Source organism: Schistocerca serialis, chromosome 7 (genome assembly GCF_023864345.2).
Source record: "Schistocerca serialis cubense isolate TAMUIC-IGC-003099 chromosome 7, iqSchSeri2.2, whole genome shotgun sequence".
Taxonomy (NCBI): domain Eukaryota; kingdom Metazoa; phylum Arthropoda; class Insecta; order Orthoptera; family Acrididae; genus Schistocerca; species Schistocerca serialis.
The window spans coordinates 134,357,288-134,645,645 of NC_064644.1; the positions used below are offsets into that span (position 1 = coordinate 134,357,288).

At 43.0% G+C, this 288,358-nt stretch overlaps 1 protein-coding gene across 1 annotated transcript; it reads left to right on the plus strand.

The window, feature by feature from the left end:
- Positions 1-15,150: 15,150 nt before the first annotated feature.
- LOC126412927 (malate synthase-like) lies at positions 15,151-224,863 on the plus strand. Its single transcript, XM_050082816.1, has 9 exons — positions 15,151-15,342; positions 158,165-158,380; positions 163,017-163,184; positions 179,729-179,915; positions 180,012-180,152; positions 180,250-180,409; positions 192,917-193,028; positions 214,716-214,973; positions 223,813-224,863. Exons 1-9 carry the CDS (start codon positions 15,151-15,153, stop codon positions 224,029-224,031), a joined length of 1,653 nt encoding a protein of 550 aa, XP_049938773.1. The 3' UTR covers positions 224,032-224,863.
- Positions 224,864-288,358: the final 63,495 nt, after the last annotated feature.

Sequence of the window (288,358 nt, forward strand, 5' to 3'; positions counted from 1 at the left end):
GTTCACTGCAAATATTTGGAGTTTTCCTTTCCTTCTCTCCTGCTAAGTGCTTGTGGAATGCCTCTGAACTAATCACGTAAAATATGAGTCACCTCCCAAGAGATGTTATGACATTCATCACTAGCGATGAATCGTATTACCACTACACTATAAACTGATGATTAGAGTTTAACCTTTGAGCCGGCCGGTGTAGCCGAGCGGTTCTAGGCGCTACAGTCCGGAACCGCGCTGCTGCTACGGTCGCAGGTTCGAAGTCTAGGGGACTGATGGCTTCAGATGTTAAGTCCCATAGTGCTCAGAGCCATTTGAACCATTTTTGAACCTGACTTTTAACTGCGAATGTTCGTCAGTTAACTATGATCCGTCTTCGAGGAGATATGATCTAGGATTAACGTTTCTATGACCTACGATTAACGTTTGTACAACGCAGATTTCCAGCTAAGCTTGATCTAAGGTAATTTCCTGTCTAAACTTAAGGTTGAATGCTTTGTACTATGCAACCTCATAGTTTTAAGGCCGCGGTATCTCGCCAGCGTGGCGTGCCGTACAAACAGAAGACATCACTCCGCCCGACGTCCGCTCCCAGGCGTAGAGACAGCGGAGGGACCGCACGACGACAAGCAGATGCCAGCCAGCAATGCTGCCACCATCGCCTCTTCCCCAGGGAGCGGAAGAACACGGCGCCTGTGCACCCAAAACGCTAATCGAGACGGCATGCCAGAATGATAGTGGGTTCTTTGCCGTCGGGAGAAAACTCGATGGCGGACAGAAGGCAGGGTGGCAGGAATCCAAACACAGCGCCGACGCACGCTGCAGCGAGTAGCCCTGCAGCCGCTGTCATCGCTGTGACCTGGATGTCCTCGTCGCCTCGCTGGAAGGAGTCACTGACGTGGGGTGTCATCTTGCTGGGACGCTGCAGTCATCAAGGTCGTGGTGCCGGCTGCCCAGGTAGCCACCTCACAACTTTCAACGACGTCCGCTCCGGGAAGCAGCGAACTGCAGTCGAGCTGCCGACGGAACGAGCGCATACAGCTCTGCGTTGTGTTACGCAATCGACCTGCAACTCACAGGGGTGCCTTACGCGGAGAGCACTCCAGAGTGCCCCTGGGAGCTATCAGCCGAGAAGAGCTTCTCGGCCTTTGGCAACATCAGTGTGTACTTGTTTGGGGAATCAAAGTTCTTTATTTATGATAATATACAGTCAAATCCTCCAATGCGCCACCCAAAAATTGTCAACACTACTGGCAAATAATAAGACGCAAGAAGTCTGAGAAGGGTGTGGTGTCACCGCCAGACACCACACTTGCTAGGTGGTAGCCTTTAAATCGGCCGCGGTCCGTTAGTATACGTCGGACCCGCGTGTCGCCACTGTCGGTGATTGCAGACCGAGCGCCGCCACACGGCAGGTCTAGAGAGACTTACTAGCACTCGCCCCAGTTGTACAGCCGACTTTGCTAGCGACGCTACACTGACAAATACGCTCTCATTTGCCGAGACGATAGTTAGCATAGCCTTCAGCTACGTCATTTGCTACGACCTAGCAAAGCGCCGTATTCAATTGATATTTATTATGTGAAGCATGTATCATCAAGAGCGATGTTCTACAATTGTGGATTAAAGTTAAGTATTCCAAGAACTACGTTCTTTTCTTTATAGGATAATTACTTTACCTTGTTCCAGACCTCACGCCAAACTACGTGAGCTTAAAAGCGTGCATTTCGGCCTCTTCTAGCAACACGGTGTTGGCTCTTCTGCCAACACTTCAAAGGGAATAGAGACGGCAACGTAACACAAAAAGAAGATTTTGGAGAAACAGCACTTGTGCTTCGCTTCCATCAAACCGGGAATGAGGGGCAAAAGAAGACGCGAGAGAGAGTGGATTTAGCAGTGAGCATAAAACTTGGTTTTGTTTGGTCACCAGGCTGATCAGGGAAAATCACGTATTTTTATTTGCGTGGCGATGGTTTTGGCGCAGTCAGATGAAGATATGCAGAACATTGCGAGCAGAGTCCTCAATCGATTCTCTACTACTTCCTCATACAGCCATTATCGAACTACAGAAAGGGACCATACTCAACACACTGGTACACTGGCCAAAGGCACTACTAGCTAGGGCATAACCATCTATGGCAAGCTAACATACACCAACAAGCGACAAACATCGGCAAGCCCCTGCATATCAGCAACGTTGACTGGAAATTACCAGCTGTTATTAGAGCCGACCATCTGGCCACAGCAGGGAAACGGACGAGCTCGCCCACTGACGCACAAACAACTCGCCAACATCACCCCACACTGTGCTTCCGGTATATGACCTATCGGACACAAAACGATGATAAACCTAACCGTTGCAGGTTGCTGACGCTGACCGAGAGTTCAACACCGGCACCCAGCGGGAGCCGCCGAGTAACAGCACCACACAACGTCAAAGATATCGACATGCATGATACCCACTACTAACAAAGCCTATCCTTGCATGACCTATCGCAGGCAGCAAGACATCCGCTACTGCTCTTATCACCCGACCTAACTATTTTTTTCCCTTGGCTCTTGCCTTGGCACTTTATTTCCTCTGCCCTTCAAACCGCCACACTTTGTTCGACTTCGACCCAATCTATCTCCAGATGAGCGCGTATTAATCGTTAAATTTAACTAGACGTACACAAACATCGCAGTACCCACATCCTGCGACCCCTCACTTTAGTGAAAGCTAACCCTTATGCAGAGATGGCAGTAGATCTTTTGAGTTGGCCATCATGCCGGTTTGGGCGTGGAGGGGGTCCACCTCTATAAAAAAAAAGGTACTCCTAGCACACGGCAACATGGCTTCAGTGTACCCAACATCCGTCACCACTTAACACAAGGACACCCCCCCCCCCTACCAGTGAAAAGCTTGATAACAACAGCTTACCGTTTGTCTGCGGCCAAAGAATACCCGTCACGGCTTGCTGATACCACATTCTGTTTCACAATCGCTGAGCGATTACAGTAGACCTGAAACAAATTTTATAATATAATATGTGTATTCATCCGTACTTCATCTATCCAAATGTGTAATTCGAAAAGAGAAAATACCATTTTCTGCGCCGTATGAGAGGGAAAAAGTGAGACATTTTAAGATAGAGGAGCTCTGCAGTACACGAATTGGGATCTTCACACACTCTATGAAGCGTAACACAGCTCAAGATCCAGGAATATTGAGACACGACAGTCACAAATCACTCTCTCACGATTACGCGATGGTTAAATGTGTAAGGTTGATACATTTTGCTGGAAGTGGCGAGTATTCGACTTCTCGCCAGAATGGAGTGGGTCCGGAAGACTACGCAGTTCTGCGAGGTATCTCAATACCGGGGAGCAGCAGAAGCCTTCTGGGTGGCAGCCAGTTTTCGCGGAAATGGTCCTGTTTCCCGTAATGCTCGTCGCAAACAGTGGATCGCACTAAACCGGTTGCCGCAGGCACAGATGTCACCGGTCGCCACGAATTTCCCCGTGAAACGGGCCTTTCTGTCTGCATATCGAAGAGAAGGACGCCTCCTCGCATTTCCCTGGCGTGAGAAAGTTCTCGTTTCCCTCCAAAAATTACATGTTGTTTAATCCAAAGTGACGTTCCCGTCACCAAACGCGGTACGATCACCAATGGAGAGAGACGTTCCAAGCCAGTAGCATTCTCATGAATCGTAATCATGCACTTTGGAGGGCTTCTTCACCCCGTTCTGGTACAGGAAAAGGTACATGTTCGTCAGATTGGTAGCACCGTTTAATCTTCGCTCCAGATGGATCTTAGGACTGGTGAGGCTACTGGAGGGAAATTTTTGAAGAGAGAAGACTGGCTTTCCGGCTCTCGTCTGGTGCTGATCTGCGCCCTCTCATGGTGTACCTCAAAAATATAAGTGTAAGGTTCACTCAGGCAGTAGTGCAATCCATCTTCTGAGCAATTCGCATATACCTCATTTGGTTACTCATCTTGTATGCTCAGTTACCCATGTTGAATATTTGTCTCATTTATCTTGCTTGTGCGAGCCGCTCAGATGCGGGACTCATATATTTCGCTTCCTACAGGCTTCCAACAGAACATCGGTCCCACAGAGTTTACGGTCATTTTGTTTTAGTGTACAACAATTTTCTGAACACTGCTCTTATTATTCATTGTCAACTGTTCACTTGATTACATTAAATTAAAGATTTGTATTCTTCATCTGACTTACATTTTTAACTCCCAACCATCCTACAACTTCTCCATGGTTAGGCTACCCTTAAATAATAAATACAACCAGCTGCATTTGTAGAACACTTGCTTCATTGTGGCGAGTTTTCATTGTGTGTAGTGGCCAAGCACTACTTTTAAAGAGATAAGAGTTGCAGGGATGTTAAGGAGCGTCACACTCTCACAGGTTTTTATTGCTGGAGTAGTTCATGCACAAGCCATTGACCTGTATTTTGACCTGTCCCAGGTCTGTTAGTTGTGTCACAGTTCATGCTAATTGTGTCATGTATCACATGTACGAATATTTTGCACGCTTTTCATGTGATTTACGCAGGCATGAAATCAGCTAATTTAAATATATAAAACACAAAGCGTAATTTTCTAAAGAATTACGGATCCAGCAGTCCAGTTTCCATAGTAGCACAAAAATGTGTCAGATTTTGAAGACAGAATCATCTTATTCCGATTCTCGAATCTATCGGCCAATTGGAGATTGTTTTAAGACTTCTCTCGCATTCTTCTACTGGCCCGAGTTACATTTGACCCTAATCAAAATTGAAAGACAGTTTTCAAAGTTTGTATCATGTTTCTCGACTTTGAAGAATGGTTTTTGCTTATAAACAACATAAGTTTTCAAGTTTTCAAAAATGGTTCAAATGGCTCTGAGCACTATGGGACTTAACTACTGTGGTCATCAGTCCCCTAGAACTTAGAACTACTTAAACCTAACTAACCTAAGGACATCACACACATCCATGCCCGAGGCAGGATTCGAACCTGCGACCGTAGCAGTCGCGCGGTTCCGGACTGCGCGCCTAGAACCGCTAGACCACCGTGGCCGGCTCAAGTTTTCAGATTTCTTTTTGTATTTCAGATTTTCCATTTTCAGAGTCAAACTATCATTATTAGCGTACAAACAAAAATATCTTTTGTGAATATTTTAGCTTTATTATCTAACTCCTTGGATCCACTGGATTCAATAATATGAGGGATGTAATTTTGTACTGTGAAATCGAAAAAGTGGAATCTATATTCATACTGATAATAAAAAAGATGTACTCTGCGTTTATTAATGAAGTACCAAAGTAATCTAAAACGAGCTCCTCCTCCAGCCCCTAATGCCCAAGGGATATCTACCGGCCACCGTGTCATCCTTTCCCAATCGGCATCACGCGGATGCGATACGGAGGGACATGTGGTCAGCACACAGCTCTCCCGGCCGTTTTGCCGATTTTACAGTCATTGGAGCCACTGCTTCTTATTCAAATAGCTCCTCTGTTGGCATCACGAGGCTGAGTGCAGCCCGTACCAGTCCTTTCACTAAGATAAAATCCTTGGCAGTACCGCGAGTCGAATCCGCGTCCACAACCTCGCAGTCACCTTACACTGACTACCCAAGCACGGAGGCGAGCCGAAGTAATCCACCTTGAAAATATTGAGTTGAAATTATCAACCGTTTGGTATAAAACAGGTTTATTATACTTCCTGTCAAATTTGTTTCTGTGAGGTGGCGGCCTGTTTCAGGCCTTTCTCCTAATATTTTATCCTACTTGAATGCTGAATTTGCATGCGAGACCCTCTTGCTTCATTTACTTTCCGATGTAGTTTTATTCGTCGACTTCCCACCTGCATTGCGCGTTGATTGCATTAGCGCCTAGTGGTTAGCGTATGGCAGAGTAGATAACCTACCCCTCTAACATTTCATTGTTGTAGCAGTTTTGCATCTGGTCTTGACCACGGAAACTCCTCTCTGTTGGGCCGAAAAGAGGAGGAATTTTCGAACGTTCTGGGAGATCTGCCGGTCATTTAAAGTGCAGGGTCTCACGTTAGTGGGCCGCAGGGGCAGACGAAATAGTATTTTCAGGAATTATCCTACTGGCTCAGCTTCTGCGGACAAGCAGCGGCGGAACGGAAGACTGCTGTCCTCAATGACAGAACGGGAAGCCACTGGTGGAAGCGGTGACAACCCTACTCTGTTAGTAAACTTTCATGGAGTCCCAGCTGTCCACTTGCCGCTATGCTGCTGTGTGTGGTCTCCAGACACGTTTCCTCAAGCAAAATATACAGCCATTCTCGTGTGTCTGTAAATCTCCAAATTTTTCCTTTCCCCTGGCAACAGTATGCGAGGATCAACAAAATTTACACACTCTCCGACAAACAAATCTGGCTATGGGAACGGGGCCCCAATCGTGTCCCGTTTGCACATACATGTGTTTCACTGGCGGATGCATTTTAACTTTGTGGTGGGAGCTAGGGAACGGACTACCAGATCCCTGATTGGAAAAGCACTTGGGCCCTTTGTGGGGTTGGCTACAAAAGATTGTGCGGGGTGCTTCTCCGAGATCTAAAGGAAGGCTACCAAAACAGAGAAAGGCATTCGTATTCGCATTTGTATGGGTATTCTAAATCGAACTTCCGCTTGGTGATGCTACTCTGGAGTCCGCGCTCGTACGTGTTTTTCTTGACTTCATTTTCCTGCCAAGTCTTTGAAGTTTCACTTTCAAGTTACGCACGTACGTGAAGAATGGTTCAAATGGCTCTGAGCACCATGGGACTTAACATCTATGGTCATCAGTCCCCTAGAACTTAGAACTACTTAAACCTAACTAACCTAAGGACATCACACAACACCCAGTCATCACGAGGCAGAGAAAATCCCTGACCCCGCCGGGAATCGAACCCGGGAACCCGGGCGCGGGAAGCGAGAACGCTACCGCATGACCACGAGCTGCGAACCCGTGAAGAATGATCAGGAAGATGATGAGATCCGGAATTCACAGTCTCACCACATCGGCTAAGCCTAGCAACAGTTAGCGGCCGCAGTTCGGCGCACGTCGACTCGTCGTGAGGCCCACGAGAAAGACAGGCCGCGGCGCGTACGTCACGAAGGTAGGCCGTGCCAGCTGGCTCGCCCGCTCAACTCAGCAGACAAATTGCGTTTCTACACTCGTAACTGAGTGTGTATGTGCAAAAGAGAATTATGGAGTCTTACAGTTAGTAGTCCTACAATGACAGACAGTCCATTGGCCTACTGATAATTTGTTAAGGCTATAATGGGGTACAATAAAATTAAAATCAAGCCAAGGTGATTATCAGTTGCATAAGGCATCACATCTTGTATGAAATGAGGCTCTTACGCAGAAGAGACTAAATCCTATAAACAAATCGTTATACCATGTATGTCCAGAATTGATCTTAAATTTTGTTGAGCGATTAGTAATCAGTAAGACTTCATAATAGCAGATTCCAGTAGAAGATGCAGTTCTTGTTGGTACGTACACACCCAGTTGCGAGTTAACAGGTTTAAAAACGCATTTTGTCTGCTGAGTTGAGCGAGCGAGCCCAGGCCTACCTTCTTGACGTACGTGCCGCGACCAGCCTTTCTCGTGGGCCTCGAACTTGTCAGCAACTACGTCAATGACACTTACGGTGAGACATCATTATCAATGCACATTCCCAACTTCGGAAATCGTGATATACTAAGGGAAGAGCAGTTCATACCTTGTTCCTATTTCTTAGTCTCCCTGACTTGCTCCGTGCGCTTCGACCACTGGTACGCAAGTTGTTCTGCAATGTAAAGGAGGTTTTTTTTTCGTAACCAGTCACGTTTTCTTTTGTTATCGAGTTAACTCGTTGGAGCTTACCCGCTTAGTGATGACTGTTTCTGATTCTTTCTTTTGATCTGTTGTGTGCTCTGTTCTAATTCATACTTTTTGTATAATTTTATAGTTTTGCACTCGTGGTTTAAAACGCAGCTGGCCGGAGTGGCCGAGCGGTTCTAGGCGCTACAGTCTGGAACCGCCAGACCGCTACGGTCGTAGGTTCGAATCCTGCCTTGGGCATGGGTGTGTGTGATGTCCTTAGGTTAGTTAGGTTTAAGTAGTTCTAAGTTCTAGGGGACTGATGACCTCAGAAGTTAAGTCCCACAGTGCTCAGAGCCACTTGAACCATTTGTTTAAAACGTAATTCGTGTCCTTTGTGTCTGGGCACCATTTCAACCATAACTATCCAGCATCATGCTGGTGGTGACCCTTTCTCATTTTCTTACGCTTGCCCTTTTTTAACTAAGGTATTAAATCTCAATTTGTTTTATAACCTCGGCTTAAATGTGTCCTGATTATTTTTTACACACTCTTTGAATAAATATTATTTTTACAGATAAAACTCTATCGCTCAACAACCATTAAAGTAAGTTATACAACTGAAATTCTCAGGTCCTCCAACCATTAAGCAATAGGTGAGCCCCTAACGAGTTCAGGAACCTAGTGAATGACGTTTTCCGATGTGCGCGGCAGTTGATTTTTTTCAAGTAGTCTATTACATTCAAGGAAGTAATGTATCATTTTATATGATCTGAGGTGACAGGTTCAGCATCAATCTAATCAGCATACCCACGGAGCTCCCGATGAGCAAGAGGTCGTGTTCATAGCACACCACGCTACTGGCAGCTCCTAAACTCTCGAGACCATTTACATAAAAAAGCCAATTTTTAAATAATGCCAGCTCTTGAGTAAATTTCTGCGGACTATCAGTATTTTAGAATCGTTCTTCTCTATTTTTCTAAATAGATCGACTGTTGTTGACTGGGTAAAGTCGACACTAGTGGTTGTACCTACACGTTGTGCAACCTAATGCTGACGTATTACCTGTGGGTCTTGTGGAGAAGTACTGAAAAGAATTCAGAAGAAATTTACGGCACGACGCGACAAATGAAGAATTTAATGTCGCCTTGACAAGTATTTTCAGTTGGCCTCTATTAACAGTTTAAGAATATTCATTTTAATTTGTATAAAACAGTTGAAACCACCAGATACAATAACCCTTGTAAACATAATGATCTTATGCCGAAATACATAAATGTAAAGTTCAAAAACAGTTCGAAAGCAGCAAAATTTGCCAGACAGGCCGCTAAAAATGCCTGGCTGAAACACGAAATTAAATAAACAGACATTATACGAAGAATTATACGAAATTCGCCTCCAGCTAGCACAAAAATTAATTAATCCGGCTATTTTTCCTCCATTGTGGAAAAGCTGAAGGCTGCACATGTAGAGCTATAAACGAAACGTGACTAAAACATAATAAGAAAATTGAAAATCTCAAATTGCGTCACAGAAAACCCCATAACAGCAAATATATTCACACACACAATTTCTATCCTAGGGTGGTCAATCTTACGGATATAACACTAGATGAAAACGAAAAGCTCCTCTTAGAAAAAGGTCTAAAACACAATGTTGGCTCACCAGCAAATGAAGACAGATACAAGGTCTCATTATAGAATCTGAATATATTCTCACTATAGAAGAAAAAAATGAAAACACTAGTGTAAACACAGGGCTAACTAGGTAGTTGATAAAAGAAGAAATTAAAAATATAGCAACACAGATTAAAAAAGAAAACAATAAATTCAAAAATAATTGTGATGAAACACAGCTTAAAAATCTAAAGAAAAAACTGCAAGCAGAAAATGTCATTATAACAAAGTCTGATTAAGGTAATGGTGCTGCCCTGATGAAAACAAAAGAATACACAGAAAAAACAGGAAAATTCTTCAGCGAAAACAATATAAAAAACCCAACTAACAGATTTCAAACACATGTTAAAAACACACTCAAAAACATAGAGTATGCGTTTACAGACAGAGAGAAAGAGAGACTTGTACAAAAAACCCTCAAGCCCCCAACATGAGATGTCAACCAAAAGTCCATAAAGAAAATTATCCAGTCGGTCCAATATAAATTTCAGAGCAGCTTCTGCATATCTACTAGCAAAACAAATGTAGTCATAGCTCACCCAGTATTTTAAACTAGGAAATGATAGAACAATTAGAAATACCTCTCAACTGGTAGAACATATAATAGACACTAAAATCCCTGACACAGCAACATTATTCTCCTTTGATGTAGGATGCATGTATAGTTGCATCCCTGAAAACGCACAACCGGCTACCTCATGAACACACAGATGAAACCATAAACTTATTACAGTTAATAACACAACAAAATTATTTTGAATTCAATCAAGAATACTACATACAAGAAGAATGTTTACCCATGAGTTCACCTATTCAGGAACGTTAGCCAACATTTTCATGACTCACATAAAACAATTGATATTTGAATACATAATAACAAAGAAAAGCTACAACGTCATCTACTGATACAGACACATGGATGACATAATATGCATGGTAGATGAACCTAAAAACAGAATACAGCAACTACACAAAGACATAAACACAGTACACAAAAACGTAAAGTTCACACTAGAAAAAGAACATGAAAACACACTCAGCTTTTTAGACATAAACATAAGAAAAGACAATAATAAACACACATTTAACATGTACAGAAACCCACAAGAAGTGTCATTATCTTAAATGAAACTTTAAAACACCCACAGAAACACAAACAAGCAGCAATCAGATACATGTGAAACAGATTGAACAGGATCCCCCTAAACGCTTCTAATTACCAGAAAGAGTTAGCCATTATAAAACAAATAGCATTAAAAATGGACTCAAAGAAACAATGGTAGACTAAATAAACAAAAAAATAAAGAGACAAATAATGAAAAAACTAACCAAACCACATCAACTCGTACAATTTGTATTACAATAAAAAAAGGCATACAATGACCTACCACAACAAATTCACTCATAAAATAGGTAAGATATTCAAAACACAAGGCATCAATATGGCTTGCAAAACAAACAATTCCATACAAAAGCACATCCCAAAACTAAAATCAAAACCAGATAGATAACAACAATGTGGTATCTGTCAGCTCAGTTGCAGAGATTGTAAGAAGATGTACATTGGAATGACTGGCAGGACACTCGACACAAGATATAAAGAACATATCAGAGCATTTAAATACGATACAAATGATTCAACATTTGCGGATCATCTAAAAGAAGAACACCAAGCAATACTGAAAACGATATGCATATCGTAAAAATTGGTAAAGACAGACACTTCCTCCCTTTTCAAGAAAATTTTCACATACAAAAAGCATTAACACGAAATAAACAGTTGCTCAATGACCAGATAAATACTGGAAACCACACTCTATATAGAATAACTGATTAAATTACATGAAAAAGAAAAGAGCCTTTTCCATCCTTCCCCCCCCCCCCCTCCCACTTTCCCACAACCCCCCCCCCCCCCCCCACTCACAGTTTCATTTCACTTCTCGCTCCTCACCTTCTCCTGTCACTCACGCTCCATGACACTGCTATTTTTTTATGTCCACTCATCATGGTTTCCCCCTCCCAAAAAAGAAAAATGTGCCTCCATCACTATTCCTTCTCTACTCTTATACAGTAGATAAATACACAGAATCATAATTAAATAGAATTACACACATACAATAATCTAATTTTAAAAAATTTTGTAGGTCAAAGACAAAGTAGTGGTAAGGTTATGATGGCAACACTACAAAACACAAACAACAACACATACTTGAAGTACAAGAAACGAACATAATACAGTGGTCTGCATAAAAGTGAGCTGTGTAAAACATAAGAAATGCACAGTGCTGCAGAAAATCTAAAAATTAGACCAAAATTATTGGTGTCTAACCCATAAAAACAATGATGACAAAGATGTGCTAGCAGATGTCGTTTCCTGATGAAAGCGAGAAATCAGCCGAAAAATCACTGTAAGTACAAATCAACCTATTCTTAGCGAACTGTTTTTCAATCTAAAAGCAAATCAAAATCTAAATACGAGGGTTGTCCAGAAAGTAAGTTCCGATCGCTTGCGAAATGGACACCACAGTGAAAAACCGATGAAGATTTGCACAGATGTGTTGGGTAGTATCTCTAGTATGACCATCGATCGCATCAAGACGCTCTCTTCAGTTGTGAGCGCACAGTGGGCGATTAAAGGTGCCTAGAACAACGATGTCTCCCGCCAAGTAGGAGGGCGCGCTGAGAGGCTTCGCCTGAATGAATGCAGCCCATCTAACACAACTGCCACACACTTCCTTCTTCACGGCAGTTCTCAGCCGCACTCTGCAGGGGCAATGAAGACGCTCCTGCAGCCTCTTCGATGGGAAGTGTTCGATCACCCACAACACAGCCCTAATTGGCTCGTCCTGAGTATCATCTCTGTTCACAAGAAACTCTGGATACGAAGACAATACTTGAGCGCAGGCTACGTGTAATAGACCAGCGTAGAGAATTATCGGAAAGCACAGGCCGCTGCCTTCTACGACAATGGCGTTGGAAATTTGGTATAACGCTACGGTAAATGTCTAAGTCGGAGCGGCGACTTTGTAGAGAAGTACCTGGAAAGTATAGCTAACTGTTGCAAATAAAATGTTTCTGGTTTTCACTGTGGTTTCCATTTAGCGGACGATCGGAACTTTCTTTCTGGACAACCCCCATAACTTAATTACAGACCACTGATTATGCTTTACCTCAATAAAACGAAACGCGTCTGGTGTAAAAAATCACGCATTTTTGTAGTTGCAACGACAGAACAAAAATACCCTCAAGAAGAAAGTATAGGTTGATAAGACACTTGCTGATGCATCAAGGAACTGGCAATCTGATAATGCAGTGAAGTGCGTGGGGCATGAATTGTAGAGGAATACCAAGGCTTGATCACAGTAAGAAGGACGGATGTAAGCTGCAGCAGTTATCTACATCTACATCGTACTCGACAAGCCACGCAATGGTATGTGGCGTTAGGTACTTCTGGCACCCAGACCTGATCCCCTCTACCCTGTTCCAATCAGGAACGGCACTTGGGAAGAATTATTGTCGGTAAACCTCTGTATTAGCTCGAATTTTTCGAATTTTCGCGGCGTGTTCGTTTCGCGAGATAGGCTATGTTGTCCGACTCTCACGGAAAGTGGTCTCTCGAAATGTCAGTAGTAATCGTCTTCGAGGTGCACAACGCCTCTCTTGTAGCGTAAGGATTCCCCATTGACGAATCCATCGAACAAGCCCTTGTAATCCACTTCCTTCGTGGATGAGTTACATTTCCTCAAGATTCTTCCTATGGATCATAGTTTGGCACCTGTTTTTTCTACTATTTGTTTCATATGGTGATTCCACCTAAGGTCGCTCTGGATACTTACTCCTAGATATTTTACAGTACATACTATTTACAGTAGTCTATCGTCAATAGTGTAGTTTTATAGTAGTCGATTTCTTTTCCTATGTGTACGCAAAGTGTTACATTTATTTACGTTGAGGGTCAACTGCTACAGGTTCTACCGTTATCAGTCTATTGCAGGTCATTCTAGAATCGATACTGTCTTCTGTCGTTGCTACTTTCTTTTAGACAACCGCATCATCTGCGAACAGTCGGGGCTTTCTGCTAGATCATTTATATATCTTGCAAAGAGTAACGGTCGTATCTCACTTCTCGGTAAATTACCGTTACACCTGTCAGTTTCGTTCCGTTAAGAGCGACGTGTTGAATTCTATCTGCAAGGAAGGCTTGCATCCAGTCGCAAAAGTGGTCCGATACTCGATAAGCCCGTATTATTTCACTAAACGGCAGTGCTGGGTTGTGTCAAATGGCTTCCTGAAGTCAGGGAACACGACATCAACGCGAGCACCGTTGTACATAGCACTATGGGTCTAATGGAGGAACAGAACGATTTAACTTTCGCAAGATATCTGTTTGCGAAATCCATATTGATTTTTATGCAGGAGATTTTCGTTCTTCAAAAATGTCATAATTCTTTAGCGTGAAACGTATTCCATAATTCTTCAACAGTTTGATGTCAACGATATAGGCCTATTCTGGAAAACTGGGATGACCTGCGCTTTTTTTCCTGCCGCTAGATACTCTTCGTTGTTCCAGCGATCTACCATACATAGATGCTAGAAAGGGAGCTAATTCTTTCGCATAATCTTTGCAGAGATAAAGAGGCTTGCACAGAAACAAATGTTCAAGTGTGTGTGAAATCTTATGGGACTTAACTGCTAAGGTCATCAGTCCCTAAGATTACACACTACTTATCCTAAATCATCCTAAGGACAAACACACAAACCCATGCCCGAGGGAGGCCTCGAACCTCTGCCGGGATCAGCCGCACAGTCGATGACTGCAGCGCCTAAGACCGCTCGGCTAATCCAGCGCGGCTGCACAGAATCGACTAGAGGGGAGAGCAGCATCAAACCACTCTTCGGGCTGAAGGCCGCAACAGTTCATCCGATCCAGCGATCCGTCTGCTTGCTTTTCTCCGGTACAGTCATACCTGCCGCCGATTTCACTGGACCGATCTAGCAGGTGGAGGTGTCAGTGGCTTCATGGCATGTTTGTCTGGTGTTTTCGGTGTATACACTATCTTGTATGCTCTCGTACGAACTGCGCTGTAAGAAGAAGCGTTTGCCACACTGATGAGTCCTCAGTTGGACTTTTACCCAACAGCTGTGGAATCCTTCAAAAATGGTTCAAATGGCTCTGAGTACTATGGGACTTAACATCTGAGATCATCAGTCCCCTAGAACTTAGAACTACTTAAACATAACTATCCTAAGGACATCACACACATCCATGCCCGAGGCATGATTCGAACCTGCGACCGTAGCAGTCACGCGGTTCCAGACTGAAGCGCCTAGAACCGCACGGCCACACCGGCCGGCTGAGGAATCCTCCTTCACAATGGTTTGCGGATGACGTTTCTAAACAAGCCTCGGACACAGACGCCGTATTACTTTGGTTGTCCTCACAGCTACCTGTTTATCTGCGCTCACGACGTCCTAGCAACATACAGAAGTCAGATGCCTCACTGTTTGGATCTCGGAGAGTTAACAGCGGAACAGATCATCCCTCGAAGATCTCTTCATACACCTCCAGGCCGGGCTATTCCAGATGCCTCCCGTCAGTTCAGCAAGTGACACGGCCGTATCTTTATTGATGTAGCGTACCCAACGTGCTTTTCTCGCCGATTCGAACCGGCTACAAACGGATCGAATGAGCGACGCCGGCAACTTTGCGGACCCGTTAATGTCCCCTACCGACACACCAGAGGGTGTTGGCTGTCTGAAAGAGGCCACAGTGGAGAAGGCCCACCGCCGGAGGCAGTGCTCTCCTCCCACGGGTGTTTTTCGCGAATCGGCGAGCGGTGGCGGCCCGGGCCGCGCCGTGGTGGGGGCGGGCGCGCTGGTTCGCCCAGACAAAGCGTCGGCCGGCCTATTGTGTGGCGGCGCCGACCCGGGGAGGGGCGCTCACAATAGACGTGCCGAACAATGCCCTGCCTGGCGGCGCGCCGCGGCTCGGCGCCGCGCCACGGCGCAGGTGCAGGGGTGGGGGCGGGACCCGGCAGCCGCCATTTCCCTGCCGGGCCGTCAGCCGTGCTCTACCAGCATTGGCTTCGTCATCACTCAAGAAAAGAGGTACCATTCACATAACGTTGACGTCCAAAGTTATAGATACGATTGATAATGGGTTGCTAAACTTTACTTCTGACGGAACACTTCGGGAATCCTGGTACCTTCATGGAACGCCTTGTTTAGTTTGAAGGTTAATAAAGTTTTACAAAATGAGAATACCTGTGTTATTCAGCGATTGCTTCAATTTTAAATCATAGCTAACAACACAGAAATCGAGATAAATTTTAAAAAATAATTAGTATTGTCAAAAGTTGGAAAAAACGCCATGTTATTAGTTTGACTTCTGAAATTTTCCCGGCCTATTTCTTCTTCCAGTAATTTTCGTGCCTGCAGTACTTCGCCTGCAACGGCCTTGCCGCAGTGGTTACACCGGTTCCCGTGAGATCACCGAAGTTAAGCGCTGTCGGGCGTGGTCGGCACTTGGATGGGTGAACATCCTGGCCGCCATGCGCTGTTGCCATTTTTCGGGGTGCACTCAGCCTCGTGATGGCAATTGCGGAACTACACGACCGAACAGTAGCGGCTCCGGTCAAAGAAAACCATCATAACGACCGGGAGAGTGGTGTGCTGACCCCACGCCCCTCCTATCCGCATCCTCAACTGAGGATGACACGGCGGTCGGATGGTACCGGTAGGCCACTCGTGGCCTCTAGACGGAGTGCAGTACTTCGTCTACTCATCTGAGGATGGCCGGACGTCTCTGAGCCGAAATATCGTGGCAGAATGTTGATGGGATCCGGCTGCAGACCCGAAAATTACTGGAAGATGTTATTAACAGCTTTTCGCGGAGCAGTTTGGGAAACCCTGCCATAGAGAGGTAACAACGCAACCACAATGAGTCAAATTAAACAACTTTTCGCCATGTGTTATGCTGTCAAAATAAATGGTTGCGATGAAGTAAATGGAGATAACAACGCAGTGCAGGTTTTAGCGCCATGTGCTGTTTATGGCTAATATGTAAATATTCCGATGGTGACAGTGCCATGTAGGTAATGAATAACAAAGTGGGGAGCTTCCGCTGCATACTCGTAGTGACCTTGCAACAACAGCAACCTCAGTGAGAGTTGGACTGACGTCACTTGCTAAAATTTTGCTTTCTATTAACGCTGAATATTTTCCGTGAGTTAAGGGAGGTCCGTATAAATTTCACACGTCATTCTCATTTAATGATTCGATGACTATGTGATTGAAATACATTCCTGCATGCAGTAAAGTATATAAATAGATTTTGAAATATTTAAATATTTTTTAGCAGTTGATAAAAACTTTAATAAGACACTTGTAGGGTAGAAAGCGATTTCTATATTTTTCGTGTCTCGGAGATGATATGGATGAGCCCTGTCAAAATCTTCGTGCAAAGTGGACTACTGAGGACGTATGGAAAGCCATTGAAGCAGCTAGATCTGGAATTACTGTAGTGTAGGCTTCAAAGACATTTAGCATCTCACGAAGAACTCTTCGAGACTGGCTGAACAAGGATGAACGGAAGATGTCAACTAAGGAACTTGGCTGCAATCCAAAGCAACATTTCTCAATACAGAGTTGTTTAATACCGATTCATCAGCAGAGTCAACATCGGGTCTTGCAGATTCTGGCAAGAAAACTTCAAATAAAACACATTGCAAGTCTTACAATAAGAATCTGTACTCTGGTGACGGCGGTCCCTACTTCTAGGACAAAAGGAGCAACAAGGATCTGGTCCAGCGCACACAGTGTTACACGTGGTATCATGAAACATGTAATAACGGATCTATAAAAAGTCAGGGGTGTGTTCATTGTGCGAAGATGGCTTGAAAGTGACTGAATTAGACGTTCGTTGTATGCTTGAATTTTGCGTTGTTTCCATAATTGTTTAACGTATCACTTCAATTATTGCTTAGAATTATGCAGTTTTTCATTTTTGTTTATTGTATGGGATGTTGGGTGTCATAAATGTGAGAGAACTTCAAGGTGGCGTTATCAATTTCACTACTTCTTACAAAAACTAGTTTTACCCTTTCTGCATAAAAATTATATCTAAAAAATACTAAATGTAGGCCAATTATTTGTAAAGGAATCCAAAGGGGAGCTGCTGGGTGTTATTAAAAATTAGATATTTTTCATATCTCTACACAACATTAGAGCCAATTAACTGAGTGCATGGCGTTCTACCTTCAGTTGCCCTATACAGCAGTGATAGATAATGTGTCACGTAACTACGAAATAGCATCAAACTGTTAATGTTCGCCAGTTACAGAGAAAGACAAATCTGCCCCTCGTTATAGCGGAAGACACTTGATGCACAGAGTGTTTCAAAGTTCATATTGCAGGCTTCTAGGGACTGTACAGGGACTCAGTAGACAAAGTTTTAACAAGGAACCCATGTCCGGGAAGGTACCGTTTGGATCACTTCCAGATCTCCTGCTTCACGGTTTACACACAAGCTTAGAAGAGAACACCGTCGTCAGTCCCTGTTGGAATTATGATATCACATACCATTTTCGTCCCATGCTAAAACAGTTGTTGGACTAATGACTATTGTAAAATAATGTCAAAAACTGAATCCATTGCTTTATAATACGCTAACAAAGAAAACTACATGTCTACAATTCGGCAACGAAGTTTTCAGTCACGATAAAAATTACGATCTTACGTTCCTCACGTTTTGGAAATGTTACAAAGTATACTACAAGCCTCTGTCGAGATCCTCCATCGCCACCAAACTCTGGAAGTGCCATGTCGCTTAAGGTATATGGCAAGGAGAACTTGAATGAAAAAGCTTTATTACAGAAGGAAACAAATGCATCAGTGTACACAAAATACAGCACTGTAACAGCGCATGTGTAAAAATTTGTACTTCAATTTTTTTTAGGTAAGACTATGGGCCTGTATTTATACTCTGAGCACTTGGTAGGAACAATTCCGAAAAGAAATTCAGAAATTGTGGAACTTACAAAGGCAAACATTAGATCTCCCGCTTTCAGAACAACTTCAGGATTATCAGATAGAATATGGCAGCTAATGGTACGGCATGGTACCGTAGAAAGCGCTAAACACTTTAAAAGTGGTTCCGACTTCGTATAAAAGTGGTTCACTTCGCCTTATAATACGTACTGGTTAGCTGAGCGCTAACTGTGCACAAACATTGTGATTAACATTTTTTTATTCGACCCTAAGGGTTAAAGCGTCGGAAGTTACATGAATTTCTACTGAGTCTTAGCCCTACACTCCATCCTAAACAGAAATATTTGCAACAGAATTTTAATTAATGATCTCCAGAACGGTCGATTAGGGCTCACTCTTTGCTAAATAGTATAAGTAATTTTCTCTTACAGGTTATAGGATGCTAAGGATTACAAGTCATGTAGAAATGTGTTGGGGTGCACATTGCTGTGAAATTTAACGAATTAAGTATTGACATTATTAATATGTATTTCACAAGTGGAACATATTCCTGAGACTACATTTACATCAAACGCCGCTAAAAATACTAAAACTATGGTTCCATCTGAGCGGGCAAGACTAATGTACTATCGTTTGCCAGCAAAATGTCGAGAGGATTAAGGGAGTGCAACATGGACGCGCAATTACGCATACAGAAAGGTTCGCAAGTAAAATTCACCACTTCCCATTACTAATTGAGCCACCAAACGCAGCTCATGACTGACAGAGAAAATAATCATAATAATTAACTGGGCTTGCGTTGTATCAAGCGCCTTGTGACCAATCAAGCATCGAATTCAGTACCATCTGAATTTACGTAAAAACAATACTGAAATCGTCTCTCGTGAGAACTGCACACTGCAGCTAATGGTGGAGTTTAATAGTCGTGGAGAAACCTAGCTCCCATTCAAAACCATTACTTTCTTGGTCATGAAGCAGCGACTGCCTGCAGCGACTTCTCTCGTCCACGTCCCGATAACTTTTTTCTGGAAACCTAACATTCGCCGGCCGGAGTGGCCGAGTGGTTCTAGCCGCTACATTCTGGAACCGCGTGACCGCTACGGTCGCAGGTTCGAATCCTGCCTCGGGCATGGATGTGTGTGTTGTCCTTAGGTTAGTTGGGTTTAAGTAGTTCTAAGTTCTAGGGGACTGATGACCTCAGAAGTTAAGTCCCATAATGCTCAGAGCCATTTGAACCATTTGAACCTAACCTTCTTCGCTTCCGCATACAGAGAGCGACAACACTTGGCTCAGGAATATTCACCATTGCCCGAACTGCTTCCTTTAGGAAGAGTGGGTGTTTTTTTCACCCGGAAGACAGGAAACGCCCCTTGTCTTGGTCTAAAATTTTCCATTCCGTTCACCGGCAGAGATTTTGAAGATGCGTCCCAACTCTCCGATACGAAACGGCCAAGCACTCAGCCCCTCTCCAAGGGACGGGGGTCGCATCTGGCGACAAAGAGTCTCCCCAAGTTGAAATCACCGGAGGTGGTTTTAAAAATAACGTTCACCCACCTTCTCAGGCTCTGAAAGGTTGAACCAAGAGTCTCCATCTGAATTTGCCTAGTTGCGTGCGTTTGTTATTGCGCCCACATTCACCCAACATGAACAAGCATCCATGCCTGGGACAGGTGGTAATCGGCGTATTTCGTACCTACTGTCAGCTACAACTAAGATGAGAATATTGACACATAAATTCAGATTCCCAGCATGATCTTCAACCATGACACGGAAAATACACTGACAGAAAAAAATCCCGACACTAAGGAGTTGTGCGGCAGAAACGAAAGTTGGTAAGCGTGTTTCTACATCTGAAATACGATGTCTATTGAAATCTCGCGCCAGTCACATAAGAGTAGCGCAGCTAAACGTCGCTATGAGGATGGAAATCAGAAACACGCCGTAACGGTCGTGAGCATTGGTTACCTTTGAGATTGGACATGATTATTCAAGAATGCTTTTAATGCGGCAAAGACGCCATTATCAACACTGAGATTGAACGAGGTCGTGTAATAGGGCTACGAGAAGCTGGATGTTCCCTCTACGACACTGCACAGATACTTGGCAGGAATCTAGCCACGTACATGACTGCTGGCAGTGGTGGTCAAGAGAAGGTACGGCCACGTGGCACTATCGAGAGGGAAGACCATCCCGAATGGCTCCGACGCGTCGTACTGCATCTTCAACAGCAATCTGAGCCGCACTTGGCACTACAGTGACACAACGAACTTTTAGAAATCGGCTACTTCAAGGACAGCTCGAAACCAGATGTGATATAGTGTGCATTCCACTGTCCCCAAACCACCACCACTTGCGGTTGCAGTGGTATCAATGGAGAACCCACTGGAGGGCAGTGTGGAAGTCTGTCGCGTTTTATGATGAAAAATGGTTCTGCCTTCGTGCAAGTGATGGCCGTGTGTTGGTAAGGAGGAGGCCAGTGGAGGGCCTGTAACCAAACTGTCTGTGGACTAGACACACTGGACCTACACCTGGAGTTATGGTGTGGGGTGCGGTTTCTTATGACAGAGGAGCAGTCTCGCGATTGTCCTACTCATCCTGACTGCAAATTTGTGCCGGTCGGAGTGGCCGAGCGGTTCTAGACGCTTCAGTCCGGAACCACACGACTGCTACGGTCGCAGGTTCGAATCCTGCCTCGGGCATGGATGTGTGTGTTGTCCTTAGGTTAGTTAGGTTTAAGTAGTTCTAAGTTCTAGGGGACTGATGACCTCAGATGTTAAGTCCCATAGTGCTCAGAGCCATTTGAACCACTTGCTAACAGAAGAGTTATTTTTGTCAAGCAATATGCTTTCATATTTTTGTCTTGGAGGTATTGCTCCAGAAATTAATGAAAAAGCTGTAATCCCCTACCTTCAGCCAAGGTTTCCCTTCGCCGCAACGCAAACGCCGGAACAGGAAGCAAACTCCCAGATATTCCTAATTGCGACCCGCTCTGTCCCACTATCAGGTTTCCTAGTATTTGGTTGAAAAGAACTGGACACAATAATAGCTCGAATCTTCCCGAACCCCCCCACACTTAAACGAAAAAAAAGATGAGGTGAGTTACAAATGGCAAGTAAAACATTGACGTTTACTGCAACGATCTTTCACGGTGTGTATTTTTGTTAAATGATAGATCCATTCACTGCGAACCGATTTCTCTTAACATTTCATTTACTGCTTGTGTTGTTGCACCTCTTTTCGCGCTTGATTAGAGGCTTGTATCATCAGCAAAGACTATACTTTTACCGCTTTACCAGTAAAGTGAACCTCATGGAACATCAATAGTAATTTGTCCCCTCCCCTCACACACACAGAGAAGATTAATCATGAAAACGGCGTATCTAAAACAAATGTTTACCAGAAGACGGGCTTATTGCGAAATACACTCCTGGAAATTGAAATAAGAACACCGTGAATTCATTGTCCCAGGAAGGGGAAACTTTATTGACACATTCCTGGGGTCAGATACATCACATGATCACACTGACAGAACCACAGGCACATAGACACAGGCAACAGAGCATGCACAATGTCGGCACTAGTACAGTGTATATCCACCTTTCGCAGCAATGCAGGCTGCTATTCTCCCATGGAGACGATCGTAGAGATGCTGGATGTAGTCCTGTGGAACAGCTTGCCATGCCATTTCCACCTGGCGCCTCAGTTGGACCAGCGTTCGTGCTGGACGTGCAGAACGCGTGAGACGACGCTTCATCCAGTCCCAAACATGCTCAATGGGGGACAGATCCGGAGATCTTGCTGGCCAGGGTAGTTGACTTACACCTTCTAGAGCACGTTGGGTGGCACGGGATACATGCGGACGTGCATTGTCCCGTTGGAACAGCAAGTTCCTTTGCCGGTCTAGGAATGGTAGAACGATGGGTTCGATGACGGTTTGGATGTACCGTGCACTATTCAGTGTCCCCTCGACGATCACCAGTGGTGTACGGCCAGTGTAGGAGATCGCTCCCCACACCATGATGCCGGGTGTTGGCCCTGTGTGCCTCGGTCGTATGCAGTCCTGATTGTGGCGCTCACCTGCACGGCGCCAAGCACGCATACGACCATCATTGGCACCAAGGCAGAAGCGACTCTCATCGCTGAAGACGACACGTCTCCATTCGTCCCTCCATTCACGCCTATCGCGACACCACTGGAGGCGGGCTGCACGATGTTGGGGCGTGAGCGGAAGACGGCCTAACGGTGTGCGGGACCGTAGCCCAGCTTCATGGAGACGGTTGCGAATGGTCCTCGCCGATACCCCAGGAGCAACAGTGTCCCTAATTTGCTGGGAAGTGGCGGTGCGGTCCCCTACGGCACTGCGTAGGATCCTACGGTCTTGGCGTGCATCCGTGCGTCGCTGCGGTCCGGTCCCAGGTCGACGGGCACGTGCACCTTCCGCCGACCACTGGCGACAACATCGATGTACTGTGGAGACCTCACGCCCCACGTGTTGAGCAATTCGGCGGTACGTCCACCCGGCCTCCCGCATGCCCACTATACGCCCTCGCTCAAAGTCCGTCAACTGCACATACGGTTCACGTCCACGCTGTCGCGGCATGCTACCAGTGTTAAAGACTGCGATGGAGCTCTGTATGCCACGGCAAACTGGCTGACACTGACGGCGGCGGTGCACAAATGCTGCGCAGCTAGCGCCATTCGACGGCCAACACCGCGGTTCCTGGTGTGTCCGCTGTGCCGTGCGTGTGATCATTGCTTGTACAGCCCTCTCGCAGTGTCCGGAGCAAGTATGGTGGGTCTGACACACCGGTGTCAATGTGTTCTGTTTTCCATTTCCAGGAGTGTACAACCGGGAAATTGCTACGATCCTCCGTGTATAGGCAAATAAATTCAGTTGTCAGTACTACCATCACAGATCAGAAAGCGCTAGTATGTCCTCATGAAACACCGAGAGTGGTGATTGTCACTATAACTGTGTTGCTTGCAGGAAACGCCAATTTAAAGATTGAATTCATCAAGGGAGTTCACTGAAGTGTTTATGGCTGGAAGGCGTTGGAAGTTCAATTATAAGAGGCTGTTCCGTCTGCGGCTGTGGGGTGCACCCATCTTCTCAGATGCGCTCGCGAGAAATTTTCCTGAGTCTCGAGATCTGATAAATCACAGAGTTTGATGTGTTAACAACACACATTTATTGATCCATGAATAACACATGAGAATTATATTCTTCAGATACTGACTTAATAACACAAGTCGACGAACAATTTATTTAGAAAAGTAAATTAGGGTGGCCACTAGCGTACTACTGGACAATACTGGCTGAATTAATATTCAGTTACTGCCAGAGCTAGCAATTTAGCTCAACCGTGGTAACTTCAAAATATTCAAGAAAATAAAAGAACGCGAGCTGAGTACACATTTCTACGGAAATAAGGGGAAGGAAATACTCATATCAGCATGATCTCAAAGAAAGTATTCATCATTCTAAAGGCGATATGTGAGTGGTGCTTAATTAGAGTTTTCCCTTAATCAAACAAGGCAGGAAAAAAGAAGTATATAAAGAGTTGCGTGGAGGGCTTGTTACACTAAGAGATTAGCAGAAGCAAAAACATCGAAATGATACCATCTCTTCTCAAACAGTTCAAATTCCTGTCATCGATCAATTGCAGTCCAAAGAGGGTCTATCGTGTCTGCAATTAATCTGCATGATGTTGTCTTACATTGTGTTGCTGCAACCGCTAAAACTGAGTGGTGTGGAGTAGGCTGTTCCGGCTTCTTCTTAGACGCGATCACGAGACCTGCTAAATCAAATTCCAACGACTTCGTTTAAGAACGAAGTCCAAATCTGCTTATCAAAGTCACAGTGGTTCCCAGAGTAGCACCCAGGGCGAAGTGTACATGAGTCTCCCAGTTTCTGCCTCCCAAAACACCCTTCGCTTCCCTCCCTTCAAACTTCGGTGTGTCTGCTCGGCGCACTTTACTCGGCCAATCAGCGAAAAGGCCTAACAGTTCCTTCAGTGGAAAACTGGCATGGAGCCCATTGCGTCCCACCAACAATTTGCAGGGTGACAATTAGTGAACTATATGAAATAAAATCGTCATAACTTCTGAACAGTTTGCGTTAGCAGGCTCAAACTGCACGGTTGGCCGCGGTGCGTGATGTGAGTTAGTCTCTGTGTGGTTTGGTTTAGCGACGAAGCCTAGGCGGAGGTTCGTGTCCTCCTTCGGGCATGGGTGTGTGTGTTTGTCCTTAGGATAATTTAGGTTAAGTAGTGTGTAAGCTTAGGGACTGATGACCTTAGCAGTTAAGTCCCATAAGATTTCACACTCATTTGAACATTTTTGACGAAGCCCATTTTCAATTGGATGGGTTGCCAATAACCAAAATTGGCGCATTTAGGGACTGAAAATCCGCATTTCGCGATCGATAAGTCTCTTCACCCTCAACTGGTGACTGTGTCGTGTGCAATGTCCAGTCACGGAATAATCGGTCTGATATTCCTTGATGGCACGGCGAATACCGAACAGTACGTGAAGGTTTTGGGAGATGATTTCATCCCCATTATCCAAAGTGACCCTGATTTCGACAAGATGTGGTTCATGCAAGACGGAGCTCGTCCCCATCGAAGCAGGAGAGTGTTTGTTGTCTAGGAGGAGCACTTTGGGAACCGCATTCTGGTCTGGCGTACGCAGAGGCCACTGGAATGGGCTTCGATTGGGTGTCATATCCTCGCCATCTGAACACATGCGATTCCTTTTTGTGGGGCTATATTAAAGACAAGGTGTACTGAAATAATCCCAAACCACGTCTGAGCTGAAAACAGCCATTCAGGACTTCATCGACAGCATCGATGTTCCGACACTTCGGCAGGTCGTGCAGAGTTTGGCTATTCGTCTGCACTGTATCATCGCCAATGATGGCAGGCATATCAAACATGTCGTAACCTAAATCCGAGTACCTGTAGTGACATTTACATGTTGAATAAAGCGTGTGCAAGCTGTAGTTTATAACTAATTTACGTTTTTCATATAGTTCAATAATTGTCACCATATAGATACTAGAACGCCAATCACAAACATGCCTCCGCACCTGGGAAAGATCCGAAACGACGCTCTCACGGTAAGGCAAGTATTCTAGGATTTCTTGTGAATTTAGCTATTTTTCGGACTGTTCTTCCCACAGAAACCTCAAGAGGAAATTTTCTCAGGCGTAACTTTGGCACTACATCAGAATTAGGAATGCTGTCCAGCAATAGGACGAAACGGCTGTCTCAGTAAGTGGTCTCCCAGACCCTCTGCAGCAGGTTAGGAATTTCAGAGATTTCCGCCTCTCCACCTTTCTAAGCCTTCCACCAATCTTGTCGGAACTATAAACTCAGTCTACCTAACCAGCGGAACGCTTTTGTCCTACCCTGGCCGCGGATTGGGCTGGCAGGAGCGACTCATGTTTACTCCTGGGTGTGGTGAATTGCGTTTCTGAGCTGTCGTTAGCGTGCTAGGACTGTGGGAAACGTTGATTCTTCCTGCAAGTTGGAGGTTCCCGCGAGCCGAGTGCAACAAGATACAGATGGTCTGGTAAGTCCAAGTTTCCCCGGTATCAGAGTAGGGTTGAAATAAAAGTGAATTTCCGTCCCCGACCATTCATGTAATTAAACACAAAAACAATTTGATCAAGGAAAGCAAACATCGTCTAAATCGAAAGAGAGACTGAAGGTAATAGACAAGACATATGCAAATCCTTATTTAAACAGGAATAAAAACGAGAGAAGACGGCCTGGCACAGGCCGACGTCTCACAAGTTATCGAAAGTATCCATTGTTAAGAACCGACTTCAAGAAATTACATGCCCATTTACTTTAAATTCTGACATTTTACATCTGCTTCTACATCCATACCCTGAAGTGCATAGCAAAGAATACTTCCGACTGTATGTACCCCGTGTTAGGGTTTCTTCTCGTTCCATTCGCATATTGAACGCTAGAAGAAAAACTGCTTATTGCCGCTGTGCGTGCTTTGATTACCTTCGTATTGTCTACACGATCAGTGCAGTTGACCCTAAATAACGAAAAGTGCGAGTTCATTCACATGAGTGGTAAAAGGAACTCGTTGAACTTCGGTTACACGATAAATCAGTCTAATCTCAAAGCTGTAAATTCAACTAAATACCTAGGTATTACAATTACGAACAACTTAAATTGGAAGGAACACATAGAAAATGTTGTGGGGAAAGCTAACCAAAGACTGCGTTTTATTGGCAGGACACTTAGGAAATGTAACAGACCTACTAAGGAGACTGCCTACACTACGCTTGTCCTTCCTCTTTTAGAATACTGCTGCGTGGTGTGGGATCCTTACCAGATAGGACTGACAGAGTACATCGAAAAAGTTCAAACAAAGACAGCACGTTTCGTATTATCGCGAAATATTGGGGAGAGTGTCACAGAAATGATACAGGATTTGGGCTGGACATCATTAAAAGAAAGGCGTTTTTCGTTGCGACGGAATCTTCTCACGAAATTCCAATCACCAACTTTCTCCTCCGAATGCGAAAATATTTTGTTGACACCGACCTACATAGGAAGGAACGATCCCCACGATAAAATGAGGGAAATCGGAGCTCGTACGGATAGATATAGGTGTTTATTCTTTCCGTGCGCTATACGAGATTGGAATAATAGGGAATTGTGAACGTGGTTCGATAAACCCTCTGCCAGGCACTTAAATGTGATTTGTGGACTATCCACGTAGATGTAGATGTACAGGAACGACTGTAGTACTTGTACATTCCTAGATTTCTCACTTAGTTTAATACTGGTTCTTGAAACTTTATAAATAGGTTTTCTCGGTGTAGTTGGTACTAATTTACGAGCTTTTGCTTGTTCAAGCCATCCACCTTTTCCGTGGCGCTATCCCGGGGCTCAAACAAACATGAGTGGTTTCGTGCTGCCCTTCTCTGTATAGGCTCAGTGGTTCCCTGTTGGTCCTATTTGGTCCCACAAACTAGAGCAGTATTCTACGATTGGTCTTACATGTGTTTTACAAGCAATGTCTTTTGTATACTCATAATATTTCGGACTGTCGTAACAGTACACTGGTCCCATGAACGTCCGCAGAAATTTATCTAGAAGGGACGATATTCTAAAAAGGTCATTTTTAATATAACTGACCTGCTGAGTTTGAAAACGTATCGTGACCCAAGAACTAAACTTAGGTGGAGGTTCACAAAACTTATTCCATCTAAAACGACTGGTATGTACCCACTCTACGTGTTAAGAAAATACTATTTTGATACCAAAATCGTAATCATATTTCATTAGGGCATGCTAAGTTCATCTTTTGCATTATTACTATGAATATCAATGCCACCTTTTTCAGTCAATGACCGGGAATTACACCTTCGTATGATTTTTACTCACGAGTCTATAACGTTAAGTTCCGAAACAAAAAAAAAAATCTCAGTGACTTAGAAAGCGATGTTTGATAGAAACAAAAGTAATAAGCTATTTTTTTTAAATAAACGTGTGTTCTATAACAATGAGTTTGCTTACAAAACTTATCTGACATTGCAAATGGATTTATCGCTATATTTTCAAAGGTTGTTTACTTACTGTTGATTAGCTTAATTAAAACTGAGTAAAGTGTTTCGAAAACTTCATTTTTTCGCTTGTTTGGGTACAGCCTAACTCAGGGCCAGGATTCGATTAGATAAATGTGGAAAAACCTCTCAAATCCACCCGAAAGCCGGCCGGGGTGGCCGAGCGGTTCTAGGCGCTACAGTATGGAACCGCGCTACCGCTACGGTCGCAGGTTCGAATCCTGCCTCGGGCATGGATGTGTGTGATGTCCTTAGGTTAGTCAGGTTTAAGTAGTTCTAAGTTCTAGGGGACTGACGATCTAAGATGTTAAGTCCCATAGTGCTCAGAGCCATTTGAACCATTCTACCCGAAATTTGTCGTCAGAATCGACTTGTTACAGTGGAGGACTGAAGCAAGGCAGTCCTCATGTCTTCAGTTTGATGCCTTATAGTACAGACATCCCAACCAAACCGCGGGATTCGAAATCTACGACTGCATTTAGCGCTGTGTTGCTCACCGAAGAGATTGAGAGAACGTTTTTCGGCCTTGCAGTTTCACACTTTCGTCTTCTATTACCGACTGACACATTTGAAACCAAAGACAAGCACACCAGCTGTATAGTATGTCCTTGCTATTCAGTCTGCCCGTTTATCTCTGCCAATATAAAACAAAATGTGGACTCAGCAAGCCGTAGCCCATTTTCTTCGTCAAAAGATAGGTATTAAACTAGTGTTTTGATTAATCTGTGCAGTACGAGAACGGGTATCGTAATGGGATACTGGAGCCTGGTTTATGACGTCTGGGAATTAGCGCCGATCCAAGCATATTGTTCGTGGACTGATCTTTTCCTGCATCTTAGTAAGCAACAGAGGAACGATTAGGGACTCTATTCCATGTCTGTTCTGTGGAGGTTCGCATCCACCCTGACTGCAGGACAGCGCCAAAAGCACAGTCGCACCAAAGAAACGGTTTAATTGCTCGATATACCAATACTTCCACTAACAGTCAATTAGTTCAAAAATTATCACGTCGCGCACTCAAAGTATGATCTTTTTATTGCGCAACTAAAAGGTCTTTAATGTGGCAGGTATTGCTACATCAATTGATTACAGTCACTGAAGAAAATTAACAATAATATCACTTATCTTGTATTTGCAATCCAACGACGATCTCGCTCTGGCTTTGGCTCGTAATTAAAAATGTTGTCTAGGTAGCATGACTACCGCTGTTGGTGCGAAAGGCACTCGGATGTTAATTACGCCGCCTTGAAGAACTTACGAAGACGATCTTTCAGGATTAATTTGATGATTTCTGTTTTTCATTGCAATGTGCTTCGTACTTTTTTAAACAATGGTCACTTTAAACTAATTCTTGACACTCACTTTTCACAAAAATTCACATGTATTAAACTTTTTATACTTTGGCGTGTTCAGAACATTACTTCAACATACAGTTTCGCAGCCGTTACTGCTCTTAATAAAACTCACAACATTTTTCATTGTCCACAACACAGACTCATCTTTTCATTTCCAACACAAAGTCAAGACTGTTCATATTCAACACAAAAACTTGACTACTCTGTACGCTTTCACGCCAAAAGTCACAGGCCAGCATCAAAGATAACAATAAGTACAAAGATATTCACACTAGATAATATATCGATTTCAACATCTCAAAATATCGACGTACATACATATAAAAATGAAATCAAATTTGAACAGAGTGAAAAATTTGAGACATTACGTAGAAAAATATTCATTAATCTACGGTATCGAAAAATAGGGTTGGCGGGTGGTAATGGTTTCGCAGATAAAGAACCATTACACCGTGGACAGTGTGACACTAAAACAAATCCAAAATGTATGGGAACTGTTAAAGATACAGTATTATACATTGCGATCTGCAGTTCTAAATTTGTGGTTTAGTGATATCGCGTGCAATCATTACTAGAAAGCGTCAGAATTCTGTAATCTGTGCCCCAGGTTCTAGGAGGAGGGCTCTTGTCCACCTCCCCCTCCTTGAAGACACATATGACGCCACCAAGAGCCGAGGTCCACATCCGCGAAGCACTGCCGTGGTTAGTCTCAACGATGGAGGCCGTTGTTTGCACCGAATGGCAGCACGGTTGGACAGCACGGCAGTCCGTGTTGTGTTTCTGTTTCCGCTTCGGCTGCGCGCCGGGCACGCGCGGCTCGCCGCTTGCGTGTGTACCGGCAAACACGCGGATGGGCGCGCGCTGCGGCCCACTGTTGACTCTATCGTTTCATTACACAGAGCGCGCCTGCAAACCGGCTCGTTAACCACGAGCATCGCGATTTCTAGGAAGAGGCAAACAGAACAGGGGAAGCTTCCCGCGCGTAATCGAGCTGCTCTTGTTGAGGCCCGAAGCATTTATTGGAACCACCACACCACGTCGTTCGTACTGTTTTGTAGTTACACGGCCAAAGCTCTGTAATTACCGTTTCGTCTTGATTGGAAAAGTCGTTATTTCAAATGTTGTCATTTTACTTCGTCCGAGGAAATAACCCAAACAAGGGTGGATCGGTCTTGTGTTGAAACAAATGACAATAGACATATAGGCTTCGTTCAAAATTTGTATTTAAAAATTTATTCAGGTTCGAGAATATTTTCTATAGCAAATTTAGAGCGCTGCAAAAAAATGGCTCTGAGCACTATGGGACTTAACATCTGTGGTCATCAGTCCCCTAGAACTTAGAACTACTTAAACCTAACTAACCTAAGGACATCACACACATCCATGCCCGACGCAGGATTCGAACCTGCGACCGTAGCGGTCACGCGGTTCCAAACTGAAGCGCCTAGAACCGCTCGGCCACACCGGCCGGCTTAGAGCGCTGCAGGCAGTCACAAATCAGAGAACGCGAAATCCCGAAGATTGGCTAAAATTTACAGACGCGCGAAATTTGGCACGGACTTCAGGGCGAGATGCCTTTAATAGGTTCCTCAACGAAACATTGTCTCGAAATTTGGTAGAAAATCCTAAGAAATTCTGGTCGTATGTAAAGTACACAAGCGGCAAGACGCAGTCAATACCTTCGCTGCGCAGTCCCGACGGTACTGTTACCGACGACTGTGCCGCTAAAGCGGAGTTATTGAACGCAGTTTTCCGAAATTCCTTCACCAGGGAAGACGAATGGAATATTCCAGAATTTGAAACACGGACAGTTGCTAGCATGAGTTTCTTAGCAGTAGATACCTTAGCGGTTGCGAAGCAACTCAAATCGCTTGATACGGGCAAGTCTTCAGGTCCACATTGTATACCGATTAGATTCCTTTCAGATTACGCTGATACAATAGCTCCCTACTTAGCAATCATATACAACCGCTCGCTCACCGATAGATCTGTACCTACAGATTGGAAAATTGCGCGCACCAGTGTTTAAGAAGGGTAGTAGGAGTAATCCATCGAACTACAGACCTATATCACTGACGTCGGTTTGCAGTAGGGTTTTGGAGCATATACTGTATTCAAACATTATGAATCACCTCGAAGGGAACGATCTATTGATACGCAATCAGGATGGTTTCAGAAAACATCGTTCTTGTGCAACGCAGCTAGCTCTTTATTCGCACGAAGTAATGGCCGCTATCGACAGGGGATCTCAAGTTGATTCCGTATTTCTGGATTTCCTCACAAGCGACTTCTAATCAAGCTGCGGGCCTGCGGGGTATCGTCTCAGTTGTGCGACTCGATTCGTGATTTCCTGTCAGGAAGGTCGCAGTTCGTAGTAAAAGACGGCAAATCATCGAGTGAAACTGAAGTGATATCAGGTGTTCCCCAGGGAAGCGTCCTGGGACCTCTGCTGTTCCTGATCTATATAAATGACCTGGGTGACAATCTGAGCAGTTCTCTTAGGTTGTTCGCAAATGATGCTGTAATTTACCGTCTAGTAAGGTCATCCGAAGACCAGTATCAGTTGCAAAGCGATTTAGAAAAGATTGCTGTATGGTGTGGCAGATGGCAGTTAACGCTAAAGAACGAAAAGTGTGAGGTGATCCACATGAGTTCCAAAAGAAATCCGTTGGAATTCGATTACTCGATAAATAGTACAATTCTCAAGGCTGTCAATTCAACTAAATACCTGGGTGTTAAAATTACGAACAACTTCAGTTGGAAAGACCACATAGATAATATTGTAGGGAAGGCGAGCCAAAGGTTGCGTTTCATTGGCAGGACACTTTGAAGATGCATCAAGTCCACTAAAGAGACAGCTTACACTACACTAGTTCGCCCTCTGTTAGAATATTGCTGTGCGGTGTGGGATCCTTACCAGGTGGGATTGACGGAGGACATCGAAAGGGTGCAAAAAAGGGCAGCTCGTCTCGTATTATCACGTAATAGGGGAGAGAGTGTGGCAGATATGATACGCGAGTTGGGATGAAAGTCATTAAAGCAAAGACGTTTGTCGTCGCGACGAGATCTATTTACGAAATTTCAGTCACCACCTTTCTCTTCCGAATGCGAAAATATTTTGTTGAGCCCAACCTACATAGGTAGGAATGATAATCAAAATAAAATAAGAGAAATCAGAGCTCGAACAGAAAGGTTTAGATGTTCGTTTTTCCCGCGCGCTGTTCGGGAGTGGAATGGTAGAGAGATAGTATGATTGTGGTTCGATGAACCCTCTGCCAAGCACTTAAATGTGAATTGCAGAGTAATCATGTAGATGTAGATGTAGAGATACAGAAATAAATTTAACGAAACAAACACTGTTTTTGGCCTTGTTTCACAAATTTTATTATGGTTACTGCACAACCTAGGTTTCGGACTAATAGCCCATTTTCAAGTACATTGTAAAGCACGGTTAACGTTGCATGGCTTGCATTCAATTGTTTCTGCGAGAACTCACAGTTGATTCAATTAAAATGATTTTAAATGCAAGCCAAGCAACGGGTGTGCTATATAATGTACTTCAAAATGAGCTTATAACCTCAAACCTAGGTTGTGCTGTAGCAATAACAACATTTGTGAAACAAGGCAAAAAACAGTGTTTGTTTACAGAATGAGATTTTCACTCTGCAGCGGAGTGTGCGCTGATATAACACTTCCAGGCAGATTAAAACTGTGTGCCCGACCGAGACTCAAACTCGGGAACTTTGCCTTTCGCGGGTAAGTGCTCTACCATCTGAGCTACCGAAGCACGACTCACGCACCGTTCTCACAGCTTTACTTCTGCCAATATCTCGTCTCCTACCTTCCAAACTTTACAGAAGCTCTCCTGCGAACCTTGCAGAACTAGCTCTCCTGAAAGAAAGCATACTGCGGAGACATGGCTTAGCCACAGCCTGGAGGATGTTTCCAGAATGAGATTTTCACTCTGCAGCGGAGTGTGCGCAGATATGAAACTTCCTGACAGATTAAAACTGTGTGCTCCACCGAGTCGTGCTTCGGTAGCTCAGATGGTAGAGCACTTGCCCGTTAAAGGCAAAGGTCCCGAGTTCGAGTCTCGGTGCGTTGTGCATCCTGTGAACTCGAATGACAGTGTGGAAAGTCCTGCGACAGAAGCTGTCTATGAAACCATTCAAATTGGAGCTAACGCAGAAGCTCAATGACGACGACAAAGACAAGCGTTTTGAGTTTTGTACGCAGTTTGAGATATTCGCTATTTTTGACTTCATTAAAGCAGCAAATACGAGTAGTTAATACTTTCAGCCAGAAGGCAAATACTTGTTTGTAAATAATGATTAATGCATAATGAGGCGTCGCATGGCGACGGTGGAATTTTCTGAATAATGTAATTCGTCGTCTTTGGGCGGCAATATAAACAGAAAAATACGGATAGATATGCGATCCTTCACTATTTTGTTCGCTGGAGAACAAATGAAGCCTTGAGCGCTAAGAAGACTCGCACTGTTTTTCTCAAATAAGACGGACGCAGATCTGTGGCAGTCTGATCTAATTTTTTACTAAATGTGTAAAAACGTGTTATGTCTAAGTTTGAGTGAAGTGTAAAGAACTGTTATAACTTACCGTGACGACGCACGAGCGACTCAAAGAAGACAATGGCTATATAAAAGAGCGCTCAATGGACATGATACGGACATAAAAATCTACCGTCATTGTAGTACTAAGCTTAAGGTACGATATATGTTTTAGTTTATAATAAATATTTGTTCTGGGAATACTGAATCATTTAGCAGTGCTCATTCCTATTATCTCCTCAGTATTATTTTCATTTTAATTATGCATTTTGCTAATATTACAGACGCCAAGATCAGCAGTCCAATGTGCATGTTACATTGATAAAAAGAAAACTGTTTTATCGTCTTCTTGCATCAGCTTTAATATCGAATTTCCCTTTTGTGTGATGTTACAGTTGTTTTTGCGCCCTTAAGAACTTTCTGGTCCCTTAGGAAATTGTTTTGTCATAACAATAACTTCACAACCGGGTATGATCGTATCTACGATCATGAAGTAATTAGAAAGACGATAACGCAATTTCTTAATCAATAGCACGCTAGTTGAGACTGCCTCAAGCCACGCGAAACTGCAAGTAGAAACTATTCACATCTCATAATGCAATATTGTATGACAATGGTCAATCCATGATTCTTACGCCAATTGCGATTGATAAAACAGTAAGCTAAATCTCAATTTCCAACTTTCCATTGAATAACAACATCACTTTTATTTTGTAACATCACACTTGGCGCCCGAACAGGGACTTGACCAAAAATTAGTTCAAATTCTTGGAAAATTTCTATGTGCTTGTGTTAATATATGTTCTGTCGTTTCATGTACACATCATCTCTCTGTGAGAATGCCAGAAAATACGCTGGTCGATAACGCAGTTTAATTATCGAGAGAAAGGAAAAGAAAAGAGACGCGAATTTGCTGAGACAACATAGCGGTAACCAAGCCATCAAAAAGTAAGTCAGAATTTTGCATACGCAGTGTAGTGCTTCAGTAGCAACGTTGCTTTTCCAAGTCGATCCACATCCTGTCTATCTCCTTCCCGCTATAGAAAATCTGCTTTATTTTATCTTTCAAAGTAAAATTATTCGTAGTCTGATAATAGAAATTATTTCTCCCCATTGTTAGTATAGCTGTATTACATTTTCAACATGGAGGATAGTGTGTGCAATTTGCAGTGAAGAGCATCTTCATTCATTTGTCTGAAACGTTTAGGTTCCATCTTGTCTTCTCGCCAGATAGAATTTCATTTGTCGCTCACGCGAGAGCGGTGCTCTTAGTGGACTCACCACGTCACTGACAAACGACGAAAGCCTTGCGTAGCACGTGGTTTACTGACGAAAATGGCAGATAGTAAACAGAGACAGGTGACAACAGGAGACGGGAGTGAAGACGTTAATAGTATTCCATACCCTTTACGATCGCGAACGGTAGGTTCCCGTGTGGAAACTGAACTAACCATGTCTGTAACAGGGGAAAGTGACCCTAAAGTCCAAATTCTTCCCGCTGCAGCTACAAATGACCTCGGTGCGTTAATGGAAATGCTGAAACAACAGTTTGACGCAGTAAATGAGACTATAAAAACACAAAATGAGACTGTTAACGCCCGATTAGATGCTGTAAGCGAATCAGTAAAAACACAAAATGAGACTGTTAACGCCCGATTAGATGCTGTAAGCGAATCAGTAAAAACACAAAATGAGACTGTTAACGCCCGATTCGATGCTGTAACCGAATCAGTAAAAACACAAATTGAGGCTGTTAACGTCCGATTAGATGCTGTAAGCGAATCATTAAAAACACAGCTAGGCACAATCAAAACAGATCTGCGTAAAGAAATTACGGCTGAATTAAATACCCATTTGGGTGAAGTGCAAACTAAGATCAGTGATCAAATTCAGAAAATGCAGAAACAGGTGAAAAGTGAAATAGCTGAAGTATCTGGAACATTAAACACAAAAATTCAGGCAGCTACCAAAGAAATAAACTCAGTTAGACATGCAGTATCTGACATTGAAGGTGTAGTGGAGGATCTGTCGAGGCAGATAGACTCAATCAATATTGAAGAACAGGTTAAGAGCACCGTGAAAGCACACGCGGAGGCATTGTCGGAACACTACGGTGAATGGATAAAGGGTAAAGATATTTTTATCGAAAAGAAGGTCAGGGAGGAGCTTAGGGAGACTGTCAAGGATGTAACTTATGAAATCTTAGCTGCTCCTGGTAAGTCTGGAGACACGGTGGTTTCTGAATTGGGACAGATTCGGAGGACACTTACACGGGATCTTCCCGAGTGGAAGCAGCAAGTAGTGGACGAAGTCAGAATGCTGAGAAACTTGGTAGAAAATCCGCACACGCATACGCAAACTATAGGGAACAACTCTTTAAACGGTGACGAATGTCAGTCAACTCCTTATCGTTCACCGCCTGATTACATGCAAAACAACAGTCCTGTTGAGTCCCGAGTAGGGAAAATAAATGATCCGCCCACAATCGTGAGTTTAATGCAAGAGGAAAGTGTGATTAAGCATCGCACTTTTCCTGTTTTTCATCCGCAGAAGCGAGAAATACACCCCATCGTGTTCCTAAAGAATTTTTCCGGCATATTTCCCAGGAGCTGGACAGACAGACAGCGTATTCAGTTCGTCACTGGCTTTATTTCTGGTGATGCAGCATTATGGGGAACGGAAATGGTAGACACGTGTAGGAATTATGAAGAGTTTGAGAAAATGTTCTTGGCAAAATTTTGGAGTAATGGGGTACAGTAAAAATTAAGGAAGGAGGTGTATGGTGCGGAAATTTTCAATGAGAAGCATGGAAGTCTCCGGCGATACTTCGAGAAGTATCTAGCAAAAATTAAATTCTGGGATTCTCCGATTTCTTCCAAGGACGTAATTATGATTCTCAAAAGCAAACTCCCTGTGTCTATTAGAGAGAAACTAGTAAATGTGTCCGAAGAAGACACGGATGCATTCCTTTCTGTGCTGGATTCCTTAGATTTAATTAGCGAGGATGTGCGCTCCAAGGTTGGCAGCGGCAAATTCTTCCCTGGCTGCCAGCAGAATGCATCGCACGCGGACAACAATGCGCCGAAGGAGAGAGCGAGCTACTGCGACCGCTCTTGCCAACCTGCCAGCCGTTATGAAAACGCAAATGGCAATAACTTTAAATGGAAGCAGAAAACCAATTACAGTAATCAGCAGAGATACCACCCAATTTACAACCACCAGGAACAACATCAGTACGGAAACCCACCCTTTAATTCTGCGCCTGAGCAGTATGGAAATTCTCCACAAACGATTGGTAATTTTTCAAATGGACCAGTGTACAATCAAAGTTATAGGTCGAAAAATAGCAAGTGGCAGCATGGGCAAGGCGGAGGCCACCCAGCACAACATCAGAACAACTTTTCACAGGATAGAGGACCGCGGAACAATTTTCAAACGGCACCAAATGCGAACTTTCCTTCACAAGGAATTGGTTTTGCCGGCAACCAAAAGATCGGGCGACAGCAGCCGTCTCAAGTATTCTATTCGCAAGTGAATGCACCCAGTGGATTTTACCCCTCTACACCGGCATTTGTACCACATAACCAGCACCAATATGAAACGGAACAAACACTTAAGGCCATGAATGACAAACAGGTTAAACATCCTGCGGAAAATTAGAGGCAGCGCCTTTCAGCCTCCTAGAGGTCGCTGCCGGTTCCGGTGGGGCTACTAACGAATACTCTGATTCTGAGTATGTTAATGCGATACGGTACGACCATGAGACCGACTTACGAGATGACCTTGCACCTGACCTAGAAGCTCAAGACATTAACAACATTTATGATGAACAGGTCCAGGCTTCGATTAAGATTTCTATTGCCAACATTCCTTTCACAGCCGTTGTTGATACAAGAGCAAACATCAATGTCATGTCACCATGTCTCTTCAGACAGGTGTCTTCTGTATCAAAAGTTTTATCATTGCCGATTCAAGGTTGCTCCATATCGGGAGCGATTGGTCCATTGAAACAGAGAGTTAGTTTACAGACGCAGCCTCAACTGCAGATAGAATATGTTTTGGTTTCTTACCTCTTGCTTACTGGAAATTTCCTTGTGCGAACTGTTAATGATAAGTATTGTGTTGAACAGCGCACTGACTACATGGTAACGGCTACTACATGTAAACTTTAAGTATTAAATGCTAAGTATGGAAAAATTGTTTATAGTGATGGACATTGAACTGATATTTCTTCAACAAGCTGAAGCAGGCAATTGGGATTGCACCAAGAATTTCAATTTAATTTTAAGTTAGTATTAAGAAAAAAAAAGTGCTTGCGAGGCGATTGCCCGGAGCTATATAAATATGTAAAGGTGAGAAATGGAGAAGGATGCGTAAATAAGCACTTCTCTCACGGTACAAGAAGATTTATAGATTTATTTTTAGTAATGTAAGTACTTGAAGTTCTGTTGTAAAAGCCCAAATTACCTGCTTAAAAAAAAAAAAAAAAAGTACATGGTCAAACAGTCCAGACAGTGGACAGGAGTAGAAGAAATAGCTTAAAGTTCAGTTAAAGCGTGCTGTTAAATGGAAAAACAAGTGGTAACCCACATGTGTTCACGCAAGGAGACAATAAGCTGTAGTAAACTAAGTTAGATGAAATACCGTACAAATAGAGGCAAACCATGAAGCATATAATGTAGCGTAAGTACTCCACGAGGCCATTAATTGCTATGAAAGTAAACTATTTCCCTGTGATCTGAGCCCAATGTAAAGAGTATATGAGGAATGTTAGCTGACGAATTGATTTCAGTAGAATAAAGGTACTAAATAACCACACAGCAAGCCCCCTGTATCATAAATAAGTCCAAGTAAAGATCATCAGAAGATTGTAGTGTAATCTAGCGACCATTCAATACCCTAATTGAAGGCTAATCTAAAGAACAAGCAATTCAGTGATATTTAAACTTAATACTGACTATAACCAGAGTAAGACGTAGAAGTAGCAAAGCATGCTGTAATGAAAGACGTTGAAATTTATATATGTGCCTATGTTTATTATGATAATTTTATTTACGTGCAGATTTAATTGCAAAAATGTCTCCTAAGACACTCCTCTTATGAAATCCATTTTCCTTGTGCCCGTTCCTTTTGATCCTGGTTCATTAACCCAGACCAAGGGTCGACTTGTAAAAGGCACGTGTGCTTCGAGGCAAAGCAGTGCTTATGAGAAATGAGACACGTAGCATGATGAACTTCGCTAGCTTTGGTAATGTTTGTTATGGACCAGTTGCGTAAACCCAGTGAACTGTCGGTTATTCCATTCATGCGAAAAATAGTAGACGCGCGTTACCGTATTTTTTTTTAACAAAGAACGATTGCTGAGTACATGAAGCGAAGAGGGAGACCTATTGTTATCCAGTCTGCCCTCAAATATAAAAAAAAAAATTGACAAGCACAAAGGAAAGCACAAAAAAAAAAGATTCAGCGTTAAATGCGTACTCGTTAAGTAGTAGATATGTTGCGTGGCAGTAGAAAATGATCTTGGGTACACTAAAGAATAAATGCAACGAGTGTTGCGAAACCTGTAGTTTTCATAATGAGGAGATAAGCCCTTAAAAGAAAGTTTGAAAGAATATTTTTAGGTTCACTAGTGAAAGTAAACCTTGAGATATAAAGAGTCCATTCATAAAGCAGTTGTTCACTGGACTTAACAAAAGGAGTGACCATTAATTGTAAATATTAGCTCGTAAGTCATCTTTTGTAAATGGTAGAATATGAGTCTTTCTGTACCAATGGAGGAAACCTGCAAAATTAATTGTTTTGTAAATGAACTCTATCGGCGAAGGAACTAAGCACGAATGCTGTGTGAAGATGCACACTAAAGTGCGACGTGCATCATAAAAATAACTGTTCACTGTATATTAGTGGTAGTGTTGTACTGCAAGTGTAAAAAGAACTCAAGGCTACGACAACAGGTGCAACGCAAAGTTCAGTGTTGTTCTAAGTGCAGCGACAGCTAAAACATTCGTCGTCACTTACCTCATGGGAGGCAGTTGACAGAGAAGTATGGAGGCAGCTTCAGTGTCTGGCTCCTCCGATGGAAAACGCGCGCGAGGTGTTTGTATCGATGCACTCGTGTGATACGAAGTTCACAAAAAAAAGGAGCACTCGACGACCAGCAGCTCTGTTACAGCCTGAGCGCGAACGGATACTGAGTGTTGGAGCTCACGCAACACTGTGCAGCCGCTGTGAGTGGCTGACGTGTGGGTGACGAAACAATCCAAACTTTAAACTGCTAACCGCCATGACTTCCATCGTACATACTGGAGGAAAGACATTTGTACACTTGTGTGACTACATCTTCATATGTAAATTAAGCGATTTTCTTGAGTTGAAGTTAAGATGAGTGAGAAGTAGATTGTTAGATTACTCAGACCTTACAGCCATTAATACCGGCACTCCTGAACACTGCTAAAATGAATTATAATCCTGTCTCTTGATGGACAAAGAAAATGAATGTGCACTATAGGAAGACCCTAAACTCCAGACCAGTCCCGATCCTTAACAAATGTATCCAATAGGTTATAAGTTATACTAATAATTTTCCACTTCTTCTGTTTCATATTGTAAATAAAAACCCGGGAAGCCGCATGAATTCCTGGCACCACAGCGGAAAGGACAGATGTACTGCATGATGAACGCCGTAGACAGCTAACATAGAAAGTGAAAGCATCACGAAGTGTAGTGCTACGTTATTAAACTGTAATTGAACCACAATGAGTCAACAGATGCTCGAACATTGTCCACTCTAATTTAGTGAAAATAAGCACTCACTGTACTCATGTATTAGTTGTTAAGCTTAAGAGAAAGTAATTTCTGAATTCTATCCCCTGAAGAGCGAAATGAACGTTCACTTATTGTTATAAGCAAATATGGACCAAACTTAAAAATGCACATAAATGTTAGTCTTGGTATTATGGAATGAAGTGACTGATGAACAAAGAATGAAAAACTTTATTTTGAAAAATGATAAATATCTGATATATGTTTATAAATGTAATTTCAATTTAAGTACATAGTACGCCAGTAACATTATGTAAATGTCACACCAAAAATCACGAATATCTCATGAGGACATGAGGATCGAGGTAATCCTTCGGCATTCCCTCTCTCCTCATGGGAGGCAATGAGATATTCGCTATTTTTGACTTCATAAAGCAGCAAATACGAGTAGTTAATACTTTGAGCCAGAAGGCAAATACTTGTTTGTAAATAATGATTAATGCATAATGAGGCGTCGCATGGCGACGGTGGAATTTTCTGAATAATGTAATTCGTCGTCTTTGGGCGGCAATATAAACAGAAAAATACGGATAGATATGCGATCCTTCACTATTTTGTTCGCTGGAGAACAAATGAAGCCTTGAGCGCTAAGAAGACTCGCACTGTTTTTCTCAAATAAGACGGACGCAGATCTGTGGCAGTCTGATCTAATTTTTTACTAAATGTGTAAAAACGTGTTATGTCTAAGTTTGAGTGAAGTGTAAAGAACTGTTATAACTTACCGTGACGACGCACGAGCGACTCAAAGAAGACAATGGCTATATAAAAGAGCGCTCAATGGACATGATACGGACATAAAAATCTACCGTCATTGTAGTACTAAGCTTAAGGTACGATATATGTTTTAGTTTATAATAAATATTTGTTCTGGGAATACTGAATCATTTAGCAGTGCTCATTCCTATTATCTCCTCAGTATTATTTTCATTTTAATTATGCATTTTGCTAATATTACAGACGCCAAGATCAGCAGTCCAATGTGCGTGTTACATTGATAAAAAGAAAACTGTTTTATCGTCTTCTTGCATCAGCTTTAATATCGAATTTCCCTTTTGTGTGATGTTACAGTTGTTTTTGCGCCCTTAAGAACTTTCTGGTCCCTTAGGAAATTGTTTTGTCATAACAATAACTTCACAACCGGGTATGATCGTATCTACGATCATGAAGTAATTAGAAAGACGATAACGCAATTTCTTAATCAATAGCACGCTAGTTGAGACTGCCTCAAGCCACGCGAAACTGCAAGTAGAAACTATTCACATCTCATAATGCAATATTGTATGACAATGGTCAATCCATGATTCTTACGCCAATTGCGATTGATAAAACAGTAAGCTAAATCTCAATTTCCAACTTTCCATTGAATAACAACATCACTTTTATTTTGTAACATCACAAGTTGCAACAATTGAATGAGGATGGAGATGGCATTGTTGATAGCTTAATTTTTAGCGACGAAGCCTCTTTTCACCCTAATGGGAAAGTGAACAGGCATAATTGTCGAATATGGGATACAAAGCATCACACGAATGCATTGAATTTGAGCGTGATTCCCCAAAGGTAAAAGCTTTTTTTTTTTTTTTTTTTTTGTGCCATGTCGTGTCCAAAACTGTACGGCTCATTCGCCGAGAGCACTGTTGCCGCTATGGCTGATGCCTCAAATGCAATCGTACTCTCCATTCATCTTTCAGCAGGATGGGGCTCCACTCCATTTACTGACCTCCAGATCTTTGAAGACAGTACACACACTAGTCAAATTTATTGTGAAACTGTACTCCTTTCCCATGTGCATCTTTTGAGGGGTGCATTCAGACGAGACTGCATTTTTGTGGATGCTCGAATTGTGAAGCAGGAGGAGTTCTCGGAACGAGAGGATATTCTGCGAATGGACTGGCCTGCCGGTTCCTCCGACTTAAATCCCATCGAGTGAGTACGGGCAGGTTGCGATGGGGACACGTAGGCCTATTGCAGCACGCCCACGCGCACCAACGCTCACCTGTAAGTTGTCGACCGTCCTAGTGGAGGAATGGGACGCCCCAACACAAGAACACCTAAGCAACCTTGTGGGAGCACTTAGCTATGCATCATACACGCTATTAGGAACCGTTCCGCCTTTTGTGATGTCCAGGGGACCATCATACATCGCTGTGGCTTCAGTGTAATTATTGCCTTTGAAGTGTCATTTTCGTTCTTCCCCTCGCGTATTTCTTTCAGTCACCTTCTGCACTATACTGCAGCAGTTCCTCCTATATATGGTCGAAGATTCACCGAGCTACGTTATTTGGAAATGACACATCACGAGAAAGTTACATTCGTACTTACGTTTTGTATACCACTGTATTACCTTTGCTTCTATTTACAGTGCGACACATATCTCTGATATCTCTGGCATTGCCGCCAGTAATGATGGCATCTTCAGTACGTTTGCCTATTCACTTGAATTAAATGACAGCCCTTTTGTAATACGATTTTCTCGTGTTTGCGGCTGTATCCGTGTTAAACAAAACACTTTGTTGAAGACTATTTGAAAGCCCTACTGTTTCATGAACAGCGGACAGTTATTCCTCAGACAAGTGTACGACGTCTTTTACTTTATTTTTGTCCCTGTTGTCCTAAGACGACAATTACTGATACCATAACGCTCCTTATATCTTGATTTCATCTCGGATTCGTGTCCAGAGAAGAGACACTGTATTATTCTTTTCCAAAACAAATTTGTAATTTGTCTGTATTACAGTTGCGCAGTTACGAAGCTGTTACACGATTTATTAGTTGTGGCTCCAGGCACTCCACGTCACGGACTTCGTTTCGGCCTCTGGAACGCAACGGACTGAGCAGGAAGCGAGTTCCCACAAGTTTAACACTTAAACGTTCTTCAATTCTAGAAGGTCGCCACCAGATTACGTCTGGAAGTAATATTAACCTATGGTAGTATGATGAGAAGCTGGCCTATAGCGTAAAGCGCAGTGTGCTAGGCTAAGACTGGAGGTTTATTCCGTCAGCCTGATGGGCCTACTTACATCATTCAAGGTGGAAAACATTAACTGTAAGCGAAGCTTATTAGCCTAAGCCTCCAGTAAATTAGTGAACCATAATTGCTGCCATAACAGTAAGCAATAAGTTAGCAGCCAGTTATACTGTGCAACGATCCTAACCCCCGTCTCACCCATCACATGCTATACGTTGCTAAATGGCGAAAATTGTCACGCGGTCCCAGTTGAAGGTTGCCTGTATGACGCCTCTCACGGACAACATCGATTTGATTTTCTATATTTCACATAATTATTGACCGATTTTGTCCATTACAAATAGTTTTGTGAAAGCCCGCGACTATGAAAACAGTGGGTTTGTTGATAAATAACTTTTCTGGTACTAGTCACGAATTTCTTTTATCAGTATTTTTTACACGACGCATTTCGGGAAATGAGTGCCAGTTTCAAGCGCGTTTTCCGTGTGTACTATGCTATTTTTACATGGTACTGAAATTTCGGCCTGTTGTCATAGGCAGAATACTCCATGCCTGGAATGCTCCATGTTCTACCTACGACAAACAGGCTGAAATTGCAATGCCAGGTACACAGAACATATAAAAGACTACACATACAACAGGGCATCAGCAATATCCACACACATACATAATACAGGACACCCGTTCGGAAAAGTAGAGCAAAGTAGCAAAGTACTCTACCAATAAATAAAGGGCAGAACATAGATTTATTAGAAGAAGTGGAGATACATTCATATCACAGAAAATATGAAGACAAGATGTTAAACCTAAAATTTGAAAGTGAATTTCTTCAGATACTTCGACAATACACTTAAATAAAAATAATGACACAAAGAAATAAGCACCATTGTAAAACACATATAAACAAATTATTATACGGATCGCTAAGACGAATACATTCTGTACCAAGGCATATCATACTTTGTGGAAGACCTGTAACATCATCTCTGTCGACTACATCTAAAAACATTTGTGTAACTGATCGTTTATGTAAGTTATTCTTGGTGTACACTGTGCACAGAAAATTGTGTGTGGTGTTTAACATATGTGAGACTGCACAAATGGACCGCAAGGAAGCTGCAAGTAATAGTTCTTCCAAATTTCGCCACTAGCTAAATGTAAAAATCGAGAACTAACTAAAAATTGCGCGTTTCTTTATCCATTGCAGTGAAGCAACAAAACAAAACAGAACCTCATACTTCTAAAACATTACGTAAAAATGGCATAGTACACAGAAAACGCACTTGAGAAAGGGAATCATTTCCCGAAAAGCATCGCGTAAAAAATATGAGTAAAAGAAGATGAATTAAATTATTGATCCAATTTAAAAATTTTAAATGTTGTTACAATCTGTTCATTGAGAGGTAAACCTTACGTTACAGGTTTAATACAATAAGTTGAGTATTAAAGTTGGAAAATGTATATATTTCTTGAGGCAGTGTAACTCAAAACGAGCAAATTACCCAGACTATATTCATCTAGTATTTGTGAATGAGAGCTCTCAGCGACTTTCAACAAACTTTACACATAATTTCAAACCTTTTCGAAACTTTTAATGTGACTCCTCCTCACGAAATACTAAAACGTAAAACTACATTTTCGCTGTTCATGGAGTCAGCTTTTGGCATCATTTAATTCATTAGTGCTTTATTACTAACTGTAATCGTAATAATCTTGCGGAGAATATCCGCGTATATCTCTGAATATACTTGAAAAATATATCATTGTACAAACATAATTCAGCAGATATGTGATAAAACACTGAGAAAGGTAAAAAAATTAACTTTTCTTAAAACGCAGTACAAATTACACAGATTACACTTTTCCACTGTTTGATAAAGAGAGTTACTTCCTAAAAACTTTAAACATAATTTCAGAGTTTTCTGAAGTCTTTCTTGCCTCATCCACAAAATCTCTTAAAATAAAATGATTAAAATAAGATAACGATAAAACCTAAAATTGAAAGTTTGACACTATGGAACGTTTGTGCAGAGCCTTAAATGGCTCTGAGCACTACAGGACTTAACATCTGAGGTTATCAGTCCCCTAGAACTTAGAACTACTTAAACCTGACTAACCTAAGGACACCACACACATCCATGCCAGAGGCAGGATTCGAACCTGCGATCGTAGCGGTCACGCGGTTCCAGACTGAAGCGCCTAGAACCGCTCGGCCACACAGGCTAGCGCAGACTTTTATGAACATATAAAGGCGTTATAACTTTCTTGGATTGTCAGTTTTGGTTTTGACTATCTCATTAGTCTATGGGTGAATAATTCGAAACTAATAAAACCAACAAAATTAAGGTTTTGCGTCTTCAACCATATATGGTTTATATGCCTAACGTCAAATAGCTAACACATTAGCTCATTTGTAATCAGATTTCTGAATCTGTTTTATAAATGGGACTTCGATTCTTTGAAGAATCGCTGTGGGGATATTGCTGGTACAGACTAAAAGAAAACTTCTGCCACCTTGGCCATTTCTTCACGGAGTGAGAAAGGTTTGGACGCTATAAACGTACCCCGGTTGTTGCAGAAAGTAAAGCTGTTCTGGCGGAAGTCCAATCCAGTTCTGTGGCTTTCTTTAAAACTTCGATAACATTGGACGCAGATCCACATGGAATTCACGCGCTTGTATCGTCAAATACAGGGTAAAGTTTAGGTCATGTTACGCCTTCAACGTCCTTGTATCGGCGAAGTATGGGAGAGGTCGCTGTGTGCTAAGTGTGGTGTGGGCGTTTTCTACCCGCTAGTGGCGTCTGCAAAGTGTTCGCCTTTTTCTTCCGAAGTGCAGAGTCTTTCTCTCATAATTATGCCAATTAACTTGACCTGGTAGGCGTTCCCTCTCAACGCATACTAAGAATTATCAATTCCACTGAAAGACCACTGTCGTCGTCTATTTGTTTACAGAATAAAGTCCTCCGCAGCATTTTTGTGTTGCAGCGCGGAGTGGCCGCGCGGTTAGAGGCGCCATGTCACGGACTGCGCGGCCCCTCCCGCCGGAGCTTAGAGTCCTCCCTCGGGCATGGGTGTGTGTGTGTGTGTGTGTGTGTGTGTGTGTGTGTGTGTGTGTGTGTGTGTGTGTGTGTGCGTGTTGTTCTTAGCATAAGTTAGTTTAAGTTACTTTAAGCAGTGTGTACGTCTAGGGACCGATGACCTCAGCAGTTTGGTCCCTTAGGATTTCACACACACATGAACATTTTTGTGTTGTGGACACACATCTCAGGAACTACTGTAAGGACTTTGATACGGTTTGCACTGATAGACAGACTGATTCACGAGGAAGTTTTGTATGTACGATCTACGGTAATACCACTACGCCAGACAAGTCGTCCGCCAGTAGATACTTTGTGCTACCCTCGCGAGTCGCCAATAACTGCTATTTCTCAGACAAAAAAGATACTGTTCATTTATATAATGCCTTGCCTGCTGTACACGTGATCAGCAGAGTTTAGTGCAGTTAGTGTACTCTTCTACCGTACTTTTGTAAGAATGCATTTGTTACTTCCTTTTTAATCTCACGTTGCACTTGACTGGGATAGTATGATTACTTTCTGTTGTCTTATCTAAACACGACTACGCTATGAATTACAAGAATTTGATAAGGTACTATGAGTATGTCATTCCCTTACTGTATCAGGCAGTTAGATTCCATCCAAGCTAAACGTCTGTGAGTTAACGAGCATTTCGCTCTCATTTAAGTATATGGCCAAAAGAGTCAGCCTTCAGGAATTGTTAAACGAACCCTGTCGTCTGGGAGTGGTGGTGGTGGTGTGATTTTTAAACGGATCGATCGTCTGGGACCATGTGCCACAAAGAGCGCAGATTCTCCACGAGATGGGGAAATTCACAGGCGTCTAATGTGCTTAATGAGACCTAGGCTCTGTAGTGTTTGAGTGAGACAGATGAGAACCTACGTCATAGGGAAATCCCGTAGTCGCGGTTGTGGCCAGGGAGACATAGCAGTGTTAAATGTGGTGGATCTAAGATCGGCCATAAAGGGAAACATTTATGAAAACTATTTGATTCTGTAGTAATTCAGGGAATGAAGCCACAGTAATTTTAATCTACCATCCTTCATGAAATTTCATGGTGATCCCAATAAAACTTGAATATTGATCATATCTATAATAGTTTAGGATTTACTGTTAAATTGAAATTAACAAGTTTTGTAACAAAGACTGAATGCTAAAATCTGAACGCTTTGGTCTACCTAAACGATCGACATTTCATATAGGAGCGCATCATTAAAATGACAAATGGTGTAAATAACAACTCTGTAACTTTATTTATTTAGAAGGTATAGTGAATTTGAATTATCAGTATTTTCCGTTAAGCATTAGATCATCATATCCTCCACAAAAACACATTGAACAATGACAGCATGACACCTTATTGAATCATTAGGTAATAGAATACTTGCTCTAAAGTTTAGTGCTTAATAGTTACTTTTGTTCTTTATTTATTTATCAGAAAGCACATTGGTGCAAGGCTACTGGCTGTGGCATTCAAAGCTAAGAAGAAAATTATATTGGTTTATGTGAAGACTTTAACGTTGAAAGGGTCCTGTAGCCACCTTTCATTGCCAACTCTCGTAGTGGTCAAGTCGGCAAAGAGGTTTCCACTACTTGTGAGAAATCCACTTGCGTTAGGTTGGTGGCGGAAATGGCATCCTGGGGTTTTCCGGTCCACGCGGAGCGTGGAAGAGGCTGGAGAAGCGGGAGGCAGTCTGCCGCCGGTACGGGAAGCGTACACAGCTGTGCTCCAGTCGAAGAAGGGTGAGTTGGAGTGACCGCGTGGCGCGTTGTCATATAGAGAGGGGAGCTTTTAGCTTTTGGTCTCGAATTTCGTCTTATAAAGATTTACTTGCTGGGTTGCAGCAGGGAATGCAAGGCTTTTGTAGACTTTCAGTTTGATTCCCAATGCAGTCTTGACTTTGATCCGTGAGAGGAACGCAGCACAAAGGAGTTGCATATGTTGAAGTGCCCTCGCTTCAGTGTGAATGTTTATGTGCCTACAACTGTGTGTGTATGCTTCTAATCTTTTCCGGATCTTGGTAATTTTTGTGTATTTGTGGATTTTCTTTGTCTCATGTGATTAAAATTTGGCCACGGTCCATAGAAATTGTCTCCGCGGACCGAGTGGGCACGCGAGTCTGTTATGAAACGTATAGTATTTCACAAGCAATTGTTCATAGTTAGCATGCAACAGCAGTCTATAGATGCACTACATCAATGTTTTAAGGAATAAATAATTTTGCCTTCAATCTTATCTTGTGTACCGATGTTACGTCGCCGTTACCTTCGCCATTTATCTTGTAGTTTTCCTTGTTGGCCCACCTATAGCGTTTCCATGTGCACAGGTGTAGTGATTAGTGTCCCTTTTTTTATCTGAAACAAATGCTCTGGAATAGATCGTGTTTTCACGAATCTTGCTACAGGCTGCACTTACGCATGGTGTTCGCGGCCTATTTACTTTACTCAATATTTGATTCACGGGAAGAATGCCTGGATCATATTAATAACTATATCCCATTCTTTATCAATGACTTTACAATGAATGTTCTTTTGTGAGTTTTTCTTATTAATAAATTAAGTAATTTTCCGACTCAGTGCTACCTCTTCTTTGTCGTGTGGCTAGAGTTGGTGGCGACCCTATCTTTTATATTGATTTCAGTGTCAAATAGCATTTTCTTATTCAAAGTGCGCGTGGGTCTTTTAGCTATCAGGATACATTCAAAGGGCGCTTCATGCTTCTTGCACATAGCGTCCTTTTATTCGCGCTACTTACAACGTTTATTATGTAATGGGTATTATTGTTGCTTTATTTAGAACGTGAAAATGGTCAAGGTTTGATTATTTAAATAAGTTGAAATGTAAAATAATGTAGAGAAAACCGTAGTCAATCAGATGGGCGGCTTCAGGAAAGGGAACTGCACTAGTTAGTTGAGCGAGGATGTTCGGCGGCGGGAAACGCGGCCGGGGACGGGCAGAGGGACAGTGCTGGTGCAGACGTGAAAGCGGACAGTTCGGCTGGAGACACCAGAGTGGACAGTGGTGGTAGAGACGCGAAAGCGGACAGTGCGGCTGGAGATACCAGAGTGGACAGTGGTGGTAGAGACGTGAAAGCGGACAGTTCGGCTGGAGACACCAGAGTGGACAGTGGTGGTAGAGACGCGAAAGCGGACAGTGCGGCTGGAGATACCAGAGTGGACAGTGGTGGTAGAGACGTGAAAGCGGACAGTTCGGCTGGAGACACCAGAGTGGACAGTGGTGGTAGAGACGCGAAAGCGGACAGTGCGGCTGGAGATACCAGAGTGGACAGTGGTGGTAGAGACGTGAAAGCGGACAGTTCGGCTGGAGACACCAGAGTGGACAGTGGTGGTAGAGACGCGAAAGCGGACAGTGCGGCTGGAGATACCAGAGAGGACAGTGGTGGTAGAGACGTGAAAGCGGACAGTTCGGCTGGAGACACCAGAGTGGACAGTGGTGGTAGAGACGCGAAAGCGGACAGTTCGGCTGGAGACAACAGAGTGGACAGTGGTGGTAGAGACCCGAAAGTGGACAGTGCGGCTGGGGACACCAAAGTAGACAGTTCTGGTCTAGACACCAAAGGGTACAGTTCGGAATGAGACGCAAAAGCGGACCGTCGGTCTTTAGGTAGCTAGGAAGTGAAACGACTTAGAAAATTTTGCGTTGTGTGGTATCGAGGGACTTAGTCTCTGAGCGGTGAGCAGCCGCGCGCCCGGTGTGAGCTCTAACTTTCGTGTATATAACGAGGTGGAGTATTGAATTTGTGTTTCGCGATGAGACTGTGAATGATGGAACTGTGTCAAATGGATATGCGTTCGAGTGTAGCAGTAACTCTAAATACGACTAGTTTCGCTATTAATTTGCTTTCTGAATAAACATTATTCGAACCAAATCGCAACTGTGTGGCCTACATCATTTATGGGCCGTTAATTTAGTTCCTGATATTATTATTACTGTAATTATATGTTATATTAACTTTGTATTTCGCAAACTTACTATCAGCCAGACATCTTAACCAAAGGGTCACAAGTGTCTAATTTAGGGCGTGTAATGCGACACGTGCAGTTCAACCCCTAGACGAGTTTGAGCCATGACATTTCGACGAAGAGGAACCACATGTGAGCCCGAACATATATGGGGTGTTAGCTCGCACGTCTAAGGCCTCGAGTGTACTAAATCAGAGTGAAAAACTTCGATTTTCTTCAGATGTCTTATGTATTTCTGAAAAAAAGCTTTTCTTATTTCTTGTATTACCTTTTTACGAGGGACCTTCAATAAGTAACACAACAATTTTTGTTAAAGCGGGTTGGTTTTATTCCGGATTCCAGAACACCATAATATTATTTCCCACTCTCTTGGCTGCAAAACCCTGTTTTTCAACATTTTTTCTGTTCAATGCGACGGCCTTACGCCACCTTACTGGGAGGCCCAGTATGCCCGCATGGTACCACTCTACTGGTCGACGTCGGAGCCAACGTCTCGCTGCATCAGTAACTTCCCCATCAACCACGTACTGCTTCTCACGGGCTACATCCTTCATTCGGCCAAGGAGATGGAAGTCGGAAGGTGCGAGATCCGAACTTAGATGATGGTAAACAGTCCAATGAAGTTTGGTGAGCTCCTCTCGGGAGCGCAGACTTGTGCAAGGCCTTGGCTTGTCACGGAGAAGTTCGTTTGTATTTTCGTGGCGACGAACTCGTTGAAGTAGTTTCTTGAATTTCCTGAGAGTAGCGAACTATACTTCAGGGTTGATCGTTGCTCCGTGAGGGAGGACATCAAACAGAATAACCCCTTCAGAGCCCCAGAAGTCCGTCACCATGGCTTCAACGGCTGAGTGTCCGTCTTTGAACTATTTCTTCGCATGAGAGATGGTGTAACGCCACTTCAAGCATTGCCGTTTTATTTCCGATTCCAAGTGATGAACCCATTAGTCATCGCCTGTTCGTAGCTCGACAAAACATTGTCACGATCGGCCCCGTAACACGCAAGCAATTCCGCACAGATGGTCCTTCGTTGCTCTTTATGGTCTTGCGGGGCGGCGAGTACGTTACTTCACTGGTTTAAAGTTTTGATGCCGTCTTTAATCACGTGAGCCTGGCAACAAATTTGGTAGTCAGCCAGAAAGCGGAGGGAAACATACTGACATTAGTTTCCAGTCTGCACGGCCACATTCCGGTCCAGCCCACTGAAAGAAAAAGAGTCTATTCCCCATTTCTTTGCGGGATCAGGACTATGACTTCAGTAAAAGTTTAAAGTTCCAAACAAGATTTAATTTAATTAAAGTTTCTCACAAACAACACTTAAAAAATTGAGTTACGTTCAATTGAAAACAAGTCTTTCTAATCTAACAGCACCTTTAGCAGTTCAGAGGCGACCTCTACGGTAACTTCCTACCAGATTGTTTTTCGCCCTGACTAACATCACTCAATTGAAAGTTCGCAATAAATGTTCAAAATATAATGCTCGCCATAAAAGTGGAAATAAATTCACCATTTGCCGCGCGGAATTGAATTTCACACTGACGGCACACTGTTATTTTACCGAATTCTAAACGATCCAGGACGGTGTACAGTCCTCGCGAGTTCACTATCCGTTTTCACTGCCAAATACGCGCTTGTCACAGCTCCGCTCTGACGTCATACGAGGCAGAGCGCGACCAGACGTTTAACTGGCTTGGACCTCACAGTGTCTGAGAGCGAAGCGAACCTACCTACTGCTTCAGGGGCTGTATTTATAAGGTGCCGGTGCGGACTGCCGAGAAAACATCTGCTGTCTCTGTCTATTTGCATACGGCGGCAGTCTACAAACGACCGCTATCTCGGGCACATAATCTTTAATAATATAGTTACCAATTACTGCAGAAACTTCTTAATTTTTCTGGTATGCAGATAAGCAGTTTGAAAGCACGTAGAAAGCTTCAGCTCGCCAGAATGAAAACTTTTCTTAATAGAATTTATTTAGTGGAACTAACGGTAGATTGTTACCTCTGAACCATACCTTTGCTAAGACTTATATCAGTTGCTATTTATGTCACAAGTCTTAAACTTGGTGTAGCTCTATTATTTGATATATTCGATCATCTGGTTTAACCAAAATCATCATTAAAATTCCAAGTACTTAATCTACAACACTTAGGTACATTTTAGTTACAAAATTAGTTTTTATTTAATTACTCAAAAACTATAAGAGGTAGATTAACGTGGACTCTCTGTTATTATTTTTGGGATGTACTGGAGCATAAAACAAATTTTCAAGTTTCTAAGTCCATTATTTAGCGCCTCTGCTTTTTCCGAAAAACGTGGATCCTGGCATTAATTGTTGTTTTATGGTTTTGGAAACCAGCATCACTTATTTATAACTTCTGACTGCACCTTCTGACCAAATTTTGGCTCTCTAGAGTCATCATTTAGCGCCTCTGATTTTTCTCTTAAAACGGCATTTTTCCATAAACTATTAAGTTTAGAACATCAAGACTTGGTATTTGGAACATTATTACACTAAACTATAATTTCACAAAGTTTTAAACACAAATATTTATTTTTAATTTCATACTGAATTGTGGTGCAATACTTGTGCGCCACATACAGACGCTTTAAGGTGACGTGGCGCTACTAGCAGTGTACTGGGGTAAGTCCCGGCGCACTCGCTCGCCTCTGTATCTCACACACGATACAGCGCTTGGTTTGCTTCAGTCTTCATTAGGCGGCGATGAACCCAGCGGTCGTACACCTTTGAGTACAACTGCTGGACGAGCCTGTCGGACCTACCAACAGAGACGCCAGTTGCGCAGCGAGATGTTTGATTGTCATCCGTCGATCACCTCGAATAAGAGTGTCCGCATGTTCCAACATTGTAGGAGTCACATTTGTCTGTGGCCGACCGGCACGTGGGAGATCGGACAATTTTGCCTTACCTTGTTGCAGTTTTGACAGCCTCCTCGACCATCGACGCATCATGCTTCTGTTGGTCACTGCCAGTTCGCCGTAGACATTGTGCACAAGAGCCTATGAATATGAAGATGGCATCTGTTCTTCCGGATATGTCCGAAAGAACAGACGCCATAGGTGACTGTGCAGCTCTCTAGAATGAAATTACAATTAAATCAATACCATTAGCTGCTGACAGGCGTCGATATACATCAACGGGGACAGTTGCAAATGTATGCCCCGACCGGGACTCGAACCCGGGACTCGAACCCGGGATCTCCTGCACACATTGCAGACGCTCTATCCATCTGAGCCACCGAGGGCACAGAGGATAGTGCGACTGCAGGGATTTATCGCCAGCACGCGCCCCCTGAGACCCACATTCTCAACTCTCTAGAATGAAATTACAATTAAATCAATACCATTAGCTGGGTACAATGGCACGGGCACTACGAATGTAGTGTGTGGACTATAAGTTGAGAATCTGGGTCTCACGGGGAGCGTGACGGCGATTAGTCCCTGCCGCCGCACTATCGTCTGTGCCCTCGGTGGCTCAGATGGGCCTGGGAACCCCGGGTGTTGCTGGCTCCCCTTCATTTTGCCGGCACGGTAGCTCAGCGTGTTCGGTCAGAGGGTTAGCTACCCTCAGTAATAAAAAAAATGAGTGAACGGATCAACGATGAACCTGAATGAGTGTCATCGGACGTCCGCCCCGAACAAGTTCAACGAACAGTATAGAACAAAATGAGATTTTAAAAAAAAAGGATTGATAGAGCATCTGCTATGTAAGCAGGAAATCCCGGGTTCGAGTCCCGATCGGGGCACACATTTTCAACTGTCCCGATTGATGTATATCGACGCCTGTCAGCAGCTAATGGTATTGATTTTATTGCAAATTCAGCCTATGAATACTTCCTATGCTCTGGTTTGGCGCCGAAAGAAACTCAGTTACAGCTTCCAGAATGAGATTTTCACTCTGCAGCGGAGTGTGCGCTGATATGAAACTGCCTGGCAGATTAGAATTGTGTGCCGGACCGAGACTTGAACTCGGGGCCCGAGTTCGAGTCTCGGTCCGGCACACAGTTCTAATCTGCCAGGAAGTTTCATATCTGCGCACACTCCGCTGCAGAGTGAAAATCTCATTCTGGAAACATCCCCCAGGCTCTGGCTAAGCCATTTCTCCGCTGTAACCTTTCTTTCAGGAGTGCTAGTTCTGCAAGGTTCACAGGAGAGCTTCTCTGAAGTTTGGAAGGTAGGAGATGAGATACTGGCAGAAGTAAAGCTGTGAGGACGGGGCGTGAGTCGTGCTTGGGTAGCTCAGCTGGTAGAGCACTTGCCCGCGAAAGGTCCCGAGTTCGAGTCTCGGTCCGGCACACAGTTTTAATCTGCCAGGAAGTTTCAAGTTTCAGTTACAGCTTTCTACATGGAACGCAGCTCCGTTATACGCACGATTTTGGAGGTTACATATAGCGCTGTCACTTATCGGAACTTTATCAAACTATAGGGGCTGAAGCAGGAATATTCCACGATGTCCCACAACAAATTCAGCATTTTTCAACCAAAACTGACCGAGGAATAAATGCGTTGCTCTACTAATTGAAAGGTCGTCGTGTTCTCCTAAAGTTGTTGTCTTTTGCTTTACGTTTATCATGGTATTGCCTATAGTATAGAGTATCAACCATTATTTTTGTTATACCTTCTGTCAAACTTCACTTCAAAATGGGCAAAGCTCAAAGCCTGTCGTGAATGAAAAAAATTCTTACACAGATGATGTGATTTAGTCAGTTTTGATCCTCCTGTCATAATTTACATTATCGATTAGCCACTCACGTCGCATAAATTCTTCCTTTTTTTTTACTCTTACACTGGATGTCATTTCATATAATTTCGTTGCGCTTCAGTTTCTGGATCGTTGTTCTGTGTTACAGTGATGTGGTTGTAACAAGGCAAATGAGCGATGCGTTCTACACAGGAAGAGAGGTAAAGAGAGAAAAAATACTTTACGGCATCGCCAGTGAGCCGTCTGACTCTATCCCACGCCACACACCCCAGCCATTGATTGCACTGTTTACTGGCAACGCTTCGGTTAGTGCCTCAATGTGTCATTGTTTCTGCTTCCGCACCTCCTTTTCAAAATTTGAATGCTACCCGCGATGGACACTATAAAAGGTAAGTACCTTCATAGTACCCAAACGGATTTGAATAGCTACACTAAATGTTCTGTGCGCACTCCTCTACAGACAGTCGCAGCACAACGACGCTATCAGCGGATGCATCAATTAGTAGACTCCCCTCTGTTTCTGCGCTTCCACCTACTGCCTACATTCTTATGTGCACACTGTCATAGCGTGTGATGGCAGAAGTAGAGGTTGACGCGAAGTGGCGTTTCAAGAATGCCCAAATGTTTCAGGTTTGTAATGATTATGCAATTATATTTGTCTATGTAGTCACCATGTACCTGTTCCTTTTCCTTGCACTGTTTAATGCAGTTCTGAACGTATCTGTACGACATATTTCCGGCAACTGTGAGTCGTAGTCATCCGACGGTTGTATGAATAAGCCTAGTTTACAGCCTTTAATAGCAGCCAAGGACGTTCTGTGCAGCAAGTCTGGAATTGTGGAGAAGTCAGCACAAGAGAGACACAGCAATTTCATAGCACTGAATGATTGATTATTGATGTCCAGACGTGAAGCGCATCTTGTCTTGTTTTCAGATCCCCCCTCCCCCAGTGGCAGAGTGTTACGAGTTTTTTTTAATACAGCGTAGAGCTCTTCATAATTTCTGGATTTTGTCTGTCGAACACTATTGTTATAAATATCGTGCTTTTCATAATGTTCATTCGTAGAATGTCTTCCGTGGTTTAAAACCTACATTAGGTGAAAATCGGTGGTATGTTTACAAGCTAGTGTTAACTTCTGCTCGTTGTCTAATCATTATGTTTTATTTCGGAATCATTACAGTACCTTACACAATTCCCAAGTAGTGTTGGTTTAACAGCGTTGTTAGAAAATATCATGATTTTATAATTTTCGTTCATTTTGTGTCTTGTAGTATCTACGTTCAGCGCAATTCGATCATGTTGTTTTATGCCTGTCTGATGCCTGAAAGTTAGCTGCACAACTCAACGAAGGATAAGTTTTTACTGATTATTACTTTATTACAGTTTAGTTGTGCTCTGGTGCTTTTTAGTTTCCTGTGAGAGTAGCATCATGTGTGACATATGTTGCCGTAGGTACGTTGGAATGTGAAAAACATGTCAGGGCTGTGAGTTGGTGGTCACTGGGGAAGCTAAAATAGAAGAGGCTCTTCCATAGAAGATCATGTAGTCGACACAAGAAAATCGTGGGACAAGGATGAAAGATTTATGCACGCCACGCAGAAGTGGAAATGGCATATTTTGAATTAGGCAGGTTGGAGGGAGAAAGAGACAATGTGAGCTGGGAGAAGATGACAAGTTGTAGGCAAGAGAACGAAACTACAGAAATCACATTTCAAATTCCGCTTAGCAAGCAGTTTGACGTGATACCTGAAGTGGGAGAAGAGCCTCAACCAGTATTAGAACTAATAGGACGCAACAGACTTGTATGAACGACTATAATCCTAGGTCGATAGAAAAGCCGCGTAGAAAGAAAAGAGTTTTGCTACTAGGGGGCAGTCAGGGGAGAAGTATAAGCCAATTGCTACAGGAAAAGGCAGGTGTAGTATACCAATCACAGGCGTCGTGAAAGCTAGAGCCAAGCTTAACCAAGTGACAGAACATAGGCGCCTTGTGCAGAGATTTTGATGGCAAGGATAAGCTGTTAGTCGTGCGAACAAAGAGCTGAGCGAATTGCTTTTGACTGAAACAAAGTATTGTACCTGTGCCGTATTCAATAATATAATTTTGTAAGTACATTCCGTGATAATGTGGTTATTGTTCGCAAAATGTGTTCCGAATAGAGCTATAAATAAAGAAGTAATAAACGAAAACGCAATGCCTGATGTTGAAGTTTCACCGCATGAACAGCGCAAATGTTGTGAGCAACAAACTTTTAGCTTTTATTATTTTGTCAGAGGCGTCATGGCGTAACAGTTTTGAAAAAGTCTGAAATTATGTGCAAAGTTTGTTGTAAGTCGCTAGGTGCCTTCATTCTCAAATACTGGATGAATAGAGGTGGGGTATTTGCGCGCCTTTAATTATGTTGCTTCAAGTCAAACACAAACTTTTAACTGTAATAGTTGACTTCCTCTGTTAAATCTTTAACGTACGATTATACATCTTAATGCGTATCTTGTGACGGAATCTTGAGTTTTTACATTCGGTCAATAATTCTACGAAATACTGAAAACAAATTTTTGTTGCCCCTGCTTGTAGTTAGATAAGCAACCTGCAACTGAAACTGGGCGACTGGCTGGCTATTTTAGCCACTTAGTAATATAGTCAGGAAGAATCAAGGAGCAGAGAAGTGGGATACGAAACCACTAAGGAATGAAGAGATACGCTTGACGCTCTCCGTGGTCATTGTGGTGTCACCGCCAGACACCACACTTGCAAGGTGGTAGCCTTTAAATCGGCCGCCGACCGTTAGTATACGTCGGACCCGCGTGTCGCCACTATCAGTGATTGCAGACCGAGCGCCGCCACACGGCAGGTCTAGAGAGACTCCCTAGCACTCGCCCCAGTTGTACAGCCGACTTTGCTAGCGATGGTTCACTGACTACTTACGCTCTCATTAGCAGAGACAACAGTTTAGCATAGCCTTCAGCTACGTCATTTGCTACGACGTAGCAAGGCGCCATATTCAGTTACTATTCTGAACAGATAATATTGTGAATCATGTACCGTCAAGAGCGGCGTTCATCATTAATGGATTAAAGTTAAGTATCAAACTACTTACGTCCGCTTTCTGAATTCTAATCCCTTGTCATGTTCCAGACCTCACGTCAGTATAGTCCTTCCCTCCTCACGCCAGCCTGCGTGAGCTAAAACGCGTGCATTTCGGCCTCCTCTCGTAACACGGTGTTGGCTGTTCTGCCAACCCCACAGTCATAGTTACTGCGATAATAAATAGCTCAGTAGAGAGTTCAATTGAAGAGGAATGTATACCTCTAAAAATGGCAGTCACGAAAGTTGGAAAGAAAAAACTTAGATATAAGGAAGCTAACAGTGAAGAAATCATGTGTAACAGAAGAAATAGTCCAACTGAAGAAGGAAGTACAAAAATATTCCGGGAAATTCAGGAATGCGGAAATACAAGCCACTTAGGAATGAAATAAATGGAAAGTTCAGGGAAGCTAAGGTGAAAGGGCTGCATAAAAAATGTGAAGAAATCTCAAAAGAAATGACTATCTGAAAGACTGAATCAGCATAAAAAAAATGTCAAAACAGCCTCCGGTGAAATTAAAAGCGAGGGCGGTCACATTAAAATTGGAATCGGAATTCCACTGTTAAAAGCAGAAGAGAAAGCGGATAGGTGGAAGGGGTACACTGAAGGCCTCTTCGAGGGGAGGACTTCTCTGACGATATGATAGAAGAAGAAACAGTAATAGAAAGGGGAGAGATAGAGGTTCAGTATTAGAATCAGAATCTGAAAGAGCTTTGGACGACTTAATGTCAAATAAGGCATAAGGTATAGATAACATTCCATCGGAATTTCTAAAATCATTGGGGGAAAAGTCACGTTGGTTTGTAGTGTGTATGAGACTACCGTTATTTCATCAAGCTTTCGAAAAGCATCATCCACACAATTCCGAAGACAGCAGTGTGTGAACTATCGCTTAACAACTCAAGTATCCATGTCATTGGCAAGGATAATAGACAAAAGCATGGAAAAACAAATTTAGGATCTGTCAGATGACGATCAGTTCCGATTTAGGAAAGAGACGCTGTGTAATTAGCCTGCTTATGTGTTTGCATGTTTGCAGCGCTATGTAGCGCTGTGCATTAATATCTCTGACAGCGCTGTGCGCACTCTGTGAGAGACTCTGTGGCTGATCGCACCAGCAGTTGGAAGTTAACAGTCAGCGGTAATGAAAGTCGGAGATGAATAGCCAGCAGTGATGGTTGTGGAATGTGAGTAGTCAGCAGTGATGGAGGTTAGACGTTAATAATTGGCAGTGTTAAAGGTTTGCAGTATTAGCGCGGGCGGACGATCTGGACGTGTCCGACTTGGAGATTGAATATTATTCATGATTAAATAAAGACGAGAAATATACAGTATGTATAAGAACCAAGAAGGAACAATAAGAATTGGGACCAGGAACGAAGTGCTCTGATTAAAAGGGATGTAAGAGGGGGATGCAGTGTTTAATCCATATTCTTCAATCGTTATATCGAAGAAGCAATGTCGGAAATAAATGAAAGATTAAAGAGTCGGATTACAATTGAAGGCGCAAGGGATCCATTGATAAAATTCGCTGAAGACACCTACATCCATACTCCGCAAGCCACCTGACGGCGTGTGGCGGAGGATACCTTGAGTACCTCTATCGGTTCTCCCTTCTATTCCAGTCTCGTATTGTTCGTGGAAAGAAGGATTGTCGGTATGCCTCTGTGTGGGCTCTAATCTCTCTGATTTTATCCTCATGGTCTCTTCGCGGGATATACGTAGGAGGGAGCAATATACTCCTCGACCCCTCCGTGAAGGTGTGTTCTAGAAATTTCAACAAAAGCCCGTATCGAGCTACTGAGCGTCTCTCCTGCAATGCCTTCTACTGGATTTTATCTATTATCTCCGTAACGCTTTCGCTATTACTAAATGATCCTGTAACGAAGCGCGCTGTTCGCCGTTGGAACTTCTCTATCTCTTCTATCAACCCTATCTGGTACGGATCCCACACTGCTGAGCAGTATTCAAGCAGTGGGCGAACAAGTGTACTGTAACCTACTTCCTTTGTTTTCGGATTGCCTTTCCTTAGGATTCTTCCAATGAATCTCAGTCTGGCATCTACTTTACTGACGATCAACTTTATATGATCCTTCCATTTTAAATCACTCCTAATGCGTACTCCCAGATAATTTATGGAATTAACTGCTTCCAGTTGCTGACCTGCTATATTGTAGCTAAATGATAAGGGATCTTTCTTTCTATGTATTCGCAGCACATTACACTTGTCTACATTGAGATTCAATTGCCATTCCTTGCACCATGCGTCAATTCGTTGCAGATCCTCCTGCATTTCAGTACAATTTTCCATTGTTACAACCTCTCGATATACCATAGCATCATCCGCAAAAAGCCTCAGTGAACTTCCGATGTTATCCACAAGATCATTTATGTATATTGTGAATAGCAACGGTCCTACGACACTCCCCTGCGGCACACCTGAATCACTCTTACTTCGGAAGACTTCTCTCCATTGAGAATCACATGCTGCGTTCTGTTATCTAGGAATTCTTTAATCCAATCATACAATTGGTCTGATAGTCCATATGCTCTTACTTTGTTCATTAAACGACTGTGGGGAACTGTATCGAACGCCTTGCGGAAGTCAAGAAACACGGCATCTACCTGGGAACCCGTGTCTATGGCCCTCTGAGTCTCGTGGATGAATAGCGCCATCTGGGTTTCACACGATCGTCTTTTTCGAAACCCATCCTGATTCTTACAGAGTAGATTTCTAGTCTCCAGAAAAGTCATTATACTCGAACATAATACGTGTTCCAAAATACTACAACTGATCGACGTTAGAGACATAGGTCTATAGTTGTGCATATCTGTTCGACGTCCCTTCTTGAAAACGGGCCCGGCCGTGGTGGCCGTGCGGTTCTAGGCGCTCAGTCCGGAACCGCGGGACTGCTACGGTCGCAGGTTCGAAACCTGCCTCGGGCATGGATGTGTGTGATGTCCTTAGGTTAGTTAGGTTTAAGTAGTTCTAAGTTCTAGGGGACTGATGACCTTATAAAAGTCCCATAGTGCTCAGAGCCATTTGAACCATTTTGAAAACGGGGATGACCTGCGCCCTTTTCCAATTCTTTGGAACGCTACGCTCTTCTAAAGACCTATGGTACACCGCTGCAAGAAGGGGGGCAAGTTCCTTCGCGTACTCTGTGTAAAATCGAACTGGTATCCCATTACGTCCAGCGGCCTTTCCTCTTTTGAGCGATTTTAACTGTTTCTCTATCCCTCTGTCGTCTATTTCGATATCTACCATTTTGTCATCTGTGCGACAATCTAGAGAAGGAACTACAGTGCAGTCTTCCTCTGTGAAACAGCTTTGGAAAAAGACATTTAGTATTTCGACCTTTAGTCTGTCATCCTCTGTTTCAGTACCACTTTGGTCACAGAGTGTCTGGACATTCTGTTTTGATCCACCTACCGCTTTGATATAAGACCAAAATTTCTTAGGATTCTCTGCCAAGTCAGTACATAGAACTTTACTTTCGAATTCATTGAACGCCTCTCGCACAACCCTCCTCACACTATATTTCGCTTCGCGTAATTTTTGTTCATCTGCAAGTATTTGGCTATGTTTATGTTTGCTGTGAAGTTCCCTTTGCTTCCGCAGCAGTTTTCTAACTCGGTTCTTGTGCCACGGTGGCTCTTTCCCATCTCTTACGATCTTGCTTGGCACATACTCATCTAACGCATATTGTACGATGGTTTTCAACTTTGTCCAGTGATCCTCAACACTATCTGTACTTGAGACAAAACTTTGAATCGTGGTACTACAGAAGAATGTTGAAAATTAGATGAACTGATTACGTAAGGACTGAGGAGGTTCTCTGCAGAATCGGCGAGGAAAGAAATACATGAGAAGCACTGGCAAGAAAAAGTGATAGGATGATAGGACATCTGCTAAGACATTAGGGTATAACTTCCATGGAACTATAGGGAGTTGTAGAGGCTAAAAACAGCAGAGGAACACAGAGATTGGAATACGTCCAGTAAATAAGTGAGACGTAGGCTGCAATTGCTACTTAGAGATCATCATCATCATCATCATTTAAGACTGATTATGCCTTTCAGCGTTCAGTCCGGAGCATAGTCCCCCTTATAAAATTCCTCCATGATCCCCTATTTAGTGCTAACATTGGTGCCTCTTCTGCTGTTGAGCCTATTACTTCAAAATCATTCTTAACCGAATCCAGGTAGCTTCTCCTTGGTCTACCCCGACTCCTCCTACCCTCTACTGCTGAACCCATGAGTCTCTTGGGAAATCTTGCTTCTCCCATGCGTGTAACATGACCCCACCATATAAGCCTGTTCGCCCTGGCTGCTACATCTATAGAGTTCATTCCCAGTTTTTCTTTGATTTCCTCATTGTGGACACCCTCCTGCCAATGTTCCCATCTACTAGTACCTGCAATCATCCTAGCTACTTTCATATCCGTAACCTCAACCTTATTCGTAAGGTAACCTGAATCCACCCAGGTTTCGCTTCCATACAACAAAGTTGGTCGAAAGATTGAACGGTGCACAGATAGTGCATAGTGAAAGAACTGGAAGCGATGTGTAGCAAAACTAATGCAGTCAGCGCTCAGCTACGATCTACTTACTCTCTTCTGCAAGAAGGAAGTCAGTACCAAGACTATCTGTGCACTCAGAGATGAAGAGGGGAAAAAATGATGACCGCACTGTAGTGGACGACTTCTATCTAGAATTTACTTTTCGATTTTTCATTAAACTGGAAAGTTACAGGTAGTATTCCACTCAGCCTGAGACCACCAGCCCTGTGCTGCAAGTTGCCTACATCCCAGAGAAGTTCCGTCTCAATGTCCATTCCATCTCAAGAACTCAGTGTTTCATTTTATCTGTTTTGATAAACGTCTTAACTATGAAGAGCACAAGTTTACGTCAGGAAAGTGACGTTGTCGTGGGCAAGTGTCCTTTTTCAAAAGATCGAAATACACCGTAACTCATACTGTACGTATATTCCAGTAGATGTAGCAATCTTTCAAAGCAATTGTGCCTACTCTCTATCAGCAATTTCGTCCAAATTTATGGTATATGAGGACTTGGCCAGAAATTAAAGTAGCAGGAGTGTGAGCTCCATAGGTCAAGCGTTCAGAAAACAATAGCATTTTTGGAGCGGGTAGGATGACGAGTGAGTAATTTGTGTTTGCGAAGTTTCCAGGCAGCGGTTGGCGGAGCGGAAGGATTTCAGAACGGTAATGAGAGGGTCGACTGCATATACAGAAACCTTTTTTCCTTTTTTATTTCAGTTTTTACGTTACTTGTACTGCAAACAAACCGAAATAATGCTCAATATATTACATTTAATAATATTTTCATTAATGGTATGAAAAGCAAAAAAGAGAAAGTTCGCGATTGACATTAAATTTCCAGGACGGGATTGTAAAGCATACATAAAATTTAATAATATTTTCATTAATGGTATGAAAAGCAAAGGCAAAGGAAAGTTGGGGATTGGCATTAAATTTCCAGGACGGGATTGTAAAGCATACATAAAATTAGATTCTTTTGACGATTTACCCATACCGGAGTGATATTCATCGCAAAAGCAGGAGAAGTTATCGCCCCCCTTCAGCTGCCGATGACTACTCAAAGTTCAAAATGAAAGTAATAGAACACGGAGTCCTTTACGCTTTAACTACAACCTCTTAGCGTAACTTTTATCTGCAGAGTCTTCGTAGAGGTGTTACAAGCTTTTTGTAACGGAAAATACTGAATATTCTTTTTTTCAAAATCTTCCTCTTCGTGTAACGTGTGCTTTAGATACCGTATTCAAGTACTGAGCAATACTGACTGTTGGTTCGCCCCGTGTTGCGCGTGTGAGCAGTGTCACGTAATAAAACTTTAAACTAAGTGAAATATTGAATGTGAAATATTGAAAAGTAATCTAAGTAAATGGCAGAAGTAACTGACTGTGTGCTCAGTGAAAACTATTTAATTGAAACTTAATACTGAAATACAGTATGGAAGTTGCGTGACATGAGTGCAATTTCTGACTTGAAACGGCCACAAAAATAAAACACCGTTCTACTCAAAAGAAAAATAACTGTTTGAGATTACCTACATTGTTCAATGCAAATTAATCCCCTTGCTTAGCGTAACATCTGATAATTCTGACTATGAACTGTTTCCTCATAAAACTACAAAGTGAATCAGCACTGAAATAAATGTAACTTCTCACCTCAGCACGTTGGTTTTACGTCTTAGTGTACTGACATTCTCGAAAGCAAACAGAAATTAGCAGATGCAGTAAAATTAACTACCCACTACAAAATTTGCTTGTCAGTAACAATGTGTGGCTTCCTATGGCGTAAGGTGCAATGCACACACGACAAAGTACTCAAAACGTTCCAAGAATGATAGGGGAGGGTTTTACTTTAAAAGAAGTCGTTCCTGAAGAATTAAACTGATTATTGTCAAAAAAAATTGTACAACATAAGAAGACGTTAACAAATACGAAATTCTCTCAATACAAAAATTACAGGTATTCGAATCAATCACCTTATTTGTGACATAATGAAAACAAAGAGACCAAACTGACTCCAAACATGAATGTTATTATTTGTCTGAGGACAAAGACTTCCTTCAATTAATAGTTCTGACAAACAAAAACTGCTTTCTTGTGAATGCATTCTTTACCTTGAAAAATTCCTCCATAAAATCTTCTCCGTCATCAGAATCAATAACGTATGTTAACAAACAAGTTTTCATTTCCATAATAAAGTGTTCCAGATAATTTCCCTCAGATTCACTAATATCATATCTACGTCTCTAAAAACTATGTCTCTAGTAAGAATGTCCCAGTGCTGCACAACTGACTGACGAGGAAGTGAATCCCAGTACAGTGTCCCAGTACAATAAAAGTGAATTACTTACAACGGCAGAAAAACAATTAAAACGCTACAGCGTTAGTACAGTCTTTTCTTGAAAATTATTAGCAATCACAGATTTACCTTTACCCCTCCTGTCAACGCCTTTTATGAAGATATCAATAAATACAATATATTGAGCAGTGTCGATTATTTGTAAAGTTACAAAAAAACGGAAAATAAAAAAAATGTTTTCGAGTAGGGATTTGATCCGAAGACCCTCAGAGTACCGTTTTGTATTCTTTCCGCTGCGCCAGCCGCTGCCTGAAAACCGTGCTAACACAAATGGATCGTGCCTCGTCCTATCGGCACCAAAATGCTATTTTTTCTGAATACTTGGCCATCTGGATTTCCCACTTTTGTCACTTTCATTTTCGGTCAAGTCCTGCATATACAATGGAGTAGACATGTCTCCTTGTTCATGTCCCAACGACCTCCCTCAGTAATCAGTACTATGAAATACACACAAATATGGTACCATACTGCGTGTGCTTCCGTAGAACAAGCAAGGGTTTTCAACTGCATGACAGTGTCTGACATGCTGTCGTTAAAAGATTTAGGAGTGGCGAAAGAAACAGACATTACTTCCTGTAAATACGAAGTACACGTAGATGTCCTTAAATATTATTGGTTAAATGAGTAGATACATTTACCGATTAAAATAGATCGTTTGCTTTTATTCCCACTGGTACCACACTAGAAAGCTCTGCAGTGTTCCTCCAGATCTGACATATGTAATAAGTGTAAAAAAACACGTGTTACAGTATTTCACTTTTACTGCAGACAATTTCTCAAAGCGATTACAGAAAAGAATGTTCCTTTCTCTACCATTTCTTTTCAGTTGTGCCAACCTTTCGTTTCAGAGTATCACTTTCACCAAACGTCGTCACATTTACGCTTGATGTAATCCAATCTCTGTCTTCCTCTACAGTTTTTACGCCCTACAGCTCCCGCAGTTACCATGGAAGTCCTATCATCCTGTATCTTGTTATTGTCTCTGTTTGCCACGTATTCCTTTCCTGTCCGAGTCTGTGCAGAACCTCTTTATTCCTTACCATATTCGTCTGTAGCACCACATCTCAAATGCTTCGATGCTCTTCTGTTCCGGTTTTCCCGCAGTCCATGTTTCTTCCACGCCTATAAAACATATCATTACACTATTATAACACTATCTGCAGCTACGCCTTGAAGGATAGCCAGTTTCACGATAAGATCCAGAACGACCGTTTCGCATTCAGTTGCATGCCCTCACATTCCATCAGTTCTCATCACGCCATTACACCAATATGATTCTACACGCATTTCTTAAGAATGGATTCCTAGTTGAACGTCCTGCACTATTTTTAACTCCCAAGGAGTTCGCCTGTGATCTTGATAGCGCCAACCTTTGTGATCATTGTCGCGAGCTATTTTTAATTCGTTGCTCTGGTGCAAGTTAATGCTTTGTTTTGAACTTTTCTTGAATGTCGACGATGTCCATTTTGTAACATGTAATACATACATCCCATAGAAGGTTGATCTCTGCACCTTCCGGACACTTATTTTCTGTCGCCCTCCTGATGCACATGGTGAGTCACTAGCAGCTAATATTTTTCCTGTCATGATTAGTAATACAGGACTTTCAAATTAACCTTACTAAAGACTGAATTGCGACCTCGCATTAAAGGGGTTCCTTTTGAGTTAATCAATGATAGTCGTCTGCGAGAGGTGGCGTGCTAGTCTCTCGTAATCCCTTAACCATATGCTTTGAGCCGGTGTTTAGAGTTTGTACTAGCCAGGGCAACAGGCGAACAGCCACAACACGGGCGACATGTCATCTTGCGTCATCTTTTTGAACGATAACGTAAAGGAGATCTAGAAGACAGCGCATAGCTACCTTCCTTGAAATGTAACGCCTACCGTCCCAGTAACCGTCCATGCGAAACACACGTGACCGTGTTGTGTACCCCGTGGAGCTTCATACACAATCTGAACAAAAGTATCTGGGCACCTGTTAATGGACATTAATATGGAGTGTGTCCACCTTTCGCCTTTATTACGGCTTGAAGTCTCCCGGGGACGCTTCCAAAGTGCCTGAATGGCAGCTCATTCTTCCCCAAGAGCCGAAACCAGAGAAGGTAGTGATGTTGGACGCTGAGATCTGGAGCCATATTGACGTTCTACTCTCAAAGGCGTGCCATTGGATTCAGATCGGGAAATGCCAGCCTGCTACACGAATTTTACTATCTACAAGCCAACAGATGCTGCTTTATGACAGGGTGCATTGTCATGGTATTACGAACAATAATCGTGTCCAAACTGTTCCTCTGCTATACGCAGTGCATAATACTGTATGATGTGTCCACATCATTTCCCATTTAGCCTTTTTTTTAAGCACGAATAAGAAAACCACAACCTAACGACGAAACACATCCCCATACCGTAACACCTCTTCCTTTGTACTTCTCCAGGCATACGCCAATCTAAACCTTCCATCGGATTGCCAAAGATTATAGCGCCATTCATCTTTCCGAATCACTCGTTTCCAGTCAACCCCTGTTCTTTACACCATCTCGTGCGTCGCTTAGCATTCGCTACAGAAATGTGTGCAATACGAGCAGATGCTCGACCATTGCTTCCCATTTTTAAACTCCCAACGCACAGCCATTATGTTAGCTGTACTGCTGGTAGCAATTTGCAACTCGTAAGGGTTTCTTTCCGCTGATGTCATGCGATTTTATACAACCATCTTTTGCAGTGCTCAACAGTATCTGATCGTCAGTACCCGAGGTGTTGTGTCTGTCGGTATAATGAGCTGGATGTACACTCTAGAACACATTTAACAGCACGAAAAGATTAAAATATTAATATATTTATGCACAATGCATACGATATTAAGCTTACAAAACTTTGTATCCTTGCGGCTCTCTGCAATCTCTCTGTGTTCCACTAGCACTGGATTACAATGTCCACTAGCAGTCGGCGTCACAACGCTTATTGGTAGGTTAGTAAGGTCCCATTGCACTGCCTTCCGTAAGCTCGGCGTAATCTGAGAGTAGCATGGAGATAATCTGAGGCGGGTCTCCGCGTGCGGCGGCTTAAAGAGCGCTTTTCAATCACACTTGGCAGGCAGTGGAGTGATGCGAATTCGGCGTCCTCTGGTGGTGGGTGCAGCGGCACCTGGCGGCCTAAGGCGATCTCTCCACAGCAGCGCCTCGCAATGGCCGGTTTAAACCTCTCTTCTGCAGGGACGTGACGTGCCGCATACGTTCGATCAAGACACTTTCGACACGCATCAGGACTCCCTAGTCTTGGTTTATCAGTGGTTACCCCTTAGCGTTTCCGCTTCACAATCACATCAGCAGCAATCTACTTGGGCTGTTTTGAAATGATCCTGATGGGTTTGTTACTCAGGTGACACCCAGTGACTCGTCCACGTTGCTAGTGACTGAGCTCTCCTAGCTGGCCGTTGTGGCCGAGCGGTTCTACGCGCTTCAGTCCGGAACCGCACTGGTGCTACGATCGCAGGTTCGAATCCTGCCTCGGGTATGGATGTGTGTGATGTTCTTATGTTAGTTAGGTTTACGTAGTTCTAAGTCTAGCGGACTGATGTTAAGTCCCATAGTGCTCAGAGCCATTTGAACCATTTTTTTGAGCTCGCCTAAACGACTGTTATTTGCTCTCTGCGGGCAATGCAATACTCCCCGCCTCCTTTTATACTGGCAGGCCCGCACCTCATAACATCTAGTGGTCGATTCAACACTACATAGGGCATGGCTCTCAACCTGGTTGTAATTACCCTCTGAGCGGTAGAATGGAACCTTCCGAGGGATAAAAACTAATCCATTCGATTCTGTTTCAGTCACGAAACTAAATTTATTTCAAAAGATCATTACTATTATCAGAAGTTTGTAAGACTCTAATACTGATTATATAAGTTATCAGTAATTACTTTTTCTCAATTAGTAGCATTAATGCAATGGAGATTACAGGTTCCTTTCGTAGTCCACCCACGACACACATGTGTTGTGTTTTGCCCTGCACAATAAATGCTAAATATTTAAAAAAAATGTCTTCTCCAAGTTTTAGATAGAACCTGCAGTAGTCCAGACATTGCTTCATTACTTGCTTCGAAACCGGTAAATGAATTACTTGACAGCACGATACTGCAGTAACTACATAAGGACTACTATAGTGCTGTAGACAGTTTTATTATTATTAGTGTTAGTGGCTGTAATCTCGCACAAAGCATTAACAGCATTAAGTCTTCCAGTTTCTGCCAGTTCAGAAGTAAGGAGAACAGCGATCAGGTGATATACGAACAGCAAGTATAGTGCACACATTTTAACTTGGTTGATTTTAAATGGGGTTGCAGTGTGCAGGTCAAACAACTGCCGCAACGATGTAACGCAGGGAAGTGTGTTTTGCAAGTGTCTACCGTCACTGTGGACAGTTAGCTTTTTTATCTGAGAAGGAGTTTCGGGTAGAACTTGCGATGCACCACGAATTCCTTCGTCATTCATTCTTAAACACACACAAACACAAACTAAATATCATTCACCTTTCAGCATTTTAAAAGTAAAAGTTTTCCAAGAAAAGTCTTTCATGCTACCATTTAGATTGGTTCTAAAATTGGTGATAATGGGGGGGGGGGGGGGAGGCAATAGACTGCAGGGGGGGGGGGGTGGAGGGAGGGAGGAGATAGTAGCTGATGTCTAATTCCGCTCAGGGGTAATGGTCTAAATAGGTTGTGAACCATTGACATAGGATGTCCGGACACTTTTGACCAGATAGTGTAACACGACGCCAAGTGCTGACAAATCATCTGCCAAAATTATTTGTCGTTGGAGTGTCCACGCATGGGTACATACATCGTGATGCGGTAAGCAGAACTGGGACTCGACTGGAAATGCCATGTGGTGCCACAGTCATTTCCAGTGCAACATTGTCGGCCCACTTCTTCCGACTGTCACGTCAAGGTAAGCTGCAACAATTTTCGCTGCGCTGAACGTCCGTGATTATAACAGATTAATGAATACGATACTCATGTGGAGCGCGTCAGTTCAACAAAAGGTTTCTTTGCATGCCATAAATTAAGGTTTTTTAAAAAAAGATTTATAGTTTATATCTAAAACTTCATCTATTAAGTAGAAGAAAGTGTTACTAAGAAATTCTTTTAGCTTGGTTTTGAATTTTGGTTAGCTATCTGTCAGACTTCTGATGCAATTTGGTAAGTGGCAGCGTAGTTCATCACTTTCTCTGCCAAACTAGTGAAGTTCAGCTTTTGTTCGAGTGTTGTAGCTATGCACATCGCTATTGCTTTTGAACTGGAATGGGTTATTAATAACAAATTTCATAACTATTCATATATATATAGTTACTGTCAGCATACCTAGTTCCTTAAACAAACATCTGCAAGATGATCTTGGCTGGGCCCTTGTTATTATTCTGATTACATGCTTTTGTATAGTGAATACTTTTCTCCTTAATGATGAACTACCCCAAAATATGATGACTAGAAAAGTAGTTCAAAATGGTTCAAATGGCTCTGAGCACTATGGGACTCAACTTCTGAGGTCATCAGTCCCCTAGAACTTAGAACTACTTAAACCTAACTAACCTAAGGACATCACACACACCCATGCCCGAGGCAGGATTCGAACCTGCGACCGTAGCGGCAGCGCGGTTCCAGACTGTAGCGCCTATAACCGCTCGGCCACACCGGCCGGCTAGAAAAGTAGTGAATGAAAATAGGCATATTAAGCTAATTTACTTATATGTTTACCGCCAAAATTTGCAATAATTCTAATAGCGTAAGTAGCTGAACTCAAATGTTCCAGCAGAGCATCACTGTGTTTCTTCCACTTTAATCTCTCATCAATCCACTCACCCAGACTTCTCCTGATTGTATGTGAACAGACACGTCTTGCTTCAAGCAAACCTGTTTCCTGACTATAGGTACGTGTCTTGGCTGTTCGATCCTGCACAGCTGGACGAATAACGTGTCTGTCCTTTCGGGCGCTAGATGCGTGGAGCTGTTGAGATCCATCACTGTGTTGAGTATTTTCCTCCTGAACCTAGCGATTCCATACCTGCATGACACTCGTACGATCCCATCCAACACTTTTATAGACCCTCGTCACCAGTTTTGTAAAGGCGTCTTCGCTACTGCTGTGGAGGTCGAGTTGCCATTGTTGTTACCGTAGGCCGAGTTCGTGACTTTGTGAAACGGCTTCTGGTGCAGTACACCGCCAAGACAATTTCTGCCTGCCACTGTTACGCAGCTATGCTCCAGGGTCAGGTAACAGTATAGTAGAACGACGGATCTACAACATTGCAACATTTAGTAACAAAGTGGCACAAGTGAGTTAAAAACGTTTACGTATCTTTTTTACTAGTTGAGCAAGGAAGTCTGCAACAGTGCTTGTAATATAACACAAAAAAAGGCCTTCAAAGGCTAAGTGCAAAAAATCTTAGGTAGACTTCACATTACATAAAAAATGCAATTTACAACTGTCTGCTTTCTAAGAGTTCATTAAACGATGTTCCCCGTCTAAGTCAGCGCTGGACGATGATCTATAGCCAAGTGGCTGAGAGCTGCTCTTCTGTCTTCGGAGTAGGCTTCTCTCCGTTGTCGTTCGGTCATTGGCAGATTGCACTCGGCCGGCAATTGGCCGAGCCGAAGTCGATATCATCATCCTCAGCTCCACCCATGGTGCTGGTGGAACTCGCGTAAGTGGCGAGCCTCTATGGCATTGGAGCCAGATCGCATCTTTGCGCCTATGGTACGTTTTCCCTGGCTATGCGTTGTTCGGACGACACAGCAAATAGGATGAGCAATATCGCAGAACGATAGTCCACACTGTCGGCAGGACACGATCCTACTGCCATCGAATACCGAAACGTGTTAGCAGACGATTCTCCCTCTTAGACGAGGCATAACACGATCTTCTCACAACCAATTAAAACCCAAATGCAATTTCTGAATGATAGCCGCGCTGTGTAATCTTTCCTTATATAAAGAATGTAGATTACATTACATTGCGCGGTTGCACTGAAATGCTGATCATTCACCTATCCAACCATGTAGTTCATTTCATGCCAGTTTGACGTATATTGCATGTAACTTCATGTGCTGCAATTTCATTGCCCAGCAGAGTACTTTTGCCTTGTTATGGGTTCTTTCCTTTGCCTGACCGTCATTACACATAGCTTTTTTTAGGTATCTCAGTTTTTCGTGTTTTTCCTCGGCTTATGGACTCCTATACTGGCGCTTGAGTAGTGGCTCTCAGCCTCTGACATTGGTGGTACCATCAGGCTTGCCCTCCCTCTAGCTATTGCGTCAAAACATGAGTGCGCCTTGATGCCACCGGGCCAGCGCCTTGGCTTCCTTCGGCTGGCTGCGCCCTTTAACTGCGGAAGGGGCAAGACGCCGGTCCGCGTATTGATCTGACCACCAGCACGGCACGTGCGGCACTCGTCGTCCCTTCCAGCGTCCGCAAGTGTCAGCTTCCTGGTCGCTGCCTACACGTCAGCTGTAGCACACGTGTCCCAGCTTACGTCCATACAGAGATGCTTTTCGTACTGTCCCTCCACACGTCATCAGAAAGGCTCATCATGCGTGAAATGTAGTCGCAGTTGCGAATATCGACAACCATCGGCTCTATAGTGGAATGACGGCAACGAAAATTTATGCCGGGTCCCTCTTAACGCCAACCGTCGTCGTACCGTCAGGCTATTGTAATAACACATTTTATCGCGGAAATCACTGTGTCAGATACTGTGCTGTCTGGGAACCAAAGACGTTACTCCTTGCATAAGAAAAGCAAAGATCACCATTGCATTATCTCTGATTTTTATTAACTCTGTTGTTGAACATAATGTTAATTCTCCGATTCTGTTCTTGCTGTGATAAAGACGAAGGGAACTTATAACTGTGAATATTACGTGTTACAACTCGATAGCAAAAGTTGTATTCAACGAAGAAATAAACGAGTGCTCATCTCTGATAAATAATTAGGTGAGACTCGAACGTAAATATTACTCTTTCTATTCATTCTAATCTCTACATTACAAATGGTTCAAATGGCTCTCAGCACTATGGGACTTAACATCTGAGGTCATCAGTCCCCTAGAACTTAGAACTACTTAAACCTAACTAACCTAAGGACGTCACACACATCCATGCCCGAGGCAGGATTCGAACCTGCGACCGTAGCGGTCGCGCGGTTCCAGACTGTAGCGCCTAGAACCGCTCGGCAACTCCGGCCGGCCAGCTACATTATATCGACGTGCAGTTGGGGTGAAGCTGTGGAGATTGGCGAACGAACCTGTAAATAAACCCTGCGGTTTTCAACGGACTCAAGAGCCCGGAACAAGAAATCTGCCACAGCTCTTTACCAACATATTAGCACACGACAAAACACACACAAGGCGAGTTTAGTTTCAATGGACATTGCAGTACACCATTTGAAAACCAAGAATAGATGCTAATCTTATCTATAAAATCATAAAATACAATAAAAATAACCAATATACTATCCGAGCACGACACAACGCCAGTGCCAAACTTTCATATGTCGTCTGCCATGTGCCTATAACCTGCACTCGTACATTTACTACGTATATTCCCGTACAGGGGGATATTTTAATCAAAAGCCGCATGCTCGGTGTTGGCGGATAGATACGATATTGCTGAGCCTGTGTTGTTTAGAAGTACAACGCAATGTTCCTTCGAACACGCATGTACAGTGCTGCAGTAACTTTTTTATCAGCTGAAACCGGGCAAGTGACTTTCAATTAAAATGTCTCCCCTGTGCTACACTCATGCTCATAAATTAAGGATAATGCTGATACATGGTGAAACAACGCTCTGGTGGGCGGTTTTCTGGTTTAAATCACCTCGGGGTACGACCATGCGGTGCATTTGACCTGCGGTCGTCGCACGGTGGCGCTGGCAGCAGTCCACATACGCAGAGGTGTGTTGGTGCATGTCAGAGTACGGTGCAGCCGAGTAAGTGTGCAGACGTTTTCAGACTTGCTAATGGTGACTGTGTGTTGAAAATGACTCAAAGAACACATGTTGATGACGTCATGAGGGGTAGAATACAAGGGCGACTGAAGGCTGGTCAAACACAGCATGTCGTAGTTGGGGTCCTCTGTGTGCAACAAAGTGTGATCTCAAGATTATGGCAACGACTCCAGCAGACAGGAAACGTGTCCAGGCGCTACAGTACGGGACGTCCACAGTGTACAACACCACAAGAAGACCTATATCTCACCACCAGTGCCCGCAGACGGCAACGGAATACTGCAGGAAGCCTTGCTAGGGACCTTACCGCAGCCACTGGAGCAGTTGTCTCCGGACACACTGTCTACAGACGACTGAACAGACATGGTTTATTCACCCGGATACCTGCAAGATGCATTCCACTGACACCTGGTCACAGGAGAGCCCGTAAAGTCTGATGTCAAGAACGCAGTACATAGCCATTGGAACAGTGGTCCCAGGTCACGTTCACGGAGAAGTTCAGGTATCGTCTGAACAGTGATTCTCGCCGGATTTTCATCTGGCGTGAACCAGGAACCAGATACCAACCCCTTAATGTCCTTGAAAGGGACCTGTGTGCAAGTCGTGGTTTGATGGTGTGGGGTGGGATTATGATTGGTGCATCTACTGCATCTACCCCCCCCCCCCCCCCCTGCATGTCTTTGACAGAGGAACTGTAACAAGTCAGGTGTATCGGGACGTCATTTTGCACCAGTATGTCCGCCTTTTCAGGGGTGCAGTGGGGTCCCACCTTCCAGCCCCACCGAGCTGCCATCGTCGAGGATTAACTTGAAACAGAAGATATCAGGCGAATGGAGTGGCCTGCCTGTTCTCCAGACCTAAACCCCATCGACCACGTCTGGGATGCTCTCGGTCGACGTATCGCTGCACGTCTTCAAACCCGTACGACACTTCAGGAGCTGCGACAGGCACTGGTGCAAGAATGGGAGGCTATACCCCAGCAGCTGCTCGACCACCTGATCCAGAGTATACCAACCGTTGTGCGGCCTGTGTACGTGTGCATGGTGATCATATCCCATATTGATGTCGGGATACACGCTCAGGAAACAGTGGCGTTTTGTAACATATGTGTTTCGGGACGGTTTTCTCAACTTATCACCAATGCCGTGGACTTACAAATCTGACTCGTGTGTGTTGCCTATGTGCCTACGGTATTGGCGCCAGTTTTGTGTAGTGCCACGTCGTGTGGCACCACATTCTGCAATTACCCTTAATGTATGAGCATGAGTGAAGAACATACATAATAAATGTACGAGTGAAGGCTAAATTTATAAGCATGAGTGTAGAACATATCTAATAAATGTACGAGTGTAGGCTAAAGACACATGGTTGGCGATATATGTAAGTCTGGGTCTGGCCGTCAGTGGTGATCGGATAGCCTAATGGTAAGGCGACCGCTCGTAATAAGCGGGGAAATCTGGGTTCGAGTCCCGGTCCGGTACAAATTTTCACTGTCGTCATTCCATTATACAGCCGATGGTTGCCATATTCGCAACTGCAAATGTATTTCATAATGGTTGTAGTCGCCGCAATGCCTGTCCTTTGGAACAGGCATGCACGTCCAAAGGAACATTACATAGTATTGTGAACTATACAGGCACTGCAGTATCGTAGACTCAACACGTTTCGTCATTGATGGTATGGTTTTTACGAGTAGCGGTCTAAACCATGTTTCTGTGCACGACGATTCGTCTCTCTCCTGCTGTGGGAGATAACTTCAGAGGCTACAACGACGTAGCCAGTGAGTTTTCAAACGTAAACGTACACGGAATCGGCTATCCGAAACAACCGAACTGCGTATAAAGCCTACTAGAAAATATTCATTTTAGCACTATAGGCTTCTTTCAGTCAATAGTGCTTTACTGATGACTATTCTCTGTGGGAAATACCATTTTCAAGGCGACATATGTAACAGAAAGAAAACCGCAACTGAAAATGAGAGCACAATTATTTTTATACAAATTACAATCATAACACTAATGTGCAGAAAACTGCTAATTGGTACTCACCACAGGACAGCCTGACTCGAACGTCATATACACACAGATCAAAAAAAGTTTTGCATCACCCCTGTTCCCAGAACTTCTGAAGACAGACGTTGACTTTGGATATTGTATCACAGACACAGTCCCTTTAGATGTCACTAAACCTGCCCAAAGATGGAAACAACCATGCATGAGAAGCACCTGTTAGACGGAGGGGATCCGACAGCCGATCAATTCCAGTCATTCCACTAGGAAGGAGGTACACGGCTCGTGTTGTCTGTAGTTCAGCCATGCCTAGACGGTCAATACCGCGGTTCGATCGCGTCCGCATTGTTACTTTGTGCCATGAAGGACTCTCACCAAGGGAAGTGTTAGCGCGTCTCGGAGTGAACCAAAGCGATGTTGTTCGGACATGGAGGAGATACAGAGAGACAGGAACTGTCGATGACAAGCCTCGCACAGGCCGCCCAAGTGCTACTACTGCAGTGGATAAACGCTACCTACGGATTATGGCTCGGAGGAACCTTGACAGCAACTCCACCATGTCGAATAATGCTTTTCGTGCAGCCACAGGACGCCGTGTAACGACCCAAACTGTGCGCAGCAGGCTCCATGATGCGCAACTTCACTCCCAACGTCAATGGCGAGGTCCATCTTTGCAAGCACGACACCATGCAGCGCGGTACAGATGGGCCTAACAACATGCCGAATGGACCGCTCAGGATTGGTTCAAATGGTTCAAATGGGAATTAACATCTGATGTCATCAGTTCCCTCGACTTAGAACTACTTAAACTTAACTAACCTAAGGACATCACACACATCCATCCCCGAGGCAGGATTCAAACCTCCGACCGTAGCAGAAGCGCGGTTCCGGATGAAGCGCCTAGAACCTCTCGGCCACAACGGCCGTCCTCAGCGATAAGTGTCGCATTTGCCTTCAACCAGACAATCGTCGGACACGTGTTTGGAGGCAACCCGGTCAGGCTGAACGCCTTACACACAATGTCCAGCGAGTGCAGTAAGGTGGACGTTCGCTGCTGTTCTGGGGTGGCATTATGTGGAAGGCGCCGTAACGGCTGTACGATGCGTGAATGCCATCTTCCAACCAATAGTGCAACCATATTGGCAGCATATTGGCAGCATATTGGCGAGGCATTCGTCTTCATCGACGACAATTCGCACCTCCATCGTGCACATCTTGTGAATGACTTCCTTCAGGATAACGACATCGCTCGACTAGAGTCACCAGCATGCTCTCCAGACATGAATCCTATCGAACATGCCTGGGATAGATTGAACGGGGCTGTTGATGGACGACGTGACCTGCCAACCACTCTGAGGGATCTACGCCTATTAGACGTTGACGAGTGGGACAATCTGGACCAACAGTGCCTTGATGAACTTGTGGATAGTAAGCCACGACGAATACAGGCATGCGTCAACGCAAGAGGACGTGTTACTGGGTATTAGAGGTACCAGTGAGTACAGCAATCCGAACCACCACCTCTGAAGGTCTAGCTGTATGGTGGTACAACATGCAATGTGTGGTTTTCATGAGCAATAAAAAGGGCAGAAATGATGTTTATGTTGATCTCTATTCCAATTTTCTGGACAGGTTTGGGAACTCTCGGAACCGAAGTGATGCAAAACTTTTTTTGATGTGTGTAAGTTAACAGTCGTCTCGCTCAAGGAAATTTGCACCAGAACCTGACAGAAGCAGATCGGGATGTTTACGTACTGCACCATTTTCAGTATCCAAACATCACTATGTAATGCGAAATTAACCACCAGATGTCACGAGTCAGACCCGTCTGAATAAAAGGAGGCTGGAAGAATTGTATTGTCAGTAGGGACGCGGTAAGAAACGAGTCGTTCGGAAGAACTCGGTAATATCAAACATGGAGTTGCTTATGGGTGTCACCTGATTAACAAATCCATCACGGGCATTTCAACACCCGCGCAAGTGTACTGTTGGTTGTGTGGCTGTGAAATAGAAACGCGAAGGAACAACCACAGCTAAAACAAAACCAGGCAGACTTCATGTTCAGATTATCCTCACGCTACTCTCAGATCACGTCGAACTTCCGGAAGACAGTGCAGTGAGACAACTCTAACCTGTCACGACGCTACTGCTACTCCGACCGCTAGTGGATATTGTAATCCAGTGCTAGTGGACCAGAGAGAGAGAGAGAGACTGCAGAGGGACTCAAGGATACAAAGCTACATAAGCTTAATACACTATAGCTGACTGGAATACTCTCCTTCAAATTCTGAAGGTGGCAGGGGTAAAATACAGGGAGCGAAAGGTTATTTACAATTTGTATAGAAACCAAATGGCAGTTATAAGAGTTGAGGGGCATGAAAGGGAAGCAGTGGTTGGGAAGGGAGTGAGACAGGGCTGTAGGCTCTCCCCGATGCTATTCAATCTGTATATTGAGCAAGCAATGAAGGAAACAAAAGAAAAATTCGGAGTAGGTATTAAAATCCATGGAGAAGAAATAAAAACTTTGAGATTCGCCGATGACATTGTAATTCTGTCAGAGACAGCAAAGGACTTGGAACAGCAGTTGAACGGAATGGATAGTGTCTTGAAAGGAGGATATAAGATGAACATCAACAAAAGCAAAACGAGGATAATGGAATGTAGTCGAATTAAGTCGGGTGATGCTGAGGGTATTAGATTAGGAAATGAGACACTTAAAGTAGTTCAGGAGTTTTGCTATTTGGGGAGCAAAATAACTGATGATGGTCGAAGTAGAGGAGATATAAAATGTAGACTGGCAACGGCAAGGAAAGCGTTTCTGAAGAAGAGAAATTTGTTAACATCGAGTATAGATTTAAGTGTCAGGAAGTCGTTTCTGAAAGTATTTGTATGGAGTGTAGTCATGTATGGAAGTGAAACATGGACGATAAATAGTTTAGACAAGAAGAGAATAGAAGCTTTCGAAATGTGGTGCTACGGAATAATGCTGAAGATTAGATGGGTAGATCACATAACTAATGAGAAGGTATTGAATAGGATTGGGGAGAAGAGGAGTTTGTGGCACAACTTGACTAGAAGAAGGGATCGATTGGTAGGACATGCTCTGAGGCATCAAGGGATCACCAATTTAGTATTGGAGGGCAGCGTGGAGTGTAAAAATCGTAGAGGGAGACCAAGAGATGAATACACTAAGCACATTCAGAAGGATGTAGGTTGCAGTAGGTACTGGGAGATGAAGAAGCTTGCACAGGACAGAGTAGCATGGAGAGCTGCATCAAACCAGTCTCAGGACTGAAGAACACAACAACAACAATCATGCTACATCCTATGCCAATCCGATAGTGGGTTTGGGTTTGGCGAATGCCTGGAGAACCTTACTTGTCATCATGTGTAGTGCAAACAGTGAATTAGGGAGGAGCTGGTGTTTCGGTATAGAGACTTTTTCGTGGTTAAAGGACGGTCTCCTTATTGCGCTTAAGAGTACGCTAAAATCCGAAGGATATGTGCACATTTTACAGCACTTTGTACGGCGTAAAGTAGAAGAACAGTTAAAAATTGTTTCAGCATGACAATGCACTCTGTCATAAAGCAGTATCTGTGATGCAATGGTATGTGGACAACAACATTCCTGAAATCGACTGGTCTGCCCAGAGTCCCAGCCTGATCCCAATGGAACACCTTTGGAACGAGTTAGAACGTCGACTTAGCTCCAAACCCAAGCGTCCAGAATCGTTACCTTCTCGGGTATGGGCTCTAGAAGGAGAATAAGATGGCATTCCTCTACAGACATTCAGACGCCTCACGAAATCAGTATATAAAATAGTCCAACGTTTCGGCCACAATTGCAGGTGGCCGAAACGTCTGATAATTTTATACATTGAAAATGCGGTCAACAGCCCAGAAGAAGTTTAATGACACTGACGACAGCCTTGGGAACCTGCGCTTACACATCATTGAAAGTGTCCCCAGCACAGTTCAAGCCGGCTTGAAAGCGATGGGTGAACACACCCCATATTAACGTCCACTAATAGGTGTCCGGTTGCTTCTGATCAGACAACGTCTGTATCGAAAAAGAATCCACATTAAATCACTCGACTAGCACCGTAAATCCATAATCGTAATAAAATGGAACTGAAACACTGTTATGATACCTGATCAGTACACAGTAGACACCACACATTTATATAAAATACGAAAAATCTTTCTTACTGCCGTCTTACGTTTTTCACAACACATAACGACACAAGTGTACAACGTTCATCATTGGATCTAACATTTTAAATGAGGCTTTTGCTGGGAATTGTGACAACAGTGATGTTACAAAATTTTACAATTCTGAAAACTAACTATCTACGTCTTTACCACCTCTGAGGAAGTCTCCCGAAACAGGATACAAAACGTTTATCAAAGTAAAGAAATATTCGTTTTGCTGTGACTGTCGTTTTCATTGCGTTATAGTGAAGGTAAACATGCGGTATGGTTCGCCCTGATTACGTAAGGAAGTAGAACAAAACAATATGAACACCAGTGTAGCGGCAGCCGCCGAGCCGAGAGGACGCGAAGCAGCAGCAGTTGTCTGATAAACGGTAAATTAATTTAGTCTTTGTTTCTTTTTTCACGTGCTTCTGCAAAGAAGTGAGCTATACGTCAGTATTTTACTGTGAAAACTAGTGGTTAGAAAACTAATAGTAGTTTTTGTTTTTGCGTGGGTCTTGTGAATATCCTTGCGTAAATTTTCCCGCCGTCAGAAACTTCGTCACGCTACAAAGTTTTAATTTTGTGCTAGTAGACAGCATACAGTTTAGATCAGTGCATTCTCGTTTGAATATTTATCTCGTGCTGTAACTTTTTGGTAAACAGGATTTCTAGTAACTGGTATCCGTAAATACATCAACTTCAGTAGAGAAATTTATTTCTGTTCAACAGCTTACGTTCTCTGAGTACAGTGAGAAATCTGCACAGCAACTTTTAGTGTTACTTTATTCTCCTTTCGTATATTTTGCATACATTTCAAACTCAGTAGCGGCATTTGAGACCTTATATCTATTTTATATTGCTAGGGACTGTGCTTGTTGTGAGCGGACACAAGGAGAGTTGGCTGCTGTCCGAAAATGCCTGGAAGCTGCGTTGAGTACCGTCTACAAGCTTCTAGCTAATGCTCGAAGTTGCGGTGACGTCGGGTCACGAGTGACGAGACCTGCGACACCTTTGGTGCCACTGGAATCCCCTGTTGACCCGGACGTCGCTGCGGCTTCTGATAGGCAACATCTAACCGGTCCGTCATTACTCCACAGAGGGTGGCAGACAGTGGTGGGTTCGCGTGTCACTGGGCGTAAGGCGAAAGAGGGAGCAGGCCCTGCGGCTGCCTACCTGCGTCTTAGCAACAGGTACGAGGTGTTACCCAGTGTTGATGATAACTCTGAGCCAGCACGGTATGCCTCTCCTGTTGGGCCAGCAGTCGATTTTTCCTCCCCGTCCGCGCAAGTACACAGGGTGGGTATGCCTGTTATTGGAAGCTCCAATGTTAGGCGGGTGATGAAGCCCATCAAGGACATAGCAGGTAAGGCGAGAAAGAATTCCAGTGTGCATTCGGTATGTTGGCCGGGAGGTCTCATCCGTGATGTGGAGGAGGCCCTGCCGGCTGCTATCGAGCGCACTGGGTGCAACTGGCTGCATGTAGTGGCATATGTCGGCACGAATGACGCCTGCCGCTTGGGTTCTGAGGCCATCCTCAGCTCCTTTCGGCGGCTGGCTCCTTTGGTGAAGGCAGCTAGCAACGCACGCGGGTAGGAGGCTAAACTGTCTATTTGTAGCATTATACCCAGGGTTGATCGCGGTCCTCTGGTTTGGAGCAAAGTGGAAGGTCTCAACCAGAGGCTCAGACTACTCTTTGACGGTATCGGATGCGAATTTCTCGACCTCCGCTATCGGATGCAGAATTGTAGGGTTCCCCTTAATAGGTCAGACGTGCACTACACGCAGGAAGCAGCTACTAAGGTGGCGGAGTTCGTGTGGCGTGCACATGGGGCTCTTTTAGGTTAGAGAACCCCTCCCTTGGGATCAAAGACGATTTGCCTGTTAAATCAGCCACAGTGACCTCAGAGAATCTTGGCCATCGTAGATCAGACATAGAAAAGATTAAAATAATTTTAGTAAACTACAGGAGCATCCAAGAAAAGGTCCCATGCTACGGGCACAGGTTTGAATCCTGCCTAGGGTTGGATGTGTGTGATGTCCTTAGGTTAGTTAGGTTTATGTAGTTCTAAGTCTAGGGGACTGATGACCTCAGATGTTAAGCCCCATAGTGCTTAGAGCCATTTGAACCATTTGAAAGGACCCAGAATTAGTAACGCTTACTGAAGGTTATAATGCGCAGATAGTATTGGGAACAGAAAGCTGGTGGAAACCAGACGTCAATGACAACGAAATCCTATGTTCACATTTGAGCGTTTATCGTATGGATAGGTTAGTCGCCAAAGGTGGCTGCGTGTTTATTGCAGTAAAAACATTCGATAAAATATAGCGAGTTTATCACGGATTCCGAATGTGAATTAATCTGGGTGAAATTGAGTATCAAAGAACGGTCAAATATGGTGACCGGATGCTTCTAAAGAACACCTGGGTCCGGATCTGTAGTTGTAGATCGCTTCAGATAGAACTTGCAGAATATCATTAGTAATTTTCCTGATCATGCCGTTGTAATAGGCGGTGACTTCAACTTACAAGGTATAGATTGGGAGTGTTGTGCCATCAAAACTGGTACCAGAGACAGGTATTCGTGTGGCATTGTTATAGATGCCTTGTCTGAAAATTATCTTGAGCAGTTCTTGTCCGAAAATTACCTTGAGCAGATAGTTAGGGAACCAACTCGAGAGGGTAACGTCTTAGACCTCCCGGCAACGAACAGACCTGAACTTATCGAATCAGTTAACGTAGAGGAAGGTATCAGTGATCAAAAGACTGTGACAGCATCTATGACGACGTACTGTAAGTAGGCTGTTTAGGTTTTCTTATTGGTAACGCCACGTAGCGCTCTGTATGAAAATCACTGGCTGTGCTGTGTGCAGTCTGTGGCTAGTTTGCATTGTTGTCTGCCATTGTAGTGTTGGGCAGCTGAATGTTAACAGCGCATAGCGTTCGGCAGTTGGAGGTGAGCTGCCAGCAGTGGTGGATGTGGGGACAGAGATGGCGGAGTTTTGAAATTTGTAAGACTGGATGTCATGAACTGCTATATACATTATGATTTTTGAACACTATTGAAGTAAATACATTGTTTGTTCTCTATCAAAATCTTTCATTTGCTAACTATTCCTATTAGTAGTTAGTGCCTTCAGTAGTTTGAATCTTTTATTTAGGTGGCAGTAGTGGCGCTCGCTGTATTGCAGTAGTTCGAATAACGAAGATTTTTGGTGAGGTAAGTGATTTGTGGAAGGTATAGGTTAATGTTAGTCACGGCCATTCTTTTGTAGGGATTTTTGAAAGTCAGATTGCGTTGCGCTAAAAATATTGTGTGTCAGTTTAAGCACAGACATGTATAATTTTTCAAAGGGGACGTTTCAGTACCCTACACGGAATGTTAAGAAAGGTAGGAAGATATATTTGCTCAGCAAAGGTGACAGGACACAAATTTCAGAATACCTCAGCAGTCAGCATCAAATATTCGCTGATGAGGACGAAGATGTGGAAACAGCTACAATGATCTAGAACTGTTGCATCTGCTGTCATGACCGTACAGAGATCATTGGAAGATGTCGTCTGTTACACAGCACAGCAAAAGAAAGATAAACCTATAGACAGACACTAAAGGACATTAGAGACAATTGTTCCCTCTAATAATATCATCTACTAGCGGGATAATCTGTGTCCAGCGATTGCCACCAATGAAAACGGAGAGAAAGGTAAAGTGTATAAACTCACGGTAGTGCTGATATTACCAAATCTCATATAAACCAGGTAAATGCACGAAAAAAAGCTTCATTGGTTCAAGGAACGCAAAACCTGGACTACCAACAAATAAGAATATGTTATGTAACTTATAAGGCCCATTTTTTACGCTGTTCACCGCAGCAGAACTGCAAACGACAGGCCAAGCGCACAATGCAGATTACTTTCTTCCATTTGTGACGCACGGTGGAGGTTCTGTAGGGCGCGGGCATATCATGGTTTCCTCTGAGTTTTCTGATTACTCTGAGAGATAATTAATTGGCAACGTACATGAAAAAAGAATTTATGATAATTTTCACTCAAAGATGCAAACATTGTTTTCGATATGGGATTTCAATTTTCAGAATGATAATATCCTTTTCAAAAGACTACATATTCCCAAAATTAGTATTATTCGTACGAGGATGAAATAATTCGATTCCTTGTCCCACCACTCTCTCCATAATTGAATATCTTCGAGGCACTGCGAAGTGGACTGGAAAAACAAACTTTCGTTCTGCTCCAGCATTTCGCAACAAGCTGGAACAATTTATTTCTGAATCAACGATAAAAGCTCTCATCGTTCACCGTTCGGGATGCACGAATCTCCAGAAGAAGTCTTTTCATGTTTTGGGTATCACTGGTGGCCACATACCGATATGAAAACGCGAACAAAAATTTTCCCTCAAATTGCTAATTAAGATTTTTAATTACCCTGATTACCTTCAGACATTTAAATCTTTCTTTAAAAAACTACTCCTGACGATTGTTAATTCGATTTCCATTTGTTCATGTCCAGCTCTTCGTTTGGCTATGAAAATGCGAAAAAAATTCGTAGTGTAATTTCGACTTTTGTTTCCGCTCCGCACAAACATTTCATGAAGAAGATCTGTTCCCAATACATTCCATAGATTTTGACCAAAGCTCAATAACAGGCTAGTGTCAACTGGTACAAAGAAATAGTCAAAACATTCGACCGAGGGAAATCCGAAATTCGTACACAAATTCGTAACTGGAGATGGAACTTGACTATATTTGTACGATCCAGAAAATAAGCAGTCAACTTTTTCGGTGATCCAAGGTGAACAGAAACCGACAAAAGTGTTTCGGACGCGAAGGACTTATAAAGAAAATTCTCGCTTGATTACCTGGTTACAATGAACAATTCACGAACATTGTTGTAACTGAGAATCGACACACAGTTAATGCTAAATTTTGTGCAACAATTTGTTTGCCATAGTCGTCGATCACATTAGGAAAAGCAGCGAATAAGTCGTATTATTTTTCATCGCGACAATGCCGGTTGTTATATAACAGATCAAACAATCGTTTTTTTTTTCACGGATAAAAATCTCGAATTGGCATCTCATTCTCCATATTCCCCTGACATCTTCATTATGTTCCCTTAAGTCATACAAATAATTCTTGAATCTATTGCATCTTTCAGACTATGTTGCCGAGGTACCAACATCAGAGAAGGAAAAAAAAAAAGAAATGGCCAGCTGGGCGAAGGACTCGCGCTCTAAAAACTTTCGAGGATGTTTTAAGTTTGAAGGTGGATAGCAAATACCAAAACAAATTTTTTTGTGTTTATATAATGGTAAATTCACACTTTCCAGATTTTTTGCCTTTACTTGTGCTGTTAAACCTTCCCTCATGCCAAATTTTATGACTGTAAGTCAACGATAAGTACCCTACAGATTTTCATGAGTTCGCGAGTATCAAAATATGTGACATAATGCCCGTATCTTTTGACTGCATTGGTTTAGAAGCTTACATTTATCTCATCGCCAGGGAACTACAAACCTTAGTATGTGAAATAAATTTCGACCTGATACTTATATCCGTTTCTGAAAAAAAAGGGTCTTAACAGATGGTGGGACAGACAGACAGTCGGATAACAAATGATAAAAAAGATTTTTTCTGCGATAGAACTGTGTACTGTTTGCTGTTAATCCTTGCATCTTGCAAAATTTCATGATTCTAGGTCAACAGAAAGTACCCTATAGATTTTGATGAGTTAGTTCCTGAGTATCAAAATATGTGACATACAGGGTGACAGTTATTGAATTATTTGAAATAAAATCGTCATAACTTCTGAAAGGTTTGTGGTGTTGGAACGTTCGAACTGCACGGTTGGCCGTGAGGTATGATGGGAATTAGTATGCGCATGTATGGTTTGGTTTAGCAACGAGGCCCACTTTCATTTGGATAGGTTCGTCAATAAGTAAAATTGGCGGATTTGGAGGACTGAGAATCCGCATTTCACGTTCAAGAGGTCTCTTCACCCTAAACAGGTGACTGTGTAGTGCGCAATGTCAAGTGACGGATGTGCGATATTCCTTGATGAAGGTTACTACCGAAAGGTACATGAAGGCTTTGGTAGACGATTTCATCCCCATTATCCAAAGTGACCCTGATTTCGACAAGATGTGGTTCATAGAAGACGGTGCTCGACCCCATCGAAGCAGGAGAATGTTTGATCTCCTGGAGGAGCACTTTGGGGACCGCCTTCCGGCTCTGGGATACCCAGAGGCCATTGGCATGGGCCTCGATTGGCCGCCATATTCTCCGGATCTGAACACGTGCGACCCCTTTTTGTGGGGCGTTATTAAATACAAGGTGTATAGCAACAACCCTAAAACCATTGCTCAGCTGAAAACAGCCATTCAGTGTATGCCACCTTTAGGTATGAACTATATGTATTTCGCATAGATTCAGTTAGACTACTAATAAGTCTGGTTAAACATTGCACTTATTTTTAGGTTTTGATATAAATTTTCTTTTGTATTGTTTTAGAATCTGAAGAACGGTTATGACTGTGTCAAAAGAATGTGATTACCTCTATAAATAAACAAAAAACTATAAAATCATCAATCACTCACTCCATTGATAAAATGTCGTTTTTTCATGGATCATTGGTATTAGTATGTGGCATAAATTTCAAATTGATACCTCTACCCATTCCTGAGAAGAAGTGGTTCTTAACAGACGGACGAGCAGCCAGCTAGCCGGATAAGAAATGACAAAAATAGTTTTTCTTGGGGGAGGGGGAACTGGACTATTGGAAGTTTGTTATTTCCATTTCTGGAATTTATACATACTTTGGATGTCTCAAACGCTAAGTGATTGTTTTTCATTGCTTACTATTCGCGCGCAGTCTTTCATCAGAACACCTGTGTCGCTGGAAGATGTGACATCTTTAAAGGAGTTGTGGTTGGTTGGTTGGTTTGGGGGATTAAAGGGACCAGACTGCCATGGTCATCGGTCCCAAAGGAGTTGTGAGACATTCTTTTTTCTTATGATGACAAAAACACACCGATATATAACAGTCACTTTGGGACAACACGTATCTCATTTGCTTTTGACATCGGCTGTTTTTAAATAGTTAGTAGTTCAGCTTTTTCTACAGGTTTCCTTTCATTGACATATGTGTACACAACAATACAATTTTTTTATCTGATACAGTACTATAAATATAAACCATTTCGTATGTTTATTTTCACTGTGTCATGACTTTTATGTAATAGATGTAATGATTGTTACAGAGCATATACAACGTCATGTTCTAAGATAACTGACTCAGATCATTTTACAAGCAAAGGTTACGTAAAAGAAGACAGCAATGATTTTTTTCGTTAAAGACAAATGGATCACGGAAGATAAAAGCAACGTGAGAAACAATAACATCGAATTTTGCACGTTATAATGCATTTTCTCTTACAGAAGAATGAAATAATGGTTTCCAGATAGTACTGATAAAACAGGTAGCGTATATATTTTTGCACAGTTATAATACGTACTGTCAATAATCGGAGGAGATATTTAATTTCAGCGTCTTGCACTGAGATACTCTAACACCGAGCTATAATCAGGGTTTCTTCACTGACTGTCAGGATCTTACTATTGATGTCGTATGGGAAGTGAAGACTTAAGGAATTATTATAGATGAAGTACATAAGCGATGATTTATGGATTTTTATAATGACGATATGATGAGATAGTAAGAAGTGATTATTATGAGGACATTTATGATATGAAGTACGGAATATTCGTGATGATTTTACCCTAGGTGTATGCTTTGTTGATTGTGTTTTGGTGTGTTTCTCTGATGAGTAGTACAACTAATGGTTTGCGATAAGATGTTATCAAATGATAATACAAGACTACGAATTTACGGAAAGATAAACACTTTGTTTCAACAATATGCATTTTATTTCTCTGTAAATAGCAACGTGAAGGATTGAAGACGCTTATTGCCACGTACGCACTTTGATGAATTTGTGACTTTGCTTGAGCTAATGGATTTTTTCTCGTTCACAAGACAATACTATTTCTCATTCGTTTTCAGCTATAGTTAACCGATTTCATCGGAAAGACATAATTTCTTAATTATTTTCATTCTGTATGTTCATTTTGCTTGCTCGTAGATATGAAGTTCTATTCTTGATACCACTTAAATTTTGCATTTGGGGAATTATAAGTAACTGGCACGTGCGTAGGTTAAGATTTTGTGATCACATTTTCATGTGCTTTATGTTTTGGGACTGACAGGCAACAGACAAGTGTAATAATTTCTCTTTGTGCACAGCAGCAAAGTATTGTATAACATTACTTTCTTTTCCTTCCCTTCATCCTGTATCTTTATGTGCATTTACTCGGGTATTCATAAATTACATTCTGCAGAAATTACGATTGTACTCTCGCATAACAACACGGGTAGTCCACTCATACTCATGTAAAAAGTAAGAAGCCTGATAACAATTTTGCCTATAGATATTCTCACAATGCAGTGTGCATGTAATGATTACTACATTTTCATGTTTCTTTTCTCTCGCAGCATAAAAGAGATTTTGACTATGATTATTTTCTTTGAGCTGTCACTACCGAGACGCCTGTATACAATGTAATTTCGACATTCGTAAGAAATGTTTGTTATTCTTTGTCATGTAATATGAGAGTTTACCATACAAAGTTTTAGATAAATGTCTTAGCTTTATTTTCTTTCACTGTATTGTAGCAGAATATGTGTACATTGTAAAAGCAGCACATTCATGGACTCACTTAAGAGTTACACTACGCACTGTGAAAAAGTTTGACTTTACTTAAGTTTTCTTTACCGCTACATGCCACATGAATTATAGTGATTCTTAGATGAGTTCATAGACATTTGGTGAAAATGGCCAGGCAGTACCTTTTGTGAGTGGTCTGGCTCTGAGTTGTCAATGGATTTATTATGAACAAGTACTGCATCCACTGAGTCTGCTGTTAACCGCCTCACAAACAAGCATGGTACAATGCTTTCACTTAATGACTTCATAACTAGTGCACGCTAATGTAATCGACAATTTTCTTTAACTTGTGTGCACCTCTTTCAAATGAAATGTAACATATTCTGAGTGCACCTGAGCACCAATGGAAGCGACATTTCTAACTTTACTTAAGTGCACCTGAGCACGAAATGTACAAAGCTTTTTGCAGATTAATTTATGTGTGAATGAGCAACTCTACTTACAAAATAAAAATGTTTTTGATTACTTCTTTGCAGTGCACATATGCAAGTCACATGTATATATTGTATATTCTGTAATCTTTTCACGTTTCTGTATGATATATTCTACTACTTCCTAACTTACTACTACATTTGTTAATACTGTAGGGACGAATTTTTCAGTACAATCTTTGGCATATGCAAAAATCATCCTGCAAAATTCTGGCCGGAGAGGCCGTGGGGTAGTCAAACAGATCTAGTGAGAGTTTGTTATTCGCATTTCTGGAATTTGTACATACACTCCTGGAAATGGAAAAAAGAACACATTGACACCGGTGTGTCAGACCCACCATACTTGCTCTGGACACTGCGAGAGGGCTGTACAAGCAATGATCACACGCACGGCACAGCGGACACACCAGGAACCGCGGTGTTGGCCGTCGAATGGCGCTAGCTGTGCAGCATTTGTGCACCGCCGCCGTCAGTGTCAGCCAGTTTGCCGTGGCATACGGAGCTCCATCGCAGTCTTTAACACTGGTAGCATGCCGCGACAGCGTGGACGTGAACCGTATGTGCAGTTGACAGACTTTGAGCGAGGGCGTATAGTGGGCGTGCGGGAGGCCGGGCGGACGTACCACCGAATTGCTCAACACGTGGGGCGTGAGGTCTCCACAGTACATCGATGTTGTCGCCAGTGGTCGGCGGAAGGTGCACGTGCCCGTCGACCTGGGACCGGACCGCAGCGACGCACGGATGCACGCCAAGACCGTAGGATCCTACGCAGTGCTGTAGGGGACCGCACCGCCACTTCCCAGCAAATTAGGGACACTGTTGCTCCTGGGGTATCGGCGAGGACCATTCGCAACCGTCTCCATGAAGCTGGGCTACGGTCCCGCACACCGTTAGGCCGTCTTCCGCTCACGCCCCAACATCGTGCAGCCCGCCTCCAGTGGTGTCGCGACAGGCGTGAATGGAGGGACGAATGGAGTCGCTTCTGCCTTGGTGCCAATGATGGTCGTATGCTTGTTTGGCGCCGTGCAGGTGAGCGCCACAATCAGGACTGCATACGACCGAGGCACACAGGGCCAACACCCGGCATCATGGTGTGGGGAGCGATCTCCTACACTGGCCGTACACCACTGGTGATCGTCGAGGGGACACTGAATAGTGCACGGTACATCCAAACCGTCATCGAACCCATCGTTCTACCATTCCTAGACCGGCAAGGGAACTTGCTGTTCCAACAGGACAATGCACGTCCGCATGTATCCCGTGCCACCCAACGTGCTCTAGAAGGTGTAAGTCAACTACCCTGGCCAGCAAGATCTCCGGATCTGTCCCCCATTGAACATGTTTGGGACTGGATGAAGCGTCGTCTCACGCGGTCTGCACGTCCAGCACGAACGCTGGTCCAACTGAGGCGCCAGGTGGAAATGGCATGGCAAGCCGTTCCACAGGACTACATCCAGCATCTCTACGATCGTCTCCATGGGAGAATAGCAGCCTGCATTGCTGCGAAAGGTGGATATACACTGTACTAGTGCCGACATTGTGCATGCTCTGTTACCTGTGTCTATGTGCCTGTGGTTCTGTCAGTGTGATCATGTGATGTATCTGACCCCAGGAATGTGTCAATAAAGTTTCCCCTTCCTGGGACAATGAATTCACGGTGTTCTTATTTCAATTTCCAGGAGTGTACTTCGGATGTCTCAAACGCTAAGCGACACATTGGAATTGCTTGTTATTCGCACGCAGTCTGGTCAGAGTAGGTGGTCATTGGAAGACGTGCCCGATTTGGCATCGCTACTTGGCAGAGAGGAGAGCGTGAGTTATATCATTAGAGGAGTGGTGAGACAGACAACGAGCGGAGGACTCGCGGCAATGTAGGCGTAAAGTTAAGTGCATTTGAATTTAAGTGAAACGATTTGTGTTTGAGTACCGTATAACAGAGGAGAAAGATTCGATTAATGATTTAGAATGAAATGAGATTAGAAAAACGCATGAAGAGGAATGAATGTAATATTTTTTATTTAGTTGCACTGCGGTCACGCGTGGTTTAGAACCATTGTTGAATAAGACATATATATATAGGAACTTCAGATTTTTCATTGAAGGCTGGGTACTTTGCTCTATAAGGTATTTTTCATTTTTATTAATTATTTGCCTAACATTTGTCAGAATAAGAGTTTGACACCAATTTTAGCCTTTGTCGATGCCAATGAGTGTTGTAACACGACTTTCATACAATAATGTAGCATGGTCATAACTGCACCGCTATGTGGACTTAGTGCCTGTGAGTATACACCAATCGTTTTGCGTCCAGGGGTCCGCACTTCATCCCCTGACCTGCTGCCCAGGGGAAAGTAAGTACAATGGTTTACTATCGTCACTCATACTTGGAGGTACTAATCAACCTAAACACATACGACTTGTAATAGCCATAATTATTAGTCTGAAAAATGACGTAAATACTGAGGTAACATTTTCAGTACACCGTCCTCAGTCATCAACGGAAATATCTGCACTTGAATCCATTGCATCCTGAATAAATTTTACATTATTAAAATGTATTATATCTTACGATATGTGCATGAAAAACGTGTGTTTCAAGATACCACGGTGATACATTGGACATGTCGAAAAACGTCTGTCCAAGCATGTACATACTTTCATTAGGAATGTAAGCTTCGCAGGAGAATGTATAATTTGTAGTATTCCGCTTTTCCTGTAATTAAAACATTTATAAAACCCATGCTGTTCCAACACAAATTGCGTCAGACAAGCCTTGATAAGCAATCTATATGATTAGATTGTAAAATCAAATTAGGCTGAATGTAACTGCAGTGTCGAAGTGTAATGTCACGTGTCGGCACGAACTCGCTAGCTCACAAACAAAGAAACACTATTTAACAATGAAAAATTATGTATTATTATTAATTCAGCCAAGCTGGCTAAGTTTAGGAACCATGTATGTGTGAAATAAGTAATTTTTTCCTTGTTTTACTGTTACCAGTCACATTTATTTTATGTTAAATTTAACGCACTGCAACGCGTTTCAAGCATGTTTTGTCCATCATTATGAGTTTACACATATAGATGTTACTTAAGGATGTAATGGCTTATCCTGAATTAACCTAGAATGTTTTGTTCGCTGTTCTGCTGGTGGAGTGGAGTGTCTGAGGGAGCGGGGGACGGGGGAAAGAAATCTATGTCCATTGTTGTCAGATTCAGATTTTTCAGATGAGGAGAGAAATACATACTATTCGGAGGAAGATCTTTATGATTTGATCAGAGACCTTGGTGTCACCAAGTCAAATGTCGAGCTTCCGAAATAGAGACTGATGTAGTAGAACTTGCAAGACGAAAGTGTGCAAATGTCAGTAGAGGGAAAGCATCATTAAGCTTTTTTCAACCTAGAAATGGTCTATATTTCTGTCCAATGTGACAGATGTTTTGGACACTATACGAGTAAATTTCAGTCCAAACGAGTGGCACCTATTCATAGGCCACTTATCAAAAAGCCTCAAAATTGTTTTACTTCATATCAGGAACAAATACACATATCTTTCCAGAATGAGATTTTCACTCTGCAGCGAAGTCTGCGCTGATATGAAACTTCCAGGCAGATTAAAACTGTGTGCCCGACCGAGACTCGAACTATGTGAGGACCGGGCGTGAGTCGTGCTTCGGTAGCTCAGATGGTAGAGCACTTGCCCGCGAAAGGCAAAGGTCCCGAGTTCGAGTCTCGGTCGGGCACGCAGTCTTAATCTGCCTGGAAGTTTCACACATATCTTTGTCTGGCTCATTACGTTCATCTCAAAGAGGATTACACAAGCGTCAAGCTCTTGTTAGAAACCATAAAGTATGATGAGTATGGACGGGACGTAACAGAAGACTTTAGAATGGCAGGATTTCTGATGGGTCTCCGAAGTGGCTCGACTAGATTCCCTTGTTTTCCTTATCTTTAGGTTATCCGAGACACTCAGGCTCACTATAAGTCTCGAAACTGGCCCAAGAGAAATGAATGCTATGTGGGACAGAATAACGTCAAGTGGGAACCACTGATAGACTAAAGAAAGATGGTAATGCCTCCGTTATACATAAAGTTAGGCCTAATGAAGCAGTTTTTTGGAGGCCTGAGTAAGTATTCGAGAGGCTTAAAATATCTTTTATGCATAATTCCCAAACTGTCTGACAAAAATCAAAGCTGGTGTTTATGTGGGGCCACGAAGAAAGAAGATTGTGCAGTGCAAGGAATTTCCAAAGATGGACACAGAGAAAGCGAAAGTTGCTTGGAATTGCTTTATAGCTGTAACCCAGGCTTTTTGAGGAAATACAGGGTCAAAAACTATGAGCAAGTGGTAACCGCTATGATGAACAATTCGACGTAATGGGATGCAGGATGTCCTTCAAAGCCCATATGCTTCACATTCATCTACGAGTATATAATTTCGGAAAGAACATGAGAACATTCCCACCAAGATGTACTGGATTTTGGAAAGGACAGTGTAAGGAAAACATAATGTGAGGCTACATCTGGGGGCTGATTCGAGAAAGTAATTTACAGTACAGTAGTAAATTTCAAAAAGTTACTCACTTCAAACTAACATGCACCTACGTTTCTTTGATCGTATATGTCAAATTTAATGTAAGTATGTATGCTGGTTGTTAATTGACATTGTGGAGAAGGGAATGAAACTCCCATCTTACTAGAGCTGAAATAGTTAACTTTCAAATTGTTACTGGCATATTCATAAATGGAAAGTTCAATTTGAGTAACTGGTAGTTTTCACTCTTTTCAGACATAAGGGCTTAGAAAATAGTACTTACAATGGATGGACAGAAACAGTGTAATCAGTATTATCTACCCCCAAGTACACAGTGCCACAGAATCCACTGTGTAATATCTAACAAATCAATTTGCTTCACTGCAGTGGGAACTACCACTATAGCGAGTATACAATTTACCGTACCGTCTCACATGTAAAAAAGTAGTGTCCTAGAATGAAAGTTTTTGCATTACTGAGATAACACTTGTCTAGAAGGAACCCAGCCTCTGGGTCACAATTTCATATCCCCGAACTTTACGAATATGCACAGGGTAAGTCGTTCAAAGGTTTTTGATGCTAGCAATGAAAGTGACAGAAAAACTGAGGCAACACCGTTCTTTGATAACAGATTGGGACAAATGTGACCGTCAGATGAATCAGCGACCTATTAAAACAAAAGAGGGAAAAGTTTTGCAACGGCTGATCGGACAAACTTTTATCGTATCTCCGAGAATGGTCCGAACATCAGCTAAGCGACGGAGAAATGCAATGCAGCCCGCCATGACCGAACTATCTAGCGGATCGTGGAGCTCGCTCCACCAAACGCATATCGACTCGCAGTCACATATGACCAAAAGCAAACGGCTGCTTTTGTAAATGGCGGTATTTGCTTACAAAACACTCGCCTCTCTGCAAAGGACCATTATCAAACAGATTACGCCGTGACCGCTGAAGCGCGCGCATGGCGTAACTGCGCGCGGATATTCGCCGGCATTCAGATACCGCAGCGTAAACACAGCTTGAAGTGCAACACATGTGTATCCTCGTTTTTGTTACTAGCATGGTGGACGATAATTATGGGCGGATCAATAACTTGGCGGTTTTCGTGCCGAAAACAGCACCGCGACCAAGAGTCCCTCATCATTTGTTTCACTAAATTCATAACACAAAACTGTATTTGCTTCTTTTATTGGTCTGGAGCCAAGCGACCGCTACGGTCGCAGGTTCGAATCCTGCCTCGGGCATGGATGTGTGTGACGTCCTTAGGTTAGTTAGGTTTAATTAGTTCTAAGTTCTAGGCGACTGATGACCTCAGAAGTTAAGTCGCATACTGCTCAGAACCATTCTTTTATTGTCTATAACACAAAGCTGTAATTGTTACCTTTATTGTGTTACCGGTTTCGGTTACAAACAAACATCTGGTACCTGTACCACAGTAACTCGGGCATGAGTCAGAAATGTGTTTACAATCACAAAAATAAAATGTAAATGACAAGAGCAATACAGTGTAGTACTGAAGAAACTGGAACAAAAACAGCTTACATATTACGAAAATTGAAACGCAGGACTGCTGCTATTGACACATTGACAGACATAAATACATGAATCACGTTGAGGTTGAAAAATAACATTATACGGTATTAAAAACAGACAAGAAGAGCTGTATACGTATAGGTGATGTACGTATAGGTATAGGTATAAATAGGTCAAGTGCATAATAACAAGAGCACAAGGTATACAATAGTAACAAGTGCAAAGGAGCCTGAGTATAGTACAAAATAGTCCTACTATAGAGACGAACAAGTCAAAATTTAATAAAAATGGGAATTTACAGATAGGTTTTTCGTGAGTATAAACCAGCAGTGTTCGAATATTAGTAGTATTAAGAGCTGTATCCAGAGTAGGTAAGTGTAACTCACAAGTACAACAAGACATTAACATGGCAGCACATGCACATCCCATACCAACATAATTATGGAACTGCCAAACGGTCTTCTTGGGGAAAGAGAAACAGTTTACTTGTTGAAGAGAAACGATAGTTAATGTTGTTAACTTGGATGAATCGACCGTCACAATTCATTTTGTGGCAAATGTGACGGCAGCATTGTCTTATGAATTCTGTGGAACGTGTTAGCGCTGTTGACAAAAGCCTGAAGAAAAGGTTCGTTTCATTTATCGCCTGATGTGACAGCCCAGAGTCACCTTAATGCCTTGTATGTTATAGATTAGGAAAATAGTGTTCTTTCAGTACAAAAAAGTATCATGTAGAAAAACATGCGTTGCTGAGGGATACTTAGTTGCCTCTATTTTTCCTGTATTTTTTACAAATCGAGCACACATTCCGTACTACCAACCGTACAAAGGGTGGAAACCATTTGTTAATGAGAGATGGTGGAATAACGTCTACTAATTTTGAAAGTTGACAGATTTTTGTATGTAACTAATTCGCCTACTTGAAATATTTTTGCTAACGTGAAGGAGGCTGTAGTCTATATGAACAGAACACCGCAGATAAAAATACAATACAATATTAAATATAAAAATAAAGAAGTATAATATTATATGTATTACTCAAATTTCAAATAGTAGTAATTTGAAGAAAACAAATTCAAAAGAATCACCATCGTATGTTGGGCACTTGCCTGAAGAAGGTGCCGGCCGGAGTGGCCGTGCGGTTCTAGGCGCTATAGTCTGGAACCGAGCGACCGCTACGGTCGCAGGTTCGAATCCTGCCTCAGGCATGTATGTGTGTGATATCCTTAGGTTAGTTAGGTTTAATTAGTTCTGTTCTAGGCGACTGATGACCTCAGAAGTTAAGTCGCATAGTGCTCAGAGCCATTTGTACCATTTTTTGAAGAAGGTACAGTAAATGAAAATTAATCGTTAACTCGAATGTTAGTTAGAACACCGCAGAATTCGTCCTATAGCAGATGGTACATCTTTGTCCTCTTCCGAATGGAAATTGTTTCTCCCAGTGTTAAACCACGGCGAAGCTAGGTTTTTTTCCCCATTAGAAAACCGTTAGTGATGGACGGTCGATTGCTTTTTCGTTGCCAGTCTTTGCAGTCGAATGAAATAAGCGAAGAAACTAATCCCTGCGACCATATTTTTCATCCGCTCTTTGAGTAGATTCACTTAAGACCTGGCCACACAGAACGCGGTCTGGCCGCGTCAACTGCGACAGTGAGCCGCGCCTTTGAAATGGCTGTTGCTGCATCGTGTCGCCGGTCATGATGGCCGAGCGGTTCTAGGCGCTACAGTCTGGAGCCGCGCGACCGCTACGGTCGCAGGTTCGAATCCTGCCTGGGGCATGGATGTGTGTGATGTCCTTAGGCTAGATAGGTTTAACTAGTTCTAAGTTCTAGGGGACTGATGACCTCAGAAGTTAAGTCCCATAGTGCTCAGAGCCATTTGAACCATTTTTTTGCATCGTGTCGGTCACACAGACGGCGGCTTTGCCACGGCGGTCACCGGGTAGCCGCAACAGACCGTCTCGAAATACAGACTCACCGCCACGGTCGGCGGCTTATAGCGCCTGCGGGTGCACTTTTTGCCCTGTTCTCACACTGACGGCTGAGCCAGCATCGGCGGGAGGCAGGCCTGTCGTATCCGCGAGCGTGCAGTGCGCTCAGTGGAAAACAAGCAAACAGGAAAACTTATCGAACAGGTGAGGAAGTACAACTTCTTCCACGATACAAGCGATGCAGATTATAAGAACGTTTTGAAGCAGACCAAGGCACGGAGGGATATAGCTGCTAAACTAGTTCAATATGGCAACTATTTTTGCAAAAAATTTGATTTTCACGCATGCAATACGTTGCACAAAATTAAGCACAGTCATTATGAATTACTGGAAATCAATTAGCGTATATTACACTACTGGCCATTAAAATTGCTACACCACGAAGATGACGTGCTACAGAAGCGAAATTTAACCGACAGGAAGAAGATGCTGTTATATGCAAATGATTTGCTTTTCAGAGCATTCACACAAGGTTGGCGCCTGTGGCTACACCTACAACGTGCTGACATGAGGAAAGTTTCCAACCGATTTCTCATACACAAACAGCAGTTGACCGCCGGTACCTGGTGAAACGTTGTAGTGATGCCTCGTGTAAGGTGGAGAAATGCGTACCATCGCGTTTCCGACTTTGATAAATGTCGGATTGTAGCCTATCGCGATTGCGATTTATCGTATCGCGACACTGCTGCTCGCGTTGGTCGAGCTCCAATGACTGTTAGCAGAATATGGAATCGTTGGGTTCAGGAGGGTAATACGGAACGCCGTGCTGTATCCCAACGGCCTCTTATCACTAGCAGTCGAGATGACAGGCATCTTATCCGCATGGCTGTAACGGATCGTGCAGCCACGTCTCGATCCCTGAGTCAACAGATGGGGACGTTTGCAAGACAACAACCATCTGCACCAACAGTTCGACGACGTTTGCAGCAGCATGGACTATCAGCTCGGAGACCATAGCTACGGTTACCCTTGACGCTACATCACAGAAAGCGACGAATCTGGGTGCCCGAACGGCAAAACGTGATTTTTTCGGATGAATCCAGGTTCTGTTTACAGCATCATGATGGTCGCATCCGTGTTTGGGGACATCGCGGTGAACGCACATTGGGAGCGTGTGCTCGTCATCGCCATACTGGCGTATCACCCGGCGTGATGGTATGGGGTGCCATTGGTTACACGTCTCGGTCACCTCTTGTTCGCATTGACGGCACTTTGAACAGTGGACGTTACATTTCAGATGTGTTACGACCCGTGGCTCTACCCTTCATTCGATCCCTGCGAAACCCTACATTTCAGCAGGATAATGCACGACCGCATGTTGCAGATCCTGTACGGGCCTTTCTGGATACAGAAAATGTTCGACTGCTGCCCTGGCCAGCACGTTCTCCACATCTCTCACCAATTGAAAACGTCTGGTCAATGGTGGCCGAGCAACTGGCTCGTCACAATACGCCAGTCACTACTCTTGATGAACTGTGGTATCGTGTTGAAGCTGCATGGGCAGATGTACCTGTACACGCCATCCAAGCTCTGTTTGACTCAATGCCCAGGCGTATCAAGGCCGTTATTACGGCCAGAGGTGGTTGTTCTGGGTACTGATTTCTCAGGATCTATGCACCCAAATTGCGTGAAAACGTAATCACTAGTCAGTTCTAGTACAATATATTTGTCCAATGAATACCCGTTTATCATCTGCATTTCTTCTGGGTGTAGCAATTTTAATGGCCAGTAGTGTACATCTTAGAGTCTCTGAAAGATATTACTTCAAGAACGTAAGAAACCATGTGGTCAAAGCGGAAAGCAACAAGTAGAAAATCATCAAACCGGAAAGCAACACGTAGAAAGTCGTACTCCGTACAAGAAATTACGTGTCTAGCCTCACATGGTATTTCTGAAGTCGAAACGAATTGTTTCCGTGCTTGCTTTTAACAGTAACAACCGATGTTTTTATTCCATACTGGTGTATTACAATAACATTTAAATTAATACCTCCAACCTTATGAGAAATTGTATTTGCAGTCTCTAAGGAGATCACCTACTCGTTAAAACTGAACAAAGCCCCAGGGCCAAATGGAATCGCTATCAGATTATATACCCTATTTACGGCTGATTTAGCCGCTGTATTGACTATAATATATCGTAAATGCTTTGAACAAAAACCACACCTAGTAGTTGGAAGAAAGCTTTGGTCGCACCCATCTACAAGAGGGGTAGCAGAAGTGATTCATAGAAATACTGTCCAATATCCTACACATCCATTTGATGTAGAATCTTAGAACACATTCTGAACTCAATGAGGTTTCTCAAACACAATGACCTCAATAACGCCAACCAACCAGCATGGATTCCGAAAACATCCATCAAGTAAACCCAAGTAGCACTTTTCTCATATAACTTAAACAAACAGTTCCGCACTGTCGCTTGCTCCAAAAAGTGCGCGCTTACGGTCTATCCGATGACATATGCGGTTGGATAGAAAGTTTTCTAACAGACAGAGAGCAGTATGTCGTCCTGAATGGGGTGACTTCAACAGAAACAAGAGTAACTTCAGGTGTGCCCCAGGGCAGCGCAACAGATCCACTGCTTTTTACGATTTACATAAATGATCTGGTTGATGGTATTGACAGCGGCATTAGACTGTTCGCTGATGATGCTGTAGTCTACAGGAAAGTAGTATCACACGAAAGTTGTGAACGAATCAATGAGGATGTGCAGAAAACAAATACGTGGTGTAATGACTGGCAGTTATCTCTCAATATTAGCAAGTGTAACCTACTGCGTACAACAATACGAAAATCCCCATTAATGTACGAGTACAAAATAAATGCCCGGTCTTTGGAAGCGGTAACACCCGTCAAGTATCTGGGTCTGACTATTCGAAATTGTCTCAAATGGAATAATCGGATTACACAAGTAACGGGCAAGGCGGACTCTAGATTTCGATTTATTGGTAGAATCCTGAAGCGATGCAGTCCTTTAACAAAGGAAATTGCTTACAATACGTTAGTTCGTCCAGTATTAGAGTACTGTTCGTCTGTATGGGATCCTTACCACTTGGGTCTGATTCTAGAGACTGAGAAGGTCCAAAGGAGAGCGGCAAGATTCGTGACTGGTACATTTAGCCATCACGAGAGCGTTATAAATCTCATAGAAAGTTTGAAGTGGGACACACTTGCAGATAGACGACGCGCTAAACGGAAAGGGCTGCTAACTAAATTCCGAAATCCGATCTTCGCCGAGGATATAGAGCATATATTATTACCACCAACTTTGAAATCGTGCAGTGATCACCATTCACGCCTCGTACTGAGGCGTTCAGACAATCGTTTTTCCATCGCGCGATCCTCGAGTCGAACAGAGGGAGGGGAAATATGACTTGTCGCAGATTGTGCCCTCCGCCACACACGCTTGGCGGCTAGCGGAGTATGTATGTAGATGTAGAGAAAGACAGTCAGGTAGATACAGTTACCCTCGATTTCCGAAAAGCATTTGACTCAGTGACACATTTATGCTTATAATCAAAAGTAAAATCTACGGGGTGTCAAGAGAAATATGTGACTGAACTGATGATTTTTTGTTAGGGAGGACGCAGGAAGTTATCTTCAAATGGCTCTGAGCACTATGTGACTTAACTCCTGAGGTCATCAGTCACCTAGAACTTAGAACTAATTAAACCTAACTAACCTAAGGACATCACACACATTCATGCCCGAGGCAGGATTCGAACCTGCGACTGTAGCGCCTAGAACCGCACGGCCACTCCGGCCGGCGAAGTTATCTTCGATGAAGAGTCATCGACAGGAGTAATTTCGGGTATGCGCTAGGGAAGTATGTTGAGACCGTTGTTGTTCGTGTTGTATATAAATGACCTTCCGGGGAATGCTATTACTAACCTCTGGTTTTGCAGATGACACATTGAAGTACTGTCTGAGAGAAGCTGCACAATTCAACTTAGTGCACTGATTCCTAGCTTGTTTGAAATGTTCGGAAAAGTAAAATTGTGCGCTTCACAAAACGAGTTTCACTATCTACGAGACACAGTTGGAATTGGTAAATTCATACAAATACCTGAGTGCAACACTTTGTGGACGTATGAAATGCAATGACCACATAGGTTCAGCCGTGCGTAAGGCAAGTAGCAGACTTCACCTTATTGGCAGAATACTGGGGAAGCGCAGTCAATCTACAAAGGAGAATGCTTACAAATCACTCTTGTGACACATCCTGGAAAATGCCTCAAGAGTGTGGGACCCGTCCAAACAGGACCAGCAGGGGACATTGAACGTATACAGACGAGAACAGCACGCATGGTCATATGTTTGTTTGACGCGCACGAGACTGTCACGGAGATGTTGAAGGAACTGAACTGGCTGACTCTTAAAGACGTAAACTATCCCGAGAAAGATTACTTACAAAGTTTCAAGAACCAGCTTTAAATGATGATCCTAGTAATAAATTACAAGCCCCTACGTATCGCTCCTGTTAGGACCACGAGAACATGGTTCGATTAATTACAACAGGCACAAGAGGGCTCGAAACGGTCATTCTTGCCATGCTCGTTACGGGAATGGAACTGCAAAAGCCCTTACAGCTGGTGCAATAGGACACAAGCATTGTCATGCTCTTAACAGTGGTTTGCGGGGTACATATGTAAATGATGAATTATGTATTGATGACATAAAAAAGAAATTAGGTCTTGAATGGTAGTTTGCAGAGATTTCGCTTGATTTTCTTTCCTTTAAAGGTATTCATTTACTCAAATGTAATACTTTAATAGTCTATGAAACTGCCCTTTACTGAAAATGTGACATAGCTTGCTCTGCAATTCATTGCGTTATGAGATACTAAAGTGTATGTCTCAGTGACTACAACACACTCAGCTTGGTAAATACTGACACAGGTCAGATAATTTCTCACGTATTTGTACAAAACATAACAAATTTTAATGCAAACTTGCTTTACTGCCTTGAAAACGGTAGAATTTTTTATCCTAAGTGAGAATGGGACTGTTCTGCTTTTGTTTGTAATTGCCAGGTATGTGGAAAAACACAATTCGCAATAGAATCAATGTTAAATAAACTGCTGTAGTCTTCAGAGTATTCTGACTTTACTTACTTTACTGTTGTGGCTAATTTTGTGTCAGGTGATACTGGATGCAAATATCTATTTCATGAATTCTTCCTGAAAGTTTCTTTGGCCTGATATATGACGTAATTAGATTCGGAAATATTTAACCTGTTTCGTTTGATAAATGATGACTGTCAAGTACCGTAAAAAAGCTTAAAGATGAGATGTGTTTCACCTTTTCAGTTTTTTCTTCGTGATTTTCTTCCAGTAGTAAGTACAATAATAATTCACGATCACTCGTTTGAAAAAGGTTCATCTATTTCCACGAACTGTATACGACTGAGCTACAGGCTACAGCATTTCCCCTTGGTACACTTAGGCAGCGCTCTCGGCGTAAGCGCACACAAATAAACTGTCTCTACTTTCTCCATACTGTAGTGATGTACGGCTTTCGATCCAACTTTAAAAACAATTTCGGTGTGTTAGCTACATTTAGTACACAGCAAAGTGTTATCTAAGACGAACGAAACGTGAAGTAGCCAGCGACCGTGTTTTTCACTGCAAACGCTTCAAAATTTATGCTACATAGTACTTTGGATGTAAGTATCACAATAACTATGAACAGTAGCGAAAAAATTGACTTTGCATCATCAGACTGTGATGTAAAACTATGAGATACGCAAAGTCAACTTTTTGGTCGAATGCAGAAAATGCACCGAACCGAAAAGAGTGATTTTTAATTTTTTAGAAGAAAAGGAGGCTCTCTACAGGAAAAATAACTCCAGGTGTTGACATAGTCTTTCTTCATTTACATACGGTGTTTTGTACAGCTAGAAATACGGAAACTCATTTTTCTCATGTACTGCTATCAGCCGTTCCACGAGAACGCCTTCTGTGTAACGTCCCTCGCCACTAAAAGTAACTGCCAATTGCTTTCCGTCTGGAAGGGCCTTAAAATGTGATAAAACTGATTGGCACAACTCCCTGAGGGTTGCATCAACTATATCAGTGTTTTCATTCAGTCTCCGGGTGGGAGTATTTTCACTTACATACGGCGAATCATCCAAATTTTGATCCGCAAATACTGCGGAAATGGAAAGTGCTATTGACGTGCGGTTTTCACATATTTTTGCACAAACACACATTTTTTGAATGGAATAATGTCTATTCACATAACAGATTAAAAACAGGGTAAATCTGAATGTCGGTGGTATTTCTGACAGGATTCTAGTGCGAGTCGTTTACTAGATACCGTATTTTGAAAAGTTACCACACTTACGCTTGTACAATACGTGTGGTAGTACACACTAAAGAACAACACAAGTGTATACACTAGTTGCGGGGCTTCTGACCAGTAACAAGACAACTGACCACCACAGGTTGTGTTTAAAATGATCACTGGAGCCGGCCGCGGTGGTCTAGCGGTTCTAGGCGCTCAGTCCGGAGCCGCGCGACTGCTACAGTCGCAGGTTGGAAGCCTGCCTCGGGCATGGATGTGTGTGATGTCCTTAGGTTAGTTAGGTTTAAGTAGTTCTAAGTTCTAGGGGACTGATGACCATAGATGTTAAGTCCCATAGTGCTCAGAGCCACTTGAACCATTTTTTGATCACTGGAGGCGGCAGTGCACGCTTCAGTCTGGCATGGAACGACTGCTGCACAGTGCTATCATTTCAGGGGAGATGTTCTAGCAGGCAGCAGTAATGCCTTGCTGCATATCATCGGTTGTAGTTGGTATGTCCATGTAGACACCATCTTCCAACTTTCCCCACAGAAAAATGTCTACAGGAGTCAAACCCGCGGAACGGGCTGGCCAGAATATAAATCCTCTGCCCTCAATCCAACTATTTACAAACAATTCGTGATGACATGCTGTAGTACTTCGTGCATAATGGACTTGACAGATTCCTCCTAGTCTACAGAGGAACGCCTTCTAACGTATGTGGGAGATGGTGTGTTAGGAGGTCGCGACATTTGTGCGCGTTCAGTGTTCTGTCGATGAAACACAGGCCTATGAGCTAATGGTTCACTAACCCGCGCCACACGTTTACACACCCTGGAAGCTGATATTCTACCTGAGGAGCCCGCATCTCGTGGTCGTGCGGTAGCGTTCTCGCTTCCCACGCCCGGGTTCCCGGGTTCGATTCCCGGCGGGGTCAGGGATTTTCTCTGCCTCGTGATGGCTGGGTGTTGTGTGCTGTCCTTAGGTTAGTTAGGTTTAAGTAGTTCTAAGTTCTAGGGGACTGATGACCATAGATGTTAAGTCCCATAGTGCTCAGAGCCATTTGAACCATCTACCTGAGGAAGCCAACGAGGATAGTCAACAGACCAGTAGTGCTTGTTTCGGTGGTTTTCACGATACATATGGAGTACCCTGTCTTAATGTCCATGCATAGAAGTCAACACGATTCTCATAATCGTTTCCACCAACTCTTGATGGAGAGAGATGTGATAGGTGTGGTACCTATGCCGACAGAGAGTCAGCAGGACACTTGCCTGAGTCATGGCACTTCCTCGTGCAATTGCGCGGGAGCTAACGTGCAGATCAACTGCAATACCAGCAAGAACATTAATTTTCTTCTGTCGTCATTTGTGTCCTTCTGTGTTGTCTATGAGTTACACTGCCACTTTTACCTTAACTGGTTGAAGAGGTTGATAAATAATGTCAAAGATGATTGACGCCGCCTATTAGGTTAGCTTGCCTCATAGACCGTACAAGAATGAACTGCGTTCTTCCAACATTCTCCAGACACCATGAGCATGTCGGCTTTTCCTGCGCTGGTAAATCTCATCGTCCACTCACGACCTACTGCTTGTACTGTCACACACTAACTGACTAGAAAGATGCAATGCACTCAAGAGACACACAAGCACAATGTAAGCAAACATACAACATCGTACGTAGCAATTACGCAGGGTGGACAGCACAAACAATTGACGGTGTGGAAACTTTTCGCAATATCTCGTATAAACGACTCGCACTAGACTCCCTAAACAAACATCACTGATATTCAAATTTACCCTACTTTTAGTTTGTAATGTCTATAGGCACTGATCCACTGTAAGAAGGGTATGTTTGCGCAAAAAAAAAAAAAAAAAAACACTTTTTAAATATTATTAGAATCTGTTTATTGGCTAACAGTACGAGCCCTTGAGTACCAGTATATTCTGAAAAAACTGCACATCAATAGCACTTTCCATTTCCTCAATATTTGCAGTGAAGTTTTAGGTGATTCAGTCTGAACGCTTGCTTAGCTTTTTCGGTTCGCCAGAATCATATATATATCAAATTTCTCATTACTTCAATTTAGCATTGCATTTTTGAGTGATTCCTCACATAGCGTACCGGCTACTGAATGTGATCATTCTCAATCAATCATTATCCGCCATCGCCTATAACTACTTGAATATATCGCAGAACCTCTGTTACACTATCTACATGGCATCTAGGCTGAATGCAGTACAAACACTGTTTGTTAGCGTGAGGAATATCTAGTAGCTGCCTGAGGCAATTCCATATATCAGCTTAATACTACGTTTCTTAGCTGAATCACTTTCCAAATTCGATGAGACGGGAGATTTTATTTAAAGCTTACACCACTGGCGATGTGCACCCTCACTTTTGGTCTGTTAATACACACTGCTGCGATCGCTGTCTATATTCGATTTATAAAGCATGTATAGTTTTTAACATGGATACCGTTTGCGATTCTTGTGTGTGTCTGTAGAACTAAGACCGCTTTTTACGGAGGGTGTCAGTAACATAGTTGTTGCAATCGTGTTTTTGATAGCACAGTCCTTACACGAAATGTATATTACTGGTGGTAGACTCCTTCTGTGGTCAGCTTCAAATGTCGGTTCTCATTAGTACTCCTCGAAAATAACATCATCTTCCCTCGAGGGATTCTCATTTGAGCAACCTGACGGGTGTAATCCGACTGCTTAAAAGAATTACTCGCCATGCAAAGCGACTCTCACGATAAATTTATTTAATTAGCCTACCAATTTGTTGAAAATGATGTGGCACCAGGCAGGTGGAAGTGAGGGTGAGAGTACCCCGGATATGATTCAAGAGTTGGAACAGTGACCAGTGTTTCTTTGTTATGGCAATATGTTTTAACGAAATTTCAATTTCTAACCTACACAGGGAGCGATGAGTATCGTCATAAAATCAACTATATTAGCGGATTTATAAAGTGATACCTAATATAAACCTGATATTTGCAACTTCTCTGTGCTGTTACCTTGAGAGAATTCATATGCGATGAGAAATTGTTTACTTTAAGAGGGTTTGAAAGTGAGGAAGCATCCTGTGACAGAGGTAGAGTATGCTCTTAACATTCCACAATAAGCCACAAATGAGTTTAATATTCTATTCCCGTGATGTGGAACAAAGTAGATATTAAGCTGATTGAGCCATGCTGCGCCTCACGTTGGTGCTGTTTTAGGTTTCCGCACTCTGTTGCAGGCCAGACCACATCGTTTAGTTGACATGGTTGCGGTTGTTTGTCTTCTTCTCGTGTTAACTGGCGCCACTTGGTTTCGCAGACGTTGCCTGCCCACTGGTGGCAGCAGCGGCGGTTATCGATATGTAGTAACTGTGGCCCTATCTTTGGGGCGACGTCGTTGTTCTTCCAGGTTGTGTCAGTGTACACATTGGTTGGGGTCTCAGGAGGAGCGAGGTCCGTGCAGTGCGAGGACACACCGGGACTGCTGGCGGCGTGCATGGACTGCCGGTTCGAAGGGCTGTGGTCAAGAGGATGCACGACCTCGTCGTAATCCGGATCCTGCAAGCTTTAAGTTGAGTGCTCGTAACGCCGGAAATGCATATCCTCCTATTTCCATCTATTGTACTGTAAGTTTTTTCCTTATTTTGTTACCTGAATATATGACGTTTCTGTGCCTTTATATATTGTAATTGTTTTACTATTTGTATATATATATATTTATTTATTTATTTATACATTTATGTCGATGTATAATTGGTTTGTTTCGTAAATATTATTTGTATTTTTACGCTGGGTCTGGCCTAGGGAAAACTGCTATCGAACGATTACATCGATAGGTCGTGTGAAGAATCAAAGTGTGTAGGATCTTTGGTAGTGTGAACTCTGCCGCGTGGAGCGCGGGCAGAGATGGAGTCCGGCTGGAGTAGTGCAGTGGAGCAGGTGTGTTGTGTGACGCTCCCGCGTGTTGCCGCGCTTTCGGGGTTTGGCAGCATGTAATTGCGCTCGACTTGCGATGATAGTTTCTGACATGGTGTCGCAGACAGGAAGCATTAGCTGGCGCACATCAAGAGCCCGTTTCGTCTGGTGACCGTGTTGAGAAGAAGGCGCGCCAACATCCAGCTTCAGCAACAGCGACGGCCGACAATGAGTGACTGTCGCCACCTCCTCGATCGACGGCTTCAAACCTTCAATCAACCAACAAGGAAGACTAAAAGCACGTAAAGTTTCAGAACTGTATGGCAGACCTCAGCTTTTCAATCTTTTAAAATTGTTGCATCACAAAATTACAGCAACTTAGCATGAACCTTTGTTGCTCATTGTCCCAATTGCATTACCAAGCAGGGTCCCTTCCTTTTTCCGAAATGAACCCGAGTGTCGTTGAAATTCAAACGCCAGTATTAAAATTCGATTTCACTGCTTTAATTTCAAAGTTCAGTTAAAGTATTCAGAGCTGGCTACAATATTAGATTACACAAGCACAAATTAAGAGTGCGAGTTTTGTTACCATATTTTAGCTTACCTGTGACTGCAGCTCAGCTTGGTACGTACAAAATTTTACTATTGTTAATTGTTCAGAATCATTTAATTCAAGTTCAAAGTTAAATCTCTTATTTCTAAATTGCGTAGATTCAAGTAGCTTTTGAAATGATTGTTGAGGTAGTCCAAGACTAACCGTATTTTACTGAATTTCGATGTGCTTAAGAAAGAAAGCTTCTTATTAATTTCAGTCACTAAATTAACTTTCAGTTTTCTGGTTTTATTAATTCTTTTGCTAAATTAAGTCAGAGTGCAGCGAAAGTTATTACTTCTGACAAACTTTCAGTTTTCACACTACACGTGTCAACCTTCAGTTGCCACGCTTCTAGTGCTAATTATATGTGTAATTACCTTTCTTTTTCAGTTACTGTAGTAATTGTCCTTAGGACTGGCGACCGTAATTTCCCCCTAATCTCAAATATCTAATTACCGCTAGTTAATTGTTAACGCAACGGCCGCACATTTACTTTCTTTATTAATTTTACCCCTTTTCAAAATTAATTTCCACCAGTTTCATTTGCATTTTTCCTTTCATTAAGATGTAACCCTTTCCTCAATCTTTACCGACAGATTAACTTCGGTGACGATTGCTTTTGCCAAATTTCCATTAGGTACACGCGGTTTAAACATTCACTGTCATTATTGTATTGCTGTTCTACAGTATGTTTGTTAAAATTTTTTATAATTGCCGCTGTTGGCGTTAAAGGCCTTCAGCTGTGACTGTGGTTACTTGCCTTAAAAACTTAATTGGGATCACATTGGTTTATTTTTGAAACATTATATGCTGTGTCTGTATTTTATGCTCATTTGATAAGTTGTAACGCACCGAAAGCATTATTAATTACACAGTTGTTTATCCCTTTATTTATAACGTGTGATATTGTTATTTATTGCTGAGTTTGGAATTACCGGGTTGAAATAAATGTGTGTGCCGGCCAGTGTGGCCGAGCGGTTCTAGGCGCTACAGTCTGGAACCACACGACCGCTACGGTCGCAGGTTCGAATCCTGCCTCGGGCATGGATGTGTGTGATGTCCTTAGGTTAGTTAGGTTTAAGTAGTTCTAAGTTCTAGGGGACTGATGACCTCAGATGTTGAGTCCCATAGTGCTCAGAGCCATTTGAACCAATAAATGTGTGTAATTGCAAAGGGAACCAACATTAACTGCTTAAGGCCCCATCCACAATCGAAACCGAATCCTTCCTTTCTTGACTTTCAGGTTACACTGATATGAATCGATTTTTCTGCCTGATGAGAGAATACTTAAAGGAAATATAGCCTATGCCACAATCTAGTACGGAGTTTCACAACAAGTAACGATATTTTAGCGATGTGAAAACGAGTCTATGACCCAATTTTTTCAATCTTCGAAAATAACTAATATAAAAGGGAGAAATTCGAGGTGTATGGCCAATCTTATCCCAATTTCGGATTTTTTTTTACTGTGAGTGTACGTCAGGGTGGAACTACTGTACACATCCAGGCTGTTTGTGCTTGACACACAGTGTTCCATAGTGCAGTGGTGGCATGAGTGGTCACGAGGAGTCAGCGACAGGAAGTCGCATATTTGCTCATCCTGTGATGGGTGGTTAGGTGCAAAGAATGCGCCAGCCTGCCTGCGCTCGCCTACGGCAATGGAGGCTAGTGAACTGGCCGGTGAGCTGGGTGAGTGGCAACAGAAGCAAACATGTGTTGCGGGAGAGAATTGAAAATGACGGTTGTTTGCGGTACCCAGAAAACATGTGGCCTGTAATTGAACAAGTGTCATGATGATCTCTCTATTGGCAGAAGATTCTGGACTACTACTCCATTCAGACCTCGGGGATGGGTGCCAAGGGGTAGGTGACACAGCGAGAAAGACTGAATGACCAGGAAGGGTAACATCCTAGGAGTTGGGGTGGAGAATATCAAGAGGTTTGAACGTGGTAGGGAAGGTAGAAAAACTTAAAAGCTTAAAAAGGGAAATGCAAAGGCTCAATCTAGATATAGTGAGGGTCAATGAAGTGAAATGGAAGGAAGACAAGTATTTCTAGTCAGACAAGTTTAGGATATCAACAGCACAAGAAAACTGTGTAACAGGAGCAGTATTCATTACAAATAGGAATGTAGGGCAGAGAGTGAGTAACTATGAACAGTTCAATGAGAGGGTTGATCTCATTATAATCGACAGCAAACCAACATTGACAATGATCTTTCAGATATGCATTGCAATGTCACAAGCCAAAGATGAAGAGTTACAGAAAGTATATGAGGATACTGAATGGGTAGCTCAGTATGCAAAGGGAGAAGAAAATCTAACAGTCAAAGGGAACTGGAATGCAGCTATAATGGAACATGTAGGCGAAAGGGTTATGGGATAATATGGACTTGGTACTGGGAATGAGAGAGGAGAAAGACTAATTGAGTTCTGCAATGAATTTCAGCTGGCAACACCAAATACTCTGTTCAAAAATCACAAGAGGAGAAGGTATACTTGGAGAAGGCCAGGAGATATGGGAAGATTGCAGTCAGATTACACCATGATCAAACACACATTCTGAAATCAGCTACTGGATTATAAGGCACACCCAGGAGCAGATAAAGGCTCAGATAATTTAGTGATGATGAAGAGCAGGCTGAAGTTTAAGAGACTAGTCAGTTAGAGTCAATCCACAAAGAAGTGGGATACAGACGTACTAAGGGATAATGAGATATGCTTGAAGTTCTCTGAGGTTATAGATATTGCCATAATGAGTAGCTCAGAAGGCAGTTTGGATGAACAAGAATGGACATCTCTGAAAACAGCACTAACAGAAGTTGGAAAAAACATGGGTACTAGAAGTTAATTGCAAAGAAACAATGGGTAACAGAATAAATACTTCAGCTGATCGACAAGAGAAGAATGTCCAGAAGTGTTCAGGGAAATTCAGAAATATCATTCAAGAATGAAATAAACAAGTAGTGCAGGGAAGCTAAGGTGAAATTTATGACTTAAAAATGTGAAGAAATCGAAAAGAAAGTCAAAATAACCTTTGGTGAAGTTAAAAGCAAGGATGGTAACATGAAGAGTGCAATGGGAGTTCTACTTTTAAATGCAGAGGGGAGAGTGGATAGGTGTAAAGAGTACACTGAAGTTCTGTATGGCTGCCGGGGGGGGGGGGGGGGGGAGGGACTTATCTAATGAAATGATAGAAGAAGAAACAGCAGTCAACAGGGAAGATATAGGGAATCCAGTATTAAAATCAGAATTTTAAAGAGCTTTGGAAGACTTGAGGTCAAATAGAGCAGAAGGGTTAGACAACATTCCTTCGAAATTTCTGCAGTCACTGGGGGGGAAGTGTTTGGGAAGTGGCAACAAAACGACTATTCACACTGCTGTGCAGAATGTATTAGACTGGTGATATACTACCAGACTTTTAGAAAAACATCGTCCTCACAATTCTGAAGATAGCAACAGCCAACAAGCATAAGAATTACTGCACAGTCAGCTCAGGTATCCAAGTTGCTGACAAGAATAACACACAGAAGAATGGTAAAGAATATCGAGGATATGTCAGATGACAATTGGTTTGGCTTTGGAAAGGGTAAACGCACCACAGAGGCAGCTCTGACATGGTACTTGATAATGGAAGCAAGACCAAAGAAAAATCAAGATACATTCATAGGATTTGTTGACCTGGTAAAAGCATTCGACAAAGTAAAATAGTGCAAAAAGTTCAAAATTCTGGAGGTAAGCTATGGGCACATAATATACACTATGTACAAAAACCAAGAGGGAACAACAAGTCTGAAAGCCCAAGAATGAAAAAGTTCATATTAAGAAGGGAGTAAGACATGAATGTAGTCTTTCGCCTCTACTGTTCAATCTATACATCTTAAAAGCAATGACAGGTGTAAAGAAAGGTTTTAAGAATTGAATTTAAGTTCACAGTACCATTCATAGCCTCAGTGAAGGTCAAGAATTACATGTTCTGTTGAATGGGGTGAACAGTATAACGAGTACAAATATGGACTAAAAGTAAATCTAAGAAAAAAAGTAATGTGAAGTAACAAGAAACTTAACATCAGAACTGGGGTCCAAAAAGTAGACTAAGTCAAGGAATTCTGCTACCTAGCCAGGAAGATAACCCTTGACAGGAGGATTACAGACATAAAAAGCAGACTAGCACTGGTAAAATGGGCATTCCTGGGCAAGATAAGTCTACTAGTATCACGCATATGCCTCAATTTGAGGCAGAAATTTTGGAGAATGTACATTTGGAGCACAGCATTGTATGGTAGTGAAACAGGAGGACTGTGCAAAAACTGGAACAGAAGAGATTCTAAGCATTTGATACATGCTTCTACAGAAGAATGTTGAAAATTAGGTGGACTAATAAGGTAAGAAATGAGGAGATTCTCAGCAGAGATGGTGAGGAAAGGAACATATAGGAAATGCTGAAAAACTGTGAGAGAATTATAGGACTTCTGCTAAAACACTAGGGATAAATTGGGTGATCTCTTGAGGGCAGAAGCTGTAGAGGAACATAGAGATTGGAATACATCGAGCAACTAATTGAAGATATAGTTTAGAGAGAGAGAGAGAGAGAGAGAGAACTCTATCTGTCTGCTCGTAGTATTGGTCATCAAATAAGTGGAAGTCAATACATGTCAAAGTAAAATGTTAAGTCAACACCAAACCTAACCTCAATGAAATGTAGTGACTCAGACAGAGGAGCACAAGTGAAAGGAGACCAACGTCAAAACTTACTATAATATCAGGGTCAGTCCAACACATTTCCATTACTTAAGATAAAAATTCCACTGAGGTCTTATGTTATGCTCACATGGATCTAATACTGGTGTCAACATGGCAGCAAGGTGTTTTGCTAAATACAGTATATCACAGTCCAGTTACTCAATTCCTTGAGGAACTTCAAAAGGCCATAAAACCTAGGGGTAAGAGCACAGTAAGAATTAACCGTTTTCTATCTGTAATACAGACACAGTTTCTCACTTAAGGGGGAACAACAGGGTGATGGATGAAAATATTGCTCAAATTCAGGATTTTTTTTTCTTCGTGATGGAATGTAGTAGACAAATGGGCTTTGCTGTTATGAATACAGCAAACACTGAAGTTTTTATTGTTATTTTTTACTGAAAAATATTAATATCTTCACTGCGTTATTGGGATTTGTCCGAGGCAGCTCTAAAAGGAGTAGATCGATGAATCTCACTGTAACTCCAGTTGTGGTTATCTGCAACATAGAATTAACATGTCACCCTGATCCTTACAGATGTAATTTTAGTTCATTGTAGGGATTTACAAAAACGATTTTTTTTCTACAAAATTATACATGTTTGAAAAATGGCCAGTTTTTGGACACCTCTTTTTTGGTCCAAAAAAATACTAAATATCAACATAAAAAATCGGCTACAATGAACTGAATAGAGTTCAATTTGCTTCAAGGGAGCCCAAAAATCATTAAAATTGAATGAAAATTGTAGTGTAGGCGATGACAATCGTACCAAAAAACATGGTTTTGAGAAAAGTACTTTGGAAGTTTGACAAGTATTTATCATATTAAGAAAGTGACAAAGCTGCTACTTTGACCTGACAAGCCCTCATTTTCATCCTCAAAGCCCTTTTTTCACTGAGCACATTTCTGCTGATGTCTCTATCTTCACAGAATCGGTGCCTTTCATTGCTGATTTTTATTTGAAGGGCATTTAACACGTTCATTAATGCAATGTGGCCTTCATTGGATAGACATACTGTCAAATTTGAAGCAATGTTGACTATTTCGCCCCCCCCCCTTTTTTTTAGCGAATCTCCAAATGAGACTGCTGAAACTTTCATTCACATTTGAGGTAAAACCACTTAAACAACACTCCAGCAAATAAGGTTTATTCATATCCGTATAAATAGAGAGGGCAAGTGTGGAACCAGTACTCTAACGCCGAGATGTGCTGTGCACAGGAAATAATTCTTCAATGTATATACATTTGAATTCTGTAATAAAATTTTGAGAGGTTTTTTTTTTTTAGCCCTGCCATCTGGCAGTGAGTGCGCCACACAGAATTGCACTAGTCCATTTGTGGAAACAGACCACTGACCAACAGTTCCAATACATTAAAACACAAAGTGTGTTTTCATTCAAATATATTTACATAAGCATGACAAAAAAATTTTCTTTGTGTGATACTCTGAAACTCTTCCAGGGTGGACTGCTTCCATTGTCATTTCACTCAAATTGTTTACCAATGAATCAATCATGAAAATTATTATCCCTCTCATTTTCACTTAGACATTCCTGTAATAGCTCTACAATTTGTTTCTTTTAAAGGACTGCCTATGAAGAACTAACCATTTCACACTAACTTGAATGTAGTAATTACAACCTCTCTCTCAGCACAAATGGTACTGTTTTCCAAATGAGGTTCGACATTGGAATGGTAAATAAAATTTTCAGTGTTGAGTGCTACTTTGTGTTGGAGTGGAAGAGGTTAAGACTCTTGATAGTCTATTGCAACGAGGAACTTCTGTACCAGGAGACCGTTAGTCTCTCTCCAACAATTCAGAGGCTATAAATATGTAAAGATAAATCAGATTAGTGTGTCAAAGGAACCAAGATATTATATGTAAAGAAAATCAGTACCTGAAGAAAGAAACTGCAGTATCTTAAGTATCATAAAGGCCTTTTCCGCAATCAACTTGCGGAGATGGACACTCATTTGGAAATATTGTGGTGGACTTCAGCATGGTGTATGATTTTATTTCTAAAAACATGGAGTGTAGAATATGTAGTGGTGGTGCACGTTTGGGAGAGCATCACTTTCTTCGCAAAGGGACTGTGCCAAAACTGACACTGAATCGTTCAAATTGTAAAGCACTTGCTACAACAATAACCTCACAAATGGCAAAAAATAATCTGTATGAGAACAACATAAGGCTAGTTTATGTCTCAGACTAATTTGTAAAGGGATGGAGGCAGGTGAAGTCTTTTGTGTAATGCCTGACTTTCCAGATCCACCTGCAAAATTTATGACTTTCAACATAATTGCTGGAAATGTTGCTGAAGTCAGCAACCTCTCAATGACAGAAGCAGCTGGAAAGCACTTGAGGAAAGTCATGACAGTGAAATTGGTGATATTAGTGCATGTTTTGATGACAGCTGTCAGAAATTTGGCCACACTTCACTAAATGATGTAGTGCCAACTACATCATGTGACACTGACAATGTAATTGATGTAGTGATTCTTAACACATACCTGCTTATAAGACAATCCTTTTTTTTCACAAGGCTGTATTCTCAACTAGACAGAATTACAAACTCCTTTACTGACAAAGCATCTGCCTAAGAAGTTAACTTTATACCCACTGTAAATTTGTGCCATCTATTGCCTACATTTTGATTATAAAACTTTGCAAACAATTTTCTTTTCTACAGATTTTGGTTACAAATCCCGTCACTATTTATCATCATCAGCAGCAGAAGCAGCAGCAGCAGCAGCAGCATCAACATAGGTATCCTCCTCATACGACAGGTGTGAAATTTATATATTTGCTGTCACAAATATTTGGCTGTTTCTACTGAATATGTTGAGATTTCTCAGGTTGTAGTTACCTTGAGACCTGAGAACAAAGCTGTTTTTATCAGAATACACATCAGATTCCGCTTCTGTAATGACGTGAGAATGTTACAATTCCTCTCGCCTCCAAACATATTGTCTGCTCACTGCTATCTCGTTGGCTGTGTAGAACCAGTAGCTGACACATCCCCTTTCATTCCCGTCATACAACACTGCAGTAGGAAACACACAATTATGCCACTGACCTCCATCAAGACTTTTACTGTCTCCCACAGAAATGATTACTGTTATTGGCTATTTGCCCAATTTTAGGTATAGACTCCCACAGTTGGCAACATGTGATTTGCTGCCCACTCACAACTCCTCTCCCCACACTTACCTTGTTCTCAGCCAATATGATATCACTGTTCCCATTCAACCCCTCCATAGTGCTGTGCTTGAAGAACTGTGAAACACGGAAAGCATCAATCATCTAGGGTGCAAGTCATATATAAAAGCAGCAAGTAATACGTAATTAAGACCACTATAACGATTCAGTCTAATCCCCAAACTTTCACTGATCCTGCAATCTACTGAGGTCTGTTGGTACATCTCCATGAAGAGTATTGCTGCTTTAATTTATCTACACAACATTTACAGTTAGTTTAGTAATATATATTACGTTTGTTCGATATTTCATGCTGGATTAATTTTCCTTTTTGTTTCACTTGAATGTACACCAACATGTTATAAAGCTGATTAAATACAGTTACCGTTTTTAACCAGTATTCTAATAAGTGAAGAGCAACTGAATTTCTCATCTGCATCCTGCTTAGTAAATCATTACAGTCTTCCATAATGAAATAAAATAATTTTCTCAGTTCTGAATTAAGTAACGTATTCTGAAGGACACATTTTCCATTTTTGAATGTTACCATTACTTAAAAAGCCGTATTAATGTTTGTTCACGATATTCGTATATATGAGAACATTTATTGTAAACCAGTTCAAATACACCAAGAGTTTGTAAGATGAAAAGAATTTAGTGATATTTCCTCCTATGTTTCACAAAATTGTGAAATTTTAAGCAGAACAATAGACTCTTGTAGTGGCTAGCTGATATTCTTTCTCATATCCCTTGCACTAGCGTTGCACAATTCAAATTTCACGTGATTTTTTGAGCAATGTCGATATTGTATTAAGCACTTCAGCATGTCGGGAAATCTTGAGCTTCTTCTAAAGTGAATATCGTTTGTCTAACCCTATCCTTCCGAATTCTTCAAAATAAACTGTTGGCAGGATTATACTGGTCCAAGTGGTGGGATGAAAGCAGCAGGAGTTGTGAGGATTTTTTATCGATCAGTGGCAAGTGTTTGTATCTAACACAGTATTTGGGGGATGGTGACAGCAAGGCTATGACCGGATATGTGTAGAAGAGCCGTATAGTCCTTGTGTCAAAAATTCCAAATCAGAATATACTGTACATTTGCAGTAGGGAATCAAGTCCAGTTCGAGAAGATTATTAAAAGAAAAGTCATAAACAGTTCTGGAAGGTGGTAAGAAGTCAGATGGCAGAGGTCGCCTGACAAATGTTGAGATAGATTGATTACAGAATTATTATGAATTCTCCATAAGGAGAAATGTTGGGAACTTAGAAAACACAAAGAAAGCTGAATGGCCTATCTTTTTCCTCTTATGTCAAATGAAAATCCTCAGCATTTCTTGTGCTTCAACGATCCTGACACTTTGTGCAAGTACAGAAGGAGTGCAACATATGACCACAAACATCCTTTACCGCTGCAGTAATGAATGAAATTAAACCTAAATTTAGAGATGTTTGTAAATATACTTCGTTGAAGAAACATCTTAATGGAGAAACACAAAATTTAAACAAATATGTAAATTTTGTCATTTGGAACTGGTTACCAAAAACTCTGTCTGTTCAGATTACACCCCTCAAATTTCGTGTTTATGGTGCAATCTTATGCTTCACTGATGGCTTAACAAGGACACTGGACGTTTTGGAAGCATTGGGCATAAAATCTAGTAGAAATACTGCAAAATCCTTGGTGCAAATAGATAGAGTTTGCAAAGCAGAAATTGCTAATTTAAAATACTTAAAAGAAACAAGACAGAAAAGAAGGAGACCAAGAGAAGGAAAGTTCAGTGTGATTCAGATCAGTATGGTGAAGGAAAATATTAATTGTAAGTAATTCTCATAATTCACTACACTAAAATTGCAATATTAAACTTCAAACCTATTTTTCTCAAAATTATATTTTATTATTTTCAGATACCATTCTTTTCTGTTCTAAATGGCTTAGAAATAAAAAAATTTTGTAATCTGTACTCAGGATGGGTATAAGTTACTATATGTGAATTGAGAATACCAACATAACAGTTTTATGATGACTACTGAATAAAAAGTGAAATTTTACTAGTGAAAGGTTAAGAACAATTTTGCTTGAAACCTTTAAGAGGTATTTTGTTCATTTTACTTGTAAATGCAGCTGTACATGTCCAACATATTCAGTAACAATTTCACTGTTCTAACACTTAACAGTTCTCCTGAAACGTGTACCTACTCAAAGGATGAAATAGTATTGGCAGAACAGAGATGACAACTGCATCTTGTCACCCCTTAAGGGTCAGAGGGGTCCAGCTCTAACAAAAATTTTGTGATATAATTTTATTCCATGTATTTTTATAGTATTATATCAAACAATTTGAGTACAAGATGATTGTGGTGTATTACATGTGACAGAGGCTAGTTTCCATTGCTCCATTATTTGCTGAACTGTCAGTAGCTGGACCTAGCCTTGTCACAGATAAAAAGCTACTTAAGGTCGAGCACATGTGAAACAGACTGTTAAATTCAGCTGGTTTGTCGACAGTACGACATAGATACTAAATCTGACTTCAGTGTGTAACCTCCCCACAAAAAAATTAATAAATATTATTAATATGAATAGTGAATGTGATTCTAATTTAGTGTAACCTCTCTACAGAAATTCATTCATATTTAACCTCCACACAAAATTTGTTTCGCATTTAATGTACCCACAAAATTACTTTCTCATTTAGTGCAAGCTCGAAACAGAAAAATTTCTAAACCTCGTAATAAAAAATAAATTCAGTAACCTGGTAAAATTTGGACGACAGCAGTGCTGCGTCATGGCCCTGTAAGATCATTCTGAATAAAAAGCAAAAATTCTCACCTCGATAAAGTCGGCAACTATCTGCTATTACAATAGCTTTTTCCGGCACAGCTCTGTGCAATGCTGGCCTATACATTTGTTATTTATGAAAGAAAGCAACTGATTTTTCTTTTACAACAATCGGAATGATCATGGATTGGAGAAATTATTAAATTCTTTAAATTGAAATGAATGCTTGTTAGAAATTACTTTATATGACAAAGATTATTATTAGGACATTTTTAAAAGATTTACATGGGCGTTCACATAACATTACTAGACATGCGCGAGGCTGCTTTTTACCTTATACAATAATACTCAGGCTCCGGCATCGCTGCACCGTGACCGGCCAGCCAACACGATACACCAGACTGCTCGCTAGCAACAACTTATTGCTACTGCTACACAGTTCGTACTGCAGTCAACACTGCTCTTTGGTCTCAGATTCTCTTATAGCTTACATATCTCAGGCAGCGCATACCTCTTACAAGTGTTATTCTCGATGAGTTTGCTCTGCTCAACCAAGTAATTGGAAAGTAAAATTATGATAAGAACTCAATTCTATGAAAGGAACATGTTTTGTACACATGTAGGCCTTTATCTTTTTATTTTCTTTTAATTATTCATACACTGTTAATAATTTAAAAGGGGCAAATAAAAACTGTTTGTTACTATGCATCTTGAGGGAAATCAATGTACAGTAGGTGCCACAAACAATAAAGACTTTCTTTTACTTTCAATACTTTTGGAGTTCATATTTATTTGTTATTTTTTTACTACAATGACACAATTTGTTCTGCACAATATTTTCCTCTATATACGTCATTTAAGTAGTATTTTTCATTTATACTTCATTTTTATTAAACCTCCCTTACAATTACAAAATTTGCTAAATTTATGCAGACAAAATTGTTGACAGGTTGTTTTTCTTGGGAGGAGCAGGAGCAAGTTTGGAACACCTTACCACCTCTGTACAGCTCTGGATGGGGAGAGCAGATCAGTAGTTGTCTGGGATACTATCTCTGTGTTGCTCGGGGTCAAGGGCTGGTCTTGTATTACCTGGAACAGGCAGTACTTAGAAAGATCCCCTAGCCTCCACCACAGCAGAACTTGTACTTTGAAGACAAGAATGATACTATCTACCATGAGCACTTCTGCATACTTGTAAATAGTAAAATGTACATAGGGAATGTGCCAGGGGGTACTTCCAGCGAATGTATTCCTTTCTACCAGTAAGTGATTTACATCCAGTTCCCAACCGAACTCTACCGAGTTCCATGCTGTACACCTCTACACCACTCAGTCGTCTACTTTCAGCGGAAGTCGGGACAACAGTAGGTGGCCCACAAGCAGTTCCCCATCGAAGTCCTCAAATGAAATACGTTCCTCTGCCATGTTTTGCAAGTGTCTTTGTAATTCCCTCTCAAAACACAGGGAAACATAAAAAATGGTGCCAAGTGTGAGGTCAAATTTAAATTGAGTGGTGAAATAGGCAACTTAGGGTGCAGGATTAGGCAGAGGGGTGCCGCAGCACACCATCGCAGCAACAAAGGGACGCCACACCCTGCCATCACAGCGCTGAGGGAGTGCGCACCATGCCATTGCAGCACCGAGGGGACACTGCACTGTTCCATTGCAGTACCAAGACCATGAGCAGGAGGCTCGCCCCAGCAAGGAAAACAACATCGCGCCATCAACGTGAGCGCCAAGTTCACCTCACCAACAACGATCAACAAGGTTAGTTCAAATGTCATCAGAAAGCGATCCCACTAGTGAATCTGCCTCTGATGGGAATAGATTGTACTTCAGAGAGAGTGAGGGGGGGTGCGGACATAGAGTGAGGGGGGGGGGCGGACATAGAGTGAGGGGGGGGCGGACATAGAGTGAGTGGGGGGGGCGGACATAGAGTGAGTGGGGGGGGCGGACAGAGAGAGTGGGGGGGCGGACAGAGAGAGTGGGGGGGCGGACAGAGAGAGTGGGGGGGGCGGACAGAGAGTGGGGGGGGCGGACAGAGAGTGGGGGGGCGGACAGAGAGTGGGGGGCGGACAGAGAGTGGGGGGGCGGACAGAGAGTGGGGGGGGCGGACAGAGAGTGGGGGGGCGGACAGAGAGTGGGGGGGCGGACAGAGAGTGGGGGGGGCGGACAGAGAGTGGGGGGGGCGGACAGAGAGTGGGGGGGGGGCGGACAGAGAGTGGGGGGGGGGCGGACAGAGAGTGGGGGGGGGCGGACAGAGAGTGGGGGGGGGCGGACAGAGAGTGGGGGGGCGGACAGAGAGTGGGGGGGGCGGACAGAGAGTGGGGGGCGGACAGAGAGTGGGGGGGGGCGGACAGAGAGTGGGGGGGGGCGGACAGAGAGTGGGGGGGGGCGGACAGAGAGTGGGGGGGGGCGGACAGAGAGTGGGGGGGGGCGGACAGAGAGTGGGGGGGGCGGACAGAGAGTGGGGGGGGGCGGACAGAGAGTGGGGGGGCGGACAGAGAGTGGGGGGGCGGACAGAGAGTGGGGGGGGCGGACAGAGAGTGGGGGGGGCGGACAGAGAGTGGGGGGGGCGGACAGAGAGTGGGGGGGGCGGACAGAGAGTGGGGGGGGGCGGACAGAGAGTGGGGGGGGGCGGACAGAGAGTGGGGGGGGCGGACAGAGAGTGGGGGGGGCGGACAGAGAGTGGGGGGGGGGCGGACAGAGAGTGGGGGGGGCGGACAGAGAGTGGGGGGGCGGACAGAGAGTGGGGGGGCGGACATAGAGTGAGGGGGTGGGGCGGACATAGAGTGAGGGGGTGGGGCGGACATAGAGTGAGAGGGTGGGGCGGACAGAGAGTGAGGGGGTGGGGCGGACAGAGAGTGAGGGGGTGGGGCGGACAGAGAGTGAGGGGGTGGGGCGGACAGAGAGTGAGGGGGTGGGGCGGACAGAGAGTGAGGGGGTGGGGCGGACAGAGAGTGAGGGGGTGGGGCGGACAGAGAGTGAGGGGGTGGGGCGGACAGAGAGTGAGGGGGTGGGGCGGACAGAGAGTGAGGGGGTGGGGCGGACAGAGAGTGAGGGGGGGGACAGAGAGTGAGGGGGGGGACAGAGTGAGGGGGAGGACAGAGTGAGGGGGGGGACAGAGTGAGGGGGGGACAGAGTGAGGGGGGGGACAGAGAGTGAGGGGGGGACAGAGAGTGAGGGGGGGACAGGGAGGGGGGACAGGGAGGGGAGGAGAACAGCCGAGGGAGTTAAGCATTTTGTTGGTAGAGCACTTGCCTGGTAAAGGCAAAGGTCCCTGAGTTCGAGTCTTGATCGGGCACACAGTTTTAATCCGCCAGTAAGTTTCATATCAGCGCACACTCAGCTGCAGAGTGAAAATCTCATTCTGGAAACATCCCCCAGGCTGTGGCTAAGTATGTCTCTGCAATATCCTTTTTTTCAGGAGTGCTAGCTCTGCAAGGTTCGCAGGAGAGCTTCTGTAAAGTTTGGAAGGTAGGACACGAGGTACTGGCAGAAGTAGAGCTGTGAGGACGGGGCGAGAGTCATGCTTGGGTAGCTCAGCTGGTAGAGCACTTGCCCTCGAAAGACAAAGGTCCTGAAGTAAACTATTATTTGTGACACTATTTGTTCAGAGCAACAAATACAGTTAACAGTGAACTTACATTTTCCACAACACTAACAATGCATTTTTTTGAGACAATCACTGTGCATTTTCTACACACAGCTTTCTCACGTGTCACCTTAGTACTGTGTAGTTCTTTCATTTTAACACTCTGCACTGCTGTCTACTCCCCTTATTCACTGCTTCGTCTTCATTTTTTATTCATTCTTGATTACAAGGAATACTTTTTGGCACCTACTTCTCACATATTCATGTCTCATGAGATTCTGCTGGAAATGGTTCTTTTTACATGCACATTTACACACTGTACCTAATCAGTGGTAACAGACACTTTCTACTAAAAACTATTGACAGGTTTAGGGCTCAGAGTCAGGTTCTTTGAAATATCAATGAGTTTAATCACAGAATCAGCATAGAGCAATGTTTTGGGGGTGCGATACTGCGACAGGAAAGCAACATTATTTTGGAATAGGTAAGCTTGTCACAGCTGACTTTCTCTAAACGAAGTGAAGATTGGAAAGGTTACTTCTGTGATGATATCATTTGCAACATCACTCTAAGTACATGTCATTTCAAATGATTAGAGCAAACTTCCCGCTATTTTCTGTAACAATTCAGAGAAATCATGGCAAACCTGAATCTTGATAGTAGTCAAGTGTTCCAACTCATACCCTCATAAACTCACCTGAATTCAAGTCCAGTACCATACCCACTGTACCAACAATCCAGATAAATTGTCAACACCAATGATTAAATGTTGTTTGGGGGAGAGAAAAAAAAAAACAATTTGTGGCATCCTCTCATTATGCAAAACTTTCTACAACTTGCTGATTCATGTTTAGTTCTTGAGGGACAGCTTAGAAACCACTAACAACATTGGATTATGAAACTACTGAAGAAAGAGAAATTTAGCACTAGCAAAAAGTTTTATTTCGTGAAGAGTGTGTATTAAAACCATGTTTTCAACCATTTCTTTTCAAACTTTTACATTAGAAAGTATTACTACCATAGAAGTATCACTGCAGGTGGAGCCCCCTCCTGCTAGGACTCAAATAACCTGCCCTTTTTAATATTCCACTTGGCACCCCCCCCCCCCCCCCCTCCTCCCTCAAAGACGATCTATTAGTTCCGAAAACCAAGATCGTGTACGTACTTGTGGGTGTATCAGCAATACTGACGTTTCATTCCCTGAAGGTAAGCAATGCCCACTAATTTTGTCTCATAAAAAGATGTAACTTTTATCTTCCATTTAACCCCAAGTTTTTCATAACACAAGCAGGTGTGCAGTGCACTTTGCACTCATGTATAGGATAGCTTTCTTTATGGTATCAAGTCATGTATGATCAAAATCAATCTGCTCTTTGTATAATTAAACGGGAAAAGAAACTTACATAATATGAGCTTAACCACTGTTTTCTTAAACAACGATGAAATAAATTTTCACTGTAAAACACTGTTGTCAAGGACGTGTTGAGACAGTAATGACCCACTCGAAATATTGTGCAGTGCAGTTGCATCAGATCCCATCCAGCTTCTTATTCGATTGCTAATTATCTCATACGCAACAGCCTCGATGTTGCTAGTTTGTAAGCAGTGTCTTTTTTGTAGGGACTGTATATTTTTCTCTTCTGTCTCAGTTTGTGTTTTATATTACTGCTGCTCACTTGGACGTATGACATCACCGTTTATCGCTGTGTTACCTGAACCAGTATTTAATGCATGGGTTTGCTGTTGTGAAACAATGAAACCGCACAGAATCAATTTATTTTCGATTGGCACACTTGATGCACGAGCGCACCTGCTCGAAGGTTAATAATATCTGTATTTACAACTACTCTCTACTAACCACAATAAGGTGCATGGCGGAGTGTACACCCCATTGTACCAGTTACTGAAGTTTCTTCCTGTTCCATTCACGCATGGAGTGCAGGAACGATGATTCTCTGAATGCCTCTGTGCATGCAGTAATCATTCTCATCTTACCCTCACGATCCCTTTGTAAGCAATACGTAGGGGGTTGTAGACTGTTCCAAGAGTAATCATTTAAAGCCGGTTCTCGTAACTTTATTAATAGACTTTCTCAGGATAGTTTACATCTATCTTCATGGGTCTGCCAGTTCAGTTCTTCCACCATCTCTGTGACACTCTCCCACACATTAAACAAACCTGTGACCATTCGAGCTGCCATTCTCTTTTCACGTTAACTATCCCCTGCTAGTCCTATTTGGCATGGGTCCCCACACTCTTAAGCAACCTTCTAGAACCAGTCGCACAAGTTATTTCTAAGCTCTTCCAATAAACTGAAGTGTACCACCTACTTTACACACAACTGAACCGTTTCATGGGGGGGAGGGGGGGGGGGGCGGAGACATAGAGAGTGAGGGGGGGACAGAGGGTGAGGGGGGGGGAAGACATAGAGTGAGTGGGGGGAGACATAGAGTGAGTGGGGGGGAGACATAGAGTGAGTGGGAGGGGAGACATAGAGTGAGTGGGAGGGGAGACATAGAGTGAGTGGGGGGGAGACATAGAGTGAGTTGGGGGGGGAGACATAGAGTGAGTTGGGGGGGGGAAGACAGAGTGAGTTGGGGGGGGGAGACATAGAGTTGGGGGGGGGGGGAGACATAGAGTGAGTGGGGGGGAGACATAGAGTGAGTGGGGGGGAGACATAGAGTGAGTGGGGGGGAGACATAGAGTGAGTGGGGGGGGAGACATAGAGTGAGTGGGGGGGAGACATAGAGTGAGTGGGGGGGAGACATAGAGTGAGTGGGGGGGCGGACAGAGAGTGGGGGGGCGTTCAGAGAGTGGGGGGGGGCGGACAGAGAGTGTGGGGGGGCGGACAGAGAGTGTGGGGGGGCGGACAGAGAGTGTGGGGGGGCGGACAGAGAGTGTGGCGGGGCGGACAGAGAGTGTGGGGGGGCGGACAGAGAGTGTGGGGGGGCGGACAGAGAGTGTGGGGGGGCGGACAGAGAGTGTGGGGGGGCGGACAGAGAGTGTGGGGGGGCGGACAGAGAGTGTGGGGGGGCGGACAGAGAGTGTGGGGGGGCGGACAGAGAGTGTGGGGGGGGCGGACAGAGAGTGTGGGGGGGGCGGACAGAGAGTGTGGGGGGGCGGACAGAGAGTGTGGGGGGGCGGACAGAGAGTGTGGGGGGGCGGACAGAGAGTGTGGGGGGGCGGACAGAGAGTGTGGGGGGGCGGACAGAGAGTGTGGGGGGGCGGACAGAGAGTGTGGGGGGGCGGACAGAGAGTGTGGGGGGGCGGACAGAGAGTGTGGGGGGGCGGACAGAGAGTGTGGGGGGGCGGACAGAGAGTGTGGGGGGGCGGACAGAGAGTGTGGGGGGGCGGACAGAGAGTGTGGGGGGGCGGACAGAGAGTGTGGGGGGGCGGACAGAGAGTGTGGGGGGGCGGACAGAGAGTGTGGGGGGGCGGACAGAGAGTGTGGGGGGGCGGACAGAGAGTGTGGGGGGGGCGGACAGAGAGTGTGGGGGGGCGGACAGAGAGTGTGGGGGGGCGGACAGAGAGTGTGGGGGGGCGGACAGAGAGTGTGGGGGGGCGGACAGAGAGTGTGGGGGGGCGGACAGAGAGTGTGGGGGGGCGGACAGAGAGTGTGGGGGGGCGGACAGAGAGTGTGGGGGGGCGGACAGAGAGTGTGGGGGGGCGGACAGAGAGTGTGGGGGGGCGGACAGAGAGTGTGGGGGGGCGGACAGAGAGTGTGGGGGGGCGGACAGAGAGTGTGGGGGGGCGGACAGAGAGTGTGGGGGGGCAGACAGAGAGTGTGGGGGGGCAGACAGAGAGTGTGGGGGGGCAGACAGAGAGTGTGGGGGGGCAGACAGAGAGTGTGGGGGGGCGGACAGAGAGTGTGGGGGGGCGGACAGAGAGTGTGGGGGGGCGGACAGAGAGTGTGGGGGGGCGGACAGAGAGTGTGGGGGGGCGGACAGAGAGTGTGGGGGGGCGGACAGAGAGTGTGGGGGGGCGGACAGAGAGTGTGGGGGGGCGGACAGAGAGTGTGGGGGGGCGGACAGAGAGTGGGGGGCGGACAGAGAGTGGGGGGCGGACAGAGAGTGGGGGGGCGGACAGAGAGTGGGGGGGCGGACAGAGAGTGGGGGGGGCGGACAGACAGTGGGGGGGGGGGCGGACAGAGAGTGGGGGGTGGCGGACAGAGAGTGGGGGGTGGCGGACAGAGAGTGGGGGGGGCGGACAGAGAGTGGGGGGGGGCGGACAGAGAGTGGGGGGGGCGGACAGAGAGTGGGGGGGGGCGGACAGAGAGTGGGGGGGGGCGGACAGAGAGTGGGGGGGGGCGGACAGAGAGTGTGGGGGGGCGGACAGAGAGTGTGGGGGGGCGGACAGAGAGTGTGGGGGGGCGGACAGAGAGTGTGGGGGGGCGGACAGAGAGTGTGGGGGGGCGGACAGAGAGTGTGGGGGGGCGGACAGAGAGTGTGGGGGGGCGGACAGAGAGTGTGGGGGGGCGGACAGAGAGTGAGGGGGGGCGGACAGAGTGTGAGGGGGGGGCGGACAGAGAGTCATGTCGCCCCCTTTCTCTATCTTCTCCTCTGCTCAATCTCTGTCTCCATCACTTCCTTCCCCCTTTGTCCATCTCCTCCTCTCCCCCGCCCCTCTATCTCTCTCCATCTCCTACTGCCACCTCCCTCGCATTCTATCTTCTCCTTCCCATTATCTATGTCCATTTCTTCTCACACCTCTGTCCACCTCCTCTTTCCCGCTCTATCTAACCTTGAGTCTTGCTTATTGGTATCGCAAATTCGGATTCTGTAGTGCTCTAGCGGTATCGTCTTTGATTATCAGAACGTCCTCAGTCAGCACTGGCAACCAGAGACTTCCGGCATGAGACGTCACCCACCTTCTGCCAACGGCCTTGTCAAAGAGCGTGATGGAGTGGAATGAGGTTCATGGCACTCTCTTGCCCTTGGGGTGGGAAACTGCCACTAAACGCGGAAGAATCAGCAAAGATCAGCTACATGAGGATGCAGAAGGCAGTGGGCATTAAAGACATAATGTGTATCCACAGGACATGTAGTTTGTAATGATAATCGCTCCAATGGCAAAAGATTCCGGAATAGTCTCTCATTCCGATATCGGGTGGTTGGAGGGGGGGTGGGGAGGCGGAGGGACTGCCAAGGGGGGTGGCCATGACAAAGAGAGTGTATAACCAACGAAAGGATAACGTACTATGAATCGGAGCGTGGACTGTCAGAAGTTTCAACGTGGCAGGGAAGCCATAAAATCTGAAAAGTGAAATGCAAATGTTCAATCTAGATATAGTGGGGGTCAATGAAGTGAAATGGAAAGAAGAGACGGATGTCTGGTCAGATGAGTGTAGTATAATATCAACAGCAGCAGAAAAGAGTACAACGGAAATGTGGGCGGAGAGAGTGTTATTGTGGAAAGTTCAGTGATAGGTTGTTCTCATCAGAATCGACATCACACCAACACCAGCAACTAGTTCAGGTTTACATGCAGAAGACGCAAGCCCAGGTTGAAGAGACAAATAGTATATGAGCATATTGAAATGGTAATTCAGTATGTAAAGGGAGATAAAAATCTAATAGTCATGGGGGACTGGACTGCGGTTGTAGGGGAGGGAGTAGAAGAAACGATTAAGGGAGAATATGCGCTTGGTAATAGGAATGAGAGAGGAGAAAGACTGAGTTCTGCAATAAATTTCAGCTACTAACAGCGAATACTCTATTCAAGGCTCACAAGAGGAGACGGTATACTTGGAAAAGCCCATGAGATATGAGGAGATTCCAGTTAGATTGCATCATGGTCAGACAGATATTGATAATGGAAGAAAGACTAAAGGAAAATCAAGACACGTTCATAGGATTTCTCCAACTGGAAAAAGCGTTCGACAGTGTAAAATGGTGCAAAATGTTAGAAATTCTGAGAAAAATAGGGGTAAGCTACAGGGAGAGACGGGTAATATACAATACGTAAAAGAGCCAAGAAGGAATAAAGATAATGGAAGACCAAGTTCGAAGTGCTCGGATTAAAAAGGTTGTAAGACAGTGATGTAGTCTTTCGCCCTTACTGTTCAATCTGCACATCGAAGAAGCAATGACAGAAATAAAAGAAAGCTTCGGGAGTGGAATTAAAATTCAAGGTGAAAGAATATCAACGGGAAGCTTTGCTAATGACATGAGTATCCTCAATGACATTGAAGAATTACGTGATGTGCTGAATGGAATGAACAGCCTAATGACTTCAGGATGCGGACTGAGAGTAAATCGAAGAAAGACGAAAGTAATGAGAAGTAGCAGAAATAAGGACAGGATTGATGGTCACGAAGTAAATGAAGGAATTCTGCTACCTAGGCAGCAAAACAACCAATGACGGACGGAGTAGGGAGGACATCAAAAGCAGACTAGTACCGGCAAAGAGAAGTCTACTAGCAGCAAACATAGGCCTTAACTTCAGGGAGCGATTTGAGATGTGGTACTACAGACGATTGTTGAAAATTAGGTGGACTGATGAGCTAAGGAATGAGGAGGTTCTGCACAGAATCGGAGAGGAATGAGATATGTGGAAAACATTGACCAGGCGAAGGGACAAGATGATAGGACATCTCTTAAGACATCGGGGAATGTGTTCCATGGTATTAGAGAGAGCTTTAGAGTGCAAAAACTGTAGAGAAAGACAGAGATTGGAATACATCCAGCAAATAACTGAGAACGTAGGTTGCGAGTGCTACTCTGAGGCGGAGAGGTTGGCACAGGAGAGGAATTCGTGGTTGTCCACATCAATCGAGTCAGAAAACTGATTACTCAAGAAAAAAAATTCTTAGATTGGTTAGTGGTTCCAAGCAAGTGTGGCACAAGCAAACCATTAATGTTTATTTTCCCCTGGACAGCAGGTCAAGCATTGAAATCTGGCGTGTGGACGCAAAACGGATCGTCTGTACTGTAGGCATAGTCCACTTCATGGTGCAGTTACGGCAATGCAGAAAACTTCTACCGTCGTCAGTTATTGCTGAATAAAATATAGTCGTAGCACCTGAGTGACATGGAGATTCACCCATATACGTTCCTTTAGTTACACGATGTCTTCTTTAAATGCACACAAAAAGAAACAATTCAAAATAAAAGTTTAAAGCATGACTGCGTCGTTAGCTACCATTTACAAATTAAACTTAAAGCAATTACAGCCCTCGGTCACAACGATTAAGTCTTTTGACCTGGTTTAGACACTTCTATGAGTGCCTTCATAGAAATTACATTCAAATTGGCCTATAACATAAGTACAAAATTACGGGGAAATCTTTTGTACAAAAATGTAAGTACTGACTAATAGCACAAGAAAGTAACAGTACTTACATGTCACGCATAAAATAAATATCAAGCGATAAAGCTTTAGTCACAAAATTTTTAAAGTAGAATGCGTGGAAAGCAAGCCACTACGGGCTGCTCGCATACGTCGAGTTACAGGTAGCATCAGACTGAGGCGCCCGTGTTAACAACGCAGGCAGGTGAACATTGCACCAAGAGGGCCATCTAGTAGCCGCAAGTACAAATTGGCTACTTAATATTCAAATAAAGACAGACGAGTATTATGATGAAGATTACTCAGTACAGGACGTAAAAGACAATATTTTGTTTGACAGTAGCAGACAAGATAACATTGCGTCTACACCAGAGTTTAAAAGTTAAGTTTAAAGGATGAAAATACCATTATAGAAAATACAAAAAGGGCTGAATGACACTGCCTGTAGAAAAACAATGTAACATGAAATTCAGCCAATATAAACCATTTAATAAACGAGAATTATGAGTCGAGTTAGACAGAAAAAACATTTCGGAAATTACTCGAGGAAACCCGAAATCAAACATGAAGTAACGGCTTTATACCGTTCAAGAAGATTTTATTTCGTAATTGTAGTTGTTTATTGAGAATGATGGTGATTATTGACTTGCGGGGCGCTCAATTGAGCCGTTATCAGCACCCGTACAAATTCCCAACCTTTGCTCAGTCCAATCTGCCATTTTCATGAATTAGGATGAAATGATGAGGATAACACAAACAGCCAGTCATCTCGAGGCAGGTGAAGATCCCTGACCCCGCCGGAAATCGAATCCGGGACCCCGTGCTCGGGAAGCGAGAACGCCCGCGGGACCACGAGACGCGGACCATTGAGAATGAGCCTATCATTTCGAGAAAAATACATAGAAGGCTGCCTCTAAGTATAAAGATATAACAAAAAGTGCTACGCACAGATATGGCTATCCAGTTTAATAAGCAATGTGAAAAAATGGGGCTCTTCCCTAATCATGTGAAAGCCTATATTAATGTGCAAATTGTAACAAAGATCCCAAATTCTTCAAACATACAGTTAAAAATCTCATTTCTGATAATGTTAAAAAGTTATATGCTTAAAAACATGCTGTTAATGAAGACGCATATTTTCTGTATTTAGATCTTATAAATATTTTTCGTCTTCATTACAATTTTAACGTTGACTATTTCTGGATACAGATTAACGAACATTTAGAAATTTGTAAACAAGTCATATTGCATGAGCACGAAGAGAAACTTAGAAACCTTTTTTGTCTATTTCCTGCTGAAAAATGGCCTCAAAGTACTTTCAAGAAAGCAGTCACATATTTTGTAAAAGAATTTTAAATAAGACTAAGATTACTTTTATGCATGAAACTGTACAGCTACACTATTGATGAAAAACAGCTGGAGACAGCGTCTGCCGTAAAATATCTAGGCGTAACTATCCACAGCAACCTTAAGTGGAAATGGCATATAAAACAGATACTGGGAAACGCGGACACAAGACTCAGATTCATCAGAAGAATCTTAAGGATGTGTAAATCATCCACGAAAGAAGTGGCTTATAACAAGCTTGTTCGCCCGTTTCTTAGTATTGTGCATCTATCTAGGATCCCTGTCAGGTAGGACAGGTAGAGGAGATCGAGAAGATCCAACGAAGAGCGGCGCGTTTCGTCACGGGATCGTTTATATGGCAAGAGCGTTACGGAGACTACACAAACTCCACTGAAAGACGTTACAAGATAGACGTTGTACATCACGGAGAGATTTACTATTGAAATTTCGGGACAGCACTTTTCGGAAGGAGTCAGACAACATATTACTTCCCCCCGCCCTCCCATATACATCTCGCCTATTGACCACGAGGAGAAAATTCGAGAAATTAGAGCCAGTACAGAGGCTTACCGACAATCATTCTCCCCACGCACTACTCGCGAGTGGAATAGGGCTGGAGGGATCAGATAGTGGTACCGAAAGTGCCCTCCGCCACACACCATTAGGTGGCTTGCGGTGTATGATGTAGATGATGTCTTGCTTGAAAAAGGTCTAAAGTATAATGTCATGCCCAACTTCACAGACAGTAAATGTAACAGAAAAAATGCTTGTCGACCTAAAAATTGGTCTTTATTGTAAAAAAAAGATAATTCATGTCAAACTAGAATTACCTTTGATGTAGCTAACATCCTCAGTAAAAACACAGCCTCTCTTCATAATGTTACGCATAACGATAGGAAGTTGGTTAAATCCATTAATAATAAACTTAAAGAAACTGATACTTTAATAACCAAGTCTAAAAAAGATTGCTCTTTAGTTTTTGCCTAAAGTTCTGAATATATTTCTAAAACCTTAGATTTTTTAAAGAAAATAATATTTTGGAACTGCTTGAGGATCCGACTCCGGAATTACAAAAAGTCAGTCAGCTATCAATGACGCAAAATTTTTAATCAAACCTTTTCAGAAGAAAATGCTTATCAACATGAACCGTCACCCCACAAATCTCGGTCTCAATTCAAAATACACAAACCTAACCATCCGATACTGCCGATTTCTAATACTATGAATAGCGCTTACCTTGATGTAGCCAAATTTCAGCATGAAACTCTGAAAGAATTCTTCTTCTTCCAGAACAATCATTCCATCCCCAATAGTCACGCCTTAACCCATACAATAAAAGATTCAGAATGCAGTTCAGACACCAAGTTGTTTTCACTAGAGATAAAAATCTTTATACTAACGTTCCTGTACAAGAAACGCTTAGGATCGTAAAAAAAAATTTACGTCATTTCAAAAAAGAACTTTCAGATGAACAAATCACTGACTTCATGGATCTAATCACAGTCGTAGTCAAATACTATTTTGAATTTAATGAACAACTGCAATCAGTAATCCCACAGTCTCGCTATGGGAAATCCGTAAGCTGGTATTCTTGCTGACATTTTCATTAACTCTCTAGAAGAAAAGTTGTTCAACTGTTTCTCAGCTACTGCACTAGGCATTCTCTCCTATTTCAGATATGTCGATGATATTTTAGTCATCTTCAAAGGACTTGTTGTTGTGGATTGGCAGGAGAGCAAACCCAGGAATACTAGAGGAAGCCGAAAGGCACGCGTTTTAGCTCACGCAGGCTGGCATGAGGTCTGGAACAAGTCAGGGAAATTAGACTTTAGAAAAACTAACGTAGCTGGTGGAATACTGAACTTTAATCCATTAATGGTGAACGTCGGTCTGACGGTACATGAATTACAAGATCAATAGCAACTGATAATGGCGCCTTGCTAGGTCGTAGCAAATGACGTAGATGAAGGCTATGCTATCGTCTCGGCAAATGAGAGCGTATTTTGTCAGTGAATCATCGCTAGCAAAGTCGGTTGTACAACTGGGGCGAGTGCTAGGAAGTCTCTCTAGACCTGCCGTGTGGCGGCGCTCGGTCTGCAATCACTGATAGTGGCGACACGCGGGTCCGACGTATACTAACAGACCGCGGCCGATTTAAAGGCTACCACCTAGCAAGTGTGGTGTCTGGCGGTGACACCACACTTGTTAATGGCATTGACCGTATTTTCAATCTCTTTAATGAACTTTATAAGAAAATATCCTTCACCATCGAACTCGAGAACTAGGCCCGCCAATTAAACTTTCTTGACTTGACGGTTACAGTAGATGAAAATAAAATATTTTTAATGTTTTTCGTAAAGAAACATCATCATCATCATCATCATAATCATCATTTAAGACTGATTATGCCTTTCAGCGTTCAGTCTGGAGCATAGCCCCCTTATAAAATTCCTCTATGATCCCCTGTTCAGTGCTAACATTGGTGCCTCTTCTGATGTTAAACCTATTACTTCAAAATCATTCTTAACCGAATCCAGGTACCTTCTCCTTGGTCTGCCCCGACTCCTCCTATCCTCTACTGCTGAACCTATAAGTCTCTTGGGTAACCTTGCTTCTCCCATGCGTGTAACATGACCGCACCATCTAAGCCTGTTCGCCCTGACTGCTACATCTATAGAGTTCATTTCCAGTTTTTCTTTGATTTCCTCATTGTGCACACACTCCTGCCATTTTTCCCATCTACTAGTACCTGCAATCATCCTAGCTACTTTCATCGCCGTAACCTCAACCTTGTTGATAAGGTAACCTGAATCCACCCAGCTTTCGCTCCCATACAACAAAGTTGGTCAAAAGATTGAACGGTGCACAGATAACTTAGTCTTGGTACTGACTTCCTTCTTGCAGAAGAGAGTAGATCGTAGCTGAGCGCTCATTGCATTAGCTTTGCTACACCTCGCTTCTAGTTTTTTCACTATGTTGCCATCCTGTGAGAATATGCATCCTAAGTACTTGAAACCGTCCACCTGTTCTAACTTTGTTCTTCCTATTTGGCACTCAATCCGTTTATATTTCTTTCCCACTGACATTACAAGATGCTAATCTTCATACCATAGTCCTTACATTTCTGATCTAGCTCTGAAATATTACTTTGCAAACTTTCAATCGAATCTGCCATCACAACTAAGTCATCCGCATATGCAACACTGCTTATTTTGTGTTCACATATCTTAATCTCACCCAGCCAGTCTATTGTTTTCAACATATGATCCATAAATAATATGAACAACAGTGGAGACAGGTTGCAGCCTTGTCTTACCCCTGAAACTACTCTGAACCATGAACTCAATTTACCGTCAACTCTAACTGCTGCCTGACTATCCATGTAAAGACCTTTAATTACTTGCAAAAGTTTGCCTCCTATTCCATAATCTCGTAGAACAGACAATAACTTCCTCCTAGGAACCCGGTCATATGCCTTTTCTAGATCTATAAAGCATAGATACAATTCCCTGTTCCACTCATAACACTTCTCCATTATTTGCCGTAAGCTAAAGATCTGGTCCTGACAACCTCTAAGAGGCCTAAACCCACACTGATTTTCATCCAATTGGTCATCAACTAATACTCGCACTTTCCTTTCAACAATACCTGAGAAGATTTTACCCACAACTCTCATTAAAGAGATACCTCTGTAGTTGTTACAGTCTTTTCTGTTTCCATGTTTAAAGATTGGTGTGATTACTGCTTTTGTCCAGTCTGATGGAACCTGTCCCGACTCCCAGGCCAATTCAATTATCCTGTGTAGCCATTTAAGACGTGACATTCCACTGTATTTGATGAGTTCCTACTTAATTTCATCCACCCCAGCTGCTTTATTGCACTGCAATCTATTGACCATTTTCTCCACTTCCTCAAATGTGATCCTATTTCCATCATCATTCGTATCCCATTCTACCTCGAAATCTGAAACATTACTGATCGTATTTTCACCTACATCGAGCAACTCTTCAAAATATTCCCTCCATCTGCCAAAGGCATCCACAGGATTCACCAGTAGTTTTCCTGACCTGTCCAAAATACTTGTCATTTCCTCCTTACCTCCCTTTCGAAGAGTGCTAATTACACTCCAGAATGGTTTTCCAGCAGCTTAACCCATGGTCTCCAACCTGTTTCCAAAATCTTCCCAAGATTTCTTCTTGGCTCCTGCAATTATCTGTTTGGCTTTGTTTCTTTCTTCAACATAACTTTCTCCGTCTACCTGAGTTCTAGTATGTAGCCATTTTTGATATGCCTTCTTTTTCCTTTTACAGGCTGCCTTGACTGTGTCATTCCACCAAGCTGTTTGCTTCATCCTACTTTTACACACTACTGTTCCAAGACATTCTTTAGCCACTTCTAGTACTGCGTCCCTGTACCTTGTCCATTCCTTTTCCAATGACTGTAATTGACTACATTCAACTAACTGGTACCTTTCTGAAATCGCTGTTGTGTACTTGTGCCTGATTTCCTTATCCTGAAGTTTCTCCACTCTTCTCCTCCTATATATGGACCTGACCTCCTGCACTTTCGGCCTCACAATCCCAATTTCACTGCAGATTAAATAATGATCAGTGTCATCAAAGAATCCCCTGAATACACGTGTGTCCCTCACAGCCTTCCTGAATTCCTGATCTGTTATTATATAGTCAATGACAGATCTGGTTCCCCTGCCTTCCCAAGTATACCTGTGAATGTTTTTATGTTTAAAAAAGGAGTTTGTGATTACTAAGCCCATACTGGCACAGAAATCCAAGAGTTGTTTCCCGTTCCTGTTGGCCTCCATATCCTCTCCAAATTTACCCATAACCTTTTCATATCCTTTTGTTCGATTTCTAATCCTGGCATTAAAATCACCCATGAGCAGATCACTGTCCTTGTCCTTTACTCTAACAACTACATCGCTGAGTGCCTCATAAAAACTATCCATCTTATCTTGATCTGTCCCTTCACAATGCGAATATACTGACACAATCCTAATTTTCTTGTTAGACACTGTCAAATCTATCCACATCAGTCGTTCGTTTACATACCTTATTGCAACTACGCTGGGTTCTATTTCTTTCCTGATGTAAAGCCCTACACCCCATTGTGCTATTCCTGCTTTGACTCCTGACAGATAGACCTTGTATTCTCCCATTTCCTCTTCTTTCTCACCCCTTACCCGAACGTCACTAACAGCTAAAACGTCCAGCCCCATCTTGCTTGCAGCCTCTGCCAGCTCTACCTTCTTCCCAGAGTAGCCCCCATTGATATTAATAGCTCCCCATCTCATTACCATTTGTTTGCCAAGTCGTATCTTAGGAGTCCCTGGTTTGTCACTTAGAGGTGGGACTCCGTCACCTCCAAAGGTCCGAGGCATTTTGCTCTGACTGTTGCCAGCATCATATTTAAAGTACCAGGGAAGCAGGTTGCTAGCCTTACTTGCCCCGAGTCCCATTGGGTTTTACCCCTAACGGCTGAGTGACTAACCGGTGGATTTGGTAGTCTTTGCCGTATGAGCACAAAGGTGACCACGACTCAGAATATGTCCGAGATGCCCAGCCTTATTCCAAAGTAACTGGTATCCCGACTGTCGGGACCACTTACTTGGCCACTCATACGTTGCCCGTGGTTCATGAACTAGGACATGACTACAGGAACCCACACCATGAACCATATACTGATCAAATCGTACCTGCGTCTTCCATGCACCCACAATCTCACAAAAACGCTTTCTTTCACTCTGCTATTCATAGCTACTTCTATTCCACACATGAAAGAAAAATTTAATGAAGAAATTAATTTACTCAAAACGATAACAGTTAATAACGAATATGAACCTGGCATAATGAATGACATCCCAAAAAAGAAAACTGTTAAAAGAGTTACTACGCTCGACACCTCTATCATTGAATCCAACCCAAAAAAGTATTACGTTATTCCTTTCTTGGGGCCCATCTTCTATTATATTCAACGACTTCTTCGTAATAAATACGACTGTAACGTTGCCTTTTCTACCAATAATAATTTTAAAAAAAATTATTCATAATTTAAAATCGACTCGTTCCCCTTTGTAAAACTCTGGCGTCTATAAGATTTTCTACGACACCTGCTCTTCTTACTACATAGGACAAACAGGACGTGCCTTTACAACCAAATACAAAGAACATCTTCTAAGGAAAAACGGCACTAGCACCCAAAATTCGTCTTTTGTCGACCACTTTTGGATTACGCGTCACGCGCCTAAAGCTGTTCACATACCAACACTTTGCACACAGAGAAAATGGCGTAGACTAGACATTCTCGTAGAATTAGAAACTTTTAAACATCTTTCTCGAAATGATAGCATCATTCTCAATGAACAGCTACAATTACGTAATAAAAACTTTTTCAACGGTATAAGCCGTTACTTCATGTTTGATTTCGGGTTTCATCGTGCATTTACCGAAACGTTTTTTCTATTTAAGTCGACTCATAATTTCCGTTTTTTTTTCCTATATTGTAATTTTCATCACCTCAGACAAGGCGGGCTGGCAGCAGCTTAATACGCTACTCTTCAGCCTTATGGGGTACAATAATATGATATAGGTGACACAGACAACACAAAAAATGGCGGGCAAAGAAAGTAGTTACAAAAAACAAAAAAAACAAGAAGCCGTTCACGTGGGACAATAAAAACACTAACACTCGTTGACACGACGCACAAAACACGGAGAACGGCGACGGCACATGTGAACAGTGGAGTTGGAACTGCACGAAACACAAAACGAAGCACACACACTAGACACTGATGGCGATGATCTCCAGCGCGCGAATGTTCACTATGCGTGTGCGAGTCCGGGGACCTGCCAAGAGAGGAGGAGGAGGAAGGGGAGTGGGAGAGGGAGAGGGGAGAGCAGAGATGCCACGGGCAGGGGAGAAAGGGGCGAGGGAGGAAGGGGGAGGGGAAGCCCGGGGCGAAGAGGGGTGGAGGGAGGGGACGGGGGAAAAGGAAAGAGAAGGGGAGGGAAGGGAAGAGACGGGAGGGAGGGAGGGTGCCTAAAGGAAAGGACACCGGAAGTGGGGGTGGGGCAGGGTCAAAGTTGATAGGAGGGGTAGATGGAGGGGAGGAGGACATCATCAGGGAGGGGGAGCTGGCGGAAGCCACCTTGGGAGAGGGTAAGGATGGTGGAGAGATGGAGACCAGGTGGGACGTGGGCATACAGGCGCGGCAGCGGGCGGGGGTGGGAGAGGATGGGGGAGACGAGCGGGTGAGGAGGATCGAGTTTGCGGGAGGTGTACAGGATCTGTATCCTTTCAAGGAAAAGGAGGAGGTGGGGGAAGGGGATGAGATCGTACAGGATCCGCATAGGGGAGGGGAGACGGATGCGATAGGCGAGGCGGAGAGCATGGCGTTCAAGGATTTGGAGGGATTTATAAAAGGAAGGGGGGGCGGAGATCCAAGCCAGATGGGCATAACAAAGGATAGGGCGGATGAGGGATTTATAAGTGTGGAGGATGGTGGAGGGGTCCAGACCCCACGTGCGGCCGGAGAGGAGCTTGAGGAGACTGAGTCGGGAGCGTGCCTTGGCTTGGATTGTCCGGAGGTGGGGAGTCCAGGAGAGGCGACGGTCGAGGGTGACGCCAAGGTACTTAAGGGTGGGAGTGAGGGCGATAGGACGGCCATAGATGGTGATGTAGAAATCAAGGAGGCGGAAGGAGGGGGTGGTTTTGCCTACAATGATCGCCTGGGTTTTGGAGGGATTGACCTTGAGCAACCACTGGTTACACCAAGCGGTGAATCGGTCAAGATGGGATTGGAGAAGGCGTTGGGAGCGTTGCAGGGTGGGGGCAAGGGCAAGGAAGGCAGTGTCATCGGCAAACTGGAGAAGGTGGATGGGGGGTGACGGCGGCGGCATGTCCGCCGTGTACAAAAGATACAGGAGGGGGGAGAGGACGGAGCCTTGGGGCACACCGGCGGAGGGGAAAAAGGTGTAGGAATCTGTGTTATGGATGGTGACATAGGAAGGACGGCGGGAGAGAAAGGAGCCGATCAGACGGACGTAGTTAATGGGAAGGGCGAAGGTTTGGAGCTTGAAGAGGAGACCGGAATGCCATACGCGGTCATATGCACGTTCGAAGTCCAGGGAGAGGAAGATTGCGGAGCGACGGGAATTAAGCTGTTCAGAAAGGAGATGAGTGAGGTGAAGGAGAAGGTCATCAGAAGAGAAGCCACACTGGGTAACGGGAAGGAGGCGGTGCTGGCGGAGATGCTGGTGGATGCGTCGGGTGAGGATAGATTCCAGGACCTTGCTGAAGACCGAGGTAAGGCAGATGGGATGGTAGGAGGAGACGGCGGACGGCGGTTTGCCAGGTTTAAGGAACATGAGGATACGGGAGGTTTTCCACAAGTCGGGGTAGTAACAGGTGGACAGGACTACATTGTAGAGCCTGGCCAGGGTGGAGAGGAAAGAGACAGGTGCTTCACGAAGGTGATGGTAGGTGACACGATCGTGACCAGGAGCGTTTTGTGCGGAGTGTAGCAATGAGATCCTGTGTAGTGATAGGGGCATTTAGTTCCGTGTGTGCAATGTTGTCCAAGTACTGGAAACCCGGGGCGAGGGGAGGGACGGAGGTGTCAGTTCGATCGCAGACATCCGGGAAGAGGAAGTAATTGAACTGGGGATCATCGGGGATGGAAAAGACATCGGAGAGGTAGGAGGCAAAGTGATTGGCCTTACTAAGGGTGTCAGGGAAAGGGTGATCATCATGGAGAAGAGGATAATAGGGGGAGGGTGTAGTTCCGGTAAGGCAACGGAAGGCCGACCAGAACTTGGACGAGTTGATTGGCAGGGTAGCATTTAAACGGGCGCATGTCTGTCGCCAGTCCCGGCATTTCTTAGCTGCGAGCAAATTACGAATGTGTCGCTGGAGTTGCCGGTGGCGTCGTAGTGTGTCCGGGTCACGCGTGCGGAGGAAGGCACGGTAGAGACGACGGGATTCATGGACGAGGAGAACAGCCTGTGGGGGTAAGGTAGGACGGTGGGGGTGGATGGCGACAGTAGGGACGTGGGCCGCCACGGCCTCAGACAAGGTCTGCTGGAGAAAGGAGGCGGCATGGGTGACATCGTCAGGGTGGCGGTAGGGGAAGGGGTGGCTATCGACCTGGGTGGAAAAGGTATCCCGGTAGGCATTCCAGTCGGCACGGAAATAGTCATGGACAAACTTAGGGGGAGGGTCAGTACGAGGGTCGGGGCGAGGGCGACGACCGTCTGAAACAGTGAGGAGGACAGGGAGATGGTCGCTACCAATAGGCTCCAGGACATCCACCGTTATACGGCCAAGGAGGTTGGGGGAGGAGAGGATAACATCAGGAGTGGAGTTGGATTCGGGACGGGTATGCTGGGGGATGGGGACGAGGTCGCCTTGAAGGGTGGAGAGGAACCGATGCCACCGCCGTAACTGGGCAGCGGAACGACTATGGATGTTGAGGTCGGCGGCGATCACGTAGGAGGAGAAGGCACGATCGACGTGGGAGAGGAAGTCGAAGGGAATAGGGGCGTTGGGGCGGACATAGATGGTGGCGCAGGTAACGGTAAGGCCGGGGAAGAAGAGACTAAGGATCAGGTGTTCGGTGGGGTCGGGAAGGAGAGGTTGGAGCCGAACGGGGATCTGGCGGTGGTGACCAATGGCAACTCCGCCACGTGCAATTGGGAGGGGATTATCGGAGCGGTGGAGGAGGTAGGGCGAAGTGTGAATGGTGTGGTGGGGTTGGAGGAAGGTTTCATTAAGGAGGAAGGCATCCACGCGGTGGGTGGCAAGGGTGTGCAGGAAGAGGTTCCTGTTGGCGGGTAGGGAGCGGATGTTGTTGAAAAGGATACGTTGCTGTCGCGCCATGATAGGGATTTAGACGAGGGTGTCAAGGCGGGAGAAGGTGAAATGGGCCAGGTTGTTGGAGTAGGTGGCATACATCTTGAGTTGGAATATGGAACGGGCGGCAAGGGAGATCTGCTGGAGGGTGTGGGGGCGCTGAAAGGGATGAACATTCTGGAGGACGATGGTAAGGAACCTCATAATTTCCGTTCATTAAATGCTTTATATTGGCTGCATTTTATGTTATACTGTTTTTCTACAGGCTGTGTCATTCAGCCCTTTTTGTATTTTCTATAACGATGTTTTCATCCTTTAAACTGTACTTTTAAACTCTGATGTAGACAAAATGTTATCTTGTATGCTGCTGTCAAACGAAATATTGCCTTTTACGTCATATACTGAATAATCCCCCCCCATGAACCATAGACCTTGCCGTTGGTGGGGAGGCTTGCGTGCCTCAGCGATACATATAGCCGTACCGTAGGTGCAACCACAACGGAGGGGTATCTGTTGAGAGGCCAGACAAACGTGTGGTTCCTGAAGAGGGGCAGCAGCCTTTTCAGTAGTTGCAAGGGCAACAGTCTGGATGATTGACTGATCTGGCCTTGTAACAATAACCAAAACGGCCTTGCTGTGCTGGTACTGCGAACGGCTGAAAGCAAGGGGAAACTACAGCCGTAATTTTTCCCGAGGGCATGCAGCTTTACTGTATTACATGATGATGGCGTCCTCTTGGGTAAAATATTTCGGAGGTAAAATAGTCCCCCATTCGGATCTCCGGGCGGGGACTACTCAAGAGGATGTCGTTATCAGGAGAAAGAAAACTGGTGTTCTACGGATCGGAGCGTGGAATGTCAGATCCCTTAATCGGGCAGGTAGGTTAGAAAATTTAAAAAGGGAAATGGATAGGTTGAACTTAGATATAGTGGGAATTAGTGAAGTTCGGTGGCAGGAGGAACAAGACTTCTGGTCAGGTGACTACAGGGTTATAAACACAAAATCAAATAGGGGGAATGCAGGAGTAGGTTTAATAATGAATAGGAAAATAGGAATGCGGGTAAGCTACTACAAACAGCATAGTGAACGAATTATTGTGGCCAAGATAGATACGAAGCCCACACCTACTACAGTAGTACAAGTTTATATGCCAACTAGCTCTGCAGATGACGAAGAAATTGAAGAAATGTATGATGAAATAAAAGAAATTATTCAGATTGTGAAGGGAGACGAAAATTTAATAGTCATGGGTGACTGGAATTCGAGTGTAGGAAAAGGGAGAGAAGGAAACATAGTAGGTGAATATGGATTGGGGGACAGAAATGAAAGAGGAAGCCGCCTGGTAGAATTTTGCACAGAGCACAACATAATCATAACTAACACTTGGTTTAAGAATCATGAAAGAAGGTTGTATACATGGAAGAACCCTGGAGATACTAAAAGGTATCAGATAGATTATATAATGGTAAGACAGAGATTTAGGAACCAGGTTTTAAATTGTAAGACATTTCCAGGGGCAGATGTGGACTCTGACCACAATCTATTGGTTATGACCTGTAGATTAAAACTGAAGAAACTGCAAAAAGGTGGGAATTTAAGGAGATGGGACCTGGATAAACTAAAAGAACCAGAGGTTGTACAGAGATTCAGGGAGAGCATAAGGGAGCAATTGACAGGAATGGGGGAAATAAATACAGTAGAAGAAGAATGGGTAGCTTTGAGGGATGAAGTAGTCAAGGCAGCAGAGGATCAAGTAGGTAAAAAGACGAGGGCTAGTAGAAATCCTTGGGTAACAGAAGAAATATTGAATTTAATTGATGAAAGGAGAAAATATAAAAATGCAGTAAGTGAAACAGGCAAAAAGGAATACAAACGTCTCAAAAATGAGATCGACAGGAAGTGCAAAATGGCTAAGCAGGGATGGCTAGACGACAAATGTAAGGATGTAGAGGCCTATCTCACTAGGGGTAAGATAGATACCGCCTACAGGAATATTAAAGAGACCTTTGGAGATAAGAGAACGACTTGTATGAATATCAAGAGCTCAGATGGAAACCCAGTGCTAAGCAAAGAAGGGAAAGCAGAAAGGTGGAAGGAGTATATAGAGGGTCTATACAAGGGCGATGTACTTGAGGACAATATTATGGAAATGGAAGAGGATGTAGATGAAGATGAAATGGGAGATACGATACTGCGTGAAGAGTTTGACAGAGCACTGAAAGACCTGAGTCGAAACAAGGCCCCCGGAGTAGACAATATTCCATTGGAACTACTGACGGCCGTGGGAGAGCCAGTCCTGACAAAACTCTACCATCTGGTGAGCAAGATGTATGAAACAGGCGAAATACCCTCAGACTTCAAGAAGAATATAATAATTCCAATCCCAAAGAAAGCAGGTGTGGACAGATGTGAAAATTACCGAACTATCAGCTTAATAAGTCACAGCTGCAAAATACTAACACGAATTCTTTACAGAGGAATGGAAAAACTAGTAGAAGCCAACCTCGGGGAAGATCAGTTTGGATTCCGTAGAAACACTGGAACACGTGAGGCAATACTGACCTTACGACTTATCTTAGAAGAAAGATTAAGGAAAGGCAAACCTACGTTTCTAGCATTTGTAGACTTAGAGAAAGCTTTTGACAATGTTGACTGGAATACTCTCTTTCAAACTCTAAAGGTGGCAGGGGTAAAATACAGGGAGCGAAAGGCTATTTACAATTTGTACAGAAACCAGATGGCAGTTATAAGAGTCGAGGGACATGAAAGGGAAGCAGTGGTTGGGAAGGGAGTAAGACAGGGTTGTAGCCTCTCCCCGATGTTGTTCAATCTGTATATTGAGCAAGCAGTAAAGGAAACAAAAGAAAAATTCGGAGTAGGTATTAAAATTCATGGAGAAGAAATAAAAACTTTGAGGTTCGCCGATGACATTGTAATTCTGTCAGAGACAGCAAAGGACTTGGAAGAGCAGTTGAATGGAATGGACAGTGTCTTGAAAGGAGGATATAAGATGAACATCAACAAAAGCAAAACAAGGATAATGGAATGTAGTCTAATTAAGTCGGGTGATGCTGAGGGAATTAGATTAGGAAATGAGGCACTTAAAGTAGTAAAGGAGTTTTGCTACTTGGGGAGCAAAATAACTGATGATGGTCGAAGTAGAGAGGATATAAAATGTAGACTGGCAATGGCAAGGAAAGCGTTTCTGAAGAAGAGAAATTTGTTAACATCCAGTATTGATTTAAGTGTCAGGAAGTCATTTCTGAAAGTATTCGTATGGAGTGTAGCCATGTATGGAAGTGAAACATGGACGATAAATAGTTTAGACAAGAAGAGAATAGAAGCTTTCGAAATGTGGTGCTACAGAAGAATGCTGAAGATTAGATGGGTAGATCATGTAACTAATGAGGAAGTATTGAATAGGATTGGGGAGAAGAGAAGTTTGTGGCACAACTTGACCAGAAGAAGGGATCGGTTGGTAGGGCATGTTCTGAGGCATCAAGGGATCACCAATTTAGTATTGGAGGGCAGCGTGGAGGGTAAAAATCGTAGAGGGAGACCACGAGATGAATACACTAAGCAGATTCAGAAGGATGTAGGTTGCAGTAGGTACTGGGAGATGAAAAAGCTTGCACAGGATAGAGTAGCATGGAGAGCTGCATCAAACCAGTCTCAGGACTGAAGACCACAACAACAACAACTGAATAATATTCATCATAATATTCGTCTGTCTTCATTTTAATGTTAAGTAGCCAATTTGTACTTGCAGTTACTAGATGGCACTCTTGTTGCAATGTTCACGTGCCTGCAGTAGTTAACACAGGCGCCTTAGTCTGATGCTACCTGTAACTTGGCATATGCGAACAGCCCGTAGTGGCTTGGTTTCCACGCATTCCTCTTTAAAAATTTTGTGACTAAAGCTTTATTGCTTGATATTTATTTTATACATGGCATGAAAATATTGTTTCTTCGTTGTACTGTTAATCAGTTTTCAGTCTTTCTGTACTTCTAAGCTTTTACGTAGACAAAAAGTTACCGTCTGCTGCTGTTAAATAAAACATTGCCTGTTAGTTCATGTACTAAATAACGTTCTTCTTAACATTCATCTGTCTATATTGTAAATGTTTAGTAGCGTGCTTATAGTTGCGGCTACTAGATGGCACTCTTGGTGTAATGTCACTTGTCTGCAGTTGCTAAGGTGGGCGCCTGAGTCTGTTGCTTCCTGTGGCTTGACATGTATGAGCAGCCCATAGTGGCTCGCGTTCAGTGTATTCTTTTTTAAAAAATTTGTGACTAAAGCTTTATCGCTTGAAATTTATTTTATACGTGACATATAAGTGTTGTTTCTGTCTTGTACTGTTAATCAATACTTACATTTTTATATAAAAGATTTTTCCCATAATTTTTTGCTTACGTTATTGGAAAATTTGAATGTAATTTCTGATGAATACACTCATAGAAGCGTCTAAACCAGGTCAAAAGATTTAATTTTTGTTACCAAGGGCTGTAATTGCTTTAACTTTAATTCTACATATTAAAGTTTAGAAAATCAAAATTACACTGATGGGAAAAAACCGCAAAACCAAGAAGGAACTGTGAGACGCGAAGGAAAGTTGGCTGGCGTGTTTCTACATCTAAAAGTAATGTCTATTCAGATTTCGCGCCAGTTGCATGAGAGAGGCGCTCGTAGCGCCGCTACGATCATAGGAAGTAAAGATTGCTTTTAATACACGTTGTAACGGTCGTCAGCGTTAATTACCATTGATATTGGACGTGGTGAGCTGGTGTTAGTCAAGAATGACTTTAAGGCGACAAAGCCGCCATTATCAACACTTCATTGAGGTTGAAAGAGGTCGTGTAATAAGGCTAAGAGAAGCTGGATGTTCCTTCTGCGATACTTCAAAAAGACTTGGCAGGAATGTAGCCACTGTACATGATTGCTGGCAACAGTGGTCACGAGAATCTACGGTCGCAAGAAGATCAGGGACCGTGTGGCCACGCGGCGCTACCGGCAGGGTAGGCCATCGTGTTTGGTGTATGGCTCTGGGGCATCGTATTGCATTTTTAGCAGCAATTTGAGCAGCAGTTGGTACCACAGTGACACAATGAACTGTTACAAATCGGTTACTTCAAGGACAGCTCCGAGACAGACGCCCTGTAGCACGCATTCCACAGACCCAAATCGCCGGCATTTGATACTTCGGTGGTGATAAGCGACAGCTAGTTGGAGGACAGCGTGAAGGTCTGTAGTGTTTCCAAATGAAAGCTTGTTCCGCAGTGACGGCTGTGTGTTGGTCAGGAGGAGGCCAATTGAGGGCCTGCAACCAGCCAGTCTGCGTGCTAGACACACTGGACCTATACCTTTAGTTACACTACTGGCCATTAAAATTGCTACACCAACAAGAAATGTAGATGATAAGCGGGTATTTATTGGACAAATATATTATACTAGAACTGACATGTGATTACATTTTCACGCAGTTTGGGTGCATAGACCCTGAGAAATCAGTACCCAGAACAACCACCTCTGGCCGTAATAACGGCCTTGATACGCCTAGGCATTGAGCCAAACAGAGCTTGGATGGCGTGTACAGGTACAGCTGCCCATGCAGCTTCAACACGATACCACAGTTCATTAAGAGCAGTGACTAGCGTATTGCGACGAGGCAGTTGCTCGGCCGCCATTGACCAGACGTTTTCAGTTGGTGAGAGATGTGGGGAATGAGCTGGCCAGGGCAGCTGTCGAACATTTTCTGTATCCAGAAAGGCCTGTACAGGACCTGCAACATGCTGTCGTGCATCATCCTGCTGAAATGTAGGGTTTCACAGGGATCGAATGAAGGGTAGAGCCGCAGGGCGTAACACATCTGAAATGTAACGTCCACTGTTCAAAGTGCCGTCAATGCGAACAGGAGGTGACCAAGACGTGTAACCAATGGTACCCCATACCATCACGACGGGTGACACGCCAGTATGGCGATGACGAATACACGCTTCCAGTGTGCGTTCACCGCGATGTCGCCAAACACGGATACGACCATCATGATGCTGTAAACAGAACCTGGAGTCATCCGAAAAAATGACGTTTTGCCATTCGTGCACCCGGGTTCGTCGTTGAGTACACCATCATAGGCGCTCCTGTCTCTGATGCAGCGTCAAGGATAGCCGCAGCCATGGTCTCCGAGCTGATGGTCCATGCTGCTGCAAACGTCGTCGAACTGTTCGTGCAGATGGTTGTTGTCTTGCAAACATCCCCATCTGTTGACTCAGGGATCGAGACGTGGCTGCACAATCCGTTGCATCCATCCGGATAAGATGCCTGTCATCTCGACTGCTAGTGATACGAGGCCGTTGGGATCCAGCACGGCGTTCCGTATTACCCTCCTGAACCCACCGATTCCATATTCTGCTAACAGTAATTGGATCTCGACCAACGCAAGCAGCAATGTCGCGATACGGTAAACCGCAATCGCGATAGGCCACAGTCCGACCTTTATCAAAGTCGGAAACGTGTTGGTAGGCATTGCTCCTCCTTACACGAGGCATAACAACAACGTTTCACCAGGCAACACCGGTCAACTGCTGTTTGTGTATGAGAAATCGGTTGGAAGCTTTCCTCATGTCAGCACGTTGTAGGTGCCGCCACCGGCGCCAACCTTGTGTGAATGCTCTGAAAAGCTAATCATTTGCATATCACAGCATCTGCTTCGTGTCTCGCGATGGGCAAAGCTCGTAATGTTTTGGTCCATCATGTAAAGCTTCGTTTCGAATTTCGATGAAGATTTTAGATTCAACATTCAATAAAAATTTTTTTGGGTTTGTGACCGCATTGTCAATATATAAAACTACCGACGTTTCGGTCCCTGTTGCAGGTGGCCTCCTTCAGGTTGTTTGTGTAGATGCTGATGTCGTTTCCTATTCCCACAGTTGGCTGGTGCCTGCTATGCCACAGACCACTTGAAAATATCCCTCTGAGCAGCATACTGCTGATGCCAAGTTCAAGATGTTATTGTCTATAACAGACTGAAACTTTTCCTCTCTTCAAGAGGTTTCTACTCGGTCGGTAATAGAGTAACAGCCGAATACAGGAGATGAGGCGGCATATCAGTACCACTTCCTTCCAGGCGGTTTACCCAGCGCCAAATTGTAGGTCATCTCAGCAGCAACCAAAACGCGTGAACAATTGTAACATTTTGGATGTTCCATTCATTCAGCACCTACTAGAGCCATATTTCAACTGAGCAATGCTCGTCTATTCGATTATGATACAGGAAATGATCAAAACTTGTTCTGTCCTGAACTGTTCGCTAATCAAATATTGTAGATTTTGGGAATTTTGCTGGTGGACTTCTCTCCTAGAAACGCTAAAAATGGCATTCTTACTCGGAACCTGAGTGATTAGATTCCATTACGAACAGAATCTCTTATGAGAAAGAGTCATGACTTCTGCAGATAATGATTTCACGTACAGATTACTGTCTCAATAAATGATTTTGACTTTTATCTCGCACATACACTACTGTAGCATCATCACACTACGCAGAAGCTGAAATTGAACAAACCCCATTTCAGTTAGATAGGTTGGACATAAGACATCCTTTGGTATCGATCACGAGTAGTGGTCCTTTCTTTTTACTCTTAGCAGTCACCGATACATGAGTTCAGTAAATGAAAGTATTGTTTTTGCCACAGAAGCTTAAACAGGATATACCTGTCAGATTTCGACATTGGACGAGTCTGAAGTTGACTTGTTTATAATGATATAAATACTTCTGTACTGATTATATTTGTTTCTCGCCCGTTTTAAGGCCTAAATTCCTTACTTAACTGCTTAGTGTGGATATTTTTTTATGAACTGGTGTAACGTGATCCTAAAGATTTTAGGACAGTGGGGTGGAATGAAAGCATTCCTACACTGATCTATATTTGAGATACCTAGAGAATGCATTTTAATCTCTTCTCTTGACTAGGAGCTTCGAATGCATCCCAATCATTAGTGCGAATTCTTTGAATGAGAATGCTAAAAGTTAATTTCCTACCTTGTTGTTAGCCATAGTAAATACTTGAGTCATCTGAATTTCGGGCTGCCAGCATTTTTACCTGACCTAACGTTGATTTTCTGAACTTTAGTAAGCAGAATTGTTTCTTTCTGTGTACATTTAAAGAAGACATCGTGTAACTAAAGGAACGTATGTGGGTTAATCTCCATGTCACTCTGGTGCTACGACTACGTTTTATTCAGCAATAACTTACGACGGCCGAAGTAGATAGGACATGAAATGAAGACTGGCAGTAGCGAGGTGAGCCTTTTAGAATGAGAGAACTCTGTTGACATCGAATATGCATGAAGGTATTTACATGGAATGTGTCCTTTTTGAAATGTGGTGCTCGAGATGAACGCTGGAGACTGAAGGTCGGATAACTAATTAGCGGGTGCTGATATAACTTAGAAAACAAAGATCTATGAATGAGTGAAGTGGCGCAGTAGGTAGCTCACGAAACTCTTATTAAGGAGAACGACGGTTCAGATCCGCGTCCGGTCATCCAGATTTAGGTTTTCCGTGATTTCCCTAAGTCGCTCAAGGCGAATGCCAGAGCGCTTCCTTTGGAAGGTCACGGCCGATTCCTTCCACATCCTGGAAACAATCCTAGATTGTGATTCGTCTCTAGTGACCTCGATGTCGATGGAACATTAAACCCTAATATTCCTTCTCCTTTTTAGAAACTTATGGCACAGCTACACTAAAAGAAAGGATTAGTTACTACGACATATCCCGAGACATCAACGAATCGTAAATTTTATAATGGAAAAAAAGTGACGAGTGGAGGGAGTAAAAATTGGAAGGGGAGATCACATCTTGTCTACAGCACGCAGCTTCAAATGTGGGTTAAATGAAGAGGCTCGCACAGGACAGACAATCGTTGAGGGCTCCATCAGTGCAGTCTTCAGACTGAAGACGACAACGACGACAGTGTGTTTAGCAAGCAGTCAGATTCAAGTCACTGTAGGAAAGTCTTATTTAGTCTACATATGGTTTACCTAAATGACTCGAACTGAAACCTGGGACACTTCCTTCAGCGGTATTCTTTCCTTATTCTCGATCCGCTGAGCTCGATGAATCTGAACGTTTGGGTATGTTGGCTGCAGTGTGGAGTGAAGTTGGTGCAAACGGAAATAGGGACAAACGGACAAAACGTAAGAAAATATGTGGTATCATATCGCTGAAGTTAGCAGCTCTATTCGTGTGAGTCAGATTGCTGTAGTGTGGTGTATACGAGTGACTGCGATAAGTATAGGTGGAAACATCCCATTCTTAATCTCCTTCTGGCTTGTATACTTACGCAGGTAAGCAATATATGCTACGGAGGTAATGACTGAATTCATGGAGATTCTACCCTGGCGCAGTGGTGGGCTTGCGCTTTTTCTCACGAGCCAGTATACTACATTTTTGTGAACACTGACTCAAATAGGGCTCGGGGAGGCAGACAAATGCATGTCCGTGGGGACAAACGGACACATTAATTTTTTCTTAATAAAACAGTTTTGGTGGTCTTGCAAATATCTTTAACTGACTACGAATTTTAATAAATGGCGGTAGTTGTGACTGACACCTGCACTAAATTACAGAATGGTTCGTAACTGTAAAAGGTGTGTTTCTCCTGTCGTTGATATGAAAGTGTTGCGATACGATGACATTTATGAACTAGGTATACTTCCTGGTACAAACGTAGTCAGAGAGTGGCTTCATGAAATGGGGACAGTTCTCTGAGCTCTTCGACCATTTTATTAAGGTGAAGCCTTCTGGACCTGTCGTCGCATTTTGAACCGCCATGGGTCACATTGTTCAGATCCTCCAACTCTAGAGAAGGCTGCAGCCAACGGTGTGCGTCTGTTATATTTTCCCCCACACAGTACTCACAGGCTACAGCCCTCACGATGTCTCTTACGCCCCGCTAACGACATTTTACAACGCTGGCTGCAGGTTGTACGTCAGAAGCAGTCCAGGGAAAGGAATTAAAAGTGACATTTGGATCAGCTATTTTTGCTGATGCATGGAACCGTGCAGATAAGGTCGGGAACGCTGTAAATGTCTTTAATACTTGTGGGATTCATCCGTTCAACCCGAATCGCTTGCCCGAGCAAGTGTTTGCTCCAGCAACTCTGCACGAAGACCCCACTAATTCCACAGTATCAAATCCTGCGAATGAAACAGCAGACCCCGAAATCACAAATGTACCAGGAAATAATCCAGTGGAGGAACTGCAGGCACAGCCAACAACAGAGGTCACCGAACACACTGCGAATGCGAGAAGAAGTTTCAATGACGTCACTCATGTGCCATCGGCTCCAGAATCTGCAAAAACAGACGTAAGATGGGGACATAATTCATTTTGACAGATCCTAATTTTATTAGTGATCCAAAAGAGAAAAGGCTAGGACAGCAACAAGAAAATACGGAAAAATATTAAGTGTGATACCCATAAGACCGATGCGTGTAAAAATCTATACAAACACTGTGAAAGTAGGTGCAGTGTCTAGCATGTTCTTTCTGTTTTCATGTTGTACGTGTTTCAGGTGGAAATAACCCCTACTTTTGAGAGCTGGTTTCTCAGGATGAGGCAGGATAAGGTTACGATTCTGGACGGGGCCGTAATCAGTTACTCTCGGTTGCACAACAAACACGTAAACTTTATTTAAAGGAATTAAAATTTTAAAACAATCTCTTAAAAAACACAATTGACTGTATGATGGCTGAAGGCCTTATCACAGAAAAAAATCCACAATTTTAGGGCCGAAGGGCACCAACAATAACCTCAAACAACAAACGGCAGAAGGCCTGAATTAGAAGTCAGAAGAACGACTCCAAATAGCACATATTAAGATAAATACTTCTTTTTAAAACAAACTGTAACACGGCTGAAGGCCTTATTATGAAAGAAGTGAAATTATTGCTCGCCTGAAGGCCACACATAACTTCAAATCACAAATGGCTGAAGGCCTGAATCAGAAGTCAGAACAATTCCAAATAGTATTTTTAAAATAAATACCAGGTAGCAGAGCATGGTTTCGATCCACGGACCTTTAGGATATGGGACCAGCACGGTTCCACCTGCTGCGCCCCAACCGAACTGATGTTCGTTCGCAACCCCTCACCAAATCCAGTACGCAGACAGCATTAAAATAACTGCTCATTCAAAACCACAAGATACACACGGATCCGGGAAAACAATTCCACCAACAACTCACAATACCAAAACCAGACACTGTGTAACAACGCGGACGAATTATAAGTCGGCACAAGCACAGAGAAGCCAGAATCGGTCAGAAGAGTGTGCTCCCTGCCGCCGTTGGATAAGCAGCTGCAGCAGCAAGTCGTATACTCCTAGCTCACTCATTTGCTACATAGTTTAATTCTTAATTTCTTTGCGTGTTTTTGGTACTTGCATTGCCCAATTCATAAATTTCTGGCGTATTATAGTATTTGAGAGTTGTAGCATCGCGTTTTAGTACCTGAATAGTGTAAAATCGCGTTGTCTCCTTCCGCCGCCGAGAAGTGTGTCAGCAGTGCGCAAGTAGCAGCATTACTGCATTTACTAGGCTATCTTGTATTTTAATAACCGTTTAAATTTTGTGTCGATTTGTTTGCGCTCTCTGTAGATTAGTTCAGACGTTCTTTGCACAACAGTTTTTAGCATGGATAGGGACTGCAACTGCTGTGTTCGGATGCAGGCTGAGTTGGCATCCCTTCACTCCCAGCTTCAGGCAGTGTTGGCTTCGGTCACACAGCTTGAGGCTGTTGCCAATGGGCATTACTGTGGGGTTCCGGATGGGGGTTTGTCGGGGACGGCCAGCTCGTCCCACGCAACCCCCGATCGGACTACGACTGTGGTTGCCCGGGATACTGCCCGCATTGAGGCTGATCCCTCACCTGTGGTAGAATGGGAGGTCGTCTCAAGGTGTGGCGGGGGGCGAAAGACATTCCGGAGGGCTGAACGGAAGGCCTCTCCAGTTTGTCTGACGAACCGGTTTCAGGCTCTGTCTCAGGCAGATACTGATCTTCGGCCTGACATGGCTGCTTGTCCTGTTCCAGAGGTTGCCCCTCAGTCTGCAAGATCCGGGCGGTCGCAAAGGGTTGCGTTCTCCCTTCCCACGCCCGGGTTCCCGGGTTCGATTCCTGGCGGGGTCAGGGATTTTCTCTGCCTCGTGATGGCTGGGTGTTGTGTGCTGTCCTTAGGTTAGTTAGGTTTAAGTAGTTCTAAGTTCTAGGGGACTGATGACCATAGATGTTAAGTCCCATAGTGATCAGAGCCATTTGAACCATTTTTTTTGGTCGCAGAGGGTGGGCTTACTGGTAGTTGGGAGCTCCAACGTCAGGCGCGTAATGGGGCCCCTTAGGGATATGGCAGCAAGAGAGGGGAAGAAAACCAATGTGCACTCCGTGTGCATACCGGGGGGAGTCATTCCAGATGTGGAAAGGGTCCTTCCGGATGCCATGAAGGGTACAGGGTGCACCCATCTGCAGGTGGTCGCTCATGTCGGCACCAATGATGTGTGTCGCTATGGATCGGAGGAAATCCTCTCTGGCTTCCGGCGGCTATCTGATTTGGTGAAGACTGCCAGTCTCGCTAGCGGGATGAAAGCAAAGCTCACCATCTGCAGCATCATCGACAGGACTGACTGCGGACCTTTGGTACAGAGCCGAGTGGAGGGTCTGAATCAGAGGCTGAGACGGTTCTGCGACCGTGTGGGCTGCAGATTCCTCGACTTGCGCCATAGGGTGGTGGGGTTTCGGGTTCCGCTGGATAGGTCAGGAGTCCACTACACGCAACAAGCGGCTACACGGGTAGCAGGGGTTGTGTGGCGTGGGCTGGGCGGTTTTTTAGTTTAGATGGCCTCGGGCAAGTACAGAAAGGGCAACAGCCTCAACGGGTGCAGGGCAAAGTCAGGACATGCGGGGACCAAGCAGCAATCGGTATTGTAATTGTAAACTGTCGAAGCTGCGTTGGTAAAGTACCGGAACTTCAAGCGCTGATAGAAAGCACCGAAGCTGAAATCGTTATAGGTACAGAAAGCTGGTTGAAGCCAGAGATAAATTCTGCCGAAATTTTTACAAAAGTACAGACGGTGTTTAGAAAGGATAGACTTCATGCAACCGGTGATGGATTGTTCGTCGCTGTTAGTAGTAGTTTATCCTGTAGTGAAATAGAAGTGGATAGTTCCTGTGAATTATTATGGGTGGACGTTACACTCAACAACCGAGCTAGGTTAATAATTGGCTCCTTTTACCGACTTCCCGACTCAGCAGCATTAGTGGCAGAACAACTGAGAGAAAATTTGGAATACATTTCACATAAATTTTCTCAGCATGTTATAGTCTTAGGTGGAGATTTCAATTTACCAGATATAGACTGGGACACTCAGATGTTTAGGACGGGTGGTAGGGACAGAGCATCGAGTGACATTATACTGAGTGCACTATCCGAAAATTACCTCGAGCAATTAAACAGAGAACCGACTCGTGGAGATAACATCTTGGACCTACTGATAACAAACAGACCCGAACTTCTCGACTCTGTATGTACAGAACAGGGAATCAGTGATCATAAGGCCGTTGCAGCATCCCTGAATATGTAAGTTAGTAGGAATATAAAAAAAGGTAGGAAGGTTTATCTGTTTAGCAAGAGTAATAGAAGGCTGATTTCAGACTACCTAACAGATCAAAACGAAAATTTCTGTTCCGACACTGACAATGTTGAGTGTTTATGGAAAAAGTTCAAGGCAATCGTAAAATGCGTTTTAGACAGGTACGTGCCGAGTAAAACTGTGAGGGACGGGAAAAACCCACCGTGGTACAACAACAAAGTTAGGAAACTACTGCGAAAGCAAAGAGAGCTTCACTCTAAGTTTAAACGCAGCCAAAACCTCTCAGACAAACAGAAGCTAAACGATGTCAAAGTTAGCGTAAGGAGGGCTATGCGTGAAGCGTTCAGTGAATTCGAAAGTAAAATTCTATGTACCGACTTGACAGAAAATCCTAGGAAGTTCTGGTCTTACGTTAAATCAGTAAGTGGCTCGAAACAGCATATCCAGACACTCCGGGATGATGATGGCATTGAAACAGAGGATGACACGCGTAAAGCTGAAATACTAAACACCTTTTTCCAAAGCTGTTTCACAGAGGAAGACCGCACTGCAGTTCCTTCTCTAAATCCTTGCACAAACGAAAAAATGGCTGACATTGAGATAAGTGTCCAAGGAATAGAAAAGCAACTGGAATCACTCAACAGAGGAAAGTCCACTGGACCTGACGGGATACCAATTCGATTCTACACAGAGTACGCGAAAGAACTTGCCCCCCTTCTAACAGCCGTGTACCGCAAGTCTCTAGAGGAACGGAAGGTTCCAAATGATTGGAAAAGAGCACAGGTAGTCCCAGTCTTCAAGTGTCGTCGAGCAGATGCGCAAAACTATAGACCTATATCTCTGACGTCAATCTGTTGTAGAATTTTAGAACATGTTTTTTGCTCGAGTATCATGCCGTTTTTGGAAACCCAGAATCTACTATGTAGGAATCAACATGGATTCCGGAAACAGCGATCGTGTGAGACCCAACTCGCTTTATTTGTTCATGAGACCCAGAAAATATTAGATACAGGCTCCCAGGTAGATGCTATTTTTCTTGACTTCCGGAAGGCGTTCGATACAGTTCCGCACTGTCGCCTGATAAACAAAGTAAGAGCCTACGGAATATCAGACCAGCTGCGTGGCTGGATTGAAGAGGTTTTAGCAAACAGAACACAGCATGTTGTTCTCAATGGAGAGACGTCTACAGACGTCAAAGTAACTTCTGGCGTGCCACAGGGGAGTGTTATGGGACCATTGCTTTCCACAATGTATATAAATGACCTAGTAGATAGTGTCGGAAGCTCCATGCGGCTTTTCGCGGATAATGCTGTAGTATACAGAGAAGTTGCAGCATTAGAAAATTGCAGCGAAATGCAGGAAGATCTGCAGCGGATAGGCACTCGGCGCAGGGAGGGGCAACTGACCCTTAACATAGACAAATGTAATGTATTGCGAATACATAGAAAGAAGGATCCTTTATTGTATGATTATATGATAGCGGAACAAACACTGGTAGTAGTTACTTCTGTAAAATATCTGGGAGTATGCGTGCGGAACGATTTGAAGTGGAATGATCATATAAAGATCCAAAGAAGAGCGTCGCGTTTCGTCACAGGGTTATTTGGTAACAGTGATAGCGTTACGGAGATGTTTAATAAACTCAAGTGACAGACTCTGCAAGAGAGGCGCTCTGCATCGCGGTGTAGCTTGCTCGCCAGGTTTCGAGAGGGCGCGTTTCTGGATGAGGTATCGAATATATTGCTTCCCCCTACTTATACCTCCCGAGGAGATCACGAATGTAAAATTAGAGAGATTAGAGCGCGCACGGAGGCTTTCAGACAGTCGTTCTTCCCGCGAACCATACGCGACTGGAACAGGAAAGGGAGGTAATGACAGTAGCACGTAAAGTGCCCTCCGCCACACACCGTTGGGTGGCTTGCGGAGTATAAATGTAGATGTAGATGTAGAAGATCCAATGTACGTCGGCCGCTGCTACGACCGACCGAACGACGAACCAACGGTCGTCCCCACTCAAGTCAGGCACTGGGAAGATCCCAGTATAAATCGTCGACTGACAACTTATTGCCATGAGGTCACTTCGATGGGCAGACACACACACAGGTGAAAGTTGCACTACTCGAATATCACGGCCCATTCAACTGAAACTCGCTGAATCCGGCCCTTGAAGTGGCCGTGCGCTCTCGCAACCACATCCTTCCATCGGACAGTGCATATGTGTCACCAGCGGTCGGGTGAGTACTGGCTGTCCGCACCTCACTGCCGCTCCGTCCCAACTCAACTAGCCCGACGCACGACGACTCGGAAACACTAGAAGCCGCTGCAAAGATGATACTACGGTACGTTCTATCGATAAGCGTTGCTGCTGCCACTCACGGAGAGACAGGACGAGCAAACGTAGTGGCGCCAGTGAACACACTAAGAAAACGAGACGCCACTATCGCTATTACAAGATGCCAAGCTATGAACGGCATGAACGCGAACCGTACACGGCTGAACTTCGTCTGCCAGAATTGTTCCAATGATGAGAGAGATTAAAGAGTCAGGCGTTCGTTTGCCCCATATGGAGTGTCGTTTCCCGCTACAGTTGGTGGCAAACGTTTATTATAGCACCATCTATTTATTTCAGTATTCCTGGGCTAAAAACAAAATTTAAAAAACAATTAAAATTATACTGTTTCGACTTAAGGTATAAGCTTGACAGAGCTACAAAATAAAAATTTGAAATTTGATTTTATTAGAGTTATTTTAAAAAATCCGCTTAAGGTTTCTGTTTGGCGCAACTTTATCCTACATTTAAACAAAGCGTTAGTTTTTGGTAGAGATAATTAACGTGTATTAAAGCGCACATGTATATTCGTGTTGCAGCTCTACCGGCGGCGGGCGCAGAGTAAGTGCGAGTTCGCCGACGGCCGGCGGCTCCCAGCATTCCGCCACGGGGACAACAGTGCCGCGTCCGGCGACTGGAGGGTAGCGCCGGTGCCCAGCAGGCTGACCAACCGTCGCGTCGACCTGGGCGATGTCAGCCCTGCAGACATCGACCACTTCAGGGCCGCTCTGAAAGCCGACGTACAGGGCATCCAGGTTGGTAACACTGCCACTCACGCAATGTATTGTTTACTGCAAACCTACCATTATTGGTGTTGTAATGTGCTATCAGAAAGGCAGACCTACGCTGACGTGACAAGTTATGGAATAGTGATATACACATATACAGATGGCGATAGTATAGCGTACGCAAGGTATAAAAGGGCAGTGCATTGGCGGAGATGTCATTCTCACTCAGATGATCCTTGTGAAAAGGTTTCCGACGTGGTTATGGTCGCACTGCGGACATTAACACTTTGAACACGGAATAGTCGTTGGAGCTGAACGCATGGGCCACACCATTACGGAAATATTTTGGGAATTCAGTATTCCGACGTCCAGTGTCTAGAGTGTGCCGAGAATAACAAATTTCAGGCGTTACCTGTCACCACGGACAACGCAGTGGCCGACGAAAATCACTTAACGGCCGAGTTGCAGCGACGTTTCGGTAGAGTTCTCAGTGCTAACTAACAAGCAACACTGTGTGAAATAGCCGCAGAAATCATTGTGGAACGTACGACGAACGTATCTGCTAGGACAGTGCGACGAAATGTGGCTTTAATGGGATGTGACAGCAGACGACCGACGCGAGGACTTGTGACAATGTCGATTGGACCCTAGACGACTGGAAAACCTTGGCCTGGTCAGATGAGTCCCGATTTCAGTTGGGAAGAGCCAGTGATACCGTTCGAGTGTGGCGCAGAACCCACGAAGTCATGGACAGAAGTTGTCAACAAGGAAGTGTGCAAGCTGCTGGTGGTTCCATAATTGCCTGGGCTGTGTCCTCTGGTCCACTGAACCTATCATTGACTGATTTGGCTATAGAGGCTGCATGGCTCGCTTTTTTTTGCAGTGGATTCCAACGACTTGTTGAGTCCATGCTATGTCGCGTCGAGTTGCTGCACTATGCTTGGGGAAAGGAAGCATTCCATGACTTTTTCCACCTCAGTGTACATTCATGGCTTTTGTAGATTTAGAGAACTCTTTTGATAATGTTGACTGGAACACACTCCTTGGAATTCAGGAAGCAACAGGCACAATTAACGGTTGCGTAAGATTATGTATAGCTAGTATGGAAACCAAACGCTGTTGTACAGGTAAGGGTCGAGGGACATGAAAGGGAAGCAGTAGTAGAAAGGGAAGTCAGGGTTTTAGCCTAACCCCGATCGTATGCAATCTGTCCATTGAGCAAGTAGAAACGAAGGAGAAATTTGTAAAGGGAATTAAAGTTGAGGGAGAAGAAATAAAAATTTCGAGGTTAGCCGATGAGATTGAAAAACAGTATAGAGATATCTGGATGTGTCCCTGGATCGAAGCGGGAATTTCTTTTCCCACGTGGACCAGTTTGGCGGCGATTATTAGCAGTACGAATGCATTCTCTCATGGCGATATCCATAAATCAAATATACTCGGCTTTCAAGCCTCGACAAATGCTTAACAGCCTACTATCTTTCGGCAGAGTTCCGTTCTGTAATCGTGAAGTGATTGATTGTCGTGTGGATACAGCTGCCATACTTATGTAGCCGCGGCGTCGCCAGTGACGTCAGTGATGCTCAGTCCCTCACCATGTATGGTAATGTATTGGCCGCGCGACCGTGGCGCCCGCTTCAACTCCCCGATCACAGAATCCCCGGTCGTGCTAAGCTACAATCCACAGTCCTTACTGAGGTTTCTCTTCGATATTTTGATCTCTATTCCTTCGTTTATTACGCTATCCCAGAACTGTTTGTTCCGTTTACTAGCAGAAGTCTCGTCGAATGGAATTCGGTGTCCGTTTTCCATTGCATGTTCCGCTACAGCTGACTTTTTGGTATAGTGTAGGCGGAAATGCTTTTCATGTTCTCTGCAGCGCTGTTCAATAGTGCGACCAGTCGGGCCGACATAAAACTGCGCACACCCACACGGTATTTAGAATATTCCAGGTGTTCTGAGGCCTACATCGCCTTTCACAGCCTTCATTTTTTGCCTGTGTTGCTGGGGGCCTGAAGACAGTGGACAACACCAACCGAAAACGGACAATGGCGGTCGCGTAGGGTAAATCCAAGAAATACTAGCATAATAGCCAAAAACTGTTAATAAGTGAGAAATAATGTAGCACGTTTGAGCTGGCTGCTCAATATGTGTTATTGCACACCGCAAAGCTTCGTCATAAAATTTTAATTTCCACCTTGTGAAAATCAAGCTACGAACAAGAAGCTCTGGATGGTATCAGTCCTTCTCTACATATTCCCTCTGCGTTTATAGGCGCTAGATGGCTTGGTGGAGACCTTGGGTTGTAGAAATCTACATTTTGGCTCGTCGTCATTCTGGAAATGCATGCCTCGCAGTGGTTTCTTTATCAGGCCGAGAGAGAGGACCAAGTCACTGGATGCCTTCTCGGGAGAATTACGCGGGACGTAGAATAATTTGATGGTCGAAACAAGGAGCCTGTATAGTTGTGACTTGTGCAGATTGAATTTGGACGCTGTCGTGGAGTAAACAAATTCCCCTGGATAGCTTCCCGCAACTCGTCGTCTTGACAGCCAGCTGTGATCTCGTCAGCTGATTTTTTTAGTACGCTCCTGTGCTGGTTTGACCTTCACGACCATAGTGTGTTAGCGCCACACCATGAAAATCCCAAGAAAGAAAAAAACACTCACACCATCTTGGAAGATGAAGCAGCGATAACCGCACAAGGGAGCAATATGCGCCACCTGGTAAGACGCCAGCTAGAAGCTATCGAAAGTGGGAAAGTGAAACGAGGCGCCACGGATCATATTAGGACTGCGGGAAGGTGCATCAGAACAAGTAAAAATTAACTACGTAACTACTGTGAAGAGCCAAGAAAACTGGTACACCTGCCTAACATCGTGTAGAGCTCCCGTGAGCACGCAGAAGTGGCGCAACACGACGTGGCATGAAGTCGACTAATGTCTGAGGTAGTGCTGGAGGGAACTGACACCACGAATCCTGCAGGGCTGTCCACAAATCCGTAAGAGTACGAGCGGGTGGAGATCTATTCTGAACAGCACATTGCTAGGGATCCCACAGATGGTCATTAATGTCCAAGTCTGGGGAGTTTGATGGCCAGCAGATGTGTTTAAACTGAGGAGAGTGTTCCTGGAGCTATTCTGTAGAAATTCTGGACGTGTGTGTTGTCGTATTGTCCTCCTGGAGTTGCCCATGTCCGTCGGAACGCACAATGGACGTGAGTGGATGCATGTGATCAGACAGGATGCTTAAGTACGCGTCTCGTGCACGTATCAGAGATCCCGTATCACTCCAACTGCACACGCCCCGCACCATTACAGAGCCTCCACCAGCTTGAACAGTCCTCTTCTGACATGCAGGGTCCACGGATTCGTGAGGTTGTCTCCATAACCTTACACGTCCGTCCGCTCGATACAATTTGAAACGAGACTCTTCCGACCAGGCAACATGTTTCAAGTCATCAACAGTCCAATGTCAGTGTTGACGGGCTCAGGTGAGGCGTAAAGTGCTGTGTCGTGCAGTCATCAAGGATACACTAGTGGTCTTTATCACTAAAAGCCCATATCGATGATATTTCGTTGAATGGTTCGCAAGCAGACAGTTGCTGATGGCCAGCATTGAAATCTGCAGCAATTTTCGGAAGGACTGTACTTCTGTCACGTTGAATGATTCTCTTCCGTCGTCGTTTATCCCGTTCTTGCACGATCTTTTTCCGGCCGCAGTTATGCCGGAGATTTGATGTTTTACCGGATTCCTGATATTCACGGTACACTCGTGAAATGGTCGCGCGGGAGAATCCACTATTCGTCGCTATCTCGGAGATGCGGCGTCCCATCGCTCGTGCGCTGACTATAACACTAAGTTCAAACACTCTTAAATCTTGATAACCTGCCATTGTAGCAGCAGTAACAGATATAACAACTGCGCCAGACACTTGCCTTATATCCAAAATATCCACGGGTGTGCTGCCGGTCTATAGTGTCCAACGGGCACAATATTTCGGCGATCATACATGTCGCCATCATCAGGTGAACTGACGGACTGAGCTCGAGCAAACGTATAGTTGTGACGACCACGGCGGACAGAGCCATCACTCCGACGTCATCTCAGACGCCGTCGCAATCTGTTCCACCGCGCGACCGTGGCGCGGGGCGCGGACGGCGGAGGGAGCGCGCCGCGGGCGGAGGGTATTTGAATCGGCCGCCGCCACGACCGAACCCAGTTCCCTCTGAGCAGCCATAGCGTACGGATCTCCGTGCCGGCACGTTCACAGGAGCTCAGTCCGTCAGTTCACCTGATGATGGCGACATGTATGATCGCCGAAATATTGTGCCCGTTGGACACTATAGACCGGCAGCACACCCGTGGATATTTTGACTATCAAATACGCCGGGAGAAACTCAAGAATCACACTTGCCTTATATAGACGTTGTCGATTGCAGTGCCGTATTCGGTCTGTTTACATATATCTATATTTAAATACGCATGCCTATACCAGTTTCTTTGGCGCTTCAGTATATTTGATTCAAGGTGATAATGAAGACGTTTCGACTACCCTTGGTACTGTGAATAGCAGATAAGACAAGAGATTCCATAGTACGTACGGTAGTTAGCGTTGCTGGCGTGACAAGTGTGTATACTGACGGAGCGAGTGTGCCCGCAGGTTGACTTCGACGACGGGCACTGTCCCACGTGGGGCAACCAGCTGGCCGGCCTCTTGGCTGTGTACCGCGCCGTGCACGGTACGCTGGAGGGCGCACCTCCCATTACCGAGTGCCCCGTGCTGATGCTGCGGCCCAGGGCTTGGAACATGTCAGAGCGCAACCTGCTGGTGAGTATTCGTGCGACGTGGTTCCTCAAGTCACATTCAAACGGTGCATGTCTTGTAGTGCGTAGCATATACAGAATGCAAACGAGCATACCGAGCAAAAAATTTGCCATCCTCAGGAGACACCACGCCAAGACCGCATAACATCGCCTCCAGCCATAATAATGGCCTCAGTTCGGGGAGCAAGATAGTCCACAAGCTACTTCCGGTATGTGACACCCATCTGAAACCATTCATTGACGTTAAAGGATGTAAATAATGTAGAAATTATGCTCTCGCCTGACTAACATGCTTCTGAAAAAAGAAGAAAAAATGATAATTAAATCGAAACCCTTTGCTGCCGGCAGGTGTTGTTCATGTACATCAATGGGGACAGCTGAAAATGTGTGCCCCGAGCGGGACTCGAACCCGGGATCTCCTTCTTAGATGGCGGACGCTCTATCCATCGTTTTTTATCTCATTTTGTTCGTTTTTGTTCTTTGCATCTGCTCGGGGCGGACGTCATAAGACAGCCGTTTAAGTTCGTCGTTGATCCATTAACTCAATTTTTTTATTACAGAGGGCAGCTAACCCTCTGACTCCATCTGAGCCACCGACAGCAAAGAGAAGAGGCGACTGCAGGGACCCATCCCTTGCACGCTTCCCGTGAGGCCCACATTCCCAACTATCCACAATCTACACTCGTATTGTTCGTAATAGATTTTTGCCAATTCGCTCATTACTCGCGCCAGACTAAGCTGACGAGTCCCGTAAGAGTTCGGCCAAATTGTGCGCTTTCGTACAGGAGGAGTTCAATGGCCAAGTAGCCTTTAACTATAGTAACTCTTAAGGGACTCGTCAGCTTAGTCTGACTCGAGTAGTGAGTGAATGGGCAAAAATCTATTACGAACACTACGAATGTATGTTGTGGACAGTTGGGAATGTGGGTCTCACTGGACGCGTGCAAGGGATAAGTACCTGCAGTCGCACTATCCTCTGTGTCCTCGGTGGCGCAGATTGATAAAGTGTCTGCCATGTAAGCAGGAGATCTCGGGTTCGAGCACACATTTTCAGCTGTCCCCATTGACGTATATCAACAACACCTGTCAGCAGCTACGGGTTTCGATTTAATTATCATTTCATTCTAGAGAAGCTGCACTGTTATCAATGGTATCTGCTCTTTCGGCTCTTAAATACTGCTTTCTCCGCAAATTTTTTACATCTTACAGTTTACTTTTGCCAAAGAGCACAATTTATAATCTTTGTCTCTAATTCTCTGTATAATTTTTAATTTCTGCTGCTTTTGTCTGTCTAGTCACAATACCCGACATCTGTCGTCACTAGATACTGAATACTAGGGCTGAGCAAACGAAACTCGCGTTCGAACGGGATCAAGTATTCCCGATGCGCCGTAGCGTTCGATACAGAATAGAGCCTGTTCGAACAATCACACGACATCTGACTCAAGCTGCGCGAAGGCAAGGTATAAGCAAGAAACTACGAATTAGCCACAGCAAAAACCTACGGCTCTGCTTAAAATCTGACAGTGTCGTGCAACTTGGAAGGAAATAGCATCGAATGTAATCGCTGTGCAAGATGCTGTTGTATTTGAACAAATTCGCAATAAGGGATCACGTACAATGTCAGTATGTATAGATACGTAAACATTTATGCTGATTTTTAAGTAAAGGTAGCAGGCAAAAGCGAAAATGTTTTGTCCCAAAAAAATTATTTTACTGAACCTGATTTACAAAGTGGGCTGCTAAATAGCATTTCAGTACCTGTCTACATATTATAGTAATGGTTACAAAACGTTACCAGATACACTTTAGTAAACTGATTGTAACTGGCATGGCGAGAATAAATTAAGACAAGATCAGTCTTGGAAATAGCACTATCACACGTCTCTAGATCGTGGGACGAGCGAAAGTGTCTTATTTTTTAGTTGCCGTTTTAAGATATGACCTGCACCCATAAGGTATTTTAGTCAGTGTTTCAGAGCTATTTTCATTGTTACAATGCACTGTGCATTAAAAACTTTAACACGGGGCTTGGAAATAGTACCAACAATGGTCACTATATCATGGGCCAATCGAAAAATCGAACAGAACCTGAGATTTCCCTAACTGTGTCGTAAACTGTTCGAACATTTCGAGTCGTGCTCAAACACAGCCCTACAGAATAGTCTTTCCAAGTGCCACTACAATGCACCATACATCAGCGCTGATTATCTCCTCGGGATGCTTTGTATGAAAATGAACATAAAATACAATTGTGTTACTATTTATTCTTATGTGTCACTCCGGAGTGCTTCGAGATAAATTACCGAAGTCGGAATGAACATCATTTTTTTATTCGTAAACTATTTGCACATGACGGGAATCATGAAAGGTCATAGAAACTGTTAAAAGTGACAATCACTGGTCTCATTGTGTACATTATTCCATAATCCTTTGAGAGAATTGTCCTCTGCAATCAGAACCATTTCCCCCATTACTTGCACACATTGTTTATGATAGGTTAGTAATTGTTTCTCTGCCAATGTTGTTCACTCTGTTGTCTTAAAAGTGAGCATTTCATGTACACGTTGACGGGTACTTACCGAAGAATCTTCTTCCATACAGTCCAATTCCATCTCCTAAAATTCCACTGTGCAAACAAATCTTCTTCGAAAATCTGACTAGGACTCTGTGATTTGTGTGAGCTAGTTTCTCGTAAGTCTGTTTACACAATGTTTTTATCTCAGTTACATTGACACCTGTTGCGAAACTTCGTAAATTATCCGGTCATTTGATACTTTTATAACCTATTTGACTCATTAACGCGTTTGACCTGTTGTTTGCTGCCACATGTTTCTGCACAGGACTATTTGTTTACTGAATTTCGGGACAACCTACTTCCGAGTTACACATAACGCTGTAAAAACCTTTATAACAACACTCCTGTGCGACATTAGAGATGTTGTTGTTGTTGTGGTCTTCAGTCCAAGGACTGGTTTGATGCAGCTCTCCATGCTACTCTATACTGTGGAAGCCTCTTCATCTTCGAATAACTACTGCAATCTACACCCTTTTCAATCTGCTTAGCGTATTCATCTCTTGGTGACCCTCTACGATTTTTACTCTCCATGCTTCCCTCCAATACTAAATTCGTGATCCCTCGATGCCTCAGAACGTGTGCCACCAACCGACCCCTTCTTCCAGTCAAGTTGTGCCACAAATTCCTCTTCTCTCCAATTCTATTCAGTACCTCCTCATTTTCAAAAGTTTGTATTCTCTTCTTGTCTAAAGTCTGCATCGTCCATGTTTCACTTCCATCCATGGCTACATTCCATACAAATACTTTCAAGATAGACTTCCTGACACTGAAATCTACACTCTGCTTCAGAAACGCTTTCTTTGTCATCGCCAGTCTACATTTTATATCCTCTCTACTTCGACCATCATCAGTTATTGTGCTGCCAAAATAGCAGAACTCATCTACTACTTTAAGTGTCTCATTTCTAATCTAATTCCCTCCGCACCACCTGATTTAATTCGACTATATTCCATTATCCTCGTTTTGCTTTTGTTGATGTTCATCTTAAATCCTCCTTTCAAGACAATGTCCATTCCGCTCAACAGCTCTTCCCAGTCGTTTACTATCTCTAAAAAAAAATACTATGTCATCGGCAAACGTCAAGGTTTTTATTCTTCTCCTTGTATTTTAATTCCTACTCCAAATTTTTCTTTTGTTTCTTTTACTGCTTTCTCAATATACACATTGAATAAAATCGGGGATAGACTACAAGAACTGTCTTAAAAATGACTCAATTAATATAATATGACGAAAAGAGATCTTGAAATAAAACATTTTATGATTAACACTTTTGAGTTCATGAAAGGAACTCTACGTCTATCTAAAGTCCATTCAAAGTACATGCACATGCACACTATTCACATTTTCACTTTGGTTAGGTATTGCACTTTCTCATTCTGTTCGGTTGCCATAATGAAAACTACGCTAATTCTTATGGGACATTACCAATCATTGAATAAATTCTTCGCGTCCCCATTCAGACTTGTTCATTCGACGATCCGATTGCCCAGACTCATTTGCTACGAGCCTTTCTGCATGCTCCAAAAGCTCATCCTGTTCCTCAGCTAATGGGGTATCCCACGTCACTCGTTGATCTTGGGTCCAGCAGAGATGGGTAAGGGTAAGGATCGATACACAGTAGTGGAACCGACATCTGTACCATGACAACTTCTCTCTGTACATTCGTTCTGCTTTCTGCCGCTTCACACTTTAAATGCATGTCAGAAACTTCCTTAATGAGTATTGGTTCACCTTTGAAACCAATCATGAATGTAAACAGTGGAAAACACTACTGCGAACACGTCAGAGACGACTGAATGTTAATCATCAAGTTAGTACCGCCAGGGCCGATTCGCCAGGTTGTTGTCCGTTGTGAAATACAAAGTAGTAAAGCTGTCCTCAATCCGAAGGTTGGTTTGAACATTGGTTTGCTTTACTAGACATGGTCCTACTGCACATGGTATGCCCAGGCCTGCCTCCAACTATAGGCGACCTTCAGTTAATCGTGAACACCGAACAATAGCAACTTGGCATTTTTCACATTAACAATTCATTGCCGTAGGTAATGAAGCGGTAAGTTGTAGATGATACAGTAGGTCTGACCCAGGACCAAATCCCTCCTTTGAATTTACAGGCTGGTACTTTAGCGCTGAACCACTGGACCCTGCAGTTTGTAAGTACGTGCGCCACAAACCGCCTGGAATATCCATTTTCTACCAGTCGAAACTCATATTGTATCACCATCAGTTGCTACGGAAATTCTCACGTTTCGATTCATGTTTTGATTGTCACCAAGGGCAGGAGGTCTTCAGTGGTTATTTGTGATAATCTTAACTGGTCGCAATAGTAAATGTTTTTAACGGCAGCTGATTTCATGAAATGTGATTTTCACTGGGCTATGATCTGTAGACCATCAGCTGCAGAAAACACACCGGCAGAAACGGAAAATGTCACACCTAGAAGTATAAATTCGATATTTATTAAATTTTGTAGAAATATTCACCACATACCTGGTATTAAATGGTTGAAATTTCATTCATTTCATTACTTACGTCTGTTATAAACATCAGTATGAGTTGTGAACCCAACGGATATGAATATACTCTTGTATTCATAATGGCATAGAACCAAACAGCATTCATATGTCATCTTGAGGAATTTAAGCGATGTCTGAAACAGACGCTCCTGCTCCGAGTCTGGTATAAACGTATGAGTTTTCCCATCGCATTTCCGATGTCCTCTATGGGTGACAAGTCGGAACCAGACAGGTCAGTCAAGAACTCGTACATTCCTGAAGGCGATTGTGGCGTGAATTTCAGTGCGGTATCTTGCCATTTCTTGCTGGAATTTGCTTTTTGGTGCTGGGTCATAAAGTATATGCCAGTACGACTCTCCGTTTCTGCCACATAGCAACGAATGGTGGGTGTTGGTGAGTCTAGGGTTGTAGAGGAACCTGTTCTGAGTACCTTGTCAGTGGCTTTTCATGCGACGGTCCTTAGTTTTCAAAAAAAAAAAAAAAATCGATGTGCGAGTAACCTATATTTGTAACGTTAATCACACACTGACGGAAAATAAAATCGCAACACCAAGAGGAGTTGTGCGACATAAAGGAGGTTGATAGACGTGTTTCTGCTTCTGGAAAATGATGTCTTTTCAAACTTCGCGGCAGTCACACAAGACTGGCGATAGTAGCACCACTGTCAGGATGCAAATGAGGTTTTCTTTACATATACACTCTAACGGTCATGAGGGTTACCACTTTGAGGTTCGACACGGTGAGCTGGTGTTAGTCAAGAACGTATTTAAGGCGGCAAAGACGCCATTATCAACACCTCAGTTTCAACGACGCCGTGTGATAGGACTATGCTAAGCTGGATGTTCCCTCTGTGATACTGCAGAAGGACTTGGCAAGAATGTATCCACTGTACGTGACTGCCGGCAGCGGTAGCCACGAGATTGTACGGTCGCAAGAAGACCTGGCTCTGGACGGCCACGTGGCACTACCAAGAGGAAAGTCCATCGTGTTTGGCTTATGGCTCTGACGCATCGTACTGCATCTGCAGCAGCAATCTGAGAAGCAGCTGCCACTACAGTGAGACAACGAATTGCTACAAATCGGTTACTTCAAGGACAGCTCCGAATCAGACGCCCTGTATCGTGCATTCCACTGACCCCAAACGACCGCCATTTATGACTTCAGTTGTGTCAAGTGAGAGCTTATTGGAGGGCAGGGTGAAGGTCTGTTGTGTTTTCTGATGAAAGCTGGTTTTGCCTCTGTGCCAGCGATGGCCGTGTTTTGGTTAAAACGAAGCTAGACACACTGGACCTATGCGTGGAGTTACAGACTGGGAAGCGACTTCGTATGACAGCAGGAGGACCCTCGTGGCTATCCGACGCACCCTGAGTGCAAATTTGTCCTTCAGTCTGGTGATTCGACCTGTTGTGCTGTCATCCATGGACAGCAGTCTAAGAGATGTTTTCCAACAAGATAACGCTCGCCCATACTCCGCTGTTGTAACCGATCGAGCTGTACAGAGTGTCGGCGTGTTGCCTCGGCTCCTCGTTCACTAGATCCGCCTCCAATTGAGAGCGTATATGGAACGTCAGCGGATGACAGTTCCAGCGTCATCCACAACCAGCATAAACCATCCCTGTATTGACCGATCAAGTGCAATAGGCATGGAACTGCGTCCCACAAATAAACATCCGGCACCTGCACAATACAAAGTACGCACATCTGAATGCTTGCATTCAACATTCTGTCGGCTGCACGGGTTGTTAATGTACCAGGATTTCACGTTTGCAATTGTTTATCTCACGCTTACATTAACCTGTGATCTCGAACTGTTAATCACTTAAATATGTTACCTAGGCAAATGTATTCCCGAAAGTTCATAACTGTACATGAATGGTTTTTTTGTATTGCGATTTCTTTTCAGTGTATTTCGACCAAGCGAACGTATCGCAGCGGCTAAGGTTTCTGGCTACCACGTTGGCGGTACAAATTCAAATTCTCCCCAAGTATCTTTCTTTTCAATTTCATGTTACAAAATGTCATTCAATAGTATATGTCAGGCTTTAGTGAGTTCACCCTTCGATTGCTTATTACACTTCTCCACTTCTGATACATCTTTTTTAATCTGGTTTTTTGTAGAAAAGCTTGCTTCTTCCACTTCTCTGTGTTCTTTTGGCACACACTGCATTGAAGATGCGTTGCGAACAACAGATGCTGGCAACAAACGCCATCTGGCGGTTAACACAGCCTGGAAACTCCGTCAGGTCCTCGAGGGAGAAAGGACGTCAAGAGGCAAGGTCACGTCTAGGAAACGCAGGAAGCAAAGGTTGCCTGTATACGTGGGATTTTAACTGGGAACCACAAACCCTACACACATTTGAAGAAAGTTTGCTGTAATTATGGAATGATTAAGGAAATTACTACGTCTAAAATGACTGTTTCTTGAATATATTCTGTTTAGTAAGAGCTTGGTCAGCATTACACACAGTTGGTAAAAGATATCGCCTTAGTTCTTTCACAGCCCAATCGAGGAAACGTTGTCCATAACGCAATGTCCATAAAGCGTTAGTTTACTTTCAGTTCTTGACTGAGATACACAAGAACAACCATAAGTGCAGTTTACTCGTCGCGTTTTCAGACTGTGCTACTCTGCAGCCACCCCAAGGGTCCTAAAGTGAGTCATACCGCAGAGTCTAAATATGAGGAAATAAAATCATTTGTACAAAAGTGGGTAACATGCTATAAATTGGTTAAAAACGTGGATGGTTTTGAAGACCGTGGCTCAATCGGCAAAGAGGCTCCAAAAGTGTGAAAAAATGAGTATTAACCTCTTTTCGGGAAACCCATTTTCAACATTACGTCAAGGGCAAGATACCCTCACTTTGAAACAGCGGTCAACGCAAATTCGACACTTTTGGAGGTCTCTTCCACGTGAACATGCGGAAAGCTTAGTTTCAAACATGCATCGGAGATGCCTAGGAATTATCGACACTGCGCTTGAGTGAACGTAGTATTATTAATTGTAACTGTAGTTCTCTTTTGTTGATGTATTATGTATGTATGTGTTTTAGTTTGTTGTCAAATAAATTTTTCTACTGGCCACTATTTTAGTTAGCAGATTGTAATTTAGCTTGACGTATATTATTTGAAGGGCTTATTTCAAAACTGGTACAAGTCCATTACCTCCACTTTTCTGTCTATAGTGCTTCTGAAATTAATGAGCCAAACATACAGAAAGAAAGGTTCAACTGCAGATTTTTGAGCGCTCATTTAACTTTAGGACTCTGTATCTCAATATGAACAAAAATGGACTTGTACCACTATTGAGATAAGCCCTTCACTTAATGATATTCTCTTCGATGAAATAGAGTAAAATTACACGGGATAGGATCTGAAGTCGCACGGCCATCGTGATAACCGCGAACCGTAGTCGCTGCGCTGTGCTCGCGTGGCTGAATGGTGCTTAGCGTTATGGGTGTAGGAAATAAGCGCACAGCTTCAACACTGATTTTCTCGGAAATTACTGACCGTAGCATGAAAAGCCGCTAGCCAGGTACTTAGGACAGGGATGGATCTCGAAAGTCGATGCTTATTTTGACCTTCCAACATACTGTCTATAGACAAGTTAGCGTCAATGTGATCACCAGAAATACGAGAGACGTTCAATAATTAACGCAGTACACTTTCTTTCTCGTCGAATTTCGTTTAAAAAAACGTGGAATTTGTCGTGGGACATGGGGGAATAATCCCGCTTCAGCTGTTCCAGTGCCACGACGTTTCGGTTGATGGCGGCGCTATAAGTAACCTTCAAAGTGGCGTCTGTAACGGAGGTGTATTCCAAACAGAGAGCTGGCACAGAGTTTCTTTTGGCGAGAAATCAGAGCATCGCAGATGTTTATAGGCGCTTGCAAATTGTCTACAGAGAACTGGCAATGAAAAACCGACGTCTCTGTTGGTAGTGGTGACACACTCGTCCACCAGTTGAGGTGTGTGTATTGTGTATTGAACCGGGGACCTAGAAACGACGGAGAGACTTCGTCCCACCGTAGTGTCAAGACCCCACAAAGGTCACAGCACTCCACCCGCCCCACACCGAAGCCCGGGTTATTATATTGTGCGGTTCGGTACCCAGTAGACCCCCCCCCCCTCCCCCTGGGAACGTCTCATGCCAGACGAGTGTAACCCCAAATGTTTGCATGGTAGAGTAATTATGGTGTACGCATACGTGGAGACAGTGTTTGGGCAGCAATAGCCGACATACTGTAACTGAGGCGAAATAAGAGGAACCAGCCCGCATTCGCCGAGGCAGATGGAAAACCACCTTAAAAACCATCCACAGGCTGGCTGGCACACTGGACCTCCACACTAATCCACCGGGCGGATTCGTGCCGTACCTTCAGCTGGTAAAGTCACGCCAATGGTCTTCTGGCACTCTAAAGGGATTATTTTGTTTGATGTCCTCCTTCATGGTGCCACGATCAACTATGAAGTGAATTGTGCTACCCCTAGGAAACTGAATAAACGGTTTCAGTGTGTTCGTCACCACAAAAATGCAAACGAATTTCTCCTTCTCCAATGCAACGGGAGACTTCACATAAGTCTTGCCACCCGAGAGGAGCTCACAAAGCTTGATTGAACTGTTCTTCCTCATCCACCATAGAGCCCGGATCTCGCAGCTTCCGACTTCCTTATGTTTGGCCGGCCGGTGTGGCCGATCGGTTCTAGGCACTTCAGTCTGGAATCGCGCGATCGCTACGGTCGCAGGTTCGAATACTGCATCTGGCATGGATGTGTGTGATGTCCTTAGGTTAGTTAGGTTTAAGTAGTTCTAAGTTCTATGGGACTGATATCCTCAGATGTTAAGTCCCATAGTGCTCAGAACCATTTGAACCACTTGAACCTTCTGTTTGGCCCAATGAAGGATGCACTCCGCAGGAAGCAGTTCTTGGATGATGGCAGGTTATTGATGCTGCAAGGCGTTGGCTCCGACGTCGACCAGTAGAGTGACACCACGTGGGCACAAGGGCCCTCCCAGCGAGGTGGCCTAAGCCCGTGGCATTGGGCGGAGATTATTTTGAAAAATAGGGCTTCGTAGCCAAGAGAGTGGGGAATACTATGGTGTATTGGAATTCTGAATAAAATCGACCTGGTTTCAGAAAAAAAAGTGTTGCGTTACTTACTGAACCCCCTCGTAGAAGCGAGACTCATCGCTGGACACCACAAAATTGTACGTACAATCCTCTTTGACTCTGTACCTACATCACGCACGTCTCTGTTGTCTGCTGTAGGACGTCTAGAGTAAATATTATATGACAACTCGAGATTTCATCCTATCTTTCAGTAATGTCTTTTCGACTGTTCGTAGTAACACCCAGCGTGTTGCCTCTGCTCGCGCCACAGACAGGTCTAGGGTCTTGTCGTGACGTACTCCTTCTGGAAGGGTACATGCCTATTTCTCTTGTCATATTACTGTCCCGAGCCCAATTCGTTACCACTGGTTCCCTAATCATTACTCTGCAGTCAAATGTCTGTGTGATGTGTCGTAGTCCCATGTCCCTCACGCCAATGTTTCGACTTTTCTCGAAGTCTAAAAGATGTCGATCAGCTGCACGTGCCCATCCGACGGGGATGCTGTGTTGCGATATCCACCTCGAAAGCTGATGTTGCTTTAGACACGCCCCAACAGCTATGATAATCTTTACATGAAGAAATACCTTTCTCCGTGTCGAGAATACCGAAAATCAGTTCGCAAGAATGAAATTTTAATTAACATATCCCACGTGCATATATACTGGAGCATCAGTTCGGCAGTGTTAGCTGAAGGTTATTGTGCTGTAATACACTCTGAGGAAAAAAAAAAAAAAAATTCCGACTCACCACAAAGAAATTACCTGAATGGAACGGAAATCGATAGATGTGATGAACATGTACAGATAAACAAATGATTGCAACTTCAGAAAAATTGGGTCATTCATTCACGAAAAAGAGCTTCACAAATTGAGCAAGTCAATAACGCGTTGGTCCACCTCTGGCAAGTATGCAAGCAGATATTCGGCTTGGAATTAATTGAAAATTGTTGTATATCCTGCTGAGGGATATGGTGCGAAATTCTGTGCAGGTAGAGCATTAGTCAAAATCTCGAGATGGTTGAAGGGCCCTGCCCATAATGCTCCAAATGTCCTCAATGGGGCAGACATCCGGCGACCTTGTTGGCGAAGTTAGGTGTCGGCAACCACAAAGACAAGCAGTTGAAACTCTCGTCATGGGCAGGCGTGTATTATCTTGCTGAAATGTAAGCCCGCTGTGCTGTAAGGGTGCCGCGGATGACAACCAAACGAGTCCTGCTATGAAAAGAAGTGGCACCCCAGACCACCACTCCTGGTTTCCTGGCAGTTTGGTATCCCACCGCTGTCCGGGGCGTCTCCAGACACTTCTTCGGCCTAAAATCTCCTTGTCTAGAATTGTTTTCAGTGATGGGTCCCCCTGGCCAGTGAATTTCTGTGGTGTCACCGCCAGACACCACACTTGCTAGGTGGTAGCTTTAAATCGGCCGCGGTCCATTAGTACATGTCGGACCCGCGTGTCGCCACTGTCAGTGATCGCAGACCGAGCGCCACCACACGGCAGGTCTCGAGAGACTTACTAGACTCGCCCCAGTTGTACGGACGACTTAGCTAGCGATGCCACACTGACGAAGCCTCGTTTATTTGCAGAGAAGATAGTTAGAATAGCCTTCAGCTAAGTCAATGGCTACGACCTAGCAAGGCGCCGTAGCAATTGATAGTTATCGTATGAAGCATGTCTTATCAAGAACGATGTATACAAATGATGGATTAAAGTTAAGTATTCCAGCAGCTACGTACTTTTCTTTATAGCATTCATTACGTATCCTGTTTCAGACCTCACGCCAGCCTGCGTGAGTTTAAGGCGTGCATTCGGCCTCCTCTCTCAAGTAGTGTGCGTAGTGTTGGCTAACTGCCAACACTACAATTTCAACTGCTTCCTTCTTGCTTGACAAACGCTACCTTAGCTCGCCAGGTCGACGGACCTTTACCCGAGAACATTTGGAGCATTATTTCCAGGGTCCTCTAATCAGTTTCGGGGATTTTGACGATCAAATGCACCAGTTGGACAGAATTTTACACGATATCCTCTGGAGAACATCCAACAGCTCCGTCAATCAATTTCAATCCGAATAAAAGCCTTCCCAAGGGCCAGAAACGGACCAACGCGCTATTGAGTTGCTCAGTTTGAGAAGCTATTTCTCTTGACTAAAACATCCAATTTTTCTGAAATGGTAATTTGTTTGTCTGTACATGTCCAGCAGAGCCTATTTCTGTTTCATCCGTATTTTTCTTCGTGGGACTTCGTTTTTTTAAGCCTTACATGTATATTTTTTTTCAGGAATGTACGAGGGAAATCTCAAAAGCAAGGTCTCCCATTTTTTATAAGTACATAGACATGTTTATTTCTACAGTGGTTTACATCAGTTTACAGCTTGAACATTTAGCTATTTTTCGACATAACCACCGTTTCTGTCGATGCATTTTTGTAGACACTGTGGCAGTTTTTGTATGCCCATGTCATACCAGCTCGCCGCCATGCTGTTCAGAAAGTTATGAACCTCTTCTTTCACTTCGTCGTCGGAGCTGAATTTCTGGGACCACAATTAACGCTGAGAGGTACTGTGAGACTCTGAAAAAACTCAAACGGGCAATTCAGAACCAGAGAAGAGGAATGTTGAGCAAGGGCGTACACATTCTCCATGACGACGCTCGCCCACACATCGCTCGGCAAACCGTTGCTCTCTTGCAACACTTTCAGTGGAACATAATCACCCGCCCTATAGTCCTGACTTGGCGCCCAGTGACTATGACCTGTAACCTAGGTTAAAAGAACATTTGGCCGGAAAGCGATTCAGCTCCGACGACGAGGTGGAAGAACAGGTTTATAACTTTCTGAACAGCATGGCGGCGAGCTGGTATGACATGGGCATACAAAAGCTGCCACAGCGTCTACAAAAATACATCGACAGAAATGGTGATTATGTCGAAAAATAGCTAAATGTTCAAGCTGTAAACTGATGTAAACCATTGTAGAAATAAACCGGTCAACGTACATATAAAGGAGACCTTACTTTTGGGATTACCCTTGTATTTCAGAACGTGCCTAGCAAAGCCACATATATCATCCTTGTCTACCAACAGATCAGAACTGATTTTTTTTTATAATCGCAACTTATAGCAGTAATAAAGCCTTTTCCATATCACATAATACAGATAAAAAATTATATCCGACTAGTATCTACAAGAAGTTGGACACGACATAGCGAAAATATTTCAAAGTCCTTAATTTAGCATCTTCTAACGTCTGTATAATATTGATATTAAATTATTATAGTGCAGTGTCTGAGACACTACGTTGACGATCAACAGCCGCATTCAACGGAGAATGAACTCGAAAACTGTGATTAGTGTTCCGTATCAACTGTGGAATGTTTCAGAACAAACGAATTTTTGTGCCATACCGGTACTCAAAACCGGATTTCCCGCTTATCGCGAGCGGCCGCTTTAACGACTTCGGCTATCCACGTATATTTCCATTTGTCCTGGTGTCTACTGTCCCTTATGCTTGCATTATTGATTCTCGCATAGGATGAGACATTATTTTCGCTTCTCGGCTAGCTGTCGCGTAAAATAATGCCTTACAGTGTCTGATACACTGCATTGACGATCGACAGGGAGTAGAGACCAGTACAAATAGAGATGAGGGCCGCTTCTGGAAACGTGCTCGGATAGCCGAAATGGTTGAACTGACCGCTCGCGACAAGCGAGAAATAGTGTTCGATTCTCAGCCCGACACGAATTTTCATTTGTCCTGAAGTTTTCTACAGCATTATGCGGAACTATAATCGCAGTTTGGGAGTTCATTCTTAGATTAGATTAGATTAGATTAATTGTCCATTCCATAGACCCATAAAAGAGGGAATCCTCCTGGGTGTCGAACATGTCAGATAAACACATTACAAAAATGTAACTAGAAAAACTTGAGTTTCATTAATTTTTATGATCCGCAGTCAATAAACAGTAAAATTATGTACATGAATTAAATTTAAACTTCTAATATTTACAGGTTTAATGCTTACATCTGCTTTCATTAAATCCATCACTCAGACATTTGCTAGTTTCTTGGCTATTACAACCAAGTATTGTCAAAAATTAAAGTAAATTATTCATTTCAGTGATCCTCAGTTAAGAACAGTCAGATTATGTACAAGATTTAAAATTAAACTTCCACTATTTACATACTTAAGACTTACATCTGCTTTCCACAGATCCATCATTCACACAGTAGGTAGTTTCTTGGCTGTTACAACCAAGTAATGTCAAAAATTAAACTATAATAAATTTTCATTCAAATGGTCTACTGCACTTGTTGAGAAACTCATGGATGGAATAGGAGTTGGCCACCAAAAATTCTTTTAAATTACGTTTAAATTGTGTCTTGTCTGAAACTAAACTCTTAATGGTTGCTGGTAACTTATTGAAAATATGCGTCGCTGAATACTGGACTCCTTTCTGGTCAAGAGTAAGTGATTTTAAATCTTTATGTATATTGTTCTTATTCCTAGTATTGATACTGTGTACTAACCAATTAGTTGGAAAAAGAGATGTATTATTTACAACAAACTTCATTAAGGAATATATATACTGAGAAGCTGTGGTTAATATGCCCAATTCTTTGAATAGGTTTCGACATGATGTTCTTGGATTTACGCTACTCATTACTCTTATTATACGCTTCTGTACTCTAAAAATTTTTTGTCTGTTTGTGGATATACCCCAAAATACAGGGTGATTCAAAAAGAATACCACAACTTTAGGAATTTAAAACTCTGCAACGACAAAAGGCAGAACTAAGCACTATCTGTCGGCGAATTAAGGGAGCTATAAAGTTTCATTTAGTTGTACATTTGTTCGCTTGAGGCGCTGTTGACTAGGCGTCAGCGTCAGTTGATGCTAAGATGGCGACCGCTCAACAGAAAGCTTTTTGTGTTATTGAGTACGGCAGAAGTGAATCGACAACAGTTATTCAGCTTGCATTTCGAACGAAGTATGGTGTTAAACCTCCTGATAGGTGGTGTATTAAACGTTGGTATAAACAGTTTACAGAGAATGGGTGTTTGTGCAAAGGGAAAAGTTCTGGACGGCCGAGAACGAGTGATGAAAATGTAGCACGCATCCAGCAAGCACTTGTTCGCAGCCCAGGAAAATCGACTCGCAGAGCTAGCAGAGAGCTGCAAATTCCACAATCAACTGTATGGAGAGTCCTACGAAAAAGGTTGGTTATGAAACCTACCTGAACGTCAACTACCCGAGGCGATGGATCGGCCGCCAGGCAGCCCGTGACAGAGCACTTCATCACTGGCCTCCAAGAAGCCCTGATCTTACCCCCTGCGATTTTTTCTTATGTGGGTATGTTAAGGATATGGTGTTTCGGCCACCTCTCCCAGCCACCATTGATGATTTGAAACGAGAAATAACAGCAGCTATCCAAACTGTTATGCCTGATATGCTACAGAGAGTGTGGAACAAGTTGGAGTATCGGGTTGATATTGCTCGAGTGTCTGGAGGGGGCCATATTGAACATCTCTGAACTTGTTTTTGAGTGAAAAAAAACCTTTTTAAATACTCTTTGTAATGATGTATAACAGAAGGTTATATTATGTTTCTTTCATTAAATACAAATTTTTAAAGTTGTGGTATTCTTTTTGAATCGCCCTGTATGATACCATATGACATAATGGAGTGAAAATAAGCAAAATATGCCAGTTTTTTATATTTATATCTCCTATGTCTGACATCATTCGCATTGCAAACACAGACTTGTTTAGGCGCTTTAGCAGTTCGTTAGTATGATGCTCCCAACTGAATTTATTACCAAGTTGTAATCCCAAGAATTTTACACTCTCAACTTCTCCTATTTCCATGTCATCGTATTTTATGCACACACCAGAAGGAAATCTCTTGGAAGTTCTGAACTGCATATAGTGGGTCTTTTCAAAGTTTAATGACAGTGAATTGACGTCAAAGGTTTGTGTCACCCTATAAAAATGCAATATATCTGGTTGAAATATATACTTCATGTTACTTACTCCATTGTGTGTTGTCTGTGATCACAAATCATCTGCGAATAGTAGCACTTGAAATTGCTTAAGACGTACAAAGTAGAGTTAGGTGGGTGATCCGCAAAATAATGTGAAAGACCTGAAGATGGTAATTATGGAGTGAAACCGTTCATATTGTAAACCACTTGTGAAACTGAAGCTGCAAGTAAGCTCTGAATAATACTCTAAAGTTTTCAGAAACTCTATGGAAATATGTGAAGCCTAATAAAGATATTATTGTTCTGAACTGCGTCTATGTGTGTAAGATCGCTTGGAAACAATAATGTAGTTTACTTATTTTAAAAACAGGTAGATGGCAAAGAGGTGCCGGGGGCTGTTTTCGATTTCGCTCTCTTGATGTTTCACTGCGGTCACATCCTCGCTGCTAATCAGAGTGGACCATTCTTCTATCTGTCAAAAGTTGAAGGCGCTTTCGAAGCGCGGCTCTGGAACGAAATATTTGTATGGGCCCAGGATGCTCTGCGAATACCACGAGGTAAGTTACAAAAATTTAAAAGCATGATTTTTAAGTTTTAACCCATATTGCTTATATTGCTAGAAATTATTGTGTGATGTCTGCGCCATTTTGCAGGTACCATTAAAGCATGTGTCTTAATAGAAAATATTCTGTCGTCTTTTGAGATGGAAGTAATACTTTATGAGTTGAGAGAGCATTCTCTAGGGCTGAATTGCGGAATATGGGACTACGCTGCTTCAATTATAGCGAAATTCGGTGAGTACTCATTTCATAGTGGGCTTTCTCGTATTCAAACGGAATCGTAAAATGATTGGTTTGATGTAACGGCGCTTAATACACCGAAATGCTTTAGGTGATCGCAAGGAGTTCGTCCTGCCTGACCGTAACAAGTATGTGAACATGGAGAAACACTTCCTGGTGTCCTACATGCGACTCGTGGTGCAGACCTGCCACAGAAGAGGCGCACACGCCACGGGAGGCATGGCGGCGTTCGTAGTTGAAGGCGACGGCAGGTACGCCAAAGCGTAGGTGTACAAAGTGTCCTTCCAGCTTGCCTGTCCCTATCTCCGCTGCAACCGTTAAAGCAGCTCAGCCTGCCGCTTGCATTATCAATCGAGCGTGACCAGGTGCGTACACGTTTGCTCAGCTAGTTTTACTGCAGCTCGGCAGCAAAATGAACACACCAAATTTAGAGGACATTGAGGAGAAATTAAGAATTTCGGTATATACGAGGTGCGACAATAAAGTAATGAGACTGGTGTGAAAAAAATGTTGCTTACTGTTTTAGTCAAGTTTAGCGTTGTCTCCTTCAAAGTAGTTCCCTTCTGATTGCACACACTTTTTCCAGAGCTTCTGCCATTGATGGTAACATTTCTGAAATTCATCTTCTGTCATATCCTCCAAGACCCTCGTCCAAGCTTTTTGGACATCTTGTGTTGTTTGAAAATGGTGTCCCTTGACCGCCGTTTTGACTCTTGGAAATAGAAAAAAGTCGCACGGAGCGATATCTGGTGAATAAGGTGGCTGTGGTAGTACTGAAATTTGTATTGAGGGCGGCCGTTGTGGCCGAACGGTTCTAGGCGCTTCAGTCTGGAACCGCGCGACCGCTACGGTCGCAGGTTCGAATCCAGCCTCGGGCATGGATGTGTGTGATGTCCTTAGGTTAGTTAGGTTTAAGTAGTTCTAAGTTCTAGGGGACTGATGACCTCAGATGTTAAGTCCCATAGTGCTCAGAGCCATTTGAACCATTTTTTGTTTTGAGGTTAAAAATTGCTGTACTGACAGATCAGTATGGGATGGCGCATTATCGTGATGCAGAATCCAATTGTCAGCAATGTTGGCACGGACACGAAGAACTATTTTTACGAAGTCTTTCTAAAATTTATTTGTAGTAATATTGGTTAACTGTTTGTCCAGGAGGCGCCCACTCTTTATGAACAATTCCCATGGAATCAAAGAAGCACACAAGCCTGCATTTCTCTTTTGACTTTGACAAGCGAGCTTTTTTTGGTCTAGGTGATCCCTTTGAGCACCATTGCGAGCTTTGTCGTTTTGTCAGTGGATCGTACTGAAAAAACCAACTTTCATCACCAGTGATAACACGGTTCAACAATTCTGGATTGATTTCCGTTTGCACTAATAGATCGGTTGCCACATTTTTCCGTGTTTCTCGCTGCTGTGGTATGAGATTTTTGGGGACCATTTTTGCACTAATATTTATATACCAAGATTTTCAGTTATTATTAGACGAACTGTTTCTCGATTTATGTTCAGTTCTTCTGCAATTATTTTCACGGATAATCTTCGATCAGATCGTACGAGTTCATGCACCCTGGCCAAATTGACATCCGTCCGTGAGGTTGATGGTCGTCCACTGCGGTCTTCATCTTCAACATTCGTTCTGCCTTCACGAAACATTTTATGCCAACGAAAAACTTGACTCTTGACATAACCTCCGCTCCAAAAGCCTTCTGAAGGTTACCATAGGTTGTCGTCGCTTTTTCAAACAATTTAACGCAAAAAGAAATGGCATACCGTTGCGCAGTATATGCGGTTCCATTTCCGTGACGAGAGACACAAACACGTATTAACTTATTACAGCACAACTCACGATTGAGCAGTTGCATCGATGTGCTGCTTGGACTAGAAGCAGCTTATAGACCTAGGTCAAAGACATTGTGCCTACACAATCCTGCAGGGTTGCCACATCTTGCAAAGAAAATAAGTCTCATTACTTTATTGTAGCACCTCGTATACCAGTCACTAAACATAGCCCAAGTCCAGCAGGGGAAAAGTTATCTCGTATTCATGAGGCAGCTTCAAATAATTTGATGGGTGTCTCACAATGGAAAATGCATAAAATGCTACTAAATACTCATTCGGGAACATCTGGTATAAAAATTTCGAAAGAGAAACTCAGTAGCTGACAAGTGTGTGGAAATGTCTGGTGAGGACTTGAGGCCATTTAACAGTATACAGGCTTTCTAAATTTGGGGCAAACATGATTGAAAGAGGAGAAAAATATGGATCAGTGGACATTAGAAACTACATTCTGGTGGTACGCAATGTAGTGCAAAGAAAGCTTAGTATGAAAGAAAAGCTTCTTCTTTTTAGATCGACATAATAAGAATAACGAACTTCGTGTTTGCTAAAATGCTTTTGGAGAATTTAGAATGAACTATTTTGGCCACTTAAATTCAATTCAACGAGTTCGCAATTCACACCCTGGAAAAAGCAATGAAATTGTTATAACTGGGGTCATATTTGGCTGGACTTTAGTCGGCTTTGCGGTATAATAGACATCCTCAGGTTCTTAGGTGCAAAGGATCCCGACTTTCAGAAATGATTCTGCTTGATACAGAAAACGTGTATTAGTGGTGACCTGACGATGGTTCGAACTGAGAATAGCCAGTATTAGCCGAAAGAGGATGAGGTTGCAGAAAAAACCGGTCATAACGGTATAAGTAAATAAGTCTGAAATACGCCGAAAAGGACAAATAAAATCCACCATTTTCTGGCATACAGTGCCCCAAAATGAATATATATTGCATTGAGACTCTTCTTGAGGTACTCAGGTAAAAGAAATTTCGTCGACTTCCAAACCCTACTCATAACACTACAATGAAAGCGTACAAAATAAACACAGGATAGCAGGATAGCAGCGCGGGAAGACGGGCATGCAATCAAGACTCCTTTAGCCTGTTAGTGTTGGGCACAACTCGGCTTGAATGGGAGTAATACAGTCTGCCCATTGTGCTGACAACGTGAGGCGGTTTGCCTGTCTCGCTAACAGGCAAGCATTGGCAGGTTAAAAGTGGAACATGTATTGTACACCTCTACCCCAAAGCGATCACACGAAGCTACTCACTGCTTATGGCTCAGTACAGTAACAGGATGTGAAAAGGCTGAGGCTCCCCCATGAACGAATCGTAAAGCTGAACAATATACAGTGTTATGTTGAAAATAAAACAGTCACGGCTGCAAAGTTATTTTTATTTAAAAACGACGCTTTTCGCTGTGGTTAGGCATCATCAGATTATCTATAAGGAAAAACCAGGCTAATTAAATAACTATCCTAAAAGGAAACCAATGAAGACTTACAAATACTTCTCAATTTTATAGCATCTCCTTCAGGCGCAGCACTTAGCGGGCATGCTAAGACTTTATGTAGGGAAATGTGTGCACCATATCCCGAACTCGACAGACTTCATTGGCCGCCTGAAGGAGATGACAGTACAAGAATCCGACATCACGGTCAGCTTCGATGTCGTCTCGTTATTCACACGTGACCCCCTGGAAGATTCTCTCCACTTAATCAGTGAGAAATTCGGGCCTGAACTGACACAACTGTTCAGGCACGTGTTAACATCTACGTACTTTGTCTGCAATGGTCAATACTGCGAGCAGACCGACGGAGTAGCCATGGGGAGCCCGCTCTCCCCAGTGGTGGCCAATCTGTTCATGGAGAGATTCGAAGAGGAAGCACTGGAAGCCGCCGAACTGAAACCGGTATGCTTCTTTCGCTACGTGGACGACACGTTCGTCATATGGCCACATGGACAGGAACAGCTACAGATTTTTCTACAACATCTCAATTCGGTCCACAGTAACATTCGGTTCACGATGGGGACTGAGAAAGATGGAAAACTACCCTTTCTTGATGTCCTAGTGGAACGTAGGTCTGATGGCTCACTGGGTTACAGTATGTACCGCAAGCCTACACACACTGACCTGTACCTACATGCCTCCAGCTGCCACCATCCGGCGCAGCTTAATGGAATGCTCAACACCTTGGTACATAGAGCACACTCGATCTCTGATGAACAGAACTTGCCAACGGAACTCAAACACCTGGAGACCGTATTCCGCAAGAATGGGTATGGCAACCGCCAAATCCAAAGGGCCTTCCGACAACAGAAGTGCAGCAAGAACCGAGATGAAGAACAACCCGAAGAAGAGAAGCAAGCTCTGGCCTTTCTGCCGTTTGCTGGCAACGTGTCGTCAAAAATAGGGAGACTGTTAAGGCGACACAAGATTGACAAAGTCTTCCGACCACCAGCAAAGATTCGTGACCTACTAGGAACGGCAAAAGGTGACGTAGGCCTTAAGAAAGCTCTCTCTCACTCTCACTCTGTGTTGCCTCTGATGCAAACACACCTGTTGTGTTCCCAATTTCTCGAGTAAGGTCATTCGTGAAACAGCGGTGAAAATATTCGAGTTCCATTGTTGTCTGAACCCACTGAAGTAGTGCAAATCGCTGTCGTAGGTCATAATACCGGAACTTGGTAAGATCACCAACATGATAAACCTTCCATGTCCCACAGACTGGACAGAGACATAGTCATTTTCAGTACTAACTTCAGACTCAGTGGGACTTACACCACTGAAGAGTGAGGTATCATTATTCTCGCTCTCCTCTCCTTCAGCCTCAGTATCCTCCAGAAGGATGCTCCCTCTGCCTAACATATTCAAACAGGTAAAAATCACACGTAAAGGATACGATTGTTTGCATACATCTAAGCACTTAGCATAAACTTAGATAGAGCAGGCTGAAACGTTTCCCCCAATCTCTACATGTGAACCAGATGAGGCGTATCTCAAAGGGGCGGCAAGAATGTAATAGTTTACAGAAGAGGCAATTTAGAATAGCAGAACAGCCGCGACGTGGAGGGAACCCCGGGCGAGTCACAGCAAAGTTCCCTGCTTTGAAATTATAAGTTACCTCACTGAACTCCACCCTCTTTATTTTTATCTGCAGATCTGCGTGGTATTAGGCCACTGACAAGGGAACCTCCCCATCGCAACCCCACAAAGGCGACACAGTGGATAGGCCTTGAAAAACGGAACACAGATCAATCGAGAAAACAGGAAGAAGTTGTGTGGAACTATGAAAAAAATAAGCAAAGTGTACAAACTGAGTAGTCCATGCGCAAGATAGGCAACATCTAGTAGAACGTGCGCCTAGGAGCGCCGTGGTCCCGTGGTTAGCGTGAACGGCTGCGGAGCGAGAGGTCCTTGGTTCAAGTCTTCCCTCGAGTGAAAAGTTTAATTTTTTATTTTCAGACAATTATTATCTGTCCGTCCGTTATGTTTTCATCACTTTTTGGGAGCGATTATCACATCCACAAGGAAACCTAAATCGGGCAAGGTAGAAGAATCTTTTTATCCATTCGCCAAGTGTACAAGTTAGGTGGGTCAACAACATATTCCTGTCATGTGACTCACATGCCGTCACCAGTGTCGTATATAATATATCAGACGTGTTTTCCTGTGGAGGAATCGGTTGACCTATGACCTTGTGATCAAATGTTTTCAGTTCCCATTGGAGAGGCACGTCCTTTCGTCTACTAATCGCACGGTTTTGCGGTGCGGTCGCAAAACGCAGACACTAAGCTTACTGCAGTGAATAGAGACGTCAATGAACGAACGGACAGATCATAACTTTGCGAAGATAAAAAAAAGTGAAGTTTTCACTCGAGGGAGGACTTGAACCAAGGACCTCTCGTTCAGCAGCCGCTCACGCTAACCACGGGACCACGGCGCTCCTTAGCTCAGACGCTCCTTGATGATGCCTATCTTGCGCATGGACTGCTCAGTTTGTATATTTTGCTTATTTTTTTCATAGTTCCACACAACTTCTTCCTGTTTTCTCGATTGATCTGTGTTCCGTTTTTCAAGGCCTATCCACTATGCCAACTTATAACTAAATCTGAGGGGGGTGCGATGGGGAGGTTCCCTTGTGAGTAGGACGGCAGATGTCACTGTTCGGAAACGGAAACCGATCAGACCTGCATCGTTTTAATCGCAAAATGTTGCATGCAGCCGAGAAGTGATCGTAATAAATATATTAGGTGGATTACGTTACCTAATTGAAAAATAATTAACGAAAGATCACTAATTATGTACGATTGTTCGCATCCGAGCAACCCACCGCCAATCTCTCCCGTTTTTATCTGTAACTTGAGGAGACAACAGCATAAACGATAAAAAGACAAGGTAATGACTTGAATTAATAATGAAGCCGGCGCAACAGATAGATTTAAATAACTTTTATTGAACAAATATAGTTACAACTAAGACACACCCGCTAAGCTCGAGCTCCAAATGACAAAGTTGATAGTGCAAGAAGAAGATAAAAGAACAGCCCTCTTTCATTTATTTTCATTGGCTTTGCATTCACCACTCTTACAACTTCTAAAAGTATCGGAATGTGAAATCCAATCTGTAAACTTATATCAAAACCATAGTTTCCTTTACAGTTAAAGTATAGTTTTCCTTTTCACACGTCGTTACATTATCAATTATGAGAATAAAAATAAAGGCAAAAAAGTAATGAAACTTTTTAAGCCAACTTGTGCTTTCTGACGGTCCGATTTGGTAGTACAAGTTAAAACATGGATTATCACACCTAGCGAAAAAGCTGTAATAGAGATAGAGTTTCGGACTGGAGAAAAAGAAGAAAATCTATGTGTCAGACGAGGTCCGACATTCCAGCCGAAAGGGTTTAATTTCATCTGTAACGATGGAAAACCGTTTTCCAGAAGTAAATTAAAAATCGTTCCACCTCGTTGCTATTTGCGATATGGATGAAAAGATCGAAGTCCTTCAACAGCCCTCCACGTCCTCATTGATAACGAATGAAACATGCAAGAAAAGCACGCAGAGTAAACACAGGCGTGTCGTCAGTCAGGTAACTGACCTGTGATTTAATGATTAGCTTTGCTGGCTACTGAGGTGATGGTCTGAAGTTCTATTCCTGGTGACTGCGTCGTATTTTTCTGGGTAGGAAGATCTCGAAAGGCCTACATTGTCAACTATCAGTAACTGTTTACGAGGCTACATTTCCAATAGCACAACAGTTTCTAGCGTAATTAAAAACATAATTTAGTATTTTGATTCATTTAGGATCTAGAATAATTATAACTAACTATTATTATTATTATTATTATTATTATTATCGGTTTATGATAAGCCCCCACTTTGATTCTTGTCTTTAAACAGGCATCTTTTACAAACACTTGTGCATATAGCATGTATTGTTTCCCATTCGGATAGTTTGTGTGAGTACCTCGTGCACCTGAAAACAGAATTAATGGATATTCCATCCGGCAGATTAGCAGGCACTATCGCTCCAAGCCAAAAGTCCGGCACAGGATACATAAAATAATAACCCGGCAAAACTCATACAGCCGGCCACGGTGGTCTCGCGGTTCTAGGCGCGCAGTCCGGAACCGCGCGACTGCTACGGTCGCAGGTTCGAATCCTGCCTCGGGCATGAATGTGTGTGATGTCCTTAGGTTAGTTAGGTTTAAGTAGTTCTAAGTTCTAGGAGACTGATGACCACAGTAGTTAAGACCCATAGTGCTCAGAGCCATTTTTTAAAAACTCATACATTTCCTTCCACGTGTTGTCAATGTTTGGTCTAAGACATCCAGAATACTCATGAAAATTCGATTTGAGGTGAGCTTAGGTTCGTAGCCTAGGACTGACAAAACTCTTTAGTGGAGTGGTACGCAGGGCAGAAGAGTATTCCAGTGAACAGCGACACTGCATTCCTTTTTTGTAACCCATCAAGTCTACTGTCGCTAGTCCCTGTACTTCCTTCATTTCCACCACCAGCTCACAGCCTAGGGAACATAATATGTCCAAAGACCCACAGAACGGTAACCCCTCGGGCAGTTGACTTTCGCAGTTTCACAATCTCACGATGACGCTGCCCGTGTCACCGACTAATGAGGACCCTACTCTTGTTACGACCGTAAGGCATGCATTAAATGCATAAAGCGTGCTAAAGATTAGTGAAGTTAATGCAGGTGCCCAGCTGAAATATCATCCATAGAAGTAAATGATGGTCCGAAACATCATCGGATAATAACAAAGTAACCTACCAAACTGCCAAATTTTCTAAATAATGTATGCATGCTTCCTTAAAAAAATGGGAGTTCCTATTTAAAAAAAGAATATTTGCACTTCCTTTCGAATAAATTTGCCCGTAAGATACAGATAACTAACATAAGGAACCTGGATCATAATACCGAGGCATTGGGAAACAATTATGGCTCTCCTTCCAACACAAAAATACGTGCTTGACATTGTAAGGTTGTCTTCCTATATACATCTACGTATATAATCGGAAATTGTTACAACCTAATCCTTTCCCTACTATTTCAACAACGTTGCGACGTAATGTTTTCTTCTTTAAAATGAAATTAATTTTACTTAAAGTTATTGCAGTTAGAAGCTCGATGAAATATAAATGTCTGTATGGGTGGTGTAAAACAATAACCCAGGCTACTTATCTTGAGATCTGCTCGTTGTCCTGAAATTCTTGAGAGAACTGAATTCACATTTTAGGTTCAAACAGCGTGTAATGTGAAATAACAGCCGCATGGGGTAGGCGCGCGGTAGAGGCGTCCTGCCACTGTCATTGCGGCTCACCCCGTCGGAGGTTCGAGTCCTCCCTCGGGCATGGGTGTGTGCGTCGTCCTTACCGTAGGTTAGTTTACGTTAGATTAAGTAGTGTGTAGGGTTATGAACCGATGACCTCAGCAGTTTGGTCCCATAAGACCTTACCAAAGATTTCCAATTTGTGAAATAAGAGAAAGATACGCCCGTATACTTCCTATGGTAGATTTATTGCACACAGTGACTTAGGTGGTGTGTCACAAGACCACTGACCAATAACGTGCCCCACCGAGGCGAATACCGTTCTTTTATAACATCCCAAACAATGTTTCCGTTTTATTACAGATTTTCGAAACTTCTGATGAAAATAATTACATCCAATTGAACTGACACGCGCATTTTACAGTTACAAATACTCTCTTTAGTTTTAGACATACAATTCAGCAAAATTACAATGTTATTATAAGAATCTGTTTGAAATATGTAATACAAACAATCAACTTACTAGTTTCCTTAATTACATGAAGATGAAAGTTACTCGTTGTTCCTCGCAAGTATACGGCTGATATATGATAGCATCCTTTCATTAATATGCACAGTAGTTCTTTCACATAGAGGTTCCACTTATCAGTTTGTTTACGTCTTCCAGACTGCTTTATTATGTGAATGAGTTCATTACATTAAGAAATAAAGACTTACATTATGTACCTTTTTTCACACATTTACTCTAGCAAATCACATGGTATTTCAGGCATTTGGACCAACGGATGCAAATTAAGTAACACGGCATTATACGGTGTCATTCTTCAATAATTAGAATAGAATACGTTCATTTCAGACTTTCCTGCGAATTGACCGAGTTCTATAGTTTTGGTGCATTGCTGTTCAAGGTCATACACATTTCATATCGTTCACAAGGCAGGGATGCTGGTGCGAACATTGTATTTACACTGAAGTGACAAAAGTCATGGGATAGCGGTATGCACATATACAGATGGCGGTAGTATCGCATACACATGGTACAAAAGGACAGTGCATTGGGGCAGCTGTCACTTGTACTCAGGTGATTCGTGTGAAATGGTTTCCGACTCGGTTATGGCCGCTCGACGGGAGTTACCAGACTTTGAACGCGGAATGGTAGTTGGAAATAGACGCATGGGTCATTTCACTTCGGGAATATTTAGGCTATTCTATATTCCGAGATCCACATATCAAGAGTGTGCAAAGAATACCAAATTTCAGGTGTTACATCTCATCACGGACAACGCAGTGGCCGACAGTCTGCACTTAACGACCGAGAGCAGCGGCGTTTACACAGAGTTGTCAGTGCTAGCAGACAAGAAACACTGCCTGAAATAAGCGGGAAATCAATGTGGGACGTGCGACGAACGTGTACATTAGGAAAGTGCTTCGGAACTTGGCGTTAAAGGGCTATGGCAGCAGACGACCAACGCGAGTGTCTTTGCTAACAGCACATCACCTGCAGCGCCTCTCCTGGGCCCGTGACCATATCGGTTGGACCGTGGCCTGGTCAGAAGAGTACCGATTCCCGTTGGTAAGAGCTGATAGTAGGGTTTGAATCTAGTGCAGACCTCACGAAGCAATGGACCCAAGATGTCAACAAGGCACTGGGCAATCTGATGGCGGCTCCATAACAGTGTGGGCTGTCTTCAAGAAGAGTGGACTGGGTCCTCTGGTCCAACGGAAGCAATCATTGACTGGAAGTGATTATATTTGGATACTTGGAGACCATTTTCAGCCCTTCAAGAACTTCATGTTCCCAAACCATGATGGAATTTTTATTGGTGATAACGCGCCATGTCACCGAGGCACTCTTGTTCGTGATTGGTCTGAATCCCGTCGAACACTTTTGGGACATAGCCGAGAGGTCAGTTCCTGCACCGGTGACAGTTTCTCGATTATGGATGGCTATGAGGCAGCATGACTCCGTATTTTTGTAGGGGGCTTTCAACGACTTGCTGAGTCCATGCCACATTGAATTGCTGCACTACGGCGGGCAAAAGAAGGTCGACAAGTTATTAGGAGGTATCCCAAGACTTTTGTCAGCTCAGTGTACATTACAATTATTCCATTATTTGAAATCTGGGTGATTACTTATCCTAGATGAATTAAGAATTGTGATACCGAGCAGTGAAGTAAATCTCCGAAACTGGTCTGTTACGTAAAAAAATCCACTGTGGTGTGTTGGTTGAGTGTACTTCCCATTATACCACTTACAAGGGCATCTCCCCATTAGATTCGACTTTGTAGCGCGGGAAGAATGAGCGCGTAAATGACTCTGTGTGCACAGCAATTGGTCTAATCTTGTCCTTGTGTTCCCTATGGGAGCAGTATTACGTAGGGGGCTGTAGGACACTCTTGGAATGCTCACTTAATACTGGTTCCCGCAACACTTACATAGACTTTCGCAGGATAGTTGGCGTCTTCCTTCAGGAGTAACAGTTCAGGTTCTTCAGCATCTCAGGGACACCCTCTCTTGTAATAAACAAACCTGCCACCATTTGTGCTTCTCTTCTCTGTATGCGTTCAGTATCTCCTGTTACTCCTGTTCTATATGAGTCTCACACACTTAAGCAATATTCTAAAATAGGGTGCAGGAGTGTTTTGTGAGTAGCCTTCTTTGTAGACTTAGTATACTTTGGCAGTATGCCACCAATGAACTGAAGTTTGCCACCAGATTTATTCACAACTGAACTTAAGTGGCTCTGAGCACTATGGGACTTAACGTCTTAGGTCATCAGTCCCCTAGAACTTAGAACTACTTAAACCTAACTAACCTAAGGACATCACACACATCCATGCCCGAGGCAGGATTCGAACTTGCGACTGCAGCAGTCCCGCGGTTCCGGACTGCAGCGCCTAGAACCGCACGGCCACCGCGACCGGCTTGAACTTAAGTGATCATTCCATTTCATACCCTACAAATAGCTGTGTACAGGTAAATATATGAACTGACTGATTCCGGATGTGATTCATCGATGTTTTTATCATAGCGCAATAGGTTTTTGCGTTTTGTGAAGAGTAAAAATTTAAATTTACGATTATCTGAAGCAAGCTGCCAATCTTTAAGCCACGCTGGAATCTTATCTATACCTTCGTCCAAATAATGATTGTATTTTCAAATGACAGCGGATTTTTCCGTTAATGAAACATAATAAAGAAACCTGCAATAATACTGCTAAAAAGCTATTGTACTTGCACTAAGTAATTGTGGGGAATGTATTTTCAGTATTATTCAATTACTGTGACGTTCATAAAATGTTTGTACTCACAGGCCTATTCGATTTCAGTTACTTTTGAAATCATTTTCAAATTGAGAACCTGCAAAATTTTCAGAAGTTTTTGCTTTACATTGCCACGGCTTCTTCTGAATTTGTCTATTACAACATCATCACAGGTCTCCTCTTGCCTCACTTGATCCTTGATTTGTCGTAATTCCTACGCTTGTGAACATTATTTAGTCTGCCTAATATCAGAGTCAGAGAGATGATGACCGTTTTTATTGCTTCATATTAACTACACTGTTTAGTACAGCCAATAAAAATTTATTTCGAACGCTTGTTCCTTAGTTATTGATGAGTCATCGTGTTAAATTTTTACAGTCAGAGCTCGTCTTATTTTGTGGTCTTCACTGTCACTGATGAACATCCAGCCCAGCATGAAGCCCTGGGTAGTCTCTCCATAGGGAGCTTACCACTCCCTAGCAAAACTTCTTACTTCTCTCAGCCCGCCGATGAAAATAAGAAAACTTAGATTTTCCATTCCATCGTCAAATGCAGTATCCCTAAAGTACACATTGTTTATTAAATTTGATTGGGCCCGTAATGAGCGAGTTTTCGTATATGCCCTTGCAACATCAGACAGACGTCCAATAGATTTAGTATCAATAAAAGTTAACCACACTACTCGCAGTTTATGCTTGTGTCATTGAACATCATATTTTTACAACTCTACTGTAACTCTGTTATTTGAAAACAATCACCCGGAAAATTCTTGTGACCAATACTGTGTAATTCTCCAGCCATAAAGTGCCACAAATTCTATTACGCCATTGGTAAGGCCGTGTCTGCTGACTTACTTTTTGTATTTTACAGCAAAGAGAAGCTCATAGTGGACAAAGTTTGTCAAGCGAAACTGCAGGAGATTCAACATGGTGTAGACGGCTTCATGGTGTATGATTTGCGGTTGGTTCCCCACGTAAATCAGGTAAGTTAAATACTACTACACGAAGTGATGTCATATTTAAGGTCCCTCTTTTTGAAAATACCTGATAATTTCAAAGGAACGTAAGTAATGCAAGCTTTCTTTCGAAGTGCTAGAGATCTCTTGAAGCCGATGATGTTATATCTGTGCCTCGTAGAACTGATTCGGTTATTTCTGAAAGACCTCATATCCACACTGGATGGTTTTGAGAAAAAACGTAAAAAAGTACTCTTAAATGAAACTGCTGGTCCCAGTTACATTCAGTAGGAAGGAAGCTATGAGCTTCAGAGTTCTGTGAAATAAAGGCATTTTAGCTATTACTTCAGTAATATTCTTGTATGTACCCAATATTTAAGGATTTATCTTTTTAAAAACAGATATATGCGTCTAGATTGCGCTGAGTACACAACTAGCATATACTACTACAGCTGTGATGTTCGATGCGTCTGGTAATGCTTTAGTCCATGACACTATTCCTGACGACCGCTGTGGCGGAGTGGTTCTAGGCGCTTCAGTCCGGAACCGCACTGCTGCTACGGTCGCAGGTTCGAATCCTGCCTCGGGCATGGATGTGTGTGCTGTCCTTAGGTTAGTTAGGTTTAAGTAGTTCTAAGTCTAGGGGACTGATGACCTCAGATGTTAAGTCCCATAGTGCTTAGAGCCATTTGAACCATTTAGAACACTACTCCTTCAGGAACTGGTAGTATATCGTTACAATACTTTATATACTGGCACAGGATGTATTTCATAACGTACTTTCAGTATGCTATTTTATCACGTTTGGTCGCAACACTTTCGCTGTACTCTAGACACCAAGAACAGTCACACGTTTTGTTAGGGGCAAGCATAGGTCGAATGTGTGCTTCACAAATCCACCGATGCAGTCAAAGGTGGTCCCCCACATCTGGAGTGTTTGAGATATATCTGAATTATGATGAATCAACTGTAGTGAATGGTACCTTTGATCGATGTTCCAGTTCCCTTCTCAGAGATTCTGCTGGCTGTATGGTATCTTTGATTGACGTTGCAGTTCCCTTCACCAAGTTCTGCTGAGAGTCAACCGTTCTTGTAGAAATTGAGCCATCAACTGTTTAAATCTACAGTTTCCTTCATGTCGACCACGTGAACTGTAAATTTATTGTACTAGCATAGTTTACAATGATTGATCGCAACTAAATTGCCACTTCTCCACGAGAAAGGGGTTTTTAGAAAAGAATGGGATTATTGTTGGCTTCCTGTGTCAACACCAAATGCCAAATATTCGCCTCCTTAGTAATATGATGACACCACTCCTGGAGAGTTAAAAATTACAATAAAAAGCTTTTACCAAAGAATGTTACGAAGGGCCTTCCAAAAATGACAGTCATTTATCTGGTTTATTAACTTGTCGAGACGACAGAAATGTGCCACAATATGTATAACACTGGATGTAGGTGGACAGATCATGAGAAAGTATTGAGTCTGTCTTTCCTAATCTCGATCTAAGCGAAGTAGTTGTCTGTAGCTGTAGTCAAAATATTCTCATCATGTTTACGTAACCAAACGTAAGTACAATTCTAGTTTGGTCTTGATGAGGTGACGCACCAGAAATACATGTTTGAGACACTGTGCAATACTTCCTGCAACTTAATAGTAGACCCTGAGAAATGATCGTCTTAAATATCTCTGAAAACTCCCAGGAATAGTACATATCTACGATTTTTCGTTGATGGAGTTGTGACCCTGTGGCTCCTATAATGACAACATCTACGTTCTCATGCAGCGATTCCTTTTCATGCCAAGAAATAAATTAAATTCTCGCTGTCCTTCTACTTGAGGAAAAAAACCAATGAATGTTTCGTGTACCATCCACATTTAAGTTACGGAAATAATTGTTTCACTCACAATGTGGTATGTTACTCATCTCTAATGAGCGATAAAAATTTACCGTTTGAGGGTGTTGCTGCAGCATATATGAAACTCAGTGCGACTCCGATGTCGATATATAAGCACCGACGTGTATGCAAGGGATTAGTATGCCATTTGTGTCTTTCGATCTGTGTGCGGTGAATGCGGCAACGTGGACTATGACGACGCTATTGCCAAACGCATCCAATCAGGACAAACGTGATGTTATTCTTTTTTTGGCTGCCGAAGGGCAGACATCGGTAGATATCCAGCAGAGAATGAAGAAAATGTATGGAGCAGCATGTCTGTCGAAAACAGCCGTTGTGGACAAGGGATGCTTCATGATTACGCACGTTCCCATATCGCACCGAAGTTACGCCAACTTAAGTGAGAGACACTCGGGAGGGTGTAGGCAAGAAAAAGTTTAGAAAAGGTTTAAAATTATACGTAAAGTTTGTTGCAAGTCTCTAAGTGCTCTCATTCTCAAATACTGGATGACCAAAGTAAGGGAATTCACGGCTCGTGGGCTATACTGCTTTTTCATCCCTACCCCAACACCTTTAATAGGTAAATGCTTCTTACCTCCACAGCGGTTCTTCCCGGACAGCAAGTGATATATGTACCAAATTGTTGAAAGCTTTCCAGTGGTTTAAGGAGTAGATGTGGAAAACACACACACACACACACACACACACACACACACACACATATATATATATATATATATATATATATATGTGTGTGTGTGTGTTTTCCACATCTACTCATATATATATATATATATATATATATAGTTCTAGGGGACTGATGACCTCAGATGTTAAGTCCCATAGTGCTCAGAGCCATTTGAACCATTTGAACTATCCGTTTTTATAATATGTAGGGATTTTCGTTCTCTAAAAGAACCGTATAGTTCAAATGGTTCAAATGGCTCTGAGCACTATGGGACTTAACATCTGAGGTCATCAGTCCCCTAGAACTTAGAACTACTTAAACCTAACTAACCTAAGGACATCACACAAATCCATGCCCGAGGCAGGATTCGAAACTGCGACCGTAGCGATCGCGCGGTTCCAGACTGTAGCGCCTAGAAACGCTCGGCCACCCCAGCCGGCAAAAGAACCGAATGCTTGAGCATACAACGTTTTAAATAATTCTACAAAAGAGTGACTTCAGCGATATAGGGCTATGCGTTTCTGTCCGACGACCTTTCTTGAAGATAGAAATGGCCTGCGCTTCATTTTCATTGATAGACGCCCATCGGCGTTCCAGTGATTTGCGACAAACTGCTATTAGAAGGAAGGCAAGTTCTTTGGCATTATGTCTGTAGAACCTCACAGGTAACTCATCTGGCCCGGATCCTTTTCCACTGTTGAGCAGTTTGTTGTCTGTTAGTGGTTTTACTGCTGCCAACACTAACATCTTGCTCGTTATTTTCTGATGTGCAACCGCAGCACACACAGCAATTCGACATTTGAACTGCGGCCACCACGTCACAGTGCATTATGCAAAATTAGATCGCCTCTGGGTATTATTATGCTGACGAAGTGCTTAATTTGTTACACTGCAACTCTCAATGAATCCTTACAATGTACCCAGCTTAATCCTCGATAACTTACTCTATCCTACCTTCACGTTGCTCATAGCTGATCTGTTTCAGCAGCACATATAAAGTGAGAGAATATTAATAACTATGCAGTTTCAAGAGAAAGAAATGCCTTTCTCTTCGCATCATTCGAGTACCACATAAACTCATTTCTTAGGATATGGGACACAATAACTCATTTTTCTAAATGTCCGGCGTCTCAAGCAACCGGAAAAGAAATGACGATCCCTCATACGCGGATTTAGGATGGGCAGTCCGAGAACCGATAGCTACTTTTAGAGATATTCGAGCTTACACGTAGGCTTGTCAACAATCATTCACGACAGTAAAAGGAAAGGTGGAATGTGGTGGTAGTACCTTCCGCCATACACCAAAGGCGGTTTGCAGAATACAGATAAGATATAGATATAGAGAAGACACGTGGACGTAGCCGTAATACCTGAGGAGGTCCAGATGGTCTGTCCGAAACTTAGTAAGTGCACAGTTGGGACCACGGCGCCTCCACAGTCGTGTCTTCAGCGGCAGTGCTGAGCGAGATGGCGCAATAGTTAGCATAGTGGACTCGCATTCGGAAGGACTCAAGTTCAAATCCGCTCCCGGCCACCCAGATTTAGGTTATCCGTGATTCTCCTAAATCACTCCAGGCAACTGCTAGAATGGTACCTTTAAAAGGGCACGGTCGATTTCATTTTCCAACCTTAAAACATTCCGAGTTTATATTCCGTCTCTAATGATCTCGATGCCAATGGGACGTTAAACCCTCGTTTTCCTTCTTTACACTAAATTACAGGCCTATATCGTTAACGCCGGTGTGCAGCGGTATTTTGGAACATATATTGTGTTCAAACATTATGAATTACATTGAAGAAAACGATCTATTGACACACAGTCAACATGGGTTTAGAAAACATCGTTACTGTGAAACACAACTGGCTCTTTATTCACACGAAGTATTGAATGTTATTGACAAGGGATTTCAGGTCGATTCCGCATTTCTCGATTTCCGGAAGGATTTTGACACTGTATCACACAAGCGGCTCGTAATGAAATTGCGTGCTTATGGAATATCGTCTCAGTTATGTGACTGGATTTGTGATTTCCTGTCAGAGGAAAGAAAGGCAGCACGTTTTGTATTATTGCGAAATATGGGAGAGAGTGTCACAAAAATAATACAGGATTTGGGCTGGACATCAGTAAGAGAAAGGCGTTTTTCGTTGCGACGGAATCTTCTGACGAAATTCCAATCAACAACTTTCTCTTCCGAATGCGAAAATATTTTGTTGACACCGACCTACATAGGGAGGAACGATCACCACGATAAAATAAAGGAAATCAGAGCTCATATGGAAAGATATAAGTGTTCATTCTTGGATTGAAATAATAGAGAATTGTGAAGGTGGTTCGATGAACCCTCTACCAGGCACTTAAATGTGATTTCCAGAGTATCCATGTAGATGTAGAAGTAGACTGCTTTTCAGGTCAACCTTGGAGATCGTGAATACCTAGTTCAAATAATATTGTTGCTAGGTAACTGACTGAGCTAATAAAACCGAGTTGACGTACAACTACATCGAATTATGACCAGTCCGGTGATGAAAGCCAGAACAGCGTTCAGCTCGACACACACTGGTGGGGAAAGAGGCCATCATGCGTCACGCTATAAGCAGTCTCCGTAGTAACTGTGATGGACAAATCGGATTTAGCTCATTTTCTTTCTCCTCCTCCATCCAACACCCACCTCTCCCCCCGCCACTGCGTAAATAGCTGTCCCCTCTCCATGTCATTCTCATCATACTTACGCACTTGGACAGTCGAATACCGCGTGGTATTTAATAACTGTGACTTGCAAAGAATTCGGTTATTATTTGTAGCCTCTGTTGTTTTATTCATACACTCTAGTGTATCTGCGCCGGTTATTTTATGGGTGCACACATTGTTGTTCTTGTCGTCTTTTCGATATTAAAATGCTGTGTGTGGAATCTAATCTTAGTACATGAGTGATTCATTAATTAGTTTGTAGTTACCTTCTGCCTCTCCCCATGCTGCACTGTATGAAAGAGCATGGAAGAACTAATTAAAGAACCCTGACAGAACGAACGAATCTAATTCATTCTGTTAGGGACACATATACATTACAACATGAAATCACATTCTTCAATGCACAGAAACTCATTGGAACTGTTATCATCAACAACATACATAGCCATGATGAAATCTTAACTTTCCCCTCAGCTATTTTTAACGTTATACAGTACTTCTCTTGGAAGCGACAATTGTAAAGTGATCTCAAATATTAATAAAACCAATCTATAACACCACTGCGTTCTAATTAACACCAATTTTTCTTCTTCCTTTTCTATTAGACTGTTTCCTCACGCACGTTACAAACTGTTGTTTTGTACTGAAGACTCTGTACCACGTATACGAAAATTGTTAGTCGGGAACTGTTATAATTTTGTATTTATATAGCAGCACCTGATTACATTTGAAATAAATCATTAAATTAATAAATCAACAAATCAGTCTAGGCACGAAATACGAAGGAATCAAAATCAACTGTCTGACCTCCGTGGTTGACACTGCAGTTTTTGCCAAAGATATAGAATTAGCTATCACCCAAAGAAACCTCCTTGTAAGTACATCAGAGAAAGCCGGAGTACAAATCTCAACAACCAAAACTGAATAAATGACAAATATCGTAAGTGGCCGCAAATTGCTGAAAACAGGTTTTGGAAAAACTGAAATACCTCAGAGAAATAATTCAAATCAGTGGACTGACGAAAGTAGCAAACAACGTCACATCCCAGAAGATCAAAACGGCATAGCAAAAAATGGTTCAAATGGCTCTGAGCACTATGGGACTCAACTGCTGTGGTCATAAGTCCCCTAGAACTTAGAACTACTTAAACCTAACTAACCTAAGGACATCACATACATCCATGCCCGAGGCAGGATTCGAACCTGCGACCGTAGCGGTCGTGCGGTTCCAGACTGTAGCGCCTTTAACCGCTCGGCCACTCCGGCCGGCAAAACGGCATAGCAACTCTCCAAGGACACCTATAATAAAAGAATCAGTTTCCATTTACGTGAACATGAGAGACAGTGCAACAGTTATTAATCTACAATCTCTCTACGCAGCAGAGTGGAATCCAACGTTTAAAGTAACAGCAACAGAAAAAAATGGACAAATAAGATAGGAGAATCCTTCGAAAAATTCTTGGCTCTACTATAGATGAAACCGAAATAGGCAACTACAAATTAAAGAGCAACAAAGAACTCTACACTCTGGAGAATGTGGATCAGTTTTTTTGCACATGTGAAACGAATGAATGACAATAGATTAACTAGAATATTCTTCCAGTAGTTCAGTAACAAAAAGGAGCAAAAATAACTGTCTCCAATAGATTGAAAAAGACAAGAGATGAACAAAATTGGAGAAGAAATTCAGAACAGAGAAAAATTCAGAACCAGAATAAAGCTTGAAAGAGAGGAAACGCTTAGTAATTTCCACCCAGGAACGAAAACAACAGCTGAGTGAGAGAATAAAGAGGTACTGTGGAGACCAGAAGAAAAACTTCGTTCGAAAGAACAATTCCTCCGCGTAATTGAAGGTGTTGGAAGAAGGATGTGCTCACCCAGAAGAGCGTGTTTTACGTTACTGCGTGTTAGATGTTTGGTTCAATTGAAAGACAAGAACATAGACACATTATAAGACAAAAAAACACAACAAGAGGAAATTATCCAAATTGGACGGTAATTGGTGGATGTGTTATACATGTACAGACAAACAAATATTATAGTTTCAGAAAAACTGGAAGATTTATTCAAGAGAAAGAGCTTCGCAGGTTAAGTCAATATAGCACTAGTCCATCTCTGGCTCTTATGTGGGCAGATATTTAGCTTGGAAGTGATTGATCGAGTTTCTGCTGCTTGTCTTCGAGCATGCCGTACCCTACTTTGGCCAGCGAGATCAACGCAGCTGTACCCAATTGAGAACGTTTGGATTATTAAGGGCAGGACCCTCAAGCCAACTCTTAATTATAGTGTACAATAAGACCGAGTAATTTATATAACAGCCAACTGCCTTGCGGCAGCGGTAACACCGGTTCCCGTTAGATCACCGACGTGAAGCGCTGTCAGGCCATCCACTTGGATGGATGACCATCCGAAGAATGCTGAAGATTAGATGGGTAGATCACGTATCTAAAGAGGAGGTACTGAACTGGGGAGAAGAGGAGTTTGTGGCACAATTTGACTAGAAGAAGGGACCGGTTAGTAGGACATGTTCTGAGGTATCAAAGGATCACCAATTTAGTACTGGAGGGTAGCGTGGAGGGTAAAAATCGTAGAGGGAGACAAACATACGAATACGCTAAGCAGATTCAGAAGGATGTAGGTTACAGTAGTATGGAGATGAGTTTTGCACAGGATAGAGCGGGGTGGGGAGCTGCATCAAAGCAGCCTCTGGACTGAGGGCTACAACAACAACATATTCATTCTTGCTTTTAGTAGTAAAGAAATTTTGTGGCTTGCGACAAAACATTCGCTATTTCTATACACAATTTTACACCTATACAGGTTAAGAAGTTGTCCAGACGTCCCAAGTCTCCAAAACATTGGAGTATAATAATGTTCGAAAAGTTACCTCTTCACACTTCCTCCAAAAAGTACGTGATCTATGTGGATGTAATAAAACAGTTCCGCACGTGTTGACTGTCGAGGATAAGATTTCATACATCATTTCTGGAATTATTTTTCTCTCCAACTTCTGAAGATTTCACTGCAAAGCTCATCGTGCTGATGTACTCAGAACGGCTAATAAACAGACACAATTCGTGTAAACCAACAAGCGCTCGTAATAATGATATTTGATCCGGCTAATAAAATTAAATCTGGCCTTATCTGTGAATAGGACAACGAAAATAGGATTCCGAAGATCGATTTACGTCTTCTGCAGTTACCTGGCACGTAAACATGGTATTTTCAAGGTTTTACGATTTTTTTCGTACTCACATTGTAAACGCATTCGTTTGTGCTCTTCATCAGACGTCTAAATTTTAGCCGCTAAAGTAGGGCTGTTTATCTGGAGAATATAAGCTGTAGCAGAAAAATTTCTGGCAAAGTTCTAGTGCGTACAAAACATCGGAACTACCTTTACGTTCAGTTCTTCAGATCTGTGTACATACTAGAATAAAATGGGATCTATAACTTTTGTAGCAGTAATTTTACAGAGTGAATTGTTGGGTCGCGTATTGAAATTATAAAATTCCAATTTCATATTCAATGCTTTTATATGTCCTCTCACACATATTTCCTGTTGTGTAGTCACGCGCGCTGTTCGCTTTTTGTCCTTAATCAGGATAAAGTTTATAGACATGATGCTAATACTCTCTGACCAGTCATTAATGATTATATCCGGCAGAATTACTAATTTATGTAGATGTTGATTCCTGCGTTTCATCCCCTGTTGCAAATAAACTGAAAAGCCAAAACATTATCTGTAGAACTCTAACTGCCATGACGACTTGTAGTAACCAAATATCAGGATAATTGAACAAATAATAAAAACAGGTCATTCCTTTAAATAAATCCAAATTTTTGTATACATACTACAGCAATATGAATTTTATAACTACATAACAATGTTGTTTAGATTTTGCAAGTACTGTGCTTACATACTGTGTTACTTCTTGAACATAACAGTCAGAGTCAGTTGTTTTGCTGTCTTTAATGGTTTTCGTGCAGCCAAGTCTCACATCCACTTGACGGTGAGCAGCTGCATAAGGTCACAGGCCACCGCTCCATCCGTGCTGGCACAGTGTCGAGACACGCAAACGCCTCACCAACTGACGGTCCCGTATCTGGATCACTGATAATGTCATCCTCCTGGTCATTAGTTTCTTCTCTCTCTCTCTCTCTCTCTCTCTCTCTCTCTCTCTCTCTCTCTCTCTATGAAGGATTTTTTCATCGTCATTGAGAATTTGGAATTCAGGGTCCATAGAATCACAAGCAAGCTACTCTCCTGTATTTTTTGCACTGCAATCGAAATGTCCAGGAATTTTCAAAAGGATTCCTACATCCTCAGGTGATGTTTAGTTTTCTGCCATTTTTCTTTCTTCCCTTTCATGCTTCTTCTTTTCGTCTTCGTCTTTCTGTACCTCATCATTGGTAGAAATACCCTTCAACTTAGAGTCCGCCACCATGTAAGTGTAGTCTTTTAAATTCGGTGTTTGGTAATGATCCACAATGCCTTCTTGATATCCATCTTCTATCAAAATATTCTTGAATAGTTATCTTCTGAAATGTCGCTTCGTAGTCTCGATAACCGATTGTTCCACTGGATGCAGCAAACTCGCTACATTTGGCGGCAGAAAGAGTGTCTTGAAACGTCCATCTTCTCTGTCAGGGAGGCCTTCTGTGGGGCGGGTGGGTGGTGGGTGCACTGTCCAGGATTAACATCACCTTACTCTCTTCCTTCTCTATGACCTATTGGTATTTTTTTTACTTCAGGTACAAAGTTGAATCGCACCGTTCGCAAAACAAAGTAGCAGTCATCCAGACCTTTGGTTGATCCTTGTAAAAGACTGGAGGTTTTCCAACAGTTTTCGTTTTCCTATCAACAGAAGGGTATTTTGTGTTTTGCAGTAGATTTAACACGTTTCAGCACAGTAACACGGTCTTTACTAACATTATAGCCAGTAGCACTAGTTTCCCTTTTACAAGCTAAAGCTGCTTCAGGTAAAGCTTTCCGAATAAGGCCTGTCAGCTCTGCGTTGTATAAAAATTCAGGATAATAAGATTCTGCTTCGATTTTGAATTTTTCAATAAACTTTTCTACTGTTTTTGGGTGTACTGATAGTTTTTCGCCGCTTCAATTTAACTCAATGCTGTGCCTTGCCTCGACATTCCATAACAGGCCATTGATGGCTTTAAACGAAGATAGACTGAAGATTTTCTTGACTAAAATCTCGCTGCTGCAAAAATCACTTGAATACGGCCTCTTCAAGCTCTTTGTTTCCTGCTGTTTTCATTGCTTTTCTCGGCGAACTCGCAACTTCAGTCTCAAGGACAGACACAAAATTGAAAACTCTGGGATTGTTTTCTTATGCTTGAAATTGCTCATGTCCCCAAGAGAACATCTCGTCTAATATCTTACCACTCATGCCTTTTTCTCATTATTCAAGGACTTTTATTTTGTCTGCCAACGATAAGAAAAAGCTGTTCCTTTTAGAAGACATATTCACACAACATATTAAAGCACTCCCGCAAAACATAATAAAAAACATGGAAGATGAAACATACAGCGACAAATCAGTGTATATGTTACGGTCACAACACATACTAACATACACTGCGGCGACAAAGCCAGGGAATACCTCTTAATATCATGTCGGACCTACTGAGCGAGGTGGTGCGAATGTTATCGCACTGGACTCGCATACGGCAGGACAACTGTTCAAACTCGCGTTCGGCCATCCAGATTGAGGTATCCTGTTATTTCCGTAAATCACTCCAGGCAAATAACAGGATGATTCCTTTAAAAGAGCATGGCTAGTTTCCTTCCCCATTCTTGGCACAGCCCGGACTCCATAGCGACATGACGTTAAACTTAATCTTCCTTCGTTCTTCGAGTCCGAAATCCTTTTACCCGGCGTAGTGCAGCAACTCGACGAATCATGGACTCAAAAAGTCGTTGGAAGGCTACTGCAGAAATATTGAGCCATGCTGCCTCTACAGCCGCCTATAATTTCGAAAGTGTTGCCAGTGCAGGATTTTAAGCACGAATTGACTTCTCGAATATGTCCCATAAGCGCCTGGTAGGATTCATAGCGGGCGATCTGGGTGACCAAACCTGCGAATGATTTCCAAGTATCCGAAAGTACCGAGAACCCAGTCCATTCCATGTAAACACAGTCCACGCCAGTATGGACTACCACCAGCTTGCACAAAGCCTTGGTCAGAACTTGGATCCATGGCTTCGTGAAGTCTGAGCGACACTCGAACTCCACCATCAGCTCTTACCAACTGAAGTCGGCACTCATCTGACCAGCCCAGGCTTTTCCAGTCTCCTAGGATCCAATCGATATGGTCAAGAGCCCAAGAGAAGGCGACGTCGTCTGTTAGCAAAGGCATTCGCGTCGGTCGTCTGCTGCCATATCCCAATAACGTCAAATTTCGCCACACTGTCCTACCGGTTACATTCGTCGTATATCCCATATAGATTTTTGAGGTTATTTCATGCAGTGCTGCTTGTCTGTTAGCATTGACAACTCTACGCAAACGCCGCTGCTCTCGGTCGTTAAGGCAAGACCGTCGGCCACTGCGTTGCCCTTGGTGAGAGGTAATGCCTGAAATTTTATATCTTCGACACACTTTTGACACTATGGATCGCGAAATATATAGTTGGCCGAGGAAATACAGCATGGTAAAGCAAAATAATAAAACAAAAAGATATTCATGTAAACGTTATTAATTTATTTATGTATGTAGCATAAACGATGACCTGTAATTTTAAGAACCTCATCTCAGATTCGAAGAAAAAAGACTAGACATAGTGATGGCACACATATCTAATAAATACAACAGATGTATAGGAAACGAAGCATTTAGCGAGTGTTAGAAGTGTAAAAAAACATCTCAGGCTTCGCTCTTCATAACAGAGGGTTTCTAAATGTACACCTTCATCTACGTAGCTACTCTGCAAATCAAACTTAAGTGCCTGGCAGACGATTCATGGAACCTGATTCTCTATCATTCCACTCTTGAACAGCGCGCGGAAAAAACGAACAAAATGGCTCAAATGGTTCTGAGCACTACGGGACTTAACATCGGAGGTCATCAGTCCCCTAGATCTTAGAACTACTTAAACCTAACTAACCAAAGGACATCACACACATCCATGCCCGAGGCAGGATTCGAGCCTGCGACCGTAGCGGTCGCGCGGTTCCAGACTGAAGCGCCTACAACCGCTCGGCCACCACCGGCCGGCAAATAAAGGAACACTTAACACCCATCCATGTGAGCTCTGATTTCCGTTATCTTATTATGATGATCGTTTCTCCCTATGTAGGTCGGAGTCAACAAAATATTTTCGCATTCAGAGGAGGAAGTTGGTGATTGAAACTTCGTGATAGGATTCTGCCGCATCGAATGACGCCTTTGTTTTAATGATTTTCACCCCCAAATCTTGTATCTTGTCCGTGACACTCTCTCCTCCATTTCTCAATAATGCAAAACGTGCTGCCCTTTTTCGAACTTCCTGGGTGTACTACGTTCATCCCAGCTGGTAAGGATCTCACACCGCGCAGCAATATTCCAAAAGTGGACGGACAGGCGTAGTGTAAGCGGTGTCATTAATAGCTCTATTGCATTACCTAAGTATTCTGCCAATGAAACGCAATCTTTGGTTAGCTTTCCCCACAAAATTTTCTATGTGTTCCTTCCAGTTTAAGTTATTCGTAGTTGTAATTCCTTGGTGTTTAGTTGAATTTACGGCCTTTAGATGTGATTGATTTGTCATGTAACTAAAGTTTAATGGGTTCCTTTTAGCACTCGTGTGTATGACCTCACACTTTTCATAATTTTTGGGAAAATAGCCAATTTTCCCACCATATATATACCTCATCTAAATCGTTTTGCAATTGGTTTTGACCTTCTGATGACTTTGCTAGACGGTAAACGACAGAACCATCTGCAAACAACTTGAGAGAGCTGCTCAGATTGTCTCCCATATCGTTTAGATAGATAAGGAACAGCAGAGGCCCTATAACACTATCTTCGGTAATGCCAGAAGTCACTTCTGTTTTATTCGATGACTTTCCGTCAGTTACTACGAACTGTGACTTCTATGACAGGAAACGACGAATTCAGTCGCGTAACTCAGATGATGATTTGATTAGAAGCCGCTTTTGAGGTACACTGTCAAAAGCCTTCTGGAAATCTAGAAATGCGGGATCAATTTGAAATCCCTTGTGAATAGTACACGATACTTCGTGTGAGTAAAGAACTAGTAGTGTTTAACAAGAACGATGTTTTCTATACCCGTCTTGACTATCTTTCAATAGATCGTTCTCTTCGAGGTAATTCATTATGTTCGAACACAAAACATGTTTCAAACTTCTGCTAGATATCTACGTTAATGATATGGACCTGTAATTTAGTGGATTACTCCTATTATCTTCCTTGAATACTGGTGTGATCTATACACTTTTCAAGTCTTTGAGTGCGGATCTTTCGTCGAGCTAGCGGTTAAGTTTGGAGCTATTGCATCAGCATACTTTGAAAGGAACCTGTTTGGTACACAATCTGGACCAGATATCTACTTCTAGGTTTCCCATAGTGGCAGCTGTTCTTGACTCGAAAGAAATATTCACTTCATCGTCTTCGGTGAAGGACTTTCGGAAGGCTGTCTTCAGTACCTCTGCTTTTGCAGCACTGTCATCGATAGTATTTCCATTGCTATCGCCCAGAGAAGGCAGTGACCGTGCCTTGCAGCTAGCATTCTTTACGCACGATTTTCTGCCACGTTTCGAGACAAAGTTTCGTTGTGGAAACTATTATTAGCATTTCGCATTGAAGTCCGCCTCTAATATCTACTATTCTGTAAAAAATTACCACCTTAGTGATTTTGTGTTCATTTAAATTTGGCAAGCTTTTTTCATTGTTTCTGCAACAATGTTATGGCCTGTTTTGCGTACCAAAGGGGATCAGCTCCGTCTTTTGTTAATTTATTTGGTATAAGTCTCTCAATTCCTCTGAATTCAAGCCCCACCTGGTTTACACTTACATTGTTAATTCGGAAGGAGTGAATATAGTCTTTCAGGAAGGCGCCAAGCCAGTTTTTATCTGTTTTCGAACACATATAATTTTCGTTTATTTTTGGTGGATTTGGAAGTTACGGCCTTCAGTCTCGTTACGACAACCTTGTGTTCAGTAATCCCTGTATCCCTTTCGTGCTCGTTATTAACTCAGTATTAGTTGTAGCTAAGAAGTGTGTTTCCACAACCGTTTACTATTCGGGTACGCTGATGAATTAATTACTCGAAATAATTTAATGCGGACTTCATGTATGTTCGCCAAGCATGTCGAGAGTATTTGAAATCACCGCCAACTAAAGCTGTATGAGTCGGCTACGTGTCTGAAATTAGACTCAAGTTTTCTATGAACCTTTCAGCAATTGTAGTATCTGAGTTAGGAGGTCGGTAACAGGATCCAATTATTTTTTATTCTGATTGCCAAGGATAACCTCTACCAGTATTAACTCACAGGAACTATCTGTTTAAATTTCGCTACGAGATTAAGTACTTCTAACAGCAACAAACACGCCACCGCCAACTGTATGTAGCTCATCCGTCCTGAACACCGTTAGGTCCTTCGGAAAAATTAAGGCACCAGTGTTTTCTACTAGCATTTGAAGCTCTGGTACTTTGGATATAGGATGGTTTTTAACACTCATATAATTAAGCATGTATATTTTATTAATTAACGTCCGTTGAATGTCGATATTTCGTTTGTTTCTTTACTTTCCGATAAGCATCGGAAATAAAACCTAAAAATGGGTGTACAGAATGGCGGCGGACTTTTATTCTCTCTGTGTCACACGAAACCATTATGGACTCGTTAAAAAATGAAAAAGGTGATTCGCCGGCCGCTGTGGCCGAGCGGTTCTAGGCGCTTCAGTCCGTAACCACACGGCTGCTACGGTCGCAGTTTCGAATCCTGCCTCGGTCATGGATGTGTGTGATATCCTTAGGTTAGCTAGATTTAAGTAGTTCTAGGTCTAGGGGACTGGTAACCTCAGATGTTAAGTCCCGTAGTGCTTAGAGCCATTTGAACCAATTTTTTGAGAAAGGTGATTCATTCCTCGCATCTGTATTGCTATATGTCTCGCATGACTTGTCCCACAAACATCTGCAGTCTTTAAATTTCTCCCGAAACCGGTCCTTAAAGTTTCGTCCGGCTTGCATCCTATCATGTATATTAGAACAGCATTTAATCCCACGAGCAGTGACAGAAGACGAACTTTTTTCGGTCGGTTGGCACGATATTGCTACACACGGCACAATTTATTGGTTGAAGTGAAGGAGGTGGGGGAGAATCGGCTGTCGGGTGGTCATACTCGCTCGACATCCCGACAAGGTAAGTTCGTCGGTCGGTCTTTCAAACCTCCTACTGACGCCTAATTTGTTGGTCGGTTCGTTGGTGCGTGTGTAGGGCCCCCTAGGCTAACAGAACTGAATGGTTATTATTAGTGGTACATTGTAATTCAGATTAATTGTCTCTCTTACATCTCCATTCAAGTTTTAAATTATTGTATTCGAACATTCAACATTCCTGGTTCTTTTTGGTTATTCATGCCTTCCCTAAGAGATCACCGATTCTTCGTTTGTGCTCTCTCATCACCAGCGCATGCGTTAGCCGACTGGCTGGCTGTTTACTTTCGCGGTGTATTTCCCAGTACATGGTCGCATTCCTTGTATGGACGTAGACTGGCGCTGAGGCGTGTATTTGTTTTATTTATCTCTCCTTTTGTGCTACCAAGCTATTTTCTTGATGGACACTGTCTAGTGCTTTAGGCCAGTTGCGTTACTTTGCTGGAAGATCCCCTGTTCTTTAAACTAGCTACTTAAAAGGTCTTCATATGGTTCTTTAAGTATCTGTGTTACCAGTGGATTTCCTTGATGTAATCTGTTTAGGCACCAGCCATTTTGGACTTTGATCTCTACGCCCGGCTGATTTTTGATTCAGTGATAGACCACAGTATTATAATAAATGTCGGTATAACAACGAATGCTGGGTTCTATGTTCTGGGCTACTTAGCTCTTATCACGTAGTTACGTGAGTATAATTTTCTCAGTTTTACATATTTTTAAAAGTTCTTCAAACTTTTTTCATGTTAGTGGGCATTTTTAGTATATGTCACTCTTTCTGGACTCATTGTTATCCAGATGGCACCTGAAGAAAGCCGGCGAGAGTGGCCGAGCGGTTCTAGGCGCTACAGTCTGGAACCGCGCGACCTCTACGGTCGCAGGTTCGAATCCTGCCTCGGGCATGGATGTGTGTGATGTCCTTAGGTTGGTTAGGTTTAAGTAGTTCTCAGTTCTAGGGGACTGATGACCTCAGATGTTAAGTCCCATAGTGCTCAGAGCCATTTGAACCATCCTAGCTCAAACAGGACTCGAGGACCAGCGGCCCTTCCACGCAAACCGCGATTCTGCGCGCGGACTTTTCCGACCTATTTGTTACAGCGCTCCCTCGCGTTAACCATTAAATACAGCTGAACCGGCCTCTTAATCCCCAAACTAATTACCGTAGTTTGAAACAGACACTCATTAGCAAGGCCCGAAGCTGGTCACTGGTTCCTGCCATTTAGTATCTGACCACTTTCCTTACGCCATGCTACATGATTGTGGGTCATTCACCATTCCTTGTAGAGACGTTGGACATTACGTGTTAATACACAGTAAAATCGGTTAAATTGATTCAGGATTTGGTCGTGGGCGCGTCCAGCCACGATAGCTTCTTTCTGCCATTCTATCACGTCTCCATGTGCTCCAGCTCACTGCGCTGTTTCCATGCAGCCGCCTGACACATACACACTAGTTCATTTTCGTTACTTAAGCCAATGGTGGATCGTCAAATGACCGTCCCATACGGGTTCTGTTGTACGTAGTTGATTGGCCTATTCATACAGTGTATAAAAGGTGAATGAAAAGACCAGTGATTACTGCAGCTGTATTTAAGTCGATTACGCACACAACCGGTTTTGCAACTTCCAAATTGCATCTTCTATGTATCTACATCTACGTGATTACTCTGCTATTCACAATAAAGTGCCTGGAAGAGAGTTCAGTGAACCACCTTCAAGCTGTCTCTCTACCATTCCACTGTCGAACGGCATGCGGGAAAAACGAGCACTTAAATTTTTCTGCGCGAGCCCTGATTTCTTTTATCGTCATGGTCATTTCTCCCTATGTAGGTGGGTGCCAACAGAATGTTTTCGCAGAGATCTTATAAATTAAGACGTTCTTAACAGTTCGCGTGGCTAGGCATAGTTTCCAGCCTTCAGTTTATAAAAACCAACATTGACGACTGTCCAGTCTAAAATGCAAAAGACTAGAATTAAGAATCGCTGATCCTTCATCAAAACATAGTGAAGGAGTAACTAAAATGATGGGGTCAGCTCAAGCGCTGCTTAGCATTGACTACAGAAATGTCTGGTCTATGAGGAGTTGCTCGACCATTAAATCCCATTCTTTTTAACTCTATACGCACAGTCATTGTTCTAAATGTACTACCTGAGCATTTTGGAACTCAAGAGTGCTTCCTTCCGCTGATTTCACGCTATATTTTACAGCTACCCTCAGCAATGCTCGACGCCCCTCTCCGTAAGTACATGGTACGCCTGGTCTTTGTTTAGATGCGTTTCTTCCTTCGCATTTCCGCTTCAGACAAATCATAAACAGTCGATTTTGGCAGCTTTATAAGGGTTCAAACGTCCGAGATGAATTTGTTACTGAAGTGACAGCCAATGACTAATCCGCGTTTGAAGTCACTGACCCATCCTGGTGTACCCGTTTTGCTTTTATTGCTTCTACTGACAGTAAAACACTCCCCGTCACCTTTTGTACTGGTTGGCCGGCCTCGTTATATCTAGTGGTCACTTCCGCATTACATACGATTTTTCGCATACTTTTGATCAGTGCAATTGCGCTGAAACTGGAGCCAAGTATACCTGCACCAACGTGCTTGAGTGGTCCCAGTTACGAAAGTAGGTTAGTGATCTATCTAGAAATGAGAGAAGAGACATCTCCGCTCGACACTGATAGTGTAATGTGAGGCGTGTGCAACAGACAAATTTTAAATTGGGGCGTTGCAGGTGTACACATACAAATAAGGCACATATTGCGAATTTTTTTTCCATTATGCGTCTGCCATACCTGTCTCTTGCACTGAAGAGATCTCACAGTCGAAAGTCCGTTGACAGCACTTAATATGCTGCTTCGCTGTTAGCAATGAGTATTCAAATACTGTTTTAGGGATGCCAAGACATTATCACGAATTTTCTTTAAGGAATGTGTAAGACTCACGACCACTTCGAACAGTAAGCACGCAAGACTGAAATAAAACAATTAAAATCAGTACTATTTATAAAACGCTCTAGCACGATGCACGCCTTTATGCACGATCATCACTCTAGCCACACCTTCGTGTCGGGCCGTCAGTCCCCATTCTCGAATGCTAGTCAACCGGGGGCCATAAAGGGCAATGCGTCGTTAAAATGGCGTGCCGTATACAGCTAGTATGAAACAAGAAAGCTATTTCTGAGTCGCTTCACATGTTCGTTGCTCAGTTGAGTTCACCCCATATGGCACATTATTACAGTTTCCATATACCGGATTAGTTCGCTGAAAGACTGTCCCTCCCAATAAACCATGTTACTTATCTGGAAAGTCTCAAAAGACCATTTATCCAAAACTGCTACAAAGAGAAGCATAGCCTACACTTTCACTCAGATGGCTCCGAGCACTGAGACTTAACATCTGAGGTCATCAGTCCCCTAGAACTTACAACTACTTAAACCTAACTAACCTAAGGACATCACACACATCCATACCCGAGGCAGGATTCGAACCTGCGACCGTAGCGGTCGCGCGGTTCAAGACTGTAGCGCCTAGAACCGCTCGGCCACCTCGGCCGGCTCCCTCAGATGATCTGGTCACTTATTTAGCTGGTGTAATACCCCCATTTGAAGTAATTTACGTAATAGTCGTCTAATGAAGAACCCAGTCTAATTTGCCTAATAACAGCTACTAAAACATTTCTGTGATATTTCTTGCGAATCAATCGTAATCATTCCTTTTCTATAAACCAACAAATAATTCCCCCAAGTATGTTTACAGTAATGAAGTAAATTGGAAGATTAATAATTAGTCTTTCCTTCATTTGTAATCAGCAGCTCTTTGCAATGCGCTCTGTATTGTATACTCAGTCAGCTAGAATGCCAACTCGAAATTAGGTACGTTAACAGAAAAGTTCGTCTCCAAATACAGATTCTGTCACGACTGTTCATGGGTCACCAATAATTGCCAAAATCGAAGATATTCCGGTGCTTAAGACAAAACTCAGTTTTTGGTAATATTTTCGGAGAACAGCGATCTTGTAAGCTATATAAAATAAGTGAAAAGCAGTCTAGATCGCAATGGCTAATTAAAAAGACCGGTTTCGGCCTAGTCTTACGGCATCTACATAGTAGCAGTCTGCTGACTGTTTCGCACATCAACTCATAAGTAACGACTCAGATTTTAATAAGCATAAATTACTTCGTCACTGACTTCTTTATGTGCCTAGCACGATTTCTACCCTTTACAGTGCTATTCTGTAGATGGCCTAAGACTAGGCCGAAACAGTTGATTCTAAATAAAATAACCATTGCGATCCAAACTGTTTTTCTTTAATTTTATAAAACCCAGAAAACCGAAAAGACGTTAATTTCTCATAAAGTATGAAGTAGGCGTTTTATTGTCACTGTCACATCAATTTTGAACACACAGGTCATCGAACAATGAAAGAGTAAATCCCTGACGGGGTAATGCACAAGATTGCTGCTGCACTGATTACGTACCGAGATGAAAAGTCGTGCAATTACTCCCAATATTGCGTCTGAGCTCTTTGCCCGGCGTAAAGGAACAACTTGACGTGGCATGGACTGAAGTAGTTGGAAGTCTCCTCTAGAAATAGAGCTATGCCGCCTCTATGGGTGTCCCTAATTGCTGAAGTGTAGCCAGTGCAGGAATTTGTGCACCTACTGACTTAAGATTATCTCATCAATCTTAGATGGAATTCATGACGGCGATATGGGTGGCCAAATGATTCGTCCGAATTGTCCAGAATGTTCTTCAAACCAGTCGCGAACAATTTAGGCCCGGTGACATGCCGCATTGTCGTCCATAAAAATTCCATCATTATTTGGAAAGATGAAGCCCACCAATGGTTGCAAATGGTCTCAGTGTAGCCCAACATAATTTCCAATCAGTGATCGGTTGAGCTGGGCTAGGGGGCACAGTCCATTCCATGTAAACACTGCCCACAATATTCGACCCACCACCGGCTTTTACAGTGCTTTCTTGACAACTTGGGTCCGTGGCTTCGTGAGGTCTGCGACACAATCGAATCATACCACCAGATCTTATAACTGGAATCTGGACTTACCTGGCCAAGCCACGATTTTCCAGTCTTCTATGATCCAACTGATATGGTCACGAGACAAAGAGAGGATCCGTAGGCGATGTCATCCTCTTAGCAAAGGCACTCGCATTGGTCGTCTACTGCCATAGCCCATTAACGCGTAATTTCGCTGCACTGTCCAACGGATACCTTCGTCGTACATCCCACATTGATTTCTGCGGTAATTTCACGCAGTGTTGAAACTTCCTGGCAGATTAAAACTGTGTGCCGGACCGAGACTCGAACTCAGGTCCCGAGTTAGTCTCGGTCCGGCACACAGTTTTAATCTGCCAGGAAGTTTCATATCAGCGCACACTCCGCTGCAGAGTGAAAATCTCATTCTGGAATCATGCAGTGTTGTGCCTCTTAGCAATGACAACTCTACGCAAAACCGCTGCTCTCGGCCGTTAAGTGAAGGCCAGCGACCACTGTGTTGTCCGTAGTGAGATGTAATGCCTGAAATTTGGTGTTCCTAGCACACTCTTGACACTGTGGATCTCGGAATATTTCATCCCCTAACGATTTCCGAAATGGAACGTCACATGCGTCTAGCTCCAACTACCATTCCTCGTCCCAGGTCTATTAATTCCCGTCATGCGGCCACGTTCACGTTGGAAACCTTTTCACATAAATAAACTGAGTACAAATGGCAGCTCCACCAATGCACTGCCTTTTACGCGGTATTACCGCCGTCTGTATATGTGCATACTGAAATTTGATAACTTATGTCATCTGAGTATATTCTCTGACGTATGAAATTTCTGTAACTTGTTTCATGATGTACTACAGAGGCTCGAAAGAAATATTGAGGTTTGCTTTATCCAACTGGCTTGTCACTCAACATACTTCTGTTACAAGAAACATTCATAGCGGATTGTAGAACACTTGACAAATATGGTAGTCCAGATGCAAATCAGAAGTCACAACAGTGTCGTGGTAGCGACGTTGTCACTCTAGGATTATGTTGGCAGCTGTGGGAGTGCGCCGCTGCCGACGTCAACCAATTGTCGGTGATTCACCCAGCGCTGGTGGTATCTCGCGAGGACCTGCTGCAGATGCCAGCCGGAGGGGTGACAGAAGAGGGCCTGCGCCACAACATCGCCGTCGCCGTGCTCTTCGTCTTTCACTGGTTCAAAGGCAGAGGTCACTTCTTCTACAGGGGCTGCGTCGAGGACTCTGCCACCGCAGAAATCTCTAGGTCGCAAGTCTGGCAGTGGATACGACATCAGGTAAGTCTCCTCACTGTACCTTTTTACTGTAGAAACAAAAAAACTGTTCTTGCTAACATTTTATTTGTTAGAAGTTCCACTTCTAGTTAGTGTTGTGGTATTCAATTCGAAAACTTATCTAATACAGACTTGCTGGTCTGTCTTGTGCAAGTATCTTCATCTCCGCGTAACTACTGTAACACGCATTTGCTTGAACCTGCTTAGAGTACGATTCTTGATCTCCATTTAATGTTGTGACTGTTGTTAACCCCCAACACTTCCCTACAGTACCAAATTATTTCTCGGTGCCTCGGGATGTTGCCTATCCACCTACATCCACTTTTATTAGAGTTGTACATTAGATTTATTTTCTCAAGTCGATTCCGTAATTCGCCATCAGTTATGCGACCCATCAATCTCCTGTTCAGTACTCTTCTGTTGAAACACGTTTAAAAATCTATTATCTTGTCTATATTAGTGTCCATACTTCACTTTCATGTAAGTCTGTCACGTAAGTCAATACAAATAGTTTCAGAAAATACATCGAAACAAATTTATAATAGGTAGTAACATAGCCCGCCCATCCAAAAATTTCAGAGGCTGATTTTACTACTGGTGTACAAACAGCGTCACCACGATAACTGCGATGGAGCTTGAACTAATAACAGACGTGCATTCTACAAGTGAGTGTTCAATAGTGGACTGAGTAGTGGACGTGCAACGTAGTGTCAGTATTGTCACGAATCACAATGGAGCAACATTTCCAAATGACATGTTAAAGGCATTCACCAGAAAGTTCTGAAGAATAGGAAATCGTGTGCAAAGTGTCTGAAACCTTGGAACCAGAACATAAACGATGCTTTGACACCTGCCGCGACTTGTTTGAAATGGGGAAAAGTAGACAATTCTTAAAAAAAAAGCCAAAAGTGTGGAGACTTGGTGTTATCAATAAAAACCTACCACAAAACAACAAATTGCAGAAATTCACTTGAAGGGTCGACCGTTTGACGGCAGACAGACATTCAGGCCAATGTTACACGCGAGTTGAACAGTATCAACCATGACAGTTTTCATTGTTGTACGAATGTTCTGTGCGTTGTAATAAAGTGCAAGGAGACTAGATAGAGCACCTGAATCATTAAAACCATTATAACTTTTCCATATTTCTTTTATTAATTCAGGCTCGAAACTTTTCGGACTGGAGGGGTAATCCTTCCAGAAAATCTTTTCATGCAGCTGCGTTTAGTTTTCACATCCTTTTTCACTTCGGCAGTCATCTGTTGTTTTGTTGCCCTGTTAGCAAAACTCGTCTACTACTTTTTCATTTATTAATCTAAGAGGATGTATCTAATATGAACTGGAATTCAAATCTGGTGGCTGTGATACTGGACTGTAACGGGTGTGAGCTCGACAGGATGTTAGTGGGGATGTCTGAAATAGTACTGTTCTGCTGCAGTTAGACGCCACCGCCATCATGTCATGCCAACAAGACGTAAACAAGTCTGTTGCGAAGTTTCTCGCGGAAGAAGGCGCCAAATCTGCGGAAATAGAGGAGGTTGCATGCAAAGTTTAGGGAAAAGCCTTTTCGAAGACCGAAATGTATGAATGGTAGGAACATTCGTGGCAGGGCGCCTAGCTGTGGAAAACGTACCCCCAAAAGACGACCACAGACACACATCACACCAGACGATGTTTGTGCCTTACAGGACCTTACTACAGAAAATCGGCGCATAAACCTTTCCGAAATCGTTTTTGCAGTAGGAATCGGCTATGGCAGTGCTCAGACCATCGATGATGGTGATGCATGGCCACTCTCTGCAGCTTTAACGAGGAAAAATGGCTCTGATCACTATGGGACTTAACTTCTGAGGTCATCAGTCCCCTAGAACTTAGAACTACTTAAACCTAACTAACCTAAGGACATCACACACATCCATGCCCGAGGCAAGATTCGAACCTGCGACCGTAGTGGTCTCGCGGTTCCAGACTGAAGCGTCTAGAACGCACGGCCACACCGGCCGGCCTTTATCGAGGAAACTACTGGAGGAAATTCACTGAGCAACTCCAAAATATCCTGCCTAGAATCCAGATTGGTGACCCTGTATTTCATGGTTGGAGCGCTGAAAGCAGAGCTTGGAGGATACATTTGATGACGATACAGCGATAGAGTAGTTCACGTGCAAGTGGCCGCGTAGACGTCCCCTTTCAAAAAGTTGCCTGCTCGCTGGAAAAAAATGTGCAACAAAATCAGGAGAGTGTAGAAACATTAGGTGAATGTATTTTTGGTTTGGTTCATTTAGTAAAGTTTACAAAAACAATTCAGGTTCATATTTGATCTGATACTTTCAGCATCACCTGAGGTAATTGAAATATATACTATTATTCACGTTTTACTTGAAGTTCACTACCCATTCTACTCAAGTGATTTTCCAAGTTCTTTCCAGTTTGTCAGAATTATACTGTCAGGCAAACCATATAGTTTTTATTTCAACTTCCTGAACTTCAATCTCTCTTCCAAATTCCTCCTTAGTTTACTTTACTGTTTGTTCTCTGTACAGAGTGGATAACATAGACTACTATTCTGCCACACGCCTATCTCAAGGATTCTAAGTTCGCATTCACAAAAAAGTTCTGCATCAAGCATGCACAGCAGAAGTAAATGAACACCCATACATAGAATAGTTACTGTACAAAAGTGCTTGCATACTAGGTACCGATGTGGTCGCAGGGCGCTTGTCTATTACTTATGTAATATGGCCAAAACAAACTGAAACCACTTCTAAGCATTTATTAAAATAGTGCGCACTTATATTCTCAGCTTTGAGTGCTCGATGTGGGTGGCCCTGTAGTTGAAGCCTTATAAACCAGTATGGGCGTACGTAGAAATATTTGCAATATGGGGCAAAATTTTGCTATCTTCTATGTAACAGAATCGGTGAGTTTACAAAAGTACCCATTAACTAAATTTCTGAAGAATTACAAAGGATTATTGTGCCTCAGATGTTTTTATTTATCCATTTATTGTTTAACGTACAATATTTATATAAATAGTAAGCAGATTCAATTTCTTATGTAAAGTACTTCTTTTCATATTATTATGAATGTCAGTGGCACTTTTTGATTTTGTGATCCAAGATTCCATCCTGATACAATTAAATCAAGCATATCCAATGAGTTATGAAAAGTTATACAAAAAATTAGTGTGTAGCAGCATAACATGCTGTGAAACTGAAATTCAAAATCTAACAGTCAGTAAGATTGAAAAAAATTCTGGATATCAACATAATTAACCAGCATCAATATTCCTCGAAATGGAAGAACAGGGTTTAAACTTTGAAAAAGAAAATTCTTATTAGATTTGGTGTCAGATACACTACTTCTTCACGAAACTCATCTGATTCTAGGTACATAGTGTAATCTAGGGCCTGTAAACGACTAGATAAATGTGATGGATCTTCCAAAATGATCCTTACATTAACAGTAAAACAGACATTTAGCAGCCTTGGACTGAATGAAATCAATCCTCGTCTCTTCAGTTTCAAGTTATCCTGCAGCCATACCAAATCGACAGCTTACTTCGTGGCTCTAGGACTGTGTTTGGTGCTATATTACACCACAAAGTTGCGAAGGCTAAAGTTCCTTGAGAGGAAACTTTTTTGGCGTTGAAATTTTACTTTTTCTTCCTCTCTTCTAGCGCACAAAATGTGATTTTCTGTTTTGACTGAAGCACTTGAACTAACCGATTTACAAACGGTTCTGTTCTTCAGCGTCTAGCGCAGTAGTTCTGCCGTTTAAAACTGAAAGTAGAATTGGCAAGCCATCACACGTCTTCTTAGTCCATTGATAAACTACAAACGAAGAGAGAGTGCTGAAAAATGCCTCCAAATTTTTCATGTGAAAGCACTTCAAGCTTTTTAAATGTAACAAATATTATTAACGTTATACGTGTTCAATTCTTCATGTATACATATTTGCAGCGCTCTGCCGCTAGTGGGATCCGAATTGTAGCATGTGACATGGCCATGTTAACGTAACTACGCTCATAAAAAAACAGTGTGCTTTATTAGAATTCAGAATTCGAAGAGTTCGTCCACAGATGGAGTACACTCCCCTGAGAATGACAATGCTAGAACACACACGTGCGATGCGAAATCGGCAACAATTCTAAACCATTGGTTCACGTTCACAATCATCTTCCACAGAGTCCAGGCAGGGTATCGTCCAATCTTTTTCTGCTTCCAAGGCTTAAAGAACGCCTGCAACATTTTACATTGACAATGTCAACAAACTGATCTCTTTGGCAGAAATGTTTGTCGTCAGGGTCACTGCTACACAGTAATTATGTAGACGAGAGCAAAATTGTAAAATTTTAAAGTTTGTTTGGTTTGAAAAGCTGAAGGAGTTTTCACATAAAATCTGAGGCATCGTACAGTTGAGATCCTGTTCTGCAGCAAGAGCTCGAGGCGTTCTTGATCAGGTAGGGGATGTGTATACCGCATCCATGTTTGTGTAGTGCTGGGAATCCGTACGTCAGGGTTTTGCATCGGTCTGTCCGTGCAGCTCGGATAGGGCTGTACGAGGAATAGGCAGAAAAGATTGAGGGAGAATGTTCCAGTACTGTTCTGTAAAGATGTGCCACACCACCAAGGAATCATAATTTCTCGTTAAAGGCGTCAAAACCAAGAAAATAAAGTCATTACTGAAATATATGCATTTAGGTCCCTGTAACGGATCAAACTAATTGTCAGACTTCACTAATTTGTGAAATTAATTGCAGTTCGAGGCTTTGTTTGATGTGTTCGTGAAATATAGACTGCGTTTGACGTACTTTAAAGATTCTTCGATTTACGGCCGATTTGAAAAGATGCCGGACGTTATGTCACCGTGCATGTTTAGAGAGAGATTTTTTACAATTTATCTCACTGTATTTTGAACTTTGCACAAATGTAGAACCTGGGATAAAGATTATATGCATAAAAGCAAAAGAGCAGTCGACATGACCTAAATAGGAAATTTGTTGTATTTCCCAGGTATATATTGCGCATGAACACACAAAGATCAAAATTAACACTTAGCGTGCGGCTGACGTAACATTACTGTTCTTGCAGAAATGGCAGCGTGCAGGGGATGTAATATTGCGCCACACCAGTTAAGAGGGTTTTCCGTGATGTCGGCTGTATTTTTACGGCTGCTGTAATATGTGAGGTCTGCACGTTTCGTAGATCACAGTAGCGGTATCATTTCAACAATCCATATTTTCTGAAAAGTTTGTTACTGTCTATTGCTTCGTAGGAATTAGTGACGTTAAAGTTCTGTTTCGTCTGTTTTGCGTGCTTTTATATTGATTCCGTCTCTAAAATGTGCAGGGAAGAGAAGAAATAGTTGGAGAAAATGATTTGAAAATCCGTTGAGTCTACAAGTGATGAAAACGAAGAATTTGATGACTATTCAGATTACACGTTATCTGAAAATTGTAGTAATGTTAAACTTTTGTGAAGAAGAGTTGCTTCATACATTTATCTTATTTTCACAGATTGTTTCCTTCTAAAGGCACATTACGAAATGAATGGGGGAATAACTATCCTGGGATGTAATGTTCGACTGTGTATCTCTCCGTTTAAATTTGCATCACACTGTGCTTCACTATGAATACAACATTTTCTTTGATTGAATTTTCTAATTTTGAGAGAGCTGAAGGGCGATCTGTTTAACTGTTAAAAACCAATCAACATTCAACATCACATACATAGATCTCCAGAATATGTAAACAGTTATGTTTTCGTGTACCGTGTTCGCATTATGCGACAAGCAACTGTGAACAATGCGTATTGACATAGCCTGTGGCACAAGGTGCTTTATTTTTTAAATATTCTAGCAATGACAAAATTTTTGCAATGTGCTGTTTTTATACACTTGCCATCTTGTGTGTGATTCAGCGTAAAATGAACACACTCTACAACTAAAAGATTTTTAGACCCGAAGAAGACAGCATAGTCTGTTGAAACCGGTAGCCTTAGATTAAAAAAGTTTCATGGGAACTTGGCTGTTAAACGGTTTTTAGAAATATGCTTTGATCCTATTTCGTGTGTTCCTTTAGATATAAACTGGCTTTACAAGAAATATAAACAGAAGAATCACGTGTTCGCTGAAACATTTGAATACAAGAATTCATTTTCAATTTTTTGTGATGTTTACTGTCAAACTGAAGTTTCCTCTACGTTTTCCTGATTTAACACTGGCAACTAAAAGTATTTACATCTGAGGCAGGAAGTCTAATAAACATGAAAATGTTTTGAAATTCGATCTGCATATTTGTATGCACGAATCATAACCAGGAAACTAGCTATTTTAGCCAGTCCACTGGTAATGGCAACTACCCACGAGTATTCACTACCCACATCATTAAGAGCGGAGCGCAATAAAAAATAAATAAAAGTTCACGTAATAATTAGATTCGGAGTCAAATATTTTCTTTATCAGATTTTCATGCATGTTTCTTTCAACCATTCCCTGGAGCAGGGTCTTGTTTTCTTTCCTTCTTCCTACTCAGTGCTAAGGTCTGTACACGAAATGCTTTGCCTGCATTAGTAGTCATTCCCACTAGGATCAAAACACGATGCGGTACGCACTTTTAAAATACCGATCAATTTGACAAACTTTGTTGGTACGTCTGCTCAATTGTCTCGCAAACTCGAGAATAGGGAAAAGATGAACTGATAAAGTTTGATGGTTTGTAGGGGTCTTCGCAACGTAATTCATTGACGTAGTGAATTCTTAGAGTTCAAAATCATTTGTCCCCATTGCTTACAGTTTCCGTTCGCGGCAGGGATATAGCCACTGTAGAGCGTCGAATATCCGAAACCTAATGAAACGAAATACCAATTAACCGAAAGCGTTACAATCCGCAAGGCAAAGTTTTCATGTGTGCGCTGTAGAACTTGAAGGGTGTTGTGTATATTGCTGAAAAAGCCTGATACGTAGTCAAGGGCATTACAATAGAAAAATTGCAGTAAGCTACTTGCTTGACATGAGTCTCACTGCATTTGAAGAGCCACGAAACAGACAATTTGCATCTGAATTGGCAAGGGTGATTATTTAATCTTCAATATTAGAAGAACGCGATCAAGAATGTATTGAGGACTGGCTACAAGGTGATGTTGTTGAACCTAGCTATCAGATACTGACGGACGATGAAATTATCACCAATGTCATCGACGACCTCTGTAATAAAACGTATGATTTATGGAGTTACAGCATGGTGGAATAAAGTAGAACAGAATGTGGCTGCTAAGGTGCTTGGAATGGTGCAGAGATTTGCATGCCTAGCCACGGCAGGTGGAATTAGTAGCACACCCACTGGGGGATGGAGACCATGCTGGGCAAACCCTATTGCATATCTGGATTACAATAGAGACAGCATCAGGAACACACTGTCTTTTGGATATCCAGAAACCCACGCCAATATCAGGAGTATGGTAAACATAGGAATGGGCTTGGAAATGCCAGCTGACTATACAATAATTTTAAGTTGCTTCAATTAACTTTCGAGTGTAACAACCGCAAGAAGAGAGCAGCAGAAGACTGAACCACGATACCGTTCAGGAGACAATCTTGTTTACTGGTGTTCGAAAACAGTCTAATCTATGTGGGTATATGGAGATACAGCCTAGGCTCTCTCTTGAAGAGCTGGCTACAATATTTCAGGCAGAGATTTTCGCTGTCAAAGTATGTGCAGATAAGAATCTGTTTAGATCACAAGAATCGTTGCATCTACGTTCACTCACACAGCCAAACAGCTCTGAAATTTCTATCACCTCATCAACAAGACAAAAGAAAGCCATGAAGTCCTTGTGAGGCTAGGGGAAAGCAATAAGGTTAAGCTGTCATGGCTCCCTCAGGAATTAGTGGAATTGAATGAGGTGATGGGCTGGCCAGGACAGAAACAACGAGCCCATTTGTTGGATCAGAACCTGTCCTTTCCATCACTAAGGCGATGGAAAAATCAAAACTTTTTAGATGGATTAGGAGACAAAACGCAGAATACTGGACGAATATACAAAAACACGGCCAGCTAATGATGCTAAAGCCGTGTTTTGGAAGCTGCTTTGTGGACAACAGCTTGAACAGGAGACACTGATTTTGGGGCTAACGTCTGACCATAGGAACTTCACACGATGGGTATAGAGAAAGAAGCCCCTAAGTGTAGACCATATGGTGAGGATGAACCCGCGCCACATTTTATCTCCCAATGTGAAACTTTGGGGTGAAATCAGTAAGTTCTGAAGAAATTGTGTAATCAAGAGCTAGTAAAGGGTCTCCTCCTACCGTTTGAGGGTACTGCCTGGCTTTACTAGAATGACAGGCAGAGAGACAGTTTCGATGTGGGTAACTGTGTCCCAAGACCACTGCTTTCTCTCCCTGTGTCAGTCAGTCTGTCTGTCAATTTCGACTCTTGCGAGAACGAGGAAGAGCCGGGCGAAAAAGACTTTGCAGAAAAACGACCATTCAGTGAAGAAATTTTTAACTAACTTGATAAATGCAGGAAGTGGCTAGAATAATGTGACGCTTTCCAATTGTCCTCAAAATGTTCGCGAGATTTATCTGTAAGAAAAATTTAAATTCTTCAGCAAAAATAAAATTTTCGACTTTTTCCTGAAATGTAGGACAATTTAATGGTCAGTTTGAATTATTCAAACGAGGCTGTGTAGACGTTTATGTTACTCAGCATTTTTGTTTCGTATCCATGTGAACCCTGATAGTGCTCTTGAAACGTTAGAATGTCCTAAACATGTTATCCGAACACCCCTCATGCCCAATTGTTCTGAATAACCGACGATTTACTGTAAATACCTTGTTTCAGGTCTGCATGGAGAAGACGAACGTAATGGTGACTAAGCATCTAGTGAAGCAGCTGACAACGGAATTCGTACAGCAGCACCCGTTCTGCAAGGCGGATGTCACAAAGATGCAAGCTGCTGCGGAAGTCTTTATGGACATTGTAACCAGACGAGAGTTCCCGGATTTCATTACTACTTACCTGAACCAATGTCCTATTTTCTGGCACTTTCAGAGAGTGTGAATCTTCTGGCAATACACTTCACAAGTGGCAGTTACGACATAAAAGAGCAGAAACGTTGCATTCTTAATTACTCTCATTCTCTAGAGAGCATTTTAGAATGTCATTAAGCCCTAGCGAGGCTATGGAAAAGCGACAGGGTAAACCTGCTGTGGGTCTCTGGTCACTTAGGAATTAGTGGCAATGAACAAGCTGATAATATTCTCGAGGGCTTCGGTAAATGGCTACTAACATTCTGGGGTCGGAATTTTTCATGTCTAACGCGTACTATACAGAGGTGGATCATAGTAACACTGTAAAACAGATCACAGAGTGAGATGATTGGGAATTTAACATATTGAACTTACAATCGAGAGAAACGAGATACAGATTCCTGCCCGACCATAACTCGTTTTTCCAGAGCGCCTACAAACCGGTTAATGCGAAAGCCAATGTGTTTCCTTTGAAACGCGGCAAATTTCCTTCTCAGTTTGTACCTAACCCAAGATTATGCTCTGTATCTGATGAACTCGTCGCTTTCCTTCCTTTGTCATTTTCAGAAATTTTCAAAGGGAGTGGTCTCCAATCCAGATGCCAAAGTTGTCTATGCTCTGGAACTTCAATTGAAATATTAGAACGCGCCTGCCTAACAGATTCAAAGGTGTGGTCTCCAATTCCTTATCAACCTCCATGGAAACTCTTCCAGGTAGCTATAGGTACTGCACCTCTTGAGAAAAGGATGTAAAGGATAGTGGGTGCAACAAAGCCTGAGGTTGGATTCTGAAAGGAATCTTACACTTGGTGGCGAACTGTATCCTGATGGGTACCATAGCAGCTGGTTATTAAAGTTCTGTAGCAAATCAAACGTCCATATCAGATACCTGTCCAACATGTACAATGTCCTTACAATGCATTGGTTCAAGTGAGCATCGCTTACGGACCAGGCACTCCACTTCCTTCGATGGCTGCGACTAGTAGAGAACCATCTAGAACATCCCTTCTTTCTCAACGGCTGACTATGAAGGTTGTAACACTGATAGAGAACAAACAGTAACGAGTATATTATAGCAGAAATACTTGGAAGAACAGTGCTGAAGTGCCAGCCTGCAAATACAAAGGTCAAGCATTCGATCCCTGGTCCCCCGCAGAATTTTAATCTGTCGTATTCAGTTCTTTAACCTCTGGCAATGTTTGTTGATGCGAAAGACAACGCGTTGCATTGTAGTTCGGCTTCCCCTTATAAACAGCTGGATGAGTCAGTTCGATGATCGGAGGAAGGTAATGGCGTACTACCTCTAATAGGACAATACAATGCCTAGTGAATTTCCTACTCATCTGGTAGAGCTACAAAATCTGTTGTCACATTTTCTGATCCACTTCCATGTCTGCAACTCTCCCTATTCCCTTAGGTTTACGTTTTTCCAGATACGCATCATTGTAGTAGTGAAATTTCGTTTTTTACGAACCGCATTCACGTAAACTGGCAGTTAACACCATTCGAACATTTTAAATTGGCCTAATGATTACGTTCCTTGTCATTGAGATATGGCAATCCCTTTTGCACTCCTTACCACATACAGACACGATACACAGCGTCCATTTCTTCATATGTGCTCCTAATTGTTGTCTCCACAAGGTGCTGCTCACACTGAACACGCTCAGTCGCAGTGTAATACCTATAATTTGCTTGACATACATTATAAAGTGACATCTGAAACACGTCAGGCACCCAATAACAGCTGAACTACACAATAAAATAGGGGACAAAACTGGGAAGCAACTAGAACCGCCAAATGCATAGACTCCAGCTGCCAACTCTCATAGGTTCATAATTGTTTACTAGGTAGCATACTGTAATATTACTGCATATTTAAGTTGGCTCAATGAAGAATAAACTTCTTAGACTATCGTAGAGGTTAGGCACTTACGTTACAATGTGCTTTTGCCAATGATCGTTGTCTAATCAATAAAGAGTTAGAATTAAGAATTTATACAGCTAAGAACTGGAAACAGGCAATACAGAACCAGTCAGAAAATAGAGGGTTTACCATCTTGACTATCAAACATTTGAACCTAGGAAATAACACATCTAAATAGATTTTGTGTAATTATTTCTGATGCTGCTTTTGGATAACTAGGATGCAAAAACAAAAAATGGAAATTTTGTGTTGTGCGTCTTTCCCCTCATTTATAACAAATATATCGTCATAAAACTCTTAAGTATTTAACCATAGGAAATTGGGAGGTGTTATTACTATTTGATACTAAGGAGACACTAGTGACAACTGCTCTATCATAGTGGGAAGAATAGTAAGTGTTTGATTAATGTAGGTTCGCCAAAACGAAAAACCACTTCATCTCTGTAAACTGAAATAACACAATAAAATATGAATAAAGTGTTAAAGAAAATAATAAAATATAACTTTTTTTAAGTATTTGGCACATCCTAACTCAAACTAAAAGCTACATAACGGCAATCCTACAAAGGTAAACAATGTGACTCACGGTGCATCTATGCTATGAGAAAGCATGTCACAGTAAACATGATAAAGAAATAAGCAGTAAACGATAGAAAAGATAAAGATAGAAAATTGCAAGGCCAACGACTAGTGGATATGTAGATCATTGAAGAAACATCAAGCTCTCAGAATAGCTATCAAAACATAAGCTACTGCAAATATCTACAACGTGAACATGTCAAACGTCTGATTAAGACAACAGCCTCAGGTTGCTTCCTGATGGTGATAAACTTAACTGAAATATCATACATCAATGTAAATTTTAAAGAAACAATTCTGTACCTATTCATTAGCAATCTGACGAAACACACAAAGGAAAATAAAAAGGGGTATATTTTTAGTTGAAACATACAGATACTAATTACGAAAGATAATCGTTCAGCACAGTAACATCTCATTTCAAACTCTAAGACGTAACGTTAGCTTATTAGAAACAATGTGAAGTTACATGATGCAGTTTTTTAGGCACAGCCTTGCACTGACTTTTGTCAGTTAAAATGTGATTTACTAATGTAAATACCTTGTTGCAACATAATTATAGCATTACCTAAACCAAGAAACTTGTAAATATTTTCTAATAATTAAAAACTGTATTACCTTCATATGACAACTATGAAGTAGAATTCTCAAATTTAAATAATACTTGGTTTAAGTTGTCATACCCTTAGGAACACTTCGTATGGCTGCTTGAAGGGGGTTGGCTGATGAAAGAGAATGTTTGTACAGGGCTATTACAAATTATTGAAGCGATTTCATAAATTCACTGTAGCTCCATTCATTGACATATGGTCACGACACACTACAGATACGTAGAAAAACTCATAAAGTTTTGTTCGGATGAAGCCACACTTCAAGTTTCTGCCGCCAGAGCGCTCGAGAGCGCAGTGAGACAAATTGGCGACAGGAGCCGAGAAAGCGTATGTCGTGCTTGAAATGCCCTCACATCAGTCAGTCATACCAGTGCAACGACACTTCAGGACGAAGTTCAACAAAGATCCACCAACTGCTAACTCCATTCGGCGATGGTATGCGCAGTTTAAAGCTTCTGGATGCCTCTGTAAGGGGAAATAAACGGGTCTGCCTGCAGTGAGCGAAGAAACGGTTGAACGCGTGCGGGCAAGTTTCACGCGTAGCCCGCGGAAGTCGACGAATAAAGCAAGCAGGGAGCTAAACGTACCACAGCCGACGGGTTGGTTAAATCTTACGGAAAAGGCTAAAGCAGAAGCCTTGCCGTCTACAATTACTACAAGCCCTGACACCCGATGACAAAGTCAAACGCTTTGAATTTTCGGCGCGGTTGCAACAGCTCATGGAAGAATGTGCGTTCAGTGCGAAACTTGTTTTCAGTGATGAAGCAACATTTTTTCTTAATGGTGAAGCGAACACACACAATGTGCGAATCTGGGTGGTAGAGAATCCTCACGCATTCGTGCAGCAAATTCGCAATTCACCAAAAGTTAACGTGTTTTGTGCAATCTCAAGGTTTAAAGTTTACGGCCCCTTTTTCTTCTGCGAAAAAAAACGTTACAGGACACGTGTATCTGGACATGCTGGAAAAATGGCTCATGCCACAACTGGAGACCGACAGCGCCGACTTCATCTTTCAACAGGATGGTGCTCCACCGCACTTCCATCATGATGTTCGGCATTTCTTAAACAGGAGATTGGAAAACCGATGGATCGGTCGTGTGGAGATCATGATCAGCAATTCATGTCATGGCCTCCACGCTCTCCCGACTTAACCCCATGCGATTTCTTTCTGTGGGGTTATGTGAAAGATTCAGTGTTTAAACCTCCTCTACCAAGAAACGTGCCAGAACTGCGAGCTCGCATCAACGATGTTTTCGACCTCATTGATGGGGACATGCTGCGCCGTGTGTGGGAGGAACTTGATTATCGGCTTGATGTCTGCCGAATCACTAAAAGGGCACATATCGAACATTTGTGAATGCCTAAAAAAACTTTTTGAGTTTTTGTATGTGTGTGCAAAGCACTGTGAAAATATCTCAAATAATAAAGTTATTGCAGAGCTGTGAAATCGCTTCAATCATTTGTAATAACCCTGTACATAGTTCCAATTTATATATATTTTTACACTGTATTTTCGATGTTTACAAAAATCGTGAGTACAGCATTTAATTTTCATCTGCTAATTGAGCTTAATCTAAGGTGCTTCTATCAAGTTCGTAATTATTACTCGATTTCCTATAAAATAGGGCTTCTTTTGATTACTTATCGATATGTTTCATGTACACAGTTTATACATCGTATTATCACTATATAGACTGAAGATCTTTAAGAGTGCTGCTCACTCAGTTCTAGGAACAGTTACGTACCAAGAACAGAATACCAACCTCAGTAATAGATCACATGGTAAGTGGAACAGGAAAAGTAGTCTCTGGCCAAAACTGTAAGATCACAAATAACATGGAAAAGCTTTTGCTATCGCTTCCAGTGACCAGGAGAGGTCTGTAGCGAAGGTAAGTCACCAAAGCGTAGATATTTCACTGTCCTGTGTTAGTAGTCCGTTTTCCAAGTTACACCATAAAGTGTACCTGCTAATGTAGGGAAGTGCAGGGCATTCTTCAGAATAGCTATTGGTACAGCTAGATATCTTTAAACTAGAATTTGGAAAACACCAATTCTTAAAACAAGTACTACTTCAAACGGCATTTCATATAAATCACAAGCTCAGAAAATTTCCACAGATCCAGAAATCAAAGCAGAAGCGAAGAAATATGTGGATGACATGGTTGGTAAACGCAAATAACTGCACCTTCTACATAGTCATGAAGAGCAAAATGTGGTCATCAAGACAAACTGTAGGCAGCCTTTTCGATGGATAGAAGGTTCGTAGTTTTTATCTGAGATGCTGGGAAGTGAAAAACTAATATGGAAAATCATGTCTGCAGAGATTCTTCAGAGGCACCTCATTCAATTGTAAAATACCTCCATAGTGAAAGGTATTTCATACCTGGTACTCAGTAGTGACTTTCTGTGACGTTGTTTAGGTCTTTGACTCTATAAACTGTACTAAATCAGGCGAAAAATTTCTGCATTATGGCATCAAAGGTAAATTAGTTGCATACTTACACAAAAGAAAACAGATCTAAATGATGCAGCCACAACAATAAATTCAGAATGAAAAATTGTTGAATGTGAAATTCCCCAACGCTTAGTCCTTATACTACTATTCTTCTTGACTTGCATTAACGATCTGGCAGTGTCAAACATAGTAAAAATGTTTATGTATGATAAAAGTATCATAATCAGAGAGACAAACTCCACCAAACAAGTCACAACCAAACCAATAACACTCAAAGTATACAAATGGTTCATAGCAAACAGTTTAACATTAAATACTTCGAAAACAAATCTTACGCAGTTTAAAGTCGTAAACAAGCAATTGTAAGCTGCTCAAGTAGACATTAAAGGACAGAAAAAATAAACATCTGGTCCAAAATTTGTAGGTATCAGAGATGTAATTAACATAGACGGGTCATACTGATAAGCTACTTATGAAACCTAGTTCGGCAGTCTTTCCACTAAGAGCTACTTCTCGGAATCATTAACTAGAAATTATGCTTTCTTGATTGGTACAGTTCCGTCTACTCTCATCTACTCTCCTGTGGCCCAATAGTCCTGGAAAATATTACAGCACGGGATGCCTCTCCTGTTGGACCAGCGGTCGATTTTCCTGCCCAAATGGTTCAAATGGCTCTGAGCACTATGGGACTTAACATCTGTGCTCATCAGTCCCCTAGAACTTAGAACTACTTAAACCTAACTAATATAAGGACATCACACAGATCCATGCCCGAGGCAGGATTCGAACCTGCGACCGTAGCAGTCGCGCGGCTCCGGACTGAGCGCCTAGAACCGCTCGGCCACCGCGGCCGATTTCCTGCCCATTCCGGAGAAGTACAGAGAGTGGGCGTGCTAGTAATTATGAGCTCCAATGTTAGGTGGGTGATGAAGCCCGTCAGGGAGATAGCAGGCAAGGCGGGAAAGAATTCCAGTGTGCATTCGTAATGTTTGCCGGGAGGTCTCATCCGTGATGTGAAGGAGGCCCTGCCAATAGCTATCGAGCCCACTGGGTGTAACTGGCTGCATTTAGTGGCACATGTCGGCACGAATGACGCCTACAGCTTGGTTTCTGAAGCCTTCCTCGGCTCCTTTCGGTAGCTGGCAGATTTGCTGAAGGCAACTAGCAACGCAAGCGGGGTGCAGGCTAAGCTGTCTATTTGTAGCATCGTACTCAGGGTTAATCGCGGTCCTCTGGTTTGGAGCAGAGTGGAAGGTCAAAACCAGAGGCTCAGACGACTCTGCGATAGCATCGGATGCGAATTTCTCGACTTCCGCTATAGGGCGCAGAATTGTAGGGTTACCCTTAACAGGTCAGGCGTGCACTACACGCAGGAAGCAGCTACTAGGGTAGCGGACAACGTGTGGCGTGCACATGGGGCTCCTTTAGGTTAGAGAACTCCTCCCTTGGGAGCAAAGACTGTTTGCCTGTTAAATCAGCCACAGCGACCTCAGATCATGTTGGTCCTCGCAGATCAGAGGTAGAAAAGATTAATACGATTTTAGTAAACTGCAGGAGTACCCAAGGAAGGGTTCCAGTGTTAATGCCTCTTACTGAAGGTTATAATGCACAGATAGTATTGCGAACAGAAATCCGGTTGAAACCAGACGTCAGTGACAACTAAATCCTAAGTTCAGATTGGAATGTTTATCGTAAGGATAAGTTAGTCGCGAGTGGTGGGGACGTGTTTACTGCAGTAAAAAACTCGATAAAATCTAGAGAGGCTATCACGGATACCGAATGTGGCTTAATCTGGGTGAAACTGAGTATCAAAGAACGGTCAAAAATGGTGATGGGATGCTTTTATATACCACCTGGGTCAGGATCTGTAGTTGTAGAGTGCATCAGACAGAACTTTCAGAATATATAGTAATTTTACTGAGCATGCCGTCGTAATAGGGGGGTGACTTCAACTTTCCAGGTATAGACTGGGAGTGTTATGCCATCAAAACTGGTGCCAGAGACAGGGAATCGTGTGGCATTGTTCTGGATGTCTTGTCCGAAAATTACCTTGAGCAGATAGTTAGAGAACCACTCGAGAGTGTAACGCCTTAGACCTCCTGGCAGCGAACAGAAGTGAACTTATCGAATCAGTTAACGTAGAGGACGGTATCAGTGATCATAAGGCTGTGGCAGCATCTGTGACGACAGGTACTACAATGTCCCTCGTTTCAATCGTCGTACGAAGATCGAAGTGGCCGATATTGAGATAACTGGCCGCGGAATTGAAAAGCAGCTACAATCGCTTAGTAGTGGAAAGGCGTCGGGACCAGATGAGATACCTGTAAGATACTATAAAGATTATGTGAAAAACTTGCTCCCCTTCTAGCAGTAATTTATCGTAGATCGCTTGAGCAACGAAAGGTACATAACGACTGGAAAAAAGTGCAGATCATTGTCGTTTTTAAGAAAGGCCGTAAGACAGACTCACACAATTAGAGACCTATATCGTTGACATCAATCTGTTGTAGAATTGTGGAAAATGTTGTATGCTTAAGAATTATGACGTTTTTGTAAAATGAACATCTCGTCTATAAAAATCAACATGGATTCCGCAAACAGAGATCCTGCGAAACTCAGCTGGCTCTGTTCCCCCATGAGATCCACAGCGCAGTGGACAACGGCGCTCAGGTTGATCCCGTGTTCCTTGATTTCAGTAAGGCATTTGACACCGTCCCGCAATGCCGTTTAATGAAAAATATACGAGCTTACGGAGTATCTGAGCAGACCTGCGATTGGATTCAAGACTTTCTTGCACATAGCACTCAACACGTCGCTCTTAACGAAACTAAATCGACAGATGTAAAGGCAATATCCGGAGTACCACAGGGAAGTGAGATAGGACCGTTGCTGTTAACAATATATATATATATATATATATATATATATATATATATATATATATATATATATATATATATAAATGATCTAGTAGAAAGCGTTGGATGCTCTTTAACGACATTCACAGATGATGTAGTTGTCTAAACTAAAGTAGCAACCCCAGAAGATATTAAGAATTTGCAGAACGATCTGCAGAGAATTGATGAATGGTGCAGATTCTGGCAGTTGACCCTGAACGTAAATGAATGTAACATATTGCGCATACATAGGAAAAGAAATCCACTGCTGTACAGTTACACTATTGATGACAAATTGCTGGAGAGAACCTCTCCCGTAAAATATCTAGGCGTAACTATCCAGAGCGACCTTAAGTGGAATTACCATATAAAACAGGCAGTGGGAAAAGAAGACACAAGACTCAGATTCATCGGATGAATCTTAAGAAAATGTAGCTCAACCACGAAAGAAGTGGCTTATAAGACGCTTGTTCACCCGATTCTTGAGTATTGTTCATCTATCTTGGATCCCTATGAGGTAGGACTGATAAGGCAGATAGAGAAGACCTGACGAAGAGCGGCGCGTTTCGTCACGGGCGAGAGAGCGTTACGGAGATGCTAAACAAACTCCACTGGCAGACGTTAAAAGAGAGGCGTTGTGCATCACGGAGAGATTTACTACTGAAATGTCGTGACAGCACTTTTGAGGAGTCGGAAAACATATTACTTTCTCCTTCATACGTCTCGTGTAATTACCATGAGGAGAAAGTTCGAGAAATTAGAGCCAATACAGAGGCTTGCCGACAATCGCTCTTCCCACGCGCTATTCGCGAGTAGGACAAAGTAGGAGGGATCAAAATGAAGATCGTGTGCAGCAAAGTGTTGTTCTCAAGTGGCTTCATTTTCAGTTTGTTGTAACAAATTTAAATTTTCTTCTGTGCTTCGACGGACCTGGGAAATATTTTGCAGTGGAAATTAAACAGGTCAGCCTCCATAAAATGATCTTCAGAAAGAGGCTATTCAGGGCGTCACGATGTCTGTCATAGTTACAGTGTTAATTGAATAGATACAAGATCAGCTTTGTAAGTTAGTAAGGATGATGAAATTCAAAAAGCTTCACTAACAAGGAATCCCTTGAGTGTGAGGTCGCAAGTTCAATCTTTAGTAAGGTTCATTTAAAAATTCTGCGTTAACAATTAGGAAGAACAGTAGCTGCTAACGACTCATCACGTGCATCAAGATGATGACAGGAAATAAGTGTCAGGGAGTTGCAGAGATCAGCCTTCTATGCGATGTATGTATTACGCTTCACGAAATGGGCATCAACATTGAATAAATGTTAGGAACGAACCATGAACACCGAATGAAAAATGGCGTGCCACAATAATCAAAAGGTTTGTATCTTCAAGATCGAAGGCGAACTCCTTGGGAGTTATAAACGTGCAGGACGTTTTGTTAGGTATTCACCCTTAAAGGATCCATATGGGATCATACTGGTGTGATGAGGTGATGGGAACTGATGGAATACAAAGGCATGCAACCCAATGCGCAACAGTCTGTCGCAGAGCTTGTTGTGAAACTGGCTGTTCTCTAAGGCGTAGCTGTGGATAGTGCGATGCTATGTTATATGGGCAGGGAAAAACAAACATCCAGAGGCCGAGTTTGTCCAGTTGTTCCAGGTGGAATGAACTGCAATGTCACACACTTTTCAGAGGGGATAGTTTGCTCTAAAGCAATATGATTTTTACGCGCAGACCAGGAATCAAGCAATAGTTTTGAGTTTCTGTTGACCAAAAGCAGTGTTATACCATAATTGTACTTCTCTTACGCCCATTTCTCCCACTCCCGCTTGCCCTTGCAAGATTACGCACACAAGAAAGAATTGTATGGGGCAGAGCAATTCCAGCTCCTAGCAGCACAATAAATAACTTCCCAGTCAACTTGTAACGCATTTTCTCTTCAAATGCCGACTGGTCTGAGTTGGAAACGAGTTCCTTACTGAACGATGGGATGCGGTTGGTATCTCATCTATAAAGTTTCGGTCCGATACTGCAGTTTGCTGCGTATTATCAAGTTGACGCTGTGTTTGAAATTTTGTTATCTTACGTTTTCCAGTCCTGCAGCACTGTTTGAAGTTTTTCAATTGTCTGCTGCTTTTCTTGAAATCGCTGTAGTGTATGTCACGCGCAATGTGATGTGCATGAAGTAGCAGGTCACTGTCATGCCGATCATGTAAACTGTATGGAATATGCTTGAAATGCGCAAATGTAAGTTTTTGTGCCAAGTGTGTCTTGTCCTCCTTTGAATATCATTAGTTCTTTTTATGCACAACACGGTAATATTGCTGCTGACTTATTCGAAATATGGTCATAATTGTTCTTCTTTTGCTATGCTGCGCACGATCTCCCATGTACGTAATTATATTTAGTATACGTTCCTTGAACAATGATTTTCCTTATCTACGTTAACTGAGGACGGAATTTGTGGCTTCCTGCCCGACAAGGATGATGAACTACAGGACTCGACACCTGTTTCAGTATCACTTTCACCTGTTAAGCACGTGTCGTCGTCATTGTACTCCTCATGAAAATTTTCAGCACAGTCGACCGCATACCACACCACCCACTCCACTGACTCGTCTTGCAGAAACGCCAGTATTTCATCAGTCACATCTTTCTCACTCTGAAATTCTTTGGATTCTTTCTGACTAAATGTCAACTCTGGCAACTGTTGTAGATATAATGCAATGTTTACTTTGTTTGTAGTTAGTTAGAATTGTCTACTTTGTATCACTGTTGCTCTGTTGTGAGTTACACGTCGACTAAGCAGTTCAACTGCGCTGTACTCGCCACTGGATACCTCCAGTCCCGCCCTCTGTTGTCATTAGCAGCCAATATTGTGGTTGCGTGGTGGACAATACGTTGGACTTCGAATGCCGTAAACATCATTGGCCTTTTGCGACCTCACGCTCGAGAGGTTCCTTGTAAGATGCGAGGCGACTGGAATTCTGAGCAGTTTTTAGAATCTGGAAACTGCAGTAATGACAACTTTTTGGTCAACTACATGCTACAAATAAACTGCTGCAATGCGTTGACACCGATACAGAGACTGTAATGAAGATGTGCGGTTCCTTACTTGAATACGCTCGGGAGAATAGTTCTATGAATGGCACATATAAAAGCGCTGGCATCAAAAAGAGTAAGATAAATATGTACAAAACAGCCACAAGATAGAAAATGTCAAGCTTGAAGGAAAGGAAGATTTTAGCGAAAATACATTTCTGCTTAATATAGACAAACTGATATCTGAACTGGTGATAAGAGTAATTGGAAGAGTTTTATGGAATTTTTCAGTCCCTAAGCATTTTCGTGTACGAGACAAGTTAGCCATTAAAAAGTGCTAGAAAACTGCAACAGTGTTACAAGGCGAGATGGAAGAATTTTCGGATGGTCGCGTTATTTTAAACCATACGTGAAGAGCAACGAATTAAAAATCTACTTCCTAAGTGCTTTGTGTAGGGTGTTACATGAAAACAATTACAAAATGACCTAGAGATAATTTCTGTATGGTGCGAAAAATGGCAATTGCCACTAAACAAAAGTGCGACGTCATCCACATGAGTACTAAAAGAAATCCGATAAATTTTGGATATACGATAAATCGCACAAATCCTAAGGGCTGTCAGTTCGACTAAATACCTAGGAATTACAATTACGAGAAACTATAATTGGAAAGACCACATAGATAATATTGTGGAGAAGGCGAAGGCGAAGACTGTGCTTTGTTGGCAGAACACTTAGAAGATGCGACAAACACACTAAAGAGACAGCCTGCATTACACTTGTCCGTCCTCTGCTGGAATATTGCTGCGCGGTGTGGGACCCTTACCAGGTAGAATTGACAGAGGACATCGAAAAAGTGCAAAGAAGGGCAGCCCGTTTCGTGTTATCGAGCAATAGGGGTGAGTGTGTCACTGATATGATACGCGACTTGGGGTGGCAGTCACTGAAACAAAGGCTGTTTTCTTTGCGGCGAGGTCTATTTACGAAATCTGTCATAAACTTTCTCTTCCGAATGCGAAATTAGTTTGACACCCACCCACCTACGTACGGAGAAATAATCATAAGAGAAATCAGAGCTCGAACGGAAAGATTTAGGTGTTCCTTTTTCCCACGCGCCATTCGAGAGTAAAATGGTAGAGAAGTAGTATGAAAATGGTTCAATGAACCCTCTGCCATACACTTACGTGTGAATTGCAGAGTAAACATGTAGATGTAGAACATTGAAGAGCTGTTTCCTACGAATATTTTTGTCAGCTGCTGCAACCAACTGTTAGACCTAGCGCCCCTTCTCGTTTCTCAAGACTCAAGAACTATTTGTGGTCATCCATGTAACTGTATTTCAGTCCTCTGCGTGAATTCTGACATAACACAGCAACTAGATTATGAAGATGTGATCGACGAATTTACTACAGAGAAAGCACTCCGTAGGCCAGCTTTCCCTGACTTGAGGGTGGTGAATTCAACATGTATGTATTTATTATTAATAATAATATTATTTGTTAGTAACAGCAGTCGTACTATTCAGGTAAGTACAGATGTAAGTTACTTCGTGCTACATTTACGTCGAACTGAGAGACGGAAGTATTTTGTCTGTCTAGGGGCGACAAATAGCTAAATTCGCCCCTGCTTGACATTCCATATAGTTAAAGCAACTCACTGAGAGTTATCAAAGTGGTATCTTCACTTTAGAAAACGTATTACGTCACCCAGCTCGAATACTCCTTAAAAGAAGGTAGAAAACATGAAGATAAATGAAAGAGCAATTCCTTTTAGTGCCGCTTTTTATTAGAGTATCCATGTTCACCAAGCGTAGCTCGCTTTTCACTTCTGGCTGACAAAGCCCTCGGCTAATTACTCAGTGGTATCACACTAATAAGTTGTTAGCGAGATCAACACGATATATCTAGTTACGGATCGAAACAAAACGTTTAGTCTGAACCAGTTAACTGTAATCCGCTAAATTAACTTCCTTTGGAAATATGGTTACCGGGTCGCATAAGGCGTCCACAATTTCCTACTACCCGTGACCACAATTTTTCATCCGTGTCAAGATAACCGCAAGGATAAAGAAAGACGTAACACTCTATCAACGGAAAGAAAATAAGAAAGTAACGGTGTGCGTGAACTTGTGTGCATACATTTTTCAACAGACATTTCGGCGATAAATTTCTTTGTGACTGATCAATAATAAGCTGGGGGTCACCTTCCATGTCCAAGTACCGCATTGCAGCTTCTGGTGTGGGGCGAGACCACACGTATTTTTTCTCATCAGGTGCATTAAGAGTCAGGTGAGTGCAAACCCATTGCATACAAAAAGATAATTGTCTGTCATGAGCATTATTTTGTCTTAAGGCGTAACAATCAAGTGTGATCATCGGTAAGAAATTATTGACAGTAAGAAAATTAAGAATACACTAAATATGTAAAAGAAATACTGAGTAGAAAATGTTACCCTAATTATAAGCACACCGGAAAATAGTCACTGCTATGAGCGATCACGCTACTACCGGATACCTCGCTTCTATCCTTGATAACGGCCTTAATTCGAAGAGAAGGAAAGTCCGCAAGTTTCTTCACCCACGCCCCGCTGAGGCCACTGACTGATAATTGCACTGATGTGACGAGTCATGGGATAGCGACATGCAGAATGCAGATGGCTGTCGTATCGCGTACGCTAGCTACACAAGGACAGTGCATTGGTGGAGTCGTGATTTGCCGTCAGTGATTCACGTGAATAAAAATGGTTTCCGACGATATTATGGCCGCACGACGGGAATTAACCCACTTTTAACGCGGAGTAGTAGTTGGAGTTAGATACGTGGGGCATTCCATTCTAGTAATCGTTAGGGTATTCAATATTCCGAGATCGACAGTCAAGAGTGTGCCGAGAATGCCAAATTCCAGGCATTATCTCTCACAAGGGACATTCCAGTGGTCGACGACCTTCGCCTAACGACCGAGAACAGCGGCGTTTGCGTAGATTGTCAGTGCTGACAGACAAGCAACACTGCGTGAACTAGCCGCAGAAATCGATGTGGGACATACGAAGAACGTATCTTTTGGCACAATTTGGCGAAATCTGGAGGTAATGGGCTATGGCAGCAGACGACCAATGCCAGTTTGTTTGCTAACAGCACGACATCACCTGCAGTGCGTTTCCTGGGCTCGTCACCATATACCGTAGACGACTGGAAAACTGTGTCCTGGTCTGATGAGTGCCGATTTCAGTTGATAAGAGCTGATTTTGTGGTTAGTGTGGCGCAGACCCTACGAAACCATGGACCCAAGTTGTCAAAAAGGCAATGTGCAATCTGGTGGTGGCTCCATAGTGGGTTGGGGTGTACTTATGTGGGATGGACTGGGTCCTCTGTTCCAACTGAACCGATTATTGGCTAGAAATGGTTATGTTCGGCTACTTGGAGACCATTTTCAGGCATTTATGGACTTCCTGTTCCCAAACAACGACGTAATTCTTATGGGTGGCAGCGCGCATGCCACTGGGCCACAATTATTCGCGATTGGTTTGAAGATCATTCTGGACAACTCGAGAGAATGATTTGGCCACCCAAATCGCACAACTTGAATCCTACCGAACTTTTATGGGACATAATCGATCACTGACAACACTTTCACAGTTACGGACGGAATGGCTCAATATTCCTGCAGGCGACTTCCAACGACTTGTTGAGTTCTTTCCACGTTGAGCTGCTGCACTACGCCTGGTAAAAGGAAGTCCGACACGATATTGGGAGGTATCCCGTGGTTTTATCACCTCAGTGTACAATCCATAGAGCCACTAAACTGAGTGATGTTCATTGCTCTGCCTGAAACAGTCCCAGACATTTTCTACAGAACTAAGATCAAGTGATATAGCAGTGCTTTCGGGATGGTATAGGGTGTTCTTAAAACACTATAATGAAGTACTGTCTAAGGAAGCTGTACATATAGTCAATCAGAACTCGGTAAGATTTCAAAGTGGCCTAAGCGTTCAGCAGCGGAAAATTGTGCAATTCACAAAACCAAAAAAGTAGTACCCAGTGACTATAACTGCAGTGAGTCACACCTTGAATCGGTCAATTCATACAAATACCTGGCTGTAACAAATGGTAGGGATGTGAAATGGAACGATCGCAGAGGCTTAGTCGTGAGTGGTAGAATACTAGAGAACAGCGATCAGTGTACTAAGGAGACTGCTTGCAAATCACTCGTGCGAGCCACCTTAGAATATTGCGCAAGAGTATAAGACCAGTAGGAAATAGTACTAAGAGCGGATATGGAACGTATACCGAGAAGGATCACAGGTTTATTCGACCGATGGATGAGTGTCACAGTGATGCTGAAGAAACTGAACGGGCCGACTCTTGCAGGTAGACGTTGTATCATTATTTTATGGGTAATCCTCCTTACGTCAGACAGTAATATAGTGTTGGTACACAAAGTCATATCGTTTTTCCGTAAGTTAACACATACACATAATATAGACTTTAGTCATCATTAATATATTCTCCTTCACTATTTACAACAGTCTGCCGGCGGTGGAATAACTTTTAGGTTCTTCGACTGTAGAAATCACGCGATTTTGAGGCCAAAAGCTCGTCGAACGATGTTCGGAGAGCTTTTTCATCCGAAATGGAAGTTCCTTGAAGATGGACGCGTTTCACATCTGAATTGAAAACGTCGTAGAACGGAAACGGTACGTTTCCGTACATGGGTTCTCATTCAAAATATTATGTACTCACTCACCTCCACAAGTCGTAGAAATTTGTAAGGGGATTTTCCGAACATCCTGTATGTTGTCCGGTGAGCTTACAAACGGTAAGCAGCCTTCGACGACATACTGTTTCAGACGAATTTGTTACAGGCGTAAAATTTATTCTTCTCTGGCGAAGGGATTATGATCAAAACCACTATCTGCTATGTGCAACTGCTGTAATTTGTCATTTATCGCTCTCTAATATAGTATACTTTAATAGAACTGAGACTATTAATCTTGATCTTTATGAAACTGTGACATGTACGTAAACACAAGTAAATCGCCAGTTTCTCATTTTTATGTTTGATGAAATAGACAAGAATCAAAAATAAATGAGACACATGACTACTCCAAGAAGATAAACAGCACTACTCGAGAGTTCAAAAGGCGCACATGGGTGATAGATGTACATGGCAATATCATTAATGACAAGAAATTAGAATAGTTAGGTGGAAACAATATTGCGAAACACTGTACTGGAGAGGATATAATAGTGAGGAAGAGAGCATTTTTATGGAATCAGCAAATGAACCTGATTTTCCAATTCAGTGAAATCGAAAATGCCGTAAACCATTTGAAAAATAACAAATTCCCGGGTATAGACGGTATTTCCATGCAAATGTTGAATGTGATGGGAGAGGAAGGCATACTTACTTTGTATTTAACATGTCAGCTGGTTAATGATCTTAACACTGAATTACATTTGCTCTAATTCCTCTTCTCAAAAGAAGAATTACTTAGAGACTGCTCCAGTTATAGAACTACAGCATTAATATCGCAGCGTAGTAAAGTCCTCCCGCACATAATAAATCAACGTCTAAAGAAATTTCTAGAACCACAGATTTCTTCAGAACTAGCAGGTTTTGCGGCGGGTAAAGGTACTCGAGAGGCAATTTTGAATTTGAGCCAAATAACTAAAAAATGGCATGAGTTCAGTGTTCCTGCCTTCATTGTTTCCTCAGTTATAAAAACAGGCTTTTCATTCTGTCATGTGGGACAAGCTGTAGCAAGTGCTCAATGATTTTGGGGTTACAAAACACGTAGTAGTATTATTAAAAGGTCCTCATAACAGCCATACTGCAACCATAAAGGTGGATTGTGAGTATTCGGAGTTTTTCGATGCAACAAATGGAGTCGGACAAGGTTGTATACTGTCACCTCAGCTCTATAACATCTATGAGGGTACATCATAAGGGACACATTGGATTACTGGGATGGCGGAATTTCAGTTGGTGAGAGGAAAATCACAATTTACGCCTTGCGATAATACTACCCTCATTGTAGGAACTGATCTGGTCTCCAGTGAGGAAACTATTACTTTGCGTTTCGGTCTAGAGATAAACATAGAAGGCTAATCATTTTAATCGTCAAGGTTTAGATATAAACAACTTACAGGATACTTAAAGGATCTGGAGGTAGTGAGTGATTGTGTACATCCAGGATGTCTTATCAATGAGACAGGTAGTCTGATAAAGAAATAAAACGAATAACCATCCTTGACCGAGCCAGAATAGTTAAATTCACTAAGATCGGGAAGAATCGGTCGATACCCAAACCAACGAAGAGGCGCTTGGTGGAATCATTGGTGTTTTCTGTGGTCTTACACGGCTGCGAGACCTGGACAGTGAAAGCTAATGACAAGAGCCGAATTGAAGCCTTCGAGATGATGTATTGGCAGAAGACGTTACGTGTACCATGCACTGAAAGAACAACTAATGCTTCCTTCATAGAAGAACTTAGCATCACGAGAAGTTTATCTTCTCCTGGCAGCCAAAGATATTGCCAGTTCCTTGGGAACATTTTGAGAAGACAGCTGTGGATAAATATGTCTAGTCGAAGATTCAATTGTTTAAGAAACGAATGAAGAAATGACGTCGGGGCATTTACCAATGAGTCAACCGACTAATGATGACGACGATATTGAAATTTCAACACTGCGGCTTGACCAATGTTTCCTCACGTTAATGTATTTTTCAATGCACGCCTTATTGTCGACTACGCAGAATGGAACACACTTTGTTCATGTACTTTGTGTACTAATATATCAATACCAACTATTCTGCTGATGAATAATCAAAATGCAACTACAATGCACAGGTTCAAAATGATTCAGCTGTACTCACCCAAGCATTTGCGCAGAAACTTCGGAATAGGTAGCATAGGTCTGCATATTACAGTTGGAAAATTTTTTAGAAAGGCTGTGAATGTAGCTGTAGTTCTCATGCTGCAATAATGCGAAAATGCTTGAAACCGTATTTTTGTAATTTAACTACCTTTAACGTGAAAAAGGTTCACTTATACAGTAGTTACGGGGTCCGAGTAGATTCGTTCTTTCAGAGTGAATAAAGGTTATAACACATTTAAATTTCAGCAACGTACTGACACAATTACAGAGGGTAACATATTACCAGCCGTAATACGATGAAGAAAAATCATTGGCATTCAAAACATATTCCATTCGTCTCGTAATAGTTAAACATAGGTACCGAATGGTTTTTAAGAGAGAATCGTATACCGTTCTTTCTGCAAAATAGCGTCAAGTTCAAGATATCGATCACGCACCCTTCTCTCGAAAGTGGAGCACCAAGGCTAAATGATATTACTATGTGCTGATTGTGGTGGCCAGGGGAAAAGTGACAATTCATCCTCGTGCTCACATTCCTGGACGACCGCGAGAGGTGTGAACAGGGGCACCCATCACCACTGGGGAACGAATATTGTACCATACGACATACTTGATCAGCCGAAACGGTCACATAAACCTTGGCAGTAATGCGTCCTTGCAGAGTACCCATGGGGCCTACGGAATATCACAAACTGGCTGCGCGAATCATCGCCGAACCCCCACCATGTTGTATTCTTAAGACGTTAACTCGGCCATAAATTGGAAACAGTGTGAAGCAAGAAACATCGGACCAAATGACTTTTTTCCATTGCTCTATAGTTTAGGTTTTACGGCTTCATCATCACGTTTTCCTGGTAACGGCATTTGAATAACAGATGAATGTATTTGGACTTACAGTTCGCCCTGCAATTTCCTGCCTCTGGAGCTCCCTTAGTGTTGTTTTGATGCTTTCACTTCTGTAGTGGCTTTGCAGCTTCCGTCCTCTTATCTTTCTTCCCAACACACTTATATGTCTGTCTGTCTGTCCGTCTGTCACGATCACTGCCGCGCGGGGTAGCCGCGCGGTTTAAGGCGCCTTGTCACGGTCCAGGCGGCTCCCCTCCCGTCGGAGGTTCGAGTCTTCCCTCGGGCATGGGTGTGTGTGTGTTCTCCATAGCGTAAGTTATAGATAGATTAAGTAGCGCGTAAGCTTAGGGACCGATGACCTCAGCAGTTTGGTCCCATAAGACATTACCAGAAATTTCCAATTTCACGATCACTCAACACACACTTCGGCCGCGTTGTGACATAGGGGATGTTGTTTTTTCGCTTTTCCATTCTGCGTCATAAATCGTTAATATTGTCTCTTGAAACGCGAAACACTTAGGCCCCAGCTACGGAAGCACCCACCGTACGAGCATCAACAATTTGCCGACGTTCGAAATCACTTAGTTCCGACATAATGCAGTCGCAATTACAAGGTACACTGTTCTAACGCTTGTAACGAATGGAGTACATTGGACTGGTGCCGTTCGTGGTTAGATACAACAGCATAACCTGAAGGCTTGGTTAGGATATGCATTTACAGGGTGTTTCAAAATGAATATACGGGTTTTAAGGCTTTGTAGCATTTATTACATTCACCTTACAATTATAAATAATACATCAAATGAAAGAGTAATTGAAACAGTTTTCTTTGTGTACCTGTACACAAAAGAAAGGGAATAGAAAGAGCCAAGAGTGACTGAACAACGTGTTGAACGAGTGAGAGCCTCTTACACGTAGCCCCAAGAAATCAGTTCGGAAGGCTAGTCGTGAATTAGCAGTTTCAGTGACACCTGTCTGGAGTATTAAGGAGACGCCTACAACTAAGTCCTTATCGTTTGCAGTTGTTACAAGCTCCAAAGCCTACAGAGTACGGTTCACGTGCCAACTTTGCAACCGAAACATTGTTGCAAGACCATTAAGATTTTCTGGATCGTGTCGTCTTCGGTGATGAATCGACATTTCACGTAAGTGGAAATGTAAACAGAAGTAATGTGCGCATCTGGGGGTCAATAAATTCCCACGAGACGGTATAGTTGGAAAGAGACTGAGCTGAATTTTTCTGCGCCATATCCCGGCGGAAAGTTTATGAGGAGCCTTTCATTTTCGGTGAAGCAACTATAATTGGTGTTTCCCATCTTGAAGCTCTAAATTATGCCTCATTCCATCAACTGGAAGAAGCTGAACCACATAACTTTATTTGGCAGCAGGATGGTGCGCCTCCTCATTGGCATAACTCAGATGGCGATTGGTTAAGAGACGTTGTACATTAACACTGGATTTGCCACAAGGGACCGAATGCCAGAGCTTGTTTTGCATGACCTCCACGTTCACACACGAGCTGACTCAACGCGAACTTCATAACGGATCTTGTGTATGTCTCTCCGCTACCCGCTGAGCCACCTGACTTCTGTATCAGCATCGTTGCAACAATTATATCAGACCCAGTGATCAAGATTTGAGAAGAACTCCTTTACCGACTCGATGTCAGACGAATGGTGGTCACACTCAAGACTTGCAAGAAAAACTGTTTCAGCTGCTCTTTCATTTTATGTATTATTTATAATTGTAAGTTGAATGTAATAAATGCTACAGAGCCTTATAACCCGCAAATTCATTTTGAAACGCCCTGTATTTTCAGGCATGTATTTCTCGCAGTGCTTCCACATTTTTGTGCAACTACTGTACTTTAGTGGACCATGCCATGTTACAACACAACTGGAAACTTGTTCTTAGCATTAAGATGGCTATGAGCTATTGGACATTATGACCTAGCGCTAGCATTATAGTCCATTGGCATATTGTTGTGGTTGCTTCATAAATCCTGGTGGAAGAATAGTACAGACGTTTTCATCACATCAACACCTTCACATATATGAAGATTTGCAGATCAAGTAGTGATCATCAATATACGCTGTCAGACCAAAAATACCCAGACACACGTATGTAATGAGGAACTGAGCACTAGATGCCAAGAGAGCCGGACCCGGCAGTGTGAAACGGGGCGGGGTGTACTGTTTTGCCAGTAGAGGAGAAGTAACAGCAAGATGGGTCTGCCAGGAGGCCTCAGTGACTTCGAACGTGGACTCTTCATTGGATGTCAAATGAGTAACAACCCTGGTAAAGCTACTGAGTCGATTGGTGATGTGATTGTGAAGCGTAAATGCGAAACAGCCAACCATAACTAATCCAAGACAACGTAGGCCTCATGAATAGACGGACAGGGATCGTCGAACATTGTGGAGGGTGATTGTAAAAGAACCGCATGAAATCAGCGGTGTGAATCATTCGTGAGTTCCAAAGTGCTTGCTGCAGTCCAGTTAGCACAATGACTGTGCGTAGGTAGTTGAAAACAATGAGGCACAGTGGTCGAGCAGCTCCTCATTAGCCACACATTTCTACAGTCAGTGCTTAGAGACGCTTGAGGTGGTGTAGAGAACGACGATGCTGGACAGTGGATGACTGGAAACAAGTGACTTGGAGTGATGAATCAAACTATATCTTGTGGCAATTCTCTGGAAGGGTTTGGTTTTGGTGAATGCCTGGAGAAAGTTACCTGCCGTCACGTGTAGCGTCAATAGTGAAGCACGGAGCAGGCGGTGTTATGGTATGGGGGTGTTCTTCGCTGCTAGGATGAGGTCTCCTTATTGCGCTTGAGAAAACACTAAATGCGTAAGCATATGATCACATTTTACAGCTTTGTATACTGTGCGTAGTGGAGCAACGGTTTGGAGACGATGACTGTTTGTATCTTATGACAATGTAACCTGCCATGAAGCAGCTTCTTTGAGGCAATGTGACATTCCTGAAACGGACTGGCTTGCCCAGAGTCTCGACTTCATCCCAATGGACCACTTTTAAGATGAGTCAGAACGTCGCCTTCGCTCCAGACCACAGCGTCCAACATCATTACTTACTCTCATTTCGCCTCTGAAGGAAGAGGGATGTTGGTAGATCTCCCAAATTCATGTGATCCGATGCAGACTGTGTCTTTTACAACTAGGGTGCAGGGGAACAGTAGCTCAGCCATAGACAAAATTTGTATTCATTCTTCATTACTAGATGTGTATTCTGTTAGTAAAAAGGTGAACTGCCTTTCAAACCATGATGCACAAATTTTAACACAAAAAAGCTTTAGTACTCAAACAAATGTCACATATAATTACAAACTATATAGGAAAGTTAATCCAACAGCAATAGAGAGTTTTTTTAAACCTCGTCAAGGAACAAGAGTAGCATGATGTTTATAGTTCCGATAACACAGTAGACAAATATAATGCTTTCATTAACAAATTTCTCATGCTCTTTGAGAGTTGATTTCCATTAGAACATTCTAAACTGGGTACTAGCAGTAAAAGGCAGCCCGGGTGGCTGGCTAGTGGGATAAGGATATAATGTACAACAAAGTGGGAATTATATCAAAATGTTAGTAGTCACAATAAAGCTACAGTATTCCATTACAAACGGTACTGTAGGGTGCTTAAAATGTTATTAGAAAGGCAAGGAGTATGTGGTATGCAAATAGAATAGCTAATTCACAGGATAAAATTAAAACCATATGGTCACTTGTGAAGGAAGTGTCCAGTCAGCAGCAGAAGATCGACGATATTAAGTCAGTTTAATATTTCTGTTATTGATAAATATATGTACAGAATTTAACAATCATTTTCTGAGAATTACTGATAAATTAAATAAACATTTAGTTTCCACAGGGAATCATATAACTCTCTTGGCAAATGACTTTCTGACTTTGATGTTTGAAATACTCCTCTGTGATACAGACAAGAGGGAGATTCAGTCAATAATTAAATCACTGAAGACTAAGGACCCTCATGGATGTGATGGAGTGCCTAGCAGAATATTAAAGTACTGTGCTGCACATGTTAGCCCTGTATTTAGCCATATTTGTAATTTCTCCTTTAGGAATGGCCAGTTTCCTGAACGATTAAAGTACTCAGTAGTAAAGTCGCTTTATGAAAATGGAGAAAGGGATCACGTAGACAGTTTTAGACCTATTTCTATGCCATCAGTGTTTGCTAAACTTATTGAAAAGGCTGTTTATGTAAGGATAATTGATAATTTTATATCACAATTTTCTATCAAATGTACAGTTCGGCTTTAGAAGTCGTTTAACAACTGAAAATGCTATATTCTCTGTTCTCTGTGAGGTACTGGATGGGTTAAACATAAGGTTTCGAACGCTAGGCATATTTTTTGATTTAACTGAGGTGTCTGATTGTGTTGATCACAAAATATTGCTCCAGAAGTTGGACCAGTATGGAATATGGGAGTAGCTCACAATTTGTCCACCTCTTACTTTAGCAACAGACAGCAAAAGTTCATTATTCAGTGTTGAGAATGGCTGTGATGTGGGGTCTGAGTGGGGTACAGTCACGTGAGAGGTGCCTCAGGGATCAGTGTTGGGGCCACTTGTTACTTATTTATATAAATGATATGCCCTCTAGTATTACAGGTAACTCTGAAATATTTGTTTGCTGGTGACACTAGCATGGTAGCAAAGGATGTTGTGTGCAACATTGGCTTGGTTTCAAATAGTGCAGTTCATAATATAAGTTCATAGCTTGTAGAAAATAAACGCTAAATCACAGTAAGACTCAGTTTTTAGAGTTACTAACACACAATTCAACAAAACACGACGTTTTAATTTCAGAGAATAGGCATATTATTAGCGAAACCGAGTGGTTCAGATTTCTAGGTGTTCAGATAGATAGTAAATTGTTGTGGAAAGCCCACATCCAGGATCTTGTTCACAGCCTAAATGCTGCTGTTTTTAATATTCGAACAGTATCTGAAGTGAGAGATCGTTCGACACGAAAGTTAGTGTACTTTGCTTATTTTCAATGGCTTATGTCGTACGGTATTATATTTTGGTGTAACTCTTCCCATTCTAAAAGGATGTTTTTGGCTCAGAAACTGGCGGTTCGGGTAATAAGTGTTGTGAGCTTATGAACAACTTGGTGACCCCTGTTCACGAGTCTGGGAATTTTGACATTGGCCCCTCTCTCTCTCTCTCTCTCTCTCTCTCTCTATATATATATATATATATATATATATATATATATATATATATATATATACTCCTGGAAATTGAAATAAGAACACCGTGAATTCATTGTCCCAGGAAGGGGAAACTTTATTGACACATTCCTGGGGTCAGATACATCACATGCTCACACTGACAGAACCACAGGCACATAGACACAGGCAACAGAGCATGCACAATGTCGGCACTAGTACAGTGTATATCCACTTTTCGCAGCAATGCAGGCTGCTATTCTCCCATGGAGACGATCGTAGAGATGCTGAATGTAGTCCTGTGGAACGGCTTGCCATGCCATTTCCACCTGGCGCCTCAGTTGGACCAGCGTTCGTGCTGGACGTGCAGACGGCGTGAGACGACGCTTCATCCAGTCCCAAACATGCTCAATGGGGGATAGATCCGGAGATCTTGCTGGCCAGGGTAGTTGACTTACACCTTCTAGAGCACGTTGGGTGGCACGGGATACATGCGGACGTGCATTGTCCTGTTGGAACAGGAAGTTCCCTTGCCGGTCTAGGAATGGTAGAACGATGGGTTCGATGACGGTTTGGATGTACCGTGCACTATTAGTGTCCCCTCGACGATCACCAGTGGTGTACGGCCAGTGTAGGAGATCGCTCCCCACACCATGATGCCGGGTGTTGGCCCTGTGTGCCTCGGTCGTATGCAGTCCTGATTGTGGCGCTCACCTGCACGGCGCCAAACACGCATACGACCATCATTGGCACCAAGGCAGAAGCGACTCTCATCGCTGAAGCCGACACGTCTCCATTCGTCCCTCCATTCACGCCTGTCGCGACACCACTGGAGGCGGGCTGCACGATGTTGGGGCGTGAGCGGAAGACGGCCTAACGGTGTGCGGGACCGTAGCCCAGCTTCATGGAGACGGTTGCGAATGGTCCTCGCCGATACCCCAGGAGCAACAGTGTCCCTAATTTGCTGGGAAGTGGCGGTGCGGTCCCCTACGGCACTGCGTAGGATCCTACGGTCTTGGCGTGCATCCGTGCGTCGCTGCGGTCCGGTCCCAGGTCGACGGGCACGTGCACCTTCCGCCGACCACTGGCGACAACATCGATGTACTGTGGAGACCTCACGCCCCACGTGTTGAGCAATTCGGCGGTACGTCCACCCGGCCTCCCGCATGCCCACTATACGCCCTCGCTCAAAGTCCGTCAACTGCACATACGGTTCACGTCCACGCTGTCGCGGCATGCTACCAATGTTAAAGACTGCGATGGAGCTCCGTATGCCATGGCAAACTGGCTGACACTGACGGCGGCGGTGCACAAATGCTGCGCAGCTAGCGCCATTCTACGGCCAACACCGCGGTTCCTGGTGTGTCCGCTGTGCCGTGCGTGTGATCATTGCTTGTACAGCCCTCTCGCAGTGTCCGGAGCAAGTATGGTGGGTCTGACACACCGGTGTCAATGTGTTCTTTGTTCCATTTCCAGGAGTGTATATACACTCCTGGAAATGGAAAGAAGAACACATTGACACCGGTGTGTCAGACCCACCATACTTGCTCCGGACACTGCGAGAGGGCTGTACAAGCAATGATCACACGCACGGCACAGCGGACACACCAGGAACCGCGGTGTTGGCCGTAGAATGGCGCTAGCTGCGCAGCATTTGTGCACCGCCGCCGTCAGTGTCAGCCAGTTTGCCATGGCATACGGAGCTCCATCGCAGTCTTTAACATTGGTAGCATGCCGCGACAGCGTGGACGTGAACCGTATGTGCAGTTGACGGACTTTGAGCGAGGGCGTATAGTGGGCATGCGGGAGGCCGGGTGGACGTACCGCCGAATTGCTCAACACGTGGGGCGTGAGGTCTCCACAGTACATCGATGTTGTCGCCAGTGGTCGGCGGAAGGTGCACGTGCCCGTCGACCTGGGACCGGACCGCAGCGACGCACGGATGCACGCCAAGACCGTAGGATCCTACGCAGTGCCGTAGGGGACCGCACCGCCACTTCCCAGCAAATTAGGGACACTGTTGCTCCTGGGGTATCGGCGAGGACCATTCGCAACCGTCTCCATGAAGCTGGGCTACGGTCCCGCACACCGTTAGGCCGTCTTCCGCTCACGCCCCAACATCGTGCAGCCCGCCTCCAGTGGTGTCGCGACAGGCGTGAATGGAGGGACGAATGGAGACGTGTCGGCTTCAGCGATGAGAGTCGCTTCTGCCTTGGTGCCAATGATGGTCGTATGCGTGTTTGGCGCCGTGCAGGTGAGCGCCACAATCAGGACTGCATACGACCGAGGCACACAGGGCCAACACCCGGCATCATGGTGTGGGGAGCGATCTCCTACACTGGCCGTACACCACTGGTGATCGTCGAGGGGACACTAATAGTGCACGGTACATCCAAACCGTCATCGAACCCATCGTTCTACCATTCCTAGACCGGCAAGGGAACTTGCTGTTCCAACAGGACAATGCACGTCCGCATGTATCCCGTGCCACCCAACGTGCTCTAGAAGGTGTAAGTCAACTACCCTGGCCAGCAAGATCTCCGGATCTGTCCCCCATTGAGCATGTTTGGGACTGGATGAAGCGTCGTTTCACGCGGTCTGCACGTTCAGCACGAACGCTGGTCCAACTGAGGCGCCAGGTGGAAATGGCATGGCAAGCCGTTCCACAGGACTACATCCAGCATCTCTACGATCGTCTCCATGGGAGAATAGCAGCCTGCATTGCTGCGAAAGCTGAATATACACTGTGCTAGTGCCGACATTGTGCATGCTCTGTTGCCTGTGTCTATGTGCCTGTGGTTCTGTCAGTGTGATCATGTGATGTATCTGACCCCAGGAATGTGTCAATAAAGTTTCCCCTTCCTGAGACAATGAATTCACGGTGTTCTTATTTCAATTTCCAGGAGTGTATATATATATAAAAATTCCTTACTGGCATTTCTTGTTAACAATATTAGCTTACTCCCCAGAATAAGCAGTTTTCACTCAGTTAATACTCAGCAGAAATCAAACCCGCATTTGGATCGGACTTCCTTAACTCTTATGCAGAAAGGTGTTCAGTATACTGCATCCATTTTCAATAAGCTACCACTACAAATCACGCGCTTTCAAATCAAAACTGAAGAGTTTCCACATGGGTCACTCCTATTCTGTCGAGGAGTTCCTTGAAAAATTAAGCTGATTCTTGTTGTACTGTTGACTGCTTTTACTTAAACATATGGCCTAACTTTTCTCGGGTTCAAAAACATTTAATTTTTATCTGTTATTACTTTTATGTTGTAATTTCATATACTGACACGTTCCATGACTTTGGAGATTTGCTCCTCAATTGGTCCTACGGAACTTGACGAGTAAATAAATAAAAAATAAACGGCTGGCATTTCTCCTCAGACATTCAAATACCTCAGTGAAAGCGTTCCCCACAGAGTTCAAGCCGTCGTAAAGGCAAAGGACAGACGCATCCCATATTAATGTCCACTAAAAGTGTGCGGATACTTTTGATCAGACACATATAAGCATAATCTGGCGACATTTGCCGACTATCCGTTTGGGTCTGGCCTGTATAAGTGTTCCTAACCTACTGTTGCTAGCTTCGCACGTTTTCCTCACTCGCCTCGCTCTGTCCTCTAATCAAGGTGCTTCCCTAACTATTGTTATTTAGCCTGAGACTGTATTTTCATCGTTGCATCGAATAATTATCGACAATTATCTAAGACCCGAGCGATAACCAGCGAGGATAGATGAATACAGTGTGAATCAACGAATACATGCACTGCAGATATTTCGAAGATGGAAGGCACTATCGATGTGAGGTTTTCACAGAATTTGAGACGTTTACAAAAGTGCATTTATTTACAACTGTTACAAATTTTTAAATATGACAATACCTATTGACAGTAAAATCCTAAAAGTAGTGTAAATGAGGATGTCAGTGGTGTTTGTTGCAGGAAGCTACTGCAACTAGTTTACGAATTATGGTATTGTGAACACTATGAGCATCGATAGCTGTTTGTTTCATCATATTGTTTAGACGCTAGCCGACGACGTCATGTTTGTTTAGATTGTGCTGTGTACACACTGCGACCGCATTGCGACGGTCCTGTCACTTATTGTGTTTTCGGACGCAATAAGATGTGCTTAGAAGATGGTATGTCCCAACGCAGAAAAAGCGGACATGCTCGTGGTTCCTGGTGAATGTAGGAAGAATGCCGTTCGACCGTGTACCGTGTACGCCGAAAGATATCCCAATAGATGTTAACCATCGCACCAGTTAATTGCGAATCTCTTCAGACAGTTACATGCAAGTCGTAGTGTAATGCCTGAAATACGTCACAGAACGGAAGAGGAGGGTGAAATTAATATTCTGGCTATTGCAGCAGTAGAAAAAGTAGTTCACATGCAATCGCATGAGGAAGCGGCATGGGTCAGCCGTGTGAACTACGCGTTCTCCATCCCTATTACATCTCTCTCCAGAAAATGCTGCATGGAAATTATTTTAGGAATCGTGGAAACTTCTGTATATGAGCATTAAGACATGTTTGCGACTGCAGCTGCACTGACAAGTAAATCTCAGAAACGTGCTCTACTGATCTGTTGACAATTCCCGTTGACTTCGCCAAGTGTAACGTCGACGCCGCTGTAGTTTAAACGAGTTTAAACGTATGGTGTGAAATAGTCCACTACCATCTCACAGATCCGTTGTTCCTAGAGGCAACCCTGAATTCGCACAAGTGTCTCATCATCCTAGCGGAACATCTTCCACAGATGTTATAAGACGTTCCCCTTCAAACTAGGAGGAACCTGTGATATCAACATGATGACTGTCCGCCCCACAGTGCAAGATTTACGACTGCGTATCTTCAGGGACTTTTTCCAAATTGATGACCAGCCAGTTCCCCAGATCTGACGCAAACGGAGTTTTTTCTGTGGGGAGTCTGAAAGACGTTGTTTGCAAAGACGTATCATCGGCACCAGATGATACTAAAAGGCGTATTACTGCTGCCTGAGCTGCAATTTCCGTTGAAATGGTAGAACTTGTGCAGCGATCGTTGCATGGAAGACTGGAAGCTTGTACTGAGGCTGGTCGCGAAAATTTCGAGTGGAAGCTTTGAAGGTGCATCGATTCTTTACTTGTCGGATCCCACAGGGGTACTGTACTCACCTTTGTTGTCTGTCATGTGTTTCATTTAACAACACGACACCTGCAGAGATGTATTAACATCAGTGTAGGGATGCAAATACGTACTCAAGTAAAATTCACATTCGTTTGTGCTACCACATGGAACAAGCAACTGTCGGTGTTCACAGTGTTCAAACTACGACTTCTCGTAAACTACTTGCACTAGACTCCTGCAATAAACACCATCAACATTCCAATTAACTCTATCTTGATTGTAATACGGCCAAGGGGGAAAGTTTCATTGAAATATTTGTGCATTTTATAAATAAATATGGATTCGAAACTGATAACACTCTATGTGCGAGCTGCAAAGGAGGCGGGCCCCTGACTTGCATTCCAATCTGTCAAATCCGCATATCAAATCAATGGCGCCTTCCAGATCAGAAATATTTGCTGTGTAAGTTTTAGTTGATTCGCCCTGTATATATCTTTTGAAATAACAATCATTGCAAAGTTTGTAAATCGTCTTTGCCATAAGTAGAAACACAAACTTTTTATTTTACTGTGCATGTGGGAAGAATCTTATCGATCGTCCGCCTACTGTACGAACCTTTTACATTTATTACTATGGAGGGCGTTGGTTGCCAACTCGGAGTTGGTCATCATCCTAGCACATTCATACAATATTTAATGTCGCCGACAAGTTGTGTGGCTTTTTTTTCCTTCTTTTCATGACAGTTAACCACTGCAAGTATTTAGGGAGTCTTTTTAGAAAAACAACAGAGCAGACATGGTAACAGATGCTCGTATAGCTGCAACTAAGAGAACACTTCACAGACATATCAGTATCTTACGGGGAAGATCATTTAGCGTTACCTTCAAACTTGACCTAAAGTATACTACTGGCCATTAAAATTCCTACACCAAGAAGAAATGCAGATGATAGATGGGTATTCATTGGACAAATATATTATACTAGAACTGACATGTGATTACATTTTCACGCAGTTTGGGTGCATAGATCCTGAGAAATCAGTACCCAGAACAACCACCTGTGGCCGTAATAACGGCCTTCATACGCCTGGGCATTGAGTCAAACAGAGCTTGAATGGCGTGTACAGGTACAGCTACACATGCAGCTTCAACACGATACCACAGTTCATCAAGAGTAGTGACTGGCGTATTGTGACGAGCCAGTTGCTCCGAACATTTTCTGTATCCAGAAAGGCCCGTACAAGACCTGCAACATGCGGTCGTGCATTATCCTGCTGAAATGTAGGGTTTCGCAGTGACCGAATGAACGGGAAGAGCCACGGGTCGTAACACATCTGAAATGTAACGTCCACTGTTCAAAGTGCCGTCAATGCGAACAGGAGGTGGCCGAGACGTGTAACCAATTGCACCCCATACTATCACGCCGGGTGATGCGCCAATATGGCGATGACGAATACACGCTTCCAATATGCGTTCACCGCGATGTCGCCAATCACGGATGCGACCATCATGATGCTGTAAACAGAACCTGGATTCATCCGAAAAAATGACGTTTTGCCATTCGTGCACCCAGGTTCGTCGTTGAGTACACCATCGCAGGCGCTCCTGTCCGTGATGCAGCGTCATGGGTAACCGCAGCCATGGTCTCAGAGCTGATAGCCCATGCCGCTGCAAACGTCGTCGAACTGTTCGTGCAGATGGTTGTTGTCTTGCAAAACGTCCCCATCTGTTGACTCAGAGATCGAGACGTGGCTGCACGATCCGTTACAGCCATGTGGATAAGATGCCTGTCATTTCGACTGCTAATGATACGAGGCCGTTGGGATCCAGCACGGCGTTTCGTGTTACCCTACTGAACCCATCAATTCCATATTCTGCTAACAGTCATTGGATCTCGACCAACTTGAGCAGCAATGTCGCGATACGATAAACCGCAATCGCGATAGGCTACAATCCGACCTTTATCAAAGTCGGAAACGTGATGGTACGCATTTCTCCTCCTTACACGAGGCATCACAACAACGTTTCACCAGGCAACGCCGGTCAACTGCTGTTTGTGTATGAGAAATCGGTTGGAAACTTTCATGTCAGCACGTTGTAGGTGTCGCCACAGGCGCCAACCTTGTGTGAATGCCCTGAAAAGCTAATCAATTGCATATCACAGCATCTTCTTTCTGTTGGTTAAATTTCGCGCCTGTAGTACGTCATCTTCGTGGTGTAGCAATGTAATGTAAAGAAAAAAAGATGAAGAAAAACTATTGATATTCTAAATGAAAATATTTGACAAGTTATAGGAGCGATGAAGATAACATGAAATGAAGGGTAAGAAAAAGAATGAAGAACTATGGGTATTGTGCAAACACAGTGAGATCGTCAAATTGCTAAAGTACAGAAAGTTGAGTTGGGCTGGCCACGTAGCAAGAATGTCGGAGAATGAAGTTTATCTACATGTTGGTATTAACAGAGAACTTTTTCGCAACGAAGCAGAAAAAACGTATATTTTGTAGGTGTTTTATATTGTGCTGTATGTGTTACACTGTGAGACCGAAACATTTTCTCAAACACTCTACAAGCCTCCGCAACGGGTGGGCCAGAGGAGGTCCTTGGCGCTCCCTCCCCTCCCCTCCCCCCTCCCCCTCGGGAAGGTGTAGTACGAGAGACTGTTGTACTTTAGCACATTTTTCAGAGTTTCATCTCTAGCCAGCCCTGTAAGAGAAGTTTAGTATGTTTTCTTATTCTATTTTCAAATGATGTCAGTCACTTTTTATGTGCTACACTCTTTTTTCTGAAATTACAAATACTTGTAATACTACATAAAATTGAGGGTTTTCCAAAATTGAAAACATGTTCCAAGGTACAACGAGGTCATGTACCTAGAAACAAACACGCAATTGTATTTAAATGTGGAGAAAATATTGCCAGTACCGCTTTAAATAGTCTTATCTGTTACATTATTACTCTGATACACACCATTTACCCGAAAGTGAAATGAAATTAAGCAGAAGATTTATCAAAAACCAGTTACAAGTTAAAATCATTTTCAGATAAAAGCTACTTGCAACTAACACAAATTTCCATATTCGAGGCAGCGAAAACTGACAAGACACCAAAAGTTCATTCTTCTTTGGCAGAGGACCTCCATCTGTTTCGTGATAGAAGATGGCGCACGACCGACGAAATATGGCTAAATCACCAACATGTTAATTAACTAGTTTTTTAAAAATATATAGAATTTTACTCACCATAAAACTTGGTAACTTAAGAATTAACAATATCTTCCAAATAGTGTTAATATATTATACAGCACTTACGGGTAAATATGTAGAACTCATAATATTCACAAACATTGCACAAAACAGAACCTCGTGTCTAACAACAACCATAAAAGTAGATAATGTCGAAAACTGTAACTCACGTAAAATGCCTAGGAGTAACAATCCGGTGAGACGTCTTAGTCGGTTAGTGTATATACGCCGCACACGTGCTTTCATTAATACAAACTCTACCTTCTTATATAAACGAGGATTTGACATGCCACCATAAAACAAACGTTCATATTCGTCTGAAGGTAGGGTTGCCATATCTTGCTGCGACCTAGTCGGGACACTCTGATATGGGGGTGTAGAAATGAAATAAAAAGGTTATTTAATATAATTACTTTTTATACAGAATATAATTACAAGGAAATTGTTGCTGCAGAAGTTGACACACCATATTTTTCGGAATATTTCGCCTATTTCAGCATGTCTTTTATGTATTTATAAAAATCGATGCAAGTCAGCTTGTAGTTAAACTGGCACTGTAAGATTGATTCCACAGTCCCCGGCAGCAGTCGATTTCTTTCATCAGTACACTGGGCCGACTTCAGCGAAAATACTCTTTCCACAGTGGCTTCGTGTGCAGGAATAGAAAACAAATAGTCTCACAATATTATCAGCTGACATTTTCGTTCAGAATTTTTGGTTTCCTTAAGAAAGTAAATCCGCTTTTCTTCTGCACAGTGTTTAGACTTCCATTCTCCCAAGTCACGCTCAGTTTCTAAAAAGCTAATCAGATACATGTATTCTTGAAAACAATTGTTGCCAGAAATCTTCACACCACCTTTAGTCAGGTATATAATGATGTTTTCACCCAATACCCAATCTGGGGCTTCAGGTAGCGTCATCCAATCAAATACCTAATATTTAATAAAGGAAATAGCCCATGTCTCTAAACAGTTAAATGTTATGGAATAGTAAGGCATTGTCTCTCATTCAAATTTCGAAATCAAATTAATTATTTCTTGGTTCGGGTTCTCATTCTTTAATTTGTTGAAATTCATCTTGATTTGCATGCCAATAAAACTGGCAGTCTTCCTTTTATTCAGACATCTTTGTGTGTCGATTAATATAATAGTTATTTCAATTATCGAGATTTCATTCTTCTCCGCGCTTTTTTATTTTTCTCAAATAGAGCTAAGCTTGACTGCAGAAACATGCAGTAAATTTCACTAGTAGGACTACTGAACAAAATCTTAAATTATTTTAGGTGGCCTTTCTTCGGCGTGAAATTGTTTTAATGGAATCCAGAGCTCAAGAATTGTCTCAACTGCAGGCATTGCCGGCCGAAGTGACCGTGCGGTTAAAGGCGCTGCAGTCTGGAACCGCAAGACCGCTACGGTCACAGGTTCGAATCCTGCCTCGGGCATGGATGTTTGTGATGTCCTTAGGTTAGTTAGCTTTAACTAGTTCTAAGTTCTAGGGGACTAATGACCTCAGCAGTTGAGTCCCATAGTGCTCAGAGCCATTTTTTGAACTGCAGGCATTAACGACAGCCAATTTGTTTTTGAGTGAGACAGAGAAATCTGATGATTGATATCAGTAATAGAGTAAGGAATTTCCTGGCAGATTAAAACTGTGTGCCGGACCGAGACTCGAACTCGGGACCTTTGCCTTTCGCGGGCAAGTGCTCTACCAACTGAACTACCTAGACACGACTCACGACCCGTCCTCACAGCTTCAATTCCTCCAGTACCTCATCTCACTCTTCAAAAAGGAAGAGGTGGGCAGTTGATGCTAATTCATTTCAGTGGAAGCATACTTGCATATGCGATATATACCATTGAAGAGCTTCAACTGCTCATCTCCATCCTCTTCCTGCTCCACCAACCCATCCTCTCATCCCAACATCATCCACTCACTATGTTCGCTGCTGTGTTCTATTGAAGAGCTGCTGGTGTCTGACTAGGAGGAGTTTAACAGCCATTTTGCCTGTAGGCATACAGCTGAGGACTCTGCTCATAACCTCCTACATGCAGAATGGAAAGGAGTTGCATTGGGTTAGTGCCTGAAGAAGAAGAAGAAGAAAGAAGAAGAAGAAGAGGAATACTGCCCAGCAGATAATCGATATGCAGCTGAAAGATATCAAAATGCATACTCCAAGTCATGCAGACTGATGCTGTTGTTATAACTGCTTGCCATTTATGAAATTTACAATCAATTTTCCAACTCGTAAGACACGTGTGCCTCTGATGCAAAGAGCCAAGCAACTGGTCTTCATAGTTATGCCACCAGAGGCGCTTGAAATTTGCAGTAGACAATAGGAACGCTGCATCCATAACATCAGCGATATAAGTGGGCCCAGAAGCTCTGCAGCCTCAGTTGCAGTCAGTCAGGCAGCATGAAGCACCAGCCTAGATCGTCCAGCGCTGCCCAGTCGCAACAGCAGCAGAAAAGGGAAGAAGACGCGGAAGAATAAGTAGCCCTTGCTTAATGTCCATGTTGACTGTCATGTGAAAACGGTGAAGTGTTTGTGCTGATAATATCGCTTGTAACGATTATTCTTCTTCGCTCATCAGTGGATGCGACGTCTTCGAGCCTTTCGGTGTCTGCAGAAATGACGTGTCCCAGCCCGCTGGGACCTGCAGCAGCGGCAGCAAAATGGCTCTGAGCACTATGCGACTTAACTTCTGAGGTCATTAGTCGCCTAGAACTTAGAACTAATTAAACCGAACTAACCTAAGTACATCACACACATCCATGCCCGAGGCAGGATTCGAACCTGCGACCGTAGCGGTCGCTCGGCTCCAGACTGTAGCGCCTAGAGCCGCACGACCACTCCGGCCGGCGCGGCAGCAACCTGGGATCCTGTTGCGCACCTGGTCAGCTTGCTGGAGCGCTTTTCTGCTGTTGTTGTCGGTTGAAGACACCCAGCCAGCCCCTGACTAGCAGAAGTGCACTGGAGGTCCTAATTAGCATGACACAGGTCGGTACTGGACCCCATCATACACACCATCACAGAACATTCAAGTGATACTGCATGGAAAACGTGAAGATATAGTGGATGAGAAGATGCCAAACATGCCCTGTGCACAACTACTGTTCACTTCAGTGTATAATTAACCGTTAGTGGTTCGAAGCGTTTACGTTTGCGTAGAAAAGTATCTATAGACAGAGACTGAAGTGTTGTGATAGGGAACGATAATGCAGCTAAAAGTGTTTAATTGTGGTTTATGGAGGTGGAATGGGGTGAAGTGTATCGTGCAAAAGCCGACATAAAGCAGCAGTTGACTGCTGAGTATCATCTGAGCTGTCCTCCTCTGGACATTTACTGTGCTGCTTTATCTGTATCTGTATATAAATACAAAGAGTGTGCATAAAGACGACTTCAAGCAGTGGGTCAGTATGGTGCCAACGCAAACTAATGTACTGCCAATACGTTTGAGAGAAATACATGCTGAGTTCTGTGCTTACAAGAAGGCTTTATTTTCTATATTCTGTACTGGTGTTAAGATAAAGAAAGATCCTGTTGATGTAGTGCACACCACGTATGAATACTGAATACAAATGTATATAACTATGTGTTTTATTTCATACTTCTCGTTATATTGCAAATACTAAAGCTTTTGCTACAAGTATTTTCAATGCAATTATGCAACAGCAGAAAATTACGTCATTTAACTAGATTCTCTGTAAAAGCCCGTTGCATACCAGTGTCTGACATAGTTGGTATCTTCGCAGGGCATAGTGTTCATTATTTTCTATAAAAACCCATTGCATGACAGTACCTGACATAGTATGTTTCGTGGCAAGGTGGGTGAAGCATAAAGACTTTGTTGTGGCTGTGACAGCGTGCAAGAACACCAGAAGAAGAATGGCATACTCCTTTCTCACAACATGGTGCAATAATTGAAGTCCACTCAGCTGTGGCAATACAAAATTAATGTTCTCATGTGGCTGCTAACACATCTGGATGGAGTCCGCTTTGAGCATGCACGTGTATTTTCAAAAACACTGTTTCAGCCCAAATACCAACTATTACAGGAGATACTGCTGGGTGTAGATTGTGCGGTATACACGACATTCATTGAGAGCAGTGATATCCCTCCACCAGAAAAACTGAAGCCAAACACAGTGTTCATATTTGACGATGTTGCTGTGGAAAACCAGGATCAAATTCGATGATATTTTCGTTTTGGTCGCCATATTGTTGTTGATGTACTTTATCTGAGTCAGACATATTCCACAATCCCAAAACAGCTGGTGAGGGATCATGCAAACCTAATTATAGCATTCAAACAGGACAATCTGAATTTAAAAAACATCTACCAGGCTCATGTAGGAACCGATATGTCATCAATGATTTTGTAAAGATGTATGCAGATTCCTGGAATTACTCACAGTATACGTTTCTTGTTATTGATAAAATAGGAAAACTGAATGATGGAAGGTATAGATGGATCTTCCAAGAGTTTATATATATATATATATATATATATATATATATATATATATATATATATATCCATGGAAAGAGGTGAGTACATTGGATACGCATCACCATGGAGAAATTCGCACGCATGCTAGGAGCTCAGTCTGATAGGATGGGTGTGCATAGAAAAAACATTCGCTTGTTTTGTCTAGATGTATTGTCATACCCTTCTGAGAATTAACAATATACTGAAAGGCCGGATTAATCCAATCGATAAGAAAGTAAATGTCTTAACTGAAAGGGAAATATCTGTTATTGAGCAATGTACATTGTATGAACGGATTGAAGCAATTGAAATGAAAGTAGGCGACTTAACTGAAGAGAAAATAGCTGTTACCGAGAAGGGGGAGCAGCATAAGAAGAAGAGCGGATACATAAAACCTTGCGCTGCACAGAAGTCCGATTAGTATACAACGAGATGTCGCCTAAGCAAAAAGTCATCGAAGCATGGAAGGCCGTGCAAGGAAAATTATTGCTGCTGGGGTTAGGGACTTTGAAGCAACGATGATGGTATTGAAATTCAGCATAAAAGAGTGAGCAATCGGCACCCCCAATGAGCTAATAGATCGGCTAGGACTGCTCATGGCATCAAATACCTCTGGTAATACTGCTCATTCGAATTAAGTTGTTTCAGTCATTCTTGAGATTAGAGAGAAAGGTATCATCAAAGAAATTTGTAGACTGTAGTTCGAGAACTGCACAAGCTAGCAGGCAAAACATACCCTCATAGATATGTTATGATTAAGGGTTTGGACGACCTGTGGCAGGTGAATCTTGTCGTCATGAGGAAATATTCACGTGTGAATAACGGCTTCAAAGATATTTTAATGGTCATTGATACTTATTCTAAATTTGCCTGTGCACTACAGTGAGAGCGAAAACGGGGAAGAATGTCGCGCATGTGTTTGAGCGATTGCTGCAGACGGGGGCAAATCAAAGCCCAGACTCCTTCAAACAGATCACTGCGGCGAGTTTTGCAATAAATATTTTAAGACTGCGATGGAGCGGTATGGAACACATCACGACTCGACATTCACCCACCTGAAGGCGAGTGTCGTGGAACGTATAGGCAGAACAGTGAAATCCCAGGAGTTGATGCAATTCAATCTTCGAGACACACACAAGTGGACCGACATTCTCCCTCAAATATTTGCATAGTATAATCAAACCAAACATCGCACAATACAAATGAGACCAATCGATGTTCGTGATGAGAGACTTCTAGATACAGTATACACTCGTATTAAAATGCTAGAATCACGCAAACAGCAATTTAATGTTGGTGACTTAGAACATATTTTAAAACACAAGACAGCGTTGGAGAATTCACACATGCCAAATTGGTCAACTGAGATATTCACTGTTTCCAAAATGCAGAGAATTAATCCTAGAACCTACCTCTTAAAGGACAGCAGTGGTACTGAAATTGCAGGATTCTTTAACACAGAAGAGTTATAGAAAAGCACAGACACAGAAGTGTTTCTCGTGGAGAGGGTCATATGGCATCGAGGGAACAGAGAGTTAGTTAAATGGTTTAGTTTTCCTGCATCACAAAACAGCTGGATCGATGTTGGCGACTTGCTATATAACAGGGTGCTCAAGCCACAAACACCTCCGTAGCATAAAATGCGTGATAGGAGATGCGTTAGAGGTGCAGGCGGTATTCTCGACAAACTACCAGTCGAATTAGACATTCCTACATGTAACTATTGTGTATCTGGAACACAACTTCAAAAACGATTCACACGCGGTAATAAGATAAACGTGCTCGACGAAGCATGTATAGAACGCGACATCGCATATGCAGCAAATAAAGATCGTCATAATGCCGATTGCTTTTGGCTGATAAAGCTAAGGCAATTCGGGCGAGAAGGGACGTTGGTGTAGGTCAATGCATTGCAACATTTTCAGCTGAAAAAACCATGTGTGATAAAGTTAAGTTGGGCTTGGGTGTGAAGAAGTTCAGCCAAGTTATGAGCGCTTCACGTCGGAGGCTAAGGAAAAAGAAGACAACCAAATCACCCAGGATTCTACAAATATTCCCTTCCTCACTCCAGCCCTAGACGGCCTCTCGGCGGTAGGTTCATTGACTGGGACTATTGCCAGGACAGTCAAGAATGCACAAATCTCTCAGGACCAACTGCAGGAGGCTCGAAGACATAACCGCATGTGGAGGCAGCAACCATCGGAATGAACTGTACTTGAAACCATACAAGAAATGACAAGTTCTCTTCATAAACAAAAACAAAGCCCCCTAACAGTCCTGCCAGACAGGGCGCCTACAAATAAAGATTTGCTTAAGTTTTTTAAGAAGAAATTCAACATTTCGAAATTCCGAGGCTTATTTATGCCGAATACATTACTGACAACTATGGGGAAATCAGGAGAATGCGGAATTCTGAATCTAGATGTAGCAGGAGGACCTGAAACTCACTGGGTAGCATGTATTAAAAAAAGAAATACAAATATCGTCTAATATTTCGACTGATTCGGCAACTTGCAACCTCCAGAAGAATTACGATACTTCACAGGTAGAAGACGTGTGTTCTACGATTTTCGACGCTACCAAGACTTTAATACATTCCTGTGAGGTCATCTATTCATCATGTTCCTCCTGACGTTTAGGAATGATATACAGGGTGGTCCACTGATTATGACCGGGCCAAATATCTCACGAAATAAGCGTCAAACGAAAAAACTACAAAGAACGAAACTTGTCTAGCTTGAAGGGGGAAACCAGATGGCGCTATGGTTGGCCCGTTAGATGGCGCAGCCATAGGTCAAACGAATATCAACTGCGTTTTTTTAAATAGGAATCCCCATTTTTTATTACGTATTCGTATAGTACGTAAAGAAATATGAATGTTTTAGTTGGACCACTTTTTTCGCTTTGTGATAGATGGCGCTGTAATAGTCACAAACATATGGCTCTCAATTTTAGACGAACAGTTGGTAACAGGTAGGTTTTTTAAATGAAAATACAGAACGTAGGTACGTTTGAACATTTTATTTCGGTTGTTCCAATGTGATACATGTACCTTTGGGAACTTATCATTTCTTAGAACGCATGCTGTTACAGCGTGATTACCTGTAAATACCACATTAATGCAATAAATGCTCAAAATGATGTCCGTCAACCTCAATGCATTTGGCAATACGTGTAACGACATTCCTCTCAACAGCGAGTAGTTCGCCTTCCGTAATGTTCCCACATGCTTTGAGAATGCGGTGAATCATGTTATCAGGCGTTGTCAGTGGATCACGATAGCAAATATCCTTCAACTTTCCCCACAGAAAGAAATCCGGGGACGTCAGATCCAGTGATCGTGCGAGGCATCGTATGGTGCTCCGACGACCAATCCACCTGTCATGAAATATGTTATTCAGTACCGCTTCAACCCCACGCGAGCCACGTGCCGGACATCCATCATGTTGGAAGTACATAGCCATTCTGTAAGGCACCGAAACATCTTGTAGTAACATTGGTAAAACATTACATAGGAAATCAGTATACATTGCACCATTTAGATTACCATCGATAAAATGGGGGCCAATTATCCTTCCTCCCATAATGCCGCACCATACATTAACCCTCCAAGGTCGCTGATATTCCACTTGTTGCAGCCATCGTGAATTTTCCAATGCCCAATAGTGCATATTATGCCGGTTTGCGTTACCGCTGTTGGTGAATGACGCTTCTCGCTAAATAGAATGCGTGCAAAAAATCTGTCATCGTCCCGTAATTTCTCTTGTGCCCAGTGGCAGAACTGTACACGACGTTCAAAGTCGTCGCCATGCAATTCCTGGTGCATAGAAATATGGTACAGGTGCAATTGATGTTGATGTAGCATTCTCAACACCGACGTTTTTGAGATTCCCAATTCTCGCCCAATTTGTCTGCTACTGATGTGCGGATTAGCCGCGAGAGCAGCTAAAACACCTACTTATGTATCATCATTTGTTGCAGGTCGTGGTTGACGTTTCACATGTGGATGAACACTTCCTGTTTCCTTAAATAACGTAACTATCCGGTGAACGGTCCGGACACTTGGATGATGTCGTCCAGGATACCGAGCAACATACATAGCACACGGCCGTTGGGCATTTTGATCACAATAGCCATATATCTACACGATATCGACGTTTACCGCAATTGGTAAACGGTCCATTTTAACACGGGTAACTTATCACGAAGCAAATACCGTCCGCACTGGCGGAATATTACGTGATACCACGTACTTAAACGTTTGTGGCTATTACAGCGCCATCCATCACAAAGCGAAAAAAGTGGTCCAACTAAAACATTCATATTTCTTTACGTACTACACGAATATGTAATAAAAATGGGGGTTCATGTTTTAAAAAATCGCACTTGATATCCGTTTGACCTATGGCAGCGCCATCTATCGTGCCAATCATAAGGCCATCTGGTTTCCCCCTTGAAGCTAGACGAGTTTCGTTCTTTGTAGTTTTTTCGTTTGATGCTTATTTCGTGAGATATTTGGCCCGGTCACTATCGATGGACCACCCTGTATAAGGACAGGCATTAAGCATCCATTCACCAGTTTATGTTTATATGTAGTGTCGTACACTCTGACTTTAAAAGGACGATCGTCTGTAGTACGTGGAATTACTTCCCACCAATTGATTTGAAAGTATTGGAGATGGGAGCATCGCGCTGACTGGACTGGAGACATACAACACCATCCCAAATATCACAGAGGCTAACAATAAACTCCATCTGGAAATTAATGGTGGAAAAGGAATAGGGGAAATTTAACCTGGTGCGTACGAGATTGACGACTTAAACGAAGTTTTAAAACAGTCTGGGAAAGGGATTGAGCTCTGTGCAAACATCAGTACTCTTAAATCTGAAATAAGGACGGTGGTTGCATCGATTAACTTGAAGCAGAAAGGTTCAGTAGGCCCACTACTGGGTCTCACAAAGGGACAGGGTCTGAAGACGGATCCCAGCAAATTTTGCATATCTGATCAGACAGTAGATATTCTCCCTGTAGTACAATCTCTGTTGAGTGTAATATTGCAACGAACTCATATATCAACAATAGATTGTTAATTTACGGATTCTTCCCACCAGTTGGAACAGGATATAATATTTTTGTGACTCCTACCAACGCTATGTACCCTCCAGTGACAGTTCAGACATTGGACTAGCTGGAGCTGCTTATTGTGAACCAAAATAACCGAACTTGTTAACTTCCGTGATGAGGAAATCATTGTACGACTACATGTAAGACAATATGGGCGTAAGGTATAAAACCAGAGCACACAGCGTACTGCACAGCATTTCGTAGCAGAACCGTAAGGTGATAACACGAGCGAACTACGAGTTTCTTAAATGAGTAGAATTGAAACATCGCAATGACGTCGTTGCTCAATATATCTCACCCAGTGGAATGCGATGAGCGAATCATACTCCAGTAATACTTCTCATATAAACCTTATGCTTCAACAACATTTAACAAGAACGATAATATTAGGATTGTCATCCAGCACCAAGACGCTTTAATTCTTCCATGCAAAAGTTTCATATATTTTGATGGATCATTGAAGAAATGGTAGTAATATAGTTTGATCAAAGCTTACATGTAATACTTCGTCATTCCTGTTCCAGAAAATACGATATGAACTGAATGGGGCAGAGAATGATTATACACGTAGTGTAGGCATGTCATCAAACCTTAAAACACATGTCTAATCATCATCATCCTCAGATTTGAATGGTTTAGAAAATGCAGGATGCTTCATAGACGAGCCTGTGGGCAGAACTGCAGAAGAGTACCACCGATTTACTGCCTGCATGCCTGTAAAAATACTTATAGGGTACTTTGAAGACATGCAGTGAATTATTATGAATGCTAAACAGGAACTTATCCCGGTAAGGAGTGCAAGGGATAGCAACTGGTACAGTCAAGGAGCTCAAACTCCAGGATCACATCGTCATCAATAAAATTATGTGAAAAATACCAACATCACTGAGGCGGACGAGGGGCGTTTTAAGCAGACTATTAGACTTGAAGAACACACAGAATAGAAGGAACCTAAAAAAGTTTGTATGCGGCGCACATCTGCCACATTATTCGTAACACCATGGAGCCAGTGATCCCAACCTGAAACGAGGCAACTCTCTTACCTGGGGCGTAAAATTGCCGTAAATAGACCAAATTGAACCAAAAGTATCGTACTTATCAGCATAATGACCATAATACATAATACTGAGTGCCAGCTCTTGTTGTGAATACTTTATAGTCTATCTGTTGTGAAATATACTATTGTTTTATATTCGACAGAGATTTTTTGGGATTGAAATTAATGTTTTATGCATAATACAAAAAACCTCTAACATTCTGCGTGGTGTCTGTTTGTTCTAAGTCGTGTCTCCCTACCACTTTCGCGCAACGACGCTCTGAGCGTGTTTTTTAGGGAATTGACTAGTTTGAACCTGGGACCTGTTGCTGGTAAGGAGACGCCAGACCACACATGACATGTAGAGTTCAGAAGAGTTCAGTGAGACTAGCGATGATATAACCAAATACTTAAAGATTTCAACGTCAGCTCCACTGCACTCCGTGTAAAAGAATCTTAATACTAACTAAATTTAGTGGAAGGGGTTCAAGGCTTTCCTATTTTTAGTTAGCTGGTAAAATAACGCCGAAAAAGCAGTTAAGTTTACCATTGTAAATTTTATTCTACTCACAAAACATTGTTTATAAATTGCACTATTGATAAGAGGAAATGTTTTAATACAGGATGATAAAAACCAACTGCGTTCAACAAAAATGTGAACGAATATTCCCTGAATGAGTTTCCAAGTTCTACAATGGATCGAAGGATGACCTATGCCATATCACATCTATAATCTAGGTTTAAATTAAGTTTCACAAAAGAGAAAACTATCAAAATGGTCTACAGTGACCCTCAATTATCTTTAAATACTTATCTAACTTGTCGTAAATTACAGTGGCTGATGTGGCTTCTCAATAATTACATAACAGAGAAATCATCGCGTTTCAGATTTTAACTTACGTAGCAAATGTGAATACCATGAGATTTAATTGACGATCGACGCTAGTATTACGTAAAAAGGGGATGTAACAGATGAGACTTCTGCAGTTCTGAGTGAAGCCTTATGCGCTCAAAAATGCGGCATCGCGTACGTTCATTACCTTGTTGGTGTTCGTCAGGGGCGGCGGCCGGCGCAGCTCCATACAGCTCGCCGTCTCGGAAGCAACTCTCTCTAACTTCTCCTTACTACAATTTACCGAAGTTGGTTTAAAAAAAACTATCTGGCTGTGTTTTCATCTGACCAATCAGGGCCTCAATGTTAACCTTAAGCTCCGCCTACAAAAAGTCTGTCTATCCAATGAGAAACGTTATACTTTTCGTGGTCGGGCAATGTTTTTAACGTTTGCAACGTAACAGAGACGCGAAAAAGTCTCACGCTAAAACTTGCAGCTGGTGTGGCCCTTTTAGTGATATCGTAAAATCTATACTGTTCTTCTGGAGGGCTCTATCTTTTAACATGGGCTGGGGGGTGGTCCTGGTGGTTACTATTCGTGGTGGGGCAATGTTTTTAACGTTTGCAACGTAACAGAGACGCTAAAAAGTCTCACGCTAAAACTTGCGGCTGATGTGGCCCTTTTAGTGTTATCGTAAGATCTATACTGTTCTTCTGGAGGGCTCTAGCTTTTAATATGGGCTGGAGGGTGGTCCTGGTGGTTAGCTGGCGACGTGGGTGTCCGTCCCTTATCGTAGGGCCTTCTAGCTTAACACGGTTCTGCTCTCGGCTTCTGTTCTCGTTTCTCCCATCAGAACTGCATCTGTCTCACAGTGGGAAGGTATGACATGCATTTAGGCGTTCTTGTGTTAGTCTGTGGTATTCCATTTGCTCACTCGTTACTCGTATTACTTTGGTTAATTTACTGTCACGATTTATTCGGAGCTATGTGACGTACTACTGGATTTGCTTATCATGTCAGGGTTTTCATGGAAGGTGTTGGATTTGCCTGACACCTTACAATAATTCAAAAAACCGTCCATGAAAAGATGTGCGATGTCTCCCTGGCTCTTTTCCACTACGTGACTAAATTTATCATTGTTTATGAGAAAAAAAATTCAAAATACCACTTGCAAAAGCACAAGGACGATCAAGGACAGCATCGAAAGCAATACCTTTAAGCTTTATTGGATTTTTCTCATAGGCCCCAGTAGTGATTTCAATACTATCAATGACTCTTTAAACAGTAGCACTTCAGGCCGGTTCCATCTATAACGGCGCATCTCGATAGTCGTTCAAAGCACATACCGGCTCCAGACAGAAAACTTTGCGTTCTATCTCTTCTTTTCTCATTGCTGCCAACGCCACCGACTTAACAACTGTGACACAACAGTTACGTTACAGAACTGTGTTGTATTCTTTGCTGCCACACTCGCTTCCCACGCCCGGGTTCCCGGGTTCGATTCCCGGCGGGGTCAGGGATTTTCTCTGCCTCGTGATGACTGGGTGTTGTGAGATGTCCTTAGGTTAGTTAGGTTTAAGTAGTTCTAAGTTCTAGGGGACTGATGACCATAGCTGTTAAGTCTCATAGTGCTCAGAGCCTTTTTTTTTTTTTTTTTTTTTTTTTTTTTTTTTTTTTTTTTTTTTTTTTTTTTTTTGCTGCCACGTAGTTATGCATATGTTACAGTTCAGTGTAAATCCAAACGTTAGCAGTTGATCGGTGCGAAACGCGTCAGACGTGCAAGCTACACACACAATGTGGACTGGCAGCGCCGAGCCTGCAGTATGTCAGCATTTTCTCTCACACGTTTCCCCACACGCAGCGATAAATGCACTGAAGCGCCAAAGAAACTGATATAGGCAAGCGTCTTCAAATACAGATATATGCAAACAGGCAGAATACGGCGCTGCGGTTGGCAACGCCTATATAAGACAAGTGTCTGGCGCAGTTGTTAGATCGGTTACTGCTGCTACAGTGGCAGGTTAGCAAGATTAAAGTGAGTTTGACTACAATAGCCGGCGCACGAGCGATGGGATACAGCATCTGTGAGATAGCGAGGAAGTTAGGATTATTCCCTTACAGGCATTTCACGAATGTACCGTAAATAGTTGTATTAGGAATCTTGTAAAACATCAAATCTCCGACGTCGCTGCGGCCGGAAAAAGATCCTGTAAGACCAACGACGACGGAAAAGAATCGTTCAAATTGACAGAAGTGCAGCTCTTCCGCAAATTACTGCAGATTTCAATGCTTGGCCATCAATCAGTGTCAGCATGCGAACTATTCAACGAAACATCATCGACATGGGCTTTCTGAGCCAAAGGCCCACTCGTGTACCCTTGATGACTGCACGACACAAAGCTTTATCCCTCGCCTGGGCCCGTCAACACCGACACTGGGCCGGCCGGAGTGGCCGAGCGGTTAAAGGCGCTACGGTCTGGAACCGCACGACCGCTACGGTCGCAGGTTCGAATCCTGCCTCGGGCATGGATGTGTGTGATGTGCTTAGGTTAGTTAGGTTTAAGTAGTTCTAAGTTCTAAGGGACTGATGACCACAGCAGTTAAGTCCCATAGTGCTCAGAGCCATTTGAACCAACCGACATTGGACTGTCGATGCCTGGAACTAGGTCGCCTGGTTGGACGAGTCTCGTTCCAAATTCTATCGAGTGGATGGACGTGTGCGGCTATGGAGACAACTTCATGAATTCATAGACTCTGCATGTCAGGAGGAGACTGTTCAAGCTGGTGGAGGCTCTGTAATGGTGTGGGGCACGTGTAATTGGAGTGATGTGGACCCCTGATACGTCTAGATACGACTCTGACAGGTGACACGTACGTAAGCATTCTGTCTGATCACCTGCATCCATTCATGTCCATTGCGCAGTCCGATGGATTTGTGCAATTCACGCAGGATAGTGTGACAACCCACACGTCCAGAATTGCTACAGAGTCACTCCAGTAACACTCTTCTGAGTTTAAACACTTCTGCTGGCCACCAGACCCCCCAGACATGAACGGTATTGAGCATATCTGGGATGATGTGCAGTGTGCTGTTCAGAAGAGACCTTCGTCCCCTCATACTCTTGCCGATATATAGGGACAGCACTGCAGGATTCATGGTGTCGATTTCCTCTAGCGCTACTTCAGACATTAGTCGAGTCCATGTCACGTCGTGTTGTGGCACTTCTGCCTTCTCGCGGGGGCCCTACACGATATTAGGCAGATGTACCAGTTTCTTTGGCTCTTCAGTGTATAACACGTGACCTCCCTTAGCTATGGTCTTCGGTTACGATGAGACGAGATGAAAGGGAAAAACAGTTTCTGCCGAGAGGCATAGCACGCGGAGGGGAGAAGAATTCTATCAGTCTTGGAAACTTAAACGTGCTCACACGTCCCACTAAATATTTACTGTGCGTGTTCTGCGCCCTAAATTTTGAAGAAATCAATAGCTTTTTTTTATTTTAGGAACTTTATTCATTTTCTTCAAAGAATGCAAATCAACGTGTCGAAGAGGGAATGTTGTTACTAACGCAAAAACCGAAATATACTGCGCAGTGTTTGATCGCGAATATTGGCTACATTTGTGAGGCGCACGAAACTTTCTGCGATCTGTTGGTGAATTATCAGAACTACGGGGCGGAGAGCCGTATAGAAAGTGAGCACCTTATATTACCACTTTCTCGCCATTGTAATCAGCTCAGAATACAACATATGTAGCCGAAGCTACTTTCTCTCCACCTTCGGCATTAAAATTTGTATACATAAAAGAGGAAAACATATCATTGCCATTCCAACATTTTGAATTTACGAAGAAATGAAAAGGGAAGGGCACTAACAAACGAAACCAGTGGCAGTTTTATTATGCTTATGTTAATATGTGTTTTACATTAAAACATTACGAAAATATAAATATTTATGCAAACAGCATCATATAAGCTATGAAGCTTTGGCAACAATAGTACCAATTACAGGCTAACATCGTTTTTTGTTTGAATGATGCACTAGTCATTCTTATTATCACGCTGTCACTATTTTTATATCTTAAAACTCGTTAGGCATTAAAACGCTATCAGATTCTTCCACATCTATGCCACTACACAAACAGTGAGTTTTATCGAAGTTGTGCTGAACTGCGGATTTTTTTTCTGTACAATAGTGCTAGGTTCATATGGCAATATTCACTCTGTGAAGGCTCAGAAGTTGTGCAGTTTACATTTCTCTCTTTCACTCGTTTCTTTTCTGAGCTTTGTTCATAGTCGAATTCGCTATTTCCTTTCGTTTTTATTACATTGATTTGGCTAAATGCACGTTCACAATGAGCATTCGAGTCCGGAAGTGAAATAACATCCAACATAAATCTAGACAAATATTTAAAAATCATCCCTTGGTTGTCTTCTTCGCAAGCCATCAATTTTGACTAAAAAAATCCACTGGACTTTTTATTTCAGTACCTGCCAGGAGGTCAAACGATTGTAATTGGTGCCACTCATCATCGATTATTTAACAGTTGACAGTGGATGCAAATACGAGGCAAGGCTTCCATCAACAAAAGGAAACTTGACACGGTATCTCTTGTCTTCTTAATATTACTTTCGCTCTAGTTTAAGAACGGGACGCGAAAAATTGAAGGATTTCTTACTTTCCCTACAGCCTTCCGTCAGAAATTCGACACAACGTGTTGAAAAATCTGAGTTCAGCTTTTCATTATTGCGGACCTCAACCCTGTCTAAAACACTTTTCTAACGTCAACGCCGTAGTACATATTTTCCGGTCGTAAACGATGCGTCTCGTTGCATAGATGTAGTTTGTGAAAATCGTTTGGCTAAACATAATCCTTGGACGTGTACGATTCTCACAACTCTTAATAGTTTGTAGATTCTGTCATGGATGTTTGTAATGGCTACAGACGATGACTGGAAGAGTTCATTCGGCATGGCAAATTTAAGTAGAATATAGTCCAGAAAAATGTAGAATAGTTTGATTAGAGGATTGCTGAGTGAATGGACAATCTGTTCAACAGATAACAATCTAATAGTTAGCATTTGGTCTCTAAAATACAGTTCTAGTGCAGCTCACTGTTCTGGTATCATAGAAAGAACGGTTTTTAAAATAACCAACGCGTTTGTTCAGGGCGAAGCGTTTTGTGGGTGTTAATATCTAAAAATGTTTGAAACTTTTGAAACAAATGTTGTTGTTTTGCGCTGCTCTTAAATTGATCGTAAACGTTTCGTAGTAGATCTTCGGGACACCTAGGTAATTTCTTACATTCATTGCTACTACAAAGATGCAATGAGTGATGTATGTACCTGAATATGTAAATGTCAGGGCACTGCTCTATGCGATTCGAATCCAACGATATTCTCAAATGGAATTTCTTTAACTTCAAAGGAATTCGTCAGTATATCTAAGATATGTTTTGCCTTAACACATTCCAAGTCCGAATTTTGTTCAGAAACTTGGCAGACATCCAGAAATTTGCGGATCACTCGACTCTCTTTGGGATTAAAAAACCTGTTTTACACAGCACAAGGTATAGGAATACAGTACGCACAATTATGGTCAGTAAATGCAGTGAAGAAACAGTTACTACCTTACAATGACATTCACCGTTTGCATGCTCCCAGTATGAGTGGATTCGTCTTTTAAGACGATAAATCGACTAGTCTGCATTTTTTGTTGTAGTGGTTCTATTTCGGCGATGGTGATGAAGTATTTTTTTAATGCAGTTCCTTTTGTTGCCTTTAATTGCATATTTCTAATAATTTCAGAATCAGGTACAGCCCTCTTCAACAGTATTTTCAGATGACCAAAGTAATGAAAGAAATATTGTGTTCAACTAAAAAAAGCACATAATTTTATTTCAAGAGCTTGAGTTGCCTTGGCTTCTGTGCTGATTTCATAAATCTATTTGCTGAAAGAAAGAATCGCCGACTGAGCTGATATCAGATTGTGTACATGAGTTTTCGATGACACATGATTTTTAACCACAGTCAGCTCCGCTTTTATTGTTACTTTCCATATACGACACTGGGATTTGTTCAGATCTTAGGCATCTTTCTAAGCGATTCTTTGTAATCATCATTTTTGAGCCATGCATCTCTGAATTTTTGTTGGCGATGTTTATTGCTAATTTTGACGATTTATCTCGGGGGTGATTCAGTTCACTGACTGTCGCTGTCTAAACAAGAAGGATTCATATTTCTTTCGACAAATAAAAATCATAGAGTTAAACGATATATATGTATATAACATGCAGCCAAACAACTAAGATATCTAAGAGATATACTTAAGTTATCAACGCAAAAGCAATCACTCTTCCAATCACTAAGTTGTTGCCTCAGAATATTAATTAAATACATGAATCTTCAGCGCCACCAACCAAGTGATAAGATCGCACACTTCAAACCTATTTAACAAAACGAACTGACAACACTCAAATGGAAAATATGTGAAATGTGTAAAGTGGGAACATCAACAACCAAATTACATTGAAGCGCCAAAGAAACTGGTATAGGTATGCGTATTCAAATATAGATATTTATAAACAGGCAGAATACGGCGTTACGGTCGGAAAAGCCAATATAAGACAACAAGTGTCTGGCGCTGTTGTTAGATCGGTAACTACTGCTATAATGGCAGGTTACCAAGATTTAAGTGAGTTTGAACATGATGTTATAGTCGGCGCACGAGCGATGGGACACAGCATCTGCGAGGTAGCGATGAAGTGGGGATTTTCCTCTCTAACCATTTCACGAATGTACTGTTTCAGGAATCCGGCAAAATATCAAATCTCTGACATCACTGCGACACTAAAAAGATCCTGCAAGAACAGAGCCAATGACGACTGAAGAGAATCGTTCAACGTGATAGAAGTGCAAACCTTCCGCAAATTGCTGCAGATTTCAGTGCTGGGTCATCAACAATGTCAGCGTGTGAACCTTCAAGGAAATATCATCGATATGGGCTTTCGGAGCCGAAGGCCCACTCGTCTACCCTTGATGGCCGCATGACACAAAGCTTTATGCCTCGCCTGGGCCCGTCAACACCGACATTCGACTGTTGATGACAGGAACTAGGTTGCCTGGTCGGACGAGTCTCGTTCCAAATTGTACCAAGCGGACGGACGCGTGCGGCTATTTAGACAACCTCATGAATCAAGTCAGCAGGGGACTGTTCAAGCTGGTGGAGGCTCTGTAATGGTGTGGGGCGTGTGCAAGTGGAATTATATGGGACCCCTGATACGTCTAGATACGACTCTGAAAGGTGAAGCGTATGTAACCATTCTGTCTGATCACCTGCATCCATTCATGTCCATTGCGTAGTCCGACGGACTTGGGCAATTCTAGCAGGATAGTGCGACACCTCATGCGTCCAGAATTGCTGCATAGTGGCTCCAGGAACACTCTTCTGAGTGTAAACACTTCCGCTGGCCACCAAACTTCCCAGACATGAACATTATTGAGCATATCTGGGATGCCTTGCACGTTGCCTGTTCGTAAGTGATTTCCCCCTAGCACCACTTCAGACATTAGTCAAGTCCATGCCGCGTCATGTTCTGGCACTTCTGTGTGCAATATTAGGTAGGTGTATCAGTTTCTTTGGCTCTTCAGTGTTTTAATATCGAACAACGTCATTATATTCCTGCTGACTGAGCAGTAGACGTTAACGGCCACTGAGTTGATTAATGAGCTACGGATGAAGTGTTTACTTACGAAATGGTTCAAATGGCTGTGAGCACTATGGGACTTAACATCTATGGTCATCAGTCCCCTATAACTTAGAACTACTTAATCCTAACTAACCTAAGGACATCACACAACACCCAGTCATTACGAGGCAGAGAAAATTCTTATGAAAAGTGTTGGGAACAATCAAATGAAACCAATCGATTCATTCGATTGTTGGAAAACAATGGACCCATTTAAAGTAGCTTTACGTGTCGGTTGAATTATTCATCCGTTCATTTGAGTGAAACCAGTCCGTGGGGGAGAGCAAGCGAAGCGGAAAGAGCGAGCGAGCGAGCGTCCCGCACGCTCCACGTCCGCGGCCTGCTGCTGCCAGGGCCAGGCTAGCAGCCGGCGCTAGGAGGTGGCCAGTTGCCGCTAGCGCGGATCCCTGTAGTGCTGCCCTCGCGCCGGCCACCGCGTTCTCCTTTGGGTCCGGCTGCACCACTGCCCCTGGCGACAGCAGGAGGACGCTACGGCGGCGGCACCACGTGCCCGCCTCCAACGACCGTCGCTCCCACGGAAAAATGTGCGAAAAAGTATGGCATTCAAATCACTCAAACCCAGAGGCTGTGTGTAAACATTCATATAACTGATGTAACCGACAGACACTTGCCTCGTATTGAATGAAACCACTCAAACCAGGTGTGTGAGTGAAAACATTCGTATTACGGCCGCAGTCGACGGAGCTTGTGTCCGTTGATTGTCTTGGATTTGACTCAAACCCGGTGAGTCAATGAAAACATTCATATGACGGCCACAGTAGATGGACACTTGTTTCAATCGGTTGTCTCGCATTGAGGGACACTGCTTAAACCAGGTGAGAGAATGAAAACATTCGTATAGTTGCCGTGGCCGCGGTGACTAGTTTCATTCGGATGTTTCATTCGACTGAAAAAACCGAATGAAGGAAAAAGCAGTCAACTGACCAGTGACTTGTTGAAAACAGTCAGTTGACCCACCACCAAAAGTAATAAGACAGTGGGGGTGTGAGAAAAAATCTTTCTTTGTTATTTTTTAGTTGTTGTCGATCAGCGTAAGAGTACAATGTATTTCTTATTACGTTCAAAATTATCGTACGATAGTAACATCCTTTCGCACCTCGTTCGCAGGCACGAAATTATCGCAAATGTACGATAATTACCGTACGATTGTGAACACTGCCATGGACAGCTACTTCCATTTTGTGGTTCATACAATGCACAACACTGTAACGTAAATGATTACGCAGTAGAGTTGATATGCCTTTGTAAGGTGCAAGCACTGCTTATGCCCCATCTGTTGTGATATCTACAAGATGGTTTTTTATGGCATCCATCCATCCTCGAAGGATGATTGTGTAGCATAGTTGATTCAGACTCTGCAACATCTGCTATGGACGAAAAGTCACACTCGAAAGTGGCAGTCTCTATTGCAGTTTGGGCACTTGAAATGTGAAGGACTTCCACCAGAGGCCACTCTCTCCTTCCGTCTTGCCCTCTTCCTGATGTCTTCTTGCATGCATTTGTTCTTGCGAGCTCAACCCCATTGCGCACAGCTTGTCGCGCTTGTCACCAGCTGTATCTTTCCACTGACTTGGATTGATGCTGGCCTTGGTCAGTTCTCTCTTGCAGACATCCTTCAAGTGAAAGTGCGGTCTTTCTACTGGCCTAACACCCTCCTGAAGTTCTCCGTACAGCACTTTTTTCAGTATTCGCTCAGGATCCATGCGCCTGACATGTACCAGCCACCTTAGACGTCGGTAGCTCAGGAGTGCATGAATTCTGGTTGTGCTTGTGAGCCGTAATACTTCGGTGTTGGGTACTCTATCCGTCCAAGAGATGTGAAGGATCCTCCAGAGACAATGGAGATGGGAGCTGTTCGGTCAGGATTCGTCTTTAGCAAGAGTTGTCCATGTCTCACAGCTATACAAAAGGGTGCGCATAACACAGGTATTATATACTTGCAATTTAGTTTTTAATTTGAGTAGTCCATTTTTCCATACTCTGTTTTTCAATCTATCCATGACAGACATCTGTTAATAATTTCAGTGTCCACAGACAAGTTGCTATTGCTACATATTGTAGATCCCAAGTAGGTAAAATCGTCAAATACCTGGAGAGGATTGCTGTCAATGCTGATGAATGGAAGGTTGATGGTTCCCTGCGCCATGATCTTAGCCTTTTGGGGGCTGATGGTAAGACCAAATTTTCCACTTCCATGTGATAACTTGTTGATCAGGTACCACAGTTCATCCTCTGAGTTTGCTACCAGAGCTGCATCGTCTGCAAATAACAACTCGTGAATAACAATTGTATTGACTTTGGTCTTGGCCCTGAGATGGCCAATGTTGAAGAAATTTCCATCAGACCTTGTATGTGAATACACTCCCTCCTCACAGTCTTCAAAAGCAAATCTCAGCAGAACTGGAAAGAAAATGCCAAACAGAGTAGAAGCTAATACACACCCCTGCTTTACACCGCTATTTACAGGGTATGATTCCGATGTTTCGCCGTTGAAACAGACTGTTGCTTCCATTTTCTCATGGAAAGAGACAGTTATTCTTAGTACTTCAGGTGGGCATCCAATCTTCTGCAGCAACTTGAAGAGCCCACTTCTGCTCACTAAATCACATGCTTCGACGAGGTCTCTGCTGCTCACGGCACTTCTCTTGCAGTTGTTGTAGAGAAAAAAATCATGTCCAAGGTTCATCGGCCAGGTCTGAAGCCGCATCAAGATTCTGGGTAGATTCTAGATGCTAGAAAATGCAATCGCATAAGGATGATTCTTGCATTGTCTTCCCAGTTACACTCAACAGCGAAATGCTTCGGTAATTATTGCAATCACTTCTGTCTCCTTTCTGTTTACACAATGTAAAAATCTTTGAATTTCGCATACTTAGTGGTATGTAGCCGTCTTCGCAGATGGTTGTCAGAAGTGAATGTTGGTGCTGTAGAAGGACAGGCTTGTTATACTTCATAGTCTCTGCAGAGATCCAATCTTCCCCTGGAGCCTTTCTATTAGCTAGGCAACCTATCGCTCTGCCAAGTTCTTCCATAGTGGGCTTTGCATCAAGCTCTTATATAACTGGCATTTGTTTGATGGCATCAAGTGCATTCTTGCTTACTTCATTTTCAGCTACATACAACTCGAGGTAGTGTTTAACCCAGCGCTCCAACTGCTTGCTTTCATCAGTAATAACTTCTCCTCTCTTCGTCTTCAGAGGAGCTGTTTTTCTGACAGTTGGACCGACTGCTTTCTTAATACCATCGTACACTGCCTTAGTGTCCCCAGAATCGGCAGCTTTCTGTATATCTGCACATAAATTTCACCAGTAGCTATTTGCGAATCTCCTAGATGTTTGTTGTGTCCTGTTCTTTGCTTCTCGCCAGTCATCCCGATTTCTTCAATTTGGGTTTGTTTTATAGGCAAGCAGGGCTTTCCGTTTTGCCTCAATGACTGGTTCCATCTCCTTCAAATTTTGCTCGTACCAGTCCTTGTTTCTATTCTCTTTCATTCCATAGGCCAATACTGCCGAGTTGTAAATGGCGTCAGAAAGTTGTGCCCATTTTTTATCAATATTCATTTCTGTTTGTGCGTTTCTTCATAAACCACTTTCAAAACTACTCGCAAATTCTTGTTTTCGTTGCTAGCTATGAACATGATATGTGTTGATTCACGTGTGACGAAGCAAGCTGGGATATTTTTACTTCCCCTCTTGTTTTGCCATCTGTCTCCATAGAATTATTTTTTTCACTCTTACCATTAACATACGTGAATATAATTTGCATTTTCATAAAAGAGAAGGGCTGGTCCTCAGTTTTAAAGAATATAACACCAGCTCTAACTTTGTACTTAGTTTTACGTATGTAATTAATTTTCTAGTGTATGTTGACTTTTCCTAGTTAGTATGTTTTGTTACAGGAGAAATCACTAATTGTCTCGTAACTTAAATTCTATTGTTGACTTATAAACAAATATAAATTCTGTACCAGTTATAAACATTTGGAAGACGAAATGCTAGTAATCTTAAAGTATCTATTCGGCTTTCTTCGAAAACATGTTAGCAAAGCCAGCCCTTAATTAATTCCAAAGTAATTAACAATTTTGTCAAAAGTATTGTTTGCGTAACTATATATGCTAATTTCAGGATTTAAACAAATGATTTGGCCTAACTCTTGTAGCAGAAGAAATTGATAAAAAGAACCAATTTTTCGATGTATTCAATTAATTTGATGAGTTAAGTTTTAATTGTTATTTCTGTAAATTAAACATCGAACAATCTGAAGTTTCAGTACCTATTATTGTGAGGATATATAAGGGCGCAATTTTGGCCCAGAGACAGTCAATCCATGTCCGAGTTTCAGACGAGCAACCTGTGTTGGTTAGAACTACAACAACGCTTCAACTTCACTGTGAAATAAGTGCTACACAATTAGGCCGTGTGTTAAAACAATGACACTGACTGCTCCATATGTACCTTTCTATTCTTCAAGAACGGTGAACTTTGTGGTTAGGTTTTTACTGCTCATAGATGCTCAATAGTAAACTATTGTAGCAGTATGTGGAGGTTTGCCTGAAAACTATTAATGAGGCTTATCGAAAGTTAAATAATAGTGCACTGGCCATATAACTATGTATTATTGGGGTTTTGTGAACAGTGAAATTAAAGTACTCTGAAGGGCAACTGTGCACCTGTCAGCTACATTATTTACTGTACACAGTAGTTGCACTTCCACCCCCTTTTTTTTTCAGCCAATACGTCGACACCGAGGGCAATTAATGAAGAAATACAGCAGGGGACCGCCACAAGCGGTTGACTTCTCTGTTTAGAGTGGTGATATTTCTTATGGGTGAGCGTCAGTCTGCTCACCACCAAAGCATGGTCAGTGTTGCAGTCAGCGCTATGATAGCTTCGTGTCAGTAGGACATTTTTTAGATCTGTACGCCTGGCTACGGCAAAATCAAGTTGGTGCCAGTGATGAGAGCTGGGGTGTCTCCAGGTCACCTTGGGTCGATCTTTAAGTTGGAAATACGCGTTTGTGATACACAGACCATGAAAACAGCACACTTATAGCAGTCTCTGGCCATTATCATTTTTTTTCCCACTCCATGATGACCCAGGCAAGTCAACCACATGTCATTATCTGACCCAACTCGAGAATTAAAGTCGCCTAGAATATATAGTGATTCTGAGCCACGTACTTTGGCTGTTCTGTCGCTGAGTAAATCAAAAACAGACCCTTCTCTTCTACGCAGGATGATAAGGTATGAGCGTACACATTAAAGATGTTAACAGTTTCACTTAAAGAGCATACTTGTTAAGTAAGAATCCGCTCCGATCCACCAGATGGTGGCACAATACTTTTCAGCAGGGTGTTTTTAACCGCGAATCCTACACCCTGAAGTCTTGGCTCATCTTGTGACTTTCCATGCCAGAAGAACGTGTAATTAGCTTGTCTAATAGAGCCTGTGTTTGGTAGCCGCGCCTCCTGTAGTCCCACAATGTCCAAATTCAAGCAATGGTGCTCCCTATCAATAACTGTAGTCTTACGAATGAAATCAACTTCTTGGGTATCGTCAATGTGTCTTCGAACACATGCTCCTGACATTCCAGGTGGCAATACTAAATGGCTGTTTCTTTATTATTTCCTTTTTGTTTTTGTAGGTGTACTTTATCTACCCGCTTGTTGAAGATCACTTCTCAGCTCCACACACCCAATGAAGCAGGCGGGTACTGGCGGGACAGCACCTTATTGGCTCCTGGCTGCCCAACTTGACGCGGGCAATAGCTCTTCCAGTTTGATGCTATGAACTCTCTCACTGTCGGAAGTGGCCCCAGGCGCTCAAGTCTTACGCCAATCACACAGATCTTATAACCGGTGATTGCCTCTTTCCGAGTTGTTCCGATGGCTTTAGACGTCGCTGAAGTGTCATCTCCAGGGTGCCACATGCCTGGGCAATAAATATGAAGACACGTGAGTCGCCCGTGCATCACGGTCTCCCTCTCGACCTAAATGACAGTGTCCTGAGGAAAGGCAAGCAATACATCTGGTATCACTTCGGTTGCAGGAGCTGCCAGGAGTAGACGTAATACGCCTCCCAACCACTTTTGGGGCCCCACTCCATATTTTTCTTCAGGGTTTTCTCCCTTAGCCTTGATCCCTCTCGAGACTAACCACAAGGCAGCGGTATATAACATAATTAGATGAGGAAAGGAGTGGTAACTGAGGAAAGGGTAGGTTAGGGAATATATAGGATATAAGATGGGTCGTTGTGCTATGATTTCAGGAGCTGCTAGCAGTATACTGAAAACACCTTTATCCATCCCACTTTCTAATTCTACCATATCGAAAAATTAATTGCAAGCAACTACTGCGAAGGGTAAACGTTCATGTATTATTAAACAGGTTTTAGTGGAAATCGTGGTACTTTCGTTTATCATGACACTAAAGTTTGTACCCGATTCTGTAAGAGAATGACCAAGATTCTTTTTCATTTTATCTCTTATAAACATAATTATATTCCTGCTTGCATAATCAGAACAAAGCACATTAGTGACTGATAAACAGTTAAAATTTTGTAGTTCAGTTACTGCTGGATATGATTCGATTGACAATTTCTGTTTAACTTATATACATGCATTTCTAAACAACGAAGTACTTGCGATAAGTTTCTACTGATGTTTGGTTTCCCCACAAACTTTCACTTTCACTCACGCATCTTTCTACGCTTTGATTTCCTTTGCTACTTAAGATTTCATGGAAAAAAGGTCTCATGAACATGTGTCCAGAAAAGCATGGGGCTGAATAACAAAAGTTTTTCGGAACACATGCCTATGGTTTCCCTCCATCCCACATATAGGGACCATCACGGTTATGGACCTTCTTGTCCAGACATCCCAACAAGACCCAATTTTGTTCCGATTTTGACAAAATAGTTTTACGAGATTGGCTGAAGTACTGAAGTAACGTTATTTTTTTGCACATCAAGCAAATGCAACCTCACTTAGTTTTATTTGTGTCAACAAGTTTGTGTTGACAAGGTCGTCTCACAGAAGGCGTTGTATGTTGCGTATCCTCTACCGACGACGCAAGCACCTTCTAGATCTAGCGCCATCATTCGAGGAAATACCAGACTTCTCCAGCTACAAGAAGTAAGAAGACATAATCGCATAATGGAAGCAGCGGCCACCCGAAAAGGGCTATACCTGAAACCATACAAGAAAAATCTAGGGCTCTCCATAAATAATTAAAAAAAAAACCTTAGCTATCCTATAAGATCGACTGCTTAAACGCCTACAAATATAGTTCTGCTCAAGTCTTTTAGGAAAAAAATTCAGGATTCCAAGGTCATTTGGTGTGTTTACGCGGGATACAATGCCAAAGAGAATGTGGAAATTCAGAGAACATGCAACTGTGAATTTAGATGTTCCTGGGAGACCAGGAACCTACTGGTTGGCGTACGTTAAGAAAAGTACAAAGAATGTCCACTATTTCGGCTCATTTGGACACCTGCAGCCACCAGAAGAATTACAGCGACACTTTGCCGACAGAAGACGTGTGTTTCCAATTTTCAACGCTGCCAAGACTTAATAGTTACTTGGATGGGCAGCTGTGCATCACGTTTCTCCTAACGTTTACGAAGAAGGATATATAAGGAGGTGCATTAAACATCCACTCATCAATTGAGGTTTAGATGCAGTATCGTACACTCTAATTTTAAAAGAATTATCGTCATTATTACGCGCGAATTACCTCCCACCAATTGATTTAAGCAACAGGGAGCCGAGTATCGTGCTGATTGGACTGGAGACATACAACAGCATACCGAATATCACAGTGGGTAACAATAAACTTCATCTGGAAATTAAGGGTTGGAAAGAAATTATGAAAATAGAACCTGTTGCATATGATATTGACGATTTGAACGATGTTTTAAAACGGTTTGGAAAAGGGGGTGTGCTATGTGCAAACATCAGTACACTTAAATCTGGAATAAAGACACCAGGGACTCACAGCAACTTCCCAATGTCTTTGCATTGTCAACGAAGACAGGACAGCAGTAATGTTTAAAACCGAAGTGCACTATGCCGAGCGTGGCACTTAACAAAAGAACAAGGTGATGACATGTGCAAACTATGAGTTTCTTAAATCAGTAGGTATGAGAGTTTGAAATGATGTTGTTCTATATAACTAGCCTGGCGGAATATGATGAGCATATTATACGCCAGGAATACTTCACGCATAAAGAATTGCCTCAACCACAGTTAACAAGAACCACCAAGACGCTTTAAGCCTCCCGAGTAAGAGTTTCGTGTATTTTGATGGATAATTTACGAAAAGGGATGGTCCTGCTACAGTCAAATAAACCTTTAGCGTTCCTGTTTCATACGAAACGATGAACTTAACAGGGTCAAGATTGACCGTACATCCAATGTACGCAAGGCATTAACTGTTAAAACTCATATCTCTGCTTCTCCTGCGGATCTGAACGATTTAGAAAATTCTGGTTGATTCATAGACGAGCCAGTGGGTAGAAGAGGGGAAGAGTAGAAGAGATTTACTGTATATGTACCTCTAAAACTGTATATATATATATATATACCTCTAATACTGCTTATGGGATACTTTGAAGAGATGCAGAGAATTGCTCTGAATGCTAAACAGGAACTTATGCTGGTGTGGAGTGCAACAGACTACAACTCAAACATTCAAGTAGCTCAAGAGAAGAAAGAGATCTCTGTCAATAAAATTATACGGAAAATGCCACACATCATTGTATCGGAGGAGCAGCTTTTAAAAGTTCTGAATGGTGGTATATTTCTACCATTATCTTTCCATTCATGGGTGGTGTTCGAGTACTCAGTGCAACCGACTGCAAGCAGACAAACGTGGTCAGTTAAAACCTCTGCCCAATTGAAGACGCCCAGATTAATCATACTTGCGTTTCAGACTAACAAAAGAGGGAATGTAGCAAATGATTCCACTACATTTCACAATTGCAGGTAACTAATGTCAGAGTCCCCCCCATGAACCATGGACCTTGCCGTTGGTGGGGAGGCTTGCCTGCCTCAACGATACAGATAGCCGTACCGTAGGTGCAACCACAACGGAGGGGTATCTGTTGAGAGGCCAGACAAACGTGTGGTTCCTGAAGAGGGGCAGCAGCCTTTTCAGTAGGTGCAGGGGCAACAGTCTGGAAGATTGACGGATCTGGCCTTGTAACACTAACCAAAACGGCCTTGCTGTGCTGGTACTGCGAACGGCTGAAAGCAATGGGAAACTACAGCCGTAATTTTTTCCGAGGGCATGCAGCTTTACTGTGTGGTTAAATGATGATGGCGTCCTCTTGGGTAAAATAATCCGGAGGTAAAATAGTCCCCCATTCGAATCTCCGGGCGGGGACTACCCAGGAGGACGTCGTTATCAGGAGAAAGAAAACTGGCGTTCTACGGATCGGAGCGTGGAATGTCAGATCCCTTAATCGGGCAGGTAGGTTAGAAAATTTAAAAAGGGAAATGGATAGGTTAATGTTAGATATAGTGGGAATTAGTGAAGTTCTGTGGCAGGAGGAACAAGACTTCTGGTCAGGTGAATACAGGGCTATAAACACAAAATCAAATAGGGGTAATGCAGGAGTAGGTTTAATAACGAATAAAAAAATAGGAGTGCGGGTAAGCTACTACAAACAGCATAGTGAACGCATTATTGTGGCCAAGATAGACACGAAGCCCATGCCTACTACAGTAGTACAAGTTTATATGCCAACTAGCTCTGCAGATGACGAAGAAATTGAAGAAATGTATGATGAGATAAAAGAAACTATTCAGGTAGTGAATGGAGACGAAAATTTAATAGTCATGGGTGACTGGAATTCGACAGTAGGAAAAAGGAGAGAAGGAAACATAGTAGGTGAATATGGATTGGGGCTAAGAAATGAAAGAGGAAGCCGCCTGGTAGAATATTGCACAGAGCATAACTTAATCACAGCTAACACTTGGTTCAAGAATCATAAAAGAAGGTTGTATACATGGAAGAATCCTGGAGATACTTAAAGGTATCAGATAGATTATATAATGGTAAGACAGAGATTTAGGAACCAGGTTTTAAATTGTAAGACATTTCCAGGGGCAGATGTGGACTCTGACCACAATCTATTGGTTATGAACTGTAGATTAAAACTGAAGAAATTGCAAAAAGGTGGGAATTTAAGGAGATGGGACCTGGATAAACTGACTAAACCAGAGGTTGTACAGAGTTTCAGGGAGAGCATAAGGGAGCAATTGACAGGAATGGGGGAAAGAAGTACAGTAGAAGAAGACTGGGTAGCTCTGAGGGATGAAGTAGTGAAGGCTGCAGAGGATCAAGTAGGTAAAAAGACGAGGGCTAGTAGAAATCCTTGGGTAACAGAAGAAATATTGAATTTAACTGATGCAAGGAGAAAATATAAAAATGCAGTAAATGAAGCAGGCAAAAAGGAATACAAACGTCTCAAAAATGAGATCGCCAGGAAGTGCAAAATGGGTAAGCAGGGATGGCTAGAGGACAAATGTAAGGATGAAGAGGCTTATCTCACTAGGGGTAAGATAGATACGGCCTACAGGAAAATTAAAGAGACCTTTGGAGAAAAGAGAGCCACTTGTATGAATATCAAGAGATCAGATGGAAAACCAGTTCTAAGCAAAGAGGGGAAAGCAGAAAGGTGGAAGGAGTTTATAGAGGGTCTATACAAGAGCGATGTACTTGAGGACAATATTATGGAAATGGAAGAGGATGTAGATGAAGATGAAATGGGAGATACGATACTGCGTGAAGATTTTGACAGAGCACTGAAAGACCTGAGTCGAAACAAGGCCCCGGGAGTAGACAACATTCCATTAGAACTACTGACGGCCTTGGGAGAGCCAGTCCTGACAAAACTCTACCATCTGGTGAGCAAGATGTATGAGACAGGCGAAATACCCTCAGACTTCAAGAAGAATATAATAATTCCAATCCCAAAGAAAGCAGGTGTTGACAGATGTGAAAATTACCGAACTATCAGTTTAATAAGTCACAGCTGCAAAATACTAACGCGAATTATTTACAGACGAATGGAAAAACTTGTAGAAGCCGACCTCGGGGAAGATCAGTTTGGATTCCGTAGAAATGTTGGAACACGTGAGGCAATACTGACCCAATGACTTATCTTAGAAAATAGATTAAGGAAAGGCAAACCTACGTTTCTAGCATTTGTAGACTTAGAGAAAGCTTTTGACAATGTTGACTAGAATGCTCTCTTTCAAATTCAAAAGGTGGCAGGGGTAAAATACAGGGAGCGAAAGGCTATTTACAATTTGTACAGAAACCAGATGGCAGTTATAAGAGTCGAGGGGCACGAAAGGGAAGTATTGGTTGGGAATGGAGTGAGACAGGGTTGTAGCCTCTCCCCAATGTTATTCAATCTGTATATTGAGCAAACAGTAAAGGAAACAAAAGAAAAATTCGGAGTAGGAGTTAAAATCCAGGAAGAAGAAATAAAAACTTAGAGGTTCGCCGATGACATTGTAATTCTGTCAGAGACAGCAAAGGACTTGGAAGAGCAGTTGAACGGAATGGACAGTGTCTTGAAAGGAGGATATAAGATTAACATCAACAAAAGCAAAACGAGGATAATGGAATGTAGTCGAATTAAGTCGGGTGATGCTGAGGGAATTGGATTAGGAAATGAGACACTTAAAGTAGTAACAGAGTTTTGCTATTTGGGGAGCAAAATAACTGATGATGGTAGAAGTAGAGAGGATATAAAATGTAGACTGACAATGGCAAGGAAAGCCTTTCTGAAGAAGAGAAATTTGTTAACATCGAGTATAGATTTAAGTGTTAGGAAGTCGTTTCTGGAAGTATTTGTATGGAGTGTAGTCATGTATGGAAGTGAAACATGGACAATAAATAGTTTAGCCAAGAAGAGAATAGAACCTTTCGAAATGTGGTACTAAAGAAGAATGTTGAAGATTAGGTGGGTAGATCACGTAACTAATGAGGAGGTATTGAACAGGATTAGGGAGAAGAGAAGTTTGTGGCACAACTTGACTAGACGAAGAGATCGGTTGGTGGGACATGTCCTGAGGCATCAAGGGATCACAAATTTAGCATTGGAGGGCAGCGTGGAGGGTAAGAATCGTAGAGGGAGACCAAGAGATGAATACACTAAACAGATTGAGAAGGATGTAGGTTGCAGTAGGTACTGGGAGATGAAGGAGCTTGCACAGGATAGAGTAGCATGGAGAGGTGCATCAAACCAGTCTCAGGACTGAAGACCACAACAACAACAACAATGCCAGA

Excerpts from the sequence above, each read along its gene's own strand:
- LOC126412927 (XM_050082816.1), top strand. The coding sequence starts at position 15,151 with ATGAGCGACGCCGGCAACTTTGCGGACCCGTTAATGTCCCCTACCGAC. Across the intron at positions 158,381-163,016 it reads CCGACGTACAGGGCATCCAG|GTTGACTTCGACGACGGGCA; the intron begins GTTGGTAACACT and ends GTGTGCCCGCAG. Across the intron at positions 180,410-192,916 it reads GTAGTTGAAGGCGACGGCAG|CAAAGAGAAGCTCATAGTGG; the intron begins GTACGCCAAAGC and ends TGTATTTTACAG.